Consider the following 220,726-nt stretch of genomic DNA (forward strand, 5'->3'; position numbering starts at 1 on the left):
CTCCAAAGCTAGTGATTATAGCTACTATATGCCAGGGCTCAGGGTTTCAGAGAACAGAGGTTGGAATTGCAGTCCAATATAAAATAAAAAGTTGAGGGACTTCCCTGGTGGTTCAGTGGTTAAGAATCTGCCTTGCAATGCAGGCAAGCATCACAGGTTCCATCACTGGTCGGGGACCTAAGATCCCACATGCTGTGGAGCAACTGAGCCCATGCCAAAACTAAATCTGTGTACCACAATGGAAGATCCTGTGTACTGCAACTAAAATTGGACACAGCCAAATAAATAAGTAAATTTTAAAAAATAAAAGAAAAAGTTAAAAAGGGTGGGGAGGGGGGCACTTCCCTAGGGGTCCAGACTCTGCTCCCAATGCAGGGGGCCCAGGTTTGATCTCTGGTCAGGGAACTAGATCCCACATGATGCAACTAAGATTCAGTGCAGCCAAATAGATAAATAATTAAAAAAAAAAAAACAAAAAAAAAACAAACAGAGGCTGAGAGTCTCTTCCACTCAGGCCAAAGTGGAAGGGGGCAGTTTCCTAACTGTTTAGGCTGGGCAGATGCCTCTTAGAGGGCGAGAAACCCTCCCTTGACACACACATCTGAATAGGTGCCCTGGGACAGAGGGATAGACAAAATGACCCTGGAACAGCTCTGTCCAACTGGCACCTTCTCTGCTTCTTATCCTCGGCCTTTGGGCCATCCACCGTGCCCCAACCCTGCAGTCGGGTGAGAAGCGGAGTGGGAAGCAGGTGGGGCCAGAGCCGCCAGCCCTATGGATGGATCCACCGGAGCCTGAACTGTAGGTTCTTGCTGAGGGGGTCTGGTCTGAATCTGACAGAGCTCAGGACTCTGACCCAGGGGCCTGTCTCCTGGGCCACAGCGGGGCACCCAGACCCTGCCATGGCCTATGCTCAGGACCGGTTCACCTGGGGAGGCCCTAAACACTAAAAGCTTGTGATGCTCCATCTAATTCCAAATACAAACATACCGCCAACCAAAGCAAGAGAAAAGAAGCCCAATCAATGCAAGATGCACAAAAGTGGTCTTCCCTGGGGGCCCAGTGGTTAGGACTCTTCCACTGCAGAATACAAGGGTTCGATCCCTGGTCAGGGAACTAAGATTCCACAAGTCCTGGGGCACAGCCAAAATTAAAAACAAAACAAAAAAAAGATACACAAGAAACCCTATGAGTGGCTTCCCTAGGGAAGGGACCAGAGCCAGTAGCTGGAGGAAAGAGCTAGGAGGGACCTTTCCTTCTCCCTCCTTCCACCTTTATTTTTTAAATATTTTTGTATTTATTACTTATTTAATTGGCTGTACCAAGTCTTACTTGTGACATGCAGGATCTTTGAGCTTCATTGCAGCCTGCAGGATCTTTAGTTGCTGCATGTGGGATCTACTTCCCTGAGCAGGCATCTCTCTCAGGCCCCCTGCCTTGGGGGTCTGGAGTCTTAGCCTCTGGACCACCAGGGAAGTCCCTTCAGTCTACCTTTTTGAAGATTGTAGCATGGGCATGTAGTCCCTTCATTAAAATAAGTAAATTGACTGGGAGATGGCGATTTCTGGGATAGCAGATCTGAGAGGTGTATACACAGATGAAGCAAATGTGATGTTCAGTATTTAAGCACATTATGTATGCTATGCCTCAAAAAAGAAGGAAAAATAAATAACAAACTATTTAAGCCCAATAAAAGTCTATTTTCTTATGTTGGCTACTTTATCATTTTTTGAATATCAATTCTCTGACCTCCCCACCCCCAGAAAGGATTTCTGGAGACCCTGCTTAGTCTGTTTATCTCATGGTCTAACACTGACTACCTCTATCTTAGACAGTAGCCCTGAAAGACTATGAACTCTCTCACAGCAGGGGGCAGGAAGAGACTGGACACCATCACCTCCACTCCAGGGGGCCCTCACCTCCAGCACAGGAGGTCCACTGCTGGTCTGGCTCACCTCCAAGTAGTTAAAACTTAGCACCATGTCTCACACAGAGCACGTGTCCAACCACATTCATCCAGACCCATGTATGTACATGGTCACAAGCCCAGGTCCAGTCCTACCCATGCACACCCTGCTTGTCACATACAGATGAGCATACACACACACACACGTGCACGCACACACACAAGCATCCACTTACACACAGTCCCACTAAAGGCAACTTCATCACCCACGTCCATCTACACACATACATAGTTAGGTGCAAACACCCACACGTGGACACAGCATCCCAACCACCCACAAAGTTGCAGGTCCCTACGTAGCACCCAACACCCCCTGTATTGTGGCCACAAACCACTCTCCCTCCGGAGTTTTAAAAAAGAAACTAACTAGGCACCCAGCAACTCCCGACCATGAAAGAGACAGGAATTTCTTTGAAGGGTGTCAAGTCAGAAGGCAGACATGCACTAGGAGGGTATGCACAGTCTCTACTGTCCCTTGGCAGGAAAATAAATAAGAAGCACTGCCCTTCCCTTGGCATAAGTGCTCTGGAGTTCACAGAGCACATGCGCGTGTACACACACCCACACTCCCATTTGGGCCTCAGGCATCCCTCAGGGCTCAGTGACTGTGGCTCACAGTCTTAGTTGCCCCTCTGCAAATGGGATCTTCCTGGACCAGGGATCAAACCTGTGTCCCCCGCTTTGGCTGGTGGATTCTTAACTGCTGGAACACTGGATCTAGGAATTATTTTCCCCATTCTTTTTTTTTAAGGGAGGTAAACAGGTTCAAGGAAGCTGAGAGTTAAAAAAGTAAGGGCCTACTAATTCAGAAGAGAAAATTACTCACTTGGGAAGCAAGAAGACAAAGGCAGAGATGAAGGTCAACGGGGATGCAGAAAGACAGGCAGTCTGAACGAGCAAACAAAGTAATCTCTAGAAAGCTCTTGAAGTTCCCTGGGCCTCAGTACCCCTACCTGATAAATGAGCTTAACAATATTTCCCAAATGTTGATATAAAAAGCTGGTATGTTGTAGGTTTTTAGTATGAACAGCTTTTATGTGACATTATTAATGTACATGCCAACCCTATTTAGTAGGTCCTGTTAGCCCAATTTTCATTTACTTAGTTTTGGCTGTGCTGGGTCTTCCCTGCTGCTTGTGGTCTTTCTCTAGTTGAGGTGCATGGGCTTCTCAGTGCTGTGGCTTCTCTTTTTGCAGAGCACAGGTTCTGGGGCTCAAAGGCTCAGTAGTTGTGGCCCAAGGGCTTAGTTGCCCTTCAAAATGTGCAATCTCCCCAGACCAGGGATCAAACCCATGTCCCCTGCCTTGGCAGGTGGATTCTTAACCACTGGACAACCAGGGAAGTCCATGTTAGCCCAACTTTAGAAACAAAAACTAAGGCTCAGAGAAGTAACTTGACCAAGGTCACAAGCTAGGAAGAGGGAAGGCAAGAAACCAAGGCCGTCTGACGTCTGACGAGTCCACTGTCCTTCCCACTGTACCAGCCACCGTGGGAGGAGGAGGCGGGACGTGGGCACAGCGCGCGATGAGGCCAGGGTCAGGGCACTCCTCAGGGGCCCCTGGGGGGCTGGCACGGGACCCACGAGTGTAGCACCGGCTGTGAGCCGGGCCCTATGGCTGAGCTGAGCTGCTCTGAGAGGCTGGGACCCTTGGCAGAGGGTCTCATGGGGCCAGGCTGAGGAACCAAGGAAGGATTCTTTCTCAGGAAAAGACTTGCCAACCATCTGGCAGGAAAATGACAGAGACAGGAGCGTGGAAGGGATGGGGACCAGAAGTCCCAGTGAGAACCTTGACAGCAGGGACCTCCCTGGTGGTCCAGTGGTTAAGACTCCTTGCTCCCACTGCAGGGGGTTCGGGTTCAACCTCTCATCAGGGAACTAGATCCCATATGCCACAACTAATAAATAAATGCATTTATATACAAATTAATCTATCAATAAACAAATTAGTTATAAATAAATAAATCTGCCAATAAATCATTTGTTTACACATAAATCTATTAAGTAATTTAATTATAAATAAATCTATCAATAATTTATTTATAAATAAATCTATCAATAAATAATTTACTTCTAAATACATTAATAATTAATAAAAATACAATTTTTAAATAAATTATTTTTTAAAAAAAGAACCTTGACACTGGGGCTGAAGGAGACAAGGGGTGCACCGAAGGAGGCAGGCACACCCCAAGACACATGTGAATATAAGAAGCAAGAACTTACTGAACTTGGGGTGACCAACCTACCAACTCACCAAGACGCCCAGCAGGTCCTCACTGTAGTATCCAAACTCCAGGAAGGCCCCACATGACCCAGCCCTCCTCTGTCCTCACTGGCCAACTCTGCCCCCAGGCACCATCATTCAGTTTATTCCCACAGCAGGGCCTTTGCACTGGCCATTCCCTCTGCCAGCAGCACTGGAGCCTGATTCTTCCTCCTCCTCCAGGTCTCAGCTCCTGCGTCTCCAACTCAGGAAAGCCCTCCCTGGCCCCTCCAGTCAGTGATGCCCCTAGGCACCCCAGTCACTTATTAGCATGTGAAGCTGGTTTATTTTCTGGGTAACACTTCTGAGACCCTGCAATTATCCTATTTAATGGGTTCCTTGGGCAGTCTGTCCCCTTCCACGCGCATGAAGCTCCATGAAGGCAGGAACTATGTCTCTCTTGTTTGCTACAGTATTGGCAGCACCTTAAAAAGCACCTGGCAGAACTTCCCTGGCAGTCCAGTGGTTAGGACCTCACCTTCCAATACCCGGGGTGTAGGTTCATCCCTGACTGGGGAGCTAAGGTCCCTCCCACATGACTTGGGGCCAAAAAAGCAAAACATAAAACAGAAGCAATATTGTAACAAATTCAATAAGGACTTTAAAAATGGTCCACATTAAAAAAAAACTCTAAAAAAATTTAAAAACTAAAAAGCACCAGCATACAATAGACACTTAACAGTATCTGAATGAACTGATGCACAGGAGTGAAGGGAAACTGAGGGAGATCAGAATGAAGGATTTGGGACATTTAGTGGGAATAGGGGACCTTTCTCAGGTCTGCCTTTGAGATGTGTAATGTTTCAGGTGACATTCAGCTCCCTAGGGGATGTGTCCTTAGCAGAAGACAGAAGCAGGGGACCAGAGGGCAGAGAGAGAAATTCGGTGAGGATAAATATGCATCTGTCGGGGAGAAAGTACTAGAGAAGGGGGGGTGGGGCAGAAGGTCATGAATGAGGCTGGAGTTCTGGCATCTTGTGGGGAAAGTGACCCAGGGAGGGGGCAGGGGTGGGTCGCACTCATGGTCATGCACCTGTCAGGAGTGAGCAGGATCCCAGCCCCTCCCTCCCGAATGAACAGGAGCCCCATTACCCAGATGGAGCAGGGGACTTACCCATGGGACAGCATTTCCCCAGAGGGGTGGGGAGTCCCAGGCAGAAGGCACAGGGGGTGGGGTCGAGCCCCGTGGCGCAGCTGTGCAGGGGCCCAAGCCAGGTGAGGAAGAATGCTCAGAAACCAGCCACTTTCCTCTGGATGCTGCCTACCAGGCCAGAGGCACCGCAGGGACAAGCCCCGGGACTAAATAACCCCGGAAAAGGGAGAGGTGGGGCGGAGCTGGCCCCAGCAGCTGGCTTCTCCCTCCAGCCCCGCTCGGCAGTCCAGCGCCAGCCCAGCACCGCCTGCCTGTCCCCCGCCTCCCTCCCTGGGGAAGGGAGGAGCCACCTGAAACTCCACCTGGCCCACCAGCCAACTGAGCCGCAAGAAGCTGGGTGCTGCCAGCAAAGCCCAGGAAGTCACCCTGGCCAAGGGAGCACCAGCCAATGGGCAAGTCTCCAGGGGCACAGAAGCCCAGGGGCCTCAGGCAAAGTCCAGAAAGCCCCACTGCTCAAAGAGGGTGAAGCCTGTGCAGGCCCCCCACCCAGCAGTGTTGAGGGGCCGGCCCATCCTCCCACTCTGCCCTGGAGCCAGTCCAGCCCGGCAGGAACACAGGAAAGATCTGGACAGGGAAATGGGACAGCCTGAAAGGCAAGAGGGAGTCAGGCGGGACGGAGAGGTTCTCAGGGTCACAAAAAACAGACGTCAACACTAAGTCACAGGCACATTTATTATCCTGCGGTACAATTAGGTCTTCCCTTCCCCAGCAGTGTCATGGAAGGGCCAGTCCTCAAGAGGCGGCCACGCTGCCACCCGAAGCAGGCCCATGGGGCGGCAAGGTCATGGGCGGCAGGAACAGAGCCTTCAGCTTCCCGGACAGGCTGGCAATCTCGGGATCCTGGGCTTCGTAAGACTTGACAAGGCGGGCAAACTTAAGAACACCTGCAAAGGGGAACGAAGCATCAGTCCACACCCACAGGGAACAGATGTGCCCAAGATGGCAGGAGGGAGCAGCTTGAGCTGGAGTGGGTGGCTGCTTCCCCTCTGGCCAGGTAGCTGTCTCCAAAACAAGACCCAGGCAATGCCCTGCGTGGTCCGGATAAACTATTTCCTGGTCTACACCAGGCACGACCAGATGGGATGCAGTGAATGACAACATCCCAAAGTAGTATGCTTTCCAGGATCAGATTAACCATTTTAGCAGTTTAGTCACAAGAGCCCAAAGGATGCGTACCCACCAGAACGAGGTCGCCAGTCTATAACCAGGACACAGGAGCATCATGGCCAGCTGGGCGGATCAATAAACACTCTTGGAGAACTCGGTGATCTCACCCAAGAAACTGAACTGCCAGACCTCAAATTAGCTGAAACACGTTGCGGGGTAGGGGGTGGGGGGTGGGAGGGGCTGCAGAAGTGTGTGGTCATATAGACATCTCACTAAAAGCCACCAAAATGGGACTCATAGAAAGTTCTGCTGTGACCTCCAGCACTGGTTTACCAGCAGAGCCTGATTCCTCATCTTAAAACGGAATAACAGTATAATTAATGGTAACTACAACATGCACTTAAGAACCTCTCTTGGCTCAAGTTCACAGCAGACCCTGGGCTCTGAGCGCCAACACTGTTAGACTGTGGCTGCCGCCGTGTGGCGAGAAAGGGGACGACGGCTCAGGGACCCAACAGATCCATCGTCCTCTCCTCGATCCAGTGCACCGCCGACCCCCGTCCGACCCACCTTCCCCGTCGCAACTGAAGCCGTAGGCTTTAATAACCTCCTGCTGAATCTGCGTGGCCACGGGCAGCACGAATTGCAGCATTTTGCCCATGTCGTTGCACGCGTTGTCCCGAGCTTCGTCCATGCGAACGGCATTCTCCGGCGCCGAGAACGCCTGGATCACCTCGGCCAGGACCACTGTGCGCAGATGCAGCCCAGAGAGGAGTCGCCGCCGCCAGTGGGCATGCGAGTCCAGCCGACCCGCGCGGCCGAGAGCGCAAAGAAAAGGGCAGCAGATTAGTGAACCTAAGCCGTAATAACCGATGAGCTCGGCCCCCGAATTCCTCGCTCAGAGCGAGGAGGCCCCTCTGAAGAAAGGACGGTCCCGCGCGCCCCCACTTCCCAGCGAATACAGTCACACCTCTCGCCCAGCGCCCTTCTCGAGAAAGGAGCCCACCCGGCAAATGGGAGGCTTCTCACCCTTGGCCTGCTCGGCGCTCAGGGCCGCGGATTGAGCCGAAGCGGACGCCATGGGATAAAAGATGCACGTGCGGTAGCGACGAACTGGCAAAAAACGAACCGGTTTCTAGCGCGGCCCTCCCGACGCAGGGGGGAAGCGAACGGGAAGCTACATCAGACAGAGCCGGAAACTTCCAGACAAGAGTCCCAACCTCCCGGATCTTCTCCACTAGCAACTGGCTAGCCACACATAAACCAAAAAAAAAAAAAAAAAAAAAACCCGAATCGGGAAAAAAAACAACAGCTTCTCACCCAAATATCAGTCTATTGTTGATAACCACTTATGTGGGAGGGGCTTTCCGGTACAAACCGGAAAACCTGCTAGACAAATTCTAAAAGAGCTGTAACACTGCGTATGCAGAGGCCGGAGAGAGCGCGGCATAGCCATCAACCCCGCTGTCGGTGAGGGTGAGCCCCGACGGCCGGTTCCTAGCTCCTACTGCTGTACAGATAACGAGACACACTGCGACTTTCGGAGGGGAAGACCATGTTCTAAGGAACTTTCCTAAATCCTTCGTGTCTAGAGTTTGTGAACGTTGGGTGGGGGCCTATGCAAATGAGACGATGCCGATTGGCTGAGTAGGAAGCCAGTCACGCCCCCTTTAGTTTTTAAGAACGCAGACAGGGTTTAGCCGCAGAAGAGCTCGGCGGGTCCCGCGCTTTCCTAAAATGGTCTTTCTTCGAGGTGTGAGTTGACGCCCTGTAATTTCTCTTCCCTTTTGGGCGTTTGTAATTGTTCCCCCACTCTCTCTCCCCGCTACCTTAGGGTGGTTAAGACACCTGGGTTCTAAACATTGCAGCCACGCCCCCTGCACCTCCGCTATATCACCATTTCTAGCTACTCAACTGAAAGGATTCGGGTCCCCGGAGGCTTCTAGCTGTGGGACCAGTGGCAGAAACGCCTCCCGAGTTTGCGTAGTTCCCTGCAGCTGTCCTGGGCCGCCAGCATCATGACTGCCCAGCCTTGGCAGAAAGGGTCCGGACTTGCCCCGGCACCCCGTTATGGAGGAGCCAGGGCTCCAGGAACCCGGCTCTTTGTGAGTCCCCTCTCCAACTCGCCAGGGTCCCTACCCACTTCCGGGCTGGCGCTAGGAGGTCGCACGGCTTTCTCTCGAGGTGTCACTGCGCGGAGACCCACACCCCCACCCACGCCCCACAGCCCACAAAGAAACAGCCACAGACATCTTCCTGGGGAGTCGTGAGGGTGTTTTTGTTTGGTTGGTTTCGTTTGGGATGTTCTTTAAAGAGCGTCATATAGATATTTATATATATAAATTATTAATGTGGGGGAGGGGAGAGGGGCGTACATCGCAGTGGGGCGCGCACACGTTGGGGGGGCAGCTGGGGAGGGGCAGGGGCGGCACACGATGCTACGCAAAACAGCCACAGCTAACAGATGAAATAATCACACCAGGGGTGGGGGACGGGCAGCGGCCACTGGGGGGGGGGGGGGGTTGGACGTGGGGGAGGAGGAAAGTCGGGGGCCAAGGGAGAGGGACCCGGTCCAAGATAAATGTGCGCTTTCTGCCCCCACCCGCCCCCTCCCCGCCTCCGCACACCACAGGAGCCTCGGCCTTGCATCTGTCTCTTCCTCCCTCCTGCCCAGAGGCCCGATGCCTGGGGCCTGAGCCGCATGGGGAGGCTCTGAGTGGCAGGGGGGGAGAGAGGCCTCCTGGGTCCAGAGGCAGGGGCCATGGTGCTCTCTCGATGGCGGGTCCTACAGCGGCTTGTCGCTTTCCTTCTTCAGATGACTGGGGGGAGAGCAAGCAGAGCAGGGAGTCGGGGGGGGGCGGGGTAGAGACTGAGGTCCGGCCTGACCGCCCAGCTCACTGCGGATGGGTCCCCTCCCGCGGGGGCCACACCCACCCCGGTCGGGCTGGGGTGCACCCCCTCCGCTGACTGCCCTCCGCCGGGTCCCGGGCACCCTGTGGTACCTGTAGTAGTCCTCCTGGGCAGGCAGCGGCACGCTGTGCAGCGGGTGATGGGCATGCAGCCACTGCTGCTGCTCCAGCGCCAAGCGCTGCAACTCAGCCGACTGCGCGTGCATGGCCTGCAGCTGGTGAGCTGCCGACATCGGGGCAGAGAGGGAGGCTGGCAGGTCCCGGTATGGAGCAGCTGTAGGCAGGAAGGGCAGGGGCCACGTGACTGATGAGGTACTCAGGTGGCCAGACACTGTTCATACAGAGGAACCGCCACTAATCAACTTAGGTGACAGTCAGTCCTGCAAGCTGCCAGACGTGGTAAAGATCCAGGCCTCTGAGCCTGACCTTAACATCTGTGCCTCTCAGCCAGGGCCTCGGCCGTCCTGCTTCCATTCCCAGTTCCTCCCGCCACCTCATCTCTCCCCAAGCCCAATCAGACTGATTCCAGCACCTAACTTCCTCCATTCTCTCGAGAGATCGCCCCCCACCCCCAACTTCCATCCTTACCAAAGAGCTGGTGACGAAGAACTTCGTTCTCGTGCAGAGGGTGAGGAAGAAGGGGGTTGGGGAGGGTCCCAGCTGGGTAGGGGATCCGGGTAAGGTGAGACCCTGAGGCCAGGGGGTCAATGAGAGGGTGCACCGAGGCAGAGGCTGGAGGGTAGAGAAGAGGAAGGTGTCAACAGAAGGCAGGTTTGGGGAAAACCATGAACTTGGGTGAAGGGCTCCATGCCTGGAAGAGAGGTGGACGATGAAACACAGGGTGATCCAGCAAATCAAAAAAGGCACAGTGGAGGGGCTAGAGGTCTAGGAGATGGACAGGGCAAGACCCTACAGCAGGAGGGACAGAGGGATGGATGGCAGAGGACAGGAGATTCTAGTTCTCAGAGGGACCTGAGGAATAGGAAGGGAGTGGACTACCGAGAGGAGATAGAAGAGAAAAGGAAGTTTAGGAAATGGGACAGGGAGGAACTTAAAAGAGAACACAAGGAGCCTGGAATGAATTTGAGTGTAAGACTAAATGGGCAGTGTTCTGACAATTAGAAAAATGGTGGAAAGACTCATTGTGAGTAAAGCTCATTGGCCCTTGTTATCCCACAACCTGAGCCACAGGGCTCTTTCTAGAAGGTCACAGATCTATAGATTCAGAGAGGAACATGAATCACCTCTGCCTGAATGGAGAAGATGGCAAGAAACAATAGAGCTGAACCCAGAGGAGCAAGGAAATAGTTATGAGAAGGGCTCAGGGACAGACGCTGTGAGGGGAGGAAGGTCGCACTCCTTTAAAGGTTTCCACCTCCAGCTTCTACCGTGGGGTGTGGGGGGAGATGCAGACCTGAATGTGGCTGGGGTGTGGGGCAGGGTCTCTGCAGTAGGGCTGGGGTAGGAGAGACAGGCTGGGAAGGCAAAGACCAGGGCAATCTCAGGAGAGCAGCTCAGGCCAGACGTGGGGTGGGAAGTCCAGGCCTAAGCAACAGAAGCGCCCAATGACTTGCCAGGGTGCAAAGTGATCCCAAAGGTCCTGGCCAAGGACGAGGGAGTCTCACCTGCGTGGATGGCATCCTGCTGGTGGAGGTGCAGGTGAGAGTGGATGTGAGAGTGCTGGTGGTGATGGGGGGTCACGTTGAGCATCTGCAGCCGCGCCAGCGGGTCATTGCCCAGGGCGGCCACCCTTTCCGCGTGCTGCCTCTCAGCTGCCAGACGCTCCGCATAGGACATGTCAGGCCGCAGGGCGGGCCCAGCTGCCAGCGCTAGACGTTCTCTCTCCAGGGGCCCCAGGCTTGGATGGAAGGGGAAAGGGTGCAAGCCCGGGGGGCCGGGCTGCAGAGCCAGGCCTCCGTGCCGGGGGAAGGGATCCAGGCCTGGCCCAGGGACCCCATGTAGGGGCTCCAGCTCGCTGGGCTTCACCTCAAAGCCAGGCTTGAGGCGGTCACGCAGGTCTCGTTCACGGGCTTCCCGTTCTCTCTCCCGGGCTGCTGGGTCACTGCTGTACAAGGCCGGGACATTGTAACCCAGGAGCCCCGGGTCCACTGCCCCCAGGGGCACGTAGAATGGATGGTTGCGATTGCCAGGAGACATCACGTGGGGCCGGGCGTATTCACTGAGGGTGCGCAGGGCTGGAGTGTCGGGGCCCAGGTAAGGGGGCACTGTAGCCACAGCACTGCCCGGCTCAAATGGAGGGCGATGGGGCACTGGGCCGAGAGATGGGCACTCCACTGGAGCACGGCCCTCCTGAGCCAACTTCTGTGGGACACAGGGAGACGCGGGGTCAACAAGGCAGGTCCGGGTCCTCAGCTGCTCATTTGTCTCAGCATCTGAATGCCTAAAGCCTCAGCTTACTGTAACTCGGCCTGCCAGGGACTTCCCTGCCCCTTCTCTTCCTACGGAGGAGATGATCTTTCTATGATCCACGAGTACTCTGACCTGAGCTTGCCTTTCTTCAGCCCAGGGATGCAATTCCTGCCGCTGGAATCCTCTGATCTCCATTTCCTGGGTTGCCATAGCTCCTCCTGTTCGACAGGTGGCGTACGCCACCTCCCCACCACCACAACCCCACCTCGAACCTCCCAGAGTCGCGTAGAGGGCGGCCCCCAGGCGGGCGGCGCGCGCAGTGACGCACTCACCACGCTGCGTTCCAGCTCACGCTCCTTCTCGCGCTCGCGCTCCTTCTCGCGTTCCCGCTCGCGCTCGCGCTCCTTTTCTTCGCGCGCGCGCTGCTCGGCCTCGCGCCGCACCTTCTCTACCAGGTCGGCCCGTTTCTTGGCCAGCTTGGAGCCCTCCAGCGGCACGAAGTACAGGTCGCTGCGCGCGCACGAGTTAAAGCCGCGGTCCAGGTGTTTGTTGAACCTGCCAGGCGCCGAGGTAGCGCGCGCTCAGCCCCTGCGAGCGGCACCCCCACCGGCGGCCGAGGGCAGGGCCTGGAGTACTTTGAAAAGCATCAAACGAACGCGGGGCCCATCCCGCGCCCGCCACCCCCAAACCCCGCCCCGGCGCTCACCTGGCCGACTGACTGGCGTGGCTGGGCACATCTACCACCTTGGGAGGGGGCGAGGGGCTGCGGGCCGGGGGCACTGGGCTCTCGGGGGTCTCATATTCCTCGGCCGGCTCCTGTTTAATCTGCGTGGCGCTCAGGGGCGGCCCAGAGGCGGGAGCCGCAGGCGGTGCAGGCAGGGATGACAGGCTGGAGGGCCCCGCAGGCGGCAGCGGCCCGGGCCCCACGGTGGGCGAGCCCGGCTTGAAGGTCCCTGGGCCTGCGGGCGGCGAGGCGCCTCGGTAGCCTGGTGGGGTCCCCGTTCGGAAGGAGGGCGGCGACCCCGGCTTGTATCCAGGTGGAGTGGCTGTCTTGTAGGCCCCTGGGGACGGAGCTCGCTTGCCATAAGGCGGGGGCCCAGGTGGGGAGGCTGTCTTGTAGCCTGCTGGCGAGGAAGCTACTGTGGCAATGACCGTGGAAAGTGTGGCCGAGGAAGTGGTGACCGGAGGCACCGGTGGGAAGGGGTAGGGCGCCCCTGGGGGGCCCTGGGAAGGCGAGGGGTGTGAACCCGGGTAGGACCCTTGAGAGGAGGAAGAGGAATTGGAAGAAGAGGAGGCTGGGGGTCCGTTGGGACCTGCTTGGCTGTAGGACACCTGACTGTGAGGTGGGGGCAGGTGTGCTGGCCCTGGTGGATAGGGCCTCAGAGACCCCAGGGAGGGAGACATGGCATACGGGTGTGCATGGTGGGAACCACCGCTCTCCAGGGGGTGAGGATATGCTCCAGGGGGAGGGGGCCCAGAGCCCCCATGATGTGGTGGTGGTTGCTGCTGCTGCTGCTGTTGCTGGTGGTGGTGGTGATGTGTTGGGGCTGATGGGTGGGCCGTGGACTGGCCTCCAGCTGAAGGAGGGAAGGGACCTGGGTGGGCACTGCTGTTGGCTAAGAGGCGGCCATAGGGAGGAGGTGGGGGGGGACCCTGGCTCCACACAGCCTGGGATGGGAGAGAAGGCTGCGTATACTTGGGGGGCTGATTGGAGACAGAGAGACTGGTCGGGGGAGGGAAGGAGTGGGGATAACTGGGCAGTGCCTGGGAAGCGGGGTACTGGGAGGCAGAGGCAGAGGCCGAAGAACTAGAAGAGGCGGCTGCTGCAGAGCTGCTAGTAGAGGATGAGTAAGGATACCTCATCGGGGGGGCAGGGGCTGAAGAGGAGGACGCAGGGGGCAGAGGATGGGGTGAAGGAGCAAGAGTGGGGCCCTTCTCCGGGCCAGGAGGAAGTCCACCCATGCTCTGCCCCATGGCATGGGGGGAGGGGAGATGCCCAGATAGTGGCTGGGCCCCCAGGCCAGGAGGAGAGGCTGATGCATTGTTAAGGGGTCGCAGGGCAGGTGGGGGAGGCAGGTTCGGTGTCACGTGGGGGAAGGAGGCTGGTGGTGGGGCAGACGGTAGGTTTCCACCACCGACTGGAGTGTTAGGCGGCTTTGTTGGGGGAGCACTACCAGCCCCAGAGCTTGATATTGAAATGGGGGTGGTGGGTGGGGGGTGCTGCTTACCCCCACTAGGGGCCCCCACTGAAGAGGCAGCCCCACCCCCCTTGGGACCCAGTGGGGGTCCAGACAAAACCCCCCCACCAGAGCCCCCAGGGTAGAGCTGTGGATGAGGGGGAGGAGCCCCTGGAGGAGCCTGGAACATCCGAGATGTGGGGGGCTCCATGGGAGCATGATATCCAGTGGGTGTCACAGAAGGGTGGGGTTCAAAGCCAGGCTCTGGCTGTCGGGGGGTGCTGTCAGGCGGTGGAGGGGAGGGAGGGAAGAGTGGAGGTGGGTGATAGGGGCGGGCAGGGCCCTGGGACAGGCCAGAAGATGAGTCGGAGTCATTCTCCACACTTCCAGGGCTGTAGATGCTAGGAGACGTGCTCCGGTTGTCCTGGTCGATGTCCCTGGGGTCGCTGCTGCCATCGTCATTGAGGCTCCGCCCATCCAGACTGTCCAGATCGGAGGGAGACTGGGGCCGGGGCAGCTCCTGCTGCACAAGAGGGATAGCATGGTGGCCTTTGCTCTTGCTGCCTCCCCGGGATTTGGGGCCTCGCTGGCACAGAATGATTTCCCATCTACAGCACACCACTGCACCACGATGTGAAGAGTACTCTGGCTCAAGCACACCACCCGGCCATCTGGGGATCCTCCACTCTCACAGTCTCTCCACTGCTCCCTAGCAGGCATCCAAGTTCCCTTGGGGCAAACCCAGTTCCTTCCTCAGGCATCCATCTCTAGCATCTTCTCCCATTCCACAGCTGAACCCAAATCCTTATCTTCCACCAGCCCATCTGCCATCCTCTCATCTCATCTACCCTTCTAATTAAACATCCCAGAAATCACTGGTTCTTAAAAAGACCGCTTCTGCATGTTCTTTATGACTTACTCGTTCCTCCTACTGAGACTTCTCACCCTGGATCTCCTCCCCAGACCCTGCCTGAAAACCAGGCCCTACAAAGGCAGAGGCTAGAATCCCCCACCCTCTACTCATTCCTCTTTGGCCCTGCCTGTCCACCTGACACTGGCCAGAGCCCTAAAGATCTGACTGACATCCAGACAGGCCAGTTTCATAAGCACTCGGATAAGACTTTTCTCTCATATTGCAGACAAAGTAAGAATTGTGGGTGAAAGAATGTCAAGAAAATGGGTCATGATGGCAACAAGGGTCTCCCACCTCAGTTTTGGTCTTTTTTGGTGCGTTGGTCTCCTCACTTTCGCTCTCTGAGATCTCTTCACTCCGGCCCTGCTTGCTGACCTTTGGGGTGGAGGCTTCCTCTACTCGGGCTTTCTGTTAGAAAGAAAATTCCTATCTTGTACTCCCGAGCTCCACCAGTGCCCTCAGCCAGACAGGAAGCTCCCCCAACACACACATACACCGTCAGCCCCAGTGCCCGGGCATCCTGTGGCAGGACATGGGGACAGAATACCTTGGCCGTCTGCCTAGACTTCTCGGCTTTGCCATCGCTGCTGGACGTGCTGACCCCACCAGGGGAGGCCCGGCCCCTCGGTCTCAGCTCTTCCCGGGGCCCAGGGGCCTCTTTCTTCCGTCCACTCCTCATTGACATCTGAAGGAGAAGGAAGTGAGCAGATGATGCTGTTTTCTACATTATACCTCATTTCATCCTGTGCCTTCTATTCCCCTCCAGTGGCTGTCACAGAAGGATGGGGTTCAAAGCCAGGCTCAGCTGTCGGGGGAAGAAGAAAGGAGGAAGGAAAGAGTCGAGGAGGGTGGCCAGGGTGAGCGGAGCACTGGGACAGGTCAGAATCTTCCCTGACCGTGGCCTTCTGTGTCTCTCATTTTAGCTCCTACTCACTGAGTCTTTATTCTGTCGTGTCTTCATTCTTCAGGCTGTGGAGACCCCATTCTCCTCTGCCCGGGCAGCTGGATACAGAAACTTCTCTGCTTCACCCTAAGGTCCCCCCAGCTACGGCCTGGGAAGCAAGAAGCAGGCTCTCCGAGTTTTCAGCACCTGGAACTTGCAGGGTCTGTCTGCAGTGAAGCCTGTTGGAAACAGAACCATCAAAGTCTCCAAACTGGAGACCAGAGTCTGAAGGGGGTACTGCTGCACTTGTCAAGGGGCTGAGTGGGCAGCCGGGCCATGACACACTGCTGACTTGCCCATGGGCCGCTCCAGCTGTCTGTAAGTGAGGGAATCTGCTGGCAATGTCATCCCCTTCATCCCTCGGGAAAGCAGGAAGCGCAGATGTTTCTACGCGCCCCAGTTCAGGAGATCACACTACTTCCCCCATGGAAATATATGTGCACACGAAATTCCACAGAGCCTTACAAAAGGAGCACAAAGAAGTGTACCTGAAATATTAGCTGATTTATTGAGTGCCTTCTTTATGTCAAGCCCTTAGTTGACATAAAGCCCCATTTCATTTCATATTTATAACCATCCCTGAAAGTGAAAGTCGCTCAGTCGTGTCCGATTCTTTGTGCCCCATGGACTATACAGTCCAGGGAATTCTCCAGGCCAGAATACTGGAGTGGGTAGCTGTTCCCTTCTCCAGGGGATCTTCCCAATCCAGGGATCGAACCCAGGTCTCCCACACAGCAGGCGGATTCTTTACCAGCTGAGCCACCAGGGAAGCCCAACCCTATAAAGGAGGTAGTCTTATTATTCCCATTATATAGATGAGGAGACTGAGGATCAAAGATTGTGATTGTGACTTGCCCAACTTCACGCGATGAGTACACAGTGAGAACTAGAGACAGTGCCAGAATCAAGTCCCATCCCCCTGACTTCCAAGCGCATGCTTTTTTTTCAGTACTTAGCTATACTCTCATCAGAAGTTGGTGAGAATTCTCAGAAGGCCTAGATCAGTCTCAGAGATATGAAAAGAATCTTTCTTCATATTAGAGTAGGTGGGAGAACAATGTCCCATTCAACAGTGCAAAGGCGCGCAGCCCTACCAATGCCAAGGCCAAACTGAGGTGTCCCCAGAGTAACGAACTTCAGTCCTGAGTCTCATAAGACCCCTGCTCTAGTGCTTGGGTCCCCTAAGGCTGGAGGAAAACCCAGAGCTTTCACTTTACCAACCAAATCCATGGAGATCACTGAGCAAACATTTCGAGTTTATACATAAGTAAGCCTGTCCTCCCATCTGGTTTAGACAGGGGCTCCCAGCTCCTCATAGCCAATCTATATACATCTATATGTTTCCTTATATATCCCTATCTACATAGTCAGCAATTTTCATTTACATTTGTGTTTCCTGCTAAGTGTCACATCTCTCCATGTTACTTACCATAAGATCTTTTGAGAGCAAAAATACTATCTTCTTTTTATTTATTTTTGGTTGCTGCAGGGGGGGTTTTTGGGCCCCGGCTTCTTGTCACATTGGCTTCTCTTGTTGTGGAGCAGAGGCTCAATAGTTGTGGTTCACAGGTCTAGTTGCTCCACGGCACGGGAGATCTTCCCGGACCAGGGGTTGAACCCATGTCCTCTGCATTGGCAGGCAAATTCTTAACCACTAGACCACCAAGGAAGTCCCCAAAATACTATCTTTTTACTGTTTTCTTCCTTTCTATATCCCTCGCAATGTCCTGTACATATGGGTGTTCTGACCTTTTTTTGCTACTGACTTTTAAACCCACTGACTTTAGCAGGTCTTCTCGAATGAAGTGCTGCTGGCCTTGGTGGGAACAGACCAAGCTTAGCCACCTACTCTGAGCTGAAAGCCCTGGCTATGGAGACAGCATTTCCACATTCTATAGCATATTTTCCCAAGGAATACCTTGGGAAAGTAATTCCTCCTCACTCACCTTCTCACTCACCTCCAATGAACCCTCCTGAGGCATGCAGTGAGGGGCGAGCCTAACTTTTCCAGGAAACTTACTAAAAATCTACTTAAAGTCACAAAATAGCTGGGTCAAAGTCCAGGTCTGAGCTTACAACTGATGCTCTGCCCAGTCTGCCAGCCATTTCTCTTCCACTACAACTATTACCGCATTTTTTTTTATTACCACATTTTTGAGCTGCTGTGTAAATTGGTTTTCTAATATTGTCAACCCACCCCCACCAAAACCCAAAGAACAAAACCCAACATAACAAAAGGGGGAAACAATCTTAAGGAAAGCACAAGAGAGGTGATAGTGACTGGTGTGTCTTTTGGCAGCCCCTGTAAAGGAGGGTACTTGTCTTCCTATCACAGAACCATCTTCTCGGTAGGTGAGTCAGGGAAAGGCAGGAATGGATGTACGTGAAGAACAGAGCAAGCCCAGTGTGCCCCTCCCCCACCTCAACTTTTAATCAGTTGACATCTGATAAAATTAGCAATGGGTAGCTCTGAAGAAGAAAAGCAGTCATAAAAGGGTAGGTGACCCTGGGGAGGAGGAGTGGCAGGAGAAAGGAGGAGATAGGGTTGGGTTATACATACATTCCTGAACCAGGAGCCTGTTTTAGCACCTACAAGCTAAGCTAACTACCCTCCTTCCTGCTCTAGCAGTCCGTCACTGTAATTCCAATTTATAAAGCACTTACTGTGTGTCTGCAAAAAACTAAGCAGCTTCACCTTCAGCACCTTACTGCAAAAGTAAAATTATAAAAGCCAGACTGGGGAGGTGGAAACATGAAAAATAAGGAAAAAGAGTCTCTAAGTAAGAACAGGAAAAGAAATTAAGGGAGAAATGTAATAGAGATCAGAAGGAATACATTCGAGGCACAAGGCTTTCTAGGATGGGCTTGCAGAGTAAATTTCAGGAAATTTCAGGCCCAGCCTCTACCATTGTTCCAGAACTTCCAGACTAACAAACCAGTCCTAGATAACAGTGCAGCCCAGACCAGCAGATATGTTATCTGCTGTTAGGTAGGGCCTAAGCTTCAGGATCCACAGTTGTCACTGGGACCTCAGATACCATCTTATCTGTGACCCTTACTCAGTGAGGCCAAGGCTCAAAGAAAGAGAAGTGACTTGCCCAAGGTCACAGGTACTCAGAGGTGCAGCCAGGACTAGACCAGGAACCAGGTCTCCTGGCTCTGGTCCTGAAGCCCACCACACCAGCTGTTCCACAGCCCTCTCCCCTGGGCCACTGTCATCTGGGATGGGCATGGAGGGCCTAGCCATGCTTACAAGGTGGGAGAAATAGAAGGTCGAAGGCTGACTGAGGGAAAGGGTCACCATGGAGACAGTCTGGGAAAAAGGAAAAGGGATACCTGGGAAGGAAGACTCAAGTTTAAGAAAAGGGAGAAAAATCTGCACAAAGATGCAAAAAGATTACTGTATACAAAAAGTCCCGGGACTTGCCTGGTGGTCCAGTGGTTAAGAATCTGCCTGCCGATGCAGAGGACACAGGTTTCATCCCTGGTCCGGGAACAAAGACCCCACATGTTGCGGGGCAACTAAACTTCATATGAGGCAACTAAGCTTCGTATGCCACAACTACTGAGCCTGATCACCCTAGAGCCCATGCTCCACAACAAGAGAAGCCAGCAAGAATGAGAAGCAGGCACCCTGAAGCTCAAGAAAGCCTGTGTACAGGAAAAAGAGCCCGCACGCCACAAAGACCCAAAGCAGCCAAAAATAAAATTAAGTAATAACATTTTTTTAAAGTCTCTAATAATGAACTGCCAAGGATCAGGAGCATTTCTATCTTCCCACCATGCCTAAGGGGAAGGACTTGAAGAAACACACAAGACCTGCAAGGAATATGTCTACTTGTTCCCAAAGACAGCTGGATGGAGGTGGGTGGAGGCTCCGAGGAACCTCCTCTCCACCAGCAGCACCAGAAACATCCTCCAGAACTCAGCCAAGAGTCCCAAGGACACAGTGAAAGGCTGAGGCTCCCATCAAGATTCTGAGCCCCCATCTCTTGGATATCCCACTGGATCATTGCCAAGGCAAGAAAATGGCAGACCCTGCCCCTCAAGAGTCCATCCCAGGGGTCCATCTGTCAGCCACTCCCCCTTCAGTTGCCAAAGCAACTCCTGTCCTCCTATGGCACCCTCAGGGAAGGGAGCTTAAAGAGTACCTACTCCAGTAGAGGTAAGTACATTCACAAAGGGAGATCTTTGAACACAAAACAGTCATGAAGATCCACCCCCTCTTAAAGAAACCACAGCTAGAGGGGCAGTGGCTGCTCTGGGGATTTGTGGGTGGGGGTCACAACTTGTTTGGAGTGCCTGTAAGATTGCCCAGTTCGCTCCAGTCCACCCTCCCAGAAACCGTTTCCCCCAAAGTTTCCCTCCAGGGGTTCTGTCTTCCTCATCACTTGCAGGAGGAACCACACTACTGGGCCCCAGCATGCCCCTCTCCAAGAAATACCTACGCCTGGGATTGGAAAAACAGGGTCAGAGGTGACCCGGAGTTGGGGAAAGAAAATTGAGTCACAAAGGCATCACCTTCCCACTTCCACCCGGGGAATACGCCGGGTTTTTCTTCTCAAAGGCAGCCCTCTCGGAGCGAGTCCCGTTTCCCCCAGGTTCCAATCTCCTCCCTCAATCAGCTACAAACCCTTTCTATCTACCTACCACACCCCTTCCCCATTTCCCTCTTCCCTTCTATACCTGGCACCCCGAACCCCGGGCTCTGACACTCGTGTTCTGGGCCTTCGGGGCTTCTCCTGGAGTCCTCATGCTCCACCTTGCTGCCATCTCTCCATTCCTTTTTGCCTTCGCCCAAAGCCCCCTCCCGGGCACCCCGTTTTTCCTCCGCCAAACTCCCACCTCGGGGTTCCTCTTTGGGTCTCGGGGTCCTGCCTACCCTCCTGCCCCATTGGTCCTCCTCCTGAGACCCTCCCACCTCCCCCTACCTTCCAGATCCTCCAAGTACCCCGACCCCCTTCCCTCCTCGGGGGCCGGCCCCACCCCTTGAGCCCCCAGCCTCAAGCCGGGCATTGCCCGCAGTGGGGGACCAGATCGGAAAAATAACAAATGGAGGCGGCGGCGGCGGCTGCGGGAGGGGGAACTGGGAAGGGTGGGGGTGGGGAGCCGCGGACCAGAACCCCGGCGGGCCCGAGGCCCAGGCGGCAGCAGGGCTTACCTGGTTGTAGCTCGGGACGGCTGGCTGGCTCCGAGCAGATTCGGGGCTCCGGCGCCTCCGGGGGGCGGCGGCGGCCGCTCCCCCGCCCCCCTCTCCTCTTCCCGGCTTCAGTCGCCGCCGCGACGGCGGCGGCGGCGGCCCCGACCCCCCCGGAGGGCGGCCCCCATCCCCTCTCTTACCCCACCTGGCCCCAGTCGCCCGCCGGCCTCCGGAGCAAATCCCGATCCCCACTCTCGCTCGGCCCCTCCCCAGGCCCGCCGCCTCCCCCGGCCACCCGGAACGCCCGGGCCGCGCCACCCGCCCCCGCCGGGCCGCCGTCCGCCCCCGCGGCCCGGCCGGCTCTCCGCGCGGCTGAGACCCGCCGCCTCCCGCCCACCGCCCGCGCCCGCCCGGCGCAGCCCACACCGCCGCGATCCCCGACCCCCTTAGGCGGCCTCCGCCCGCGGCCTCCGCCCCTGCCGGGCGGTCGTCTCCCTCGCCCCTTCCTGGCCCCTCCCCGAGGCCGCCGGTACCCCCGAAACGGGTCCCGGCCCCAGGCCCCTGCCCGATGCGGGGCTGCGGGCGGGCGGGCTGGGCGGTGCGTCCGGCGACTCGCACAGGAAAGCGGACGGCGAAGGGAGGGAGCTTGGGAGAGGGGGATGGGAGAAGGGAGGAAGAGGGAGAAGGAGGGAGCGCGGAGGAACGGAGGAGAGAGGGGCCGGGAGGGAGCCGCGAGGGAGGGAGCGCGAGGCGAGCGGCGAGGGGGGAGGGGATCCGGAGAAGGGGAGGCGCCGCGCGAGCTGGCCGAGACCGAGGCCGAGGGGCCCGGGGCGCGGGGAGGGGTGCGCCGAGGCGGAATGCGGGGAGCCCGCGGGCCTGGCGCTGGAGAGGGCTAGGTGGGGGAGGGGGCGCGGGCCGTTATGGGGGAGGCTGGAGAAGTTTGGGGGGGCCTAGGGGTGTGTGGCGGAGGTGAGGGGGGAGGCTGTGGGTGTGCAGCAAAGCCGCGGGGATGGGGTGAGGTTGGAGGGATGGAGCTTCTTGGGGGCAATGAGATGTGACCAGGGGAAAGAAGCTTGGGGTGACGGCGTCTGTGGCAGACACAGACGGAAGAGGTTTGTTGGGGGGGGTGCAGTTGTGAGAGAATGGGATGAAGTTTGGGGTCCTAAAGAGAGGAAGAAATTGACAAGATGGAGACATTCGAGAGGATGGGTTTCTGGAAGAGTGAAGCGTCTGGGGGTGATGGGTGTTGGGGAAAGAACAGAGAACATAAGAATTTGGGGGAGTGACAAGTCTAGCGATGTCCTGTGGAGAAAGAAGGAAAACTAGAGGAGCCTTAAGAAAGGATGTAGGAGGTGGGGCTAGATGCAGATTCCAAGGGAGACTGGGTTCTGGGTGGGAAACGAAGGTGGGAAACTGGGATGGCTAGATTGGGGGTTGGGGGAGGCGGGTTCTGAAAGAGCTGAGGAGAGTTTTTTGGGCAAGACAAGGGAGATAGAAGGGGGGAGGGGGTAAAGACGGTTAGGAGGAAATGTAAGAGCAGTCTAGGCCTTTGGTGGCCCTGAGAGGAAAAGTCCTTGGGGTGGACAAGCTGGTGGACACGGGAGGGGAAAGCAGGAGAAGGCAACGATAGGAATGAGAAGGACAGGCCGGCAGAGGGAAGACGTTCATTTATGGAAGTGGGACACCCTCCCCAGGCCCTCTGGCTGGCGGTAGCTCCATTTTCCATCTCAAATCTGTCCGAAGTCATCACTCATGGTACTTGTTGGGGTGGGGGGAGGTCGGATGGGGACTAGGCTCCATGTGGAGACAACCTCAAGTGCCCTGATTATTCTAATGTGGAGACCATTCCACCACAGACTCTCTCCAGGCAGCCTCTGCCCCTGACAGCCCCCAGCCACTCCCAGTCTTCAGCCGGGAGGCCAGCACCCCCAGTCCACCCCCCAGTCCACCCCCACCCCCGCCCAGGGTCTCCTGGGCTCTCTCCCTGCCCCACGCCAAGCAGCAACATCTCTCTGGACAAAGGACACCAAGACGCTGGGTGATTTTTGGCAGCAGAGATTGGGAAGGCCAGAGAATGGGAGGGAGGCAGGCTGGGAACCGGGAAGAGCTGGAGCTGGAGTCGGGATTGGGAGCCCTCGCTAGCACTCCAGATTTGGGGTGGGGATGGGGTAGTTGTGCCAGAGGCCGGCTTGAGGCTGAGGGTGGGCCCTGAAGGTGGGATCCCCACCACCACCCAGCCTCCAGAGAAGGAAGGAGACTGGTTATGGAGCAACTGGTAGATTTTTCCTCCTATTTCCCCAGGCCCAGCTCAGCCAAGCTCTAGGAATACCCAGAAGTGCTAAATGGATTCCGTGCACCGGGAGCCTGAGCAGGAAGCCTTCCCTGGCCTAGGAATGAATTCCCACTCTTCAGACTCTTGAATCAGCTGGCACTCACTCTGTTACCCCAGGCCCACCTTATCCCTCAGGGTTTTCCAGACAACTCCACCCCACCCACCCGCTGCCCACTGTCCCTAAGAGGACCCCAGCTCCTTCTCCCCACCCCCAACTTTGCTCCAAGACTCCTCCTCTCCCCGAGGTCCCCCCTCCCCATTGCATTTCCTCTCTCTCTGCACTGCCCAGCTCAGTCCCCCACTGGGCCCTGGCCCAGGCTCTTCCCAACTCCCTTCCAGGCTAAGCCCTTCTGCCTCCTTTTTTAACCACTAAGGGATCGGCTAGGATGGTGACATGTTGTTGTTGCGTCCCTAAGTCGTGTCTGACTCTGCGACACCATGGACTGTAGCCCTCCAGGTTCCTCTGTCCGTGGGATTCTCCAGGCAAGAATACTGGAGTGGGTTGCCATTTCCTTCTCCAGGGGATATTCCCAACCCAGGGATGGAACCCGTGTCTCCTGCATTGCAGGCAGATTCTTTACCACTGACCTGGATGGTGATATATCTGAGCCTAAAAGAAAGAGTGAAAAGAGAAGCCAGGGCCTCTCCCCTCCAGATCCTCCCCAACCTGAGGACAGGATTCAGTTCGGCTTCAGGGAGCATCACACACACCCCATCATCATTGGTCACCCCAGCTCCCCACAACCCACCCGTTTCCAGGCAACGGCACATAAGAAAAGTGGAAAGAGGGGTCTGGGAGGCCCAGGGAGGGGGAGATGTAACTCAATCCACCCCAGTACCTGAGGGTTCTTTTTTTGCGGGGGTGCATGACAAAGTGACCCATCGAGGAAAGAGGTCAGAGGTTGGGAAACATGGCTCTGGCCAGGAGTCAGCCTAGGAGTTACTGAAGAAAGGTGCATATAATGGACCCCAGAGTAAAGCGCGGGGTGCCCCAAAGGAAACAAAAAGGGGCGCCAGGGGACACGGGAACAGGGAAAGCTGAGATGCCCGCGCTGGAACGAAGAGGCACAGAGGTTGGGGCGAGAAACCCTTTGACTGAAAAGGGCTAAGTTGTCAGCGATACGGGAACGAAAACAGAGAAACGGGTCTTGCCCATACAGAGCCGGAATCCTCTTCCAGTCCTGGAGCTGGGCAGAATGGCAGAGGCCCAGTACCAGAACTCAGAGTAGAAGCAGAGCAGGAGGCCCACAGAGGGAGCAGCCTCGCGGTTCCTCCCGCCCTCGCTCTGACGCCGGTGCCGTTGGCCTCCTGCAGAGCCTTAGCTCCCTCTAGTGGCCGCAGCTCCCCACCACTCGGCCCAGGTAGCCGAGCCCTAGCCGGTGGCTCAGTGGTTAAAAAAAAAACTCCGCCTGCCAATGCAGGAGGTGTGGGTTCAATCCCTGGGTTGGGAAGATCCCCTGGAGGAGGGCATGGCAACCCATTCCAGTATTCTTACCTGCAAAATCCCATGGACAGAGGAGCCTGGCAGGCTACAGTCCATGGGGTTACTGAATCAGACACCACTTAGGCACCAAACAAGAAAGAGGGGGCTCATCCTCCCCCTGCTCCCAGGTAGATCCTGCGTTCCTGTCTCAGTTCTGGGGCTCTGCTGGAGCCCAAGTATGATAGTGGGTCTCCAGTCACACACTGGCCCCCTGCTCGCAGGCTCACCCAGCCAGGGGCCTGTTGATCACCTCAGGTCCTGAATTTCCAGTTTACTGGAAGTTACATGTCCTCAGGCCTCTGCAGCTTGCAGGGGGCGCTGCCCAGACAGTGCTGGCCCATCCCAGGAGCTCCAGGACTCAGTCTGGGAGAGGACCTGTACACCGGAGCAGCTCCAGTCCCAGCTCCATCACTTCTCTGATCAAGGGCCTTGGTGAATCTGCAGACACTTTGGATCCCATTCTCCAAAATGCACACACACACAATGTTTTTGATACTTTTAGGAATTCTTGGACCCCAGGCCAAGGGAGGGGGTGAGGGTGGGGTGGAATTAGGATTTTTAGCCTGGGGTCCAAGAATTCCAGTTTACTGGAAGTTACATGTCCTCAGGCCTCTGCAGCTTGCAGGGGTCGCTGCCCAGACAGTGCTGGCCCATCCCAGGAGCTCCAGGACTCAATCTGGGAGAGAACCTGTACACCGGAGGAGCTCCAGTCTCAGGGGAGAGGCAGACCAACAAGCTCCCCACCTGGCCAAGGGAAGTATAGGCAGTGCCATCCTCCTGACCTTATTTGTTGGATTGCTTCCTCTTTCTGTGCCCTCCCCAGCTTTTTTTTTTTTTCTTTTTTTTTAATTGGCTGTGCTGAGTCTTCATTGCTGCTCGGGCTTTTGGGGGGGCTACTCTCCACTTGTGGTGTGTAGGCTTCCCTTGTTGCGGAGCACAGGCTCTAGGGAGGCGTGCGAGCTTCAATAGTTTCCGTTCCCGGGTTCTAGAGCACAGGCTCAGTAGTTGTGGTACACTGGGCTTAGTTGCTCTGTGGCATGTGGCATCTTCCTGGATCAAGGATCAAACCCGTGTCTCCTTCACTGGCAGGTGGATTCTTTACTACTGAGCCACCAGGGAAGCCCACCTGTCAGCTTTGCTATCCAGTTTTCCCCACTTCTAGGAGCTCCATCTTCTCACCCCGCATGTGGACTAGAGTAAGACTCCTCAGACACAGGAATGCACGGTGACTCAGACTTTAATGGAAGTGTTCATTTCAGCGCCACAGAGGTGCTGGCAGCTGTGAAACATGGCACGGGTGCAGCTGGAGGAAGAACGGGGAAGCTAGGGCTGGGGGGAGAGGGACAGGGGACAAGTCCCCAGGCGCACAGCCCCACTTCTGGCCCAGGAGCCGTCACTGAGGCCCCTTTCTGCTACCCTTCCAGTTCCAGCAGGACCCCCACCCCAGGCCATCTCAGAACCTACAGTCACGTGAAATACAGACACATGGTCCCCACTCCAGTCAGGCCAGTTTTCAGGCCCTGGAGTAATGGCAAAGTGATTCATTAACAAGATGAATGAAAAATAAATGAATAAATAATACAGTGGAGCCTTAGACCAGGCCTGAGCAGGCAGCCAGCCCTCCCCAGTATTCACACTCAGCACTGCCCAGTTCCTACTTCATATGCAGCCTGGAAACACGTGGACTCAGCGCAAAGCACACACGACACACAGCCCCTCTACACACCTCGACAACTAACCCAGACGCTCCACACGGACCCCAATGGGTCTTCTGCGGATGCCCTTACGGTCCTCAGTCCATGGCCAGTTTTCAAGGACACAGAAGAGGAAGGAGGGAGGAGCGGAGAGCGCAGAACCCAGAAGGTGGGAGCGCAGAGACGGCAAGGCTAGACCAGCCAAGGCGCAGCGCAGAGGGTGAGCCGGTGTCAGGGTGGAAATTTCGAGCAGGACCGGAAAGAAGAGGATCCAGGAAGAGGACGGAGTGAGGGGGTTCCAGGTCTCCAGGCAGGGAGGAGCTCACAGCACACTGGGGTTGCGGAAGTTATGTCCCGCGAAGCGAGCTTCGTCCCCTAGTTCTTCTTCGATTCTGAGAGAGACGAGTCAGAAAGAAAACAGCCAAGCAGAAGGACCCTGCTTCTCTTCCCAGGAGCTCCCCCGCTACATCCTCCAAGCCCCTTGTACCACCTGCTCCTAGGGCCTGGCCTGAGTGAGGGCATTCCCTGGCTTTCCATGGCTCATCAATCAGGCCATCTGTAAACCCATCATTCAAAACCAAATACTTTCTGGATATATACTGTCCTCCAGGCCCTGGGCACTGGAGACAGAAAGGTGGACAAACATAGCTTGTAACCCTTGGAGCCCTGGGTTTTCATTCCCTGGGCTCCCTTACCTCATGAGCTGGTTGTACTTAGCCAGACGCTCAGAACGGCACGGGGCACCAGTCTTGATCTGAAATATCCGAAAAGATAAACAGCTCAGTGGCCACACCTTCACCCCATGAAGGAGAACTTACATTCCCTCGAAATTGCCATGATGCCCGCAAACACCTGGAAGGAGAGCAACCTGAGCCTAGAACCCCCCAATTGCACAAAGGGCTCCCTAGCGCTCACCTGGCCTGTGCACAGCCCCACCACCAGGTCAGCGATGAACGTGTCCTCAGTCTCTCCGGAGCGGTGACTCACCATGACCCCCCAGCCGTTCTCCTGGGCCAGCTTGCACCTGCATTCGGTGCAACAGCAGTGAAGCCCAGCCCACACGCTCTCTCCAGCCCTGACATTCATCAAGAAACACCTGGAGGGAAGCTGTCCAGGAGGGGGAAAGAGAATTGGGGGGCATGGAGGGAGGAGAACCAGGAGAGCCATGAAGGTGACTCGGGGCTCCCTGCCTCCTTCTGCACTTGTGGGCAAGGCTGGGCTGGGGCACTGGCAGGAGGCATCCTGCAGAAACGGGTTGAGTTGGGGAGGGCCCAGAGGCACTCACGCTTGAATGGCTTCAGTGACTGAACCGATCTGGTTGACCTTCAGCAGCAGACAGTTGCAGGCCTTCTCCTCCACCGCCCGCTCGATTCGCTTGGGGTTGGTCACTGTCAGGTCATCACCCACAATCTGGATCCCCACGTTGGCTGTGAACTTGGACCAGGCGGCCCAATCGTCCTGGTCAAAGGGGTCCTCAATGGAGACCACTGTTGGGAGAATGGTGAGGGGGCTCTTCGTCAGGCAAGAACGCCCGGCTTTGAGTCCTTGCATGGACAGATCAGATCCCCTGGCCAACTCAGCCTCCTCCCCTCTGAAATAAGCCTCCCTTGACCCATTCTTTTTATTTAATATTTTTTATAATTAAATTTATTTACTTTTAATTGAAGGATAGCTCAAACAATGAAGAATCTGCTTGCAATGCAGAAGACCCAGGTTCCATCCCTGGGTCGGGAAGATCTCCTGGAGAAGGAAATGGCAACCCACTCCAGTATTCTTGCTGGAGAATTACATGGACAGAGGAGCCTGGCGGGCTACAGTTCATGGGGTCACAAAGAGTTTGACACGATTGAAGGACTAATATACACTGCTCTACAATATTGTATTGGTTTCTGCCAAACATCAACATGAATCAGCCATAGGTATACCTGTGTCCCCTCCCTCTTGAACCTCCCTCCCACATTCCTCCCCATCCCACCCCTTAATATTTCATTTATATTTATTTTTTATTTATTTGGCTGCGCTAGGTCTTGGTTGGGCCCCCTGCATTGGGAGCACCTCGTCTTAGCCACTGGATCACTAGGGAAGTTACCCCTGACTCATTCTTATCTTGATTTTTTCACAAAACCTTTCAAAGAAAACAAGGGTTCAGAAACTTTCTCAAAACCTTTCTTTGCCTTTTCCTATTTTCTATCAGGAACTCCTCCTCATGGCTATTTGAAACCTTTCATTCTGCAGTTTATGCCTATTTTCTCTTGCTGTGTCTCAGGAAATGGAAACCAACTGCTTCCATTCCAGGGATAAGAGTGACTGGGAGGCCTGGGGAAGGTACTTCAGCTCTTCCTCACCCATACAACAGCCCAGCCCCGTTCAGCATCAGTTTTGTTTTCTTTTTTTTTTTTTTTTTTTTTTGCTGAGCTGGTGACTTGTGGGATCTTAGTTCAACCAGGGGTTGAACCCGTGCCCTCGGTAGTGAAAGCACAGAGCCCTAACCACTGGACCACCAGGGAATTCCCCAGCATCCGGTTTATCAACTGAACACCCTGAACTGCGCTCGTTCCAGTCTCACCCTCTCACCGCGCCTCTGCTGTGCTGTGTTTAGTTGCTCAGTCGTATCCGACTCTTTGTGACCCCATGGACTGCAGCCCCCTATGTTCCTCTGTCCCTGGAATTCTCCATGCAAGAATACTGGGGTGGGTGGCCACGTTCTCCTCCGGGGATCTTCCCAATCCAGGGATCAGACCCAGGTCTCCCACATTGCAGGCAGATTCTTTACCGACTGAGCCACCAGGGAAGCCTTACTGTGCTCCGGTCCTTCCAAACCCGCCCCATGACCCCAGCAGCTTCAGAGATTGTGACTTTAATCAGGATCCAAAGCAGATGGAACAGATTCATCATGGGCTCCTGCCCATTCACAGGACACCCAAAGCCCAGCCTCTGCAGGAGACCCCTTCACCCCATCCCTGGTTCTCAGGCGCTTCTCAGGACATCTCTACCTAGCACCTGGGTCAGCATTCACCAGGTCCAGAGTTGCCCCCAACACACCCCTGCCTGCCCCCTGCCCTCCCCCGGCCACAGCCCTTGCTCTCACCAGGATAGTCCCTGACAAAGTCCTGGTAGAGGGCCCCCAGCTGGTCCCCGGTGATGTATCGGGAAGGATCAGCAGGAGACTTGAAATCCAAGTCATATTTGCCATCGCGGTAAAACTCCGAGGCGGCAACATCCATGCCAATGACGATCTTCTCTGTGTAGCCAGCCTTGTCAATGGCTTCCTTCACCAGTTCCAAGGCTGGGGATGGAATACAGCGAGGTCATCAGCAGGAAGGGTGGTCAAGGAGGAATGAGAGGAAGAAAGAAATTCAGAGCAGAGGTGGTGGGCTGTTGCTGGGGAGAGTTTTGCTTAAGGTTGTTTTAGGGTTATTCCCAGGACTGCGATGAGCAGGCCACCTTCGAGGAAGGCAGGGGAATGGAATTCTGTTAATAACAGCTTGTTGTTTTCATTTATTGAGGGCTATGTCACCTCAGCACTTTACACCTATGATCTAACTTAATCCTCACAATGATGCTAAGAGGTAGACACTGTTGTTATTCTTATTTTACAGATAAGAAAGACAAGCACAGAGACTGTTCAGTGAGCAAGATCACCAGCCAGTAACTCTTCAAGTCAAAGTTCACATCCAGGCAATTTGGCCCCCAAAAGTTAACTCTCAGCCACTACCTGCCTGTATAGTTTCTCTTCACACTAAGGTTTCTGCCAGGGCAGGGAAAAAAATTAGGGGTCCTAGAGGCCTAAGAGGTTGGGGTGGAGATGGGATAGATTTGGAGTTCGGGGTATCTCATCAAACTAGAATCCATGGTGAGAATGGATCCCACGGGTCACCTGGACCACCTCCCAAAATCCTTTAGGGCTCTGTGGGAACTTACAGATACTGACACATCTGGCTGGGCAGGTAAGGGTGGTCCTCTTAGGCCTGCACATGAATTTTGTGAGGCCCTCTGGTACCCACTCCGAGGACTGGGACCTCGTAGCTCAAGGACCCTCACGCAGCCTCCTGGGGACCCAGTGAAGCATGTGACCCTTCCTGATGTCCCGGAATGGAGCAAGACGGAGCTGGAAGTAGGGTCTTGGTCTCACCCTCACTGTTCTCCAGGATGTTGGGAGCAAAGCCACCTTCATCCCCCACGTTGGTGGCATCCTTGCCGTATTTGTCCTTGATGACGCCCTTGAGTGTGTGGTAGACCTCTGCCCCAAGTCGCATGGCATCCCGGAAGCTCTCAGCCCCCACCGGGAGGATCATGAACTCCTGCATGGCCAGCTTGTTCCCAGCGTGAGAGCCACCGTTGATCACATTGAAGGCCTGGGAGCCACGGGAGGACAGAAAAAGTCACAGAGCTCTTCCCTCTCCACCCCCAGGAGTACCAACCAAGAGCCCAAACTTCCCCCAGCTTCCGGACTCAGAACCCTCCATCCCATGGTCCCTGTCCTCTCCCTAGAGCTGCCCCAATCACTCTCCTCCCATCAGTCCTCCCAAGGCTTCATGCTTCCTCCCCACCCACCCCTGGAAGAGGCACAGTGCTCACCGGGACAGGCAGGATGAGGTCTGAGTTCCCGGCCAGCTGGGCAATGTGTCGGTAAAGGGGCAGTTCCTGCTCGGCAGCCCCTGCCTTACACACGGCCAGGGACACGCCCAGGATGGCATTGGCCCCAAATTTGGCTGGGAGATTATAGAGGAAGGCACTGATCAAACATGTCCTCTTCCCCTTCCAGCCTGCACCTATTTTTTTTTTAATAGCTAGCATTTATTGAAGGCTAATGATGTCACCTAAGCACTTTACACGTGTGATCACATATACTCCCCGAAGGAGACATAAAAGAGACACCCCCCCCCCCAAATCCAGCAACACCTCATCCATCCTATCCTGCAAATAGCAGGGGGCGGGGTATGATCAGAAAGGGCAGCGAGCTTCACTTCTTGCAAACATCCCTGAGACCACAGACTCTCTGCCACCAACTCCCCCCTCCTTATGCTGCAGAGTTCTCCCTTCTGTCTCATGTCACTCCCTCCCACTGGAGGAGGCTACGAGAAGGGCTAGTCCTCGGCTGTCCTTCTTTCCTCCATTTCTCAGTCTGTTCCACGCGCCCCCCCCTCCCCGGTCCCCCACACGCCCACTCTCTCCCAGCCCCTGCTTACACTTGTTCTCAGTCCCATCCAAGTCCAACATCAGGTTGTCCAGTTTCTCTTGCTCCACCACAGACACACCCTGTGAGCAGAGGGCCCATCACCGGGAGCCGGGATGGAGGCTGGACCTTAAGGCACCTAAGACAGGCACCCCTCCCCCATCCACACACAGGCTCACGTCCACCAGGGTTCCCCCAGGTTCCTCTGATAGCGGCCTGTTGGGATTAGGGGACTCAGCCCCCATGAGAGCGGGGCCCCCTTCCCTCAGTAACCATGACTCCCCAGAGGTGGCCCTTTCTCCCTCTTCTTCCCCCTCCCCTAATCCAGGGCTCCCTCCAGGACCCAGTCCCCACCCCCAGCAAAGAGTGAGCCTCACTGAGCTGATGAGGGCCGGGGCAATGGTGGTGTTGATGTGTTCCACGGCCTTCAGGACACCTGGGGAGAGGCGGAGAGGTCAGGCCAGGAGGGACCGGGTAAGGGAAGGCATGCAGGAAGAGGGCTGGGGATGGGCATGAGGCCCCCAGCGGAGGGACAGGGAACCTGAAAAAGACAAAGGGCCTCACCTTTGCCCAAGTAACGCTGTTTGTCCCCATCCCTTAGCTCCAGGGCCTCGTAGATACCGGTGGAGGCTCCACTGGGCACCGCAGCCCGGAAAAGACCTGGGAGGGGAACGCCGCGGAAAGAGAATGGAGAGGATAGCACAGGGACCCGGGATTCCTTCAGCCTTGCAGCTCTGTACTCCTGTGGCACATCCAGCTTGCTCCCCACACTGCTTCACACACACACACACACACACACACACACACACACACGCAGCAGCAGATACACAAGCGGTGGCCTCCTCATCCACCCAATTGAGGTCCCACACACACAAGGAGGATACCAGAGAAATGGAGCTTTGCAGGCAGCACACACGGTGCACACACAAAGAGCACACACACACTGCACACACACGGTGCACACACACACACACACAGTGCGCACACACAGAGCACACACACTAAACTAGCACACAGAGACTGGCCTATCTCGGCTCCCCTGGACAAGGAAGGTCTACTCCCCGAGTGCAGGCTCCTGAGCCTGGCCCAGCAGGGCACCCCCACTGGGAATCCTCCCATCCCAGGCCGGTACACCCAGCCCCGGGGCTGTGGGAAGGCGCCCATTACCTTTGGCAGTGTGGAGATCCACCTCCACCGTGGGATTCCCACGGGAGTCCAGGATCTCCCGGGCCCAAATCTTCTCTATGGACATGATGCCTAGGATCTCCTTGGGTGGCAGGGAAGGAAGGAGAAAGATAAGAGGCTTAGAGGGGTGGAGCCTGAGATCAGTGGGAGGGGCCAGAGGCTGGGAGGCTAGGAGCGACAGGAAAGAGGTTACTGCAGTGAGTGGGGGGTTGGGAGGAGCTGGGTGCAGTCGCCGGCCGTAGAAGGGATCCCCCCGCCCGTAGGGAGAGGAGAAGGTCAATGCAGTGAGGAAGGGGAGGTCACTGCAGTGGGGGGCGGGGTACGATCAAACGACGAGAAGGGAGGACACCGCAGGGAGGAGAGGAGGGGCGCGGCAGTGACTCCCTCGCCCCCTCAGCAGTTCGGCCGCCGGCTGGAGGGGTGCCCCCAGCTCTCCTCGGGGTAGTACAGCCGCCAGGCTTGCACTTCTCCTTTGGCGTCAAGAAGAGCACGGGCCGTCTGGACAGCGGAGGGTGGCCTCTCCTCCAGAGCCCCCATCCCACCCAAGCTAATATCCCCCCCCCCCCACTCCGAGGTCCCAATCTCCCTCCAAATGTGTGTCCCGCCTCTTCCCGAGAGATGGAGACGAGTCCGGAGCGAGGGTCCTCCGTCTCCGCGGTTGCCATGGGTAGGGAGGAGGGGAGACGGTGGGGAGGGGCAAAGCGGAGAGCGGCGGAGAGCGGTGCTGTAACCGGCGAGGGCGATGCGGGGGAGGAGGGGCCGCGGGGGTCTCGAGGAAGTCTGGGGATGCTGAGAAAGGGTGAGGGAAGACATCTCCCCGATGCACGTCTACGGACGTGCCAGGGTAGAAACGCACAGTTCCGGGAGACCCCGAACGCTTATCTTCGACGGAACCGGAGGGGCAGAGGGACGCAGGGAGGGGGCCCGCAAGGGTAGAGAAAGGCGCAGTCAGACACACGCAGGTGCGGAGAGGCCTGGCGCCCGAATGACGACGGGGCGACGGCCTCAAACCGAGAGGGAGGCCCGGGGAGGCCGAGAAAGGAGGTGCCGGGGAGGCGCGGGTGGCGGAGCAGGTGCGCTGAGCGGCGGGGCGAGGGATGCGCGAGGCCCGGGGAGAGAGGCGGGGGCGCAGCGGCGAGGGGAGGGGGCCGGAGGGGCTTCACCTCGGGGCTGCGGACCCAGCCGGTGGCGGTGGCGGCGGGGCTGGCAGTGGTGGCGGCGGCGGCGCAGAGAGAGCGGGACTGGCGGCGGCGGCTGCGACTCCCGGGCGGCGGGCGGCGGGCGGCGGGCGGCGGGCGGGCGGGGGGAGGCGCCGATAGGGCCGGGCGGGCGCATGTGACCCGGAGCCCCCGATGAGTCAGGAGCCGCCGGCGGAGGCGCACGCAGGAGCACGCATGGGGGGCCGATGGGATGGGGCGGGGAGGGCTAGAGCAGAGCGACGTGGGAGGGGCTGGGGACCACCCAGGACCTGGCCCCCCACCGCCCACGCGCGCTCAGACCCACACCCAGACCCCCCTGGAAAGTAAGTCAGCCTCAAGTCAGTGATCAGCCAGGAAAGCCCACGAAGGACTCAAGGGTCTCACAAACCGAATCAGACATCAAAGTATCCCAATGTCTCTCTCTCTCTTTTTTTTCCAATGTCTCTTTATTGGAAAGGCGAACTGTTCCTCACACCCAGGCTACCGCCTCCACAGCTCCTCCACAGATTCCTCACGCAGCACCCGGGGCCCATCCAGGCCTGGCTCTCTCCAGACCTGCCCTGGGGGCTGCTTGCCGCCTAGTCATCACTGCCCAGATGCCTGTGAGTAGCCTGGGCGGCACGCTGTGATGAATTCCCAGGTCTGGGACAAGAGTGGGCATCTTCTGTCTCCGGATGAGGTGGGGGAGTATAAGTGTGGGGCGCCCCCTGACTGGGGTCTTCTTAGTTTTGGGGGCCAGCGTCCCCCTGATCGCCTGGAGGAAGAAGGTAGAAGCCGAGCCTCTGGCCACCCGCACCCCCCACCTCTGCCCCACTGAAGTGCCACCTGCCACCCTTCCCTGGGCTCACAGCCTCTGTCTCTTTCCGCCTCATTCTGCCCTCCTTCTGCCCCTGTCCTGGCATTTTTAGCCTAGGCTCTTTCGTGCAGGATTTTCCTCTCCCGCCTTCTTCCCTAGGCCCAGTCCTCAGGCGCTGCCTCCAACCCACCCCACCAAAGCCCCTGACCCAGCCTTTCCTTCAGGTGTGGTTGCCCAGCCACACCCTCATCTCTGCCTGCCACACCATTCTCGGGGCTTACTCCTCGGGCTTTCTGCTGTATCACCTCTGCCTCTCTCAGCTCCTCCCAGGCCCTCCTAGTTCTTTCTCCTCCCCATGAGACTCCTAACCCAGGTGCCCCCAAGTCTTCTCCTTGCCCCTGACTTCCCCACCCACCTCCTCCCTACAGCAGCTCCTCAGCCAGTCTTCCTGCCTCCCCGCCCCCTTCCTTACTGTCTCTGGAGGCCAGGGGAACTGCTAGGTGGACGACTGGTCCAGTTCTGACTCAGGCTCGGCTTCAGTCTCCTGCTCCTGTTCCTCCTTCATCCTCTGCCGGATCTCCTCAGCCTCAGCCCGCTCCTCCTCCTCATAGAAGTCCTTGTCCAGGCGCTCCAGATGAGCAATCTGCACCAGGGCCTCCTGGCGGTAGTCGTTCTCGTCGGTGCACGGGTTGTCCAGCAGCACCAAGGCTCGCAGCCTGGGCAGGTCCCGCAGCTTGGCGAGCTCCCCCAGGTTGGCCACCATGTTGCCCCTGCCGGTGCGGGCAGGAGGGGTTCACCAGGGAACGCGGGCTTCAGAGGCCAGCTGCCAGGCCTGGGGCCTCGCCGGGGAACCTCCCACGGGACTCCGGTTCCTCTAGAAACATAGCCTCCATGGACTGGCTGGATTTGTTGCAGACAGAGGTGCTGGGCGACCCTGCTCCAATCTGTTCTGCCCTGGGGAACCCTCAGGGCCATGGTCTATTCTGTAACGTGTCGTGTGTCTCCTTCTGGAACAGCAAAGCTAGGTCTCAACCCTGTCTTGTAGCTGGGGACGAGGGAGGAATCTCCTTTGCAGGGACAGGCTTCTGTCTAACCAGAGAGGTTAGACAGTGGGACGAGAGCCAGCAGAGACGGAACTGGACTCTAAGCTCATGGAGACGGTGCTATCTGGGTGCTCCCTTAGGAAGAAACCCAAAGAGTAAGCTCCCCCTAAAGCACCTCATGGTACTGTGCATGCATCCATGCTCAGTTGCTTCAGCTATTCACCACTCAGTGGTCCGCCATCCCTGTTTCAGCTACAGACATTTTCATGATCACCCTGAGGGGTAGGTCCTAACCTCAGCTTCATTTTATAGGAAACTCAAGTGTGTGTTAGTCACTCAGTTGTGTCCGACTCTTTGCGAACCCATGAGCTGTAGCCCACCAGTCTCCTCTATCCATGGGATTTCCCAGGCACGAATACTGGAGTGGATTACCGTGCCCTTCTCCAGGGGATCTTCCCGACCCAGGTATTGAACCTGTGCAGATTCTTTACCACTGAGCCATGGGGAAGCCCCCATTGTATGGTCCTCTGTGTTTATTTTCATGCTCTTGGCTCCCAGCTTTGTGAAATCAGGCTCAAATGTTTCAGCTCTATCTCAAGGGAGGGGCTGAACCACGAACGGTGTTTCTCGTGGGGAGTGCAACATGCACTGCATGCTGGACTGTCCTTGTTTTCAGGTCTCTGGCCCCAGAGGCACCTCCCAGTCACTGAGACAAACCCTCCCTCCTACACTTACTTCCAAACACCCCTGGTTAATAGCCACTGAGGAAGGTCCATTATCCCTATCTATACCATTAACTGGAGAAGGAAATGGCAACCCACTTCAGTATTCTTGCCTGGGAAATCCCATGGACAGAGGAGCCTAGCAAACTATAGTCCATGGGATCTCAGCTGAACCAACTTAGCACGCATACCATTGACAGGAAAACAATACACCCTACACTGTACCAGACCAAGGTGGCAGAGCTAATTCCAAGAGTCAGGGCAGGACTCTGGGCTTCAAGGTACAACCACCACTCCTTACTCGGAGACTCTCTTTCCACTGCCATCCTGGAAGAGGATTTGGCCTTGGTGACTAAGCAGGCAATTTCCTTACATCTTTGCTTAAAGATACACACATAAAATCCCCCATCAGACAGGAGCTGCTGCAGGAAAGTCTCTCGTGATCCTTAGTGCCTTTCCATCTAGAGATTTTCTTCTAATGACTCCCCTTGCCTCACATCTGAGCACACCTTGTGTTTGAAATCAGTATGAGGCCATCCCTTACGGGGGAGACTCAGGAGAAGAGAGGCTGGAAATTGGAAGGGGAATTGGGGCCCAGGAGATGGAGAAGAGCAGTGGAAATTTATATGGGATGGAGCCAGACTGAGTCCCTTGAGAACAGGAACCATCTCTGATTCCTTCAGATGGTTCCCAGCACAGCACAAGGCCTGGCACATAGCATGTTCTCAGTATGTGAGTGGAATGAATAGGATTCAGGAGCTCAGGCTACAAAGTTTCCAGTGCTGCAGGCAATTAGGATTGATGCAGAAGACAGTCAGGAAAGGAGGGGTGAGGACGGAGGATGAGGGGAGAATCTGTGTGTGGGCTGGAACTGGGGGACTGGGACCAGAGAGGAACACAGGTCCAAGGTGGCTCCAGGTCAGGGGTAAGGGTGAGGTGGGCCTGGAGGGATGCATACCTTAGGTTGAGGTACTGCAATGATTTCATTTCCTTGGAGAAACCACTCAGAGTCTCAATCTGGTTGTCTCGAAGATGCAAGGTAGTGAGATTGCTTAGGTTCTCCAAGCCTTCCACCTTCTTCAACATGTTCTGGGCCTAGACCCAGGATACAGTAGATAGATGGGGAAAGGGAGTCAGGGGGGAGAAGGAAGAGAAATCAGAAAGAGATGTGGCAGGGCTTCCCTGGTAGCTCAGTGGTAAAGAATCTGCCTGCCAGTGCAGGAGACATAGATCAGGGAAGACCCCACATGCCACAGAGCAACTAAGCTCACCTGCCACAGCTACTGAGTCTGTGCTCTAGAGCCTGGGACCCACGACTGAGCCCAGGCACCCTAGAGCCTGTGCTCCATGACAAGAGAAGCCACCACAATGAGAAGCCCATGCACCACAACTAGAGAGTAGCCCCTGCTCACTGCAACTGGCGTAAAGCAATGAAGACCCAGCACAGCCAATAATGAATTATATATATGTATGTGTGTGTGTGTGCTAGTCACTCAGTTGTGTCTAACTCTTTGAGACCCCATGGACTGTATCCCGCCTGACTCCTCTGTCCATGGGGATTCTCCAGGCAAGAATACTGGAGCAGGTTGCTATGCCCTTCTTCAGGGTGTCTTTCCCACCCAGCGATCAAACCCAGGTTTCCCACAATGCAGGCTGGTTCTTTACTTAGATTTGCAAAAGAGCAAATCTAAGAGGTAGAGAGGGTGCGAAAGGGGAGTGGAGGTGAGTAGAGATCCATGTAGATAATAAAGAATCCAGGAGAAGCTTTCAACCAAGAGAAAGGTTAGCAGTAAACCCTACTATCCAGCCCACCACAGCCACCTCTGATGAAGGAGATTCTCAACCCACCCCCACTACCCCCCAGCCCAAGAGCCTCACTGCTCCACCAAGGAGACATGGCCTCAGCAGCATCTTGGAATGAAGAATCTCAGGGGCCTAAAAGACTAGACACAGGACCTACCCTGGTGGTCCAATGGTTAAGACTTCCAGCGCAGGGAACATGGGTTCAAGCCCAGTTTGGGGAAATAAGATCCTACATGCCTGCCGCATGGCCCAGCCAAAAAGAAAAAAAAAATTAAAAGACTAGATACCTAAGTGGCCTCCTTAGCCTGATGTCTGTACTTCAGTTATGCACATGGTGTCACAACCTGTATCAAAGCAAACTGTCTCTATGTCATCCACACGCTGTGTATTATTAGCCCTATTAATTGGTAAACACCTTGTCTATTTGGATTTTGCATCCTCACAGCATTGAGCACCAAGCAAATGCTCAGTGTTTGGAAATAATGCCAATTATCATAAGGATGATGAAGTTAGTAGGTGAGTCCACTAGAAGCCAGGCTTCCCTGGTGACTCATTGGTAAAGAATCCACCTGCAGTGCAAAAGAGGGTTTGATCCCTGGGTTGGGAAGGAGGATATATCCCCTGGAGGAGGATATGGCAACCCACTCCAATATTCTTACCTGGAAAATCCCATGGACAGAGAAGCCTGGGGGACTCCTCTGTCCATAGGATTGCAAGAGTCAGACACGACTTGGCCACTAAACCACCACCTACTAGAAGCTGGCATCCTGGCCCCCAGGACAGTGCCCCCTTTTCAGCGCCCACCACCCTGTGACCCAGGGCGCTACCAAGAAGAGGTTCTTCAGCTTAGGGAGGTTGATTCCCAGGGTGCTGTTCAGCTGGTTCCCCCGAAGCTCCAGCGTGTGCAGGCTGATCAGTTTTTGGGGATTCAAACCTGTCACCATGTGGATGCGGTTCCCTGAGGAGAAGGAGGGTGTTAAGGGTTCAGAGGGCCACCCCGAGTATTCAGCAATAGAGCCTCTGCATCATCCTAATGCCGGGTGGATACGAGCAGGGCCAGCTCCAGATGTAACACCTGCGGGGCCTTGGGGCGATGGTCTGGTAGTCCAAGGGCCGAAGGGATGTGCCCACCTAAGTCTTTGAGGCATGAATGAGGGGTGCCCCACAATCTATATAGCTAACTCCCTCTCCTCCTTCAAGTCTTCGCTCAGGTGTTAACTTCCCAATGACATTTGTCCTAGCCAACCTGTTTGAAATCACCACCTCCTTCCACCCATTTCCTTTACCCCAATCTATTTTTTCATTGTATTTTTCTTTTTTTTTTTCAGCACTTTTCTCCTTTTAACATGCTTTATAAAAATTTACTTATTTTTTGTGATCGTTGGAACTTCCCTGGTGGTTCAGTGGTTAAGACTCCACACTTCTACTCAGGGGCAGTGGTTCGATCCCTACTTGGGGAACTATGATCCTGAATGATGCATGGCGCAGCCAAAAAATAAATAAAATTAAATTTGTGATCATTGATGATTGCCTGCCCTCCCTGACTAGAACGTAAGCTATACAAGAATAGGGAATTTCTTTGTTTGGTTCACTCCTACATCTCCAGCACACAGAACTGTCGTCGTGAACTGCCACAGGTGTCTGAAAGAGTGAGTGAATGAATGTAGGCTGCTGTGTCGCACAGCCAAGGAGGGCCATGCTGCCCACTGCTATTGGCCCCAGGTGAAGAAGGAATTGTGCGAGACCCATCCAAAGGCCCCACCTTTGAGATCCAGGCTGGCCAGACGAGGATGAGAGATGCCCTCCGTGTCGGTGATCTGGTTGTAGGCAAAGCTGGCGATCTGCAGGTAGGGCAGTTCATTCAGCCGGGCGCTCCGCAGCTGGTTGCCATCAGCCTTGAGCCAGAGCAGGTGGGTGAGGTAATTGAGTGGGGACAAGTCTGTCAAGTGGTTTTCGGAAACATCCACGTAGCGCAGATGGATGTAGGAACGCAACAGGAGGATGTCTGTCAGATCCCTAGGAGGTGGTAGAGGCCGGGTCAGGGCTAAGAATCCAGCAAGGGCTGTCAGAGGTGCTAAAGCAGAGGGCAGGGTGAAGATGGCTTAGAGCGGAGAGTGACTGACAGGTGGGTGAGTCCGGGAGGGGAAGGAGAAGGTACGTGGGTTCTCAATAGTGAGCAGGACCTTGTGTCTGTGAAGGGCTGAGAACCGGCACTCTGAAGGACAAGTAAGGGAGTCCATCTGGAATCTTCACCCAACCCTATCCCCTTACGGCCTCCAATGCCGCAGGCCAGCTCTGATGCAGGGGGTCACAGGGTCCTGAGAAGTAGACTCTATCCTTCCCCCTCCTAGCTGGCCCAGGATGACAGAGATCCAAACTCAGCCAAAACACCCAGGATGGAGGGTGAGAAAGGAGACTAGGTCCCACCACCTCGGCCCGCTTCTGGTCCCCCATAAACACACCTATCTTTAATCTCCAGCTTGACATAAGCATGTGCCAGTCCATTACCCGTCTTGCAGAGCAGAGAAAGCCCTTCCTTCATCATGTCCTCTGTGAGGGGTGTGGATATCCACTGCAGGAGGAAGTGGACTCAGGCATGCCTTTCCAGCCCAACCCCAGCCCTTAACCCCAGACCCCTCCGCTTCCAAGTTCTCACATCCTCGGACTCGTCTCCCTCCTTCCTGTAGTCCTCCCACTCCTCTGTCTCCTTCTCATCATCTTCCCTTTCCAGATCATCCTGGTCTGGCTCGAAGTCTTCCAGGTCATCTTCATCTGACATTTGTCTTCCCTGCTGAAGGCTCTGGAGTCAGATCAGGCTGGGTCCCCACTCTGAGAGAGATGATCTCAGTGTTAGCCAATGCTCCCTCCCTCGGGTACCCCTCCCATCACCCTATCACCCCCCAGATCTCCTGCCAAGCCATGCTTCTTACCTCATCCCTGTGAACATCGCATTTTGACTCCCAACCTCCACTTCATACTTCCCACCAAGGATCCCTTCCCCTTGGATGCTTTCCCAGACCCCCACGACCTTTTCTGCCCTTCTCAGCCCTTCTCAGAGGCTCCAACTCCTCCAGCAGCTAGTTGTCCAGCTTCCTGGGCTCCCCTTTTGCCAGTTCTTCCCACTTCTGCCTGAAGCCACCTGGAAGTTCTTCTCCAGAATCCCCTACAGACACCTCCCCTCCCTTTCCATCCCTGACCCCTGCTCCAGTCCTTTCTTCTAACTCTCCCATCCCACGTTTCCCTGTCCCCTCTTGGACACCAGCCGGTCACGCAGGCTCCAACCCTCCCACTCAATCCTCTTTGGCAGAAGGGACACAGACCCTGGTTCGGCTCGACCAGAAACTGTCGTGGAGAGGTCTGGCCCCGCGAGAGAAGGGCTGTCTTGTAGAGGGCAAAGGAGAAGGAGGCGTTGTATACTGCTGTTATGGCAACGGGGTACCGGGCACTAGGCTCCCGCAGCTGGCAGCCGTTGAGAGGAGCTGCGAATAACCGAACTGAAAATCCGCCCCGAAGCCAGTAGGCCAGTAGTTGCCTGGTGACAAGCCCAGGTTTCCAGTCCTAGGAACCCGGATGGGGCACGGTAATTGGCCCAGGGCTAAAAAAGCCAGTGGGCGTGGCTTACTTAGTACACTGAGGGGAGGGGCAGAGGGCGGGGCTAGCCAGTAAGTCACCTGAGACCTTAAGGAATTAAGACTACCTCAAAGCAGGAGTACTGTGAATTCAAAAGCAACTCATTCCCTGAAGCAAAAGGTGGAGAAATACCGAGCTAGAAATACCAAGGTCTGGTTCCCCCACCTTCTCATAGGTCCCACCCATTGATTATTTTCAAGTAGACTTTTGGCAGGTGGCTTCATGGAATGGAAGGAGCCCAGGCCCAGTGTTATCTAAAGCCCTGCGTTGGAGTCTTGACAGATCTGCAATTTACTAGCAATTTACCTACCAGCAATTTATCTAAGACTCCACTTTCCCATCTGTAAAATAGGCTTAAGAGTACCAACTGACAGAGATGGAGTAAGAATATGACTTATGCTGAAGTGCTCTATGGATTGCTGAATCCAGCGTGGATTGCTGAATTCCATCCTCATCCTTTGATGCAAACCTTTTGTGTGATATGAAGGGAGAAAATCCAACAGGAGCCTAGGATAATAATCCTCTTCCAACACAGTCACATATATAATAATCGAGAGAATTCCCTGGTGGTTCAGTGGTTAAGACTCTGCACTTCCACTGCAAGGGGCACAGGTTTGATCCCTGGTCCAGGAACTAAGATTATCAACATCATCATCATCATCGACAAGAACCAATCCAGCCACACCCAGGCACTCACGTCTGTGTGACTTGCTGAAGGAGATTGCAAAGAGAGGTTGAGATGCAACAAATATTTCTGGAGCGCTTGTGCCAGGCATCACGTGAGATGCCTTTGCAAGTGCTACTGAATCTCCACCCCAGTCCTGTGAGATAGCTACTTGGGAGAAGAGGAAACTAAGGCTCAGGGAGATTAATATTTATGACACAATTCCTACCTAGGGGGAGGGGGAGTGTTATCAATCCTGTAGAATCTGATGTAGATATGGCAAGGTCACAAGATAAGATATCATGTGATTGCTAACTTACAGACTATATAACAGGAAAAGCAGTCTGATGGAGATTGTGGTGAGTTGAAAATCGGGAAATATCAGCTCCTGCCCTGTCTTGTTCACTTAGTATCATGGTACTCCTTGTTGTTGTTGTACAACTCTTTGCGACCCCGTGTACTGCAGCACGCCAGGCCTCCCTGTCCCTCACCATCTCCCAGAGTTTGCCCATGTTGATGTTCATGGCATCAGTTATGCCATCCAATCATTTCATCCTCTGATGCCCTCTTCTCCTGCCCTGCATCATTCCCAGCATCAGGGACTTTTCCAATGAGTCATCTGTGCACATCCTATGGCCAAAATACTGGAGCTTCAGCTTCAGCATCAGTCCTCCCAGTGAGTATTCAGGGTTGATCTCCCTTAAGATTGACTGGTTTTATCACCCTGCTGTCCAAGGGACTTTCAAGAGTCTTTTCCAGCATCACAGTTTGAAGGCATGTTATTTGGCATTCTTCCTTCTTTACAGTCCAGCTCTCAAAACTGTACATGACCACTGGGAAGACCATAGCCTTGACTATCTGGACCTTTGTTGGCAGAATAATGTGTCTGCTTTTCAACATACTGTCATCGCTTTCCTGCCAAGAAGCAATCATCTTCTGATTTCATGGCTTCAGTCACCGACTGCAGAGATTTTGGAGCCCAAGGAGAGGAAATCTGTCACTACTTCCACCTTTCCCCCTTCTATTTGCCATGAAGTAATGGGGCCGGATGCCATGATCTTAGTTTCTTTAATATTTAGTCTTAAGCCAGCTTTTTCACTTTCCTCCTTCCCTCTCATCAAGAGGCTCTTTAGTTCTTCTTCACTTTGTAGCATTAGAGTTGTATCATCTGCATATCTGAGGTTGTTGATGTTTCTCCCACCTATCTTGATTCCAGCTTGTAACTCATCAAGCCTGGCATTTCTCACAATGTGCTCAGCATATAGGTTAAACAAACAGGGTGACAGCAGACAGCCCTGACGTACTCCTTTCTCGATCTTGAACCAATCAGTTGCTCCATTTAGGGTTCTAACTGTTGCTTCTTGACCTGCATACAGGTTTCTCAGGAGACAGGTAAGATGGTCTGGCATTCCCATCTCTCTAAGAACTTTCCACAGTTTGCCATGATCATGGTACTAGCAAGGTTTTAAAGTCAGAGACACCAGGTTCCAAACTTACTCTACCACTCAATAGCTGGGTGCCTCAGCACATTATATCATTTTACTGAGATTTCATTTTCACATTTATGAGATAAGGATAAACATGTCCACCCCCAAGGAGCGCTGCTGTTTAGTTCCTCAATCATGTCAGACTCTTTAAGATCCCACGGACTGTAACCCTCCAGGTTACTCTGTCCATGGGATTTCCCAGGGAAGAATACTGGAGTGGGTTGCCATTTCCTTCTTCAGGTGATCTTCCGGACCCAGGGATGAAACCCGTGTCTCCTGCATTGGCAGGTGATTCTTTACCACTGAGTCACCAGGGAAGACCCTTTTTGATAATAGCCATTATCAAATAGCCATAAAATTATTATTTTAATTTGTATTTTTGATTGCCAGTGAGGTTGTTTCTTTTTATTAATATATGTTTATGTACTAGTTTGTATTTATTTTACAGAATGCTTTTTCATGTCCTTTCTCATGCTCCTGAGTCATTCACTAATTTTTAAAATTGCTTTGTAGGAGCTTTTTATGATTTGAATATTAATTGTGGTAGAAACTGCCAGTTGCTTACCTGATATGCATTCTTCCCTTCTTTCTTACTAACAGAACTGTTCTTATGGAGAAGGAAAGGGCAACCCATTACCATCCATGGGGTCGCAAAGAGTCAGATACAACTTAGTGACTGAGCACGCATGCCTAACTTATAAAAATACTTGGTCATTGAAAAATAGTCTTACCTGTGGAAAAATATGTAACTCTTCAGCTCTCATGATGTCTTCTTTACTTAAAATTGACTGGAAAATTGTTTTAGTCTTTTTGTATTTAATCATATAAAATGCTTTTAATGTGTGCAGATATGAAGCGCATAATTTAATTATTTAAATATTGTTTCAATCCAGAATATTTAGGTAATATGGTTGTCATTAATGATAAATCTTGCTGAAATAAGTTACAATTTACTCCCACTAATAAAACATCATAGCAACATTTAAAAAAAGAACCATTCTTAAATGGTTTATATAAATGAAGTTTTACAACATGCACTTCTTTGTGTTTGGCTTCTTTCATTCATGTTTTCAAGGTTCATCTCTATTATAGCTCATATCAGTACTTCAACCCTTTTAATTGCTGAACAATATTCTATTGTATATCTGGTTTACACCAGATTTTATTGTATTTCTTCATTCATCAGTTGATAGACATGTTCTTTCCATTTTTTGGCTATTATGAATAATGCTACTATAAACATTCATGTAGAAGTTTTTGTGTAGCTGTATATTTTCATTTCTCTTAGTTATATACCTAAATATACCAATACAAAAATAATACTGAGTATCAAAATATTGAACTCTATGGATGTGAGAATTGGACTATAAAGAAAGCTGAGTGCTGAAGAATTGATGCTTTTGAACTGTGGTATTGGAGAAGACTCTTGAGAGTCCCTTGGACTGCAAGGAGATCCAACCAGTCCGTTCTAAAGGAAATCAGTCCTGAATATTCTTTGGAAGGACTGATGCTGAAGCTGAAACTCCAATATTTTGGCCACCTGATTCAAAGAACTGACTCATTTGAGAAGACCTTGATGCTGGGAAAGATTGAAGGTGGGAGGAGAAGGGGACAACAGAGGATGAGATGGTAGGATGGCATCACTGACACAACGGACATGAGTTTGAGTAAACTCTGGGAGTTGGTGATGGACAGGGAGGCCTGGTGTGCTGCAGTCCATGGGGTCTCAGAGAGTCGGACATGACTGAGTGACTGAACTGAACTGATGCTTTAATTAATGGATTCAAGAGGAGGACATGATTCTTTGCCACATTAAATATTCATTCATTAAATATTTACAGTTTTGGACTTCGCTCGTGGTCCACTGGTTAAGAATCTGCCTGCCAGTGCAAGGGACATGGGTTCAATCCCTGGTCCAGGAAGATTCCACATGCTGCTGGGCATCTAAGCCCAGGCACCATGACTACTGAGCTCGTGCTCTAGAACTGGAGAGCCGTGACAAGAGAGCAGCCCCACTTGCCACAACGAGAGAAAGCCTGAGCGCAACAAGGAGGACCTAGTGAGGCCAGTAACAAATAATTAAAAATTTAAAAAATACTTATAGTTTCAATATATTCATTCATTTATTCAACTATATATATTGAGTGCTTAGGAAGAAACTATTTTCTTTTAAAAAATCTATTACAAATAGAACTGGACCTCAGATATTTTAGCTTAGTTTGTTGGCAGCTTTTTCCCTATAAGTGGAATTGTAACTGGATCGTATGTTAACTCTATATTTAACCTTTTGAGGAACTTGCCAAGCTTTTGCCAAAGTAGCTGCCCTACATTACATTTCCACCAGCAGTTTTTGAGGGTTCTAATTTCTCCATATCCTGGCCAACATTTGTTATTATTTGCTTTTGATTATAGCTATCATAGTGGATGTGAAGTGGTATTTCATTGTGGTTTTGATTTGCATTTCCCTGATGACTAAAGATGTTAAGTATCTTCCGCAAAAGTGGAAAGCAGACTATAATACTGAAAATATTATGAAGCTATCATACCAGCTCTGAACTGTGTATCTCCAGACTTATTCTTTAAATATTTATTTATATTTATTTATTTGGATGAGCCAGGTCTTGGTGGTGGTAGGCAAGATCTTCCATCTTCATTGGAGGATACAAGATCTTTATTTGAGTCATGCAAACTCTTAGTTGCAGCATGTGGAATCTGGTTTCCTGGCCAGGAATTGAATTTGGGCCCCCTGCATTAGGAGCACAGAGTTTTAGTAACAAGATCACCATGGAAGACCCCAGACTTATGTTTTATATGAGAGAAAAATTGGCAAGCCACTGTATTTGGAGGATCTATGTTGCAATTCTTTTTTTTTTTTTTTCCTTTGGCTGAGCCACATGGCTTGCAGGACTTTAGTAGCTTGTGCTTAGACACTCAGTTGTGTCTGACTCTGCAACCCAATGAACTGTAGCCTGCCAAGGCTCCTCTGTCTGGGATTCTTCAGGCAAGAATACTGGAGTGGGTTGCCATTTCCTTCTCCAAGGAATCTTCCCAACCCAGGGATCGAACCCAGGTCTCCTACACTGCTGGTGGATTCTTTACCGTCTGAACTACCAGGGAATTTATTTTATTTTATTTTTTAAAATAAATTTATTTCAATTGGAAGCTAATTATTACAATCAGTTCAGTTTAGTCACTCAGTCATGTCCGACCCTTTGCGACCTCATGAACCACAGCACGCCAGGTCTCCCTGTCCATCACCAACTCCCGGAGTCCACCCAAACTCATGTCCGTCGAGTTGGTGATTCTATCCAACCATCTCATCCTCTGTCGTCCCCTTCTCCTCCTGCCCTCAATCTTTCCCAGCATCAAGGTCTTTTCAAATGAGTCAGTTCTTCGCATCAGATGGCCAAAGTATTGGAGTTTCAGCTTCAACATCAGTCCTTCCAATGAACACCCAGGACTGATTTCCTTTAGGATGGACTGGTTGGATCTCCTTGCAGTCCAAGGGACTCTCAAGAGTCTTCTCCAATACCACAGTTCAAAAGCATCAATTCTTTGGCACTCAGCTTTCTTTATAGTCCAACTTTCACATCCATACTTGACTACCAGAAAAACCATAGCCTTGACTAGATGGACCTTTGTGGACAAAGGAATGTCTCTGCTTTTTAATATGCTGTCTAGGTTGGTCATAAGTTTCCTTCCAAGGAGCAAGTGTCTTTTAATTTCATGGCTGCAATCACCATCTGCAGTGATTTTGGAGCTCAAAAAAATAAAGTCAGCCGCTGTTTCCACTGTTTCCCCATCTATTTGCCATGAAGTGATGGGACCGGATGCCACGATCTTAGTTTTCTGAATGTTGAGCTTTAAGCCAACTTTTTCACTCTCCTCTTTCACTTTCATCAAGAGGCTCTTTAGTTCTTCTTCACTCTCTTCCATAAGGGTGGTGTCATCTGCATATCTGAGGTTATTGATATTTCTCCCAGCAATCTTGATTCCAGCTTGTGCTTCTTCCAGCCCAGCGTTTCTCATGATGTACTTTGCATATAAGTTAAATAAGCAGGGTGACAATGTACAGCATTTCTTGGCATTGCCTTTCTTTGGGATTGGAATTAAAACTGACCTTTTCCAGTCCTGTGGCCACTGCTGAGTTTTCCAAATTTGCTGACACATTGAGTGCAGCACTTTCACAGCATCATCTTTTAGGATTTGAAAGAGCTCAACTGGAATTCCATCACCTCCACTAGCTTTGTTTGTAGTGATGCTTCCTAAGGCCCACTTGACTTCACATTCCAAGATGTCTGGTTCTAGGTGAGTGATCACACCTTCGTGAATATCTGGGTCATGAAGAACTTTTTTATATAGTTCTTCTGTGTATTCTTACCACCTCTTCTTAATATCTTCTGCTTCTGTTAGGTCCATACCATTTCTGTCCTTTATTGAGCCCGTCTTTACATGAAATGTTCCCTTGGTATCTCTAACTTTCTTGAAGAGATCTCTAGTCTTTCCCATTCTATTGTTTTCCTCTATTTCTTTGCACTGATGCTAAGGAAGGCTTTCTTATCTCTCCTTGCTATTTTTTGGAACTCTGCATTCAAATGGGTATATATTTCCTTTTCTCCTTTGCTTTTTGCTTCTCTTCTTTCACAGCTATTTTTAAGGCCTCCTCAGACAGCCATTTTGCTTTTTTTCCATTTCTTTTTCTTGGGGATGGTCTTGATCCCTGTCTCCTGTACAGTATCACAAACTTCTGTCCATGGTTCATCAGGCACTCTGTCTATCAGATCTAGTCCCTGAAATCTATTTCTCACTTCCACTGTATAATCATAAGGGATTTGATTTAGGTTGTACCTGAATGGTCTAGTGGTTTTCCCCACTTTCTTCAATTTAAGTCTGAATTTGGCAATAAGAAGTTCATGATCTGAGTCACAGTCAGCTCTTGGTCATGTTTTTGCTGGCTGTATAGAGCTTCTCCATCTTTGGCTGCAAAGAATATAATCAATCTGATTTCGGTGTTGACCATATGGTGATGTCCATGTGTAGAGTCTTCTCTTGTGTTGTTGGAAGAGAGTGTTTGCTATGACCAGTGCATTCTCTTGGCAAAACTCTATTAGCCTTTGCCCTGCTTCATTCCTTACTCCAAGGCCAAATTTGCCTGTTACTCCAGGTGTTTCTTGACTTCCTACTTTTGCATTCCAGTCCCCCATAATGAAAAGGACATCTTTTTTGGGTGTTAGTTCTAAAAGGTCTTGTAGGTCTTCATAGAACCATTCAATTTCAGCTTCTTCAGTATTACTGGTCAGGACATAGACTTGGATTACTGTGATACTGAATGGTTTGCCTTGGAAATGAACAGAGATCACTCTGTCGTTTTTGAGATTGCATCCAAGTACTGCATTTCAGACTTCTGTTGACTATGATGGCTACTCCATTTCTTCTAAGGGATTCCTGCCCACAGTAGTAGATATAATGGTCATTTGAGTTAAATTCACCCATTCCAGTCCATCTTAGTTCGCTGATTCCTAGAATGTTGACGTTCACTCTTGCCATCTCCTGTTTGACCACTTCCAATTTGCCCTGATTCATGGACCTAACATTCCAGGTTCCTATGCAATATTGCTCTTTACAGCATCAGATCTTGCTTCTATCACCAGTCACATCCACAACTGGGTGTTGTTTTTGCTTTGGCTCCATCCCTTCATTCTTTCTGGAGTTATTTCTCCACTGATCTCCAATAGCATATTGGGCACCTACCAACCTGGGGAGTTCGTCTTTCACTGTCCTATCTTTTTGCCTTTTCATCCTGTTCATGGGGTTCTCAAAGCAAGAATACTGAAGTGGTTTGCCATCCCCTTCTGCAGTGGACCACATTGTCAGACCTCTCCACCATGACCCATCCATCTTGGGTGGCCCCACACAGCATGGCTTAGTTTCATTGAGTTAGACAAGCTGTCATCAGTGTGATCAGATTGGCTAGTTGTCTCTGATTGTGGTTTCAGTCTGTCTGCCCTCTGATGCCCTCTCTCAGTGCCTACCATCTTACTTGGGGTTCTCTTACCTTGGACGTGGGGTATCTCTTCACAGCTGCTCCAGCAAAGCACAGCCACTGCTCCTTACCATGGATACTTTACAATATTGTGGTGGTTTTTGCCATACATTGACATGAATAAGCCATGGGTGTACATGTGTTCCCCATCCTGAACCCCCCTCCCACCTCCCTCCCCATCCCATCCCTCAGGGTCATCCCAGTGCACCAGCCCTGAGCATCCTGTCTCATGCATTGAACCTGGACTGGCGATCTGTTTCACATATAATAATATACATGTTTCAATGCTATTCTCTCCAATCATCCCACCCTTGCCTTCTTCTACAGAGTCCAAAAGACTGTTCTTTACATCTGTGTCTCTTTAGCTGTTTCACATATAGAGTCATCGTTACCATCTTTCTAAATTCCATATATATATGTGTTAGTATACTGTATTGGTGTTTTTCTTTCTGACTTACTTCACTCTGTATAATAGGCTCCAGTTTCATACACCTCATTAGAACTGATTCAAATGCATTTTTAATGGCTGAGTAATATTCTATTGTGTATATGTACCACAGCTTTCTTATCCATTTGTCTGCTGATGGACATCTAGGTTGCTTCCATGTCCTGGCTATTGTAAACAGTGCTTTGATGAACACTGGGGTACATGTGTCTCTTTCAATTCTGGTTTCCTCAGTGTGTATGCCCAACAGTAGGATTGCTGGGTCATATGGCAGTTCTGTTTCCAGTTTTTTAATGAATCTCCACACTGGTCTCCATAGTGGCTGTACTAATTTGCATTCCCACCAACAGTGTCAGAGGGTTCCTTTTTCTCCACACCCTCTCCAGCATGTATTGTCTGTAGACTTTTTGATAGCAGCCATTCTGACTGGCATGAGATGGTACTTCATTGTGTTTTTGATTTGCATTTCTCTGATAATGAGTGATGTTGAGCATCTTTTCATGTGTTTGTTAGTCATCTCTATGTCTTCTTTGGAGAAATGTCTGTTTAGTTCTTTGGCCCCATTTTTTTTTTGATTGGGTCATTTATTTTTCATACCAGGGAATTATATCAGTTTATGTGAATCTGCAGTCTAAAACTATCTTAGCTGAGGCTACAGTTATCCAGTGGATGGACTGAGGCTGGAGATGGTTCAGTGACATGGCTGTTGGAGGGACGTTCCTTACCACATGGACTTCTCCATAGGACTGCCTGAATGTCCTCACAGTTAGGCAACTGGCTTCCCCCAAGAGAGAAAGAGACTAAGATGGAAGCCCCTATACCAAAACACACACATCGTTTCCACTTTATTCTATTTTCAGCATCTAGTCACTAAGTCTAGGCCACACTCAAGTAGAAAGAAAATAGGCTCCACTCCATGAAGCGAAGAATATTAAAGAATTGGTGGGCATGTACTAAAACGAACATGCAGATACCTTAACTTTTTCTTCTTTATAAATACTGCAACCGTTTTCCTTTTCACTTTGTTTGTACAGCATGTCACCTTAAACAAATGATTAATCCCACCCTTACCTACTGATCTGAAATGCCATTATATATACATATAAAATCCTGGGTGATTATTTTCCATTGATCCATATATAATATATTCAATATATAGCTGTTTCTGCTCTAATGCCACACTGCTATAACTATTGATTTTTCTCTATACATAATTGATCCTATCTTACTAGTTCTAATAACTAAAAAGCCTATCTTTTGCATGTGTGTTCCCCATTGTTCACATTCAAATTGTATTCTAAAACAAAACAACATCTACAGCTGTGATGTTCAGGTAAATCTTTAACAACAGGCTCTCCAGGGAGAACAAAATGCCCTACTTTTTAGCATGTACTGAATTTTCTCCTATAAATACCAATTTTAAGCTAGCAACTTGCAATGTGGTGTTTCCTTCATAAAGATATAATCGAGATAAATAATTTCAGAGCATAAATAATAGTAAAAGAGTTAAGGGCTGAATTGTGTATCACCAAATTCATAAGTTGAAACTCTGCCCCTAGTACCTCAGAATGTGACTCTATTGGGGATCAGGCCTTAAAAGAGATGATTAAGTTAAAATGAGACCAGTGGGGTGGGCACAAATTCATTCAGACTGTTATCAACCTAAGAAGAAGATATTTGAACATGGGATGCAGGCACACAGAGAAAAGGACAGTGTGAGGACATAGAAGCAGGTAGCCACCTACAAGCTAAGGACAGAGGCCTCCCAGGAAACCAAACCTGTTGACACCTTGCTCTTGCATTGCCCCCAGAACTGTGAGAAAATAAATTTCTGTTGCTTAAACTACTTAAGCCTTTTGTTATGGCAGTCCTAGCAAACTACAAAAGGTAGTACAATAATTAGACTGTGATGAGTTTTCAGTACTTTTTAAAAAATATAATTTCTTTAAATTATGCTAGCACAATTTTTATGTGTGACCACACAGCACGGCATGAGGGTTCTTGGCTCCTGGACTCGGAGTCAAACCCTGGCTCCCTGCAGTAGAATCTCAGAGTCTTAACCATTGGACCACCAGAGAAGTCCATAATTTTATTTTCCTAAATAACTTTTTTAAAGAAAGCTTTTCAGTTCAGTTCAGTTGCTCAGTCGTGTCAGACTCTTTGCGACCCCATGATCCACAGCACGCCAGGCCTCCCTGTCCATCACCAACTCCCGAAGTCCACCCAAATCCATGTCCATCGAGTCGGTGATGCCATCCAACCATCTCACCTTTCTTTATTTGCTGTCTTAAACCAGGCTCATGCACAGCATGCAGGATCCTAATTCCCTGACGAGGAAATTGAACCTGTGCACCCTGCATTGGGACCAAAGAGTCCCAACCACTGGACCACCAGGGATGTCCCCAGAACTAATAGTAAATGTGCTTTTCAAAAGTAATTATGGACACCTTGTCCTCAGTTTGGATTTACCTTACAGATAAAATCCCCTCTGTTCCTCCCTCCACTTTGAGAATCCCTGACAAAGCCTAAAGGAAGGACCAGCCAGCAGGTATTCCCACTTATGAGTCACTGGAAAGTGGAGGCCTTAAAGGTGAAGAAAAACTAGACAAACTTGAGCTAGTCTTTTAAAACTTACCAATGATAAACAAACGGGCACTGACTTGGCAAGCAAGACTTTTAATAACAGGCTGATGTAGGCTGGCAGAGTTTGAAAGAGTGGTTTTTATAACAGGCGAGCTCCTTTAGGCTGCAGTTTTTAGCATAACCTGGCTGTCTCCATCTTGTGGCCTCGCACCTCCCAGGTGGACGTCACAGACTGTCCTGTGGTAAGTGTCCCCAGACAGAGCGACATTGACCACAGGAAGAAGAGAGAGATGGGGAGGTAAGGGCAGTTTTTTGAGGGACGGAGGAAGTGAGCCCTTTATAGGTACGGAAACTCCGGCTGTTAGCCTCGATAAGCCGATCTGCCGAAGCACCACCTCCTTCACTCCCCTCTGGAGCCCAAAGGTACGGCCGTAGCTTAGAGGCCTTCGGTTCCGCCCTGGGGCCTTTGTTCCAGCGCATAATGTTCCAGATTCAAACGCCTGAGGGATGTGGGCGGGGGCGGGAGAGGCAAAGCAGCAAATCGGGGGCGGGCGGAGCGAAGCCCGCGTCACCGCTGCGGCCGCTAGGGGGCGCGCGAGCCCCTGCGGACGCCCGCCCCCCGCGCCTGCGCAGATAGCCGCGCACGTGACCGCCGCCCCCGGGAGTCCGCGCCCCCGCGCGTTACATAACCAGTGTCCTGGCGGCGGCGTGGGTGGCGCGTCTGGCTCGGAGAGCTGGAAGCGTTACCAGCGGTCGCCATTTGGTCACCACCCTTAGGTCTGGCGCAGTGGCTTCTCATTTTTTGAACCCCGACGCTGCCATTTACCAGGTCTAGTCACAGACAAGTCGTTTCGTGTACGAGCCCGAGTATACGAATATGGAAACACGGGGCCGTTTTAGTTGTGTGGATTAAATGAGGGGTGATGGGGTTGCATCAGGCGCACTTAAAGTGAGCTCAACAATTCTCAGGGCTTCCCTGGGGGCGCGGCGGTAAAGCATCTGCCTGCCAATGTAGGAGACAGGTTCCATCCTTGGGTGGGGAAGCTTCCCGTGGAGGAGGAAATGGCAACTCACTGCAGTGCTCTTGAGTGGAGAATTCCATGGACAGAGGAGCCTGGTGGGCAACAGTCCAAGGGGTCGCAAAGACTTGAACACGACTGAGCACGGGAGTGTGCACACAGACACACCAATTCTTAGATTAAATAGGGTGGCAGGTCTCCAGGTACTGCTCCCCACCAACGGCGGGACTGGACTCTGCCATTGGCCCTGCGCCTGAGCCTGACTGCGGTTCTAGTCTTTCGCTTTTCAAACTAGTATTTTAAGCTGCCTCTTTTCTGTATAACACGACCCATCTGAAGGCAATCTAACAGTTTCATCTGGCGCCCACCCAGAGAAGCAGCAGTCCCTTCCTGCATTGGAGGAAAACAGGCTTACTTACCAAGGGCCATCTTCAACGTGGCACAGGAGTATGACCTCAAGAAATCACACATGCAATTAAGATTCAATAGATATGTGAAGCCAGGTCATCAGGTTCTCCTGTAACTGTTAAGGGACAGCAAAATAACGTGTGATAAAACTTCAATGAGGAATGAGAACACACTAAACTTATTCCTGGAAGAAATGAAGCAGAAATAGGTGCCTCACAATGGCCATACATGGCGGAAATGGAAAAAGAAAAACTTAAGTCTTGTCACAGTTCACACTTCGGCCAGACAAGAGAGCGTTGGGAGGGAAGGATTTCACAACTAGCCAAGGATGGCATAAAAGGTTTAGAAACCAGATACGTTCCAACTGTTTATGAGGCTGTATCTGTGGTGGAACCTACCCAGGATGAAGAAGTAGTAGTATTGGCCAAAGCTCTGTACTCCAGAATATAGCGAGGTTGATATCTTCTAAGGGGGACTTGCCCAACTGCTTTTACGTTTCCAAACTAGAAGCCCAAGACCCTGGTTTAAAAGTAAGGAAAGACTTTGTAGGGGCTTCCTGGTGCCTCAGTGGTAAAGAATCACCTGCAATGCAGGAGACTCGGGTTCAATCCCTGGTCAGGAAGATTCCCCAGAGAAGGAAATGGCAACCTGCTCCAGTATTCTTGCCTAGGGAATCCCATGGATAAAGAAGGCTATCATCCATGGGGTCTCAAAGAGTCAGACACGACTGAACCAACAACAAAATGAGCTCGTGACCACCTCTTCCACAAAACCAGAGAGTTCTACAAAGATACAAATCCCAGTGTCCTTAAAAAAAAAAATTTTTTTTTATTTCTTCTGTACTCCAGCATTTCAAAAGCAAAGTCCTGGGTAGTTGCAGCATTTTTCCTGATTTGCTTTTACAGTTTACATCGTAGAAGCAAAGTTGGACATCAGAGAGAAAGGCCTTGGCTTTGTCATTGCTGCTCACAGGCGGCAGTACCACTCTGCCATCCCACACATTTTATGAATGTTCTCATAAAGGCATTGAAGTTTTCCTCCCCCTGTCATCACCCCTATCCTTCGTTCTGCTGTAAGAGTGAATTTCTGTTTCAAAGTCACATGCATGAGACTGAGATTCCTCCTTGAGAGCCAGTGAGAGCTGATCCTGGGCTTAATGTGGTCATGAGTTGAAAGATTTGAAGATGCTCCAATATTTCCAGTTGCATCCTTTATAGTAAGCAGGCATGGAAACAAGCCTCAAACAGTTCTTGCCTGTTGGGAAGAATGTGCTTAGAACTTTAAGGGTTTTCTATTGACAAAGAAGTGAAACTCACTGTTGGAGCGGCCTAGCAGGGGGATCATGGTGGCTCTGTGGAAGAAACTGAAAAACCTGAAGAACCGAAAAACAGTAATAAAAAGCTGAGGAACTGATAAAGAGGAAGAACCAAACCGCTCAAATTTTCATAAACTTGTTAAAGTGTTCCATGCTGTAAAATACCTGTATGATTTCATTTCTGAACAAAATCCGTCTGTGGAGAGAAACCTAAAAATTACATGTGGTTAAATCTATACATTGTAATTCCTTATAACCCAACAATTCTGCACATAAGTATGCCCCCAACAAAAATGAGCTGCCTAGGTTCATCAAAAGACTCCTAATAACTGTACACAGTAGTTTTCTCCATAGTAGCTAAAAATGGAAACAGTTGTGGTATATCCATACAGCCTGCATGTGCCATATGCTCAGTTGCGTCTGACTCTTTGTGACCCCATAGACTGTAGGCCGCCAGGCTTCTCTGTCCATGGAATTCTCCAGGCAAGAATACTGGAGTAGGTTGCCATTTCCTCCTCCAGGGGATCTTCCCCACCCACGTCTCCTGTGTCTCCTGAATTTCAGGTGGACTCTTTACTTGCTGAGCCAGCAGGGAAGCCCAGGCATACAATGGAATACTCAACCAACTATCATTTCATGCAACAACATGGATGACTCTCACAGACATAATGTTGAGAAAAAAACAGGTCAGACACAAAAGAATACAAGGAATACATACTGTATTGTTTCAATTGCAAGAAATCAATGAAGCCAGTCAGCCAGTCAGTTTAGTCGCTCCGTCGTGTCTGACTCTTTGCCATCCCATGGACTGCAGCAGACCAGGCCTCCCTGTCCATCGCCAACTCCCAGAGCTCACTCAAATTCATGTCCATTGAGTTGGTGATGCCATCCAACCATCTCATCCTCTGTCATCCCCTTCTCCTCCTACCTTCAATCTTTCCCAGCATCACAGTCTTTTCAAATGAGTCAGCTCTTCACATCAGATAGCCAAAGTATCGATGAAGAAGTAAAGCTAATCTATAGAGCTCAAATAGGAGGTACCTTTAGGGGTGTTGTGTCAGGGCTGAAGGAGCTATCTGGAATGCTGGACATTTTCATCTTTTTGCTATATATAAATATGTAAAATTCCCTGAGTGGTTTCAGGTTAGTGTACTTTGTATATGTTACATTTTAGTAAAAAAAAAAAAAGTTAAAATTACTTGTAGCACTGTGGGATATTTGAGCTATTACCAGCAAATTGAGCAGTTCAAGAGTCAGTGGGCACAACTGGCGAAGAAGCATTAAAACTACCAACAGCTGAACAGGTGCAGCTTCTCAAACTGAGCTAGAGTTGGCCTTGGATTAGGCTTGGTATCTGTCCACGAAGACGTGTCTTTATTTTTGTTGTCACACTGGCAAGAATACCCAGGTTGGGTGGATGACAAGTGTTCAGGTTCACATCTTTCTTTTTCTTTCTTTCTCTTTATAATTTTTTCTTTTTCTTCTTTTTTTAATATTTATTTGGCAGCGTCATCTTAATTGAAGCATACTGGATCTCTATTGCATCATGTGGGATCTTTCTTTTTAATATGTGTTCTTTCTCTTTAATTATAATAATATAAAGGACTTCCCTGATGGTCCAGTGGTGAAGACTTCATGCTTCTAGTGCAGGGTGTGTGGGTTTGATCCCTTGTAGGAGAACTAAGGGCCCACATGGGGTGTGGCATAGAAAGAAGAGAAAAGAAAATTATATTCTGTACATCATTGTATGTGTACTGCCCTGTATTGTATTTTACATGAAGCTAACATGCTGCAAAGAGTCTGATACAACTTAGCAACTTAGTGACTGAACAACATCTGCTGTACCTAATAGATGGAGTAAGTAAGGGATTTTCAAGGGTAATTTTAACTATGAGATGTAATTGGCCCTTTCCTTCTCTATTTCCTAAAATGTGAATCATGTAGCACAGTGTCTGACATACAGGAAGTACCTTCAGCCTGGACTCCCACCTCCTACAACACACATGTGCTCTCTCACTGAAGCTGCCAATGACCAAAAAAATTGTGTTTGTAATCAGACTTGAATTGTCTGCTGTGCCGTGTCCTCCTTGTCTTCTTACTCTGTACACTCTCTCGAGGGCCCCTCTTGATTCTCAGAGTTCAACTCCTGGCTGACACACTTCCCAAATTTATATCTCTAGTCCAGGCTTCTCACTACCTTAACCCCCATCCCCAGGCCTGCCATTTTCTTTTTCTTTTCCAGACCTGCCATTGTCAAGCATGTTCTGGATGGTTCCACTGAGTTGTTCCAGCACCTCAAAAACATGTCCTAAAGTGAATCCACCACCTCTTTCTCCCACCCTCCTGCCCCTGTCCCCAACAGCTCCTCTTTCTGTCGTCTCCACCTTCACTTGTAGTACCACCTTCTAACAGTCTTCCTGGCTAGAAACCTCCCTTTTGGATTTTCCTGGTGGTGTAGTGGTTAAGTATCCATCTTACAATGAAGGGGAAACGGGTTCCCCTGGTCTGGGAACTAAGATCCCACATGCCTCAGGGCAACAAAATTCTAGCACCACAACTACTGAGTGTAAGGAGAGCATGGAGAAAAAGAGAGCAACCTGGGCATTCAGGCAGAGAGAGATTTATTATAGAAGAGAGAAAATGACTGGCTTTAGAGAGGAACCAGTGCCCTCCCTTTACAGCCAACCTTCTTATGGTGGGAAATTGTGCCCTGAAGGCAGGGGGCCTTAGTTTATCTTTAGCCCACAGCTGGGGTCTTGGGATCACATAGTCTGAGGGCTCTCACAGTTGGGTGGTCACGTAGTCTTGAGAAACTGGCACCAACAGGGAAAAACAGGATCTCGCCTTAAGGGGAAAATAGGATGCCACCAGGGAAAAATAGGATGCCACCAGGGCAACCTGGCCACTGTGACTTCATCCCTTGTTTGTCAGGTCACCACAATGGGCCATTTTTAAACTATACCCTATAAGTCCCTTGTGGACCCTAACACTGAGCCCACAAGCTCTAGAGCTGATGCTCCACAAGAGAAGCCCTGCCCATGCGGTCAAAATGAAAAAAGGAAACCTTCCTTTCTCTCTTTCCTCTTCCTGGCCTTAGCATCTAATCAGTCACCAGATCTTGCCGTTTCATCAGTGTTTCTTGAATTCTTTTCATCCTTATTTCAACCGCCCTATTCCAGGCTCTCAACACTTTCTCACCTGGGCCACTGGAACCAATCTCCGTGCTCCCATCTATTTCCCTTGAATCCTGCTTTCCATTGCTGCCAGGGTGATCTTTCTAAAAGGAGTTTTCCACCATGTTCCTCCCCAGTTTCTTTCTTATGTGGCTCCCCATTACCCATCTGTCCTACCATGTAACGTTTGCATTCTTAGGCCTTCTGATCTCACACCCACTTCCCTAGGCTTGTGTCTCAAGCTTCCGTTCTTGCTACAGCCACCCTGAAGTCTTCCAAGTGCTACTGCTTCTGTTTTGTTCTGGTTTTTTTTTTTTTTTTTTTTTTTGGTTGCACTGGGTCTTCATTACGGTGCACGGGTTCCTCATTGCAGTGGCTGCTCTTGTTGTGGAGCACAGGCTGTAGGCATGTGGGCCTCTGTAGTTGTGACACATGGGCTTAGTTGCTCCATGGCATGTGAAATCTTCCAGGACCTGGGATGGAACCCATATGCCCTGCATTGGCAGGGAGAGTCTTATGCACTGTACCACCAGGGAAGTTGTGTTTTTTTGTTGTTGTTGTTGTTTTTATGTTGACAGCTCAGTCTCAATGTCTTCTTCATGCAGTGACTCTAATCCAATCTCTGTCCTGCAGAACCACTTGTCAGATAAATTCCTTGTCATTTTTTTTTTCTTTTTTGGCCACACTGTGTGGCATGAGGGATCTTAGTTCCCTGACCAGGGATCGAATCTGTGCCCCCTGCAGTGGATGCATGAAGTCTTAACCACTGGACAGTCAGGGAAATCTCCTGTCATTCTTAAAGATTCAACCCACTGTCATCTGACACTTTCCTTTCTGAACTGCTTGATCCCTGGTTAGCAGTCCTAGCCTTTTTACTCCCCTAGTACCTTCTAGATACCCAGAATTTTATCTAACGCATGATAAACTGTTTTATAAATGTTCTTGTAACTTCCTTGAGGATTCAATGCTTAGTCCTTAGTGCTCAGCACACATGATTAAATTTGAACCAGAAACTGTTGTAAGTGCTTTACTGAATAACCTCTGAATCCTCGCTAGAGCCTATGCAGTAGATAAATCAATAGTATCTCCATTTTACAGAGAGAGAAACAGGCATGAGGAAGTTAGTATTGGCCCAAGGTCCCCTGGCTACCAGCCTTCAGGCATTCACATCCAGTCAGCCTGGCTCCACCGCAGGTATTGCCACTATCTTATATTGTGCTAAGTCACTCAGTTGTGTCCAACTCTTTGCGATCCCATGGATGGTAGCCCTCCAGGTGCCTCTGTCCATGGGGATTTCCCTGGCAAGAACACTGGAGTGGGTTGCCATTTCCTCCTGCAGTGAATCTTCCCAATTCAGGGATCAGATCAGTCTCCCTCATTGGGAAGTTATTTACTGCTGAGCCACGGATATTGCATCTCTATAAAATGGGCACTTGGGACTTCCCTGGTGGCCCAGTGGTTAAGAATCAGCCTTGCAATGCAAGAGACACAGGTCCGATCCCTAGTTAGGGAACTAATATCCCACATGTCTCAGAGCAGGTAAGCCCATGCAATGCAACTAGAGAATCTGTGCACTGCAGTGAAAGATTCCTCATAATGCATCTAAGGCCTGACACAGTCAAATAAACATTTCTTAAAAGATAAAATGGGCCCTTAGTAAATGTTATGGAAACAGAAATAGCTATGCTTAGTTGAGTGCATACTACTAGCAGACTTTGCCTGGATTATCTCAACCCTGTGAAGTAAGCACCATCATTATTCCCATATCACATAAGAGAAAACAGCTCTGGAGAAGTTTGGCAACCTCTCCAAGGTCATAGAGCTAATTAGAGAGGTAGCTTCACGCACAAGCAAGGTCTTAACCACTACACTACTAGATGAGGCCATTAGCTCAGCAGTGGATTCATGTGTAGGGTGATGCATGCAGACCTCTGACATCTGCCGCTCAGAGCCAGAAACTCAGATTTCAGAACCCCAGGCTTACAGCCGGCTGACTCACACACCAGGTCAGAAAAAGATCAGCCTAGTAACATGACCTAGAATCAGCAGCACTCGGAAATAGATGGCACCACAATGGAGGTCCTTCCTTGACCTCGTGTCCCGTATCCCGAGGGGCTCAGGAGCTGGTTGCCCAGGCGACTCAAAGTTTTTGAAGAACAGATCTTTAGGGACCTCAAAGCGACGATACCATGAAAGGGTTAATTCTGAGCTTGGCCTGCCAGGGGCGGACTCCCTAGTGGCCAAGAATGGGTTAAGCGCCGGGCAGACCGCCTCGGGGGCGGCCTGCACGCTGCCCAGAGGTTAACTGACCGTGAGTGGCCTCTACGCACCACGGGCCCCGCCCCAGCCAAGTGTTAACTACCCTCTAGGGGCCCCCGGGGGCGTGGCCTCGGGGCGCGACTGGACCTGGCGCAGTGGAGAGAGGGTTAACCCCGTAGGGCTTTATGGGCGGGGCCTGGGGCGGGGCGCGGCCTGGGGGCGGGGCCGGAGGCGGAAGCGGCTGGGTTCGGTAACTTTCGGCTCGGCTCCTCCGGAGGGCTGGCGACCTCCGGGCACCCGAAGCCGGGCGAGGTTCGGGGGCGGTGACAGGGGCACTAAGCAGGCGAAGGGGACGGTCCCTGGGCAGGCCCAAAGGCGGCGAACTCGCGAGTCTCGAGAGACCCGGACAGGTGGGTGAGGGCAAGGTAATGATGGGCCTGGGAGCTTCGGGGGGAGCGAAGAGGGAGGAGTGGGGCGGTGAGCAAACCTGGGGACAAGGATGGGTGCGAACCTGAGTGACGAGTCCCCTCCAGGATCCCTCGGTTCACACCCTCTTCTCTCCCAAATTCTCTCTAGGTCGATCCCGACCCGGAGCTCAACTTTCAGAAGAGACGCCGCAGCAAACCTCTCTCGGGGAATAGTCCAGCTCCTCACCTCCCATGGGCCAGACGGCCTTGGCAGGGGGCAGCAGCGTCCCCTCTACCCCACAGGCCCTGTACCCTGACAGGTCTCGTCCCGAAGGCTTGGAGGAGCTGCTGTCTGCTCCCCCTCCTGACCTGGGGGCCCAGCGGCGCCACGGCTGGAACCCTAAGGACTGCTCGGAGAACATCGAGGTCAAGGAAGGGGGCTTGTGCTTTGAGCGGCGGCCCGTGGCCCAGAGCACTGATGGGGCCCGAGGGAAGAGGGGCTACTCGAGGGGCCTGCACGCCTGGGAAATCAGCTGGCCCCGGGAACAGAGGGGCACCCACGCCGTGGTGGGCGTGGCCACAGCCCACGCCCCGCTGCAGGCTGACCACTACGCGGCGCTGCTGGGCAGCAACAGCGAGTCGTGGGGCTGGGACATTGGGCGGGGGAAACTGTACCATCAGAGCAAGGGGCCTGGGGCCCCTCAGTATCCACCCGGACCTCAGGGTGAGCCGCTGGAGGTGCCAGAGAGGCTGCTGGTGGTACTGGACATGGAGGAGGGAACTCTGGGCTACGCTGTCGGGGGCACCTACCTGGGGCCGGCGTTCCGCGGACTGAAGGGCAGGACCCTCTATCCAGCAGTAAGCGCGGTCTGGGGCCAGTGCCAGGTCCGCATCAACTACCTGGGCGAAAGGAGAGGTGAGGCCTGGGACGGGTGTGGGGCGAGTGTTCGGCCCCTGGTGGTTGTGGTTTGGAATGGATGCTCAGCACCTTATAACCACAGAGGGAATGGGCCATCATCTGACTGATCTACCCAGTTCAGTGTCAGGAACGGCTAAGGGACTTCACAGCTGTTACCTAAGTTCATCTTCCTAACAGTCCTAGAGGTAAAAGTAAGTAAAAGTTGGGAAAGCAACTTGCTATTAGGTGGTGAGTCCCCAGAATGGAGGGACACACCCCAGGGATTAGGGCTTCCCAGGAGAGCTCAGCCCCTGGAAGAAGAGGTGCAAAGCTTTAAAATCTGCCCTGGGCTACGGAGTCCAACTCCAGGAGGAAAAGGACCTGCGGTGCCCAGGGCGTGTACCCGGCTCTCTGGGCTCTGACTCTGTGACACATACCTACTTCCTTCCTCAGTCAAACCCCAGGAAGGAGCCATTGAGGCTGGGGCATCTGGAAGGAGAGCAGTGAAGGAGGCAGGCCTCGGGGTGGGGCTGTGGGCAGGGGACTCCTTAGGGAGCCAGGCCTTTCTGCAGTTGCAAAGTCTTCAGCAGAGGGTGGCTGCCTCTCCCCACTGTGGTCCATGGGAACTATTGTAGAGTGAAGAGGGCCTGCCTTTTTCACCAACCCCAGTGCCAAGGCCTCTCTGGATTCAAAGCCTGGGCCAACCCCACTGTCAGAGCCGCCTTGGCCCCTTGCTTAGAGGGCCTTAGGGCGTCACCCCAGCTCTGATTGGGGATGCATGAGATCTGTGATGCCTCCCCCAGAGCAGATACAGAACTTCAGGGCACCTTCGGCCTCCTGCTCAACTGTGGTGGGAGTGGACTTGCAGCCAGAGAACAGAGGGAGCCCAGGCAGGACCCCGTGGTTTGAGGACTTCTGGCTGGAGGCTGCACCCCTACTCACCTTCCCTCCTTCTCTCCCCCAGCAGAACCACACTCCCTTCTGCACCTGAGCCGCCTGAGCGTGCGCCACGCCCTGGGGGACACCGGGCTAGGCCACGTTTCTGCCCTGCCCCTGCCCCCTGCCCTGAAGCGCTACCTGCTCTACCAGTGACAACGGGGGAACCACACGTGGCCCTGGGACCTTGACTCACCCCTCGGGGGCAGGAGGCACTGCTGGCCGAGACTGGCAACCTACCGCCAGGGCTGGGGGCAGGCGAGGCTGGGTTCCACCCGCACCCCACCTCAGGTCTGAGTGCCACTGCTCCGGAGCCACCACCCAGAGGGTGGAAGGGACGGAGCTGTTAGTCAAGGCTGTGGCAGCCTGGTACGCAAGACATTTTTGCAAGTAAAAATTATAAGAGATGTGCTGCTGTAGAAACTGGTCTGTGGTATTTTGGGGCACAAGTGTCCCCCGGCTGCCGCAAGAAAGGCGAAGAGATGATGGGGGCAAGTTCAGTGAAGAGGAACACACCACAGGGCTCAGTGCCAGGTGTTTATTCCCCCACACGCGGGACTGCTCAGACACAACACACACAGGCGTTGGCACCGTGGGAGGGAGCAGCGCCCTGGCCTCAGCGGAGGACAGGGCTTTCTCTCAGCCCTTGGCCTCATGGCGGGAGACGGGACAGGACCGGTTCTCTCTCCTGTCTTCACTGGGGACTGAGGGAACCCACGAGCAAACCACCCTCCCACCTCTCAGCCAAGAAGCAGCCACCTTGGCGACAGGTTTAGTTCCAACGGGTACAGTAAGTGGAGGCGGGATTGTTCTGGTCCCAACCATGACAAGGTAGGGTGTAAACGATAAAGGAAGAGATACTTTGGATTCGGCCATGAGAGGGGTCAGGCGACATCACAAGAAGCATGTGTGGAGGTCGGGGGCAGTACAGTTACTGGGCTTCTGAGCTACCTAGTCCCTGGCTCGGCAGGAAGGGTAGCGGAGATGGACAGGGCTTATTGTTTGGCATTGATGATGTCGACGAACTCAGGCTTGAGAGAAGCACCACCCACAAGGAAGCCATCCACATCAGGCTGGCTTGCCAGCTCCTTGCAGGTTGCCCCAGTCACAGAACCTGGGAAGGGAGACGAGAGCAGGAGTGGTCAGCGATGAGATGGGGGTACTCCACGCCGACCTCCAGGTTGAAGGAGGGCTCGGTCTGGTTCTCAGCCCACCCCACCTCAGGCTGGAGCCAAACCCACTTACCCCCATAAATGATGCGGGCGCTCTGAGCCACTGCATCAGAGACGTTGGACTTAAGCCATCCCCGGAGCTTTTCGTGTACTTCCTGGGCCTAGAACAAGAAGCCAGACTAAGACCTTCACTCACTGGGGAAAAAACCCTGGGCTCCAGTGGAAACAGGCAATGTGGTTTGCGGGCAAGAACCCTGGGGCTTCGATCCTACCCAGGCCCTGGAATGGGTATCCTGGGACAAGTAACTCTCTTTTCTTTTATTATTTATTTAGTCTTGACATGTAGCATGCAGGATTGACATGTAGCATTCGAGATCTTAGTTCCCTGACTCAGATCAAACCAGTGCCCCCTGCAGTGGAGGCTTAATCTCCAGGGAAGTCCCTCTCCTGTCTTTTAAATGAGGGGTTGGCCCAGGTGATCTCTGTGGCCATCCACTTCTATCAAGACAGGGGAGGATGAGGACAGGGCTCCTGGGCTTGGTTACCTGTTGGGGTGTCGCCGTCTTGCCAGTACCAATGGCCCACACAGGCTCGTAGGCCAAGACAACCTTGCTCCAATCCTTCACATTATCTGTGGGACAGAGATCACAGGTGGCAGGGTGAAAACAAGGAAGAACATAACCAGTTGTTTCCCAGAGAATGAGTGCTGGTGGCCTACTGCCCCCTGGTGGCTATTAAAGGAAAGTGACATTAGAGGCAGGAGTAGAGGTAATCCGAAGGATACAGGATTCCCACTCTCCCCTTTCCTGTATCAGCACCAGATAGGTTCAGGATGCAGGGCATCCGACCCCACCCTCTGTGTCTCACAGCCCTGGCTAGGCTCAAGGGCCCCTTTCTTCAGAGATACCTGCGATGACCTTGGTTTGCTCGAAAACGACCTTCTCAGTGATGCCAGCTTCCCTCTCATCTAACTTCTCCCCAATGCAGGCGATCACTCCAAGTCCCTCTGCCAGGGCATGGGCCACTTTCTGTCCAATCAGCTATTGAGGAACAGACTTGGTGAGCACCCATCTAGGAACAAGCCAGCCCTCATCTCCTCCCCCCCCATTACTAACCTCATCTGACTCCCCAAAGACGTGCCTTCTCTCAGAGTGCCCCAGGACTACCCACGTGGCTCCAAGATCTTTGATCATGCCAGGGCTAAAGGAAGAGTAAAGCCGTGGTTCAGCAGGGAGCCCATCCTGTCGCTGTCCCCTCCATGAGGACAGTAAGGGCTGGGGGTCCCCCTCTCACCCCTCGGCCACCAGCATCTTACCTAATCTCCCCCGTAAAGGCCCCATTGGCCACTTTGTAACAGTTCTGTGCAGCCACTGCAATCTTGGGATCTAGCTTCTGCCTGGCGAAGTCAATGTAGGCAGTGGGGGGTGCGCAAACCACCTCTGAGGATGAGATGTGACAGACGGGATGAGATCACAGGAAAATTTTCATTCCCCAGACCCCATCCCGTGCTCCAGAGTCCCCTCGCCTTCACCACTTTCTTAGTTCTGCTTTTGCCCTTTTTCACCCCAGCACGATCATCTCTGTCCACTTTGCAGCCCAGGCTGGGCCTGTACCCAAGTCTTTGAGCCTCCCAGGTACCCCTGAGAGGCCATGGCCCTTGCCCTGCCCTCTGCTCTTTAGCAGCTGTGGCTCTGATTTCCCCAGGCTATTCTGGGCCTGGGCACCTCTTAGACTCAGCATTCTCTGGGGGCCAACCCCGCCTCCCTTCTAAAATAGCCCATCCCCACCTCCCCTAGGCCAGGCCAGGATTTTCAGCAAAAGCAGAAGGAGCCAACTCCTTTTGTACTGGGGTTTGTACTGGGATCTTTGGGAGAATAAACCACAAGAGGATGCCTCTCGATCAGCCCCGAGGTTCTGTGACAGGTGGGTGAGGGGACAAGGACGCAGGCCGTGGGTGGCAGCGAGTCGACCAGCTCATAGAGGCCTTGCGCTTTCCAGTTTTTAGGCTGGAGAAAACGGTAGGAGCGCGCCTCATTCCCAAATGGCTCTGCCCCTTTCCGCGGAAGGCCGGAGTCCTACAGGCCTATGAGCGGACTGGATCGGAGCGGTAGCTCAGTAGGCCGACGCGGCTCGGTAGGGGAGCTCTGCCGACCCAGCAAGGCGCGGGGAGGAGTCTCCGGCGGGCTACGTGCGGCGGCGCACGGAGCCCGCGCCCAGGGGGCAGCCGGAGCCGGCACGCAGCCTCCACCCCCACTCACCGGGCAGCAGCCGGCCTCTCCCGATCGCCCGCAAGGGCTGGGCTCACCTTTCACACCGGGCCCGTGCAGGCCCCGTCTGCGCCCCGGGGCCACTATCCTCCACGACCCACAGCCAGAGGGCACCATGAGATGCGGCCCCGCCTTTCCCCGCCGACACACCCCCAGTTCAGCGGCCGCGGAGCTCAGGCCCGGATCCCGACAGCCCTGGACCCCAGGGCCAAGCGGACCCGCGCTAAGAGAGTGCCGAAGAGGGCGACCACGCCCGACCGCCCACCCCGGCTCTCCCCAGCCAGGGCTCACCGGTGTCGGCCGGCACCTTGGCCGCGTTCAGAGTGTTGATGAGTTCCCCCAGGTTGTTCTTCCTCCCGTTCATCTTCCAGTTCCCCCCGACGAAGAACTTCCTGGAGGGCGCCATGGCTGAGGAGCAGGCACGCTGAAGGTCAGGAGCAGCGCGCCCCCGCTTCCACTGGCCGCTTATATACAGCGCCGAGATGCAGAAACCCGCCCCCTCTGCGTCCTCGTCCATGGCTGGCCGGGCCCGCAGGAGCCCTGCCCCCGGCCCCGCCTGCCGCCCGCCGCCGCCCTGCCCCCGATCCCGCCCGCTGCCCGCGTTGCGAGGTTCTGACGTTACCCTTTCTTGTAGCAACGTTCCACGGCCGTCGCGGGCTCGCTTAGGTCGCTTTCAGCTTGAATTGCCTGACTTTGGGGAGAAGGCGCGAACTGTGCGCCCCGCGCTCAGGGGAACCCCTGCTTCACGGCTGCAGCCCCCCGGCCCCCCAGAGGGCTAGAATGATCCCCAGGGGCGATCGCTGGCTGGCTGAACGCCTGGTGGACACTCCACTCCACCCCTAGGCTTGGCCTCAGAGCCGTGAGAGGCATCTTTCCAACTCCGGGAAATGGAACCCCCCCTGCCCCCACGGAGAGGCCTCATCCCTGACTGCTGAGCAGGCACCTTTGACCTACCCAGGGCCGGCCCAGCCCCACAGTTAACTGGTCAAGTAACAGGGTTCACAGGCGGAGGGACGCCCCACATGGGCTGGACACCGTTTAACTACTAAAGAGGCAGTTCAGAGGTCTGCCCTGCCTCCAGGAGTACGTCACTTTTTGCTCCAGCGGCCAGGGCCAGACAAGGGACTGCAAGGCCTGGTGCCCGGGGCACCCCACCAGGCACCTGGGGACACTCGAGAAGAACCCACTTGGGCCCCCTCTCATGTGACCTTCTTCCACTTCCCTGCATCTGACAGCCCCCACCCCTCAGCCTCCCTCTCCTGCCCCCGTGAGCACCTCACTCAGCCCCCAATTTCCCAAGAGCAGTAAAATGTATAGAAGTAAAAAATATAGAACTGCCTGCCAGGGGGGCTGGAGGGGGCACAGAGCACCATGGAGGAGCAGGGCCCACAGTTCTCAAAACCTGACCCCCCTGCTAACCCAGGAAAGGCAGTCTCCCCCAAGATAAACAGGACACGCTTGAGCCACTGTACTTTTATTCACATCCTGTATTTTGGCATTTTCCAGAGAAGGACGGGGAGAGACGGGGGGGGGCAAAGACTGAGGCAGGAGGGCGAGGGGGGGGCCGGCTCCCCATTTCCCTCACATCCCTCCTGGCCCCGCCACACGGGGAGCACACACAAAGGGGGAGGGGAGGCACAGAAGCCCCCTCGGTGGAGGAGGCGGCACAGAGCTACACCCACGCTACACACACAAACACCCCCACCCACACCCACGCACACACACACGAACAAGCCCGCTCCACACCGGGCAGGCGGGATCACAGAGAAGCAGAGCGCTGTGGGGTCAAGGGCAGGGAAGCAACAGTCTCCTCACAGACAGGCGGCCGGCCCCTCCTGCCCCCTCCGACTCCATTCCCAAAGTCTCCCCGGAGGCCCCCCCACCCTACGCTTTGCCTGGCCTCTCGCTTCTTCCCTGCTGCTGGGGACGAAAAGAAAAGGGGTACCGAGCAGGGAGGCGTCCATCCCTCAGCCCCATTCCTCATGCTGGGTGGTCTGTCCCCAGGGCGCCCTCAGGACAGGCTCTTAGCTGGCCACTCTCTGGTAGAAGTAGATGTAGCCTAGGTCCTTGGGCGGCTTCTCAGAGGCACACACTTTCTGGTCGTTGTAGATCACCCACCTGGGGAATGGGGTGGGAGAAGGGTGAACGACCCAGGCATCCTCAAGTCTGTCTTTCTGACGTGGTCCCTGGACTTGACCCTGGTGGTTCAGGGGCAAAGGCTCGCAACCTTCTCTGCCTGGGCCCCCAAACTCAGCCCAGCTGCCTCCTGCCTGAAGGGAGTGTCCCATCTCACAGGGTCGTTTTTCCTCTGTGTCTTTGGACCCCTGTGCTGTCTTTACAGCCCACCCCCACCTATTCCTTTTAGGTAGAGGTCAGCAAGCTTTGTCAAGGCCAGACAGGAAATATTTCAGGTTTTGCAGGCCATCTGGTCTATGCAACTATGCAGCTATGCAACTTGCCTGCTGCAGCGTGAAAATAGCCACAGATGATACATAAATGAATGTGGCCATGGTCGTTAAAACTATTTATAAAAGCGAGTGGCCCAATTCAGTCCTGGAGCCCTAGTTTGCCCATCTCTGCCCTCAGGCTTTCTATCAATTTCTGGTGAATTGTGGCCTGCACCAGCAGTTCCCTATGTTCCCCTGCCACCCAGGAATATTCTAGGGTCTACTAGGATGCCCCTACCCATTCCCACCACCCCTCCCCCATGCAGAAGGCACGTGCTGGCCCCTCACCTGCCTTCCTTCTTGATGTGGCAGACGTAGTGACCACACATGGTCGAGGTGCCCATGTGACTAATGAAGGCAAAGAGCTGATACTCTAGGGAAGGGGAGAGAGGGCAGAGCAGACAGTGAGGGAGGGGGATGTGTCCAGCAGCTCATGCCCAGGGTGGGATTTTAGAGATGGCAGACAGGCTGGGGCCAAGTCTATCTCAGCCTCCCAGACCCCAGCTTCAGGAGTCACGTCCATGAAACTTCTGACTCCACCCTCCCTAGGGAAGCAGAGCCGCCTGGTGGTGAAGACCTAGTGGAGCAGACTGGCTATATTCTCCCAGCGACACTCACTTCCAGGACCATCCCGGACTTTAGGTCCCACTGGTATGGACTCGGAGATGGAGTCGGCAGCTGAGCGGCCCTCCGAGATGTCCATGGCAGCTTCTGCGTCCAGGTCGTCAATGTGACTGAAGATCCAGTCCACAGCCCGTTCTAAACTGTTGTTCTTGGGAAGGAGGAAGTGTTACTTTTTTAAAAAGCAAGGTCAGAGTTGAGAAACCCCCAGTGAAGGCCTCTGCTCCTTCATCACAGCCACTCAAGGGTGGAGCCCCAGACTGGCCAAACCACAGGGGTAGTCCTCACTTGCTCCTGAGGGGTGAAACCTCACTCCCGCCCTCATCTTCCCAGCGGACCTGTCCTCAGCTGGGGGGGGGGCGCCCATACCGTGGCCCGAAGGGCTTTCAAGGCCTGGTCCCGGGAGAAGCCCATGGAGACGATGGTGGTCACACAGTCCTCCGGTGGGGGGTCAGTGGCTGCACTCGTGGAACCGGGCCCACTGGAGCCAGGCAGGATGAGGGGGTTTGCAAAATCTGGGGATGGAAGGGGTTCAAGTGTTTGGGGGAGATGCTGGCCCTGCCTGCCACCCCTCTCCCCCGCTCCAGCTCCCCAGCCCTGCCTACCCGGGTCGTCCATGTGTGACATGACCCAGTTCATGGCGGCCTCGGCCCCGCTGTTGCCCGTGTAGTAGACAGCTTTGCGGCAGGCATCCATGGGGAAGCCCATCTCCACTAGCTGGATGATGACCGACTCATCCAACATGGGCGCTGCGGGGGAAAAGCATGGGCACAGGGGCCTGACTCCTTGGGCCACTCCCTGCCCGTCCCCAACAGCCTCCCCCCAGCCCTCTCCCAACCACCCGTTCCATGCATTTTTTCCTCCACGGCCTGGCACCTTATTCCAGAACTAAAATGGCAACACAACCTCATGTGGGGCTGGCACTATCCTCAAGGTCTGCAGAACTGAGGCCAGAGGTTCCCCAGGGCGCCCCTTCCCTGTTCATTCTCCCACAATAAGTTGTTTCTGGAGTATGAGCCCCCGCCCCTGCCCCCAGCCCACGAGGTTACAGGGACAGAGGCAATTAGCCAGCACTGATCCACCCACACAGAGAATGCGGCAGGGGTGTTCTCTCAGTCCTCACGTCCATCAGGACGGCAGAGACAATTTGAAAGGGAGGACAGGAGGAGCACAAAGGACAGGGCCAAGGGGTGGCAGGCAGAGAAGACCCCCATCAGCAAGGGAAAGAGACAGGCAGGAAGAAGAGTCACTAACATGTCGGAGAGGAGAAGTGAGGGGAGCAGAAGGAGTCTTCGTCTTCGTTGCCATAGAAACCAAGGCTACCTTTGGGCTCATCCGGAGTGACCAGGGGTGGGGCAATGTCGGGCAGCTCCTCCTCTCCAGGCTGCAGCCCTGTGCCCCTCAGCTGAGAGATGTCTAGCTCCTCGGGCATCTCGATGGACACGTCTAGAAAGCGTACGGCAGGACAAAGTTCACCTCGGCAGATCCCCGAGGCCCTCCTGGGAAGAGCACTCTGGGAATCTCAGGCCCCTGCTCCCATCTTGCTCTGTAATGATGCGCAGAGCAGGACCCATTGTAGGGACCCATTACCGTGTGATAAAAATAACCACAGGCTGGGTGGGGGTGGGGGGGCAAGTGAACAGGATTCCGGTCTTAGATCTACCACCAATGAGCCACGAGCCAGGGAGGGGTCTCTGACTGTGCCACGGAACGATTCTGTACTTCCGTGGGGCTCAACTTCTCTAGGAAATGAAGCTAGTTCTGGGGTTTGCAAAGTTGCCAGGGGCCTGTGAGACCCGTGGAAACAAACTGTTTCAAGATTATCAAAATGAAAACATCTTACCAACTGTATAAAAGTAAAACTATGAAAACCACTTTTGCTTGTGTAAGTCATAACTATAAAATCAAAGAAGTCTTAAACAACAACGTCCTACTGTATAGCACAGCACACTATCCTCAATATCCTATGATAAACTGTAACAAAAAAATTTTAAAAGGAATATATATGTATTTAACATAACTGAATCGCTCTGCTCTACAGCAGTAATTAACACCATGTTGTAAGTCAATGATACTTCAATTAAAAAAGGTAGTTAAAAAGTTTTTTTAAATCAAAAAGTCTTAATAATGTTTCCCCTTTCAGAGGAAAGCTGAAGAAGCACTAGTTTACATGTCAAGGCCCCTTCTTTTTCTAGCATTTTCTGCTTAGCCTCCCTTGCTTGTCCAGGCCACCATACCCAGTTTCTTTGGCACCCAGTCCAAGCCGAAGGTGAACTTCTTGATCTGGATGACCAGGTAGTCAGGGAACGAGGCAAATCGTGTGGTCCTAGGGAATAAAGAATGGCCTGGTACCCAGAGAAGCTGTCCTGAAAGCCCCACCCAGGTCCAGCCTCTCATAGATAGAAGAACTAACCGCCCTGAAGATAATTTATATTCCTTTCCTGACCTGGACAGGCATCAAGAGTGTCTGCAGACGAACAGCAGCAGACGGTAGGAAGTAGGGGAATGGGGGGGGGGGCGGGTCTTAGGGGCAGGAACAGCAAAGGGGCAGGTGGCTGAAATCTCGGAGACCAAAGTACTCTCTCAGATCTCAGGTTCACACCAGTGACAGGTTAGCAAAAAGTAAGACTATGTGCTAGAAATCTCAGTTCTGTCCACGACTGTTCCTAAGTGCCCGTGCTCTGCCAGCACTGGGGAAGTGAGCAGAGGCTTCCTGAAAAGTGACCCCATCCATCCCAAAAGAGATGAAGACTGGCAGGGGCAGGAAAAGGTAACAGGTAGCAGTTATTCAAGTCCACTCCTGCCAGGGCCTCTCGGTTCCCCTCAGGCCCCCAGGTTACCTGCCTCAACTGATGGAAGCCTGAGTTCCGACCACAAAGGGATGAGAGAACGCATAAGAGGTTGACAGCATCTCGGGGATGACCCTGACAGAGGCCGGGACCCACAGGACTTACTTGACGGCGACTGACTTGGCTTGCAGGGCCGTGCTCCAGAAGTCGTCCACCTGCTCGGGGGCACCATAAGCCTCCAGGCAGGAGCTGAAGGGCACCTGGGCCCGAACTAGCTCAGGCAGAGGCAGCTTCTCCTCTTCAGCTTGCCGCTTCTTCTCCTCATACTCCAGAAGCTCCTCTGGTGACAGCAGCAGTGAGTGGACCCTTCAGAGGGGGCGCTAGGGGCCCCCCTCAGCCCCGCCCTACCGCCTCTGAGTCCACAGCTACCTCAGCTCCTCTGCCTCCCCAAACCCAGTGGACACACGGCTGCCTGTGACCTGGGCTCTTTCTCAGCACAGCTCAGCTGACCAGCTGCGGGCAAGGTCAATCCCACACCCCCACCTGGTCGGGAAGCAGGGATACCGCGGGCTCTGCTCCTGAAAGGCGCCCAAGCCCCATCGCTGCCAGGCTTCAGCCCCCAGGCGGGTGGCAGAGCACCCACCTTTGTTCAGGGCCGCGTCCATGGGCACGGGCAGCTGCATGATGTAGTCCACTCGCTGGGTGTACTTCACCTTCTCTGTGGCCAGGCACTTGATCTTTTCCTCCACCAGGAAGCGGAACACTTCGTTAGGATTTTCGGAGCTCCGGCAATTCCTCTATGGGGAAGAGGCAGGGTGGGGAGGTCTAGACAGCCAAGCACTGGGGTGGGGGCCTACAAGAGTCACTGGGGGGTCAGGGGGAGAGGGGAGTGGAAAGGAGAGGGGCGGGGCACAAAGAGGTGCAGGGACGGAAGAGCAGAGGATAAACCTTCTCTCATCAACCCGCCAGTTCCAGCCCATCCTGGCACTGCGGGACTATGTGGGAAAGTGCCTGTACTTTCTATTTTTCTTTAATGTGGACCTCCTTTTAAAAAAAAGTCTTTATTGGGGATGTCCCTGGTGGTCCAATGGCTAAGACTCCTCACCCCCAATGTAGGGGGCCCAGGTTCGATCCCTGGTGAGGGAACTGGATACCACTTGTGGAAACTAATAAGAATTCACATGCCGTCATGAAAGATCAAAGATCCCGTGTGCCACAACTAAGACCGGCACAGCCGAGTCAATAAATATTTTTTTTTTAAAAAGTATTTGTTAAAAATAATTATTAAATAAAAATAAAAATAAAAAAAGTATTTATTGAATTTGTTACAATATTGCTTGGTTCTGGTTTCCTGGCCTGGAGGATCCTGGGTTCCCGACCAGGGATTGATCCTGCATCCCTCTGTGTTGGAAGGCAGAGTCGTAACCACTGGACCATCAGGGAAGTTCCTTTCTTTCTTTCTTTCTAAGCACTTTCTTTCTAAGCACTAAGTGCTCGCCTATCATTTTCTTTGGGAGCATCCTTCATTAGGCTGCAAGCCTGACAAGTGTCCTCAGGTGCAAACACCGCTCTCAGGAAAGGATCAGTGCTCGGGGTCACTGGGGTGGGGCTGGGTTGGGGCTGACAGAGGAGTAACGAGTGAGCAGCGGGAAGGAGTGAGACGAAGTGCAGGTAGGCAGGAGGAGAGTGAAGATCGCCCCCGCCTCCCTGTCCTCACCTCCACCATGTTGATAAGGTGCAGGAAGAACTCCTGGGCATCCTGCTGCCGGTTGGTGGAGAACTCGGGGTGACCCTTGCCAATGAGGGCCTTGAACATCCGAGGGGCGATGCCATCTTGGACTTCCTAGGCAGAATCGGGGCAGTCATTCAGCCGGGGCCCGAGAGGCCACCAAGTGGCCTTTAGACACGTCCCAGATGGATCTCAGTTCCCCCACCATTCCAGAGCCTGAGAGGGACGGAGGTCCACACCCACCTTCTGCTCCGTGACCTGCTCCCCATCGCCCGACTCTGGTGCTGGCTTGGAATACTCCCCCGAGAGCAGGCCGTGGCCCAGCTTGGCCCTGTGTCATCACCCGAGAGAACCATTTAGCTTCCGTCTGACACCACCAATCTACCCCTTACCTCCCCAACTCGACCCCTGCTCAAACCCCCTAAGACAACTCTCTTAAATGGGAACCACCTTAGTTTCCATGGGAACCCAACTTAAGGCAGACAGCATTGGAAGACAGCCATTGGAAAGTGGCTAGCTGGCCAGGGGCTACACTGTTGCTCACTTCAGGGGGTCATGGAGGAGAAGGAGGGCACACAGGCCCAGCTACGTACACCTGGGTGCTGAAGTCCTGGGTGGGGTCCGTTGGAGCATTCTGGAAGATCTTTTCCAGCTTATCCACGTACCTGAGCCAAGGGAAGGATCACTGAAGGGGCTGTGGTCAGGCCCAGAGTAAAAGGGAAGGGACCGTTCAGGGAACAGTTCCCTCCAGAGTGGGGAAACATGTGTTTGACACTTGGGGTCCACGTCTTTAGAGCAACCTGCCTTCCCTTCCTTTCCCAAACCAGTCAGCATGCCAGGTACACAAGCCTCTGCTCTGAGACAGAGCCACAGGGTGAGAGAAGACACTCAGAAGGATAAATACACTTCATGTTCTTTGCCTAGAACTGTCAATATGTTCTAAATTTTCACATGTGTCTCAGGCCTTCCTATTTAGACAGGAAGCTCACTTCCCTAACCCTAACTTGCCTTTCTTCTGTCTCCATGTCCCAGCCCTCTCCTCTCCCCAGTTGCGCCATGCCCACGTTAGGTGCTCATCTGATATCACTGCTCAAAATAAAGAGCACCTGTTGGCCCTTGAATCCATCAGGAGGCCTGGGAGAGCCCTGGGACTGAGCATCTGGCCCCACCAGTGGGCTCGTGTATAAGCAACTTTACAACCTGCTCCCCGGAATGTACCAAGAACCAAGACTGAGCTAGAACAGAGGTCCTGAGGGCACCAGAGGTGGGCGCCCGGAGGCTGGCTGCTAGGAGAGGGCTGGGGGTCAGGGCAGAGCCAGGGGGCCGGCTGCGGGCGGAGGGCCTGGGGTCGGGGGCTGGCTGCGGGGGGAGGGAGGACTCACTTCCTCTGGAAGTCGGGGATGCTGAAGAGCACCTGGACCACCGAGTTGAGGTAGCAGCTATTGCCCAGGTTGCGGATGCCGGTGTAGCCGGGCCCGGACAGCGGCTTGAGCGGCACCGCTGACTCCTGGATCAGCTCCCACTCACCGATGCGCTGGTTCATGTCTATCTCCAGCTCTGTCATCGTCTTGTCCGTCTGCACGGGAGGAGGCACTTCAGACCTGCGTCTTTTTTTCTTTTTAATTTGGCTGTGCTAGGTCTTAGTTGGGGCATGTGGAATCTACTTCCCTGACCAGAGATTGAACCCGGACCCTCTGCACTGGAAGCACGGGCTTTTAGCCGCTGTTTCCACCAGAGAAGCCCCAGATCTGTGTCTTTTATGTTCTAAAACATAGTCTAGGATGAGAGCCAGCTGGAGCCTGGAACATGCTAAATTATAGACCCTGACATGGGAGGCCTGCTGGGCATCCTCTGGTGCAAGTTCCGGAAGGCCACAGGCAACCTCCAGGGGCCCATCAGGCAGCAGGCCTCCGCCCACATGAGGGGATGAAGTGAACATGACATCCCCTAGCTGAAGTGTTCCTCCATTCTGAAGCTACCCCTTCTCACCCTCAGATCTCCACCCCAGCATCGCTTCCTTGGTCCCCTGGGCCCGGCGGCCCCTGCTGGAAACTCCGGCAGCTCTGCCTACAGTCGGTGGTTATTCCCTGACCTGCACAAGCACACAATGGACGCCTGTGTCTCATCTGGTAGAAGCCTACGAGCCAAGGACCACCCCTGCCTCATTCAGAGTGACCAGCACACAACAGGCGCTCAGTAATAGTCGCTGAATGATGAAATGATTCTGTAAGGCTTTTCACAGGAAGCCCACGAATCCTGGGAACAGGGGTCACCGTGGCATCTCTTCCCTCCTTGCTACCTCAGCCTCAGCCTCGGGCAAGGAGGGACGGCCTGACGGGCAGGGATGAGAGAATCTGAGCAGAGAGCAGTCTCACCTTCTGCATCTTCAGCATGTCAATACCGAAGTGGGACAGGTGCTCGGCCAGGTTGGGATCCAGGACCATGTCATCCTCATCGTATGAGTACACATCTAGTGTGGGAGGCAGGAGCAGTGTCAGGGGGCGGGCAGTTCAGGCCCCACCCAACCACTGAGCCCGCCCCCTGCTCCGAGAGGCCTTGGTGGGACAGCAGGACAAGCCCAGAGGGCAACCCTCCTGAATCCCTCGAGCATCAGAGAGGCCTCGAGCCCTTCTTGGATTGGCTGTCAGAGAAGATGCAATGAAACAGGACGAGGGCTGGAACTGGTTGTGTCTCCACCCAGCAGGAGGAGGTTCGAGAGTGAAGTGAGTTTGGAAGAAGACCTACTCTCTTACTTACAAGCGAATGACGGTCATCACTAGGATGGGGACTGGGGTATCAGGGGGCTATCTGAAAGTTCTGTTTCATCTGCAATATTTTCATTGTTTATCAGGAGACTGGACTCATGTTTTGTTCGTGTCATGTGAAATGAGTAGTGATTCAGACCCAGGGATGTCCACGTGGAAGGGGCGGGGTGTACCAGCTCCGTCGGGGGTGATGGTGCCCAGCTTGACGGCCAGCGGGTAGCCCGTCTCCCGGAAGTGCTCCACAGCGTGGTTGTTGCCCCCGCTGCCATCGAAGTAGCGCCGGCCACACAGGATGGAGCCGTCCGTGAGGTTGAGCCAAAGGTTCTCCCGCATGTCACACTTGGAGCACTTCCAGCCACTGACCCCGGTGAAGAAAACGAGCTGAGTACAGGTCAGCAGTTTACGGGAGCGGTGGACGGACAGACGGGGCTCTGCAGCTCCCCCGCTGGTCTAAAGCCTCTCTCGTCTCCTCGGGACGTCCCCTTCCCAAGTCCAGCTCCCCGCGACTCTCCCTCCTTATCCTGCTCCTGAGCCTCTCTCCCTCCAGACTCCCAGAAGGGTGACTGCTTGCCCCTGCCCTGCGGGTCTCACCCCGAGGTGGGGGTGGGTGGGGCAGGCCTCACCAGGGAGGGATCCGAGCAGGGTTGTCCAGCTGCTTGAGATTGAAGGCATGCTTAGACACCTGCCGCACTTCCCCATCCCAGGCCTGCACCTCCTGCTTGCGGGAGGCCGAGTCGGCCGACAGGAGGGCCTCCACCGCACTGGTCACCTGGGGGAAGCAGAGGGTCAGAGGCGGGACCCAGTTTCCAGCTCCACCCACCCCTCCATCTTCAGTTTTCCTGGAGCTTGCCCACCACCCTGCTGCTCTGACCCCGCCTGCCCCAGAATCTTCGGTAGGGAGGGAAGGTGTTTGTACCCGATCTCTCACAATGTCGGGCAGTCCCCCCAGCCCATCCCGGGCTATTTCCAGGTAATCCGGCAGAATGACGATCTTTACATCCTCGTCGTATTCAAACTTCTCCTCGTTGAGGTCAAAACCGCCTTCGACACCTGGTGAGACAAGGAAGGAGCTGGGGCGGGGGGGTGGGGTAATGGGGGAAGGAGTGCGGGTAGGATGACCACCGCAGGGGGACCCCCATCCTCTGATACAGTGCTTCATCTTGCCCCCTCCAGGGTCCCAGGGCCACTGACCAGGCCCCATCTTTGGGGGCTTTCCTAGCACCTCTGAGAGCAGGAAAAACCAGCTCAGGGAAGAGACACTCACCGATGGCCAGTCGGGTGGGTTTCTTTCGGGGAGGGTCTCCAGTGCCTGCAGTCGCATCTTCCTCTTTCTGCAGTGAGGCAGGAAGAGCACGATCAGCCCCAGCACCAGGGAAGGGACAGATGGACAATGGATGGACGGGGATGGAGTAGGTTAATCTCAGAAAAGATAAGAGCTAAAAGAAAATGCTGAGTTTTAATGGCCCCAGCAGAAGCAGGTAGGGGGCGGAAATGAGGCCCGAGAGGTCAGGATGGGACAGACAGATTCAACCTGGTGGCCCAGCAGGATGAGCCTGAGGGCAGCAGGTCTTGCCTACCGGGCGCCGGGTTCGCCGAAGGTGCAGGTAGACTCGCTGGCCAGTCTTGTTAAAATGTCTCTCCACATACTGTTTTCCAAAGCCCAGAAATGTGTTCATGCAGATGTAGAGGCCGCCCTCAGACTCCTGCAGGACAAGAGGCAGGGGCGGAAACACAGGCAGGATGAAGCTTGGCCAGGGGAAGGCAGACCTGGGGTTAGAAATGAGTGGCTTCCGGAAGCAAGGTCTGTTCTTAAGCACTGTGTGGCCTCTGGCAAGTCACCTATTAGTCTTTCAGGACCTGGTACATGGCTAAGAGTCTCCCCATCCTCCTATGTCTTTGGTAATGGCCAACAAGGACACTTGGGCTGAGCAATGCCTATCAGTCACCACTCCTCTTCCTTCGTTGAAGCCCTCCAGTCAATGCAGAGAACTCCCTTGATCTCCTTCCTGGAGCCTTGAGATCCAGAGTGAATCGGGATCAACTACTACAGACCTGGGAATAACTCCATGTCAGACACTGCACCTAAACCAGGAACACCATGACCAACCCCACCTGACCACCAAGATTCAGCAAACCTTCCAGACTGGAGGAGAAGAGATACTAGCATCTGAACATGACATCTAACCCGTGGGCTTGCCAGCAAGATCAGACATTTCCTTTACCTCACTCTACCAGGTGATCAAACCCTGGCCCACATTGGTTTGTCTCCTCTTTCTTGCTAAAGGCTGGCTCCAAGGGAACCATGTGCTGCTTGGGGCTCACAGCTGAACCAGGACCCCGTCTGGCAAGGACACGAAGCCCAGCCTTCTCCAGCCACCACCCGGATGCACCCCCCCACCCCCCCCACCCCGCCCCATAACCAAATCTCCAAGAAGTCCCATCAGCCTCCAACCTCAAAGCCATTCCTCTTCTGGAACAATCTAGCAACACTTTCTGAGACAGCTAGAATACACATAGCCCAGGAAGAAACCAGGGAAAAGACGTGTCCACTGTAAATCACAGCAGAGGAGGGGACATGGGCTTTCCCCAACCTGAGTGAGTCTACCAGTGCCCTTGTGAAGAGGGTTCTGGAGAAGGGGGCAGAGGAAACTGGGGACAACAGAATCTTCTCTCAGATCCAAGCAACAACAGGCATCTTCTTCCTGGAATTAAAGCCTCAGTGGCCTTGAAAAATTCTCTGCTGGGAATTAAAAATAGGGCAGTTCTCCATCCCATAGATCGCTCTGTACCACTCCTGAGAACTGTGCAGGTTACAAAATTTATGGACAAATAGAGCATTTCTCATCAGGGAAGTCACATAAACTCTTTCTACCATGAACCCAATTTAAAGATCATCAAATATGCCAGAAGTTGGTTAGCAAAGACAACCAATGGAGACCTCTTGACAGGGAAGAGAGAAAAAAAAGTGTAATGAAATCGAAACCCCTTTTGGATTATTCAAACCATTATTAAGGAGAGAGACAGGAGTATAGAAAGGGAGACTTCTACCATCTGTTGATAATTAAGGGGAAAAAAACCTTTTCTTCCTGAGAAAGACAGCACTTCACCATCCATGCACTTGATAAACTGGGAGGCCTGTGGGAGCTCTGCAGTGATTAAACTCCTCTGTTGCCAATAAAAGATCCCACCAAGGACTGGGAACCCCAGAGTTCTGCTCTGAGCAGCTGTCCTCTTTACGTTCTGCCAAAGCCAGACTTCAGAGAAGCAGCACGTTGTCTGAGGCCCATATCAAAGCCTAGCAATCCAAGCAACCCACAAATCACAGTGATGACCCTGAAATGGACCTCAGATCACCCTGCAATACTCAGCACTGGCGATGCATTAATGAAGCCTTTCCACTCTGACTTGCAGTTTTCCCAGCCACGAGCTGGTCTGGCTGAACACCCTGGGCAGGGCCCACAGCGGCTTGAGGGAGGGGTGGTGAGGGGGGCGGATCCCAGCAAGGCTGCTGCCCTCAGTTCAGGCTCTGGCCTGGCGGGAGGCTTGTGTCTGCCTGACGGTGTCACAGGAAGGCAGAACTGCAGGAAGGGAGGTACCGGGTGGAGGCTGCCAAACGTGAAGCAGGGTGTGGGTGGTGGCTTTGTCTAACTAGTCAGGAGTGGGAGTGGGATGGGAAAGAAGCCTTAGTGTCCCCCAAGAAAGAAACCATCTCTCTGGAAATACTTTCTAAAGGTTTCCCTCTGCGCTCTCTGATGGATGGGAGAAAGAAAGGGGACTGCGGCCATGATTCACCTCAAAGGAGAAACGACTAGAGCTTTCCTCTCCTCTTCCCCCCACCCCCACCCAATGACCCACCTCCCCGCCCCCTGACCAAATTAACCATGGGTGGAGGCTCTATAACTCAGCCTTTCTCAGAACCAGCCTTCTTCAAGGCCACTTCCAGGCTACTGGGCGCCTGGGAACTGCAGTCCCCACCCTACTACCCCCAACCCGGGCTCAGAACAGCGAGGGGGGGGGGGGGGTCGCCCCATCCCTCCCACATGAGACTACAAAACCCGGAGAGCCATGCGCGACAGGCAAGGCCAACTCCCAGGCTTTCGCAGGGGTCCACGTGGGAGATGTAGTCCGGCAACTGGGTGGAGCCTCTAGTTTAGAACGGCAATGAGGGGAGTGAGCGACTACAATCCCCACAGTGCTCCATGAGACGAGGAGCGGGTGGGGCGGGCGCGGTTGCTTTCGGGAGTGGTAGTCAGACGACAGCTCGCGCGAATTCAAAGCAACGGCATGAGTAGCGTGGAAGACTACAAGCCCCATGGTGCACCGCAGGGAGGCGGTGGCCCAAGCCTTGCAGGCCCCGGCAGAATGACCAGGGAGATGGAAGTCGTGCTCGCTGCGGGCGTGGGGAATGGGCTTACCGGTGTGTCGAAGGAGAAGGCGCACTCGTCTTTGTGGACCCGGTCTCCAGCCTTGGGGACCCGGATCGTCGGTAATACTGACAGCAGCGCCTCCTCACTCAGCTCCGCCATGACACCGGCACCAGCTCTTCCACACACAGCGGTTCTCACCGCTTCTAGTCCCCCCCCTACCCTTCCATCCAATGAGCACCACTCGTTAGGTGCATGCGCCGAAGGGAAGACGCGCGAGAATGGCAGTTGGACCGAGCCTGCCCGCTAGTGCTCCGCCCTCTGCCCGCCTCTTGACCATCGCCAATGAAAAGCACTTCTAATACAATCGATGGTCGAAAGAGCCAATCCCACTCCTCCAGGGCAGAGCGCACGTAGATCAGCGAGGTGGGCCCAGGAGTTTTGCTGCCGAGACTCTGGGACTTTACAGTGCATTCGCGTATCTTCTACTGAAGAGCAGAAACTGATGGTTGTTTAAACCAGTCAATCCCAGAAACTTTCCTGGGAGACCTGTCCAATGGGAAAATTAAAGGGCAGCTGTAGTCTTGGTATTTGAAAATGGGCTGTCCAATGAGGCGGGGTTCTAGAGGGTTAGTGTTGAGTGATTGCTAACTACGTCGACCAATGAGGATTACTATCTTTCTGGCCTTAGGAAAAAAATGTTCGTAACTCCGTCTCCAGCGGGATATGTAAATAATAGCGTACTAACTCATGATTCTATTTTTTAATAAAATCACTTCATTTTGAAACCGAAGGTCTCTTAACGCGAAGATTAGCATCCCGCAAAATCTCACAACCTGCAGCCGGGTACGGAACAGAAGTCCCCTTAGCAAGAAGGCGTCACCCCAGCGAGTCAAACCGCTGCCTGTTGGCCCCACGGGCCCATGATAGACGTTCACGCAGCCCAATGGCTTCCTTCATTAGAGGCGGTACTCACAGAGAGGACCTATAGGAGCCCGCATCGGTTCAGCCAATAGGGTCGGGGCAGGGGCGTGGCGGGAAGTTTGAAACTCAGCTTCGGGAGTTGAGGATTGAGCCGCTTTACACCCAGAGGTGGAATTGGGGCCCGGTAAGGGATTTGAATAAATAGTGAATAATTTAGAGGGCCCAGCAGGCCCCGAAGGAGTTGCCTTGTCTACTGTATTAGTCATCATCCCCGCAGAGACCTCTGGCCCGGCGGCCAGGCAGTTTCTCAGCGGGGAACAGGGGGGAGATTGGGTGGTCTGGAGTCAAAGGTCGAACGTGGTCGCCGTAAGGGCTGAGACCTGAGTCATTTCTCGCAGGCATCCCCTCCTCTCCCGGGCCGGGCCCTGCCCCATCCTATTTCTGCTGGTTGCGATGGGCTCAGCTAAGAGCGTCCCCGTCACTCCAGCGCGGCCTCCGCCGCACAACAAGCTTCTGTCTCGAGTGGCGGACCCCCGATCACCCAGCGCCGGCATCCTGCGCACTCCCATCCAGGTACACAGGGTGGCGTGGAGGAGGCAGCGAATCTGTCTCAGTTTCGGAGTCGCTGCCTAATCTGAGAACTCTCCCTTCCCCCAGTACCGCTCGCCTTTGAGGCCTTATTTTCCATATTCTCAATCCTGGTGAAGTAGGCTGAATGTCTGAGGGCCTTTGCAATTCCCTTCTGCAGTATGGATCTAAGGCTACAGACCTGGGAGAGGAGAGTTGAGGGCCCAGACTCGTTCTAGCCTTTGGTTCTGACAGGTAGAGAGCTCCCCACAGCCAAGCCTGCTGGCAGGGGAGCAAGTGGAGGAACCTAAACTGGCCCAGGACTCAGATCCCCGCTCCCCTACCCTTGGCATTGCACGGACACCTATGAAGACGAGCGGAGGTAAGTGTTGGGCCTAATGCTGTCATCCTCCTGCTTTGAACCCACATCCTTCTTTTCTCAACACTGCTGTCTCTCAGTGACTCCTCTTCTCCCGATCCCTCACTGACCAGGACGCGAATCCTAAGGCCCATGTATCCCTTCCTCCTTGCTGAATGATTTGTGACAGATGATCACTATGTCATATCACTTCTCCCTTCCCCAGAGCCCCCAAGTCCACTGGTGAAACAATTGAGTGATGTATTTGAGACCGAAGACCCCAAATTAAGCCTTCCGCCCGAGGCTATTCTGCCCCGAGAGACACCTTCATCTCTTCGACTGGACTTGTCTCTGGGCACCCAGGTTTCCCTTGAAGACCAGGTGCCTCCTGGGAGCCAGACTGAACTCCCTGCTGAGCAGGTGTTTGCCAGGGAGAAAACAGGACATGCCTCAGAAACACCTGTGGCCAGCCAGGGCTCAGACAAGCCCTTACGAGACCCCGAGACTCCTCGATCTTCAGGTACAGAATCTAAGGGCACAGGATGGGGAAGAGCACTTGGGAGAACACTCTGGGATAACGTCCACAGGTGGACGGAGGAGGAATAACCTGAAAGCCCCTAACCTTGGCTGCTTGTTTTAATTCCTTACTCACCTGAGGTCCTAAGTGTGCCTGTGCGTGTATGTGTGTGTGTGTGTTAATTCACTTATGTCGTGTCTGACTCTTTTCGACCCTGTGGACTGTAGCCTGCTAGGCTTCTCTGTCCATGGGATTCTCCAGGCAAGAATACTGGAGTGGGTTGCCATGCCCTCTTTCAAAGGATCGTCCCAACCCAGGGATCAAACCCGTGTCTCTTGTGTCTCCTGCGCAGGTTCTAAGTGCAGCAGGCGGAAAGCAAGCAAGAAGGTTCCAGGGAGATCTCCTCTCACCGTCCTGCAGGATGACAACTCCCCCGGGACTCTGACCCCACGACAGGTAAAGGGCAAGCGGGTGAAAGCTGTTACTAGGAGACCCAGAGTAAAGATAGGGGCCTTTTCCCCACCCGGTCTTCGGTCCCCTGAACAGCCTCCTGCCCTCCCTCACCTTGCCCAATGCCTTTTGCAGGGTAAGCAGCCTTCCCTGAGTGAAAACTTGAGGGAACTAAAGGAAGGGGCCATCCTGGGAACTGGACGACCTCTGAAAACTGGAGGACCAGCATGGGAGCAAGGCCAGGGTCATGACAAGGAAAATCAGCACTTTCCTTTGGTGGAGAGCTAGACCGTGCATGGCTTCAGCACCAGACTCCCCAAGGGCCTGGCCATTCTGTGTCCTCCTGCCCCTTCTTGCCCTGGGAGACTGGAAAGGTTCATTCTCATTCTCTTAACTCCCCCTAAACTGCCAACTCTGGGACTCAGAGCTTCGTTGGTTTTCTTTGTGTCTGATGTATTTCTGTATATTAAAGCAAGTGATTTTAAGTTATATTTTTAAGTGTTGTACCTAAACCGTGCACTGGGTCTCCTGTCTGCAGAACGCGTGGAGGGGGCTTGTGTTCCCTGGCCTGACTGTCCCCATGCTGGTACCTCCAAGCCTCATCTACACACCTCCCCTAAATCCTAGTGTTCCCCAGGGTGCTGTCCTTGGCCCTTTCCCCTTGCTGTCCCTGGATGTTTACTTCTGGGGCCTTTTTTTTTTTGGTAATGGGAGTATAGTTGCTTTACATTGCCATGTCAGTTTCTGCTGTAAAACAAAGTGAATCAGCCATACATATACATATATCCCCTCTTCCTTGGATTTTCTTACCATTTAGGTCACCACAGAGCACTGAGTGGAGTTCCCTGTGCTATACAGTAGGTTCTCATTAGTTCCCTATTTTATACATTGCTGTTGTTCGGCCGCTAGCTCAAGTCTGACTCGTTGCGAACCCGTGGACTGCAGCACTCCAGGCTTCCCTGTCCTTTACTGTCTCCTGGAGCTTGCTCAAACTCATGTCTGTTGAGTCGGCGATGCCGTTCAACCATCTCATCCTCTGTCGTTCCCTTTTCCTCCTACCATCAACCTTTCCCAGCTTTAGGGAAAGTAAGTCAGCTCTTCACATCAGGTGGCCAAAGTATTGGAGCTTCAGCTTCAGCATCAGTCCTTTCAATGAATATTCAGGGTTGATTTCCTTTAGGATTGACTGGTTTGATCTTAGTGTATATATGTCAATTCCAATCTCCCAATTCATCCCACCACCACCCCTCCCCCCACTTCTGGGGCTTCAGCTGTCCTTCACCCGATTTCTGGTAACATCCAGTTCTCTGTACCTAACCCTCACCTTCATTCAGCTGCCTCAGAGGCACTTCAGAGTCAACTTGTCTGAAGTTGAATGTGTGTTCTTCCCCCAAAGTTTCTCCTCCTCCTCTCACCCTGTGAATGACAGCACTCTCCACCCGGTTGCCAAACCCTACCTTGGCTATCATCTCAAATCTTCCCCTCTGAGTATCCCATATCCTAGCTCTTGTTCACTTCCTCCTGGTGACTCTATATCTTTAATCTCTTTCCCGTCCCTTCCCTCCGCACTCTGTCCTACATTTCTTGCCTGCTGCCTCCTACCTTGTTTATCTCCATTCCCTCCAGGCTCCCCCTTCCTCCATTTCATCAACCTACATTGCTATGAGGGCGATGTTCCCAAGAAGCATCACTGATTATTACTACTTTGCTCGAAACTCTTCCCCATTGCCCTTAGGATAAGGTGTAGAGTAGCTTTCTATAGGCCTTTTGTAATCTGATTCTTTCTCAACATAACTTTTCTGTGCAAACACACTCATAGGCACCAAAGGCGAGCGGTGGTGAGCTGTCATGCAGATCCCACCCCACCCCAACCACCCATCCCATCTCAGGCCTTGCTCGTGAGGCTTGGGCTTCTGCCTCCAACCTTTCTGCCTGCAGATATCTGGTACCCAAGCTCTATCACCACACCTATAATACTTCATTACTTAAGTGGGACCTGTGTCTTTTCAGAAGAGAAGCAGGTGGGAAGCAAACATCACACACATATAAGACGCTACACTTTATTGCAGGTACTTGAGGAGAGGCAAGAAGGTAGACGAAGGAGAAAGCATGGAGGAGAAGGGGGCCAGGACCCTAGTTGTGTCAGAGCCACAGTCACAGGGCCGAGCACCCTGTGCCAACCAGGTCCAGATGAAGGTGGTAGCTCTGGGGGAGGAATCCTAGGGCCTGCGGCCTCAGACACAAAGCCTGCTAGGCCTGCCAAGGTTAGGGTTAGGGAGGGGTGTGGTCCATTGTCCTTGCTCATGAAGGGAAAAGCTGTCAGGACCATGGAGCGGGGAGGCCTAGGAGGAGATGGGGCAGTTCCCCCGCCCCTGATGAGTCCCTGATGCTGCCTCCCAAAGGCATGCTCCCCATATTCCCTACTGCCCTCAAAGGGGGAAAGCTGGGGTGTAGAAGAGAAAAGCTTGAAGAAACCTTAAAGAAACTGGGCAGGGGAGGGGCAGCTGAGTGAGTGTCTTCATGGTCTTTTACATCCCCTTGTCCAGCCTCCTCAGTTCCAGATTTTGAGGAAGCTGTCCCAGGAACCGGTGGCCACAGCCATCCCATCAGCTGTGACCCCCAGGCAGCTGACCCTGTTGTCATGGCCGGAGAGGATGCCTGATAAAGGGAGAGGAGTCAGCCTGGCGGGTGTTAGGGAGCCGGGGTTAGAGGTTAGGGGGGTGGGGCATCTGACTAAAAGAGAAAAGCGGATTAGCCCTAAGAGGCGGGGTTTCCCTCGAGGCCAATCTCCCGGTCCAGGATCTGGGGTGGGTGAGGGACGGGAGGGTTGGACATGTGTCAGCTGCTGAGAGAAAAGCAAGGGCACCTTGACTGGGAAAACAGGGAAGGGGGGCTTCCAAATGGAGACAGGCCCCAAGACAAGTGACTCGGCCAAGAGCACTCAGACAGTAAGCAGTGGAATTAAGGTCTGGATCCTGACTCTGGCCAGGGTTCTCCTCCCTGGGCACCCGGCCTCTCCCGAGAGAGGAAGCCACACTGTCTGATTCAACTTCAGACCAGGCCAGTCCCAGAGAATCACCCAGGTTGGAGTCAGGACCCTCAAGTCACATCCCATTCCCTGGACTCTTGTCACTGCAGAGTCCCCAAGGTGGCCCTTCCCTTCTGTGGAGGCCCCTGAAACCCAATCCTGACTGGACAGTCCGGGTCCACAGGTCTGGGGGTGACCGCAAGGAGCTCCTCTGGCGGGGAGCAGCTGCAGCTGCAGTGGGTCATGGTGAAGGGCTGCTTAGAGCAACTTCACTTTGAGAGGAGATGGTTCTGGACTGGGAACCAAGGGGACTGGCTCTAGGGGCAGAGCTCAGAGTCAGCCAGTAATGAGGGAGCAGCTGTAAGAGGGTGCCCAGGTGGCCATGGTGGGCAGGCTCTTACCCACGCGCTCGCACTTCATGGAGTCCCACACGTTGCAGTTGAAGTCGTCATAGCCCGCGAAGAGCAGGCGGCCACTGAGCGAGAAGGCCACAGACGTGATGCCGCAGATGATGCTCTCGTGGGCGTAGGTGGTCAGCTCCTGGTCGGCCCGCAGGTCAAACAGGCGGCAGGAGGCATCGTCTGAGCCCGTGCAGATGGCCTCTCCGTTGGGGAAGAACTGCAGATACAGGTGGTCGGGGTGGGGGGAGGCAATGAGGGTCAGGACTCAGACCTGGGCAGCCCTCGACCTCTCCTGCCCTCTCCCGGCTCCAGGCCAGTTCCCTCGGCCTCTCCAGCTCCTGCTTCATCCCTTCTGTGGCCTGCCAGCTGCAGCCGGGCTCCCTACACCCTCCCTGGCTCCACAGTACTGCCACACAGCAGGGGACAGCATGGGGCTGAGGGTGGGTGGGCAGCGTGCCCAGGGTCACACGGTTAGAAGGGTGGAGGCTTTCCCAGACGCCAGCATCTCTAGGCCCTGGATCAGCGTGTCAGCACAGGGCCAAGTACACAAGCATATACTGAATCTCATTCTCAGGAAATGTCTCATAACCCGATGGAGGGAAAGTCTACAGAAAACTGGCCTGTACTCGTCCAGAGTGTCAATGTCACCAAAGACAGGAAAAGGGCCAAAAAGGTTTCCAGTTTAAAAGAAATTGAAAAAACAAGGCAAGGAAATGCGATGCATGTTCGTGGACAGAGAAAACATGGCTATTTTGGAGATAACTGGTGAAATTTGAATACACACTGTAGATTATAGTATTGCATCAATTTAAACTTCCTGATTTTAAGGAATTAGACTGCCAGGAATTCCCTAGTGGTCTGGGTGTTAGGACTCTGTTCTTCCACTGCAGGGGGCACAGGGGAACTAAGATCCTGCAAGTCGTGTGGCAATAAAATAAAAATAAAAATCACAACATAATAATAGAAATTTATAAAAAAAGAATTAGACTGTGACTATGGAAGAGAATGGCCTTGATTTTAGGAAGTATATATTGAAGTGTATATGTGCTAAGTCACTTCAGTAATGTCCAACACTTTGCAACCCAAGGGACCAAAAACCACCAGGCTCCTCTGTCCATGAGATTCTCCAGGCAAGAATACTGGAGGGGATTGCCATTTCCTTCTCCAATACACTGAAGGATTGAAGGGCTAAAGGGGCATGAGGTCTGCAACTTATTGTCAAAGAACCCAGGGAAAAAATTAATAACCAAGTGTATCTATACCTACATCTAGGTGGGTATGTGTCTGTGTGTCTGTCCATCCCTCCCTCCCTTCCCCTACAGAGAGGAAACCATAAAGCATATGTGGCAAAAAGGTGACAGTGACTATGGGTGAAGGGCAGACGGGAACCGTTTCTGTTATTCTTGCAACTTTTCTGGGAGTGAAATTATTTCAAAGTGAAAAGTCAAAAGGAAAGGGGCAGGGGGCCGTGGGAGGGGACAAAGGCTGAGTGGGGGGTGGGGGTGGGGAGGGGGTCCCCAGAGGGCACTGAAGCTCAGAGGGGGCTCACGCAGATGGCATTGATGTCCGACTCATGGCCAGTGAAAGTCTGCCGGCAGGTCCCCTCCCGCACGTCCCAGAGCTTGGCGCTGGCATCGCAGGCCCCCGAGATGAAGAGTCTGAAGTCAGGGGACACAGCCAGGCTCATGCAGTCCCCCGTGTGCCCCACAAACACAGTCTTCTGCTGCCCAGTCTCGATGTCCCACAGGGCACTGCGGGGTGGGGGGACACGCTGTCACCCAGCGAGGCCGGCAGAGAGGCGACTCCCCGGTCATCGCACCCACGGGTGCCTGGGCCTCACCACGTGGTGTCCCCGGAGCTGGTCACGATGTTGTTGTCGTCCAGGAAACGGCAGCAGGAGAGATAACCTGGGTCGGGGGTTGGGGGCGGTTAGGACAGGGCCCTGGCTGCCGGGCACAACCCGCAGGTACCCTTGGCCTCTCACTCACCTGTGTGAGCCGACAGCTCCCGGCTGACCTTGACGTTGCCCTCCCGGGATTTGAGGCTGTAGATGGAACACATGTTGTCCAGCCCCCCACAGGCCACGAAGTTCCCTGATGGGGCGTAGGCACAGGTCATGACCCAGGAGGAGCGCAGCGGGATGGCGTGGACCTGCAGGGGTGGGGTGGCAGGGGCCTGGGCTGAGCTCCCAGGTGGGGGGCACAAGAAGGGCGTGGGATGCCCCCGGCGGGGCCGAGAGGCTGGGCTGGTACCTTGTTGGTGGTGTATGTGTCCCACACAATCAGTTTTCCATCTTGCGAGGCGCTTACCAACAGCCTGGGGAGAGGAGAAGACACACATGTCACCCAACCCTCCTTTCCTGCCTGTCTCCCTCTAACGCCCCCGGCCCCCGGTCCAGGCCTCTTAAGCCTCACTTAGAGTCGGTGGCCCAGTGCATGGCGTAGATCTTGGCCAGGTGTCCCCGTAAGGTCCGCCGTGTCCGCATCTGCACACGTCCCACGACTTCGAGGCTGGACACCAGCTGCAGGAAGTTAGTTAGCTCAGTTGTGTTCAACTGTTTGCGACCCCATGGGCTGTACCCCACCAGGCTCCTCTGTCCATGAAATTCTCCAGGCAAGAATACTGGAGTGGGCTGCCATACCCTTCTCCAAGGGATCTTCCCCACACAGGAATTGAATCCGTGTCTCCTGCATCGCAGGGGGATTCTTTACCATCTGAGCCACCAGGGAAGCTCTGAAAGGGGGTGTCAGAAGGCAGGGGGAGCGGACCTCCCTGTGCGTGGTTAGGACTCTCTGCTCCAAATGCAGGCACCATGGGTTCAATCTCTGGTTGGGGAACTAGGATCCTACACATCACACAGCACAGATAAAAATAAATCAGGGTGAGCAGGGCGCATGCCTACACGTCAGCATCTGAGCCAGGATTGTGTGTGAGCTTCTGTAGCATGCCCAGCTCGAAGTCGGGCCTCCAGCCCGACTGAGGGCTGAGAAGTCAGCCCAGGCATGGCTTAGATGGGTGTAGAGAGAGACATGGGCAAGGCCAGGGTACATGGCTAAGGGTTTAACCACCACCTCTCCTATGTAGGCCAGGGGTCGAGGTGAAGGGGAAGGGGGGTTCCATCATGTAAACACCCCCACCTTGACCAATTCAAGCTGTCAATGTGAGTCCACTACACATGGACTTGGGACAATATGCACAAGTTTGGTTGAACCCAGCCGCTAGGAGCCTGCCCTCACCCACCGCTGCTGCTCGGCCGGCGCTAAGTGGGTATCCAGAACAGCGCCATGGCACTGAACGGCCTCCTCCTGAAACTTGGGGTCCTATGCCCCTGAGACTCCTTTGACCTTCTAGACATTAGACTGGGGCTCCAGAGTCAAAAGACCTGACTTGCCATTTATTTGCTTTGTTATCTCAGGCAAATTATTTAACCTCTCTGAGCCCCCTTTTCCATTGTAAAATGAAGTTTTTAGCACCAGACTTATGGAGTTGTCAGGAAAATTAAATGAAATTTTGTATTTAAGCAACCCAGTGCCTGGCTCATGTTCAGTAAATGTTTACTCTTATTATTAACATTTAATTCAATCTAAGATGGCACTGGCTCCAAGAAGCACCATTCTTTTATGAATCACTAAGAAAGAAAAAGTACTGCTGATTTTAACTGTAAGGCATCATTGTTGGATGCATCTCAATTTCCAGGATGTCACAATATGAAACAAAATGCATCCAGGACTGAAAAAGTACAGTATCAGCCAGCTTGTAATTAGAGTCTTGTCTGGGCTTTCCAGGTGGCTCAGTGGTAAATAATCCACCTGCACACAGAGGAGATGCAGGTTCAATCCCTGGATTGGGAAGATCCCCTGGAGAAGGAAATGGCAACCTACTCCAGTATTCTTGCCTGGAGAGTCCCATGGACAGAGGAGCCTGGCAGGCTACAGTCCTTGGGGTCAAAAAAGAGTCAGAACAGGATTGAGCAACTCAACAACAACTAGTCTCCAAGGGCTTCTGGTTTAACAGCCCTAGTCCTCTTCATCCTGGCCAGCCAGCCAGGAGGGGTTGGCGCTCTTGTTTTGTGGATGAGGACAGCGTCTGCCTCCCTAGTCTCCGACTAGGTGCCTGGCCCATAGCAGACCTCACAAAATGTTGACTGAATTAATTCATGTCGTTCCTCATTCCAAGGACACGCTGTACTGGAGATTGGGCGCCAGGCTGTGGCTGGTCAGGGGGCTCCCACGCCATCCCCTCTCCTCCATCCCTCCCTTCTGGCCCTGTCGGGGGATGGCGGGGGCTCACCTCTCCCAGGGTAGTGTCAGCACAGGCTTTCCTGGCATCCTGGGGGGGGAAAGCAGACACGGGTGTGGGTAGGGGCAGGGTGTGTGTGCAGGTGTCTAGGTGGGTGGGTTTGGGGCTCTAGGGTTTTGAGGGGTGGGGTGGGGCACAGCTCAAATACGAGCTCCAAGTTCAGGAAGTCTCTGGCCGCTTCCAAGTCAGGGGTCTCTGAAATGTCAGTCAGGGTGAAGCCAGCCCTTCCCCTGGGGGCCACACTCCCGCATGGGCCCTGTTCCTGGTTTTCCCGTGTCCCCTGGTGGGAGGAAGGGTTCTGGGGTTACTGCGATCTGCTTCTTGAGCTGCTCCGCTTCCTGCCGCAACTGCTCCATCTCCCCCATGGTAGACGGCTTAAGGGGTGGCTCTTTAGTCTCCTGCTGGGGACACAGGGTGTGTGTAGGGGGACCCCCGTATTTCTGTTCCTCACATCCCACACCATGGGGGCCTGGAGCCCCCTCCCCACATCGGGCCAGGACTGGGTGGTCTGCACTGCCTCCCCTGCCAGCCCCTCCACATCTGGAGTCCCGGGCCACCCCCGTGCCCCCCGCAGCCCCCAGCCCCAGAGGGCAGAGCCAGGCCAGCCCCTCTTACTTGGGCTCTGACTTTAGGCTTCCAGCTCTGGTCCCCAGGCGCCTCCTGGCTCCCTCAGCCGCGACACCCGCCCGTCACCTGCCCCGGCTCTGCTGCCAGAGGAGCTGGCCTGGCCTGGCCCCGCCTGGGGGGGTGCGGGGGGGTGCAGACAGCGAAGGGTAGGGCCAATGACGACTGTCAGGCAAATGAAATCAGCTGGCGGGTTGTGGGGGAAGCAGAGGACGGGGAGGGAGGTTTGCAGCTTGTAGAGGGACCTAGGCCCAGCCCAGGGAGGGTGGGAGCAGGAGTGTGGGGCTACAGCGGGGCACAGTGCCCCCCGCCCCCCGCACCTGCAACAAGCCCTGGAGGGAGGAGGGGTGGGCTGCTTCCCTGGCCAGTCCCTCTCCAGGCAGAGAGCAGAGCATCAGGCCCCACGGGATTAGAGCAAAGCTGTGAGGATTAAGGGTTGGGTCTGGGAGGGTGCAAAGGAGCAGCCCAACCACGCTCCAGGGTCCCCCCAGGCCTGGCCCCCCATCCCATGGTGATGATCTTGGCTGTCAGGGACTACCTAGCAACTAGCCCTGGAGCCAGAGAGCGAGTGGGAGAGATGGCCCGTTGTCAATACCCCGAGTTGTGCTCCCGAGCTCAGGGTGGTGGGGGAGAGGGTTATGGAGACCACGGGAGGTACAGGCAGGAGCTGAGATTAGAAGGCACTGATCTGGATAATCCTTCTCCAGGACAAACCCCAACCAGCTGCCCCCGGGGGCTGATCCTGGGGGGTTGGGAGGAGGTCCAGGAGATCCAAAGAGGAGGATGGACGGGCCTGGCCCAGCTTTGGGTGCAGAGAGGATGGAAGTGGAGAACAAGCCCATCCGCTGCTTGCATCTGGTGTTGGGCCCTCATAACTTGCCGGGCTCTGCTGGGGCCGTGAAGGCAAGAAGCAGAGGGATCAGGCAGCCCTAAGTCTCAGCCAAGCTCAGAGAGGGAAGACGCTGGCTTAGAGTAAGAGGCCCAGGGAGCAGCTGTCAGGGGCCAGGGTTCATTTGCATGAGGGAGGCAGGTGGTTGAGATTTCCCTGACAAATCAGGAGTTGGAGGGGCCCATCTCTGGGAGGCCCAGGATACCTGTCTCCTCCCAGGCCAGCCACAGCCTCTCCCACCTCCGGCCACCATGGAAACCACGATACACTTGACTGGCCCCAGCTGAGGGATGGTCAGGATCTTTATTGACAGGCTGGGGAGGGCGGGGGGGCGACCCTCCCTCTCATCTTCCTCATTTACAGCGCCTGCTGGGGCCCTACCCCCTGCCAGTTCTTTCCACTTTGGCCTTGCCCGTCTTCTGTCTGTCCTAGGCCTGGAGGTCCATCCTGGCTGGGCCCAGGCCAGTCCCCAGGCTAAGTCTGTGCAGGGTCCTCCGAGTCCAGGGTTGCAGGGCCCTGGTGATCCCCAAGATGGCAGGGTACAGGGACCGAGAGCTCGCTGTTCTGCGGCGGTCACATGGGGGCTTCCCGGGGGTCCCCGGCATCAAGGCAGACCCTCCACAAGTCAAGTGGCCATATCCCCGAGGAGCTGGGCCGGCCCCCTCACAACTCCTCTCGAATGCGAGGCGGCTTCCCAGCCTTGTCCTGGAGCCGCGGAAGCCTGCGATTGGGGGGTTCTGGTCCGGGGTCCCTGCTGGCCACGTCTTCTTCATCCTTCTCCGGCCCCCGCAGCAGCTCTTTGGCTTCTGTCCATTCCTGGGGGGTGAGGAGGAGGGTCGAGGCTGACCGCCCGCACCCCCAGCATGCGCCCTGGCCGGGACTCTCCCGGGTCATCTCAGCCCCGCCCCTCGCCCGCCAGCGTGCCCGCCCCTCACCCGGCCCCGCCCCGCCGCCTGCTCGCCTCCTCACCTGCTCCCGGTGCTCAGAGGCCCAGGTGTGCCACAGCGCCAGGGCACAGCGCCGCCCCCGTGTCACGGCCCACACGCCGTGGGGATTCTCCACGCCCGAGCTGAAGGCCACGAGGCGGCCGCAGCGAGGACGAACCTGTGCCTGGGGTGAGGGGGCGGATGGCAGATTCAGCTCCAGGGACAGGGCTTCAGAGACCTTGACCCTGACTCCCTGGAGCAGGACCAGGAGGGGGCTCAGACCAGGGCAGCTCTCTCGCCTACCGCGTCCCCTCCTTAGTTCAGGGACGATCTTGGGGCAAGTGGGAACCAGGCCTCCACTTGGGAGCACCGAATGCCAGACTGGAGGCTGGAGAGTTGGAGCCAAAAGGAGAAGAGACTCTATCCGCCCCCGTGCCCCGCTTCTCCTGCTCACCCTCTGCCCAACCAGATTCTGGGTTCTGGGCATCAGGGTCTTGGGGACATTTTCCACCCCAGAGAGGGCTTGGATGACAGAGAGCTGCTGGTGGTGAGCAGAGAAGGAGCTAACTGGATAAGGCAGAGCAATGCACAATGAAAAATCACTGCTCCAGTCCTTCTGCTGGTCCTAGACCTGAGCTTCTACCTGGAGTAGAGGCTTGGGGTCCTGTGCTTCAGTCACCCTCCTTTATTTATTTATTTTTGAGTTTTTAAAATATCTATTTTATTTATTATTGATTTATTTGGCTGTACCGGGTTTTAGTAACAGCACATGGGATTTTTCAGTTGCAGCATGCAGAATCTAGTTCCCCAACCAGGGATCAAACCTGGGCCTCCTGCATTGGGAGCACAGAGTCTCAGCCACAAGACCAACCAGGGAAGTCCCTCACCTGCCCTCCTATAAGAAGTGAGGTGATCACTGAAGGCAGGGCCTGGAAGGGCCCCTTGGAGGTCTCCTGGGAGGGGCTAGGAGAGCCCCTGAACAGACAAGAGTGGGGAGGTGCTGTGGAAGCCAGAAAGGAGAGGGTTGACTCAATGAACGTAAGTTTAAGCAAATCCCAGGAGGTAGTGGAGGACAGGGAAACCTGGTCTGCTGCAGTCCTTGGGGTCACAAAGAGTCGGACACAACATAGCGACTAAACAACAACAACAAAGGTGGCCCCAACCATTTCCTTGCATTTGCCTCTGGGCACCCTCTGTTTTGAATCCTCAGCCTATGGCTGGGCTCCCTACTGTGCCCCCCACCCCAACCGCTCCAGTTACCGTGACTGTGAGGGCGTTGGGCTCTGTGAAGAACAGATCCCCGCCCTGGAAGTCATCGTTGAGGTAGAGGAGTCCACTGGGGAGAGAGGAAGACAGGAGGAAGTGAGACCCCAGCCAGGCGCCCCACCCAACCCCTGGAGGGCCGCCCACCTGTAGTCTCGGTAGGTGTAGGCTGGGGGTTCCCGCCAGCATTCCCCGGTGTCGGGATCCAGGACACAGTTGTCGGCGTGCACTGGGTGGCTCAGGTCCATGCGCTGTGCCTGCTCCCCTGGGAAGCCAAGGGCCTGGTGGGCGCCCACCCACACCCACCCTGTAGATCCAGGGTCACAGCTGAGCCCCCGCTGGGCAGGGGAGTCAGTCCTCCTGCAGTGAAGATGGAAACCCATAGCAGGGGTGCTGAGGGTGTGCAGGGCCCCGAGGGGCCCTGAGATTGGGGGGGGCCTGGCGGTTACCTTCTATGGCGCTCCGGCACACCAGGTGGGTGAAGGAGAGGTGCAGGGGCCGGTCGGGGGAGAAGTAGGCCTGGGTTAGGCTCCGCACCCGCTCGCTCACCTCCAGGAGCAGCTGGGCACCCTGACTGCCCACCGCCCCAGCCCGGGCCAGCTGCGGCAGGGAATAAAGGGTGGGGAAGGGGAGGTGTGGTAAGGCTGGTCCCAGCCCCTACCCCACCTCCACTGCCCTCCACCCATGGTTTGGGACTCAATAGCCAGCTGCCCCATCAACCCACCCATCAGCCCAGACCGCTCTTTCCACTGTCTCTGGGACAACAACCCGGGTCCCTCTGTGGGGAACCCCCTCCATCAGTCCTGGGCCGAGAACTCCTCTGAGTCCCAGGAGAGCCCTCCGCAGGCAGGAGAGGCCGGCCCTCTTCTCCAGCTCTGTGTCTCCTCTCACCTGGGCGGCCTTGAGCACTGTGAGCCCCTCAAAGCGTTCGTGGGGGGTGTGTGGCGAGCGGCGACCCCGATAACCAGACCTGGCTCCAGCCTCAGCTGCATCCTAAGCAGAGAGGGAGTTGACTGTAGGGTCACCCTGCCCAGTCCCGGGCTACCATCCACCTCATAGGGCTACATGGCCTTCCCTCCAACCAGCCAGTCCCTGGAAGAGGCTGGAAGCTCCTGCGGTTCTGTGAGCTGCTGCCCTTCCCAGAGAATGACTAACTCCATGTCTGTGTGGTCACTCCTGGTAAATATCTGGAACCCCACTGGCCAAGGGGACTGTGCACAGGACTCTGGAGAGCTTCCTACAGTGGGGAAGGGGCTCCGGGAGATCAGGACAGCAGAGAAAGGGGCAGAAAGGGCTCGATCACTTGTTCTGACGGGCTGAGAACAGAGGAGTCTCTCTGGAGCAAGACCCTGGCAGGAGGTTTTGACCGTTTGGGGCCAGGTCCTCACGGACCTGAAGTGGGGATGTGGCACCAGCCGACACAGCTCTCTCCCATCCCTTCTCAGCCAACACACTCTTGGAGAATGTGGGAACCCTTGATGCTGACTCTGAATTCCCCAGCTGCCTCCCCAAGTCTCATTACCCTTTATTGACACCTATTTCGTCTGCTTTTTCTTTCTTTTTTCTATTCAGTCAGCTTTTTGAAGCTCAAAGTACCACTATCTAGTTACCCCGTATATGAGCCTCACCTCTGAGAGGCTGCTTAGTCACTCAAGCTTTCATTCATTCATCCCTCCATTCAGTAGGCATTGAGCACTGTGTGCCAGGCACTGTTCTAGGTACTGGGGACTCAACGGTGAACATGAAAATTTCCTGCGACTACGGGCTATACATTTTGAGATAAACAAACCAGGTCAATTCAGTGATGTATTACAAGGAAAATTAAAGCCGGGTTATAACCTTGCAAGTGCCCTGGCAGAGGTTAGGGGATAGCTGATACTGGGGAGTTATCCTTGAGTTCATTCTTTCTTCATCACCCACATAGATTTCCTCTGTGGCGCAAGTAGTAAAGAACCCACCTGCCAATGCAGGTAGATGTAAGAGATGTAGGTTCAGTCCCTGGACCAGGAAGATCCCCTGGAGGAGGAAATGGCAATCCACTCCAGGATTCTTGCCTGGACAACCCCATGGACAAAGGAGCCTGGTGGCTCCATGGGGTCCCAAAGGGTTGGACAAGACTGAGCACGCCACGCACACATAGATTTAGTCCTTAAGTTCTCTTTCTTTGAGTTTCTAAATATTTCTCATCTGTCCTCGTCTTCACTCACTTGAAATGAGACCTATTCTAGGGCTGTCTAAGCTCCTCCTCATTTCCCTGTCCTGTTGCCTTCTCAGTGCTGCCACTAGAGGGCGCTCCTGGTCCTACAGGACGAAGACTCCAGGCCCTGCACTTAGGAGTTTTAAATCCTTCAGTAAACTGTCCACCATCTACAAAGAGAGCCCAAATTCCTTGGCAGGGTACAGAGGTCCTCACCCATCTCTCACCGTGCGTCTCCTCCCCATTCCTGCCCCTGGATAATATGCAGCCTGATGATAATAGCAACAGCTCATACTGAGTATTTGCACATTCTTCCAAGAGCTTTACCATGTACTGACTCATTTAATTCTAATAACAGCCGTACAACAAAACCTCTGTGTTTATCCCTATTTTGTAGAGGAGGAAACTAGGTTCACAGATGTTAAAATACATGGCCCAAGGCCACACAAGTAATTTCCACTGGGTATGCCCATGTTCTGAACTCCTGTGCTCCACTCCAGTTCCCAACCACCGCCCCCCCACCCCCACCCCCGCCCCGTTCTTCTTCCCTGCAGCCTGACTTCCCTCCCTTCTCTATCTGGTTGTTGTTGTTCAGTCGCTCATTTGTATCCAACTCTTTGCTACCCCATGGACTGCAGCACGCCAGGCTTCCTTGTCCATCACCAACTCCCGGAGCTTGATCAAACTCATGTCCATCGAGTCAGTGATGCCATCCAACCATCTTGTCCTCTGTCGTCCCCTTCTCCTCCTGCCTTCAATCTTTCCCAGCATCAGGGTCTTTTCCCTGATGAGTGAGTCAGCTCTTCAAATCAGGTGGTCAAAGTATTCGAGCTTCAGCTCCAGCATCAGTCCTTCCAATGAATATTCAGGACTAACTTCTTTTAGGATTGACTGGTTGGATCTCCTTGCAGTCCAAGGGACTCTCAGGAGTCTTCTCCAACACCACAGTTCAAAAGCATCAATACTTCGGTGCTCAGCCTTCTTTATGGTCCAACTCTCACATCCATACATGACTACTGGAAAAACAATAGCTTTGACTAGACCAACCTTTACTGGCAAAGTAATGTCTCTGCTTTTTAATATGCCACCTAGGTTTGTCATAGCTTTTCTTCCAAGAAGCATCTTTTAATTTCATGGCTGCAGTCACCATCTGCCACTGCAGATGCAGTGGTGCAGATTTTGGAGGAGCCCAGAAAATAAAGTCTGTCACTGTTTCCATTGTTTCCCCATCTATTTGCTGTGAAGTGATGGGACCGGATGCCATGATCTTCATTTTCTGAATGTTGAGTTTTAAGCCAGCTTTTTCAGTCTACTCTTTCATCTTCATAAGAGGCTCTTTATATTTTAAAAAATATTTTATTTACTTATTTATTTGACTGAGCCGGGTCTTAGTTGCGACATTCAGGATCTTTCATTGCAGCATGTGAACTCTTATTTGCAGCAGAGATAGAACCCGGGGCCCCTGCACTGGGAGCATGGAGTCTTAGCCATTGGACCACCAGGGAAGTCCCCATAAGAGGCTGTTTAGTTCCTCTTTGCTTTTCGCCATAAGGGTTGCATCACTGGCATATCTGATGTTATTGATATTTCTCCCGACAGTCTTGATTCTGGCTTGTGCTTCATCCATCCCAGCATTTCACATGATGTACTCTGCATAAAAGTTAAATAAGCAGGGTGACAATATACAAACTTGATGTACTCCTTTCCCAATTTTGAACCAGTCCACTGTTCCATGTCTGGTTCTAAATTTTGCTTCTTGACCTGCATACAGGTTTCTCAGGAGGCAGGTAAGATGGTCTGTTATTCTCATCTCTTTAAGAATTTTCCACAGCATGCTGTTGTTTCTCCACAGTCAAAGGCTTTAGCATAGTCAATGAAGCAGAAGTAGATGTTTTTCTGGAACTCTCTTGCTTTTTCTATGATCCAACGGATGTTGGCAACTCATGCTGTCTGGTTAACTCATGCTTAAGATTAAGCTCAAATGCCACCCCTTCCAGGAATTCCTCTGTGATTTTCATCTTGGTGCTTCTAATTGGATGAGTACATCTTTTATCAAACTCACCACCTGCTGTGATTATATCTCCATACCTGATGCCTTCTCAGTACACTGAGTTCCCAAATGCACAGTCTGTGTTTATCTGCCTCTCCCTGGAACCTGGGTATTTCCAGTACACACCAGGGACTCAGAAAGGAACAAACCCATAGTGAGATGAAGTTTCATATATTGGCAGACTCAACCTGGTGAATATGGATCATTCAGCCCAATCTAGGAGGGACGTCATGATGGAGAAGCAGCCTGTGGTTCTGCAGAGCCAATAACTAAGCTCTCAGCCAACCAAGGCGTCTTCACCTGCATACCCGCCCTTTTTGATGCATTTACTTTTTTTGTTTTGTTCTTCCTATCAGTTTCTAGCAAACTTCTGTAAGATGTCCAGCCCATGCCAGCTATGCCATGTCATGCTTAGTTGTTCAGTCATGTCCGTCTCTTTGTGACCCTTTGGACTGTAATCCACCAGGTTCCTCTGTCCATGGGATTCTCCACACAAGAATACTGGAGTGGGGTGCCCCTTCCTCCTCCAGGGGATTTTTCCAGGGATTGACCCTGTACCTCCTGTGTCTCCTGCATTGCAGGCGGATTCTTTTTACCCACTGAGCTGTCACTGGGGAAGCCCCATGTCAGTTAAGTTGAGAGGAAAAGGAACTTGTCCACAGGAGGGAGGCAACATCAGCAGTCCCCACTAGAGGGTCTGAGAGGGCAGGGGAGTGGGGAGGGTGGCGAGGGCGGGATAGGCCAAGAGCAAGGGGGCAGGCAGCTGTGCCTGAGGGTCCCCCAATAGCACTGTGCCACCTCCGTACAGGTCCTCTCACCTTGGCCAGCTGCAGCAGCGCCCCACACTCGGCCGGCGTGAGCAGCCCGTCCAGCACTGCTCGCTCTGACCCATTCAGTTGCCTCGCGTCCTGGGTCAAGGTTACTCCCTCCAAGAGGAGGACATCTGCGGGGGAGGGATAGGGAAGGGGGTTGACGGTCCCCCGAGGGCAGGCCCAGCCCCTTCCAGGCTCCTGCCTCCTGCTGTCCCAGGAACTCACCCTTCCAGTGAGTTAGGGGCTTCGGTTGCGGAGGCTCATCGTCCCAAGGCCTCTTCTCCTGATCCTCTCTCAGGGGTGAGAAACATGCTCAGTGAACATCGGCCCCGCCCAGACCCATCTTCTCAGACCCCGCCTCCCGGGACCCCTCCCCTTCCCTTCCACCCAGGCCACGCCCCTTCCACCCAGGCCACGCTCCTCCCGCCGCAAGGCCCCTCTTACCTGAGCTTTTCTCTAAGGGCCTCAGGGATGAAGGCAGCTGGGGTCCAGGGGTCCTGGGATGGTCAGGAAAAGAAACATCACCTGCCAAGTCCACCTCTGAGTCCTTGACAGTAGACCATGGGCTACCATAGTAAAGTCCTCCTGCTTCCAGAGGGGAAGGTGGAGGTGGGGAAGACCTGGACTCATTGTCAGAAGCCCTGGGCACTGGGCCAAACACCGCAATAATCATAACAACAACTTACAAAGCACTGTTTGCCAGGTGCTCTTTTAAGAGCTTTATATGTGTGTTAGTCGCTCAGTTGTGTCCGACTCTGCGACCCCAGGGACTGTTGCCCGCCAGGTTCCTCTGTCCATTGGATTCTCCAGGCAAGAATACTGGAGTGGGTTGCCACTCCCTTCTCCAGGGGATCTTCCCCACCCAGAGATGGAACCCGAGTCTCCTGCGTTGCAGGCGAATGCTTTACCGCCTGAGCCACCAGGGAAGAGCTTTCTATACGGATGTGGACTTTAACATTTAAAGTTTACAATAGTCTTATCAAACAGGTTGTATTAATGTGCCCATTTTGCAGTTGAGGGCTCTGAGACACAAAGACATAAAGTAATATGCCCAAGGTCACACAGCCCATAAGGACAGGGTTGGGATTTAAGCGACGGTGCTCAGAGAGACTTGTCCGTTAGGGGACAGGGCAATGTCTGCAAACATCTCTGACGGCCACGACTCAGGGATGCTAGCGACACCTACTGGGCAGAGTAGGGACAGCCCCTTTTCTCCCAGTTAGGAAATACTGGCTTCAAAAACAGCAAGATAGCCAAGAAGGCTGGGGGAGCCTGCCTGACCCTGGAGCACAAGCGAGAATACCCCCTTCCTTTTAGTTTCCCCTCAAAACCACCACAGAAAGAAGAGTACGAAAACTGGCAGCAGACTTTCCTGTACTTTGTAGCAAGTGACATGGCTTCAACAGAGCTTTAAGTATGGTGTTCCCATTTTACAGGGAAGGAAATTGAGGCCGAGCCAGCGAAGGTCCAGACCTTGTCTGTGGCAGGGAGACCAACACCTAGGCCTGCGTGATCCCAAAGCTGCCTGTGACCACAGGCACCTGCCTGTGTCTTGTGACCCCGGGGCACAGAGTCCTCTCCAAGCCTCACGGGGTAGTGGAGAAATGAGACGTGCTACTGAGGAGGGACGTGACACATCCAGTAGGGCATTGCTGCTGTCCCCCTCCTGGGGGCGGCCAGGGGACGAAGCGGGGTCACTCACGGGATCCTTGAAGCTGGCTCCCAGGTGCTCCACAGCATAGTACAGCTGTCTCTTCTCCCCCAGGGATCGAAGGACGAAGCGCTGGATGTCCTGGTGACAGCAGGAGGGGACAGCAGGAGGGGGAGAATTAAGGCTGGAAGAGAGCAGGGCAGCCCACAGGCTCCCTAACCTTGGTCCTGCCCCTCTGTCCAACCCTCCTCCCTCAGCAGTCAGGGTCTCCGAGCTCAGACTGGGGGTGTGTGTGTGTGTGTGTGTGTGTGTACACACACGCGCCCACTTGTGCACCAGCTGGGGCAAGCAGGGGTGAGTTTAAGGGAAGAAGGCTGGCTCGGACTCCGAAGTAGAGCCAGGGGACTTCCCTGGTAGTCCAGTAGTTAAGACATTGCCTTCCAATACAGGGAGTGAGAATTCAGTTCCTAGTTGGGAAACTAAGATCTCACATGCCTTGCAGCCAAAATGCAAAAAACATAAAATAGAAACAAGACTGTAACAAATTCAATAAAGACTTTAAAAAAAAAAATGGTCCACATTAAAAAAAAATCTTAACAACAAAATATTCTGCCTGCCAATGAGGAGACACAGGTTCCATCCAAAGCCCATGCAGCAATCAGCACAGCCAAAATAAATAAACAAATAAATAACCCAGTTCAGTTCAGTTGCTCAGTCATGTCCAACTCTTTGTGATCCCATGGACTGCAGCACGCCAGGCTTCCTTGTCCATCACCAACTCCTGGAGCTTGCTCAGTCTTATGTCCATTGAGTCGGGGATGCCATCTAACCACCTTGTCCTCTGTCGTCCCCTTCTCCTCCTGCCTTCAATCTTTCCCAACATCAGGGTCTTTTCCAGCAAGTCAGTTCTTCGAATCAGGTGGCCAAGGTACTGGAGCTTCAGCTTCAGCATCAGTCCTTCCAATGAATATCCAGGACTAACTTCTTTTAGGATTGACTGGTTGGATCTCCTTGCAGTCCAAGGGACTCTCAGGAGTCTTCTCTAGCACCACAGTTTGAAAGCATAAATTCTTTGGTGTTCAGCTTTGTTCAAGGTCCAACTCTCACAACCATACATGACTACTGGAAAAACCATATTTTTGACTATACGGGAGGGCTTCCCTGATAGCTCAGTTGGTAAAGAATCTGCCTGCAATGCAGGAGACCTGGTTTCGATCCCTGGGTTGGGAAGATCCCCTGGAGAAGGGAAAGGCTACCACTCCAGTATTCTGGCCTGGAGAATTCCATGGACTGTACAATCAGTGGGGTCGCAAAGAGTGGGACACGACTAAGTGACTCACTTTCACTTCACTTTGACTATATAAACCACTGTCAGTAAAGTAATGTTTCTGCTAAAAAAAGAAATCACTTTCCAATGCAGAGGACGTGGGTTCAATCCCTGGTCAGGGAACTAAGATCCCCCAAGCCGCAGGGCAACTAAGCCCACACACTGCAACAGGAGAAGGTGTGCATCAGCTAGAGAAAACCCATGTGCCAAGGAGATGAGCCTGTGGGCCACATGAAGACACAGTGCAGTCGAAATAAGTTAGGAAAAAAAGAAGGATAGCCTGAAGTGGGGAGCAGGAGTGGAGACAAGGCCAGATGCTGGACTTGGGGTCGCCTTTGGCCAGAATAGGGGGCGGGTCCAGGTGACTTCTCCACTGTATTTGTCTGATATAGGACGACCTCACAGGGTGAGCTGGAGAAGGGAATGGCCACCTACTCCGTGTTCTTGCCCTGGAAATCCCATGGACAGAGTAGCCTGGTGGGCTACGGTCCATGGGGTCCCAAAGAGTCGGACACGACTAAGCAACTTAGCACACATCCACAGGGTGAGTGAGTAGGGGGTACCTCTCTGGGCCCGAGGTCAGGTCTCGGCTCCCCCAGCTGGGCCTGGTACCGGTCCAGAGCTGTCTTGGCAGCCTCATCCTCCGGGTAGAAGAGCAGGAAGCTCAGGACATTCTCCACAGCCTGGGAGAGATTCCCCACTGGGGACAGAGCAACAGCGTGGGGGTGTGGCCCAGAGACCAAGCACCCCAGTCATCCCAGGGCAGGGCCAAGAGCCGGGGGGTACAGAAGCAGAGCCAGAGAAGGTGGTCTCCCAGTGACCCATCCCACTCGGCAGACAGGCTCATCCATTGCTTCTTTCCAAAGCTTCCTGGAACATACCTGGGCTGTATGGGCAGAGTTCAGAGGGGAGGAAGAGAGGAGAGAAGAAAGGAAAGTGAGAAGCAGAGAGGACAGAAGGAGCCCTGTGACCCAGCTCCCGAGCTTCCCACAATGGAGAGCCAGAGTCCTCTGAGGTGATGGTCCCCAGGGAGCCCCGACCTACTCAGATGCAGAGATAGATGGAAGGATGGAGAGGTGGAGCTCCGGGTACCAGTAGAGACAGACCTTCACTCTCCGGGTTCCAGCCCCAGTCCACCCACCCGGGGCTCACCCTTCCGCCTCACTGACCCTGAGCGTGGGCCTCGTGCAGCCGCCTCAGCTGGGTGGGAAGGAAGTCCGGAACAGGGAGGCTGCGACCAGGACGCGTGGCCACGTCCCCCACACAGCGCTGCCGGCATTGCAGGACGCGGGTCCAGTGCCCTGTGGGGGACACACGGGGGACTCACTCAGCTAATGATATGCCTCCCCCCACCCCAGCGCACCGTGATCCCTGCCCCCCGCGCTCCAGCCCCTTACCTGCGATGGCCTCATACAGGCCTCCCTGGCTCCCGGTCCCCTCCTCCTCCTCTGGCTCCCTCTCCTGTTCCTCAGGCCCCTCACAGCCGGCCCGGCAGCTCTCCACCTGGGCCAGGCTCTCCTGCAGGGCGTCCTCCAGCCAGGGCAGTGCCAGGCCTGCCTCCTGGCGCCCAAGATGCTCCAGGCCGGTGTCAAAGGCTGCCTGTTGGGGAGGGGAGAGGTCAGTCCCCCGAGATCCTGGGGGCGGGGGGTGGAGGGTGCCAAGATAGATTGGGAGACAGAAAGAAGGGGAGGGGCGTTGGCCTCACTGGGGGCCTGGACTCCAGGTCTCAGGTCACCTTGGGGAATACAGGGAAGGCCTGAGAATCCGAATGTTAGAACATGAGACTTTGCGAATCTCAGGAAGAAAACTAGGTCCCAGAGAGGGACCCTCCCATCAGGGTCACAGAGGACATACCCAGATTTCCTGATGCCCAGCAGACAGTGCACAGCTGGGCGAGGCCTGTGTATCCCATCGGTCAAAGGCTGGGGTCAAGCTGAGGGTCTCACCCAATATGGGGGCGTCTCCAGGTCCCGGAAGCTCTGGGGCCGAACCCCTGACATCCGTCTGTACTTAGCCATGTCCTCCCGCATCTGCAGGTGCGCTGGGTTTGCCACAAAGAAGGTGTGCGCTGCGGCTGCTGCCAAGTCCAGCTTCTTCAGCTGAGACGCGGGAGGGATGGGGGAGTCAGCCCCCAGGGCGGGGGTGTCAGAATCTGCCCTTCCCCAACATCCCCACCCAAGCCTTCTGGAAGACTGGTAGGTGACAGCTGCCCACCACGCAACCTCCAGACCCCCAGTAAGTGGGGACTCTCAGGAGTCTGGTAGCCATGGAAAGGGGGATCTCAGAAACTGGAGTGGGTGGGGTGTGGGCAGAGTGACCTCACTGGAGAGATAAGGTGGAAGTGATGGCCACGCGAGGTGGGGACGTCGGGGTGACCCTAGCCGCCAGCAAAAGCCGCAGGTCTCTAGGACCCTGAGCTGAGGTGTGTGTGACCGGCGCCCCCCTTCCCCGGCCACGTAGGCGTTAGTAGGCGTTAGTAGGCAACAGCTATCGCACCAGTAGCTGGGCAGGGTCCCACGACCCGACACCAGAGCCCTCAGCCTTGCCCACCTCCTCTTTCCCGAAGCTCACTCCTGCCCCAAGCGAAGGCTCAAGCTCACCCCCTACCCGCCCCCTAGTTCTCTCTCTCCAGCCGCGTCTCTCGCCCCTGTCCCCGCCCCCCTTCATTCCTGGGAAGAGGCTCTGTCACTCCACGTAGGTCTCATAAGACTTCCTAGAACTCCAGGCCCCTGCCCTCCATCTTCGATCGGCTTCCACCCTCTTCCAACTTTGCTCCCACCCTCCCGAGGCCGTGCCCCACTCTGTAGGTACTGGTCGCGGTTTGCCAGGACCGACTCCAAAGGCGAGGTCTTGACCACACAGCCCCACCCGAGTCCCGGCGTTTATTCGCCGCCCCTTCCCGGGAGCTGGAGGAGGACGCCCGGGGCCCGGGCCGAGCCGCCCACCTGGTAGTAGGCCCTCTGCAGGTAGTTGTAGGGCTCCCGCCGGCGGAAGGCGTCCCGGATCGCGCTCCCCACGCGGAGCCGCGCCGCGCCCCCCGGGCCCAGCCTCCGCGCCCCGCACTGGGTCAGGCACTCGGCGCGCCGCAGCGCCGCGCGGAGGAGCAGCGGTTCCCAGGCCCCCGGCCCGGAGTCAGGCCCCGGGGCGGCGGGGAGCGAGACCCCCGGCTCGGCCGCGCAGTACGCCCCGCAGTCCCGTCGCGCGCGGCCCAGCGCCGCCCGGCTCCGCAGCGCTTCCCGCAGCAGCGCCACTGCCGGTGCCCAGGCCCCCGCCGCGTAGGCGCGCAGCCCGTCCGCGTAGAGCAAGTCCGGGGCCTGGGGAGGCGCCCCCGGAGACGGCGGGGCCAGGCCTGGGGGCTCGGGGGACCCCGGGGGAGGCAGGAGCAACAGGAGCAGCAGCCACCGGAGGAGCCGGAGCATCGTGCCAGAGCCGCCAGCCGGCTGCAGGAGGGAACTGCGGGAGCCGAGAGCGAGAGGGAGGAAAGGGGGAAAGGAAGAGGGAGGGGAAAGGAAGGAGGGATGGAGAGGAGGGAGGGGAGGAGGGAGGAGCGCCGCAGGGAGCTGATGCGCCCGAGCCCCGAGCCCGGAGAGGCCGGGGTGAGAGAGAGACTGGAGTCAGAGGACGCCCGGCGGCGGCGGCAGAACGTGGAGAACGTGGGCTTAAGGACAAGTGGGGCGGCGTCCAGGGAGAAACAGACGGTGGAGAGAACAGGGCAGACGGCAGCCCTGGAGCAGGCCTGAGGAACTTCTTAGGACCCCTGACCAACCCCGGGGGCCCAGCGTGCGGGAATCGCTATGGTGGACTGGGCTCCCCTCCACTCGGGGCCCAGGAAAAGGAGGGTGGAAGCCTCCCGCACACCCACCCGCACTTGTAGAAGAAAAAGAGCTTTAGAATGCAGCAGGGCGGAGGGTAAACTCCAGGCGTGACACAAGTCTCCTCAAACGTTTTCCTGCCCAGAAAGTAGGCGCATACACATTTGGGGAAAGGAGGAGAGCTGAGGCATGCAGTGTGGCCCACCAGGCTCCTCTGTCCTTTGGATTCTCCAGGCCAGAATACTGGAGTGGGTTGCCATTTCCTTCTCCAGGGGATCTTCCCGACCCAGGGATCAAACTCGGGTCTCCTGCATTGCAGGCAGACTCTTTACATTCTGAGCCACCGGGGAAGCCCAAGGAAGAGAGAGACAGCCTCTAAAACCACCTTCACAGATCTCAGCGAAGATCCTTCACACCCAAATCAGCAAACTCAAGTGTGTCCCCAAGTGCCTCCCACCCGAGCCCCAGATGCTCCCAGAAGCCCATCTCTGTGACTGTCTGCACACTTGTCCTTCATGAGCCACTCCACCCACCAAGCCTCTGACCATCCCCTCTGCCACCACGGCACACTGGACACACAGGTTTCCATGGTAACACTTGACTTTAATACATTTTGCTAGAGAGGATGGCAGGTGAGGCGGGTGTCTGGTGACTGGGATGGGAGCCAGCTGGCGTCCCTGGGCCCCGGTTCCCGCCAGAGTCTGGAGGCTCAGGAATGGAAGGAGGTGTTCCCCACCCAGGCCCCGTGGGCTGGGTGCAGTAGGCCCACTTGGGCTCACAGAGTCAGCTGGGGGAAGATGGGGTTCCCTGGGCCCCAGGATCCTCCCCAAGCTTTTGTGCTCCCTTCTCCTCCTGTCAGGGAGCAGCGTCGCCCTGCACTCAGCCCCAAAGGAAGTCTAATGGCTCGGCTATCAGGGGACCCCAGGGAGAGTCGGCGGGGTGAGACCCCCAGAGGCCTGGGCCGGCGAGGAGAGGGCCCCGGTGAGGCGGCTGGAGAAGGCAGAGGTGTCTCATCAATAAAGGTGGTGATCTCCTCTCGGAAGAAGCCTGGACCCCGTGGGGGTCCCCCACCTGAGCCCAGAACCCCACCCTCCAGGAACTGGCGGAGGGTGGCCAGCCCCCCGCCTCCAGCCTCCTCCTCATCCTCCTCATCCTCCAGCCTCTGCCTTGGTCCCAGGTGCTCAGGGGGGCCCCCGAGGGCCCGGCTCTGGGCTGGGAGGACCCGGATGTCATCAGAGGAGGACCACTTGTGCAGGAAGGAGCCTGGTGCCCGAGGAGTAGAGAAGATGTTGGTCTCATCGTGGGACAGACGGCGGGACAGAGGGACCTGGGGAGAGGAGCAAATAGACCCTCAGGTACTGCAGGGACAAAGCGGGGACCAAAGTGGGGACCCTGCAAGATGGCTCCACCCCCTAAACTTTTGAAAAACATCTTCTAAGGGGCAGACCTGGTTCAGAGTGGTCTGACTGATGGGGAACCGCCCTAACCAGGCCTTCCTTCCACCTCCCCATCAGTGCCCTGCAGGCCAGGGCTAGGGGATGGGGGAGGGGTGTGATGGATAACCGACCGGAGAAAAGTAGTGAGGGGATGCCCGGAACGGACATGTCCTGTACCTGTAAGTAGTGGACCCTCTCAAGAGGGGGAAAGAGCATGTGCCGTCCAGGTAGCAACTTTACTTGGGTGGGGTCCCTGCCCCCTGGCCCTGTGGCCCCATTGGCGTCAAAGCGAACTTTACACACTCGGCCATCCGCATAGTCATCACAGCCCCCATCTAGAAGAGAAAAGGGGCAGAGTGGTTCGAGGTAGAGATTGCCCACCTCCCCACCCCCTTTAAGAGCTCCCACTCCCTGAGAAGCTCCCCGGAGAATCCTCCTGTTTCCATTAGTCTGTGAGCTCCAAGAAGAACCAAGAGTGGCTAGTGTCTGTTGCGTTCAGTGCTGAATCTCTAGTGATTCATACACATAGACACACTTACTTGAAATAGTTACCCACCCACCCCCAGGCGCTCTCCCTGTAGTTGGGAAGTCTCAGGAGGGAGGCTTAGCTTCCTTTTGGTTCCACAGCCTTCCTTTATGGCTGTGTTAGGATTCTGGACTGTTTCTTGGTCTCTCTGCCCGGCGGATGCAGGGCTGGGTAGTGTGGGGCTTCCAGGGGAAGTAGAGTGGAGGAATCAGTGGGTGGGCATGGGGAGATGCTTGGGGAGAGGGAATCAGGAGTCCACCGAGGGGAAACCGCAGGTTCTGTCCAGCAGGGGGCACTCCAGAGCAGCCCGTTTCCCACTACCCCCCCCCCCCCCACCCCACCCCCAGATGAGCTGGTAGAAAAGGGCAGCTCCCTTGAGCCGACGCCTAGACAATGAGAAAGCCCAGCCCCTTCTCTGACCGTCCTCGCCGTCCTCCTCGGACATGATAGCCACGCACTGTTCCCACACCGTGCGCACGTCGGCGCGGTAGCGCTCGCAGGACCAGATGAAGGACGGCAGCAGCAGCGTCTGTGCCATGGAGCACCACAGCACTGCGAGCACCATCCAGGGGGGAGCCGAGTCCGACTTCAGGGAGAAGAAGCTCACCACCTGGCAGGAGGAGGGGGAAGGGCGCCGGGTCAGGGCCCAGAGCCGAGGTGGCTCCTCCTCGACCCCAGACCCCATATCCTGGTGCAGCTGGGGGAGGAGGGAGATAGGAAGTCAGGAAGGGATGGTCCAGATCACATAGGACAAGCACAGAGGCAAAGTTGGAATGAAGATGGATGAACCTAGTGGGAGGAGGATCCGGAAAGAGTTCTAGAGAGAGAGCCCAGGGGTCTAGAGAGGAGGAGCAGAGGTGGTATACGAAACTTGAAGACAAGTTGAAATTCAGAAATAAAGACTAGATGGGGGATGCACAGGCTTTCCCAGGTGGTACTAGTGGTAAAGAACCCACCTGCCAATGCAGGAGATGTAAAAGACATGGGTTTGACTCCCGGATGGGGAAGATCCCCTGGAGGGGGGCGTGGCAACCCACCCCAGTATTCGTGCCTGGAGAATCCCATGGACAGAGAAGCCTGGCGGGCTACAGTCCATGGGGTCACAAACAGTCAGACATGACTGAGCAACTGAGCGCACACACAGGAGTGCAAAAAGCCGAGGGTGGAGTGGGGTGAGCTCTGTGGGGTTGCCACCCAGGAGTGCTCAAGACCCTATTGTGTCCAGAGGGAATTCGGGGGTGGAGAGAGGAGCCTAACAGCTGGGTTGATAGTTCTAGAGGCTGAAGAGTGGCACAGCAAGATAGATGATTAAGCTAGAGGACAGGGAGTGGGACAGAAGCACAGGTGATGGAGTTGAGTACTGGTCACTGGAGGACACGCTACGGAGCTGGGGATGGTGGGAACTAGGAGCTGAGATGGACAATGGAGACAGGGGCTCACAGCAGGGCTGAGTAGATGAGAAGATGGATGATGGAACTGCTTGTGATGGAGTCAGAGGTCAGGTGATCATGCTGGGGTCTGGATATTGGAGAGAGAGTGGGTTTGGGGGAGCCCCAGTCTCACCAAGATGGGCACTCCTGTGAGGGAGTCATAGAGAAAGACGATGGCGCTGACCAAGTTGGTGACCTGCAGAGATGTCTTGGCTGACTCAGAGCCGTCCAGCGAGGACCGCCGCTTCCCCCGGGCATCCTCCACTACAATGGCTGGCACCTCGAAGGCCGGACGGGTACCCAAGCCCCCTGGCCCACCCCCCCTGGACCCACCACCACCCCCCGCTCTCCGGGCCTGCCGAGCCCTCCGGGGCCGGGCCCACAGCGTCTGGTAGAAGGTGATGGCCACACAGACTAGCCCCATGACGATTCCCCCAAGCAGCAGGAGGCTGAAGCAGACGCCAAAGCCCAGGCCGATCTTGGAGACGATGAACTGGCAGCCGCGGGCGTAGTAGCGCTCTCCATTGTTGTGCCAGCCAATGGAGGGCAGGGTGGAGAGGATGAAGCTGACCATCCATATGCCCATGACGGCGTGCAGTGCCTGCTTCTTGGCGTTGCTGAGGCGGTAGTTGACAGGCCAACGCACCATCCACATGCGGTGGTAGGAGAGGGAGGCCACGGTGAAGCAGGTGGCCAGGGCCAGCGTGTAGTAGGTGGACACGAAGACCTTGCAGATGCTCTCGTTCCAGTCATAGTCGGAGGAGGCCTGGCGCCGCAGCTGCACCACAGCGAAGGTGGTGAGGGGCACGGCCGCCATGAGGATGTGCGTGCCCGCCAGGAAGCAGAGCAGCAGCTCCAGGGGCTTGTGCTTCTGCTGCTTGGCCGAGATGCTAAGGATGATCCAGGCGTTGGCCAGCAGTGCCAGCAGCCCGCAGGCCAGCCAGGACAGCGCGTTCGAGCGGAGGGAGGCCTCCTCTGCCCCCGCCCCGCCCCGAGCCATCCTTCCTCGGTCCCCCCACCCCCCTTGAACTCCTGGGGGTGGGGGCTGGGTCTCACCCAGGAGCCCCGCTCACACGCACCCCCATGACGCCCACAGTCCTTGCCCCGAAGTGAGGTGGGCAGCCCCTAGGCCGCCCCTCTTGCCCAGCATTGCATGAATGACCCAGCTGAGGTCCTGTGGGGAGGGCGGGGAAGGAGACTGAGGGTCAGCAGAGGTGGTCCTCAGCCTCCATGTTGGGTGGGGCCTTTCCAGAAGTATTCTTCTCGTTAACGGGGAGACAAGCTGATAGCTCCCCTACGAGGAAATTGGCTGGGGAGCCCCGGTCCTCATGCCAGGACTTCCAGCTCTCTTCTTCCTCTGATTCTTGACCACTCCGAGTCTTCTGGATGCCCCCAAGGATCCTGGGGGTGGTGCTCAGCCTCCTGGACTCACTGCAAGGGAGAGATGAGGTGTGGAAGGGGCAGAGCCTGAGCTGGCCTCCAAGTGGCTCTGAATCCCCCCTTCTCTCGAAATGAGAGAAACGACTGGTTACTCTGGGTCACAGGGTCGTTCAGAACACTCTCCTGCCCTAAACCAGATGGTCACTCCATCACCCCACACGGATAAGAGCCCTGTCTTCCAGACCTCCAGGAAAGAAGGTATTCTGACTTCCCATCTCCCATCCATCGTCAGCCATTTTTCCTCCCTCCCAGGTCCCTCTTTCTGTCCTCTGCCCAATACTACCCAACCGCTATCTTCACATCCCCGAGTCTCTCCCCAGAGCCTCGTTGGCCGAGGCACGACTTGTTTCTTCCCGAGGGCTCACGGGAAACTGGGATAGGGTGTACGGCCCCTCCCCCGCTTTCCAGACTCCTGGATCCAGGGGTCCTGATGCTCTGCCCCATCTCCCCAGCCTGCACGATCACCCTCCCACTCACCGGGGATCTGGGAAGACGGGAAAAAGGGGGCAGGGACTGAGTGTGGGGGGGGGGGGGTGGTTAGGGAACCCAAAGGCAGGGAAACCGCTGACATCAGAAGCATCCAGAAATGGAAAGAGGGGGAACCAGGGGAAGGAGGAGAGTTTGAGCAGAAGAGAGAGAAAGAGGGGGCAAAGTGATAGTATCTGAAAATAGAAGGAAATGCAAGACCCCTGGAGAGGCGGGGGTGGGTGGAGGGAGGGAGCAGGGGGGAGGGAGGCTGAGAAGAAAAGCCCGGTGTTCAACGAGGTTCTGACTCCCCCCCACCCTGTGGACCCCCACTCTTTCCTCCCCTGCCCCAGCCTCCGTCTTACTCTGACGGGAAGGAAGGTGTCCTGGATGTGTTGACTCGGAGCCTTACTGAGCCCCGGCGAGGAGGCTAAGAGGAAACCCTGGATAGAGTGGAAGCAGGAAAGATGGGCATAGCGGCTTTGGGGTAAATGGAGTAAAAACGGGGTGCAGCAGTGGAAGGTCTGTTTCCTGTAGACCCTTGCCCCCTCCCCCAGAGGTCCTTCGTCCATCCCCCACCTTTGTCTTCCCTGGGAGCCCAGTACACCCTAGTTGCCATGGCAATGGCCAGCCAGAGGAAGATAGAGGGAATTGGTCAGGAGCGCCCCCCCCCCACCCTCCGCTACAGCTTTGGACCCCTTCCCACCCACCCCCACCCATGCCCAGAGGGTGGGCTCGGGAAGAAACAGCGGGGACTCAGAGAGGGAGCCAGGCAGGAAGGATGTGAAGGACAGAGAGAGGAGGTGAAGGACGGAGAGAGATCAGAGGAAGGTGGGAGGGCGTGCGGAGGGACTCCGAGGCGGACAGGGGTCCCTTGCCCTTCGGGGTGAAGGGGTAAGGTCAGGCGGCTCCTCCCTCCTGCCTGCCACCCACCGAGGTCTCCAGGGCAGAGACAGCAGGTGGCCGGGGAGGAGGGGCCAGACGGAGGGGAAAGGAGCCGGTGGGGGGGTGGGGGTGCGGGGAGAGAGGAGGGAAGCCCGCGGAGAAGCGGGCCGGGGTCGCCTTACCTCGGGCTGCGCCCAGCACTGCTATGGAGACCGCACACCAGAGCGACGCGGCTCGCCCGGGCTCCCGCCGCCTGCCGGCTCCAGCTCGCCGCCCTCAGTCCTCCTCCCTCCTCCCCCCGGGGCCTCCCTCCTCCCGCCCGTCCCAGCCTCTCGGCTCGGCCCCCTAGATGCCCGCCGGCCCCTCTCTCCCGGGGTCCCGCCACTGCCCGCAGCCCCGGGTCGGGATGGAGGCCAGCCCGGGGGGACCGGGGCGAGCGCGGGCCGGAGGACCGGACTGTGGAGACCTGGCGCGGGAGGGGCTAGGCAGGTGCCGGGAAGGAACCGTCTCATTGGTGACCCGGCTCGAGTCCTGCCCCCACCCCACCCAGTTTTCCCCCCGGCGAACTCAGGCTCCGAGAGGCCGCTGATATGGCCCGGGAAGGAGGACGCGTGTGTCACCCAGTGTATCTTTAAGGGCTGTTCCCAGGATGAGGGCTCACGCGGGCGTGTGCTGGAGGCTGCAGGAGTGAGGGGCGGTGGCCATGCTGGGGCTGTTTGTGGGATACGGGTGGCGGGGGACAGGGGGCTAGAAGGATGCACCTCCCCCCAATATACCGCTGCCTCCTCCTGGAACACAAACTCACACTTGTGTGGGGGACACACAGTTTTCACGCACACGTCGCAGTTTCTCACGTGGCGCGCGCACACACGGCCCCTGCAGTCTCTCCTCTTCGGTGGAACACACACAAGCACGCACACTCGGGGCCCTGTGGGGTGGGGAGGTGGCTGACCACCTCCAGAGGGTTTTTCCCTCCCCAGGGAAACTTGGTCTGCTTCTTGGGGGCAAACCTGACAACCTGTCCTCTGGGTCTGACCCCACAGATCAGAAGATTCCAGATCCCCAGGAAAGAGTCCACCTTTGCCTCCCCCTCAAAGGTTCCATCCCTGGGTGGGGAAGATCCCCTGGAGGAGGGCATGGCACCTCACTCCAGTATTCTTGCCTGGAGAATCCCATGGACAGAGGAGCCTGGCAGGCTACAGTCCATGGGGTCGCGAAGAGTAGGACACGACTGAAGAGACTTGGCATGCAATGTCTCCCCCACCCTTCTCTTTCTCTCTCTCTTTCTCTCTCTCTCTCTCTCTCTCTCTCTCACACACACACACACACACACACATACATAAATGAAGAGCATCTTCCTTAAAGTTAAGTCTGTTGTATTTTTCTCTCAGCTCAGGGAGGCAGGGGTGGGGACAGGTCATGAATACAAGCAAGCCATGGGGACCCCTGTCGACAGCTGGGTGTTCTTTCTCAAAGAGGCAAATTGGAAGGAAAAGAAGGGAAAAGGGTAGGGATTGCAAGAGGTGATGAGAAAGCTAAGGGTGGAGAGTGGGGCAGGAGGAGGCTTGGGATACTGAGAGAAATGGATCGAAAAGAGGAAGAAGAAGAAAACTTGTAACCCTGAGATTTTCTTGTATTCTGAGTCATTTGGGAGAAGGAAGAAGGGGGTGCAGGGTGGGGAGACTGAGGCCCAGGGGTATCACCCTTCACAGGAGGCACCCTCAGAGGGCTCAGTTTCCAGCCAGCTTCCCACCTCTCCCCCGGGCAAAACTCACCTTCCAGAAGGTTCTGAGAGGGTGAGTAGTGGTCAGTGGACACCCTCTCCCACAGGGCCTGTGCCCTGATTAGGAGAACTGCAGGTTTTGTTCCCTGGTAACAGGATTCTGCAGCCAGCAGGGGACGAAGGAGGGATTCTAGACAGGGAGGCCCTCCTGCCTGATCCTGAACTCTCTGAGGCAAACTCCCTGCCAGGAAGGGCTCCCATGGAGGGACAAGGGACATACCCGGCATCTGTGACCAGCCAGCTGCAGAGACCTGCGTGGTATTTTCCCTCTGTTCAAGAGATAGAAGTGGAACTAGCAGTCAAGAGACCTGGGCTAGTCCACATACTAGCTGTACCTCTCTGTCTTCTGTTTCTATAAACTGGAGATGCTAGTCTCGGTCCTGTCATTACCAGCCTTGCAGAATTTTCGTGAGGCTGAAATAGACGTTGTTAGTCAGTCAGTCATGTCCGACTCTGCAACCCCACGGACAGTAGCCTGCCAGGCTCCTCTGTCCATGGGATTCTCCAGGCAAGAATACCGGAGTGGGTTGCCATTTTCTTCTCCAGGGGATCTTCCCAACCCAGGGATCAAACCCCGGTCTCCTGCACTGGCAAGCAGATTCTCTAGCATCTGAGCCACCAGGGAAGCCCATAGACAAACAAAGAAACTGGTTTGTAAATAGAGCTGTGCTGCTGGGGCGATAAGGAATCAAATCTGTGAACAAGTGTGCCCAGGGTGCCTGTTTGTGCCCAGGTCAGGATGTGGTTCTGCCAAGGCAGAGTGAGATGCAGCAGAATGAAATGCTGCTGGCGGGCAGTCAGGAGGAACCTTTGGATCTGAATCTGTCCTTGACTAGCTTGTGATCCTGGGCTAGTCCCTCCTCTCTCTGGTCCCAGGGTCCTCTCCCCGTACAATGACAGTCTTGGGCTTCATGCTGCAGACACCCAGCCTCATCCTCCAGGCCAGGCTGGGCTGGTCCCTTGTGCTGCCCGGGATCTGAGCCAGTGGTGAGGGAGTGAGTGGAGAGAGAAGTCATCAGAGAGGGGTTAGAATTGGAGTAGAAAGAAAATGGGGAAGAAGGGGCGAGCATCTGGAAGAGCAGACCCAAGGCGACCTCGACCAGGAGGGCGGGAGGCGGCCAGAGGGCCCGGCTACATTCATCTGGTCCCCAGGCCCAGGGGCCCGATAGGAGATGCGGGGGTGGGGTTGGGGTTGGGGGGTGGCGGAGCCAGGTGTGGAGGTTGCAGGTGAAAAACTCCTCCTGATCTGGGCCTCAGGTGAGATTATAGGTCTTCTGGAGCCGGCTGGAGGGACGAAGAATAAGAAGAACAAGTCTGTGCCTCCCAGCCCTTTGCTTTCCAGCCCTCTGTGGTTCCCAGAGCCTGCTTTTCCCTCCCAGCCACACCCCAGGCCCCCTACCCCTCACCTGGTCCTCCATCCTCCAGCCTGCTTCCTGCCTCCTGGGCCATCCCCACCCGCTTCTCTCCTCTGCACAGCCTCCTTCTAGCCTGCATCTCCTTCCCTCCTCCCTTCTCCACCCTCCCGTCCCTCTCCGCTCCCCCTCCCAGTTCCTTACTGGGGGCACTGGCAGGTCTTCTTCTCACTAAGGAGCCTCTTGATTTGAGACATCCGTTCTGCCTGGCGCTGTCCAGGGAGAAGGAGGCGAGTTGTGAGGGCCCTGGGCCTCTGAAAGGGAGCTGCCCCTTGGAGGAGAGGCGCGTGGGTGGGGATGGGGGGAACGCTGGGAATGGAGAGGCCAGGGCTGTGGCCGAGGAGGCCATCTGTCCCAGAATTGACTGTGCGCCTTCGTTTCTCTCCCTCCTCATGGGATCTGGGACGGGGCCCAGCCGGCAGTGAGGGAGTGAGCAGTGGGCAGAGGGAGCCAGAGGAGAAGCGGGTCACAGACACAGGACACCCTCGTGGCCGGACCAGCCTCAGGGTCTTGAGTGTCCCGTGGGGGTGCAAGGACGTCGGAGAGGGCTCACTCACCCTGCGGTGCCAGCATTTAACACAGACAATGCAGAAGACAGTGAGAAGCAATAGACCTGTGATTCCGCCCAACACCACGGGCAGGAGCTTTGGCCAGGCCTGGATGAGGTCTGAAGGCAAGACTGCAAGACAGAGAGAGGCGTGCTCAGCTCCCTGCCCACGGTCAGGGCAAGGGGCACACAAGGGGGCCCAGGAGAGAGGGTCTCACTGCCCAGCCACACTTGGGTCTGGTCCTTGGGCTGAGAGAACGAGGCAGGATACGTGGTCCCCTTCGGGGCCACCAGGACTGGAAGGGAAAGGCTGGGGAAGGATTTTTTGTTGTTGTTTTTTTTTTAATATTTTATTTTTTGATGTTTAAAAATAAAATTAAAAAAAGACATTGTTGTGACAGTTTCAGGAGAAGAGGGAAGGAACTCAGCTACAGATATACGTGTATCCATTCTACCCCAAAGCTCCCTTGGGGAAAGGGTTTTAAGATTAGATGCCACTCTGCTTTCTGGGGAGCTAGACCAACAGTCCCCACCCTTGCTATGCACACGAGTGTCTGTACGTTTGGGTGTGCATGTATGTCTGGGTCTGAAGAGGAGCCGGGGAGGGGGGCTCTTGGTCAGGTGAGCCCCACTCCTGGGTGGCAGACTTTAGGGAAGTGGGAACTTGTAGAACTACAAGAGCTCAGGGCCACACCCCACTTCACCTCATCAGCCCTGTGTCCTCCGCCCTCACATACCACCTTACCCATCTCAGAGCAATTGGGAGGCTGGGTGGTCTCCACCAGCCCTGGGAGGGTCCCCCAGCTGAGGAGGCAGGGGCTCGGGGTTAGGCCATGGAACATGGACCCTGACTCACCGTTGATCTCGGATTCCAGCAGGACTTTGCCCTTGTCACTCAGCAGACACTGCCACGTCCCAGCCTCAGGCGCCAGCGCTGTCACCGACTTCGACTGATTTGAGCCCTTCATACTCTGGTTCCCCATCTTCAAGTTCAGGGTCAGCCTTGGCGAGCTGGGCCCCAGCACCTCACAGGTCAGACTGTCTGGGGACTTAGTCACTGCAGAGGGACAAGAGCCTGAGACTGGGACCCTGGATCTCCAGGAATTCCATAGAACAGTGACGATGGTGCTTTACATCAGCACCACTATGCTAGCCTCTCAGAGCACATTTTCATACAATTATAATGGAGGAAGCACAGCTTCTGAGATCCAACAGTCTTAGATTTGAACCCCAGCCCTGCTGCTTACGATCTGTGAGTCTCTGAAGAAGTTACTTCCCAAGCTGAAGTGAGGTGATAGTCGCTCAGTGGTGACTGACTTTTTGTGACCCCATGGACTGTAGCCTACTAGGCTCCTCTGTCCATGGGATTCTCCAGGCAAGGATACTGGAGTGGATTGCCATTCCCTTCTCCAGGGGATCTTCCCCACCCAGGATCGAACCCAGGTCTCCTACATTGCAAGCAGATTCTTTACCACCTGGGCCACCAGGGAGAGCCCCGCACAATAGTTAAATGGAAAGATACACGCAGAGCACTTGAATGGGGCCTGGTTTGTACGAAACACCCAATCTAAGCCATTATTATTGGTGATGTTGTTATGATAATTAAGGAGGTAGGAGGGGAAGAACTCAGTGTGACACCTGACATTGTCACCATCACTGTCACACTGTTATCCTCCCTAGGACAAAAATGACCCACAGAAGGGAGGGGCTTAGTTGGGATCTGAGAGGGTCCCAGCAGAGGTAGAACTAGAGCCTGGTTCTCAGTGAGGCCCTCGGGAATTCTAGTGGAGCTCACCCTAGGCCAGCTCTTGGATGTTAGGGAGGGACAGAGGATTCCAACCTTAGTTCAAAACCAACCCCCAGGGACTTCAGAGTCTGCCTCCCAGTGCAGGAGACGCAGGTTGGATCCCTGGTCAGGGAACTAAGATCCCACATGAGGCAGGGCAACTAAACCCTTCGAGCTGCAACGACTGACCTGCAATGCTCTAGAGCCCATGCTCTGCAAGAAAAGTCCTTGTGCCTCAATTAGAGAAACCCTGCATGCCACAATGAACCCAACATAGCCACATTTAAAAAAAAAAATTCCCCCAACCAGAGGGCCCTTGATGGGCTTCATCAGGCATCCAGGGCCAAGGCACCCCCTTGAAGGGTCTGTCATGACTTGGAGGGGCGCTGAGCCAGGTCCCTTGGCCCCTGACCCCACCCTCGCTGTCTCAGCCTAGCTCCTCACCTCTCATCACCACGAGGTTCACTTCCTGACGCAACTTCCCCTTGGTGAGATCCAGGGTCAGGATTCCAGAACCCGCGTACTGAGGCAAAGTCCGCGGCAGAGTGAAATGCAGTGGTAGCCTCTCCCCCACAAGGAGCTTGAGGTCCTTGTGAATCGTGAGCACCTTCACCTCTCTGTTCATCAAGGTGAAGGTGACCCAGGTATGGGAGGAAGAATCCCCGTTTGCCTGCTGCCAACTCAGCTCCCCGCTCAGATTTTCATCCTCGAAGGTGAGTGGGAAGGAGAGCTCCGCCTGCTCCCCCTCCTTCACATAGACTGTTTTGGGGGCCTTCTGGAAGGCTGGAGGGGGAGGGAGAGAACCTGGGTCCATACAGGGCAAGGCAGGTGCAGGAAAGGGGGCCAGGTGAGTCCAAACACTTGGGCTGCCACTCGAGCCCTTCAAGTCCCTTCTACATCTCCTCTCTTCTCTCTGCTCTGCACCCCAGGGAGGTGCCACAGCAATGCCCCCTCCCCAGAGAAGCCCTCCTAGAACAGCCCAGCCACAGGGGTTCTCTCCCTCCTCAGGATCCTGGAGCACAGAGGGCATCTGGCCTGTACCACATGGGTACAACATTCATCACCCTTCTCAAGGTAAGCGCAGACACTGGCTGACTACGTGCCAGGCGCTGTTCTAAGGGCACTTCATATGTTACTTGTCCTCATGACACGACAAGGTAGATTAGATCATCCCCATTTTGCAGATGCAGAAACCAAGGCACAGAGAGTTTCAGTGACCTGCCCTGGGGCCACACAGTCAAGTCAGAGCCAGGATTTCAGACAGAGTCCATGAACTTCATTACCACGCTACCCTCCTGTGTGTCACGTGAGTCACCCAGAGGACAGGGTCTGGGGTAGCACCTGTCTTCTAGGCTCTTTTTTTTTTTTTTTCCTTCCCAGTGCCTACTCAGGACTCTGAACCTGCAACACTGAGTTTCTTCAGGGCCGGCTTGTTGCTGTGAGCGTCTCTGAGTTAGTGGACTTGCAACTTGGTGGGAGGGGGAAGCTGAGGCAACCAAAAAGACAGATGCCCTTGACAGCCCTCCTGTGGGGCTTCCTCCTGGGTCTCTGGGGTCCCTGACATCCTTACACCTCCTGTTCCTTCTTTCTTCCATGTTCGTTTCCCCAAGGAGTGGCTTGTGAGGAAGAGAAGGCCAGCGTGTCCCTTAGGGCAGACTTCTGCTCCAGGGGATCCTGGCTTCAGCCTCCCTCTCCACCCCCCCCCCCCCCCCCGACCAAACCGCACCCCCCTCCCGGAGTGGAGCATTGAGGGCAGAGGAAGGTCTGGCAGGCAGGGGGTGCCTGCGGGGGAGGGGGAGCCCCTCTTACCCAGCACCACGATGGGTATTTTGATCTCCAGTGTCTGCTGGCTCTGGGAGATAGTGCACGTCCAGGTACCACTGTCCTGCAGCCCCACCTGGGCCAGTGACAGGCTCTTGAGGTCTTCTTTCCTATTATTCCCTGGACCCTTGCATTGCACTGAAGGGTTGCTCCCAGAGGGACTCTCCAAAGTGAAGGTCAGGCTCTGTCCCAGCAGCACGCGGGAGTCCGAGCTGGCAGTCACTGTGAGGGGAGCAGGCGAACTGTGTCACAAACAGACACACACCATCTCCCCAAGAAGACAAGAAGCCAGGAAGCCTAGGGTATTGCTCTGTTGTCCGTTTGTTGTTTCAGTTGCTAAGCTGTGTCTGACTCTTTGTGACCCCGTGGACTGTAGCCCACCAGGCTCCTCTATCCATGGGATTTTCCAGGCAAGAACACTGGAGTGGGTTGCCATTTCTTTTTCCAGGGGATCTTCCCGATCCAGGGATCAAACCTGTGCCTCCTGCATTGGCAGGCGGATTCTTTACCACCGAGCCATCTGAGAATCTGCAGTTACCCTTGTCCCAACAGCTCCCTCTGGCCACCTCCAGCCCAAGGCAGGGTCTCCTCTCCCCTCCCGCTCACCTCTCTTTCTTGTCTCTCTCACTTCTCCCTCTGTCTCCTGCCTTTCCACCCCTGCACCTCCTGCTCGCCCCCAGGTCTCTGTCTCGCTTGCCTGACCCAAGGCCTGAGGTGGCACTGAGAAGACACAGTGGCCTGTCTGATCTGTCTTCAGACTGTTGAAATGCCAGCAGCTCAGGCCCTGGTTTGGGTGCAAGGATGCAAGTCAAGAAGGAAGGGAAATTGGCTGGAGATCCCAGGCTGCCGATCCCAGGCTGCCCCACTCACGTCTGAACACCTGCAGTTCCACCTGGAGCTTCTTGTTGTCCACTTCGCAGGTATAAGTCCCCGAGTCAGTTACTTGGAGATTCTTGATGATCAGAGGAAAGGATCCTTGGTCCCACAGGTTTAATCTGGATTCCACTCGATGGCCCATTTCACTGTTACCTGGGAGCAGATCCCGTATGGAGGAGGTTGGGGTACCCTGGAGACAGCGCATCCCTGACAAGGGTGGTACCCACCACTCTTCTGATCTGAGTTGCTGATCTCCGATAGAATCTGCCCTGGTCCTAATCTGAGAACCCCAGACTGTCGAGGAGGTCCAAACACATTCCTTTACCTGGCCAGGACAGCATCTCACTAACCCCAAATAAAACCGTAACCTCCCTTAGAGAGCACAAGCCTCTACATGTGTGTGTGTTAAGTCGCTTCAGTCATGTTTGACTCTTTGCAACTCCATGGACTGTAGCCCACCAGGCTCCTCTGTCCATGGGGTTCTCCAGGCAAGAATACTGGAGTGGGTTGCCGTGCCCTCCTCCAAGGGATCCTCCCTACCCAGGGATCTAACCCATGTCTCCTGAGTCTCCTGCATTAGCAGGTGGATTCTTTACCACTGAGCCACCTGAGAAGCTCCACCAGCTCCTACAGGCCAACACTTTACACACATCATCTCAGGTAATCGTCACAAGTCTGAGAAATAGGTACCGTTTTGCTTATCTTGCAGATAAGGAAACAGAGGCTCAGAAATTAAGTAGTTGTCCAAACTCTTGCTTACACATTATCGGCAGGAATATAAACCAGTGCAGTTTCATTGGAAAGTAATTTGTTTTGTTCTTATTTTTTAAGTTTTTATTGAAATATAGTTGATTTAAAGTGCTATGTTAATTTCTACTGTACAGCAAAGTGATTCAGCTAAACACATACACATAGCCACTCTTTTTAAAAATTCTTTTTCAATACAGCTCATTACAGAGTATTGAGTAGAGTTCCCTGTGCTATGCAGTAGGTCCTTCTTAGTTATCTGTTTTATATATAGTAGTGTGTATATGTCAATTCCAATCTCCCAATTTATCTGTTCCCCTGGAAGGTAATTTATAATACTCCCAGAATTACGAATGCACATACAGAATGAAATGTCCACCATGAAAGAAGAGGTTAAATAAGTTAGACTCACCCTTTCAGTGGAATGCTATAAGACAAGAATGAGGAGGCTGTTTATATTCTGAGATGGAATAATATCCGAGAAACACTGTTAACTGAATAAAGCAAGATATTTTCAAAGCTATCACTGTTTGAAAAGGAGGGAGAAAGTTATTTATCATCTATCTACCTGTATTTCTGTCTATCCATCTATCTTGTAAACGAACAAATATTTCTATCGGTGAACACAAGGAAATGGTCGCCTTGGTTGTCCCTGGGGATAGGAAGTGAACCCCATGAGACAGGTGTGGGAGAGGTTTTCATTTTATGCCTTTTTCTACTGTTCGAATTTTGACTCCAGTAAGTGGTAGAGCCAGGATTAAAATTCAGTTTGTTGTGAGACTTCCCTGGTGGTCCAGTGGCTAAGACTCTGAGCTCCCAATGCAGGAAGTTCAATCTCTGGATAGGGAACTAGATCCAATATGCCACAGCTAAGACCTGGCACAAACAAATAAATAAAAATGAATATTAAAAGAAAAAAACTTCCACTGCATCCCTTGTCTGCTCAGGAGATAACTCCCAGCCCCAACCTCTCGCCTTCCTCCTGGGCCCACATTTCCAGTGGCCCAAGGAATGACTTCATCTGGATGTCCTGACATCACCCCAAATCTCAACTGGTTACAAATGAAACCTAACAACCTTTCCCTAAAATAACTTGTCTTCCTTGCTTCCCTGTTAAAAGCTCTTCTGGGTCTCATCAAGACCCCCTTGTCCAGACTGTTCTATACTTTGTAAAAGAAATTCTACTTTGTGAAAGTTCTAAGAGTGTGAGAGAGTCTGGCATCAGTTCTTGGAGGAGACCAGTACAGAACAAAGCCTTAAAAGAAGGGTAGGCAGGGAACTTCCCTGGTGATCTGGTGGCTAAGACTCCATACTCCCAGTGCTGGGGGCCTGGGTTTGATCCTTGGTAGGGGAACTAGGTCCCACATGACACAACTAAGAGTTCACATGCCTCAACTAAAGATCCTGCCTCAACTAAGGAAGATTCTGCCTGGCTCAACTCAAGATCCTGCAGGCCGGATGAAGACTGAAGATCCTGCATGCCGCAACTAAGACTCAGTACAGACAAATAAATAAATAGTTTTCTTTAGAAAAAAAAAAAGAAGTAAGCTAGAGGAAAGTGTTGCAGCAAGAATGTCTAGGAAGGGGGTAAAGTTCCTGGAAAGTCATACAGGCAGCCACCTCAAAGCAGTGAGGAGAATACCTGGGTGTGAGGTGTCCGGCTGAGGAGCAGCGGGAAGCCATCCTGAGGGAATGAATGTCGGGCAGAGGCTCTTCCAGGCTTAGTCTAGTGGAATAGGGAGTGACTGGCACTGTGTTGGGAATCAGCGCTGCTGTAGGAGGAAGAGACGCAAAGTAGGAGAGACCAGTAGCAAAGGAATTGCCAGGAAGCTCCCACTGTAACCCAGGGGAGGGGTAGGTGGCCTTGGCCAATGATGGTGGCATTCCCATGAGAACAAAGAAGGTGAAACGGAAGAACACATCCACCGGAAGGAATGGCCCTAGGCAGGGACTGAGGGGAAATCAGGGATTGAAGTGGGGGGAAAAATCCGACTCTGGTTCAGAAATTGGGAGCGGTCAGGAGAGTCATCCTGCTGTTGTCAGAGATCAGGAAGCTGAGAAGGGGAGCCATTCTGAAAGAAGTTCAGATCTTAGGAACAGAACAAAAACATCGACACAAAAGAGGTGAGAATTTTTAGAAAGGAGCACATTGTTTCAAGCTCACAGGCGAGCATAGAAATGCAAATTAAAACAACAATGATATGTTTTTCAATTATCAAAATTAGCAAAAAATAAAAGAGAGAAGGTTTTAAATATTAGTATTCAGTGCCAGCAAGGGCTCCAGTGAAAGACACACACAGTGACATTATTATCTAGACTTACTGTAAATGGATAGAACCTTTCTGGAAGCAATCTGGCTGTATACACCAACTTTTTTTTTTTTTAAGCTCATATCCTTAATTTCATTTCTAGAACTTTATCCTTAATAAGCTTAAAATTCAAGCCAAAATGTAGGTACAAAATAATAATTACAGTGTTCTTAATAAGGTGCAAGATTAGATGAAAAAATAATGGCTGCATATTAGAGCATACTAACTTGATGGACTATTAGGTGAGCACTAAAAATGACATTTACAAATAATTTTCAACGAAATGGAAAACATTCATAATATACATTTTGTAAGTTGTGTTAAGATCATCTTTACTTTTTTGGTTAGTTATTTGAACTACAAAAATTACACAGACTCACAGACTCAACATTTTTCTTCTTCCTTGCCCATCCTCAATACTACTGCAAACAACTTAGTGTGGATTTCTTCATGCTTTTTTCTGTTTGTGTAGACATATATTTACACACATTGAATTTTCCTTTTTTTAAGTATCTATTTTTATTTAATATTAATTTGGCTACACTGGGTCTTAGTTGCCACATGGGGGATCTAGTTCCCTGATCAGGAATCAAACCCAGGCCCCTTGCATTGGGAACACTGAGTCTTAGCCATTGGACCAGCAGGGAAACCCCCACATTGAATTTTTAAATTAAAATGGGACTCTATTATTGATACATACATAGCTTACTTTTCACTTAACAAAATATGCTTGACATCCTTCTAAGTGTGTGTGTGTGGAGCTTCTTCATTCTGTTTGTTTTGTTTTGACATTATGAAAGCTAATCATTTTACTCTGATGATTCTTTAAACATTTTCTTCTGAGAAAATCATGCAACCATAAGAAATAGCGCAGAATTATCTGGAATACCCTTGACCCAGCTCACCCCAAATGTAACAGCTTGCAAAATTATAGCACAGTATTGCTGCCAGAATATTGGCATCGACACAATTCAAGATGCAGAACATTTCTAGCACTATAAAGATGTTACCCTTTTCCAGCCAAATCCTATTCCCTCCCAGACCCCTTTGCCCTGACTCCTGGCAATCACTAATCTGTTCTCCACTTCTGTAACTTGTCATTCTGATAATGTTATATAAATGAAATTATATAGTATGTTATTTTGTGGGATTGGCTTTTTTTTTTTTTTCCAATACAGCATAATCCTCTGGAGTCATCTAGGTTGTGATCCAAAACTATAGTTCATTCTTTTCACTGCTGAAAAATAGTCCATAGCATGCATACAACCATTTACCCACTAAAGGACGTCTAGGTTATTTCTAGTTGTTGGCTACTACTACTAAAACTGCTGTCAATAATTTTACACAGATTTCTGTGTGATCATAAGTCTTTCTTTCTCTGAGGGGTAAGTGTCTAGGAGTACAATTGCTAGGTTGTTGCAAGTTTAGCTTTCTAAAGAAATTTCCAGGGCTTCCCTGGTAGCTCAGTGGTAAAGAATTCGCCTGCCAATGCAAGAGACACAGGTCTGATGCCTGGTCCAGGAAGATCCCACATGCCATGGAGCAACTAAGCTCATGTGCCGCCACTACTGAGTCTGTGCTCTAGAACCCAGGAGCTGCAACTACTGAAGTCCCCAAGTCCTAGAGCCCTTGCTACCCAACAGGAGAGGCCACCACCATGAGAAGCCTACACACTGCAGCTAGAGAGTAGCCCCCACTCCCTGAAACTAAAAAAAGGCCTGAGCAGGAATGAAGACCCAGCACAGGTAAAAATAAGTAAATAAATTTTTTTAAAAATTGCTGAACTGTTCTCTAGAGCAGCTGTACCATTTTATACTCCCACCAGCAATATAACAGTAACCAGTGGCTGCATCCTCACCAGCACTGGATGTTACTTTTTTTTTTTTTAATTTTGGCCATTCTGATACATGTGTAGTAATATCTCATTGTGGTTTTAATTGGCATTTCCCTGATGACTAATGACAATTAATACATTTTCATGTGTTTGTTTGCCATCTCTATGTCCTCTTTTGTGAAATATCTTTTCATGTCTTTTGCTTATTTTCCAATTGGATTGTTTGGGTTTTTTGGTATTGAATTTTGAGAGTTGTGTTCACATTCTAGATACTAGTCTTTGTTGGATATGTAGTTTGAATATATTTTCTCATATTTTATAAATTAAGACAATTTTCCTCTTCTCAATAGAGTCTTTTGCAGAGCAAAGTTTTTTTTATTTTGGTCAAGCCCAACATGTCAGGAATTCCCTGGAGGTCCAGTGGTTAGGAGGCACTTCCACCTCAGGGGGCGCCAGTTTGATCCCTGGTTGGAGAACTAAGACCCCACAAGACGAGTGGAGTACAGCCAAAACATAAAAATAAAAAAGATCAATGTATCCATTTTTCCTTTTATGGATCGTGCATTGGTATCTAGTCTAAGAACTCTGCTTAGTTAAGTCCTAGTTCATCTTCTGAAGGAAACATAGAAACTGATTAAAACAGTTGACTCTGGGGAAGGGAACCAAGTAACAGGGGATCAGGAGTAAGAGGGAGATTAATCGTCACTGTGTATCATCCAGCTCAGCTCAGTTCAGTTCATTCGCTCAGTCATGTCCGAATCTTTGCTACCCCATGAACTACAGCACACCAGGCTTCCCTGTCCGTCACCAACTCCCAGAAGTTGCTCAAACTCATGTCCATCGAGTCAGTGATGCCATCCAACCATCCCATCCTCTGTCGTCCCCATCTCCTCCTGCCTTCAATCTTTCCCAGAATCAGGGTCTTTCCAATGAGTCAGCTCTTCGCATCAGGTGGCCAAAGTATTGGAGCTTCAGCTTCAATATCAGTCCTTCCAATGAATATTCAGGACTGATTTCTCTTAGGATTGACTGGTTTGATCTTGCAGTCCAAGGGACTCTCAGGAGTATTCTCCAACATCACAGTTCAAAACTATCAATTCTTCGGTGCTCAGCTTTCTTTATAGTCCAACTCTCACAACCATACATGACTACTGGAAAAACCATAACTCTGACTAGATGGACCTTTGTCAGCAAAGTAACATCTCTGCTTTTTAATATGTTGTCTAAGTTGGTCAAAACTTTTCTTCCAAGCAGCATCTTTTAATTTCATGGCTATAGTCACCATCTGCAGTGATTTTAGAGTCCAAGAAAATAGTTTGTCACTGTTTCCATTTTTCCCCTTCTATTTGTCATGAAGTATTGGGACCAGATGCCATGATCTTAGTTTTTGAATGTTGAGTTTAAGCCAACTTTTTCACTCTCCTCTTCCACTTACCTCAAGAGGTTCTTTAGTTTTTCTTTGTTTTCTGCCTTAATGTGGTGTCATCTGCATATCTGAGGTTATTGATATTTCTCTTGGCAGTCTGGATTCCAGCTTGTGCTTCATCCAGCCTGGCATTTCACATGATGTACTCTGCATATAATTTAAATAAACAGGGTGACAATATACAGCCTTGGTGCACTCCTTTCCCAATTTGGAACCAGTCTGTTATTCCATATCCAGTTCTAATTGTTGCTTCTTGACCTGCATGCAGATTTCTCAGGAGGCAGGTAAGGTGGTCTGATATTCCTATCTCTTTAAGAATTTTCCACAGTTTGCTGTGATCCACACAGTCAAAGACTTTAGTGTAGTCAATAAAGTTGATTTTATTGACTGCACTATTGTAGATGTTTTTCTGGAACTTTCTTGATTTTCGATGATCCAACAAATGTTGGCAATTTGATCTCTGGTTCCTCTGCCTTTTCTAAATTCAGCTTGAACATCTGGAAGTTCATGGTTCATGTACTATTCAAGCCTGACTTGGAGAATTATGAGAATTACTTTGCTGGCATGTGAGATGAGTGCAATTGTGCTGTAGTTTGAACAGTCTTTGGCATTGCCTTTCTTTGGGATTGGAATGTAAACTGACCTTTTCCAGTCCTGTGGCCACTGCTGAGTTTTACAAATTTGCTGGCATATTGAGTGCAGCCCTTTCACAGCATCATCTTTTAGGATTTGAAATAGCTCAGCTGGAATTCAACACCTTCACTAGCTTTGTTCATAGTGATGCTTCCTAAGGCCCACTTGACTTAACCACCGTGGTTACCGTGGTCATTAAGATCTTTTTGTATAGTTCTTCTGTGTATTCTTGCCAACACTTCTTAATATTTCAATTTATTAAGATCTCTTAATGACTTAGTTGCTCAGTTGTGTCCAATCCTTTGTAACCCCATGGACTATAACCTTCCAAGCTCCTCTGTTCATGGGATTCTCTAGGCAAGAATACTGGGGTGGATTGGCATTTCTTACTTCAGGGGATCTTTCCAACCCAGGAATCAAACCCAAGTCTCCTGCAAGTCTCCTGCATTGGCAGGTGGATTCTTTACCACTAGCGCCACCTGGGAAGCACAAATAAATAAACTAAACTTGAGCCACTGATTATTTTGTATTACTAGTACAAAAGGAGCAATAAATATTGCATGCCTCCTAATGTGATGAAATTGCTAATATAAAATACCATCTATAAAATGGTCTTGTCAAAAGATTAAACATGTGCACCTCAATGTCCATGGCAGCACTATTTACAATAGCCAACACATGGAAGCAACCTAAATGTCCATCAACAGAGGAATGGAGAAAGAAGGTATATATAATGGAATATTACTCAACCATAAAAAAAGAATGAAATAATGCTATTTGCAGCAATATGGATAGACTTAGAGACTGTCATACTAAGTAAATTTAGTCAGAAGGAGAGAGACAACTATCATATATCACATATATGTGAAATCTAAAATGTGATACAAATAAACCTATTTACAAAGCAGAAACAGATTCACAGACAAAGAAAACAAACTTACAGTTGCCAAAGGGGAGGAATGGTGTGTAGGAGAAATGGTGTGTAGGTATAACTGAATCACTTTGCTACACACCAGAAACTAACGCAACACTGTAAATCAGCTATACTTCAATTTTAAAAAAAGATGGGGCTATAATGCTTTGTAATATGGAGTACAATTATTAAATAAGTCACTGAGAGAAAAATGAACGTGAACTTGATCATGCCTCTAGATCTAATCACCATCTCTAGGAGATTTAAGGGACAGAGACACATGCTAAACGCTACCACAGTGTAAAACTTACAGGGCAATTGTCTGGTTTCTTCAAATATCAGTTGCAAGAGGGGGCGGAAAAAGGAGAGTAAATGTATAAATTCAAAGAGATTTAAGGGCCATATCAAGCAAATACCATGCATGAATTTTTATTTGAATTCTGATTCAGATAGACCAAATGTAAAAATGATATTATGAGGCATTTGGGAAAATTTGAACACTGGATATTTTTTTTCATTAAGGAATTAGTCTTTAAGCATTGATGATGGTATTATAGATGTGTTTTTTAAATCCAAATATAGTTGATTAACAATGTTTCAGGTGTACAGCAAAGTGGTTCAGTTATATGAACCAATATTGCTCATGAACTGATCATTGTTGAAGCTGAGAGGGATACATAGGGGTTCATCATATACTTATTCAACTTCTATATACATTTGAATTAAGAGAAAATGTTAAAATAAGCAGTGAAATGCAAATAATAAATCAAATAAACTTATAAAGAATAAATACATTTCACACTGGTGGCATTTTTCTATTTTTCACTCATATGACTTTCTCCCATTCAATAATGTATTGAATATTAGAAGCCATACCCAAAAGAAATATGTTACTTAAACAGGAGCATGAGGGTAAAATTTACATGAAAAAATTAGATTGCAAAATAATGTTCCTAAGAAGTTTTGAAATCTTAATTCTTTCCACTTTGAAAGCTAGAAAAAGACTTCCCTGGTGGCGCAGTGGATAAGACTCTGCCTGCCAGTGCAGGGGACATGGGTTCAATTCCTGGTGGGGAAAGATCCCACATGCTGAGAAGCAACAGCCCGTGTGCCACAGCTGCCGAGCCTGAGCTCTGGAGCCCACATACCACAACTCATGAAGCCCTTGCCTAGAGACTGCTCCACAACAAGAGAAGCCTCTGAAATGAGGAGCCCACACTAGAGTAGTGTGGCCTAAACTAGATAGTAGGCCCCCGTTCGCCACAACTAGAGAAAAGCCCAAGCAGCAATGAAGACCCAGCCAAAAATAAATAATTTTTTTTAAAAGTTAGGAAAAAAAACATTCTGTTGCTCTTAATGGAACTGAACAAAGTATCATCACTGGTCTGTAACAACAGTGTTCATGAAATCATGGGTTTCATATGATAGCTATTTTTCTAATATCCATTAAAATAAGGCCATCAATATTAAAATAATGAAATTATAATAGACCACCAGAAGCCATTCCCCAGCCCACCAGTAGCTGGCAGAGGTCGGTTCCGGACTTGGGGAGTCCCTGAGACTCTGGTTGACGGCAGAACCCTCCAGAACCCCAGCGTTTACTAGGAGCCAGGCTCTGCCACAGGTGTGTTCATTCCCCAGGGCTCTCTTCTCTAAACAGGGAGCAGGGCCCACCTACCTTTGTGCAAGAAGGAGCCATAATTCCCCAAAATCTTGGACTGGGAAGAATCTTTCCAGCTGAAGACCAGGTTCTTCTTCTGAGAAGCCTGGCAGGGCAGCTCTGCCTGGTCTCCTGCCTTACCCAGCACCACAGTTTTTCCCTGAGTGCCAGCCAGGAGCATCGCTAGGTGGAAATACAGGGGGTTCAGGCCTTGAGGTTGTGGTTGCCCCATCCCCCACCTGGCAGTCCCCAACCAGCCCCTCCTCCCAAGTCACCTGCACCCAGACCCCAAGTCTGAGCACTCACCCAGTTGCAGCACCAAGAACAGGTGCCTAAGAGAAGTCCTCGGGCACATTGCGGCTTTGCTGAGGCAGGCAGGGGGCCTGAGCCTTCCCCTGAAGAAAGGGCAGGGCCTGGGGGAGACACCAGTCAGCAGTTAGCAGGCATTCACCTGGCTGGGTCCACTTCATGACCCAGACAGCCAGGCGGGAACCTAGACGTGCAGGCCTCTGAACAAGACACCCATGGGTTATGTGCCATGCATGCTGTGCCCAGGCCAGGGGTGGGTTTTTTGCCAGGGGGAACCAGAAAAGGATTCTCAAAAGACTTCCTTCGTGGTCCAGTGGTTAAGAATCCGCCTGCCAAGGCAAGGGACACGGGTTCAGTCCCTGGTCCAGGACGATTTCATATGCCATGGAGCAACCAAGCCCTTGCACCACAGTTACTGAGCCTGTGCTCTAGAGCCTGGGAGCTGCCACCACTGAGCCCATGTGCTATAGCTACTGAGGCCCACATGTCCTACAGCCCGCGCTCCACAACAAGAGAAGCCACCAGAATGAGAAGGCCTCCCACCGCAGCTAGAGAGCAGCCCCCACTCCTTACAACTAGAGAGACTCTGTGGCCAACAACGAAGACCCAGCACAGCCAAAAATTAATTAATCAATCAATGAATTACAAAATAAAATGAGTGGACGGCCTTTGGTGCAAATGAAAGTTTTTTAAAAAGAAGAAGCCTCAGAGAAGGTGGCAAATTGGTAGGAACTGGGACTAGGGAGTCAGGCCGGGTCATGAAGGTCCCAGAGTGCCATGACCCTGGGCGCTCGAGGGAGCTTTACTTAGAGAAGGACAGGTGTAGGCTTACAGGATGGATCCCTCCAGCTGCTGAGCAGAAGAGGGCCTGGAGGACGTCAAGCAAGAGAGGCAGGATTGCAAGAATCCTGGTGAGAGAAGATGAGGCCTGAACTCAGATAGACAGACTTAAGGGAGGAGCTCTAAAAGAAAACCCCCAGTTCCTGGGGTCTGATTTGGCATGAGGGGTGCAGTCAGGGAAAGGGCAGAGGGTGATTCCCTAGAAGGCCTCTGAGTGGGACAAGCAAAAAGGTGATGCTCCGGAGTTCCTGTGGGCTTAGAAGACAGACAGGGCCGTGAGGGAGGGGGTCACAGAAGGGCTCTGCATGGACCTGGAGGAATGGGTGGCACTGGGTTGGAGAGAGAACTTGTGAGACAGGCAACCTCTGGGGCCCACCCTAGACCTCCGGGATCAGGAGCTGGGGTTGGGAGCAGCCGTCTGCATTCACAACCCTCTGGGGGACTGATGCACACTCAAGTCTGACAGCCCCGAGCCAGCTGGAAAGGAAAGAGGAGGGCACCCTACCACAGTCTGCAGAGTCGGGGTGGCGGGGGGAGTGTCTGGCTCTGGAAGGAAGTCTTGGGGGGTGGAGCCTGATCTTGAGTCTTGCTGGGCAGGCCAGAGAGTTAGGGCTTGGCTCTGCAGGGCACTGGGAACCGCTGCTCATTTTGGAGCAGAGATGTGACGAGGTCTTTGAGAGCTTTAGGAAGCTCAATCAGATGGTAAGGGGACCAGATGACACGGAGGAAGTAGAGCCAAAAGGAAGGCCACCAGACAGTGCCTCGCAGGCAGGCGGGACCTGGCTCAAGTGTCTCTGAGGGGGTGGTGGAGGGTTGGACTAGAAGTCTGGGAGACTAGCAGAGGCAAACTATTACATACAGGATGGATAAACAACACGGTCCTACTATATAGCACAGGGTACTATATTCAATATCCTGTAATAAATCATAATGGAAAAGAATATGAAAAAGACTATAGTATATATAACTGAATCACTTCGCTGTACACCAGGAACTAACACTACATTGTAAATCAACGGTACTTCTTTTTTTTTTAAGTGTCTGAATTTGGCCCCAGATTGAGGGTGGGCCTCAGAGCAGTGACAGCCTTGGGGCTGTCAGCACACACCTGGCGTGCAGCTAGTGTATCCAGACCTACTTTTCTCCCCCACCCCCACTCCAGCCTGGTCTTTCTCTCTGCTGGGGACCATCTTTCAGTGAGCTGTCTGCTCTGAACTCCCAGTCCCCCACTCTGAACTTGACCCCTTTATGGGCACGTCCCAGCTTCTACCATAGTTGTAGTTCCTGCCTTTCCTCCACCAACAGTCAATCTTAAGGGAGATCAACCCTGAATATTTATTGGAAGGACTGATGTTGAAGCTGAAGCTCCAAAACTTTGGCCACCTGATGCGAACAGCCAACTCATTGGAAAAGATTGAGGGCAGGAGGAGAAGGGGGTGACAGAGGATGAGATGGCTGGATGGCATCACCGATGCAATGGACATGAACTTGGGCAAACTCCAGGAGATGGTGAGGGACAGGGAAACCTGGCATGCTGCAATCCCAGGGGTCGCAAAGAGTTGCACACAACTGAACAAAAACAACTCTCCTCCACCAACTTGATCTCTAGGCTGGAGATGATGGTCCAGCCAGCAAGGCCACCGCTGGCCCCATTTGGAGCACAGAGAAGGGTCTTGGGATGTGTTTGGTTAACTTAAACCAAATTGAATTGAACAGAGAGGGGAAATCACTGGTTACTTTTTTCTGGACTCAACATGGTAATTCTGTAACTAAAAAGTGTCTGTACACACCCAAACCTGGCCTGGATGACACCAAGTCATCCCCATCCACACGGCCTACTCTTGTGCCCATCCTCTCAGGCATTCTCTTTTCTTTCTTCTTTTTATTTTTAATTGGCGGATAATAGCTTTACAATGTTGTGTTGGTCTCTGCCATACATCAACATGAATCAGTCATAGGTGTACACATGTCGCCTCTCTCTTGAACCTCCCTCCCATTTCCTCCACCTTCTTTCTTTTATTTTTTAAATTGTTTGACCACACATAAAGCAGGTAGGACCTTAGTTCCCAATCAGGGATCAAACCTGCACCCCCCTGCATTGGAAGCACAGAGTCTTAATCACTTGAACATCAGGGAAGCCCATACCCCCAACCCCCAGGCATTCCCCATGGTCTCTGCCCTGCTCTCCACAGGGAGGCTGACCACTGCACACCTTATACACTGTGTCACCCAGGCTCCCTCGGCCTTCAGCTCCTAGTTGGGGTCGGCCAATGGGAAGCACCCACAAGAGATGAGAGGGCTGGGGAGAGAGGTTGGGGTGTTTTATCCTTGTTCTCTCCTGGCTCAGGGCATATTTTCTGGCATCAGCTGTATTCCCTCCTTTGCCCTTTCCTTCCCATAGTGACCACAGCTCTTGCCAGGTGGCCCCCTAATAGCAACTCAAGCCCTCACTGGGTTCCAGAAACACCAGGTTGGCCATTTCCCCTTCAGGATTCTGCCCACTGCTTTGGCATCTGGTGCCTCAACACCTCTTTCTGCAGGTGGTCATGAACCATCTGAGATGGACTCCGTTTCCTGTTGGCCAATGATCCATGATAAGGAGGCAGCACTTGAGTGCGTGCTAAGGGCTTGACCCTCCTAGTGAGGTTTGGGCAGGGGAAGCCTCCTCTTCAAGAGGTGTTGAGGCACCAGATGGCAAAGCAGCGGGCAGAGTCCTGAAGGGAAAGGGCCAACCTGATGTTGCTTCATCTGCCTCAAAGAGGAACTACTCAGGGCCTAACGCCTGGTAGGAACTTGCTAGAATTTTTTTTTAAACAAGGGAAATAAGAAGAAAAGTGGTCAAGAAGGAGGTTTTGGGGGCTTCCCTGGTGGTCCAGTGGTTAAAAATCTGCCTTGCAATGCAAAGGACACGGTTTGGTCCCTGGTCCGGAAAAATTCCAAGTGCTGCGGAGCAACTAAGTCTGTGCACAACAACTTCTGAGCCTACGTCTAGAGCCCAAGCCTTGCAACAAGAGAAGCCACTGGAGTAAGAAACCCACGCGCCGCAACTAGAGAGTAGTCCCCGCTCATCGCAGCTAGAGAAAGCCTGCATGTGGCAACAAAGACCCCCCCACAGTCAAAAAGTAAAATGAATAAATAAATCTTTAAAAAAAAAAAAAAGAAAGAGGAGGAGTAGGAGGTTTCCAGGAAAGGAAGAGGGAGGCTAGGTCACGGGTGAAGTTGTTTACTAGTTGGCCTGGGACCACAAGGCACATAGCAGGAGGCTGGGGTGAGAAAGTAGGGCGGGGCACTCCTACATCTGAAAGTAAGTCCCACTGTCTGCCCATCCTAGACTCACCGTGTCCTGGGTGAGCAGAGAGTGAAGGAGTCTCCATGTGAGATGCCTTTCCCTGAGGTTCAGAGTCAGTTTAGACGCCTGAGCAAGACTAGGGCCATTCTTGTCCCTCCCCGGGTGTGGTCAATTTTTCCTCCCCACTCCGTGATCCTGGCCTCAGTGCAAGGCCCACTTACCACCCCCAGTTCCCTGTGTTGCCCCAACCCACAACCCCAGGGCTCAGCTTGGTCGGTGGAGGAGGTTCTGGGTTTCCAGCTGCTGTTTGCTTTGATGCCTGGGGCTTCCGCTGCCGCCCCAGAGAGCTGGCCTTTGATCCCCACATCCTCAGCCTCCCCAGAAGCGCTCTGCCCCGGTACAGTAGCATCCTGTACACTGTACACTGCAGGCTCCTGAGGCCGGCGGGAGGGCCCACGTGTCCCCGAGGCCTTGGCTCCTCTCTCTCTCCCTGTTTCTCTGCTCACAGCTGTGCTTCCCCTCACCTCTACCTTCAGCTCCCTGTGTCTATCTCTCCTCCTCTGCTAGGAGGCAATTCTAGCCCTCCTGGCTCGCCTGCAGGGCCCCTTGCTTTTTTTCCCTCAGAATCCCTTCTCTCTCCAGCAGCCACTAAGCTCCAGTCCCTCCTGGCCTGGAAACCAGCATCCTGGCCTCTGGCTGGAGGGCTGCAGTCTCCCCACAAGCTTCTGTTTGAAGGGAGCCTGCAGACTACAGCCTGGGCCCAGGATGGATGCCAGGGAGCTGGCTGTGGGGTGGACAAAGGGAAAAGGACAGATTCTTCAGAGGAACACATAGAAGACCCAAGGGAGGATGATGGGAGGATGGAGGCGGGGGGACAGAAAGGCAGGGAGGGGCCCAGATTAGCTCATTAAAGTGGAAGCTACATTTACACAATCCATGATCACACACAATGCCCCGGGTAGCACAAACGAGGTAGGGCAGAGGGAAAGAAGGAGATTCTGAGACACAAGACACAGGCCTAGAGCAGGACACCGAAAGAGAGGCAAGGAGAAGCCAAGGTGGCAAAGCACTGCTTGCCCTCGGGGCCCCAGCCGCCCCCCACCCCGGGCAGGGCTGAGAAGCGAGAGGCTCGGGGCTGGGGGGAAGAGGGCACAGCCCCACCGCAGTGACAGTCTGTGGTCCCGCAGGCACTTTTATCTCCTCCGCACGGCCCCCATCAGCCCCCTCCAGCCCGCCGCGGATGTGCCCCCTACTGCACGCGCCCCGTCTGCTGCGCTCCGGCTTCATGCGAACTTAACTTCCTAGAGACTTGGTCCCTCCAAGGGACCCTTGTGGTTCGGTGGCTGCAAACCTCCACCATCCTCTCCTTTGCCTCCGTCGCCCACATGGGGGGAACGGAGCGCCCTCTCTCCTTCCACGATCCCTGGAGGGGTGCAGAGCCGACCTCAGCCAAGGAGCCCACAAACCCCAGCCCCTTGCCTGTCCCCTCCGCACACCCACCCACATCAAAGGCATTTCACTCAGCCAAGACTCACGGAGGCTCTAAAGCGGCCAGGCCCTTGTCTACCCAACTCCTTGATGCCATGCCAGGGCCAGGATCAGGGCCCAAGGCCTATGGGGCTTCTGCCCAGACCGGTTGATGGGAGGGAGTCTTATCTCAGGTGGGCCTCTTCTGCCTGAGGGCCCCCACACTGAAGGAGGGAGACATCCCACGGTTCTCTGGGAACCCCTTCTTCTGAGGTGAGGAGGGCGGCCATTTTGTTCCAGCCCATACTCTACACAGGACAAGAAGTTGTCAAACACGCAGTGAGGTGACCTCCCTGGCATCAGGCTCTACCCTCAGCCCTGCACCCCAAAAAGCCCACCCCAAAAGGGCAGGACATTCAGGAAGAGCTGTCCCACCCAGAGCGCAATGTTTGAGTGAGTGATAGTGGGACCTTTCTATTCTGAGGGATCTGACTGTAGGGAGGAGGCCCCCATCCACACACACACAGAATCCTGCCAGGATGGGAGGACAGTGGACACCCTGGGGAACAGGGCTGCAGGCCACGGAGGCCTCAGGAGAGAGGAGAGGACTGAGGACGTGGAGGTGGGAGGCAGGGGTCCTTCGGAGCGTTCTGCTAGAGAGGTATCACCTCCTGTATGTCCCCCACAGACCCCACAAAGCCCAGGGAGGATCTGCAAGTCCTTCTCTAACCCCCCTACCAGCCTCCTTTTCTAGAGCAGCTGAGACACCTAACACTGATTTCTTAGAACCAATTTTTCTAATGACGTGGTGGCCTAAAAATACGTATCTCTCCCTTTTACCTCATGTCATACCCAGGAGCTAGGTTTCACTCCCTTCTCAGAATTTTAGCTTTCAATCATCTCATTAATCATTTTAAAGCTAAAGTGGAAGTGTCTTTAAATATACTGTTCAAAAATCCTAAAAAGGCACGAAAAGCAAACAAAAGTGTAGAAACATAAACTGAGAGTCGAAGGAGGCTACATCAGTCATATGGCTTATGAAATGCTGCAAATGTGATTTCTGGTGTGAGTTTTTGGTGAGTGAGTTATTGGGAAAATTAATTTGAGGGGAGAAATGTCTCTAGACCAGGTTGTACTTCTCTTTCTCTTGCTTTTATATTGTTTTTTCTTTTCCTTTCTTTTTCCTGGGCCTCCTCCCACTTTTAATATTTGTGGGTTCTTTCTATGTCTCTCCCATTTCTTCTTTCCTCTTTTTTTCATTCTTTTCCCCTCTCCCTGTCTTTATCTCCTCTACTGCCCATGACCAGTGGCCTTTTTCAGCCCGGGGCCCTGAAGCGCCCATTTTTTCTCTGATCTCCAAGTCCAAGTCAACACCCTTCCACCCCAGGAACTGAGCTGTGTGCAGTGGGGCTCTGAAGAGAAGCATGGCAGAGTCCCTTGGCTTCTGCAAGCTCACATTTCCAGGGGGAGAGTGTGGCTCGAGAAATGCCAGAGAAGGTTGCCGGAGCTCTGGGCAAGACCGTGATGCCAACACATCTCCTGCCTCACACCCCTCCCCTTCCCGACCCTCAGAAAGGAACGAAGCCTGGTCTGTCCCTCTTACCTCCTGGCCTGGGTCTCTCTTCCCTTCTGCTTCTTGCACAGGTGTGTCTCTGTGAGGGTTGGGAGCAGAGGCCCACTGGGGAGGGCGCCTGTTACTTCTGCAGACAGAGATACGCTTAGACGGAGAGACAGGAAGCCTGGTAGCGAGTCTCCACTTCCCAGGCCTGGGCCAGCCCCCAACGTCACCATCTAGGGCTGGGGTCCCCACCCTCTGCCTTTTGGGGAAGATGTCAGAATGAAAATGACAAAGTCAAGGGAAAAAGTTTAACAGAACTTGGCCGGAGCCCAGAATATGGCCCCGCTTCTCGGTGGATGGCAGGAAAAAGCGTCAATGTGTTTTTCGTGGCTAGCAAGAAAAACATTGATTGGATCAGTAATATTACAGTCTGGCCAGGGCTTCAGGGAAACAAGAAGTGGGAAGCAGATGGACCCACAGTAGCTGCTGTGGTCTAGCCGCACACAGCATCTAACTCCAGGGTCAGAGGACATCTGTTCAGTAGGTGCTTCCAGGGCTCCCTCACCAAAGGCATCATAGTTGGGCCAGCGCAGCAGAAAGGGCCGGGGCTAAGAAGGGGCACCTGAGACAATCACAGTGACCATGGACTGGGCTTCTTTCCTGTGAGCCTTCATTTCTGGCCAATCTGCAAATGTTTCTCTCTGGTTCAGATCTCCCATGAGCACCAGATGGGGGTCTCCCCGTTTGGATGTTCAGCAGACATAGCAAACTCAAACCCAGTGCATAGCCTCCCAAACCAAACCCATCACCTCCATACTACTACCCTCCAAACCTACTCCTTGTTCAAATTTCCCACTCAGTGAGGGGCCCACCAAGGAACTGGGCTCAAACCCAAGAAACTGGGTATAATCTCTTTTTTAATATTTATTTATTTGGCTGCGTCAGGTCTTAGTTGGGGTATACAGGATCTTTCATTATGGTGCTCAGGCTCAGTAGTTGTTGCATGAGGGCCTAGTTTCCTCATGGCCTGTGGGGTCCTAGTTCCCCAACCAGGGATCAGACCCACAAACCCTGCATGGGAAGGTGGATTCTTAACCACTGGACCACCAGGAAAGTCCCCCTGTTCTCTTTTTTTTTAAGTTGATTTTTTTTTTGTTTGTCTGATTGAGTTTTTGTGTTGTTCTTGTCTTTTTTGCCATACCACATGACATTGGTGTTCAGTCACTAAGTCATGTCCAACTCTGCAACCCCATGGACTAAGTATGCTAGGCTCCGTGGTCCTTAACTATCTCCAGAGTTTGCTCAGACTCATGTCCATTGAGTTAGTGATGCCATCCAACCATCTCATCCTCTGCTGCCCTCTTCTCCTTTTGTTTTTGATCTTTCCCAGCATCAGGGTCTTTTTCAGTGAGTCAGTTCTTTGCATCAGGTGGCCAAAGGATTGGATCTTCAGCTTCAACATCAGTCCTTCCAATGACTATTCAGGGTGGATTTCCCTTAGAATGACTGGTTTGATCTCCTTGCTGTCCAAGGGACTCTCAAGGGTCTTCTCCAGGCAACATGTGGAATCCAAATTCCCCAACTAGGGATTGAACCCACGTCCCCTGCATTGCAAGGCAGATTCTTCACCCCTGGGCCGCCAGGGAAGTCCCTGTGTGTAATCTCTGACTTGTTCCTCAGCCTGCACCTCCCAAGTATTTGTTTCCCAATTCCCCGGGACATCACCTTCTAAGTAGCTCTGACGTTTGTCAGAGTCGCTCTGCCCCACCACCACCATTCGAGTCCAAGGTGCCATCTTCATCCTTCACTTGGTCAACAGCTCCGGCCTCCCCCTGGTCTCCTGGTGTCTCCCTCCTGCCTTGCCTGCAGACCATCATCTGCTCAACAGCCTGAGTGATCATTCCAGTATGCGCCTGTCATCATGGCATTCCCCCACTGCCAACAAAAGTGGCTAGCTCAGTTTTCAACTCCAACAACTAATACAAGTGTTTCTGTTGAGACAACCATTGTGCTTTATTGCAGCTGAAGCGCTTTCTGCTACTTCTCCTTTCATAACACAGTATACCCAAAGGTTGAGAGTTAATAACATCAGTTTATATATTGCTTCATCAAGAGCATTCTAAATCGAAACTGGCATTAGTTTATTTTCTTTTTTTTTCTACAAGTGCCTGACAGTGGAAAGTACAATGACCTTAGCATGGTTTGGCACCACCGCCTTGGTTTGTGCTAAGGCAGCAGTCTAACCTAGATTGTTTTTGCAACATCTCTGCAATGTCAACATAGTGACAAGGACAAATAATGTCCTATTATTTTTATGAAAATGGCTTGGTCTGGCAGACTCCCTGAAAGGGTCTCGGAGTCTCCCACGGATCACACAGCGGGAACCCCACTAATCTGGAAATTTTGTATCCACTCTTCAGGTCTTAGTTATCTCTCTGCACAGACCTTTAGTTATCCCCCAAACCTATTTTCTCCTTCTTCCTGGTAATAGAAGTCTCAATTTTTAGCTGAGCTCATAGTTGCCCAGATTTATGTTATATTTAAGTTATATTTCCTAGCCTCCTTTGCAGCTGGGTGTGGCTAAATGACTCTGGGCTTTCTTTTTTTTTTAATATTTTTTTATTTGCCTGGGCCGGTCTTTGATGCAACACTCGGGGTCTTCAGGTGAGGCATGCGAACTCTTAGTTACTTCATGTGGGATCTAGTTCCCTGACCGGGGATGGAATCTGGGTCCCCTACGCTGAGAGTGAGGAGTCTTAGCACTGAACCACCAGGGAAGCCCCAGAATGACTCCATTTAGGTCAATGGATATAAGTTTGTAAGTGCAGGTGTTAAGTGCGAGCTCTATGGCGTGTCCCTCAAGGGAGTGTGGGTGTCCTCCTTCGGGCAGGAATGCAAACATCCATCTTACACACCGCCTACCTGCGTCTCTCATTTATATGGCCTCACAGGCTCCCGTAAGCATTCAAGATTGTGACCCCTGACCCATCCCAATTCTCTCCATTCATTTGTGTATTCAACAAGCATGCCATGTTTACCAGCCCAAGGCATCTGCTGGAACTCAGGGTATGCTGGTGTACTTAGTCACTTCAGTCCTGTCAGACTCTTTGTGACCCCCTTGGACTGCAGCCCACCAGGTCCTCTGTCCAAGGGATTCTCCAGGCAAGAATACTGGAGTGGGTTGCCATGCCCTCCTCCAAGGGATATTCTCCACCCAGGGATCAAACTAGCATCTTCTATATCTCCTCCCTCTCCTGCATTGCAGGCAGATTCTTTACCACTGAGCCACAGGGGAAGCCCAAGGAACCCAGGGATGTGATGCTAAATAAACCAAACATGATTGTTCTCAAGCCTGTGGCATGGACCCTACGTATTTAATAACTCCATCACAACTGGAGAAGGGCTACAAAGGGAGACACACAGGGTGCTAGGGCAGCTTATCACAGGGAACCTTTCTTTCTTTGTTTAAAAAATATTTATTCGACTGTGTCGGGTCTTAGATGCAGTGTGTGGGCTCTTTTGGCACAGGGGCTGGCTCCAGAGCCCACAGGCTCAGGAGTTGCCCTACAGTATGTGGGGTCCTAGTTCCCCAGAACTCCTACATTGGAGGGCAGATTCCTAACCACTGGACCATCAGAGAAGTCCCGGGGAGCTTTATTTCAACCGGGGTGGGGGGCAGTTTGAGAAAAGCTTCCAGAAAGCATATTCCAGTAACCATGTGGGCCCTGGTAAAAGTGAAAGAAAATGCAATACAACAGAGGCCAAAATGAGACTGAAATTAATTTCTCCTCTGAAAGAAGCCTGGAGGTGGGTGACCCAGAGGTGAGGGATAGGGGTGGTGAGAAGCAAACCGACTCCAGCAGCAGGATCAGCTGTTTGTATCTTGCTCCACACCCTCATCCTCCACGTGACCCCTCCTCATAGTCTGAGAAGGATGCCAAGGTGCCCCAGCTGAATGAAGGTCCCCTTATGGTAAGATCTCCCAGAACACTGTGTAACTTCTCCCATGGAAGCAACTGGCCAAGTGAAATAATTATGAAATTCTTGTTTAGTATTTGTTGCACCGGCTTCCTCCCTGGTGGCTCAGATGATAAAGATGCCTGCAATGCAGGAGACCCAGGTTCAATCCCTGGGTTCAGTCCCAGGGTGGGGAAGATCCTCTGGAGAAGGACATGGCAACCCACTCCAGTATTCTTGCCTGTAGGATTCCACAGACAGAAGAGCCTGGTGGGCTACAGTCCATGGGGTTGCAAAGAGTCAGACACAACTGAGCGACTTTCACTTCACTTCATTTCAGTTCATTTCAGGGGCTGCAGGAGGACCTTGTCTGTCTTAGCACCCAGCACAGTGTCTTGGGCCTGGTAGACTGTTAATTCTTGTCAAATATATATATACATATATATATATATATATATATATATACACATATATATATATATATATATATTTTTTCTCTCTCTCTCTCTTTTTTTGCCATTCCACACATCATGTGGAGTCTTAGTTCCCTGGCCAGGAATCAGACCTATATCCCCTGCATGGAGTCCTAACCACTGGACCACCATGGAATGCCCTTTGAATACTTTCTTAGATATTAAATTTTATTGATATTGATCAGTATTAAATTTATGAGGGTAAATACACATCCCATTAAATTGACCATTTTAACCATTTTTACGTGTTCACTTCTGTGGGCATTAAAAACCTTCATGCTGTTATACAACCATACAACTGGCAACCATCTCCAAAACTTTCTAATCTCCCCCTACTGAAACTGTCTCCCTTAAACCTAACTCTCTGCTTCCCCCTCCCCCCAGCCCTGGGCTGTTGAATACTTTCTGAATGAATGCAGAGGGGCTGAAATAAGGGTCACAGACTTAAAGGTCTGTCAGAGCCTGCTGGCATTATAGCTGAGAAGAGCAGGCTGATAGGAACAGCAGAGAGGGGTGAGGACCGAGGTAAGCAGAGGCCCTGTCTCAGCTAATGAGGGCAGCCACTAACCACACAGCTCCAGCTGAGCGGACAGTGGAGGTTCTGCCGGAATGTGATCCCAGAGTCTCCAGCCTCTGCCAGAATTTCAAGAGAAGGTGGAAAACCAGACATTTATGTAATATCTCCTCATTTTGATGTTGGCAACTAATTTTATGTTTTGTTCTAACACTGAATAAATCACCCAAAGCCTTCTAAGGGCTGGATGGAGCTCAAGGCCCACCAGTTTGCAACCGATGGACCAGACAGATTGTGTGATGCCACCCAGCTCTTGGTCTGTGGCCCGTGACTGCCTGTGAAGATGCATTCCCAGGAAGCGATGCCTAAAGAACCTGGCCCTTGAGGCATTGGTCCTTGGGGTTTTCAAACAGGAAAAGAAAAGGGGAAGAGGCAGCAAGTTTTTTCTAAATGTATTGAACATTTAGAGCATTTCCATAGTTGTGTATTTTATTTAACTGTTATATCAGGGATCAGGCATAAGTATTATTTTCCAGACCATACAGATAAGGAAACTGAGGCTTGAAAATTTTAAGAGACTTGCTCATGCCCAGTCGCTCAGTCATGTCCGACCCCATGGACTATAGCCCGCCAGGCTCCTCTGTCCTTGGGATTTTCCTGGCAAGAATACTGGAATGGGTTGCCACTTCCTCCTCCAAGGGATCTTCCTGACTCAAGTATCAAGCCCAGGTCTCCAGTGTCTCCTGCACTGCAGGTAGATTCTTTACTGCTGAGCCACCAGGGAACTAGCAGTCACAAAGCTAGTAATCACGGCTGATGGATTTGAACTTACCTCCCTGGATGGTACCTTCCTCACCCTACTGGCTCTCCTCTGCAGTAAGAAAGTACAGAATGGGGGAGGCCTCCAAGATAGGGATATGGGGTTAAAAGACATAAACTACCATGTATAAAATAAATAAGGAGCAAGAACATACAGCATAGGGAAATATAGCCAACATTTTGTAATAACTAATTTTTAAATTATTTTTTATTAGAGTATAGTTGCTTTACAATGTTGTTAGTTTCTATTGTACAGCAAAGTGAATCAGCTATATCTATACATGCGTGCATGCATGCTAAGTCACTTTAGTTGTGTCCGACTCTGTGTGACTCTATGCTACCCCATGGTTTGTAGCCCACCAGGCTCCTCTGGCCATGGGATTCTCCAGGAAAGAATGCTGGAGTGGATTGCCATGCTCTCCTCCAGAGGATCTTCCTGATTAGGGATCGAACCCATACATATACATATATTCCCTCTTTTTTGAATTTCCTTCCTATTTAGGTCATCACAGGGTACTGAGTAGTGTGCCCTGAGCAATACAGTTGGTTGTAATAACTTTAAATGAAGTATAATCTGTAAAAATATTGCATCACAATGCTGTTGAGATGAATATAGTATTGTAAATCAACAATACTTCAATTGAAAAAAGAAAGGTTGTCCAGTGGCTTAAGACTCCTTGCTCCCAGTGCAAGGCACACAGGTTCAATCCCTGGTCAGGGAACTAGACCCCTTATGCTAAAGTAAAGATCCTGGATGCCACAGTGATGATTGAAGATCCCAAGTGCCACAGCTAAAGACCCAGCGCAGCCAAATAAATAAATAAATATTTAAAAAGAAAGAAAGAAAAAAGGCCAGGATGAGGCCAAGGGAGTGGAGGGGGTGTGAGGTCATCAGGTCATCCGGGGCTTCTGAGGCAACCTCACCAGGATCCCTCACACCTAGAGAGAGATTTTCTGTTTTCACAGCTCTTTCACATTTGTTAGCACATGCTGGATCTTTTCAGCAAATGCTACTATCCTCACTCTACAGAAGAAGCCACAGTTAAGCTCTCTGCCCCCTCACATGACTGTTGGGATGGTGCATGGGGATTTCCAGAAATCTCCTGATACAGTTCCTGATACGAAGCTATTTTTACTGCGTGTGTTTTGTCTCCCTCCAAGTGGTAGGGAAGGCCGAGTCGGAGTAGGGGAGCAAGACATGGAGGCCAGGCTGCTGACAGAGTGCTGGGGTAGGGCGGCTCTCGGAGCCCGGGGTCGGAAGTCCCAGGTGCAGTCCTGCGGTGACCTCCTCACCAGTTACCCTGCAGCTGCACTCACAACCTCTGCAAGGCGGTGGGGCAGGGCTGGGGGCTGGGCGCTGGGGGGAGGTGGGGAGGGGTCGCCACCGAAGCTGTTCCTGGGGAGGCAGAGTCTGGCAAGGCTGAGCCACCTCCGCCCCATCCACATTCCTCCTGACTTTATGCAACTCTGGGAGGGTGGCTCCCAGGCCTCCCGCCCCACAGGCGGTGTGAGCAGGCACATTTCTGAGCCCAGCCTGGGCCCAGCCAGCTGGCAGCTGCAGGCCCTGAAGAAACTGTCAGCCGCAGAGTGGAGCAGACAGAGCCCAGCCCCCACCCCAACCTCCCTCCCTTCAAAGGCCGAGCCCTGTCATGGGGTGGGGCCTCACAGGGAAACCTAAGTCACCTCCTTTGTGTGCATCTGAACCCCAATACCTCTGGCTGGTGAGATAGATGGGGCAGAGAACTTTCTGGGACTGTCCTTTCCGGAGGAGATGAGAAGACCAGGTCAGGGTGGGGGACACTCTGGCAGACCTGAAGGAGCACCGGGTGGCCTCTCGGCTGACACACTTCACTTGGCCAAGCCCTGGACCTCGTTTGGCCTCCAGAAGTCTGGATGGCAGAACTGGAGGAGGCCGTCAGGCCCCTGCAGGACTGGGGATGGGGAATTCAGAGAGGCCTCTTCCCCGTCTTGGCCTATTTCTCCTTCAGGCACTGTTCCCCACCAGCATGGCAGGGTGCAAGACAGCCCCTACAATTCCTGCCTCTTTTTTGTTTTTAAGATTTTTTTTTTTTCATGTGGACCATTAAAAAAATTTTTTTTTAATTTATTTATGGCTGTGCTGGGTCTTTGTTGCTGCATGGCTTTTCTCTAGTTTCGGAGAGTCAGGGCTACTGTCTAATTGCAGTGCACAGGCTTCTCATGGCGGTAGCTTCTCTTATTGCAGAGCACTGACTCTAGGGTGTGCGTGCTAAGTTGCTTCAGTTGTGTCCGACTCTTTGCAATGCTATGGACTGTACCCCACCAGGCTCCTCTGTCCATGGGATTCTCCAGGCAAGAGTACTGGAGTGGGTTACCATGCCCTCCTCCAGGGGATCTTCCCAACTGAGGAATGGAAACTGCATCTCCTGCGACTCCTGCATTGCAGGCGGATTCTTTACCTCTGAAACCCTTGTGACACGGCAATAGACAACTAATACACTCCCTTCCTTCTCTTTTTTGGCTGTGTCATGCAGCTTCTGGGATATCAGTTCCCCAATCAGGGCTTGAACCCCGGCTCCGGCAGTGAAACCCTGGAATCCTAACCACTAGGTCACCGGGAAACTCCCCTCCCTTCCTTTTTAACAAGGACCTAAGCTGATTCCCCTCACAGCCCCCATGGGCTCCCTGCCTCCTAGTCGCCCCTTCCCCTCCCTCCTGCCTGGAACATCGGTTTGAAGATAAACTTGCTAATACAAAGTGGATTTGCCTGGCTCCCTGGAAGGCCCTAAGAGGACACAAGAAGGGTCCAAGCTTATCTTGCTGGATGGGGAGTGGGGCTGGGGGCCAGAGGGGCAGGAGGAGGACTGTGAGACCCCCTAGGAGAGACCCCACAGAGACAGTGAGGGGGGAGAATTAATCAAAGGAGAGCTGCTGTCCCCTGCCCCCACCCCCTGCCTGCTCTTCCTTCCTCCCTCTGCTCTTCTCTTCCTCAGTGGGTGGAGGAGCAGGTGGCCTCTTGTCCCCTCCCTGTCCCCTTTGTGCAGGAACTCGGGGAAGTCCCTGCACGGAGCCCGTGAATCCGCAGTGACTCCTCTCAGAAGCCCAAAGGGCAAGACGGTGTCACCCCATAGAGAGGAAAATGCCACCCACAGAACTTTCCAGGAAACCCTTGCCCCTTTAAAACCTGCCCAGAGAGTGGGTCTTGGGTCTCCTGGCAGCCCCCCAGCAAGGGGTGGGGATGGTGCTTGACAGGATGCTCAAAGAGACTTCGGGCCTCTCCTTACGGTGCCACCATCCCTGGCAAGGCCAGAGCCTCTCTTGTGCACTTCTGCCTGTGACACGACAAGGGTCCCCACCACCCTCAGGTTGGGGACCTCGGGTGCCCTCAAACCGATGCCCCTCCCCACAGGGCTCTGCCGCCATGAAGAGGCCCCTCTCCCGGTTCTGCCCCAAGTCTCTGACCATTGTGCCTCCACAGGGCAGGTCTTCAGCTGCGTGGGCAGCAGAGTCTGTCGCTGAGCAGGGCCCAGCAGGTCGGGAAGTGGCAGGGCGTGGGGGCAGGGGACAGCAGCAGGCTGTCCCTTCGCAACGACCCACGTCCGTGCACTGCGGCACGACCGCTCCTGCCCACTTGCCCTGTGTTTCTCCTTCAGCCAGGGTGACAGACCCTTCAGCCTGAGTCCAGGCTGGGTGCCCACACACTGTAGGTGGAGGTTGGGTCCCTCTGGGTATATGTGTGTGTGTATATGTGCGCTCTGCTAAAGCACTGTCTCTCAAGCCCCAGAGGAACATTTCCCTCTTAGACAGACAGACAGACAGAGGGAGGGGGACAGGCAGGCTTGCTGGTCTCCTCCTTCACAAGTGGATGCTTGGCCCTTGTATCATCTGATGTTTGCAACAACCCCTTTGGGTGAGTCATCAGCCCGTTTAATAGGTGAAGAAACTGAGACTCAGAGACTAGCTCTGGTCACATCAGTTCATCCAGGATCAGAAGCCGGGTGTCCTGACCTCTGAAGCTTCAGCAGCAGCCAGTGTCTGCTTTTCTTCCCCACTTGGGGACTTGGTCCCAGGACTCCCCTGGGGCCCCGGTGATGTGTCCTGAGGGTACACAAGGCAGGAGACAGCTGCCGGGTGACACTCGTGTGCAGGCCATGGACAGTGCCGCCACAGAGACAGAGCCAGCCCCCCGGCTGCTGAGGCCCCTGGTCCTGGGTCCCTGCACTGCTCATCTGCCCTGGCTCTGTGACCTCCGGTGGTGTGTGACACACAGTGACCGCTGGGTGGCAGTGTGTTCTCATGCCTGAGACCAGACCGGTCGCCCGTGGCTGCGGAACATGGGGGTGGGGTGGAGGCTGACACCCAGAAAGGTTGAGGGACCCCTCCTCTCGGAGAGGACTCGACCGGCAGGGCAGCTCCAAGAGTGTGTGTGTGTGTGTGTGTGTGTGTGTGCGCGCGCTCGCGCCTCCGCCAGAGGGCCAAGGACAGTGCTGGGGGTCAGGCGTGCATGGGGGTGCCAAAAGAACAAAATATAAAGGAAACCGGGACAGCCAGCACAACATGAGCGGAAGGATGGAGGAACGGGCTGGAGGAGTGAGGACGTTCAGGAAAAGGACTACTCAGGAGACAGAAAGAGCAAGACAGAGAGAGAGAGAGACCAGGAAGAGAGAATCTCCAAGAAGCCCGGAACTGAAAAGGGGAAGATGTGAGCCTGGCTGGGGAAAGTAGGTCAGAAGGCCGGTGTGAGAAGGGAGCCCAGAGGCTGGGCAGAGACAGAACATCCCCTAGGCAAGAAGGGGCCACACTCAGGCTTGCTGCTGATGGGGAGTTTATTTGGATTGAGCTGTGGAGATGCGGGTGGCTGACTGCTGCAGGTCAGGGTTGCTCCGGCTGCAGCTGTGGCTGAGACTCCGGCTCGGGTTCCGGTTCTGGTTCTACCTCTGGGTCTGGTTCTGGCTCCAGCTCCGGCTCCAGCTCCCCTGTCTTGCTCGAAGCCTGAGAGGGGTGAGTCCCATGCTCTAAGGCAGAGAATCTTCTGGGTCGCCACTGCAGGAACAAGACATGGAGGGTAGGAGAAGGAAGGGAAAGGGAATAAGCTATTCTTCCCAGCCCCCGCCCTGCCCATCTGGTCCCAGGCCTCTCAGCCACTCCCCACCCCGCCGTGAGCCTTCCTTGGGTCCTTCAGGCACAAGGCATCCCTGGAGAGCAGAGCCTCATGAAAAGGGACTCTGAGGCAAGTTCAGGGTCTGCTCTGCTCATCTTCCTGAGGAAGGGGTGCCAGACAGCATGCTGAGGACTGGGGAGGGGGGTTCCTGGCTCACCCGTCTTCTCCAAAGGTGAAAGCTAAAGGCTCCAGTCACCAACAGAAGGAGGAAGAGGAGACCAAGGATGAGGAGAGGGAGGTGACCTGTTCTCCCCGCCCCCAGGGCTCTCTCGGAGCGCTGGGCACCTACGGAGAGAGGACAGGATTGGAACACACAAACACACACACACACTCAGGGTCTCGGCTGGAGGAACCTCTAGCCACACTCCCATATTTTACAGACAATGAAACCCAGAGAGTTTAAGGGACGTGTCCAGGGTCACTCAGCTAATTTGTGGTGGAAGTGGGTCGGGCCTTGACAAGGGCTGGTAGTCAGCTCCCTGGTTGGAAAGGGAAGAGTGGGGGTGGAGGTCGGTCTGGAAGTGGGATGGAGGGGGCTGGTCTGGAGTCGGGGCTGTGGCGCTGTGGGGTCTCAGACCTGGATGAGACAGCTCGGTGAGGTACACTGCGGTCCCGAGAAGCCTCTGCCCCTGGTACAGACGGCACTGCCAGGGCTGAGAGAGGCGTCTGGTGTCCGGTGTCAGCAGCCAGGGGCCTGGGGAACTCCTCTGAGACCGCTCGTCCACGGGGCTCCACACAAAGTGCTCTTGTCCGGATGCGGGAGTCACCTCACAGAAGGGTTTTCTCAGGCTGCCAGATGATCCGTAGGGCTTGGGAGTGACTGAAAAAATACAGGGAAGAGATCTTTGGGGGACCTGACCCCCTTCCTTGAAAGCATAGGTTCCGCCCAAGTCTTGATTCACCTGGGCTCTGACTGGGTGAACTTGAGGGGAAGAGATCAGAGTCAAGGCCAAATTAATCTCAAGACAAAGCTCTGGTCAGGTCACTCTGCTACCCCCAAACTTTCCAGGCTCCCTGCTGCCTCGGGGAAATGTTCAAACTCAAACTGGCCCAGAGGGATCACATAAACAGGTACCCAGTTTCTTTTTCATGACTTTTATTCAAAGACTCAGAACCCCCAATATCAGCCATGTGAGTTGGTCCCCAGAAGACTTTGCACTTTTTCTGCCTCCATGCTATAGCTTATATCTGTGTCCCCTAAATGAACCCTATTCCCATTTCTGAATGTCTAAAGGGCAGACCAACTGATCTAGAGATGGGACTTCCCTGGTGGCTCAGATGGGAAAGAATCCACCTTCAATGCAGGAGACCTGGGTTCGATCCTTAGGTCTAGAGACAGCACCTGGAAGCCATGTGGTAAGGGATGGGGGTAGGAGAAGACAACTGATGAAGGACCTTGAGCTGACCGTGGTGTACAGGCCCCTGAAGACTTGATGGCATAGATACCCAAGTTTAGCCCCAACCTGGCTCTTCCCAGCTGTGTAACGTTGAGAAAGTTCCTTCTCTGTAAAACACAGACAACAGTATTTCTCCCTGTGGTCTGGTGGTTAAGAATCGTCCTTCCAATGGAGGGGACACAGGTTCGATCCCTGGTCAGGGAACTAAGATCCCACATGGCAATAAGCCTTTGCACTACAACTACTGAGCTCTGATGCTATAACTAGAAAGAAGCTGGCATGCCACAGCAAAGACTCCACACCCCACAATGATGTGAGTAGATATTTTTAAAATTCATAATAATAAAAAAGAAGACATCCTTGGACAGAAAGAACTGGTAGACTGTGGCAACTGATGCAGAAGAATGAGGCCAGGTTTCAGGATGAGTAGAACATGACTGGAGTTACTGATGTAGAAGTGACTTAGCAGGAGGACTGGGTATGAGGAAAAGATGGGGTTCAGAGTGAGGCTGAGTGGGTACCATGTCTAGGTAGAGATACATGGAAAACAGTGGAAATTCAGCCCTGGTCTTTGAGATATGGGTTATTTATTAGTAGATTCATTTATTCATTCAACCAATATACATTATAAGCACCTACTATGTGCACACATACATGCTAAGTTGCTTCAGTCGTGTCCAACTCTTTACAACCCTACGGACTGTAGTCCGCCCAGCTCCTCTGTCCATTGGATTCTCCAGGCAAGAATACTGACTGCTGCTGCTAAGTTGCGTCAGTCGTCTCCAACTCCGTGAGACCCCATAGTCGGCAGCCCACCAGGCTACTCTGTCCCTGGAATTCTCCCAGCAAGAATACTGGAGTGGGTTGCTATGTCCTCCTCCAAGGGATCCTCCCGACCCAGGTATCGAACCTACGTCTCTTGCAGTGGCAGGCGGCTTCTTTACTACTAGCGCCACCTATGTGGTACTACTATTTAGTGGCTACAGATGAGCATTGCAGACACCGCCAAGCTGTGATAGTTGCTGATCGATCAACACATACTTTCTGAGTTTGGTGTTTTCTCCTATGTTTGTTTTACACTGTCTTGAAAAGTCCTTGTTCAGTAAATATTTGCTATGAAAGTCGTTTAGCTGTGTCTGACTCTTTGCAGTCCATGGAATTCTTCAGGTCAGAATACTGAAGTGGGTAGCTTTTCCCTTCTCCAGGGGATCTTTCCAACCCAGGGATCAAACCCAGGTCTCCTGCATTGCAGGCAGACTCTACCAGCTGAGCCACAGCGAAGTCCAAGAATACTGGAATGGGTAGTCTATCCCTTCTCCAGCGGATCTTCCAGACCCAGGAATCAAACTGGGTCTCCTGCATTGCAGGTGGATTCTTTACCAACTGAGCTATCAGGGAAGCCCTATTTGCTAACTAAGGGACTGATTTATCAACTCCCCCCAATCTAGATTGCCTCCTGCAACTTTAACTCAATCCCTGGCTCCAAAGTGGGCAAGGATTCTGAAAATAAATATTCTACCTCTTTGGAACCATTCCAACTTTGTGACCTCTCCTTCTAAGTTCTCTGACCCTCCCCCCAATTCAGAGCCGGGGAGTCCCTTACAGAAGGGTGGAACATTCATCCAGTGACTCAGGGGAGATTTTCAGTTTCTGTTCATTATATGGGGGTGAGAAAAGAAAAGGTCATGGGGGCAGCCTGCACAATTGTGCCCTGGGGCCTGGCATCATGAGGTGGACTTGCCCAGTCTTTGCCCAACCAACCTGCCCTTCCTGTCTTGTCCCACCTGCTAACCTGTGATGACTGCCAAAGTGACAGTGGCACTGAGCTGCCGTCCCTCCAGGTGGACGCGGCAGGTGTAGGTCCCGGCCTGGGCCTGACCCACAGCCTCTAGTCGAAGGGTAAAGTTGCCCTGGTCTCCAGCCACCAGGAGGTCGGGGCCTCCTCCGGGCGGGGTCCACGTGGCTGTGAGAGAAGACTGGATCCCCACACCAAGAGGCAGGCGGCAGGGCAGCTCCACCTTGGAACCGGCTCCAGCGTACACTGTCAGAGGGACTCGGGGCTCCAGGTCTGCGGAGAAAAGGGAACCCCGAGTTAAAGCTGAGGAGTACAGACAGGCTGGAGCACTAGGTCTGCGGAGGAGGTGGGCAGAAACACGAAGGAAGTGATCCAGTTTGAAGGGTGCTAAAAAGCAGAACAAGGTGAATGAACAAAGGATGCCAAGAATGCCCAAATGCGGACCGGCAAGCAGGAGACCAAAGGCTGGCAAAGGAGGCTGGATGGCTGAGGGGAAAGCTCGAAGGAGAGAAGCCGTAGAAAGGCCGCAAAGGGAAAAAGAAAGGGGTGGGACAGTGAGGCCCAGAGTAATCATAGGTGTCATCCGCTGCCGGAGACTTGATCTGGGGGCTCAGAAGTCAGCAGAAGGTGTCAGGGGGCAGGAAGGGGTTGTGGTCAAGTGTGAAGGCAGACTGGAGGAGTTACCCAGAACAGCCAGGTTGTACGTGATGGAGACATTGAAGCCATCTCTGTAGGTGAGACTGCAGCCCCAGGTCCCAGAGTCCAAGGAGCTGACGTGGGGCAGGAAGAGGAAGTTTCCAACTAAGTGGTGATGGGGGGACTCCTGAACAGGGACTCTGCCTGGGCCCCGGAACCAATGCACGGAGGCTGGGAGGTCAGGGCGGCTGAAGGAGCAGTTCAAGAGGACCCAACTGGAGGTCCACAGAGGCCCTGGGGGGCTGGCCGTCACTGGACAAAGACAAAGAAGGTTGATCATCCGGCTTGCCTGGCACAAGTCAGCTAAGCTGGAAGCTCCCGGAAACAGGAGCTGGTTGTAGATCTCCTTGTCTTCTCCCTCCCAACCCTCCTCCAGACCACCTACCCAGCCCAGAGCCTGGCCCCTGGAGGTGCTTCAAATGCAAGCCCAAGAGTCCTGTGCCTACTTCCCCCGCCCCCTGCCTCCAATTCACTTTGCTTGGCTACCCTCACCTTCTTCAGGCCTTGCTTGAGGATCTCCCTAAGCCCACTCTCTGAGTTACAGGTATCTAAATTGAGTCACTCCAGCGCCTCCGTCTCCCCTCCAAGGGGTGCCTCCCCTCCTCCACCCTGGCACTCCAGCTGTGGGTGGGGGAAGGAAAGCTCAAGGGGTGATACGATCTCTTCACTGAACCCTCCCCACCACACACGTGCTTGTCTGGGGGAACCTCCCACCCTGCAGGCAGGCTCGCCACCCCCTTCCGCTCCTGGGCTGGAAGCTCTCCGGCAGGGCTTAGGGCGCATCCTTAGAAGTACAAGCAGCCTCTGCCCTGCCCTTCCTGCCTCCTGGGCGCGGGATACCGGGCGCCCTCCTCCCAGCCTCGCTCCCCGCATCCCGCCCCCACCTACCCGCCGCCTGGCCCACGCGCAGACGGAGGCTGCAGGCGAGGGCGCGGTTCCCGAAGCGCACGGCGGCGTGGTACTCGCCGGCGTCGGCGCGTCGGGCCGGGCGCAGCCACAGCGAGAAGTCCCCGCGCTGGAGGCCCATTTCTTCCAGCCTCACGCGGGGCTGCAGGGGCGGCCTGCCAATGCGCAGGCCTCCGGGGGCCAGCCTCAGCACTGTGTAGCGGCGGGGCCCGGGACCCCGGGGGGTGGGCGCCGCGGAGCCACTGGACGGGAGAGAAAGATGGGACTGAGAAATCCGAGGGGAAGAAGCCCCGGGGAAGAGGCAGTCTAACCACACCTTGAGGATGATGGAGCCCACCCAAAGGGAAGATTTCTGAACTGCTAACCGTCCTGTCCCCTCGTTCAGATTGGGCCAGCACCATCCACTACCGGAGAAGCAACCGTGCCTGGGGATACAGGTGTGACGGTAGCAGTCTGCGGAGGATGGGGGAGGGGCAGGAATGGGGGGGGGGGCGCCTCTGTATTTACAGAGAGCTGGCTTGGGCTTTAGAGCCTAAATCTAGAAGCCATTACCTCTGGATCTGGGGGTCCCTGTCATTGCAGTTTGGGGTGCATACCTCTCTGGTACATGCTGCCAAGTGACTTGTCTTGTCCGCGGAAGGCTGAGATCCTGGAGGGGGATTGTGGGGCTGCAGGGGAGCTGGGCAGGAGCCCCCTCCTGGGCCCACACCACTGGGACCTCTGCCCCGGGCTCTGGAGCCTCCACTGGGGAGGAAAAGAGAGGCCAAGGGGAGGGGCCATGAGCTGAGAGACTTCAAAGCAGAGAAGGAGCCTCAGTGTTTTCCGAGGAAGAAACTGGGCAGAAGGGAGACCTTGGGTTTCTGCCCCTTCCCTGCCAAGGGGGAGATGAAGAAAGGCTTTGGGGGCTGAAAATGGCCCCGAGGAAGGCATAGGAGAATCCACCCAATCTAAGGACCTTGGCATCTGTGTGGTCACCGAGAGCTCCCTGCTGAACTTTTGCTATGGGTCTGGAGGTCAACCCTCCCAGAGTCGTCCCCATCTTACCTGCAGCTGCCCATAGGAGTTGCAGAAACAGCCAGATCTGGAACCAAGCCTCGCACAGCATCTCCCCCGAGGCCTGGACCATACAGCCCTCCAAAGGGAAGAGGTCGGAAAGTGGGGAAGGACTAAAGTTTGAAAGAGAGGTTCTGCAAGGAGGGAGTTAGAGGAAGAGAATCTAGAAAAAAAGAGGGATGGAGGCTTGGAGAGAGAGAGGGAGGAACCAGTGACCAGAAGCTGGAGTCTAGAGGAAAGTCAGCCAGATCAGGTAGCCTGAAGCAGGGGTCAGGGGAGGGTTGGGGGTCCCCAGGAAAGGGCAGGGTGCGGGCAGAGTGGAGGCACGGTGGCTGTCTTCAGCTGGAGGCTGTTCTAGTGCTCCCAGGGCCCTGGCCCCTGTCCTTCTGCCTTCCCTCCACCTTCCGCACTTCCCCTCCCCGTTGCCCCCCCCCCAACACCCCAGGGCTCACGGTTTCGCTTCGCAGTGGAAAGTCTGAGGGGGCTGATTCCCAGCAGCGTTACCCTCCACCCTTGTGGTGGCGCTCCCCTTGTTTATTTCCTCAGTCCTGGGTGTCCCCACCGCCCCCTCCCCCTCCCCCACCCTTGACTGTTCTCTTTCCCCGGGGAACTTCTGCCTCGAAGTACCCACTTGCTCATTTTTGAATTGCTTCCCCAGGCCCCAGGTTCATACTTTCTTGGCAAGCCCTTCCCTTGGTGTTCATCCCTTAATGTCCCAGAACTTCATTACCCTGTCCACCTGCCTCCCCACCCATCAAATGACCCTTAGCTTTATTGAACTCTAAAAGATGTTAGGTCTGAAGGGCACCCTAAGCACAGGGGATAAAATAGCTACACTGTATTGTTTTCATTATGTGCTGGGCATTGCAGTGCAGGGCACTTTGTACAGTAACTCATGAAATCTAATCTTATCCCCTATTGTACAGATGCGTAAACTGAGGCAGGATCAGAGATTGAACAATTTGCCAAGGTCAGGGAGTGTGAACACAGAAGTTGTGTGTGTGTTGTCCTGATGCCAGGTGACTTATACGTGTCTTTCCATCTTTTTTGGTTATTTTTTGGCCATGCAGCATGCGGGATCTTAGTTCCCCGACAAGGGATCAAACCCTCACCCCCAGCAGTGGAAGCCTGTAGTCTTAACCACTGGACCGCCAATGAAATTCCCAGTCTTCTCATCTTTTGGGGTGAATGGTGTCAATGAGTCACACACTCCTGTGATTAGACCTCTGTGTAATCAGCAGGCTCTCCCAATCCAGAGTTTCTGAACTAAGAGGGTGATAAGGAAAAAATGCAGAAATCCTGCAGCTCAACCTCAGGAAAAACTGATGCAGAACTAGGAAAGGAAGCCTGAGAAGGCCAGAGGGGAACTCATGCTCCCTACCCCGCCCAGGCTAAGGAGCCAAAACTCAAGCAGGCCTGGGACCACAAGAGGCCCTGGAGTTCTTCTGGCTTGACCAGGAGGTAGATCACTTCCTCGGTGCCAGCCAATTCTATGTTCAAGGAGGCCAAGATTCAGGCCGCCTGCCCTCTCCCACTTCAGGGGCGGGTCTTCCTGTTTCTGAGGCTACTTCTGTGCCTGGCTCAGCACAGTAGGGCTTGGTAGCTTTCCACTGGGCTCAGCAGTGTCTAGCCTGGGGTGGCCTCGAAGCACAGGAGGTGTGTATGGCTGGGAGGAGCATCACCAGGAACTCAAAACCAGGACGGCAGTCAGCTCTCAGAGCCATAGCGCCCCCTGTCCACCCCGGAGGGCAGCAGTTATCTTCTCAAGGGGGTGGAAGGAAGGTACTGCTGCTTTTTCAGAGGGGAAGGGTCCAGACAGAATGTGCCCTGGGGCCACCCTCCTCTCTCTGTCCCGGGAAAGCAGGAGACAGGTTAAAAACAGAAGCGCGACCGTTTCTTTATTAAATTATACAAAAAAGGGGGAGGGGAGGGGGGGCAGCTGTGGGGCTCGGCCCCAACCCTGGCCCCACCCCGTCCTGGCGCTGTCTGAGAAAGGGATCTGAGGGAGGAGACTCAGAAATCAGGCAGGGTAGGGATGGGCAGGACAGGATGATGTGAGGCTAGGATGCAGAGGTTAGGAAGGAGAGGCTATTGAAAGAGGGAGGGGCTGGCTGTGGGAAGGGCGGGAAGACAGGAGAGAGTGGGAGGGGGTGACTGGGGAGCAGCTGGGGAGCTCAGATGGGGCAGGTAAGGAGGTGGAAGATGGCAGTGAGGATGGAGGTGCGGCATGAGAAGGCTGGGGGGAGAAAGGGCGGCAACTCTGGCTCGGGGCCCAGAGCAGGGAGCCAGGTGAAGAGTGGTTGCACGCGGCGCTCCCCACCCCCACCCCCACCTCCGGGCGCCGAGGGGCCTCCCACTACCCCCAGCCCACTGGTAGGGGGCTCATGCCGACGCCCCATTTTCTGTCTTCTGCCGCTTGGGATCCGCTTCATCCTGTGGAGACGGAAAGAGCTGGGGTAGCTGTCAACCAGGAGAGGGACCGCCCCCTATGCTGCTCCAGCCCACCCCGCCCTGCACCCCTGTACCACCGGCATCTCGGTCCAAATCCAAGGGCTCCCGGCCCTGCTGCATCCCTGACAGCCCCTCAAGCCCACAACCCAGCCCAAACCTCCTCTTCAGCAGCTCTCTTCAGCGCGGGCCCTTCGTCCTCATCTTCTTCTTCTTCCTCATCTGAGGAGCCAGAAATGGGTCATTGGGGGAAGGGCTGGAAGCTCCAGCAGAGACCCCCTGTGGCGGCCCTCAGCCCTGCTTTTAGTTCTTCAAACCCACCCTGACGGTTCCCCGCCCCTCCCCACCTTCCTCGTCCCCTTCATCCTCCTCCTCGCCGTCCTCGGCAGTTTCTTCTTCCTCCTCCTCCGCGCCGTTCTCCTCCTCCTGCGGAGATCGGGAGAGGGAGGTGTCAGGCTAGCCCAGTGCCTCCACCCACCGTCCCCGCCAATGGCAAGGGGCCTGGGCGGGGCCGGGGGCGGGGCGACCTGGTGGGCGGGGTCAAGGAAAGGCGGGCCCCGGGGGAACGTGGCTGGGGGCCCAGTGGGCAGGTGACCCCTGCGCACCTCCACCACTTCTTTCTTTCGCTCTTTCCGGCCTGCCTTCTCCTCCACCTTCTCTTTCTTCTCCTTCAGGTCCTACAAGAGAGAAAGAGGTCACCTTCCTCTGACCACACATGATCTGCTGCCCTTAATTCCCTCCAGCTGCGCTTCTCCCTCTGCAGTGAGCTTGTGTGTTAAGTTGCTCAGTCCGGTCAGAGTCTTTGCGACCCCATGGACTGTTGCCCGTCAGGCTTCTCTGTCCATGGGATTCTCCAGGCAAGACTACAGGTGTTGGATTGCCATTCCCTTCTCCCAGGGAGCTTCCCGACTCGGGTTGAACCCAGGTCTCCCACATCGCAGTTAGATTATTTACCGTCCAGCCACCAGGGAAGCCCCAGTAAATTTAGAGGGGTGGAAAATGGAGAAGGTGGCCAGGGCGGCTCAGACGCAGCAGAGGTGCCAGGGTCGCCGCTGCCGCAAAGGGGCTGAGACCAGGCCGCTTCCCCAAGGGAGGAGGAAGAGTGATGAAGCCAGGGGAAAGGCAGTCAAGGTAATCGCGCATCACCCCCACCAAGCTCTGCCCAGCCTCACCGGCTGAAGAGTTCAGCTCAGCAAAGCAAATCCCCCTCCATCTGCTCGCAGCCCTGACGCCCCACCCCCTCTTGAGGTCCCTCCTTCGCCTGCCCCCTCCCACTGCAGGCCCGGCTCTGCCTTTTGTCTACCTCTGGGGCCTTTTCCGGAGGACTCTCTCCTGGGCATCCCTTCCTGCTTCCCCCTCAGCTTCGAAAGCCTTTGTTTCTCTCCGTCTGTGTGCCCCCCTCATCTTCAGGCTCCTACCTGGCCCAACACTACAGGAACAGGGATAACCCCCTGGGGACAACTCCCGGTGCCCCCTCTCACCTCTGCCCACTCCTGGCCCAGGGGGCTTCCTCCTCCTGACCACCTGGAGTGTGCGCATGGGCACAGTGTGTACCCTGGTGTGGTGTGTGCACTGGTGTGTAGAAGGGCAGGAGTGACCATTTCTGGGGGATGTAGGGGGAGTAGAGTAAGGGAAACGTGAAAGGGGAAGTCTATGGGATGTGGTACAGGAAGAGACATAAGGTCTGTGTGGGTGGGATGGGAAAGCGGGTGAGAATAGGTACCTGCCCAGAGTCCCCTTCCTCCACACACTGATCCCTCTCTCCTCCTCAAGACCCCAGCAGGCACACCTTTGATGTCTTGTCTTGATATGATGTAGCTGAGAGAGGTGCTCACAAGAGTCCCGACTCTCTGGGGTCACCACACCGGCTCTTCCCATTGAGATTCCAGTCCTCTCTCCACCCCACCCCTTGGCAGGCACTGTGGTGCTCTGGATGATCAGATGGGATCTGGTATTGGTGTGCAACTCTGTATATCCGATTCCATGGGGATGGAAGTTTTCTGGGTGAGTAGATCACCCTGGGAGGGTGTGTCCTTTCTAGAGCAGGGTTGGGGGTAGGACAGAGGTTTGGTGTGGGGGTGGTTGGCCAGGCGGGACGCTCAATTCCCTTCTCCCTTTATGGGGCACGCAAAACACTAGCTCCTCTCACTCCAACTAGGTTGCTCCATGCCACTTTGCTGTCCTCATTTCTCTGCCAGATGGTCACTATGGCATTCCTCCTACCTGGTGGGCTTCCCCCTACAGCCTTGGCCTGGGGAGCCTTGGCTTCTCTCTGGGGGTCCCAGCACCAGATCTGCGTAGCTCTGGCCCAAGTTTCTCATGGGGCTGATGCAGTGGGGGAGAGTCAGTGAGTGCCAGGGAGGGAGGGAGTCTACCAGAGGCCAAAGTCCAAGGGGCCGGGCCCTCTCCTGCCCTGTCTGGTCCCGGCTTGTCCTTTTGGTCACTGTCCTTTTATGATCCCTTCTCCAGGGGGGGTATGTGACCTAGGTCTTGTGCTAAGCAGCTCTCTGGCCTCATTTACTCAGCACAGGCACACACACTGACACAGGCTGACACTGATTCACACGCACGGCACAGAGGGGCGCCCACGCGATCCAGAGACACATGGCCCGGTGTTTGGGCATTCTGGCACACACTCTCGAGGCAGCACAAGGGCACAGTGGAGCCACTCGGCACTCACAAGGCGGCAACAGGGCCCCAGAACAGCTACGTCTCTGCAGGCACACATGTAACTGACACGGGCAGTCCCACACACTCGCTGGATTTCAGACACACAAAGACACCTACTCAGTGAAGTCACATGCCACCGGAGGGCCGCTTGGCACACCTTGTCAGCGCTCACACGGAGCCCCTCTCTCCCACTGCCTCCAATCCCATTGGTTCCCCCTTTCACTTCCCTGGCCTCCGGGAGACCTCTGCGACCTCCTCAGCAGCCACCCCCGCCCAAGGTCGGGCTCCCAGCCCCCAAACCCTGGCCGAATTAATTTCCCCGAGCGACACTCAGCGGGTTCCCTAGGGAAATTAGAGGAAGCCTGGAAGAGAGGCAAGAGCGAAGGGATAGGGCCGGGGAAGGGAGCTGATGAGAGCAGGGGCGGCGCGATGCCATGCCATGCAGTGCTAAGCAGCCCCGGCTTTTTCGAAGGCTAGTGCCAGCCCTCTTCTGGTATTTAGGAATTCAAGATTCTTTAAGTGTGGGGGGAGATGCTGGAGGACGGTTATGGGGACTAGGAAAGCTGAAGGCCAATGGAGGAAGGAATTGATACAGATGGAAGGAAAAAATAGAGGCAGTAGCTGTCTGAGCAGAGGAGCGAGAGACGGTCGGGCCTCGAGGGGAGGGGCCTCGAGGAGCAGCCTCCCGGGAGAGCCCTGTTTACACCAGAGGCTCTCAAACCGCTTAGCAGAGGAAGGTGAGGTCAGACTGGAAGGGGAGACGGGGGACAGGGAACCGGAGAGGGACGCGGGGGAGGGGACAGGGTAGAAGAGACACACAGAGCTCCGACGGGCACCGGCCGGGGTGGAAGCGCGCGAGCCGGGGCCGGAGAGGGGTGGGGACCGCGCGGGGCCGGAGCGGCCGGGCCGGGAACCGGGAGCGCGGCACTCGGGAAGCTAGAGGGCGCTGGCGCGAGCCGCGCGGAGCGGGGCAGGCAGCGCCAGGCTGGGGCGCGGGGGGAGGGCGGAGTGGGGTCCGCGGGGACCCCGCGCCCGGGCAGCAGTGTGAGGCCGTCGGGGGCGGCCAGGGGCGCACGACCGCGCGGAGCCCGGGGAGCGCGTGGGTGCCGGGCCGCAGCCGGCCCCGCCCGTACCTTGGCGCTTAACTCGGCCGCTGCCTCCACGCTCTTCTCCGACATGGTGCCGGGGCCGGGGCCGGGGCTGGCGGGGAGTCGGGGTCCCGGGGCCTGGACGGAAGGGCCCTGGACGGCAGAGGCTGGCCGCGGCCGGAACCTGGCGCGGTGGCGGCGGCGGCGGCGGCAGCGGCAGCGGCGGCCGCTCGGCAAGCTGGGGCTCAGGAAGAGACGGCAGAGACGCGCGGGGTGGGGCGGGGGTGGGTCTGGAGCGGAGACCCGCAGGGCTGCGGCCGTCCGGAGGGCGGGCGGAAGGGCGGTGCGGGCGGTGGCCGGCGCGCTCCGGCCGCGGTCGCTCGGTCCTTGGCTCGCCGCCCCCGCACCCGCAGAGCTGCCGCCGACCAGCCGCGGCCGCCCCCGGGCCGGGAACCCGCTTATAAAGCGGCGCTGCCCGACGGGAGGGGCTTCCCAGGGGTGGGGCAGGCGGGAGCTGGGAGGAGAGGAGAGGGGAGGGGGATGAAAGCGGAGGTTGGAGAGGTGGGGATAGGAGGATGAAAGCGAGGGGAGGGAGCGCGCGCGAGGCGGGAGGGAGCACTAGACCAGGAGGGGGAAATGGAGAGACTGTGGTCGCGGAGAAGGGAGTGGGGCGCGGAGGTGGGAAGGGGTGGGGTTCCTGCGGGGAGGGACCTCCCCGAATCCCTACCTCCTGCTTGCGAACGTCGAGCCTGGCTTTTGGGGGCGGACTGGAGGGATGGCCTGGATCCTGCCGACCACCCCCCCCCCCCCAAAAAAAAAAAAACCCTGAGATTTTGCTAAGGGATGGGGTGGGGGGAAAGCAGATGGAAAGGCCAGGCAGGTATTTGAGAAACCAAAAGCTGAAAGAGGCGGAAGAAGGCGGGAGCTACTTCCACTTCTCGCTGGATTTCCCCTCTCCTACGGCATCTTCGTTCTCTGGGTGGCCTTGAGAGGGGGTGGGAGAGCAGAAAAGGCAGCCCACCCTCCGTCCTGCCCGAGGCTGACCTTTGTGACCCTGGCTGGGTTCCCCCATTCCTGCTCTTGTCTAGGATCTGCGGGAAGTCAGAGGCCTTCCAATCTCGTCGCCTTTTTCATCTTCGACCTTTCTTATTTGCCTATCCCACCTCAGTTTTCTCTGCCTGGTCCTTCCGTCTCTCCTCATCCCTTCTCATCCATTTCTGTCTCACATCTCTCATCTTCTGTCGCCTCTTCTCCACTCCTCAGTTGCCCTCTTCAACCTCCCGTCTCTGTTTGCCTTCCCTCTCTCTCCAGACAACACTGTTCTTGTCTTATCTGAGTGTGTCACTGGCCCTGCATTTTTAGCTCATCTTCCTCAATTCCTCTTCACGTCCTTATTTCCCACATTTTCCCTCTCTTGATGTCTCTTTCTTCTGCTACCATCTTCCCCAGCCTTTCTGGATTATATTAATAACTGCCTCCTCTGCAGGGGTTTCCAGCCCACAACTGTTCCACGCACCCTCAGCTCCTTGCCCTCAGTCTCAGCCTCTTTGGGTCATTTTGAGAAGCTTGGAGTTTCAGGAGGGGACAGCAGCTGGGATGTGTAGCAAAGGTCGTGGGGAAGACGGATGGAATGGAAGGCTAGGGTTTGGACCAAGATATCTTCGGTGTATGTGCACTCCTGCATTTGTCCCTCAGTCATCATTTTCATTTTTCTTAATAAAAAAAAGACATAACCGACACCTCGAGACCATTTAGACTTTGAGTCCATAAATACCCCCTCTTTTGGTCCTTTGGTGTCCATACCTCCCAATTTCTCTTCCTGACTCTTCTATCAGTTTCTCAGTCTCTGACTCCTCAAAAATCTTGGAGCCCCACCCAGGTTTTTCCTTGCCGAACTCTGTCCATCTTGCTCAGATCTTTCCATCTCTCGCTCTCTGTTTCTCTGACACACTCGCTGATGTCTTTAGCGATCTCTGACCCTCTCCATCTCTGTTCTCTCTGGCTTCATTTGCCTCCCTCTCCCCCCTCCTTCCCTTCCCCCCCCCCCGCCCCAGTCTCCCAGTCTGGCTCCCTCCCCGTCAGTCTCTTTCCTCTCCCTCCCACCTCCTTTCCTCTTCCCCCCTTCTCCACCTCGCAGCCCCGCCTGCTGTCTCGGACACCCTGCTGGGCTCTTACCCTGTTGCCCTGGTAACCGCCCCCCACTCCGGTCACCTCCACTCCCCTCCCCCCCTCCAATCACCGCCACCAACAACCTCCATCCACCTTCCTCCTATTTTTCCTGAGAGCCAATAGAAACCCTGTTGCCAGGTGGAATGCTCATTTGAATCAGCCAATCCAGGGGCTTCACTGCTTGCCCTGCCTTATATGGGGATTTGAGGAGGGCCACTCCCCCCACTCCAGCCCCACAGGGGGCCAGCCCCTCCACTGTCCTTTCTCCCAGCCCCGGAAGGAGCCTGGGACCCTCCCTCTCACCCTTCTATAAGGGTCTGGCCTCCCATTTCTCTAACTGGGACCACCGGGGTTAGTGTGGACTGTGCGTTGGGCTGTGGGCTGGGCCTGAGGGCCGGGGGGTGGGATCGAGGTGTGATTAGGGAAGGGGAGGCGGAGGGAGCCGGGAATTTTGCCCAGGGAGGGGTGTCTGGGAGCGGAGGCAGCTGCAGTGGAAAATTCCAGGGAGATGGAGAGGCAGAGAATGGGAATCCTGCCCCAAGGCCCAAGGGAGAGCCTTGAGAATCTAAGAGTTTGGACACTAGGGTCCGCAGGGAACCAAAGGAAAAAGATCTGGAAAGCGGAAGGCCTGGATCTAAGTCCGTTCCTGCTTGGGAGAAGCACCCCTTAGCCCTCGCTCGCTGGTTGGACAGATCAGCCTCCCAAAGTCTTGGCTTCAGGAGAGGAGAGCTAGACAGGACAGTCAGGATGAATTTGGAATGAGTGGGGTTTTGAAAGCGCACCTCCTATTCCTTGGGGTTGATCTCTGGGCCTCCGGGGCCACGAGAGTTAACTGATGCCAGCCTGTCTGCTCCTTTCCAGAGCACCATTTCTGAGGCCTTGTGGAGCCTCGCCTGCTTCTAGAGGTCTTTTACTACACAGCTCAACAGAGAATTTTCCACTAGTTGAATGGGGGGAAGTTCTGCTTCTTACATATTTTCTGGAGGTGGAAAAAGGGAGGCCAAGTGAGAAAAGGGGAGGCCCGAGCCCCCTGGAAACTCTGACTTCGGACATCCTAGCAATTCCCTCACCACTATGAAGATGTTCAACTCCAACTATTTCCATCTCATTCTTAAGTGAATTCTTCCTCCTCTCCAACTTCCTGGTGTTTGTTGTTGTTGTTGTTTTCCTAGCTTGCCTATTTATCTGTTAGTTTAAGTGCTAAGGAAGGCCTAGTTAGCTATCATTCAAGGGTGGGCGGATAGAAACCTAAAAGCTGGACCCCTCCACTCCTCACTATGCTCTTCATCTCACTCCACTCCCAATGACCTCATTTGCTATTCCTCATTTTTCCTTTGCTTAAAAACAAAAAACAAACAAACAAAAAAAACTATTTTTTTCAAAACCCAAGACAGTGGAGAATCAGAGTCAAAAGGAGACAGACTGCTAGAGATTTCAACCAGCCTAACTTTGGTCAAGTTTGCTTTGAATATGTTACCTGCAGGAATGTTTCTAAAGAAATCATCTTTCCTTTTGCTTCCTTTCTTTTCTGTGCTGTGCTGGATCTTTGTTGAGCTTCTCTGGGCTCAGTAGTTGCAGGATGTCAGATGTTAGTTCCCCCAGTAGGGATTGAACCTGCATTGGAAGGCAGATTCTTAACTGCTGGACCACCAGGGAAGTCCCAAGAAATCATCTTCATGACAACATGAAGCCATGTTTGTCAGGAACATGCCCCATCAAGTTGTCTCCCTCATTATATTCTCGCATCTGTGTGAACTACAACAGTGCTGAGTTTTCTAGGTGCTTTTGGCATCTAGAGCAAAGCTCGGGCTCTTGAATTTCAGCAAACTTTTATTGAGCTCCCTCTTGGTGATGGGGCTTCCCTAGTGCCTCAGTTGGTAAAAAGTTGGTAAAGTGCCTGCAGTGTGGGAGACCTGGGTTCGATCCCTGGGTTGGGAAGATCCCCTGGAGAAGGAAATGGCTACCTACTCCAGTATTCTGGTCTGGAAAATTCCTTGGACTGTGTAGTCCATGGGGTCACAAAGAGTGAGACACGATTGAGTGACTTTCACTTTTGCACTCGCTTGCTTCCTCTTGGTGAGGAGCCCCTGTGCTGTGAGGTGGAGGCACAAAGCTGAATGGAAAAGAGATGGTCCCTCCCTGCCCTCCAGGAAGAGATGGGAGAGGCTATTCAAAGTACAAACCTGAAAAAGGACAGGTATCCAGCACTGTCTTGCACCAGACAGCACCCCGTCCCGTGTCCAGGGGTGCTCCTTTTCTGGGGTACCTCCCTGATCTCTCTGGATTCTAGACCCCTTGTTCCCAACTCCAAACTGCCTTCCTCACTACCCGCCCCTTACTGATGTCTCCTTCTCCTGAGAATGGTGTCTGGCACAAGGCTAGGCACCCAGGAGCAAGAGCTTAGTACATCCTTGACTTCCCAACCCTGACACCACATCTTCGATTCTGCCTCAGAGCGCTCTCAGCTTTCCTTCCTTGAGCAGCTGTGGAAGCACAGGGCATGCATCAGGGTATGGGCTGGCCTCTCTCTGACTTGGGGTCTTCTCAGCAACTACTGGTGTCCTGGTGGGCAGTCTGTCTTTTACGATATCAGCATCACAATCAAAATTTCTATGGCTTTCCTACTTCCTCTTGAACTTTCTTTCCATCAAAAACCGTTGGTTTGGGACTTCCCTGGCTCATCTCACATGCTAGTAAAGTAATGCTCAAAATTCTCCAAGCCAGGCTTCAGCAATATGTGAACCGTGAACTTCCAGATGTTCAAGTTGGTTTTAGAAAAGGCAGAGGAACCAGCAGATCAAACTGCCAACATCTGCTGGATCATCAAAAAAGCAAGAGAGTTCCAGAAAAACATCTATTTCTGCTTTATTGACTACACCAAAGCCTTTGACTGTGTGGATCACAATAAACTGGAAAATTCTGAAAGAGGTGGGAATACCAGACCACCTGACCTGCCTCTTAAGAAACCTATATGCAGGTCAGGAAGCAACAGTTAGAACTGGACATGGAACAACAGACTGGTTCCAAATAGGAAAAGGAGTACGTCAAGGCTGTATATTGTCACCCTGCTTATTTAACTTATTTATGTGCCGAGTACATCATGAGAAACGCTGGGTTGGAGGAAGCACAAGCTGGAATCAAGATTGCCGGGAGAAATATCAATAACCTCAGATATGCAGATAACACCACTCTTATGGCAGAAAGTGAAGAGGAACTAAAGAGCCTTTTGATGAAAGTGAAAGAGAAAAGTGAAAAAGTTGGCTTAAAGCTCAACATTCAGAAAACTAAGATCATGGCATCTGGTCCCATTACTTCATGGCAAATAGATGGGAAAACAGTGGAAACAGTGTCAGACTTTATTTTGGGGAGCTCCAAAATCACTGCAGATGGTGATTGCAGCCATGAGATTAAAAGACGCTTACTTCTGGGAAGGAAAGTTATGACCAACCTAGATAGCATATTAAAAAGCAGAGACATTACTTTGGCAACAAAGGTCCGTCTAGTCAAGGCTATGGTTTTTCCAGTAGTCATGTATGGATGTGAGAGATGGACTGTGAAGAAAGTTGAGTGCCAAAGAATTAATGCTTTTGAACTGTGGTGTTGGAGAAGACTCTTGAGAGTCCCTTGGACTTCAAGGAGATCCAACCAGTCCATCCTGAAGGAGATCAGTCCTGGGTGGTCACTGGAAGGACTGATGCTGAAGCTGAAACTCCAATACTTTGGCCACCTCGTGCAAAAAGTTGACTCATTGGAAAAGACCCTGATGCTGGGAGGGGTTGGGGGCAGGAGGAGAAGGGGATGACAGAGGATGAGATGGCTGAATGGCATCACCGACTCAATGGACATGAGTTTGGGTAAACTCCGGGAGTTGGTGATGGACAGGGAGGCCTGGCGTGCTGCGATTCATGGGGTCACAGAGTCGGACACGACTGAGCGACTGAACTGAACTGAACTGGTGATCCAGTGGTTATGAATCTGCCTGCCAATGCAGGGTATGTTTGTTCGATCCCTGGTTGGGAAGATTCCACATGCCTCAGGGCAGCTAAGCCCACTTGCCACAAATACTGAGCCCATGCACCTAAGAGCCCGTGATCTGCAACAAGAGAAGCCTGAGCACTGCAACTAAGAGTAGCCCCTGCTCACTGCAACTGGAAAAAGCCCTTGTGCAGCAACAGAGACCCAGCGCAGCCAAAAATGAATAAGGTTTTAAAAAAACTTTTAAAAAATCATCGGTTTATCATCATAGCTCTCCTCTAGATTCTTCAATTGACTTTTCTTATCCTCTGTGCCATCCTTCATGAGCTCCTTCACTTTTACACTTAGAGTTCGATGTTGCCAATTCTCCGCTGCCCTCCTTTCAGTTTCTCTCCTCTATGTGTGCTTTTCTTTTTTTTCTTTCAGTTTTACTGAGATATAATTGACATCCAGCACTGTTTGTTTACAGTGTACAGCATAATGATTTGACTTTACATATATCATGAAATGATACCCACAATAATTTTAGTGAACATGTGTGCATGTGTGCTAAGTTGATTCAGTTGTGTCCGACTCTTTTGCAACCCTGTGGACTGTGGCCCGCCATATTCCTCTGTCCATGGGATTCTTAAGGCAGGAATACTGGAGTGGGTTGCCATGCCCTCTTCCAGGGGATCTTCCTGACCCAGGGATTGAACTCGTTTCTCATATGTCTCCTGCTTTGGCAGGCAGGTTCTTTACCACCAGGGAAGGGCCAAGTTTAGTGCATGGTGAATATCCATCATCAAATCCAGATACCAAATTAACAAATTTAAAAAGTTTTTTTCATTAAGAACTCCTACATGTATAACATACAACACAGCTAATTATATTTATCACATTGTATATCCTTATATTTACCTTATAACTGGAAGCTTATACCTTTTGACTACCTTCATCCAATTTTCCTCTCTTCCAAAAGCCTTCACAGGCCTTCAAAAAAGTCCAGAAGAAGGTAATATTTATAAATGCTTTCTGACTCTGTCCAGTAAAATTTTTTGTGGTGATGGGACTGTTCTACATCTATAGTTTCCAATACAGTGGCCACGAGCCATGTGTGGTTATTGCAGACTTGAAATGTGGCTAGTGCAACTGAAGAACTGAATTTTTTTAACTTTAATTAAATGTACTATTTATTTAAAATAAGTCTGTCTCATTCTTTTTTTTTTTTTTCATCTGTGCTAATTGACTTGTGGAATTTTAGTTCCCTAGCTAGGAGTTGAACCCAGGCCACAGCAGTGACATCACTGAGTCTTAACCACTGGACTGCCAGGGAATTCCCAATTTTAATTAAATATAAATACTATCTGTGCCTAGTGGCTACCATATGGTGCGGCACCACTTCAGACCTTGGTTCTAAACCTCTTTTTCTTTTTCTGCCTCTTTTTCCATCTCCATCCCAGTGTTCAGTAGGTAGAAAAGTCAAGAGCAACTCTGGCCGCCATGTTGGAGGGTCATGTGGGCCACTCTTGTCATGTACTTTACCACAGATGCATGTTTGCTCAGCACTTCCACATTTTCACAGATGAAATAGACTATGTGGCTGACCCAGAGGAGAGCAAAGTGACATTGAAAAGGCAAGGGGATGGAGAAGGAAATGACAACCCACTTCAATATTCTTGCCTGGGAAATGCCATGGACAGAGGAGCCTGGGGGGCTATACAGCCCGTGGGGTCGCAGGAGTCAGGCACGACTGAGCAACTATACTACCACCACCACCCCTGGGGGTGGATGTCTAACACCACAGTTCCATCTGCTGTGGTTCCCACTTTGAAGATGTTTCTAATAGCTCCTTGTTTTGTGCACTTCCATCCTCTAAAACTAAGTGGAATTAATATTAAAGGTATAAACATTGCAAGTATTCAATAACCCACTTTTTTTTTTTTTTTACAAAATCCCCATCTTTTAAGGGTTGATACCTCGAGTTCTGAAACAAAACTGTTATATTTGTTTCCTTTATATTTAAAATATTAAGAAGTAAACTAAATTATTATGAAAAAAATAGAAAAGGCTAGGGGACAAGGACTAGGAGTGACAGCTAGTCACTATTTTGCACAGCAGGTAAAAGGCCGAGAGAGAGGATTTCACAACTGGGAGGAGATGATTGCCGGGTCAACTGATCCCTTCCAGGTGGCTCGGGGGAATGAACATACTTTTCCTCAAAAAACCTAAGTAACTGAGAAGTTAGGAGATGATCTGGTCATGCACACATGCTGAGTCACTTCATTTGTGTCCGACTCTGTGTGACCCTATGGACCATAGCCCACCAGACTCCTCTGTCTATGGGATTCTCCAGGCAAGAATACTGGAGGAGGCTGCCATGCCTTCTTCCAGTGCCTGCTTCACTCCTGAGCACAAATCATGACTCCAATTCTCTTCTGTCTTCTCTCCCTGGATCCTCTACAGTGCCTCAACCCCACACCTTCCAACTGCAGTTCCTCCGTTTTTCTATTTCAGTTAAAGGTCCTGTCCTCCACCCATTCATTCATGCCAAGGGGTCATCTGAGACATGGCCTCTTCTTTCCCTCCCTAGATCCCTCACATTTCACTTTCTAAAGATTCCTTGAGCTCCTTCTCTTCTCTCCAAGCCGTCTTGCCCCTGCTCCAGAGGTTAACATCACTCACTTGACTTTAAGCTTAATTCATTTGGGTTTTCAATAATGATTTAAGAATTTTTGGATCTTCACACCTACCTCAGTATATGGTGTATTGTAACTCAGAAATGTTTGCTGAAATGTATAAACTGCCTTTCTACCCAAAATACAAATAGACTGTTGTCATCTCCCTCCATAAAACCTTCTGATAGCTTCCCCAGGCCAGTGATAAAGTCCAGAAGTAAATATGGCTCTTCAAGATCTGGTCCCTTTTAACCTCTGTAGCCTTGGCTGTCATCAAGATTCCCTCAAATGTTTTGTTTTGGCTTTTTTTTTTTTTTAACTCTTCATAGCTCCTCCCCAATGAAGCCTACCTCTGTGCCTTTGCTTTTTTCTTTTTTAAATTTATTTTATTTTTTGGCCATACTGTACAGCATGTGGGGTCTTAGTTCCCCAACCAGGGGTTGAACCCACACCCCATGCATTGAAGCATGAAGTCTTAACCACTGGATGGCCAGAGGAGTCCCAATGCCTTTGCTTTGATCTTACCTTCAACCTAAAATGACCTCCTGGGGACTTCCTGGCAGACCAGTGGTTAAGACCCCATGCTTCCAATGCAGTGGGTGTGGTTTTGATCTGTGATCTTGGAACTAAGGTCCCACATGATCACGGGGCAGCCCCCTCCAAAAAATTAGAATGCTCTCCTGGCTGCCCCGCCCCAGTTCCCAAGTCACCCTCTCCATTTTCTGAATCACCTTTCCGCTTTGAATATACATCTTTATCTTTCTATGGCAGCTTTCATCCCTGGATTTTCATCAACTCCATGTTGGCCACTTCACTGTGGCTGTGAACCCTGCTGAGCAGAGACCATGTCTTATTTGTCTTTCATCCTCAGTACCTTGCACTGTGCCTGGCACATAATAGGAGCTCCATAAATGTTTATTGACAGGAACTACCACACAGGCTTCCCTTGTGGCTCAGCCAGTAAAGAATCCACCTGCAATGTGGGAAACCTGGGTTTCGATCCCTGGGTAGGGAAGATCCCCTGGAGAAGGGAAAGGCTACCAACTCCAGTATTCTGACCTGGAGAATCCCATGGATTATCCATGGGGTCGCAAAGAGTCGGACACAACTGAGTGACTTTCACTTTCACTTTTCACCACACAGGTAGCACAAACTTCAATCCTTAAAGCCCATGTTAGTCATGAGATACATGGCCTCCTTAGGGATGGCTCCTTGAAATGATAGGGACAACAGGAAGTTCTTAAGACTTAAAACTCCAGTGCTCATGCCAACCATTAATATTAGCATATCTACCCAAGATGATCCAACATCTCATATCTGATACTTGAACTAGCCTCAAGATTCCTGTATTTCTGTTGCCCTCCTCCTGCTTCAGGTGGCTCAATCTAAAGAGAAGACTGTGGGACTTCCCTAGTGGTCCAGTGGTTAAGACTGCATTTCCAAAGCAAGGGGGCGTAGGTTTGATCCCTCATCAGGGAACTAAGATGCCATGTGCCGTGGCTGTAAAATAAAATACATAGTTTAAAAAAATAATAATAAAGAGAAGACTGTCCACTCAGTTACCCTGTGTAGCCACGTGGTCAGAATCAGAATTTCAGCTAGACGTAATTTCCATATGTTCTCAAGCCTGTCCTGATACAGAATGGTCATTTATTTCTCATTCAGATTGCCCAAATTAAAAACAAAAACAAAAACCTGGAGTCATTTAAAAATTTTGTTTATTTTATTTATTTTTGGCTGTGCCTCATGGCTTGTAGGGAATCTTAGTTCTCCGATGAGAGATTGAACCTGGGACCACAGTAGCGAAAGCACTGAATTCTAACTACTGGAAAGTAAAAAATGAAAGTGTTAGTCGTTCAGTTGTGTCCAACTTTTTGTGACCCCATGGACTGTATCCTGTGAGGCTCCTCTGTCCCTGGGATTCTCCAGGCAAGAATACTGAATTGGGTTGCTATGCCCTCCTCCAAGGAATCTTGCAAACTGAGGGATCAAACCCACGTCTCTTACGTTGCCTGCATTGGGAGGCGGGTTCTTTACCACTATCGCCACCTGGGAAGCCTCACACAGTAGGTATTCAATAAATATTTGTTGAGTGGACATGGATATAAAACAAACTGAAAAGCTAGACTTAAGATACTGTTCCTAAGCCATTTTTCAATCTCATTCTGATCTGGTGTCCACTATACAACTCACTCTCTCTTCCTGGGGGCAACTTAGTGCTCAATGTCAGGATTTATCTCCCTCCTCCAACACACACACACACATACACTCAGTCACACCCATTCATGTTAGCTCAAGTTGGAATCCAGTGTCCCCTAAGTCCACCATCACCCCAGAAGCCAGCTGCCCTGGGATTGTTCCAGATGCCAAACCTCACATCTGACAAGAGCACTTTTCTGACCTAGATCTCCCCTCTGAGTTTCCCTAGTGGCTCAGATGGTAAAGATTCCATCTGCAATGTGGGAGACCTGGGTTCGGGTTGGGAAGATCCCCTAGAGAAGGAGGTGGCAATCCATTCCACTATTAGTGCCTGGAGAATCCCATGGACAGAGGAGCCTGGTGGGCTACAGCCCATGGGGTCACGATAAGTCTGACATGACTGAGCAACTAACACTTTCTTTCCCCTCTCAAGGACGTCCCAACTTTGGCTTCATCACATAAAGCAGTGAGGAGAAACTGTTTCTCTTCCTCCCAACAATGCTTATCCAGTCTCACCTGGGACTAGGCACACCCTCCCTCCTACATTTTATCATCTATAGGAAACTCTGATGACTGAGGAATTTCTGTTCATCAGAGTTTACGGGACAGAGACATATTTAAGAAAGGAAAGAAGAAAAAAAAAAAGGAAAGAAGGAGGGATGAAGGGAAGGAGGGAAAGAAGGAAGAAAGGAAGAGAAGGTAGTGAGTGGGGGAGGGAAGGGAAGGAATAGGAAGGCGACAGAGAAGGAAAACAGATACAAACTCTGTCTGGAGAAAGGATGCTTGTAAAATTACATTCCTTCAATTCCTGGAGTGGATGGCTGCCTATATAGTCCATTGCTGGGCATACTGAGAATGAACTCTTGCATCTCCTCCTTCATCCCCACCTCTTCAAAGCTCTCTTTTTAACCTGAGAGAAAGCCTAGGTTTAGACCTTTGTGTCATAGATGGATGCTAAACTGTCATTTGTAGTTATTCTTAGGGGAAGTGATTGATTAAAAATCATGCAGAAGTAAAACTGACTGATATCAGAGTTTTCTGTTTTTTCTTTTTTTTTTTTGCTATGCCTTGTGGCATACTGGATCCTTAGTTCCCTGACCAGGGATGGAACCCATGGCCACTGCAGTGAAAGCAGAGTCTTAACCATTGGATGGCTAGTGAAGTCCCCAATGTCAGATTCTTAAGTCTTGGAAGGAAGAAGAAAAAGAGCTCTAGGCACCTTCCCCAATGGTTCAGTGGAAAGAATCTGCCTACAATACAAAAGACACTGGAGACACAGATTCAATCCCTGGGTCAGGAAGATCTCCTGGAGGAGGAAATGGTAACCAACTCCAGTACTCTTGCCTGAAAAATCCCATGGACGGAGAATCCTGGAGGGCTACAGTCTATGGGGTCGCAAAGAGTCGGAAATGACTTAGTGACTAAACAACAACAGAGAACACCAGGTAATGGAAGAAGACCAAAGGAGAAGACTAGAAGACTAGCTGCATCTGCTATCCAACTCTGGGTAGGCTGGACATAATGAAACGGGGACGGAGATGATGGAAGGTGAGGCTCACACTTCACCAAGTTTGAGCTGCAGAACTCTGACCAGGATAACTCTTAACCACTTGTCACACTGCTTTTGTTTGGAGGCAAGAGGAAGGGGCACTGGCATGGTGGACTGTTCAGAGATAGAGCATTTGGAAGACAAAAGCTTTTACCAAGTCTATTCCCCATAAATATCAATGGAAAACACATTTTCTTTTATTCTTTCTTTGGCTTTGCCAGTCTGCCAAATTCTAATTTCTCTGTCTCTGTTCCCCTCTGTTGCCACTATTGTTTTTGTTTTTTCCTCTCTTTAATAATAATCAAGTCCAAAGAAACCTGAGAAGCCCCACTCGTAACTACCTTTTCCTGAGTCACCAGGGAACAACCCCTCTTCCTCTCCAGGGAAGTGCTGGAGATGGGAACAAGTTTCTCTGGCTGTCAGGCCCACAGAGCACTAACATGGCTAGCGGCCAGTGTAAAGAACCAGGCGAGCTGGCGTCTGGATGAGTCCGGTCTAAAGTCCAGCCTGGACAGCCCAAATCCCTGGACACCCAGGGGCAGGGCCCTTCTCTCCAGTTGAGCCGGATTTTATGCAACACATTTAGTATGTCAAAGTGTCAGCCTTTGACCTTCGAGTCAGGTCTCCTGGGCCTGTTCGCAACTCGGCCCCTCGGTGAGTTTGGTGAACCGGGAGTTCTCTTCTCCCTCGACCTACCTACCAACCTGACTGACTGGAGGCAAAAAAGATCATTGCGGACTGGGAGCTCCTGAGGATACTCAGAGAAAAGAAAGGGAAGGTTGGCATTCAATGAAAAGATTTCAGAACTCTCTCCCCAGTCTGACTCCTCACAGCAGGGTAACTGGGGGCAGCGGGGGTGGGGGGGGGGGTCCCCAGAGCCCCGCCAATGTCAGATTCCCAGGGGCTGCAGTTCCAGCCCGGCCGAAGGGCGCCATCTGGCGGCCGGACCCCCAGCCTGGATCCTCCATGCCCCAGCCCGAGTTCTCGAAGCCAGAGGAAGACCTGGGCAGCACTGTCACCTCCTCCCGCTACGTCACTCCGAGGACGCCGCCCCGGCCTGGAACGCGCCTCCTCCCGAGGGGACAGGCCCCAGCACCTCCCCCGCAGAACTGCCGTCCTTCCTCCCGCTCGGCATGAATGCTTCCCCGGTAGAAATCTGCTGAAAGCTCTCCCAGGGATCCGCCCCACCTCGTCACCCACTGGGAGCCTGCCCTGCCCGGGGGAACCTGCCCCCGTCCTCTTCCCCTCCCGGCGATGGACTCCGCTGCTCCTTCCCCCACACCCTGATAGGGAGCCTCCTCGGGGCCACAAAACCCAAATTCAGGTTACTAACGAGGCCTCCGCTCCCCGAGTCCCGGAGGACCCAGCGACCCCAGCAGCTAGGCCTGGGAGCCGGCCCCGCGCGCGCCCCACGCCCGCCGGTGGGCGGAGCTCCGCAGGCCCGGCCTGGGGTGGGCCGTCCCGTCGTGACGTCACTTCCGTCCGGGCCTGGCTGGGGTTTGGGCTCTGTGGGCCGACGGCGCGGGGGGGGTGCACGGAGGTGGCAGCTGTGAGAGGAGGCGGTGCGGGAGGCCGAGGAGCTCACGCCTGGACCAGTCCCGCGTCCCGGGCCGCTAGCCCCGATCCTGCCGCGCACCGAGAGGCGAGACCGGCCGGATGGGCCGCTGAGCCCGGACCGGGGACCGGTGAGGCTCGAGCGGAGCGGGCAGCCAGTCCGGGGCGGGAGCGGCCCGCCGGGCTGCAGGGTCCCCGGGAGCCTGGGTGCGGGGAGGGGAGCGGGTCAAGCCTGCCTCTCCTGCTCACCCTGCAGGAAAGCAGGGTTCGGGGTGGGGAGCGCCGCCAGGCGCGGCGGGGACGATGAGGCCCATCCGGGGGAGGTCTGGCGACGGCCGGGGTGTGAGAAGGGAGCGGAGTGGTTGGGGTCATTTATGGGGCGGGGGTGGGGGGCGGCACTTGAGATTCGCATCCGGAAAGGTGGCGTCGGGGGTTAGGGGAGTGTGCATTTGGCCGTGGCTTTGGGAAGAGGATGGCTCTGAGTGGGGGAGGCAGAAAACAGGCTCGGGAAAATTTTCCACGGTCCTCCTTCGGAGAGAGGGTTGAAGAGCTCTGCTCTCCCTAGAGGCTGATGTTGAACACCTGGAGAAGGGTCTCCCTGGAGTTTGGGGGCCAGTTACAGTGTTTGGAAGGGACCACGCTCTGAGAGTCCCTGCCCTGAGCGGGTGTGCAAAAAGCCTGGCCGCTTCCAACCTTTAAGCCTCCATATCTTCACAGTGTGGAGCTCCCTGGAGCTGAAATCAGGATGTTCCGCTTCATGAGGGACGTGGAGCCCGAGGACCCCATGTTCCTGATGTGAGTATCCCCTCCCCCTCTTGCTCCAGAGCACACATCGGTCCACTTCAGTTTCTGAATAGTTGAGACAGACGCCTGGGCTCCCGTTGCGGGCTTGGATCACGCCTGGGTGGCCACTCTAAGCTCCAGCTTAGACTTGGAGGGGATGTCTGTGCTGCTGGTTCCCTATGGCTCTTTTCTTGGGGTGGGGGGGGAGCGGGGAGGTGCTGACCGCTGCCCCTTCTGCCATCTGCTCTGTACTCTCCCTGCACAGGGACCCCTTTGCCATTCACCGTCAGCACATGAACCGGATGTTGTCAGGGGGTTTTGGATATAGCCCCTTCCTCAGCATCACAGATGGCAATCTGCCAGGGACCCGGCCTGCCAGCCGCAGGATGCAGGTAATGGTGCCGCCACAGACCTGAGATTCAAGGAAAGGTGGGAGGGTGGTTAATGCAGTGCTTTATTTTTCTTGCATCCTGGCTGACTTAGCAAGTGGCATGCCTTCTAGGAGTGGGGAAAGGGGTGTGGAAGACAGGCTTTGTGATGCTCCTTTGAGAGGAGGATGGAAAAAAGCAAGGGAGGCCATGGGCTTGGTTTGGGAGGGTGAGGTCGCATGTGGCCTCTAACTTCTATTCTTGGCATGTTCCCGTAGGCTGGGGCTGTCTCCCCTTTTGGAATGCTGGGAATGGTAAGTCTTCATCTCCCTGCATCCGTCCATCTCAAACATGCTCTGTAACCCTTAGATATTAGTTCCAAATTTGCCTCTCTGAAATATAGGCTAATTGGTAACCCTAGAGTCTTCATGTGCTCACAGATCTCCAGGCCTGCTGTGTGCTGAGTCCTGTGAGCTGATGACGCTAACTTACTGACTCCTGTGCTTCTAGGAGTCATGCCCATTAGGGAGATATAATTGCCTGGCAAGATGTCATCTTTTGAGGAGGGAGGTGCTGTTGGAGGGCCAACTAGAGATGATGTGTAGATTTTTCTACAGCTTCAGAACCAACCCCTTTATAGGTTAGACTCAAGTAACACTGACTTGCTTCCTAAAAGTAGGAGGAAATAGGTCAGGCAGGCAGGAAAAAGATGGGATCCTAGTAGCCACAGAGCCCGAGGAGGAGGGCGGGGTGGGTGGGAAGGGAAGTGTGGAGAGAGGCACACCTGTCCTGCTCCTGCTCATGAGGAATGAGGAGGAGCCGCTGCCAGATGTGAAGGAAGGGGAGAGAGGGAACGTGTAGCCAGGTGACTTGTGGGAGCCTGAATTCAGCAACCTGACTCGGTTTCCTTTCTGCTCCAGTCAGGCGGCTTCATGGACATGTTTGGGATGATGAACGACATGATCGGCAACATGGTAAGGGTCTTGTGTCCGCCTCCCCTGGCGAGGCCCTGGTGGTGGGAGGTGGGAGTGGGGAAGGCTGTGTTCACGGAGGCATGCAAGCTGGATAAGATGGCCAGACCCGGAGAGCACAGGGGTTCTGAGTGGAAAGCAGCGGCTGGCATCTCATGAAATGGGCAGTTAAAGCTCGGTCTCTCCAGGTCCACCTGGCTTATTGTTGGACTCAGAGGGATTGGGTTGGCGGGGGGGGGTGGGGGGGGGGTAGTGATGTTGAGTCCTCACATTTGCTCCGGAGCTGCAGGGAGGGATCCCTGCTCCAGAAGCCAGCCCCTGCTCACTCAGCCTTGCCATTCCCTTCCCTCCCCAGGAGCACATGACAGCCGGAGGCAATTGCCAGACCTTCTCTTCCTCCACCGTCATCTCCTACTCCAACACCGGTGACGGGGCCCCCAAGGTCTACCAAGAGACATCAGAGATGCGCTCGGCCCCAGGCGGGGTGAGTTGGAGGGCTCCTCCTATCCCAGGGAGGCGCGGTCGGGTGGCCTGGCTGGCTCTTTTCAAGAGGGGGTCCCGGGTGGTGTTTCCGGGCTGGCATAGCCAGGTTTGGAAGGATCCAGTGAGCATGTGGCGCTCCACCTCCCCCAGATCCGGGAGACCCGGCGGACCGTGCGCGACTCCGACAGTGGGCTGGAGCAGATGTCCATCGGGCATCACATCCGGGACAGGGCTCACATCCTCCAGCGCTCCCGAAACCACCGCACGGGGGACCAGGAGGAGCGGCAGGACTACATCAACCTGGACGAGAGTAAGCCCCCTTCCAGCTCCAGCCTGCCGGCTTCCTGCCACCAGCCCCCGTCTCGTGAGCTGAGAAATGGCAGCTTTTTCTCCCTGCTTCGATCCCTAGGTCGAGAAGATCCCCTGGAGAAGGAAATGGCAACCCACTCCAGTATTCTCGCCTGGGAAATCCCATGGACAGAGGAGCCTGGTGGGCTACAGTCCATGGGGTCGCAGAGTCAAGTCAGGACTGAGCCCTCATGCATGCTCCCTAGCTCTGTACCTGTTTCTTGGGCAACATTATGGATGAGCTCCATGTTCTTCACTTACTTGGAGCCTCTTTGTTAGCTTAGGGCTAAGTCAGTGCAGGAGATGGCCTCACCGGGGAGGGCAAACTCTGTCACCTAAGTCAGATAATCTACCCTATTCCATCAGTGCCTTCCTTTCTCGTCTTTATTTCTTTCAAATCAGTCAACATTTATTAAATACTTATGGTGTGTATGGGACTATGCTCCTTAACTAAGTATCCATTCCTGATTTCCTGCTCCTGGCCTCGGGAGACCATGGTGAATCCAACTTCGCCTCTCACCTCCCCACCCGCTCCCTGCCCCAAGGCCTTTCAGCCTTCTCTCTGGGTGTTGGTCTCAGAGCCTGTGGCTCAACCCTGCATCGGGCGCGGGTCTGCCTGGGAAGTGGGGTGGTATTCAGGTGCCCCGTGTGGTCTCCTCTGTCCTCTTCAGGTGAGGCCGCAGCGTTTGATGACGAGTGGCGGAGGGAGACCTCCCGATTCCGGCAGCAGCGCCCTTTGGAATTTCGGAGGCATGAGGCTTCCGGGGGCGGAGGACGAAGGGCTGAGGGGCCTCCCCGCCTGGCTATACAGGGACCCGAGGACTCCCCATCCCGACAGTCCCGCCGCTACGACTGGTGAGGGCCCTGGGCCCTCGGCCTCTCTTGTATCTCTTGTAAGTACCACCGGGCTGTCAGGGACAGGACGGGGTGAGGCATGTAGTATGTGAGCATCACTCAGCCTTGTGGCAGAAGAAGCCTAGGTACCCAGCAACCACCACCTTGGTTGGTAGAATAGGTTGGTTTTTTATTTTTATCTTTTTGTATTTATTAAAAAAAATTTTTTTTTTTTTTAAATTTTGGCTGTTACCAAGTTTTAGTTGTAGCATGTGGGATCTAATTCCCTGACCAGGGATCAAACCCAGGTCCCCTGCATGGGGAGCACAGAGTCCTAGCCACTGAACCACCAGGGAAGCCCCCAAGTAGAAGTTCTAATTGGTACGGAAAGACAGAACTCCTGGCTTCTGTATCTTGTCTTCCTTTTAATTTGTGTGTTTCTGTTTCCCACCCCAGGTACAAGCTGAGAGGCTGAGATGTCATCCCCTGAGATAACTTTTCCTCTTCAACGCCCACTCCCAATTTAATATTAAATTAACAGGCAAGCTGGCCCCAGCCCCTCCCTGGGGGTCTCAGGGAGAACCTTTCACTGCCCTTTTTCCTTTCCTTCTTTAACCTCTTTACCACAATGACTTGATTTTTCACTTTGCTACTCCGTCTCTGAATCTCCTTCCTTTCCTCGTTCTGCTCCTGCCATGCATTGAAGGGGCTTTGAGGGTGAGCTCTGGGTTTAGGGGCCCCAGTGACCCTGGCTCTCTGCCCACCTCTTCCTCAGATCCCCTACTGTAGGGGGCCACAGCCCTCATCCAGAGCTGTGTGTGGAGGGAAAGGACCTGTCCCCAGCCCTTTTTCCCTTCCTACCCGCTTCACATCACAAAGGTCTTCCCCACACCCTCTCTGCCTTTATTTTTTGATTTGTGCAACTTGTAACTAGGTGTTTATGAAATAAAGGAGAATGGAAAAAAGACCACGTAGGCGTCTGGCTTTCCTTTTTTTTTTTCTTTTAATGTATTTTATTGAAGTATAGTTGATTTATGGTGTTGTGTCTGGCTTTGTTGATCTCTTCCATGTTCAGTTTCAACCCTCCTGTCTCCTGGTCACCTTGTGTTTAGTCGCTGAGTCGTGTCCAACTCTTTGCGACCCCATGAACTGTTTTCCAGGCAAGAACACTGGAGTGGGTTGCCATTTCCTTCTCTAGTCTCCTTACCTCCCTCTATCTCCATGCGTGGCCTTAACTCGTTCAAGCCCAGCACTGCAATGGTCCCGCAGTGGGGCTGTCAGTGCTTCATGAAAAGCAGCAGTGCATGTGGCCAGGCTGGGTTGGGGGTGAGACTGACGGCAACTGTCCTGCAGGCTTCCTCACTTTTGAGGGGGTGGCAGGGCACACATGTAGGTGTCCGACAAGTTTTCTGTCCCTTGTCGCTTGGGCATTTCTTGCCTAGGCTGTAGGCAGGAACACTTGGGGTACAGAGCAGGAAGGACCCCACTCCGGTCTTCAAACGGGAGGAACTCGAGGCAGCAGCGTTCTTCAAAACCTCCAGCCCCAGTTGTTGAGAACTTGAGCCCAGGGAAGAAAACTAGCCTGGAACCTGAGCAGCTCGGGACCAGCTTGAGGAGCTCTAATTTCTCAAGACATTCGCTCCTGCTTGACCTGGCTCAGCAAATGGGTCACCCTGTCCCTCCCAGGAACTCACCAGTGATGGAGAGTGCCTGTGAGAGTCTAAGGGTGGTTTCTGTTTTATAAACATCTGCTGCCCTTGTCAGTTGATAAGTCAAAGGCAAAAACAGCACCGGGTCCTCTCTGGGAAGGAGATTTTCCCGTGTCCTTGACGGGCAAACAGATTCAAGTGGATTTATCCAGACACACAACGGGCAGATGAAGATGAGCTCATCAGCAACCAAGTACTGATGTCCTGTCCAGATCGGGTATTAAGTCTTAGTCACCCAGCCACTTTTGATGCACTTCCAGGGTCAAAGGAGCCAACCAGTGATGAAAAGAATCCAGAAATCCCAGAAGTCAAACAGGAGAGAATTCATCTCCACCTGGGATGCTGAATTATTGGAGCTCAAAGCATCCCCAGTCCTCAACTTCCAGTGTAACTTGTGCCCTGTCCAGGTCACCCCTTTCTTCCTCTGGGAGTGGAAGAATTGTCATCAATCTCCAGAGGCAGCAGGTGAAAGAGCATGGGAGGAGGCTCCCCCAGGCTCCTTGGCTCAGCTCTGCCACCAGCCCAGCCATGTGGCCTTGGGCAAGACCTCCCTTCCCTGGACCACAGCTGTGGGTGTCTTCTCACTCCAATGTCTCAGGCTGCAGCTCAAGCCTAACCTCTCAACCTGGATTCCAGCTCCAGGGCCCACGCTCCTGGGCGCAGTTCTGAGTGGGGGCTGGAGCAGGCCAAGGGTTGCCCTGGTTTCAATCCAGGTGAGTCATCCAGGGTTTCACAAGCATTGCTGTTTGGGTCCTGGCTTCAGACGCATGAATAAATCAATTTTCACCCCTGCTCCCAGCTCCTGGGTGATGACCACCCTGCAAACCCAGTTTATATTTGCAAGGCCTGTGATGGTATTCTTCAGCTAAGATACATGGTGGGAAACTAAGCACTAGCAAAATTGAATGAAATGCCCTAAAACCAGCCCCCGGCACTTTCCTGACCTGTCTGCCATGGTGGGTGAGGGTCAGGGAGCAGGAAAGCACGCAGGAGGAATGCTGATGTTTCATTTCCGGGTCAGCTCTTTGAAAAGGATCAGTTGCCATGACCCAGCCTCGACCTGCCAGGTGTCCAGAGGACGTGGCCAGACTCACTTGGACGATTTCCCCCACCCAAGAAAATGACAGGGTGGGAGAGACTGAGACTTGGTGGGAGACTATGAATTAGAGAGAGGGGTGAAATTAGGAGTACAGACCGGCAGGAGCAAGCCCGGGGGAAGAGTCTTCACCTCTTAGAATCGTTGTCCTGCTTTGTAAAATGGGCCTTTTCCCAGGCCCTGTTGGCAGTGGGGACACGGATTCATAGCTCAGAATTATGCGAGTGGGGTGCATGAGTACAGAGAACATGTTTGACTCAGTGCATGAGACAGACGCCTGATTTTGCCCCTGTGACCCTACCCCTGTCCTGCACCGGTCCACCATCTGGTGGCTCAGACAGTACAAAATCTGTCTGCAGTGCAGGAGACCCAGGTTCAATCTCTGGGTCAGGAAGATCCCTTGGAGAAGGAAATGGCAACTCACTCCAGTAGTCTTGCCTGGAGAATCCCATGGACAGAGGAGCCTGGTGGGCTACAGTCCAGGGGGTCGCAAAGAGTCAGACACCACTAAATCACTGATTTCTCCCAGCACCCAGCCCATTCTCCACATCTGCTCTGTTACCTGCCACCTGGATAGTGTGCAGGGTCTGAACAATTATCCCCGAGATGTCAGTTTTCTCTAGATGGAGACCAACCAAGTGTCTGAAGGTCTGAGGCTAGGACATCTGGACACAGGAAGCTGGGGGATGGAAGAGAAACGGGTGTGAGAAAGGGCCATGGAGTGGGGTTGGGTCTCTAAAAAGAAGGAGCAGAAATACCAGGGGAAAGGTCAAGGTGACACTGATGTGGGAAATGGTTTAATGAAAGAAAACAGAGCTAGGGCTTCCCTGGTGGCTCAGTGGTAGAGACCCCACCTGACAATGCAGGACACATGTTCGATCCCTAGTCCTGGAAGATCCCACGTGCTTCAGATCAACTAAACCCGCGCACCACACCTACTGAGCCTGCACTCTAGAGCCCAGAAACGGCAACTACTGAAGCCCAAGCGTCCTAGAGCCCGTGTTCCACAACAAGAGAAGCCACTGGGATGTGAAGCCTGCACACTGCAATTGGAGAGTAGCCCCTGATCACCCCATCTAGAGAAAAAAGGCCTTCACAGCGACTAAGACACGACGCAGCCAAAAATAAATAAATGTGTGCTAAGTCACTTCAGTTGTGTCTCACTCTTTGCAACCCCATGGACTGTAGCCTGCCAGGCTCCTCCATCCATGGGATTCTCCAGGCAAGAATACTGGAGTGAAAAAAAAAAAAAAAAGAATACTGGAGTGGGTTGCCACGCCTTCTTCCAGGGCATCTTCCCAACCCAGGGATCGAACCTGCATCTCTTTCGTCTCCTACATTGGCAGGCAGTTTCTTTACACTAGCGCCATCTGGGAAGCCCTATAAAATTATTTTAAAAGTCGTATCTTTAAAAAAGAAAGAAAAAAGAAAACAAAGCTAGAGTCTAAGAAAACCACCGCTGAACTTAGCCTAGATTCCGAGTGGGGGCAACTCCCAATTCACAGGGAAGGTGGCACAGATAGACCTTAATTCCAAGCAAACCCAGTATATGATATAAGTAACAGTTGTAGAGTTGAAAGAGACCTTTGAGATCACTTTCTCTGGATGTTGCCTAAAGTGGCAACTGATCAGAACCACCACCCCAGACCCACTAAAGCAGAATCTCAAGGTTGAAGAGGATTCCAGCACAGCCTAGCAACAATTACAGATGCCCTCCAAACCCCTGCTCCTGCTTCACTGTTTAAGTAACAGGTGACTTGTTGAACCCCATACAGCTACCTCGCAGAACTCAAGAGCCAGGACTCAAAGTCCGGACAGACACAAACTATACTAACATGCTGTGAGGCATGATTCCCCATGGGAGTCCTTTAAATAGAATGTTCCTTGATTTTTTTAAAATTTCAAATTTATAACATTTACCCAAGTCAAAGCATAGTGTTTAAAATGATGGATGCCAGTGGCTCAGTATGTCTGGTTTATTTGTGGGTTTTTATCAATATTTTTTAACATACAATAAAATTTCTGTGCATGGGTTCTATGAGTTTGAACATGTACAGACTTGTGGAAGCACCACCACTATCAGGATCAAAATAATTCCCTCACAGGACTTCCCTGGTGGTCCAGTGGTTAAGACTCTAAGCTTCCAGTGCAGGGGACCTGGGTTCGATCCCTGGTCAGCGAAATAGATCCCACAGGCTGCAACCAAGAGTTCAAAGATCCTGCAGGCTGCAACTAAGACCCGGCATATCAAATAAATACATACATAGATATTTCTAAAAATAGTTCTATCATCCCCAAACCCTCTTCTGCTACTCCTTTGTGGCCACCCCTCCCCCCAGTTCTAACCCTTGGCAACCACTGATGTGTTCATCATTGGTACAAATGTGCCATTTCCAGAATGTCATATAATGAAATGATACACAGGCTTATGTTGTTTTATTGTGCTTTGCTTTATTTACTTCACAGATTCTGTTTTTTTGTTTTTGTTTCTTTTTTTAACAAATTGAAATCTTTGTGGAAGCCCAGAACTGAGCAAAGCCACTGGTACCATTTTTTTCCAACAGATTTTGCTCACTACATGTCTCTATGCCATGCTAAGTCACTTCATTGTGCCCAACTCTTTGCTATCCTATGGACTGTAGCCTGCCAGGTATCTCTGTCCATGGGATTCTCTAGGCAAGGATACTGGAGTGGATTGCCATGCCCTCCTCCAAGGTATCTTCCTGACCCAGGGATGGAACACATGTCTCCTCTGGTTCCTGCATTGCAGGTGGATTCTTTACTGCTGAACCACTGGAGAAGGTAATTCTGGCAACATTCAAACTTTCTCATTATCATTATATTTGCACAATTCACTGATCTGTGGCCAGTGGGCTTTTTTAAGTCTTTATTGAACTTGTTACAATACTGTTTTTTTATGTTTTAGTTTTTTGGCCAAGAGTCATGTGGGATCTTAGTTCCCCGACCGGGGATGAAACTCGAATCCCCTGCACTGGGAGGTGAAGCTTTAACCACTGGACCGCCTGGGAAGACCCCAATCAGTGATCTTTGATGTTACTGTTGCAAAAAGATTATGACTTGCTGGAGGCCCTGATGATGGTTAGGATTTTTTAGTGATGAAGCATTTTAAATTAAGGATGAAGCGTTTCTAAATTAAGGTATGAAGCATTTTAAAATAAAGCATTTTTAAATTAATTAATTTTTAGACATAATGCCAGTGCACATATAATAGACTATAGTATGGTGAAAACATAATTTTTATGTGCACTGGGAAACCAAAAAATTCATCTGACTCACTCCAGAACCAAACCAGCAACAAAGGTGTTGCTATGCTATGCAACCTTTAGAGAATGACTCTTATACTCAGCATAAAGCCTTTTAGATGCACTCATGTTGTTGTGTGTATTAATAGTTCACTCCTTCCTACTGCCAAGTACTGTTTCACTGTGTGTTTATAGTTTGTTCATCCATTCATCTGTCAAAGAACATTCCAGTTGTTTCCAGTTTTTGGCAATTATGAATAGAACTGCCATAAAAAATCATGTACACATGTGTGAACATGTTTTAGTTTCTTTAGGAGAGAAATGGCATGGGATTTTTAGGTCATATGGAAGTGCATATTTAACTTTGTGAGAAAATGCCAAACTGTTTCCCAGAGTGGCTGGACCATTTTGCAATCCCACCAGCCATGTAAGAAGAGTTCCAGTTGCTTTGTATCCTTGCCAGTAGTTGATATTGTCAGTTTTTATTTTATTTTACCCATTCTATTAGGTGTGTGGGTATTCTTTTATGCACAGTGAAACTTTTATAAACATCTCACCATGGTTTTAATTTGTATTTCCCTGGTGATTAATGGTGTTGAACATCCTTTCATGTGCTTGTTTGTCATCATTATAGCCTCTTTGATGAAGTGTCTAAGGCTTTCAGCTGTTTTTTCAAAATTGGGTTATTTTCTTACTGTTGAGTTTCAAGCTTTCCTTAAGTATTCTGGTTAGAAGTCTTTTGTTAGATAGGGATTTACAAGTACTTTCTCCCATTCTGTAGTCTTGTTTTTTCCTCTTTTTGGTGTTGTCTTTCTCAAAGCAAAATTCTAAATTTCGATGAAATCCAACTTCTCACTTTTTTTTTCTTTTAAGAATCATGATTTTGGTATCACATCCAGGAACACTTTGCCAAACTCTTGGTATGTGACTAAGATTTTCTTCTGCTATTTTCTGAAAGTTTTCTGGTTGTACATTTGTATTTACATCTCTCTTCTTGGTGGTGTTTTGGTAACTTGTGACTTTCAGAGTTGGTCTTGTTCATCAAAGCTACTGGATTTGTGTGTAGAATTATTTGTAGCATTCCCTTACTAACCTTTAATCTTTGTGGGGTTTGCAGTGATATCTCCTTTTATTCCTAATATTGGTTATCTGTACTTCCTCTTTTTTTTTCATTTTTGTTTAGTATGCTGCTGCTGCTGCTAAGTCGCTTCAGTTGTGTCCAACTCTGTGCGACTCCATAGACAGCAGCCCACCAGGCTCCCCCGTCCCTGGGATTCTCAAGGCAAGAATACTGGAGTGGGTTGCCATTTCCTTCTCCAATGCATGAAAGTGAAAAGTGAAAGTGAAGTTGCTCAGTCCTGTCTGACTCTTAGCGACACCATGGACTGCAGCCTACCAGGCTCCTCTGTCCATTGGATTTTCCAGGCAAGAGTACTGGAGTGGGGTGCCGTTGCCTTCTCCTTTTGTTCAGTATAGCTAGAGATTTATCAATTTTATTGATCATTTCAAAGAGTCAATGTTTGTTTCACTGATTTTTTTTGTTGTTGTTGTTTTCATATTCATTATGTTCTCCTCTTGGGTTTTCCTCCTACTTGCCTTTGCTCATCTTTATGTACCTTCTCAAGGTAGAGAAGAAGTACAGATTGTTGACTTTAGACCTTTCTAATGCAAGCATTTGATACTTTAATTTTTCCTGTAATCACTGCTTTAGTGATTACATGTGTTTTTAATATTTTATATCTTCCTTTTTGTTAAGTTCACAATATTTCCTAATTTCTTTTGAGACTACCCCTTTGGACTCTGGGTTTAGAAGTGTGTTGTTTAATTTCTGAGTGTCTGGCAACTTCCTTTTTATCCTTCTGTTACTGATTTCTAGTTTTAATTATATTATGCTCAGAAAATATACTTTGTATGACCTTTTAAATTTGTTAAAGTTAATTTTATAAAAAAAATAATAAAGTTAGTTTTATGACCCAGGATATAGTCTATCTTGGTAAACGTTCTGTGTGCACTTGGAGAAAAAAAAGTGTATTCTACTGTCTGTGGGAGTGTTCTAGAAATTTTAATTAGTTTCTCTGTTTGATGGCATCATTCAGTTCTATGAAGTGAAGCTGTGTCTGACTCTTTGTAACCCCATGGACTGTAGCCTACCAGTCTCCTCCATCCATGGGGATTTCCCAGGTAAGAGTACTGGAGTGGGTTGCCATATACAGCTATATATTCACTGATTTTCTGTTTACTTGTTCCATTGATTACTGGGAGAGCAATTTTGACTTTTTTTTTTTTGCTGTAACTATGGACTTGTCCATTTCTCCTTGATATGTATCAGTTTCTGCTTCATGTATTTTGAAGCTCTGTAGTTAGACACAGAGACATTTAGAATTATGTCTTCTTGGAAAACAACTTTTTATCATTGTTCCTCATCCCTGGTAATTTTCTTTGCTCTAAAGTTAATTTGTCTGATATTACTACAGCCACTTCATCTTTCTTTTGACTAGTATTTGCATGGTACTTCTTTTCCCATCCTTTTACTTTTTTTTAAATTTAGTATTTGTTCATTTAGTTAGCTGCACTGGGCCTTAGTTGCGGCATATGGGACCTAGTTCCCTGAACAGGGACTGACCCCAGGCAATGGACACATAAATTCTTAACCACTGGATCACCAGGGAAGCACCCCTTCCTTTATTCTTGACATCTCAAGCCTCTTCTGTTATTTCTCTTCGGTCTCAAGATCACCCTTTAGCATTTCTTTTACAGTAGATCTGATGATAACAGATTCTCATACTTCTCCTCCACCCAAGAATGTCTTTATTCCACATTCACTCTTGAGTGATATTTTCACTGGATACAGAATTCTGAGTTGACTGTTCTTTCAGCACTTTAAGCATTGTTCCACTTTATTCTGGCTTCTGTAATCACTAATGAGAAATCTCCTGTAATCTGAGTCATTGTTTTTGATATATGTTTTTGTATATGAAATGCATTGTCTTTCTCTGAATGGCCTTAGAATGTTTTTCTGTCTTTAATTTTCAGCAATTTGATTATGATGTGTCTGGTTATGGATTTCTTTGAGTGTATCCTGTTTGCTCTCACCAAGTTTCTTCAGTCTGTATGCTTATCTTTGAAGAAAGAAGGGAAAACCACTAGACCATTCAGGTATGACCTAAATCAAATCCTTTACAGTGGAAGTGACAAATAGATTCAAGGGATTATATCTGATAGAGTGCCTGAAGAACTATGGACAGAGGTTTGTAACACTATACAGGAGATAGGGATCAAGACCATCCCCAAGAAAAAGAAATAGGAGGCCTTACAAATATCTGTGAAAAGAAGAGAAGCTAAAGGCAAAGGAGAAAAGGAAAGATAAACCCATTTGAATGCAGAGTTCCAAAGAATAACAAGGAAAGATAAGAAAGCCTTCCTCAGTGATCAATGCAAAGATATAGAGGAAAACAACAGAATGGGAAAGACTAGAGATCTCTTCAAGAAAATTAGAGATACTAAGGGAACATTTCATGCAAAGATGGGCACAATAAAGGACAGAAATAGTATGGACCTAACAGAAGCAGAAGATATTAAGAAGAGGTGGCAAGAATAGACTGAAGAACTGTACAAAAAAGATCTTCATGACCCAGATAATCACGATGGTGGAAACATTCACCTAGAGCCAGACATCCTGGAATGCAAAGGCAAGTGGGCCTTAGGAAGCATCACTACAAACAAAGCTAGTGGAGGTGATGGAATTCCAGTTGAGCTATTTCAAAACTTAAAAGATGATGCTATGAAAGTGCTGCACTCAATATGCCAGCAAATTTGGAAAACTCAGTAGTGGCCACAGGACTGGAAAAGGTCAGTTTTCATTCCAATACCAAAGAAAGGCAGTGCCAAAGAATGCTCAAACTACCGCACAATTGCACTCATCTCACACACTAGTAAAGTAATGCTCAAAATTCTCTAAGCCAGGCTTCAATAGTACGTGAACCATGAACTTCCAGATGTTCAAGCTGGATTTAGAAAAGGCAGAGGAACCAGAGATCAAATTGCCAACCTCCCTTGGAGGATCGAAAATCAAGAGTTTCAGAAAAATATCTACTTCTGTTTTATTGACTACATCAAAGCCTTTGACTGCATGGATTACAGAAAACTGTGGCACATTCTTCAAGAGATGGGAATGCCAGACCACCTGACCTGCCTCTTGAGAAATCTGTATGCAGGTCAGGAAGCAATAGTTAGAATTGGACATGGAACAACAGACTGGTTCCAAATAGGAAAAGGAGTACATCAAGGCTGTATATTGTCACCCTGCTTATTTAACTTATATGCAGAGTACATCATGAGAAATGCTGGGCTGGATGGAGCACAAGCTGGAATCAAGATTGTCGGGAGAAATAACAATAACCTCAGATATGCAGATGACACCACTCTTATGGCAGAAAGCAAAGAAGAACTAAAGAGCCTCTTGATGAAAGTGAAAGAGGAGAGTGAAAAAGTTGGCTTAAAGCTCAGCATTCAGAAAACTAAGATCATGGCATCTGGTCCCATCACTTCATGGCAAGTAGATGGGGTAAGAGTGGAAACAGTGAAAGACTTTATTTTTGGGGGCTCCAAAACAACTGCAGATGGTGACTGCAGCCATGAAATTAAAAGACACTTACTCCTTGGAAGAAAAGTTATGACCAACCTCAACAGCATATTCAAAAGCAGAGACATTACTTTGCCAACCAAGGGCCTCTAGTCAAAATTATGATTTTTCCAATAGTCATATATGGATGTGAGAGTTGGACTATAAAGAAAGCTGAGTGCTGAAGAAATGATGCTTTTGAACTGTGTTGTTGGAGAAGACTCTTGAGAGTCCCTTGGACAGCAAGGAGATCTAACCAGTCCATCCTAAAGGAAATCAGTCCTGAATATTCATTGGAAGGACTGATGCTGAAGCTGAAACTCCAATACTTTGGCCACCTGATGCAAAAATCTGACTCATTTGAAAAGACCCTGATGCTGGGAAAGATTGAGGGCAGGAGAAGAAGGGGACGACAGAAGATGAGATGGTTCGATGACATCACCAACTCGATGGACATGAATTTGAGTAAACTCCGTGAGTTGGTGATGGACAGGGAGACCTGGCCTGCTGCAGTCCAAGGGGTCGCAAAGAGTCAGACATGACTGAGCAACTGAACTGAACTGATGTTTATCTTTTGCCAAATTTGGGACATTTTAGCTATGATTTCTTTTTTTTCTTAATGTATATGTTTTATTGAACTATAATTGACTTACAGTGTTTCAGATGCACAGCAAGGTGATTCAGTTATACAAACACACATATTATTTTTTAAATTATTTTCCATTCTAATAATTTTTCTCTTCTGTATTTTTCACCTCACCGTCTGAGAATCTGTTGACACAAATGTTAGACCTTTTAATATTGTTCAACAGGCCCTGAGGCTCTGGTCATTTTTTTTGTTGTTGTTTTTGTTTTTTATCTTTTTTATCTGTTGTTTAGATTTCATAATTTTTTTCTGGCTGTGCCGCTCAGCTTGTGGGATCTTTGTTCCCTGATCAGGGACTGAACCCAGGCCCTGGCAGTAAAAGCTCAAGTCCTAACCACTGGACCACTAGTGAATTCCCAAGATTGCATAATTTATATTGATCTACCTTCAAACTCACGCTTTTGTCTGTCATCTTCATTCTGCTATTAAAACCTACCCAGCAAAGATTTTATTTTGGTTATTCCTATTTTTTTAGTTCTAAAAATCTCCATTTACTTCTTCTTTGTACCTTTTACTTCTTTGCTGAAACTTTCTATTAATATATTTTCATTTGTTTCAAGAGCATTCTCCCTTTCTTCTTCCAGTATAGTTACACTAACTGCTTTGGAGTCTTTGCCTTCCAAAACCTCTGTCATCTCTGTCTTTTCCCGGAGAGCTCTTTATATGCTGAGTAATTTCAGATCATACCCTGAAAGTTTGAATACAGTTTGGAGACTCTGGGTCTTATGAAAAAAATACTAAAGAGTATATCTTGTTTCAGCAAGTGATCAACTAGGTTAGAATCAGGCAGCAACCTGCCTTTTTTTGCACTGTGGTTCCAATGTCAATTTAATTTTCAGTTCGCAGTGCTATCTGGATCAGTCCTACGTGTGTGCCACCCAGTGGCCAGTCAGACCTGGACAGTGGCCCATCCTATAGCTCAGCTGACAAGGCTTCAGATAAGCTGTTCAGGGTCAGAATCATGCTTGCACAGCTCAGAGGTGAGCCCAGGAGTTTGCACAGAGCTATCTAGGCTGCTATCTTGATTTATCTTTCTGTGATCTCCTGGTACTTTCTGGTTCTCTGGAGCTTCTCTTTCCAATCCTCTGGCCCCAAAGTCAGAGTTTTAGTTTCTCTGCTCTGCTGGACATTTTTTGTTTTTTAACATTTATTTGGCTGAGCCAGGTCTTAGTTGTGGCACTTGGATCTTTAGTTGCAGCATATTGGACCTAGTTCTCTGTCCAGGGATCAAACTTGGGCCCTTCTGTATTGGGGGTCTTAGCCACTGGACCACCAGGAAAGTCCCTCTGCTGGACATTTCTCACTATGTGTCTGGGTCAAGCAATAAGAGAAGAGAGAAAGGAAAAAGAAGGGCAGATTTGCTCCACATTTTTGTGACCAGAGCTCCAGTGGTCAGAGAGAAGGGTTCTCCTTCCCAGAGTTTCCAGTGTCTGCCTGGCCACCGTTCCTGTCACTGTGCTGCCATAGCTACCGCCAGCCTGGTGTTCCGTGGGGCTGGAGGGGAGAGGGGAAAGAAAGGGGACTTCCGCCCACTGTCAGAGCCCCCTTCTCAGATCTGCAGCAGAGGGCTCCAAGGGGAGCCTTTCAGCTCACACCAGATGTGCACTTCTAGGTTTGGGCTGCCTTTGAGTTCATTCTGGGCGATACTGGAGGGGTGGGGGGAAAGGAAAACTCACCACTGCTTTAGTGGAACTTTGAATTCTTGTGTCTTTCTCCCAACTACCATTTACTTTTTGTTTATTTGTTTGCTTTTTGGGTTTTTCTGGTTGCACTGTGTGGCTTGCAGGATCTCAGTTCCCAAGGATCAAACCCCAGGCCCTCAGCAGTGAAAGCGCATGGGTCCCAACTGCTGGACCACCAGGGATGTCCCTGCTGTGTTTACTGTTCACCACAGATCTCAGATAACTGTTGCTGTGCGTTCTGTCCAGGACTGTCAAGAGAGACAGGGTAAGGTGAGCCTACTCCATTACAATCTGTGTGACCCTAGGCAGGTTAAGACGACTTCTCTGTACCACGTCCATCATCTTTAGAAGCAGATGGTAGTGACATTAACCTCAAAAGGTTGTTGTATTAAATGAGTTTATATCCATAAAGTACTAAGAGTGCTTGATCACAGTGATTCATAAATATTACTAATAGTACTTAATAATAAATACTATTTTTCATTAGTGATTATCATAGAAAAATTGGAAAATAGAGATGGGCAAAAAAGATGAAAGTCACCCAAAATCCCAATATATGCATTATGATTTGTATTTTTTCAGATTTTTCAGTCAAGATATATTTATCAATTGATTAGATACATGAACACTTAGTAAAAGCATAGGACTGTATTCCCTGTCCCACTCCCCAAACAGCACATTTCACTTTAGGGAGCCAAAGCAGGTCACAGGAAGAAAACTTTCCAGCTCTAGGCCTTCTTCCGATTGCTCCCACTCAGAATGCTCATCCTCCCGTTTCTTTATCAGGTTAACTGCTACTTGGGTATCTAGTTTCAATTTAAAGGTCACATCCTCATCAGAGGCTTCCCTGACCCCAGATGAGAAGTCGATTCTCTGGTAAGGGCTTTCGTGTCACCCTATACTTCTTAGTACTTACCACACACTTAATTATGTAATCATATAGTTAAGAACCTCAGAGGACAGACAAGTTCTGTACTCAAGAGTTTCACATTTGCTCATTTTTCTCTCCTAGATGGTGCCCCTGGCCCCCTCATCTATCCTCCAAGGCTCTACGGTTGAAGCCTTTACGGCTGATCCAAGGTGGCACTAATCTGGGCAAGTCTGCTTACATAAATGGGCCATCACAGCTCCGAGCTGAGTCAATGAGCAGTGAAGTCCCATTTCCAGTCCAACTGCAGAGATCCGAATTCAGTAGGAACCGTGGTGCGAGTGGGGTTCAGCAACATGCATTTTCAAAAGCTCCCCTGATGATTCTGATGCTGGTGGACCAAAAAAACACTGCTTGTGGTAGGACACCTCCGACACACCTTCCAAAGATCCTTGCCTTCTAATGATCACTAGACTGGACTTGGTGACTGGTGAATGATGGGATGTTTCCTCCCCAATTAGGTTACAGAAGACTGGGCTTTCATCTTGCTGAAGTGGTCTCTGGCTCTTGCTCTGACGAAGAGGGCAGCCTCTGACCTACAGTCAGCCAAGGAGTGAGGACCTCGGTCTGACCACCCAGAGGTAGGGAATCCTGCTGACAATCACTGGCTATGCCCGTAAGTAAGCCCCACACACCGGAACCCTGAGCTGAGACACCCTCACTCACACCCTGTGGTAGCCTTGGAAGTGACCCTGAAAGCTCAGCAGAAAACTGTAGTGCTGAGTTGTGCAGATTTCCGGGCCGTAGAAACCGAGATAATAACCGTGTGTTGTTTCAAGCCACTAGGTTTCAGGGTAATTTGTTACACAGCAACAGAGAACTCAACTCACTGCCTAGACTTGCCCCTCTCAACTACTGTCTCTCCACCGATGTTGGAAGAGACACCTAAGCAGAGAATTTCTCACTTCTCTTTTACAGGATTTCATCAAACACGGGCTTCCCAGGTGGTGCCAGTGGTAAAGAATTTGCCTGGCAATGCAGGAGATACAGGAGACATGGGTTTGAGAAGAGGGATCTGGGATACCTGGGTTGGGAAGATCCCCTGGAGAAGGAAATGGCAACCCACTCCAGTATTCTTGCCTGGAGAAGCCCATGGACAGAGGAGCCTGGTGGGCTACAGCCCACGGGGTCAGAAAGAGTTGGACACGACTGAGCACGCATGCACACGTGTGGAGACACTGTCTTTGCCTTTTTTTTTTTTTTTTTAATATTTATTCATTTATTTGGCTGCACCAGGTCTTAGTTGCAGGATGTGGGATCTAGTTCCCTGACCAGGGATCGAACCTGGGCCCCCTGCATTGGGAGCTCAGAGACTTAACCACTGGGCCAGCAGGGAAGTCCCTGTCTTTGCTTTTTGTGTATAAAGGTGCACCCCCTTTTACACACTTTCATGTTTGTATAAATGCACTTTTTATGTCCAGAGAGTTTGGCTTAACCTTCTAAGAGTTACCTGTTTCATGTGTGTGAACTCTGAATTCACATGAAGGCAAGTTCTCTTTCCCCTCCTAGCACAGTGGCCCAGCCCTAAGTTCCTCTAGCTAGGGTTGCCACAGAGTTGGGATCAGCGTGTGAGAATGTACAAGTGATGAGAATTTTTGGTTGGGAGAATTTTCCTGGAACCCTAGGCTTTGTTATACATGAAATCCCTAATGAGCTAAGTCATTTCAGTCCTGTCTGACTCTGATCCTATGGACCGTATCCCACCAGGTTCCTCTGTCCGTGGGATTCTCCAGGCAAGAATACTGGAGTGGGTTGCCATTTCCACCTCCAGGTGACCTTCCAAACCCAGGGATTGAACCTGCATCTCTTGCATCTCCTGCATTAGCAGGCAGGTTCTTTACCACTAGCACCACCTGGGAATCCATAAATCCTGAACCAAATTCCATGGTCAAAACAGTCCACAAATAATTCACTCCCCCATCTCTAAGACTTGGGAGGCAAGTGCCCTGTCTTTGTAAGTCAAAGACAAACTGCATTTGCATGTCCTTGAGGCTGTGAATGGCCCCTTCTCCCTCTGGGTATAGGACCTGGCAGTCCACCCGCACCAGACCCTGAAGCCATTCACTGACAGTTGGAACTGCAGGGATCAGGGCAGTTATGGAGTCATAGCTGGAGGCAGCTTACAGGAAAAGGAGATATTAAAGCTCAAGAAAAAAGTGGGGTATGGGCAGAGGGAGGAGACACAGGCTTGAAGCAACAGGAGTTCGAAACTTCTACAGAAGTGGATGGTGTGGGAGGGCAGAGGGATTTATTTCAGAGGTAAAGACTTAGAATCAAGATGCAAAAGTCTCAACAGTCTCCAATACTTTGGCAACCATCTGATGCGAAGAGCCAACTCAATGGAAAAGACCCTGATACTGAGAAAGACTGAGGAAGGGAGAAGGGGGAGACAGAGGATGAAGTGGTTGGATGGCAACACTGACTCAATGGACATGAGTTTGAGCAAACTCTGGGAGATAGTGAAGGACAAGGGAGCCTGGTGTGCTGCAGGCCATGGGGTCACAGAGCCAACTTAAGAGACTGAACAGGCTAGTCTAACCAAAGCTAAAATGAGAGGCCAAGAGTGTCAACTGTGACGACAGGGCTCCCTGGACTCGTCTCAGTAAGTCTCCACTGCCCCTCAAGACAACAGACTCACCCAGCCCACTTTTAACTAAACACTCGGGATCCACCCCTACTTCCAATTCTATTTCAACTGATACTTTAAGACCAGTAAACGATGGTCTCCCCCTAGAGGACAGCACAAGCTAGGGAGAGTGGCTCGGTCAACACTGGGACCCTCAGGAGGCCACTGCCTCTCGTGCAGGTGGGAGACCAACTGTCCCTTACACTTGAGCACCCCAAGTTTAGGGTGTGCACAGCCGTGCACTTGGCCAAGGGGACCAAACCTCCCAGCACACCTCTCGAATGCTCTGCCCTGAACAGGGGACAGGAGTCCAACTACAGCTTCTTACTGACACCTGAGAGTCCTGCGTGATTTGTTCTCATTTATGTAATTTTTGGCTGTGCTGGGTCTTCACTGTTGCTCAGGCTTTTCGGGGGTTACTCTAATTGTGCTGTGTGGGCTTCTCATTGCGGTGGCTTCTCTCGTTGCGGAGCATGGGCTCTAGGGCGCACAGGCTTCAGTAGTTCTGGCACGCGGGCTCAGCAGTTGCAGCCCCCGGGCTCTAGAGCATGGAGTCGGCAGCTGTGGGGCACGGGCTTAGCTGCTCCGCTGCCTGTGGGATCTGCCAGATCAGGGATCGAACCTGTGTCTCCCACACTGGCAGGCGGATTCTCTACCACTGAGCCATCAGGGAAGCCCTCCTGTGTGGTTTTGATGCAAAAATGAAGTTTACTATCAACTCTTCCCCTACAATTCTATGAGGAGGACATAAACAGGCTGAACTCAGAGTTCCCTGAGAGCAGGGACAGTGACCATCATTTTGCATCTCCAGCCGAGCACACGCTGGTGCTCAGCAAGTGCCCTCGGCTTCTGAATGAATGACGACATACTGAGCAATCTGTCCAAAGTCCAACTGGGTGCCTAGGTCTCCAGACAGGCACCCAGTTGGCTTCGGCATAGTACCCAGTTCTCTTGTTTTTCTGGCACTTCACTTTAGAGTGGGCAGGGAAAGAGCCTTCTTTGCGTCCACAAATACCAAAGACAGAAGACATCCCATGCAAGGCTGGTGAGATAGTTTGTAGACAGACTTCTCATAGATTTATTTCTGTGTCATGTTATATATAGATATATGTATATATACTCTTTTTATACAATCTATATCCCCTCCCGTTCCCCACCAAACTCACAAGAGGAAGTATAAATCCTTCCAGGATGGCCATCAGGCTTTTGAGGACAGCCAGGGCCAGGAAAGAACCATCTCATGACAGCTTGAGAACAGCTGTCTTGAGGCTCTGGGGTCACTGGAGCAGCAGTGCTCCCAGGACCTGACAGGGGGAGAGAGGATGGGAACGGCTGCAGAGGGACAAGATTCTAGGCTACAAGTGTCCAGCAACTCCTAGAATGGCAGGCTGGCTCCCAGAGCTCTCCGCGTGGGAATAAAGGTGGGAGCCCTATGGCTCTTTGGATGCTGCCTGAACAGGCTGCAGGGCGGGGGTGGGGGGCAGGCGGGGAGAGGCATGCAAGGCGTGGGCGGCAGGAAAGAAACTTGCAGGGCGGGGGGGGGGGGGGGTGGTGGTTTATGCTGGGGATGGTGGCGTGTAGTCAACAGGGGCAGATGCTGGGTCCTAAAGAAACAGGGCAAAGAGCGTGGCAGGAAGGAGGAGGGGACAATGGAACATGTAAGAAAGTCATGTGAAACAAAAAGTACCAACAAAACCATGACCCTGGAGAAGATGTGGCCTATGCTTGGGGGTGGGAATGGGGGAGCAGGGAAGGGAGCTGGCGGGGGTGGGGGTCAGGAACCTAGATTATCAGCTGGCCAGGGGCACAGGAAGGCTGAGGACTCCTACGGGGTGGGCGGGTGGGCAGTGAGCACCCCACATCCCAAGAAGAAACGACAGTCCTTTCAGTTCGACTTGGACCAAATCTTGGCGCTCCCTCGGAGCCTGGCAAGGGGGAAAGAGAGACAGCGGGGGCTGTAGGGAACTGCTAGGCACTGCAACCCCCCATTCCTGACCCCCACAAGCGCCTGAAGGGATGAGGGAGGCAGGAGAAGGCAGTCTGGACTCGAGTGGCCCCCACACCCGCTCACCCCTTGCCCTTGGAGGCTTTTTTGCTGGGCTGGCGCTGGTTGGTGCCCGGGGCCGGCTCCCTCAGCTCAGCCAGGTGCTGCTCAGGGTCCTGAGACGTGGCCGCAGCTGCTGCGGCTGTTGTAACCTTAATGGTTTTCTTCAGGTTGGCAACCTATCCAGAGGAAAAGGAAAGGGGGGGAAACAAGGAAGGTTCAAGACCCTGACCGTCCCTACCCAGCTGGTGTGTCTCCACCACCACTGTCCAAATCCCTCTGCCTGGGACAAGCGGCCCGCCGGCTGGCCGCCCAGCCGCTCACCTCGCTCTCGATCTGCTGCTTCAGGCCCAGCTGCTGCTCCTTGTGCTGGTTGGCCCGGCTCACCTGCTCCTCAATGCCTGACAGGACCACCTCGCAGCCCAGACACCTGTGGGAGTTGGCGGGGAGGCGGTCAGCATGGAAGGGCGCTGACCACAGACTCACGAGGGAAAGACTGAGGGAGACCCCTCGGTCCTGGTGTCGGGAACCCTGTCTGAGCGAGAAGCTTCACCAGGGCACCTGGAGACCGCCTGTGACAAAATTCCCAGGACAGAAGGTCACTCAGGGAGGACAAGGGAGGAGACAGGCAGTGCCTGCAGTGACATGCAAGGTGGGAAAGGGACAGGGCGAGTTGCTCAGTCGTGTCCGAGCCTCTGCCACCCCATGGACTGTGGCCCGCCAGGCTCCTCTGTCCATGTAATTCTCCAGGCACGGATACTGGAGTGGGTTGCCATTCCCTTCTCCAGGAGATCTTCCCAACCCAGGGACTGAACCCGGGTCTCCTGCATTGCAGGCAGGTTCTTTACCTGCCATGGAAGCCCCCCCAAAATGGGAGCAGGAGCTGAAACACGGTGGAAAAAGTTACAGAGGGAAAAAAGGAAGGTGTTTTAACAAACTGAAGTCAGACAAGAACACGAAAAAACAGACTTGGGAGAGGCCAGTGGCCTGTGGACAATGCTGGTCACAGATCGGGTGGGGGGCTGCATCCAGCCTGAGACAGGTGACCCACCCCTCAGGGGACTACCACTCAAGGCTACCACCCCTGCCCACACCAGGTACTCCAGGCATGCTTCCCCCTCCTCCTTCCCTTCGGAAGTCTCCTCCATCCTCTGCCCTGCCCAGCCCTCCTCCCTCTCCAAAGCGCCCCTCCCTCTCTGGGGTCTCACCACTCCTGTAGGGTCCGGGCGATGGCCCTGAGATCCTGGCGCTGGATGTCCCGCCCAATGCTGTAGTCGACCTCCAGCCGCTGGTGGCGCTGGTCCAGGGAGCCGCGTAGCACATCGGCGTACACGGCCTCGATGACCAGGTCTTCTAGCTGCCTCACATTGCGCAGGGCCAGTGCCTCCAGCAGCACTGCATAGGGGATGCACTGGGGCCCAAGGGTGGTGGGGTCTGTGTGGGGCCACGGCAGAGACGGGCTTCCAAGACCCCCTTCTCTCCATCCTCCTGCCCACCCTCCACTCCTACTCTTGATCACCTCCTCTAAGAGGCTGGTTCTAAAGCAACATAAATAACAAGTATTCCTACTTGAGAAATAACAGGGTGAGGAGGACAATCTTAAATAAAAAGACATACGCTCCCCTGGGCTTCCCAGGTGGCGTTAGTGGTAAAGAACCCACTGGCCCCCAATGCAGGAGACATAAGAGACCTGGGTTCGATCCCTGGCTCGGAAGAAGCCCCTGGAGGAGGGCATGGCAACCCACTCCAGTACTCTTGCCTGGAGAATCCCATTGACAGTGAAGCCTGGTGGGCTACAGTCCAAGGGATCACAAAGAGCCTGACATGACTGCAGTGACTTAGCACATAAGCAGGCTCCCCGAGTCCCCTACTGCCTCCACCACAGGGGAACATCTGCCTAAATGTCCATCCTTCAGCTAAGCCCAGGACAGCACACGGACTGGTGAAGACAACCCTGACATCTCGGGAGGATGTGGTGTGGGGGAGGTCTGGAGTCACTCCATCTACTTCCAAAGAGGCATCTCACAAGAGACATCCTGGTTTAAGTAAAACCATAAGCATGATGGAGAGTGAGGTAACAACTGGGAGATGCAGATGGGCGGGGGGATAGTAAAAAACAGGACCCAACAGGGAATGCAAATATGTAACACTTCTGGGTTATAGATTTCTTTCTTTTAAGTCACATGCTATAGCTTGCAGGATCCTAGTTCCTTAGGAGGGAGGAGGGGGCTGTTGAAGGACACAGTTAGCAGCATCCTTGCTGCTATTCTGAATCCAAACACAAAAGGTGTTTTACTTAGAACCTGAGTTGGCTGAAAAGCAAAAGAGAAAACTGGGAGAATCATATTCAGCCCCGAAGGCCGAAGGTAGTGGAGTTCAGATGTAGGCCCTGGAGGGCCGTGGCAGGGAGGCAAAAAGAAGCAACACAGTGATCATTTCCTTCTGATAGACCCTCGAAAAGGGACATACAGAAAGGTGTTCTGTGACTCAGGACCCGATGGGGACTGTCACTCACCTTGACTTTGGCAGCCAAGGTGACGACCGATAGGTGTCGAAGCTTGTTCTTCTGAGCCTCTGTGAGTGGGGGAAGATTCCGGGCTTCAGCTAGAAAAAAATAAAGTGTAGGAAATCCTGATTTGCACTTTTGTGGGAAGTCCTAGCCTCCTTTTTTTTTTTTTTTTAGAGTTTTCCATGCCAATTCAGGTCTTGACTCTGACCCTGTGTATCCAAGGGATCTAAGTCAGGTACTCCAGGAATGACTTCTAAGTCCCTCTGTAAACTGCCTTTCTCCCACCTCCAGTCTCCAGAGCTCCAACCCCTCCAGTTACCTAAGTAGTCAGCGTACGTCCCGTAAGCAAACACGGTCAGCAGCCGAAACGTGGAAGCGAAGTCGCTCTCAGCCAGCTGCGGGAAGATGAGGGGAGAGAAGTGGTGACAGGAAGGTCCTCTCTCTCCACCCTCCAGACTCTGCCTGTTTGAACTCCAGTCTCCGGGCCCAACTTTCCCCTCCAACATTAGCTCTCCCAGCTCACCAAAAGGAATTCTCTGCCTTTCTGATTGCTCTCCCCAAGGAAACCTCAATTTCACCTCCAGGCCTTTGTTGATTCTGTTCCCCAGACCCACAACACCCTCTTCCTCCATCGCCTCCAATTCCTACCCTAAAGTCAGAGTTGAAAACTTTCATAGTGTTTAGTTATCTAACACATCTCACACATACACACACCCCCACCCCAAGACATTACAAACTGTTGTTTCATCCTTAGAGTATATTTAGTATTTCTGAATTTGAATACCTTTAGGGAGTCTGCTGTACTCCCCAATTCACCAAGGACTCCCGCCTTGGCCTCACTCCCTTGACAGCGCAGGATCTGGGCAGGCATTGGAAGGTGCCTCTGCTTCAGACTGGCCTCAGCTGGGAGTGTGCATCACCCAAGCCAGTCCACCCAGACCTCCTCTCCTCCTACCACTGACCGCCCACTTAGTCCATCAAAGCCGTTACCTAACAATGTCTTTCTTTTCAACAAGATTACAGACCTGGTTCCTGCTATCCCACTCAGGTCTAGCAGAAATGTGCATGTACTTGGCTCTGCTGATAAATACTTGCTAAATAAGTGATTTATACATGGATATCCACTCGTCTTATCTCTGCAACTTGAATGTATGTTTCAGAAGGGGAGCCTTGTGGCTTATACTTTTCTGGTATTCCCAGATGACTAGCGGAGTGCTAAACAGGCACCCAAAACCTACCTCTTTTCCTTCCCCTTGATTCTCTTTTATTCCACTGCAGAGGAAAGCAGGGAAAGAAGGCAGCCAGTTTTCTTTGGGACGAGAAGGATCCTGAAAGGCTAACTGCATTGACTCAATCACTGGCCCTCAAAAAATTTACTCCGAGTTCACCCACCTACCACTGTCATAGTATCTCAGGACTTGGGCTGGTGCCATACATCTTGGTAACCTACTCACTCTGGACTTTTAACTCTATCACTTCTATGTGAACAGTTCTCTCCCCTGTGTTCCTAGCATCTTATTGTGTGTCTTGAAGAAAAAGATAACTTCTACCTTAGCTAACTTAAGTGAATTCATGTATGCTGTAAAGGGAAGAGAACTGGTCATGACTATTTCACAATCATTCCTTCTATTTGTACCAGACTTTACACTTTCGCATAATCTCACTTGATTTCTACGACATTGAGGGGCAGTAACAGGTCTCTTTTGTTTTGCTTTTGTGGCCATACCATGTGGCATGTGGGATCTTAGTTTCCGCACCTGGGATCAAACCTCCACCCCCTGCACTGGAAGGTGGAGTCTTAACCACTGGACTGTGAGGGAAGCCCCCGTGTCCATTTTTAAAAAAGAAAATGTAGGTCCTAAAATAAAAGTGAGCTGATTAAAGTAAAAGGCTTCCCTGGTGGCTCAGACAGTAAAAAATCTGCCTGCAATGCAGGAGACCGGGGTTTGATCCTTGCGTGGGGAAGATCCCCTGGAGTAGGAAATGGCAACCTATGCCAGTATCCTTGCCTGGAGAATCCCATGGACAGAGGAGCCTGGTGGGCTACAGTTCATGGAGTCACAACGAGTTAGACACGACTGAGCAACTAACACACACTACAATCAAGGTAATATGATTATTAAGAGCTATGACACTGATGGAGACAAGCTGGAGTCAGGTCTCCTATTCTGAATCACAAGCTCTTATTCAGCTGAATGGTTATGGGGTTGCAAAATGAGCCCTGTCCACCCATTCTCAGTCTTCAGCCCCAAGCCTCCTTGGGAGCTATCCAGGTCAGGAACCCACCTCTCTAACATTAGGCATATCCAGCAGTTCCCCAAACACGTAGACACCAGGGGCCTCCAGCACCTGGTGGATGAGTGTGGCCAGCGCTGCCCCCTTGGCGGACTTGGCCAGAAGAAGAAATTGCTCCTGGTTTTGCCCTGTCACCTTGACCTCGGCACTCATGTTGGCGCTGAGCTGGGGGAACCTGGGCTCAGGAAGTCTGGAGCTGCAAGGAAAGAGGATGGGAAGCTGGAAAGCACAAGGCCTAGGTGCTGGATTGCAGAGGCACTGAGCCACTTTGTAACCATAGAATAACCCTCGTATCTTAGGAATCCTAAGATCAGCCACTTTGATGGCACCCTGGCTGATACAGCGTTGTCACGCCCACCTCCCCCATACCTGAGCCTATCCCCAAATCCCACCACGTGCACCCCATGGACCTCCAAGGCACAAGTCTCAGTGGGGGAAGGGATGTCACACAGTGTCCACCCCAAAGACGACGCTCCCCCAAATATCCAGTGTGCCCCGCAGGTGCCCCACGCCACGTGACCTCACCCTAGCGATCCTTTCATGTGGCTCCGCCCCCTCCCTTAAAGAGGCCGCCGAGGGACCGTGGGCTCCCGCCGGCTACCCCGTCGTACTCTGGGTCAGACTCTGCGGGCCGCTACCTGGAAGCTCCGTCTTCCAGCGCACCGGGCGGGGCCACCGCTCCGTCACCTCCGGCAGCTGTTCTCAGCTTTTCCTGCCACCTCCCTGCAGGGTCACTCTGGCCCCTAAACTCTATGGCTGACTTCCGGCCGTACTTCCGCTCTTACGGGGCGGATTTCGGGCGCGACATGCTCCGCCCTCGCCTCTAACTGCTGAAGCTCCCGAGAGCGACGCGGGCATTCTGCTTTCTGATTGGCTGTTGAGGAAAGACTGATGGGCGGCTCTTTTTCCTGCTTTGTTTCAATAAAACTTTATTGTTGGTCGGGTGCTAGACGCTAAATGAGGAGGGGGCTCCTAGTCTTAGGCAGTTCAGGGGTTGTTCATAGTTAGATCTAAGCTGCCTAATAGCTCGACTTCTGGCTTCATGGGGGTGCTTGAGGTGAGAGGAAAGCTGTGATCGGAAGAGAGGGTCAGAAAGAAAAAAGGAAGGTAGGATGAAGAAGGAAGGTAGAGAAGAAGACATCAGTAATAGACGTCCAGTAGCAGAGATCACCTGGGTGTAGCAACCACTCATTTTTTTGGAGGAACAAGAGAAAAAAGTGGAAACAATAAAGGAGATAGTAATAACTAGCATATATTGAAAATTCCCTGGTGGTTCAATGGTAAAGTATCTACCTTGCAATGTAGGAGAGTCCGGTTTGATCCCTTGGTTGGGAAGATCCCCTGGAGAAGGAAACAGCAACCCATTCCAGTATTCTTGCCTAGGAAATCCCATGGACAGAGGCGCCTGACACTAGTCCATGGGGTCGCAAAAGAGTCTTAGCGACTAAACAAATCGAATATTTACTATTGATCAGACATCTTAAAATTAAAATTGTATCCCATTGAATCCTTGTAACAGTGTCCCCATTGTGACTCCAGGAAACCATCTTATCATGATTACAACATGTGCTTATAGAGGGATGCTTTTCTGTAATATTGACTCTTTTACTTCCTGGGGAAGGAAAAAAAGAAAGAAAGAAAAAAAAAAAAACTAAGGAGGGAAGGCATATATTGTTACTCACTCTACAGCTTAGAAAAATTGAGGCTCGTAAAAATTCGATTTTATGTGGAACCATATGTGTTTTCAAACCTGGGTTTTCAAAACCCATGTGTTTTCAAATCTTCCCAATTCACCATGATACTTTAGGTGAAAAAAATAAACAACTAACATTTCTATAGTGTTCTATACTTCATACTGGCCTTGCAGAAGGTCAAATGAGAGCAAAGTTAATGATGTCTTGGAGCTTTCAGGTGAGGCACTGAGCTAATAGTTTTACTTATTCATTTGATACTTGAAACAGTTCATTATTGTTTCTCTTTTCCAAATGGAAAAATGGCCTTGGGGAGTTCAGTAAATAGGGAAAAGAGAGAAGGAGATGAAAAAAAAATGAGGAAGAGGCAGGGGAGGAGAAAGAAGAACAAATGAGTTGGCACCTGAAAGTGAGAAGGAATCAAAGGGATAAGAAACCATCCAAAGTTTGGAGGAACCAAATAATTAATCGATCTAACCATATATATTAATATTTAAAAAGGAAAGAAAAAAAATATGAGGAAAGAATGAGAAATGAGACAATATATGTTCTATTATGTGCCAGGTCTTTATTTGTTCAATGTTTTAAAGACCACATTTCTAGAACAGTTTTAGGTTTATAATAAAACTGAGAGGAAGGTACAGAGGTTTGCCATATAGCCCCTGAGCCTACACGTGCATAATCTCCATTATTAACATCAGTCACGAGGGACTTCCCTGGTGGTCCGTTGCTTGACATTCCATGCTCCCACTGCAGGGAGCATGAGATCCATCCCTGGTTGGGAAGCTAAGATCCTACATGCCATGCAGCACGGTCAAAATTTTACCTAAGGGTTGACTCTTGGTGGTATACATTCATTGGGTTTGGAAAACTGTATAATGACATATCTATAATTATTATATATATAATATCCTTGCCCTAAAAATTCTCTATGATCTGCCTAGTTATCTCTCTCCACCTCCCACCCCTGGCAACCACTGATACTTTTGTCATCTCCATAACACTGCCTTTTCTAGATTGTCATAGAGTAGAAATCATTCAGTATGTAGCCTTCTCAGATTGGTTTCTTTCACTTTAAGTTTCCTCCATGTCTTTTTGTGGCTTATTAGCTAGCTTCTTTTTAGTGTCAAATAGCATTCCATTGTCTGGATGTATCACTGTTGTTGCATTCAGCTATTGAAGGACATTGTTTGCTTCCAAGTTGAGGCAATTATGAATAAAGCTGCTATAAACATCCATGTTCAGGTTTCAGTGTGGACATAAGTTTTCTCATCCCTCAGGGAAATACCAAAGTGCACAATTCCTGGATCATATGGTGAAAGGCTGCCCAGCTAGGCTGTCCAACTTGTATTCCTACCAGCAGTGAGTGAAAACTCCTGTTACTCCACATATTCACCAGCACTTGATATTGTCAGTGTTCTAGATTTGGGCCATTCTAATAGGTGTGTGGTTGCATCTCATTGCTCTTTTATTACATATTTTGCATTTCCCTGATAACATATGATGTGGAGCTTGCCATCTGTATATCTTCTTTGGTGAAGTGTCTGTTAAGGTCTTGGTTCACTTCTTAACTGGGTTGTTTCTTTTCTTATTTGTTGAGTTTTATTGATAATCATTTTTTAAAATATATTTTGCATAACAATCCTTTATCAGACGTATCTTTTGCAAATATTAATATTTTCTTCCAGTCTGTGGCTTGTCTTTTAATTCTCCTGATATTATCTACTTCAGAGCAGAAGTTTTACATTTTAATTGTTGACCTTATCAATTATTTCTTTCACATATCATGTCTTCGATGGTGTATCTAAAAAGGTATCAGGTTCATCTAGATTTTCTTCTATGTTATCTTTAGGAGTTTAATAGTTTCGCATTTTACATGTAGGCTTGTGATCTATTAATTTTTGTGAAGGGTGTAAAGTCTGTGTCTAAAGTCCTTTCTTTCTTTTTTTTTTTTGCAGGTGGATGTCCAACACCATTTGTTGAAGAGGCTATCTTTGTTCCATTGCATTTCTTTTGGTTCTTTTTCAAAGATTAGTTGGCTCTATGGGAGTCTATTTCTGGGTTCTCTATTCTGTTCTACTGATATATTTGTCTATTTTTTCATCAATATCATACTTTCTTGATGACTAAAATGCTTTATAGTAAGTCTTGAAATCAGGTAGTGTCAGTCCTCCAACTTTGTTCTTCTCCTTTAACATTGTATTGACTATTCTGGGTCTTTTGCCTCTCCATATCAACTTTAGAATCAGTTTGTTGCTATCCATAAAATAACTTGCTGCAATTGTGGTTGTGATTTACTGAACCTATAGGCTGAGTTGGGAAGAACTGATATTTTGATGATATTGAGTTTTCCTGTTCATGTACTTGGACTAATTCTCCATTTAATTAGTTCTTCTTTGATTTTTTTTAATGAATTTTCTAGTTTTCCTTATAGATCTTATAAATGCTTTGCTATGCTAGATTTATACTTAAGTATTTCACATTTCTGGTTACTAAATGACATTGTTTTTAATTTCAAATTCCACTTGTTCATGGTTGGTATATAGGAAGCAACTGACTCTTGTATACTAACCTTTGTATTCTGCAACCACACTATAATTGCTCATTAGTTCCAGCAGACTTTTGTTGTTGTTGTTCTTTCAGATTTTCTACATAAATGATTGTGTCATCTGTGAACAAAGGCAATTTTATGTCTTCCTTCCCAATCTGTGTATCTTTTATTTCTTTTTCTTTATTGCATTACCAGTACAACAGTAATGTTGAAAAAGAATGGTGAGAGGGAATATCCTTGCCTTGTGCCTGATCTTTTTTTTTTCTTTTTGGCCACACATCACAGCATGGGTAACTTCCTTGGCCAAGGATTAAATCCACATCCTGTGCAGTGGAAGTGCAGGGTCTTAACCACTGGGTCACCAAGGAAGGGCCTGTACGTGATCTTAGAAAGCTTTGAGTTTCTCACTATTAAGTATAATGTTAGTTGTAGGGATTTTTTGGTCTGGGTATGTTTTTGTTGTTTTATTTAATCTTAACAACCCTTTGAGGTGCACCTTTAAATCTCAGTTAACCTGTGAGGACACTGAAATGGAGTGAGGTGAAAGTCACTCAGTCCTGTCCAACTCTTTGTGACCCCATGGACTATACAGTCTGTGGAATTCTCCAGACCAGAATACTGGAGTGGGTAGCCTTTCCCTTCTCCAGGGGATCTTCCTGACCCAGGAATCAAACCGGGGTCTCCTGCATTGCAGGCAGATTTTTTTTTTTAATTTTTAATGTATGTATAATTTTTAATATTTATGTTTATTTATTTGGCTGTGCTGGTCTTAGTTGTGACATGTGGGATCTTTAGTTGCAGCATGTGGGATCTAGCTTCCTGACCAGGGATCAAACCCAGACTTCCTGTTTTGGGAGCACAGAGTCTTAGCCAGTGGACCACCAGGGAAGTCCCAGCAGGCAGATTCTTTACCAATTGAGCTATCATGGAAGCCCAGTGAGGGCATTGAGGATCACAGAAGTTAAATAATTTGTTGAAAATCACAAGTAAAAGTGATAGAACCGAGATCCCAATGCAAGTTTGTCTGATTCCAACACTATGCTAAGAAAGAGAGGAGAAAGCAGAAATGAAAGAAGCCAAGAGGGAGAAAGAGGTAATCTGAGATCTTGTCCTGATTCTTTCAGTTTTACTCTAGCTATGACCTTAAAGGGAATTGTGCCATCTTGTGGTGTCTCCTCTTTCATGGTGCAAAGTGAGAGAAAATAAAAAAGTGAAAGTGAAGAGATTAAGGCCAATTCTGATTCTGATGCTCCATGGTTCCATGAGAGAAAGAGGAATAAGAGGAGAAAATGAGAGGACAATAAATAAATAGGAAAGGAAAATTTGGAGAAAGAAAGACGAGGGGATGGACTAAACAAGTGAGATTAGAAAAGACAGAGAGAGAAGAGGAGGAGGGGCAGATGTGATAAAAAAAAAAAAAAAAGAAATAAAGCAAGAAGTGGGGAAAGTGGGAAGAAAAGTAAAGATCTTCAAGGGAGAGGAAGGGAGCTAATCAAATTCAAGCAAAGCCTAGGATGTAACAGTTTTTTATTTGTTACTAAGTGACAGTTATGCACAAGGCCATGTGCCAGGTGCTATGTTTTTAATGGAAGGGTAGAAAACAAGATGCACTGAAATAAAGCTAGAGAAGCAGGCTGCCTTCTGAGGAGTCAGACGCTTAATAAAATATTCATCACTGATTCAAAGGAGTATATTTAGCACCTCTCATTACCAGGCATTGTTCTAACTACTAGGGACACAGACAAAATACCTGCCCTCTTGGTATTTACATTCTTGTGGTGAGACTCGGGCCATAAATACACAGGTCCACACATAAAACTGGTCAGAAGCAAATTATGAAGCAAGCATAACAAGGAAGGTGGATGGACAATGCAAGAGACATTTCCTATGATGTATATGGTGGTAAGGAAAGACCTCTCTGTTAAGGTGACAATGGAATGAGATTTTTAAAAAAGAAAAAGAAGCAAGTCACATGGATTTCTGTGGGGACAACATTCCAGGCATTTCAGTTCACTCATTCAGTCGTGTCTGACTCTTTGTGACCCCATGGACTGCAGCACACCAGGCTTCCCTGTCCATCACCAACTCCCGAAGCTTGCTCAAACTCATGTCCATTGAATCAGTGATGTCATCCAACCATCTCATCCTATATTGTCTCCTTCTCTCCCTGCCTTCAATCTTTCCCAGCATCAGGGTCTCTTCCAATGGTCAGTTCTTCGCATCAGGTGGCCTAAGCACTGGAGCTTCAGCTTCAGCTTCAGTCCTTCCAATGAATATTCAGGACTGATTTCCTTTAGGATTCACTGGTTGGATCTCCTTGCAGTCCAAGGGACTCTCAAGAGTCTTCTCCAACACCACAGTTCAAAAGCATCAACTCTTCAGCGTTCAGCTTTCTTTATGGTCCAACTCATATCTGTACATGACTACTGGAAAAACAATAGCTTTGACTATATGAACCTTTTTGATAAAGCAATGCCTCTGCTTTTTAATATGCTGTCTAGGTTTGTCATAGTTTTTCTTTCAAGGAGCAAATGTCTTTTAATTTCATGGTTGCAGTCACCATCTGCAGTGGTTTTGGAGCCCAAGAAAATAAAGTCCGTCATTGTTTCCATTGTTTCCCTATCTATTTGCCATGTCGTGATGGGACCACATGCAGGCAGAGCAGACTACAAGTGCAAAGCCTCTGTGATGAGAACATACCTGATGAGTTTGAGGAACAGCATGGGGGGACCTGTGTGGCTAGAGCTGAGTTGAGACCAGATGGGATCTGGGACCTGGGACTGCTTGCTGCAGCAATGCAACGCTTGCACCTGGACACACATCTCCTGGAGCAAGCAACAAAATATGAAGAAGCTATATGGGGCCAAAAATAGGTGCGTGCATGCACAGTTGGGGCAAATTATGAACAAAAAAATACAAAAAAGACCCAAAAAACCAAATGGCCACTTCTGAAGATCTGGGAGAAAAAACCCTGTCAGGAGCAAAAGCAGGGTACTGGGAATGCCCCCTGCACTCAACACCACAAAGGGGTGAACAGACCACCTGACACCCCTCTGCTAACCCCCTGGACATACCTCTATCCTCATCTGATGTGAGAAACCAGAAACCAGCTTCCTCCTTCTCTCCCAGAGGAGGACAAGAATCTGTTCCTTGTTTCTGCTCCCTCCTGTGGCCGCAGAAAAAGCTTGCCTGAATTTCTTGTTTGGCCTTTAGTCAATTTCTATTGACTGGGGAAGGCCAAGAACCCTGGTCAGTATCAGAGTGAGCAAGGGAGAGAAGTATGGGCTGAGATGGAAGAGAGAGCACGGTGGCCAGGTCATATCAGGCCTTGTGGGCTATTGTAAGGACTTTGGTTCTTACTTTGTGTGAGATGGACAGCCAGTGGAGGATTTGACCTTTGACCAATGGAGGATTTGACCTTTGCTGAAGTGCTGCAATGATTGCACCTTCAGTAACAGGATCTGACCCACATGTTTAAAATATTGTTCTGGTTGTATGAACAGAAATGAGTTTATTTAGGAGCCTACTCCAATGGGTGGTTTAGTCACTAGGTCATGTCTGACTCTAGGTCCATAGACTCTAGCCTGCCAGGTTCCTCGGTCCATGGGATTTTCCAGGCAAGAATACTGGAGTCGGTTGCCATTCCCTTCTCCAGGGGATCTTCCCAACCCAGGAATTGGACCTGGGTCTCCTGCCTTGCAGGCAGATTCTTTACCGACTGAGCTATGAGGGAAGATCCATGACCCCTCCTAAATCTAGTCTACAGTGCCTTGTTATAACTGCTAGAACTAAGACATTCTCTTTGGATTCATGAAGAACATATCATAGACTCACAGAATGTCAAACAACTGGGAAACAGCCTCTTCCAGGCACCTCTGAATAGAGGCTCATTTCACTTCCTTGAGAGAAGCTCTTCAAATCTCTGAAGACAGGACTATATTACATCTTCCCTTCTCCTGGCTAAACACTGCTGGCTCCTAAGATCTCTTTTCAGCTGAAGTGGTTCTGGGCCCTTTGCCCTTCAAGTTGCTCTTTTCTAAGCACACTCCAAGTGACCTTTATTTCTTTCAAACTGTTAAGACTCAGCACTGAACAATACACAGTCCTTGATGCTGCCAATGATCTATTCATCCACACCTTTTGAATACGATCATTTGACCAGCTAAGAATAAGCCTGCAGTGCAGGAGATGCACGTTCGACCCCTGGATAGGGAAGATCCCCTGGAGAAGGTCCTGGCAACCCACTCCAGTTTTCTTGCCTGGGAAATCCCATGGACCGAGGAGCCTGGTGGGCTACAGTCCATGGGGTCACAAAGAGTTGGACAAGACTAAAGTCACTGAGCATGTACTCCAATGACTCAGGCGAAAAATAGTGGTGGCTTAGGTGAAGGTGATAGCAGTGAAGGTGAATAGTAGTTTAAAGCTGAGGTGAACAGAATTTGCAAATGGATGAGATATGAGATGTAAAAGGAAAATAAAGAGTTAAAAATTACATCCTTCAGGCAAGTTGCACCAAGCTTTCAAAGTGCAGCTCATTTTAACCTTATATAGACTTGTCCAAAAATTAGGAAAACAAAGGACATTTTATGGGGCCAGAATTACTGTGATAACTAAACCAGAAAAGGGCAATACTAGAAAAAAATTACAGGTCAATCTCACTTATTAACATAGATACAAAGATCTTCAACAAAACACTAGCAAACTGAATCCAGCAAAGTGTAAAAAAGATAATACATCAAGACTAACTTGAGTTTATGTCAGGAATTTAAATGTAGCTTAATATTAGAAAATACTTTCATTTTATTCATTTTAGTGTATTAAAAGAATAAGTCACACAATCATCTCAATAGAAAAAGCATATGATGAAATCAACATATATTTGTGGTTAAAAAAAAAATCTTTTAGAAAACTGGAAGGGAACTTGTGCGAGTTCCCCGGTGGCCTGGTGGCTACAAATCTGGGCTTTCATTGCCATGGCCCAGGTTCAATTCCTGGTCAGGGAACTAAGATCTTACAAGCCACACAACATGGTCAAAAAAAAAACTAGAAGGAAATTTGTGACTGATAAAAGAATGCTTGGTATCACCAATTCTATTTAAAGGAAACAAAGCAGGTATCATTTACATAAAATGTGAAATTGTGATTGCATATGTAGAAAATTCAAAAGAATCTACAAATAACTTATTATAATAAGAGTTTGCTTAAGAAAATATAAAAGCAATTAGTATGTTTATATATGAACAACAATTAGATGATGAATAATTTTAAAAGTTATCACTTGCAATACTATGAAGAATATCAAATATAAAGGTATAAATGTAACAAAATATGAGTGAGACTCACATGCTGCTGCTGCTGCTAAGTTGCTTCAGTCGTGTCTGACTCTGTGCGACCCCATAGACAGCAGCCCACGAGGCTCCCCCGTCCCTGGGATTCTCCAGGCAAGAACACTGGAGTGGGTTGCCATTTCCTTCTCCAATGCATGAAAGTGAAAAGTAAAAGTGAAGATGCTCAGTCATGTCTGACTCTTAGTGACCCCATCCCCCATCCCTGGGATTTTCCAGGCAAGAGTACTGGAGTGGGTTGCCACTGCCTTCTCCGAGACTCACATGCAGCATATTATAATTTATTGTGAGACACTGAAGACCTCAAATATATGGAGAGGTATTTCACAGTCATAGATTAGAAGTCTCAATATCATGAAGAAGTCAGTTCTCTCTATAGAGATTCACAGATTCAGCACAATCCTAATCAAAATCCTAACAGGCTTTTTTTTTGTGGGCGTATGAAACTGACAAACCGATTCTAAAATTCACATGGAAATGCAAAAGGCCAAATATAGCCTCTTGAAGAGAACAAGGTGGAAAGACTTGCTTTACCAGATACCAGGCCATAATTACAAAGCTACAATAATTAAGATGGGCTTCCTTTGTGGCTCAGATGGTAAAGAACTAATCAGCCAGCGCAGGAGACACCGGTTCTATCCCTGGGTTGGGAAGATCCCTTGGAGAAGCAAATGGCAACCCAATCCAGTATTCTTGCCTGGGAAATCTCACGGACAGAGGAGCAAGGTAGGCTACAGTCCATGGGGTTGCAAAAGAATTGGACAAGATGGAGCAACTAAACCACCACCATCACCAAGGATTACAATAGTATAGTGTTGATACAAGATAGATAAATTGACCACTAGAACATAAAACAGAGCTCAGAAACAAATTCACAAATATATAAATGTGATTTCTGATAGAGTTTGCACATTTGAGCAGGAAAGAAAGATACAATTTCAATGTTGCTGTGACAACTGGATATCTATAAGAAAAAATAAAACGGAAGCCCTATCTTAAGCCATGTACAAAAATTCATTCCCCACTATGCTACATTTAGTCTTAAAGTAAAAGTTTCAGAAAATAATGTCAGGGAGTTTTTGGTCACTTAATGATTAAGGTTCTGGGCTTTTTCTGCCTTGTCTTGGGTACAATCCCTGGTCCAGGAACTGATACCATCAAGCTGTGCAGCTTGGCAACAAACAAACAAACAAACAGATAATGTAGAAGAATTTATTCATGAATTCAAGGTAGGGAAATCTTGCTCAAGACAAATACACTAAGCATAAAGGAAAAGACTGATACTTTTGACTACATTAAAATGAAGAACATCTGTTCATCAAGACAAACTACAGAATAGAAGGAAGCATTTTAACATCATCACTGACAAAGGATGTATCCCGGATGTGTGAAGAACTCCTACAAATGATTAAGAAAGAAATCCTAACAATCAAAATAAATGTGAACTGAAGAGCTGAACTGGGCTTCCTCAGTGGCTCAGACAGTGAAGAATCCAACTGCAAGGCAGGAGATGTAGGTTCAATCCCTGGGTTGGAAAGATCCTCTGCAGAAGGGAATGGCTACCCACTCCAATATTCTTGCCTGGGAAATTTCATGGACAGAGGAGCCTGGCAGGCTACAGTCCATGAGATCCCAAAAGAGTTGGACACGACTGAGGACTAATACTTCTAACTTTTTCAAAGAGTTGAACCAGCCCTTCACAAGAGGAAATCCACAAGGTCAATGAACATATAAATGAACATAATGGCCAACCTTATGAGTGATTAAAGAAATGGATGTTAAGACCATAATGAAATATCACTGTATACAACAAAATTGAAAAAAAAAAAAAAAAAAAAGGAACAAAAGACCCAGTGCAGCCAACATTAAAAAAACAAAAAGAAAACAAGGACAAAAGAAAGAAGCCAGCTATTAGAACAACAACATTGTACTATATAGGTCCTGGCCAGCACAAGCAGAGGGAATTAAAGGCACAGTGTTGGAATGGAAAAGGCAAATGGCTGTCATTTGCAGATGACATGATTGTAGAAACTTCCAAGCGTCTATGGAAAAGTTAGTATACATAAAAGAGAGCTTATTGATGTTGTTGGGTCTAGAAACCAATATTAAAAATCAATTGCATTTCTATATACCAGCAAAAAGCAATTTGAAATGTAACCTTAAAAAAACACCATTTACCATAACAAAATCAATAGAGCACCTGCTGCTAAGTCACTTCAGTTGTGTCTGTGAGACCCCATAGACGGCAGCTCACCAGGCTCCTCCATCCCTGGGATTCTCCAGGCAAGAACACTGGAGTGGGTTGCCATTTCCTTCTCTAATACATGAAAGTGAAAAGTGAAAGTGAAGTCGCTCAGTCGTGTCCGACTCTTAGCGACCCCATGGACTGCAGCCTACCAGGCTCCTCTGCCCACGGGATTTTCCAGGTGAGAATACTGGAGTGGGTTGCCGTTGCCTTCTCTAATAGAGCGCCTAAGAGTACATAAAACAGAAGATGGAAATTATCTGTATGTGGAAAATGATGCAAGTTCACTGAAAGATGCTGTTGTCGTTCAGTAGCTAAGTCGTGTCTGACTCTTTACAACCCCATGGACTGCAATACACCTGGCTTCCCTGTCCTTCACTATCTCCTGCAGTTTGCTCAGACTCAAGGTCCACTGAGTCAGTGATGCCATCCAACCATCTGATCCTCTGTTGTTCCCTTCTTCTGCCCTCAGTCTTTCCCCGCATCAGGGTCTAAATAAATTGAGATGTATCCTAAATTCATGACAGGAAGTTTCAGTATCAAAAACGGTATCAATTTGTCTCCAATTGGACTTTGTATTCAATGAAGTTTTCATCAAATCCTGTAGAACTTGACAAGTTGATTCTCAAATAGAGCAAGAGTCGAGACGTGTCAGGATACTCTAGAAAAGTATATTGGTAAAGTTGTGTTCACTCTAGGATACACCTAGATTTATTTTAAAGCCATAGGATTTAGGAATGTATGCTTCATGTGCAGGTTTTTAAAAGCTGACCAGGAATAAAATAGAGTGTCAGAAATAAATCCATATATATATATGGAACTTTGATATCCAACAGAGTCAGCGAAGCAGAATAGTCAGAAAAAAGAGACTATGTAATAAATAATGGTGGTTTTCCATATTAAACAATGAAAAATAGACCCTTGTAACACACTATATACAAAAATTGATTCTAGGTAGGTTTAGAACTTAAGTATAAAGAGAAAAAGTTTAAAATCTTTTAAAGATCATGTAAGAAAATGCTTTCCTTAAAAAAAAAAAAAAAGAAAATGCTTTCCTGACGAAGAGGGCAGAGAGTGATTTTTCTTATACAAGATGCAAAAAGCTTAATGATAAAATGAAGGGTTGATAAATATGCCTTTATTAAAGTTAAGAAATTCTGGTAATCAAAGTATATGATGAAAAAAACAAAAGGACAGGTCACAAATATTTTCACAGAGAAGACATTTATAACACATAAAATGAATAAAAGATTAATATCCAGAATATATAAAGATCTTCTGCAAATCAATAAGAAAAACATAAAACCCAAGTGATCAGGCATTTCCCAAAAGAAGAAACCTCAAAGACTGTTACATATATGAAAAGATGCTCAATTACATTTTTAATTAGAGATATACCAAATAAACCACAAGAAGATATTACTGTACATCTGCTGGATGGGCAAGAATTACAAAGTCTAAAAATACAAATGTTGGAGAGAATGTAGATCAATGGGAACTCAAATACTGATGGTAGGGATGTAAACTAAAAGAACAATGTGGCATTCTTTTTCGAAGATAATTATTCTTACACCTCACAACCTAGCAGTTTCACTGTTATATTTATACTCTAGAGAAATTCTTGTAGCATGCAGAAGACATAGTTATGTTCACAGAAATACTGTTTATTATAGCAAGAAATGGAAACAATTCATAAATCCATCCATGGGAGAATACATGAATTATGATACATATCACATATTCACAGTGGCATAGTATATTCCAATGAAAATCTATGAGCTCCAGCAATATGGAACAATGTGGACAAATCTTAGGAGCATCATATTAAGTGGAAAAAATACTTGCATTAGAAAGCTACATACAATATGATATTTTTATAGAGTTTGAAAATAAGCAAGAAAGACTGGTTCCAAATAGGAAAAGGAGTACGTCAAGGCTGTATACTGTCACCCGGCTTATTTAACTTATATGCAGAGTACATCATGAGAAATGCTGGGCTGGAAGAAGCACAAGCTGGAATCAAGATTGCCGGGAGAAATATCAATAACCTCAGATATGCAGATGACACCACCCTTATGGCAGAAAGTGAAGAACTAAAGAGCCTCTTGATGAAAGTGAAAGAGGAGAGTGAAAAAGTTGGCTTAAAGCTCAACATTCAGAAAACTAAGATCATGGCATCTGGTCCCATCACTTCATGGCAAATAGATGGGGAAACAGTGGAAACAGCGGCTGACTTTATTTTTTAGGGCTCCAAAATCACTGCAGATGGTGATTGTAGCCATGAAATTAAAAGACACTTACTCTTTGGAAGGAAAGTTATGATCAACCTAGACAGCATATTAAAAAGCAGAGACACATGTGTGCCGCCCTTCTTGCTTCTACTTGAGCTTAGTCTCCGGCATTGCCGTGCAGACTGACTCATGTAGAAGCAAGAAAGGAAACCTTACACCACCAGACAATTTTTGGAGGTCTTGTGAGATTAAGCAAGACTAATATAGAAAAAAAAAAAAAAGCAGAGACATTACTTTGTCAACAAATGTCCGTCTAGTCAAGGCTGTGGTTTTTCCAGTAGTCATGTATGGATACGAGAGTTGGACTATAAATAAAGCTGAGCGCCAAAGAATTGATGGGCTTTTGAACTGTGGTGTTGGAGAAGACTCTTGAGAGTCCCTTGGACTGCAGGGAGATCCAACCAGTCCATCCTAAAGGAGATCAGTCTTGGCTGTTCATTGGAAGGACTGATGTTGAAGCTGAAACTCCAGTACTTTGGCCACCTGATGTGAAGAGCTGACTCATTTGAAAAGACCCTGATGCTGGGAAAGAGTGAAGGCAGGAGGAGAAGGGGACGACAGAGGATGAGATGGTTGGATGGCATCACCGATTCAAGTTTGGGTAAACTCCGGGAGTTGATGATGGACAGGGAGGCCTGGCGTGCTGCAGTTCATGGGGTTGCAAAGAGTCGGACAAAACTGAGTGACTGAACTGAAGTAACATATTGTTTAAACTTATATCCATTTGTGAGAAATGGTATTTGAAAAGAGTGGAGGGAATTCCCTGTCTGTCCAGTTAGGACTCTGCCCTTTCACTGCCTGGTTTGATCCCTGGTCAAGCACTAAGATCCCAAAAGCTGTGCCAAAATAATTTGGACTTCCCTGATGGTCCATTGGCCAAGACTCTGAGCTCCCGATGCAGGGGGCCCAGGTTAGATCCCTGGTCAGGGAACTAGATCCCACATGCCTTGTGTCATGGACAAAAAATAAACAAAAGGTTTTTTTAAAAAGGATGATACCAAGATTTTTGCCCTAATCAACTGGAAGAAAGGAGATGCCATCTATTAAGAGAGGAAGTGGACTTTCCTGGTGGTCCAGTGGTTGAGAATCTGCCCGCCAATGCAAGGGACACAGGTTCCATTCCTGGTCTGGGAAGATCCCACATGCTGCAGGGCAACTAAGCCAGTTTAGCACAACTAGAGCTTCCGAGCCTCAGCAAGAGAAGCCCGCAGTGAGAAGCTGTAGCACTGCCACTAGAGAGTAGCCCCTACTCACCACCAATATTTATTTTTAAAAAGAGTAAAGATGTAGAACAGTGTAGACAGTATGGCAAGACTGTGTCAAGTATATGGGGGAATAAGAACTTTCACTATTATTTGCTTGTGTGGGAATAAAAGACTCTGGAAGAATATGTAGAAATGAGTCACACTGAAGGCAGAAGATGGGACCTGGACAAGCTAGTAGACGGGCTGATAATGAGAATTTTCACTACACAGATTTTTGTATATTGGAAAGTTTTTTTTTTTTGCACATGGGGAAAATGTATTGCCAATTCAAAAGAATACATTACAAAAATTAAAATTTAAGTTGATAAAAGAGAAAGAGAAGGAATGGGAAGAGAGGTGAAAGAGCGGGTGAACAGAAAGCATCTTCTGTGATCTTTGCTGTAACGGGAAGCAGAGAAGGACTGATGCTGGAGGAGAAACCTGGAGCTAAGGAAGTTTTGTTTCAAGCTAAAGCTGCAAGAAGTACAGTGTGTTTACATGCTGCTGGGCATAATCAAGCAGAGAGAAGGAGGTGATAGAGCAAGGGAGGGAGATACATTCGCTGGAGTGATAGCTTTGGGTGGTTGAAAAGAGCCTGGGATCCCCCACAGAAGGAGAGGTGCAGCTGGGATGAGGTGGTGGAAGTGGGGAAGTTCTCTTCTCCCTCTTTCTATTTTCTCAAAAAAGCAACAAGGAAGATCATCAGCTGAGAGTGAGAAGAATTCAGAAGAACTGGACATTTGAGGACAGGAAAGCGACAGCAATTTACTCTGACAAATACTGGGAAGCCCCAGTCAGCCCAAAGAAGTTGATAAAGATACCAGCAGAGCCAGACACGAGGAGAGAATTTATAGACTGTGGCGTGTGGGAAGGTCCTCAAATTCATCTAAAGACACATGTATCACTTTGTGTTTCATTGTCTCCCTGGCTCCATTCTAAGTTTCATGAAGACAGTGATGGCTTTGTTCCTGCTCTCCACCATGCCCCAGGCTGTAACTCAGTACCTAGCCTATAGCAGATGTTCCAGAAATAGTCCTTGCAAGAATGAATCAATCAGGAATACCTGAAATAAGTCATAATGACCCAAAGTACTCAGCATAAAAGGCACTTAGACTGATAGTGAATATTCACTTGATAAATTTGACCCACACTCATCATATAATGAGGCCTCTTCCAGCATATTCTCAGGATGCAGCTGGGGCTCACCGGGGCCCAGGACACAGCATGGGTTGCACACCCAGCTTCACATGACCATGTTTACATAAAATGTGCACCATTTTTCCTGGCCACAGGGAGACACTAGGAGGAGGGCTCCCTCACTGCCTTCTGACCTCAGAATGAAGGGCTGTCAGGGACAGATGAGCAGGAGGGCAGTCACTGCAGATGCCGATCAGAACAGCAGGTTTCCTTCCGGGAGGCGAGTGTGTCAGGTTAATAATAGTAATAAGGCAGGGGATGAGGGGTGAGAACCTAGAGAGGCGAGAGTGCAAGCAGAGACTTGACTTAGCGCATTCACCACAGGGCAGAGATCAGAGAGGGCAGGCCGATAGACAGAAAAGGCAGGTGAAGAGCAGGGGAGAGAATGAGTGGGCAGGAGTCCCAGGTGAAGTTCACCAAGCAACAGATATTGAGCATCTACTATGCACCAGGCACTGAAGAAGGATACTGATGAACAAGGCAAATGAGGTCTTTGTTCTGCAGTGTATATGGGGGTGGGGTGGGGGTGGACAATAAACAGGAAACAAATATAAGATCATTTCAGAGAGTGATGAATCGGAAAGAGAGTGAAATCTTCTGAAGAGACAGAGTGG

General features: G+C 51.7%; 16 protein-coding genes, 1 long non-coding RNA gene and 1 other non-coding gene across 34 annotated transcripts; 4 read left to right on the forward strand and 14 right to left on the reverse strand.

Moving 5' to 3' along the window:
- Positions 1-6,036: 6,036 nt before the first annotated feature.
- Positions 6,037-8,063, reverse strand: C23H12orf57 (chromosome 23 C12orf57 homolog). Of its 3 annotated transcripts, XM_020878698.2 has the most exons (4): positions 7,811-8,063; positions 7,520-7,603; positions 7,061-7,237; positions 6,037-6,267 (listed from the first exon to the last, which is right to left on the reverse strand). In XM_020878698.2, exons 2-4 carry the CDS (start codon positions 7,569-7,571, stop codon positions 6,116-6,118), a joined length of 381 nt encoding a protein of 126 aa, XP_020734357.1. In that variant the 5' UTR covers positions 7,572-7,603; positions 7,811-8,063; the 3' UTR covers positions 6,037-6,115. The 3 variants fall into 3 exon arrangements, with proteins under 3 accessions (XP_020734357.1, XP_020734359.1, XP_070309189.1); XM_020878700.2 differs by lacking the exon at positions 7,520-7,603 and having other exon boundaries at positions 7,811-8,059; XM_070453088.1 differs by lacking the exon at positions 7,811-8,063 and having other exon boundaries at positions 7,520-7,763.
- LOC139030705 (U7 small nuclear RNA) lies at positions 7,849-7,910 on the reverse strand. Its single transcript, XR_011483113.1, has one exon. It is a non-coding gene; the product is annotated as a U7 small nuclear RNA (small nuclear RNA).
- Positions 8,064-8,743: 680 nt separating the features above from the next.
- On the reverse strand, positions 8,744-15,884 carry ATN1 (atrophin 1). Of its 2 annotated transcripts, none has more exons than XM_020878697.2 (9): positions 15,794-15,884; positions 15,407-15,544; positions 15,154-15,267; positions 12,476-14,466; positions 12,102-12,324; positions 11,025-11,721; positions 9,988-10,131; positions 9,493-9,673; positions 8,744-9,309 (listed from the first exon to the last, which is right to left on the reverse strand). In XM_020878697.2, exons 1-9 carry the CDS (start codon positions 15,818-15,820, stop codon positions 9,276-9,278), a joined length of 3,549 nt encoding a protein of 1,182 aa, XP_020734356.1. In that variant the 5' UTR covers positions 15,821-15,884; the 3' UTR covers positions 8,744-9,275. The 2 variants fall into 2 exon arrangements, with proteins under 2 accessions (XP_020734356.1, XP_020734355.1); XM_020878696.2 differs by having other exon boundaries at positions 12,476-14,469.
- On the forward strand, positions 12,250-16,393 carry LOC139030537 (uncharacterized). Its single transcript, XR_011482871.1, has 2 exons — positions 12,250-12,339; positions 15,626-16,393. It is a non-coding gene; the product is annotated as an uncharacterized lncRNA (long non-coding RNA).
- Positions 16,394-25,976: 9,583 nt separating this feature from the next.
- Positions 25,977-34,118, reverse strand: ENO2 (enolase 2). Its single transcript, XM_020878777.2, has 12 exons — positions 33,976-34,118; positions 32,795-32,894; positions 32,192-32,287; positions 32,005-32,063; positions 31,641-31,710; positions 31,030-31,163; positions 30,584-30,806; positions 29,540-29,737; positions 27,737-27,938; positions 27,367-27,475; positions 27,147-27,205; positions 25,977-26,843 (listed from the first exon to the last, which is right to left on the reverse strand). The coding sequence occupies exons 2-12, from the start codon at positions 32,877-32,879 to the stop codon at positions 26,774-26,776; spliced, it is 1,305 nt and encodes a 434-aa protein (XP_020734436.1). The 5' UTR covers positions 32,880-32,894; positions 33,976-34,118; the 3' UTR covers positions 25,977-26,773.
- A 450-nt stretch (positions 34,119-34,568) lies between these two features.
- LRRC23 (leucine rich repeat containing 23) lies at positions 34,569-41,950 on the reverse strand. Of its 2 annotated transcripts, XM_020878780.2 has the most exons (8): positions 41,696-41,949; positions 41,032-41,204; positions 40,838-40,947; positions 40,138-40,391; positions 39,203-39,333; positions 37,531-37,667; positions 35,280-35,577; positions 34,569-34,765 (listed from the first exon to the last, which is right to left on the reverse strand). In XM_020878780.2, the coding sequence occupies exons 2-7, from the start codon at positions 41,152-41,154 to the stop codon at positions 35,304-35,306; spliced, it is 1,029 nt and encodes a 342-aa protein (XP_020734439.1). In that variant the 5' UTR covers positions 41,155-41,204; positions 41,696-41,949; the 3' UTR covers positions 34,569-34,765; positions 35,280-35,303. The 2 variants fall into 2 exon arrangements, with proteins under 2 accessions (XP_020734439.1, XP_020734440.2); XM_020878781.2 differs by lacking the exons at positions 34,569-34,765; positions 35,280-35,577 and adding an exon at positions 35,588-35,814 and having other exon boundaries at positions 41,696-41,950.
- Positions 41,951-53,517: 11,567 nt separating this feature from the next.
- On the forward strand, positions 53,518-64,065 carry SPSB2 (splA/ryanodine receptor domain and SOCS box containing 2). 4 transcript variants are annotated; one of them, XM_020878785.2, is made up of 3 exons: positions 53,518-53,650; positions 61,978-62,724; positions 63,671-64,065. In XM_020878785.2, exons 2-3 carry the CDS (start codon positions 62,061-62,063, stop codon positions 63,796-63,798), a joined length of 792 nt encoding a protein of 263 aa, XP_020734444.1. In that variant the 5' UTR covers positions 53,518-53,650; positions 61,978-62,060; the 3' UTR covers positions 63,799-64,065. The 4 variants fall into 4 exon arrangements, with proteins under 4 accessions (XP_020734444.1, XP_070309193.1, XP_020734442.1 ...); XM_070453092.1 differs by lacking the exon at positions 53,518-53,650 and adding an exon at positions 61,621-61,826; XM_020878783.2 differs by lacking the exon at positions 53,518-53,650 and adding an exon at positions 61,621-61,811.
- Positions 64,066-64,138: 73 nt separating this feature from the next.
- On the reverse strand, positions 64,139-67,635 carry TPI1 (triosephosphate isomerase 1). Its single transcript, XM_020878782.2, has 7 exons — positions 67,373-67,635; positions 66,130-66,253; positions 65,930-66,014; positions 65,722-65,854; positions 65,360-65,445; positions 64,888-64,975; positions 64,139-64,756 (listed from the first exon to the last, which is right to left on the reverse strand). Exons 1-7 carry the CDS (start codon positions 67,596-67,598, stop codon positions 64,638-64,640), a joined length of 861 nt encoding a protein of 286 aa, XP_020734441.1. The 5' UTR covers positions 67,599-67,635; the 3' UTR covers positions 64,139-64,637.
- A 904-nt stretch (positions 67,636-68,539) lies between these two features.
- On the reverse strand, positions 68,540-82,050 carry USP5 (ubiquitin specific peptidase 5). Of its 2 annotated transcripts, none has more exons than XM_020878666.2 (20): positions 81,848-82,050; positions 79,010-79,135; positions 78,697-78,763; positions 78,349-78,482; positions 78,056-78,201; positions 77,606-77,790; positions 77,043-77,137; positions 76,050-76,243; positions 75,261-75,332; positions 74,911-74,998; positions 74,656-74,781; positions 73,582-73,735; positions 73,104-73,278; positions 72,387-72,475; positions 71,473-71,595; positions 70,755-70,898; positions 70,519-70,664; positions 70,147-70,300; positions 69,817-69,901; positions 68,540-69,199 (listed from the first exon to the last, which is right to left on the reverse strand). In XM_020878666.2, the coding sequence occupies exons 1-20, from the start codon at positions 81,956-81,958 to the stop codon at positions 69,106-69,108; spliced, it is 2,508 nt and encodes an 835-aa protein (XP_020734325.1). In that variant the 5' UTR covers positions 81,959-82,050; the 3' UTR covers positions 68,540-69,105. The 2 variants fall into 2 exon arrangements, with proteins under 2 accessions (XP_020734325.1, XP_020734324.1); XM_020878665.2 differs by having other exon boundaries at positions 71,404-71,595.
- Positions 82,051-82,799: 749 nt separating this feature from the next.
- Positions 82,800-85,101, forward strand: CDCA3 (cell division cycle associated 3). Of its 2 annotated transcripts, XM_020878671.2 has the most exons (6): positions 82,800-82,904; positions 83,119-83,293; positions 83,543-83,669; positions 83,872-84,165; positions 84,515-84,618; positions 84,748-85,101. In XM_020878671.2, exons 2-6 carry the CDS (start codon positions 83,174-83,176, stop codon positions 84,898-84,900), a joined length of 798 nt encoding a protein of 265 aa, XP_020734330.2. In that variant the 5' UTR covers positions 82,800-82,904; positions 83,119-83,173; the 3' UTR covers positions 84,901-85,101. The 2 variants fall into 2 exon arrangements, with proteins under 2 accessions (XP_020734330.2, XP_020734334.2); XM_020878675.2 differs by lacking the exon at positions 83,119-83,293 and having other exon boundaries at positions 82,822-82,904.
- Positions 85,102-86,656: 1,555 nt separating this feature from the next.
- GNB3 (G protein subunit beta 3) lies at positions 86,657-94,054 on the reverse strand. Of its 2 annotated transcripts, none has more exons than XM_020878667.2 (10): positions 92,956-94,054; positions 92,649-92,738; positions 92,332-92,370; positions 90,456-90,562; positions 90,294-90,357; positions 90,030-90,192; positions 89,882-89,948; positions 89,591-89,792; positions 88,042-88,258; positions 86,657-87,270 (listed from the first exon to the last, which is right to left on the reverse strand). In XM_020878667.2, the coding sequence occupies exons 2-10, from the start codon at positions 92,703-92,705 to the stop codon at positions 87,164-87,166; spliced, it is 1,023 nt and encodes a 340-aa protein (XP_020734326.1). In that variant the 5' UTR covers positions 92,706-92,738; positions 92,956-94,054; the 3' UTR covers positions 86,657-87,163. The 2 variants fall into 2 exon arrangements, with proteins under 2 accessions (XP_020734326.1, XP_020734327.1); XM_020878668.2 differs by having other exon boundaries at positions 92,649-92,741.
- A 68-nt stretch (positions 94,055-94,122) lies between these two features.
- On the reverse strand, positions 94,123-107,636 carry P3H3 (prolyl 3-hydroxylase 3). Of its 3 annotated transcripts, none has more exons than XM_020878677.2 (15): positions 107,025-107,627; positions 106,026-106,178; positions 105,477-105,678; positions 105,249-105,380; positions 104,643-104,779; positions 102,804-102,893; positions 101,546-101,598; positions 101,327-101,394; positions 101,108-101,232; positions 96,934-97,035; positions 96,492-96,642; positions 96,190-96,307; positions 96,040-96,115; positions 94,823-94,963; positions 94,123-94,669 (listed from the first exon to the last, which is right to left on the reverse strand). In XM_020878677.2, the coding sequence occupies exons 1-15, from the start codon at positions 107,496-107,498 to the stop codon at positions 94,517-94,519; spliced, it is 2,175 nt and encodes a 724-aa protein (XP_020734336.2). In that variant the 5' UTR covers positions 107,499-107,627; the 3' UTR covers positions 94,123-94,516. The 3 variants fall into 3 exon arrangements, with proteins under 3 accessions (XP_020734336.2, XP_070309192.1, XP_070309190.1); XM_070453091.1 differs by lacking the exon at positions 94,123-94,669 and adding an exon at positions 95,667-95,779 and having other exon boundaries at positions 94,879-94,963; positions 107,025-107,636; XM_070453089.1 differs by lacking the exons at positions 94,123-94,669; positions 94,823-94,963 and adding an exon at positions 94,970-95,779 and having other exon boundaries at positions 107,025-107,636.
- An 837-nt stretch (positions 107,637-108,473) lies between these two features.
- Positions 108,474-114,715, reverse strand: GPR162 (G protein-coupled receptor 162). 2 transcript variants are annotated; one of them, XM_070453094.1, is made up of 6 exons: positions 114,256-114,715; positions 113,554-113,631; positions 111,417-112,714; positions 110,274-110,463; positions 109,505-109,662; positions 108,474-109,218 (listed from the first exon to the last, which is right to left on the reverse strand). In XM_070453094.1, exons 3-6 carry the CDS (start codon positions 112,281-112,283, stop codon positions 108,667-108,669), a joined length of 1,767 nt encoding a protein of 588 aa, XP_070309195.1. In that variant the 5' UTR covers positions 112,284-112,714; positions 113,554-113,631; positions 114,256-114,715; the 3' UTR covers positions 108,474-108,666. The 2 variants fall into 2 exon arrangements, with proteins under 2 accessions (XP_070309195.1, XP_020734364.1); XM_020878705.2 differs by lacking the exon at positions 113,554-113,631.
- A 717-nt stretch (positions 114,716-115,432) lies between these two features.
- Positions 115,433-139,565, reverse strand: CD4 (CD4 molecule). Of its 2 annotated transcripts, none has more exons than XM_020878704.2 (10): positions 139,329-139,565; positions 132,127-132,233; positions 131,839-132,003; positions 122,293-122,451; positions 121,411-121,644; positions 120,046-120,384; positions 118,672-118,872; positions 117,882-117,947; positions 117,413-117,480; positions 115,433-117,140 (listed from the first exon to the last, which is right to left on the reverse strand). In XM_020878704.2, exons 1-9 carry the CDS (start codon positions 139,514-139,516, stop codon positions 117,440-117,442), a joined length of 1,500 nt encoding a protein of 499 aa, XP_020734363.2. In that variant the 5' UTR covers positions 139,517-139,565; the 3' UTR covers positions 115,433-117,140; positions 117,413-117,439. The 2 variants fall into 2 exon arrangements, with proteins under 2 accessions (XP_020734363.2, XP_020734362.2); XM_020878703.2 differs by having other exon boundaries at positions 117,826-117,947; positions 139,329-139,559.
- A 10,268-nt stretch (positions 139,566-149,833) lies between these two features.
- LAG3 (lymphocyte activating 3) lies at positions 149,834-156,187 on the reverse strand. Its single transcript, XM_020878716.2, has 8 exons — positions 156,025-156,187; positions 155,577-155,724; positions 154,963-155,222; positions 154,063-154,326; positions 153,376-153,651; positions 150,764-151,006; positions 150,344-150,471; positions 149,834-150,068 (listed from the first exon to the last, which is right to left on the reverse strand). The coding sequence occupies exons 1-8, from the start codon at positions 156,104-156,106 to the stop codon at positions 149,898-149,900; spliced, it is 1,572 nt and encodes a 523-aa protein (XP_020734375.2). The 5' UTR covers positions 156,107-156,187; the 3' UTR covers positions 149,834-149,897.
- A 1,718-nt stretch (positions 156,188-157,905) lies between these two features.
- PTMS (parathymosin) lies at positions 157,906-176,714 on the reverse strand. Its single transcript, XM_070454161.1, has 9 exons — positions 176,592-176,714; positions 176,425-176,545; positions 176,118-176,335; positions 162,967-163,196; positions 162,285-162,753; positions 159,087-159,158; positions 158,829-158,907; positions 158,642-158,703; positions 157,906-158,466 (listed from the first exon to the last, which is right to left on the reverse strand). Exons 1-9 carry the CDS (start codon positions 176,712-176,714, stop codon positions 158,416-158,418), a joined length of 1,425 nt encoding a protein of 474 aa, XP_070310262.1. The 3' UTR covers positions 157,906-158,415.
- On the forward strand, positions 175,908-181,096 carry MLF2 (myeloid leukemia factor 2). The gene is made up of 9 exons (XM_020878685.2): positions 175,908-176,473; positions 177,060-177,137; positions 177,391-177,517; positions 177,772-177,807; positions 178,414-178,467; positions 178,820-178,948; positions 179,098-179,257; positions 179,967-180,188; positions 180,586-181,096. Exons 2-8 carry the CDS (start codon positions 177,088-177,090, stop codon positions 180,152-180,154), a joined length of 744 nt encoding a protein of 247 aa, XP_020734344.1. The 5' UTR covers positions 175,908-176,473; positions 177,060-177,087; the 3' UTR covers positions 180,155-180,188; positions 180,586-181,096.
- Positions 181,097-197,751: 16,655 nt separating this feature from the next.
- COPS7A (COP9 signalosome subunit 7A) lies at positions 197,752-204,314 on the reverse strand. Of its 3 annotated transcripts, none has more exons than XM_020878758.2 (8): positions 204,074-204,314; positions 203,540-203,744; positions 201,573-201,648; positions 201,260-201,348; positions 199,953-200,155; positions 199,069-199,174; positions 198,772-198,923; positions 197,752-198,625 (listed from the first exon to the last, which is right to left on the reverse strand). In XM_020878758.2, the coding sequence occupies exons 1-8, from the start codon at positions 204,088-204,090 to the stop codon at positions 198,586-198,588; spliced, it is 888 nt and encodes a 295-aa protein (XP_020734417.1). In that variant the 5' UTR covers positions 204,091-204,314; the 3' UTR covers positions 197,752-198,585. The 3 variants fall into 3 exon arrangements, with proteins under 3 accessions (XP_020734417.1, XP_020734418.1, XP_020734420.1); XM_020878759.2 differs by having other exon boundaries at positions 204,187-204,309; XM_020878761.2 differs by lacking the exon at positions 204,074-204,314 and adding an exon at positions 203,959-204,024.
- Positions 204,315-220,726: the final 16,412 nt, after the last annotated feature.

Source organism: Odocoileus virginianus, chromosome 23 (assembly GCF_023699985.2).
Source record: "Odocoileus virginianus isolate 20LAN1187 ecotype Illinois chromosome 23, Ovbor_1.2, whole genome shotgun sequence".
NCBI lineage: Eukaryota > Metazoa > Chordata > Mammalia > Artiodactyla > Cervidae > Odocoileus > Odocoileus virginianus.

Coding starts and splice junctions, on each gene's coding strand:
- PTMS (XM_070454161.1), bottom strand. CDS start 176,714: ATGACCCCAACCACTCCGCTCCCTTCTCACACCCCGGCCGTCGCCAGA. Junction 176,546..176,591: donor GAACCCTGCTTTCCTGCAGG/GTGAGCAGGAGA, acceptor CCCCGCACCCAG/GCTCCCGGGGACCCTGCAGC. Junction 163,197..176,117: donor GGGGAGCGGAGGCCTCGTTA/GTAACCTGAATT, acceptor AAGATGCCGTAG/GAGAGGGGAAATCCAGCGAG.
- TPI1 (XM_020878782.2), bottom strand. CDS start 67,598: ATGGACGAGGACGCAGAGGGGGCGGGTTTCTGCATCTCGGCGCTGTAT. Junction 66,254..67,372: donor CAAGGTGCCGGCCGACACCG/GTGAGCCCTGGC, acceptor TCTCATCCTCAG/AGGTGGTTTGCGCACCCCCC. Junction 65,855..65,929: donor TCTTTGGGGAGTCAGATGAG/GTTAGTAATGGG, acceptor GTTCCTCAATAG/CTGATTGGACAGAAAGTGGC.
- CD4 (XM_020878703.2), bottom strand. CDS start 139,516: ATGGTGACGTTGGGGGCTGGCCCAGGCCTGGGAAGTGGAGACTCGCTA. Junction 132,004..132,126: donor GTTCTTGGTGCTGCAACTGG/GTGAGTGCTCAG, acceptor ATTTCCACCTAG/CGATGCTCCTGGCTGGCACT. Junction 117,948..118,671: donor GCTGGAATCCGAGATCAACG/GTGAGTCAGGGT, acceptor TCTGTCTTGCAG/TCTTGCCTTCAGACCTCATC.
- MLF2 (XM_020878685.2), top strand. CDS start 177,088: ATGTTCCGCTTCATGAGGGACGTGGAGCCCGAGGACCCCATGTTCCTG. Junction 178,949..179,097: donor TGCGCTCGGCCCCAGGCGGG/GTGAGTTGGAGG, acceptor CACCTCCCCCAG/ATCCGGGAGACCCGGCGGAC. Junction 179,258..179,966: donor CTACATCAACCTGGACGAGA/GTAAGCCCCCTT, acceptor TGTCCTCTTCAG/GTGAGGCCGCAGCGTTTGAT.
- USP5 (XM_020878665.2), bottom strand. CDS start 81,958: ATGGCGGAGCTGAGTGAGGAGGCGCTGCTGTCAGTATTACCGACGATC. Junction 71,596..72,386: donor CTGGGTGCCAAAGAAACTGG/GTATGGTGGCCT, acceptor TACGCTTTCTAG/ACGTGTCCATCGAGATGCCC. Junction 70,665..70,754: donor GTCACACATGGACGACCCGG/GTAGGCAGGGCT, acceptor TTCCATCCCCAG/ATTTTGCAAACCCCCTCATC.
- ATN1 (XM_020878696.2), bottom strand. CDS start 15,820: ATGAAGACACGACAGAATAAAGACTCA. Junction 15,545..15,793: donor CACGACAGAATAAAGACTCA/GTGAGTAGGAGC, acceptor CTTCTCCTTCAG/ATGTCAATGAGGAGTGGACG. Junction 14,470..15,153: donor CAAAAAAGACCAAAACTGAG/GTGGGAGACCCT, acceptor CCTCTTGTGCAG/CAGGAGCTGCCCCGGCCCCA.
- LRRC23 (XM_020878780.2), bottom strand. CDS start 41,154: ATGTCAGATGAAGATGACCTGGAAGACTTCGAGCCAGACCAGGATGAT. Junction 40,948..41,031: donor AGGGAGACGAGTCCGAGGAT/GTGAGAACTTGG, acceptor TTCCTCCTGCAG/TGGATATCCACACCCCTCAC. Junction 40,392..40,837: donor AAGCTGGAGATTAAAGATAG/GTGTGTTTATGG, acceptor ACCACCTCCTAG/GGATCTGACAGACATCCTCC.
- LAG3 (XM_020878716.2), bottom strand. CDS start 156,106: ATGGTCCAGGCCTCGGGGGAGATGCTGTGCGAGGCTTGGTTCCAGATC. Junction 155,725..156,024: donor ACTCCTATGGGCAGCTGCAG/GTAAGATGGGGA, acceptor TTTCCTCCCCAG/TGGAGGCTCCAGAGCCCGGG. Junction 151,007..153,375: donor CACTTTGGCAGTCATCACAG/GTTAGCAGGTGG, acceptor GTATTTTTTCAG/TCACTCCCAAGCCCTACGGA.
- P3H3 (XM_020878677.2), bottom strand. CDS start 107,498: ATGCTCCGGCTCCTCCGGTGGCTGCTGCTCCTGTTGCTCCTGCCTCCC. Junction 105,381..105,476: donor CCTGTATGAGGCCATCGCAG/GTAAGGGGCTGG, acceptor TGTCCCCCACAG/GGCACTGGACCCGCGTCCTG. Junction 101,233..101,326: donor GCCCCTAACTCACTGGAAGG/GTGAGTTCCTGG, acceptor CCTCCCCCGCAG/ATGTCCTCCTCTTGGAGGGA.
- COPS7A (XM_020878758.2), bottom strand. Junction 199,175..199,952: donor GCCCGGACCCTACAGGAGTG/GTGAGACCCCAG, acceptor CAACTCCCACAG/GTGTCTGGGCTGCGAGGTGG. Junction 198,626..198,771: donor AAAGCCTCCAAGGGCAAGGG/GTGAGCGGGTGT, acceptor CCCCCTTGCCAG/GCTCCGAGGGAGCGCCAAGA.
- C23H12orf57 (XM_020878698.2), bottom strand. CDS start 7,571: ATGGCGTCCGCTTCGGCTCAATCCGCGGCCCTGAGCGCCGAGCAGGCC. Junction 7,238..7,519: donor GAGCGCCGAGCAGGCCAAGG/GTGAGAAGCCTC, acceptor ATCTGCGCACAG/TGGTCCTGGCCGAGGTGATC. Junction 6,268..7,060: donor CTTCAGTTGCGACGGGGAAG/GTGGGTCGGACG, acceptor TCCCCTTTGCAG/GTGTTCTTAAGTTTGCCCGC.
- ENO2 (XM_020878777.2), bottom strand. CDS start 32,879: ATGTCCATAGAGAAGATTTGGGCCCGGGAGATCCTGGACTCCCGTGGG. Junction 31,164..31,640: donor GGATGGGACTGAGAACAAGT/GTAAGCAGGGGC, acceptor ATAATCTCCCAG/CCAAATTTGGGGCCAATGCC. Junction 27,476..27,736: donor GTCACTGAAGCCATTCAAGC/GTGAGTGCCTCT, acceptor CACCGAATGCAG/GTGCAAGCTGGCCCAGGAGA.
- GNB3 (XM_020878667.2), bottom strand. CDS start 92,705: ATGGGGGAGATGGAGCAGTTGCGGCAGGAAGCGGAGCAGCTCAAGAAG. Junction 92,371..92,648: donor AGCTCAAGAAGCAGATCGCA/GTAACCCCAGAA, acceptor TTCCCCCCCCAG/GATGCCAGGAAAGCCTGTGC. Junction 89,793..89,881: donor AGCTCCGGGGACACCACGTG/GTGAGGCCCAGG, acceptor CCCACCCCGCAG/TGCCCTGTGGGACATCGAGA.
- SPSB2 (XM_020878785.2), top strand. CDS start 62,061: ATGGGCCAGACGGCCTTGGCAGGGGGCAGCAGCGTCCCCTCTACCCCA. Junction 62,725..63,670: donor CTACCTGGGCGAAAGGAGAG/GTGAGGCCTGGG, acceptor TCTCTCCCCCAG/CAGAACCACACTCCCTTCTG.
- CDCA3 (XM_020878671.2), top strand. CDS start 83,174: ATGGGCTCAGCTAAGAGCGTCCCCGTCACTCCAGCGCGGCCTCCGCCG. Junction 83,294..83,542: donor TCCTGCGCACTCCCATCCAG/GTACACAGGGTG, acceptor TGGTTCTGACAG/GTAGAGAGCTCCCCACAGCC. Junction 83,670..83,871: donor ACCTATGAAGACGAGCGGAG/GTAAGTGTTGGG, acceptor TCCCTTCCCCAG/AGCCCCCAAGTCCACTGGTG.
- GPR162 (XM_020878705.2), bottom strand. CDS start 112,283: ATGGCTCGGGGCGGGGCGGGGGCAGAGGAGGCCTCCCTCCGCTCGAAC. Junction 109,663..110,273: donor CGAGGAGGACGGCGAGGACG/GTCAGAGAAGGG, acceptor TTTCTCTTCTAG/ATGGGGGCTGTGATGACTAT. Junction 109,219..109,504: donor AGAGGGTCCACTACTTACAG/GTACAGGACATG, acceptor TCCTCTCCCCAG/GTCCCTCTGTCCCGCCGTCT.